At 44.4% G+C, this 256,558-nt stretch overlaps 5 protein-coding genes and 1 pseudogene across 13 annotated transcripts in view; 4 read left to right on the top strand and 2 right to left on the bottom strand.

The window, feature by feature from the left end:
• The window catches only part of SEPHS1 (selenophosphate synthetase 1), a 25,682-nt gene extending 13,037 nt beyond the window's left edge, over nt 1-12,645 (top strand). For all 3 annotated transcript variants that reach the window (XM_030566986.1, XM_030566898.1, XM_030567070.1), the window contains exons 5-9: nt 114-268; nt 1,193-1,283; nt 4,194-4,293; nt 6,838-7,050; nt 11,343-12,645. In XM_030566986.1, coding sequence (XP_030422846.1) covers nt 114-268; nt 1,193-1,283; nt 4,194-4,293; nt 6,838-7,050; nt 11,343-11,557 — 774 coding nt within the window. In that variant the 3' untranslated portion in view covers nt 11,558-12,645. The remainder of the gene's footprint in view (nt 1-113; nt 269-1,192; nt 1,284-4,193; nt 4,294-6,837; nt 7,051-11,342) is intronic.
• Nucleotides 12,646-41,110: 28,465 nt separating this feature from the next.
• LOC115653644 (phytanoyl-CoA dioxygenase, peroxisomal-like) lies at nt 41,111-65,952 on the top strand. Of its 2 annotated transcripts, none has more exons than XM_030567271.1 (9): nt 41,111-41,362; nt 46,870-46,925; nt 47,876-47,986; nt 48,201-48,369; nt 49,429-49,510; nt 50,627-50,808; nt 52,703-52,852; nt 54,536-54,670; nt 65,528-65,952. In XM_030567271.1, the coding sequence occupies exons 1-9, from the start codon at nt 41,285-41,287 to the stop codon at nt 65,555-65,557; spliced, it is 993 nt and encodes a 330-aa protein (XP_030423131.1). In that variant the 5' UTR covers nt 41,111-41,284; the 3' UTR covers nt 65,558-65,952. The 2 variants fall into 2 exon arrangements, with proteins under 2 accessions (XP_030423131.1, XP_030423051.1); XM_030567191.1 differs by lacking the exon at nt 65,528-65,952 and adding an exon at nt 57,899-59,165.
• A 26,692-nt stretch (nt 65,953-92,644) lies between these two features.
• UCMA (upper zone of growth plate and cartilage matrix associated) lies at nt 92,645-106,380 on the top strand. The gene is made up of 5 exons (XM_030554319.1): nt 92,645-92,776; nt 93,301-93,366; nt 93,488-93,583; nt 100,294-100,392; nt 105,842-106,380. The coding sequence occupies exons 1-5, from the start codon at nt 92,719-92,721 to the stop codon at nt 105,937-105,939; spliced, it is 417 nt and encodes a 138-aa protein (XP_030410179.1). The 5' UTR covers nt 92,645-92,718; the 3' UTR covers nt 105,940-106,380.
• Nucleotides 106,381-112,028: 5,648 nt separating this feature from the next.
• LOC115645288 lies at nt 112,029-126,547 on the top strand (annotated as a pseudogene).
• A 15,499-nt stretch (nt 126,548-142,046) lies between these two features.
• MCM10 (minichromosome maintenance 10 replication initiation factor) lies at nt 142,047-171,862 on the bottom strand. Of its 2 annotated transcripts, XM_030567393.1 has the most exons (21): nt 171,719-171,862; nt 168,456-168,510; nt 166,773-167,105; nt 165,589-165,693; nt 164,745-164,882; nt 163,970-164,141; nt 162,722-162,887; nt 161,101-161,268; nt 159,973-160,089; nt 157,697-157,896; nt 156,357-156,457; nt 155,172-155,282; nt 154,968-155,085; nt 154,283-154,502; nt 153,321-153,462; nt 151,243-151,272; nt 150,748-150,866; nt 147,321-147,434; nt 146,303-146,448; nt 145,794-145,836; nt 142,047-143,990 (listed from the first exon to the last, which is right to left on the bottom strand). In XM_030567393.1, the coding sequence occupies exons 2-21, from the start codon at nt 168,460-168,462 to the stop codon at nt 143,907-143,909; spliced, it is 2,634 nt and encodes an 877-aa protein (XP_030423253.1). In that variant the 5' UTR covers nt 168,463-168,510; nt 171,719-171,862; the 3' UTR covers nt 142,047-143,906. The 2 variants fall into 2 exon arrangements, with proteins under 2 accessions (XP_030423253.1, XP_030423339.1); XM_030567479.1 differs by lacking the exon at nt 151,243-151,272 and having other exon boundaries at nt 171,719-171,861.
• Nucleotides 171,863-178,955: 7,093 nt separating this feature from the next.
• On the bottom strand, nt 178,956-213,352 carry OPTN (optineurin). Of its 5 annotated transcripts, none has more exons than XM_030567774.1 (15): nt 213,346-213,352; nt 213,174-213,228; nt 209,189-209,365; nt 206,512-206,696; nt 202,827-202,997; nt 201,358-201,434; nt 199,837-199,971; nt 197,789-197,936; nt 196,206-196,321; nt 195,224-195,373; nt 192,359-192,452; nt 191,269-191,427; nt 190,367-190,497; nt 180,246-180,328; nt 178,956-179,936 (listed from the first exon to the last, which is right to left on the bottom strand). In XM_030567774.1, exons 3-15 carry the CDS (start codon nt 209,352-209,354, stop codon nt 179,812-179,814), a joined length of 1,740 nt encoding a protein of 579 aa, XP_030423634.1. In that variant the 5' UTR covers nt 209,355-209,365; nt 213,174-213,228; nt 213,346-213,352; the 3' UTR covers nt 178,956-179,811. The 5 variants fall into 5 exon arrangements, with proteins under 5 accessions (XP_030423634.1, XP_030423548.1, XP_030423710.1 ...); XM_030567688.1 differs by having other exon boundaries at nt 199,837-199,968; nt 206,512-206,699; XM_030567850.1 differs by having other exon boundaries at nt 197,846-197,936; nt 206,512-206,699.
• Nucleotides 213,353-256,558: the final 43,206 nt, after the last annotated feature.

The raw sequence follows: 256,558 nt of genomic DNA on the forward strand, positions 1-256,558 counted from the left end.
TCTTGCCCTGGACTTCAGTGGGAGCTGGATTGAGTTTCTAATACCCTGATCCAGTTGTGAAATGAGTAGACACTGCTTATATGAAACTCTGACCTCTGTACTTTGATCTGTAGGAAAGGGACAAAGTGATGCCTCTAATTATCCAGGGTTTCAAAGATGCAGCAGAAGAGGCAGGAACATCTGTGACTGGTGGCCAAACAGTGTTAAATCCTTGGATTGTTTTAGGAGGAGTGGCCACTACAGTCTGTCAGCCTAATGAATTTATAATGTAAGTTAAATCACTGAACAAAATCGCATGGTGCCATATCAAAGGGTTAAATAAAGGTGTATCTTCCTTTTTAATAACGTATCATGTTCTTTATTTTAATTTCTCCTGATGAATAAAGATGTATTTTCTCAGCATTTGGGTACCCTTGTGATGGATACCTTAGAGATATCTGAGATTGCTGCTAACATCTTTCTTGCACTGGTTTGCTTTTTCAAAAAGAGTGTACAGTATCAGAAATGAAACATTGTGCTCACATATGCTCCTTCAAGAGGCGGATTTAAGTTTTGGAACCTTTAGATCTGAGTGATAGTTGGGGATGGATAGCCTGGCTTCTAAAAACTGGTTAGGATGTTCTTTTTTTTTTTTTAAATGGTATCTGAAGTACCATATTAATGATAGTTAAGAACACAAGAAATGTCACACCGGTGCTGTGCTTACAGCTTTCAGGCTATCCGTTACCTCGTATTCAATGTTAACCAATGTTGAATGCTATGGAGAAAGGCATCAACCCTTCCCTGTGTGGAGTATTATACCATAAGAAGGAATTTCCCCCTGGCCACAGCTGGTGATTCATGTATGCCTTGAATTATGAGGACTGATAACATGTCCTTTGTTTCTTCTGTCCTAATGTACCCAACAACTTAATAGAAAAATGCATGATCTTATGCAACTGAAGGGACTGTCCTTTATATGAAGATCTTATCTCCTTTTAAATATATTCATAAGCTCTCTGCCTCAATAATATCCTGTAACAATGAAATCCACGGGGTAATTATATGGGGCTTTTCTAAGTTGTATGTCTTCTAAAAATATCAATTTTAAGTGCAATGGAATGTATGATATTGTGAAAATATTTCCAACCCAATACTCCTATTCAAGTGTACATTTCACTTCATAATCAATATGGGAACACTTTGTTCGCAGGCCAGACAATGCAGTGCCAGGAGATGTGCTTGTGTTGACTAAACCCTTGGGAACGCAAGTGGCTGTAGCTGTCCACCAATGGCTAGATATTGTGAGTAAACTGCTTAGAATGGGGTGAAGTGTCTGTGATATTGCGTGAAGGGACACAACATTTTGAAATGGGAATGCTCACTAGCTTAAGTAGTATTTAAGAGGATTGCTGTCTTATCCCTTTCCCCACACTCTGTATCTGTCTTTTGTGTTGAGATTATAAGTTCTTCCAGGGAGAGGTTGTCTGCTACTCTTTGTTCAGTGCCTAGCACAATGGGGTCCATTTTTTGTTGGGCCTTAGGCGCTACTGTACTAAACAAGATAAATAACAAAAAAAAAAAAAAGAAATGGATCTGGACACCTGTCAATGAACAAAGCAAGGACTTGACATCCTGGGTGAAATACTGCCCCATTGACTTTAGTAGGGCCAGGATTTCACCTAGTGTTCATGGACTTTCTGTATATGGGTACATGGAAATATCTCTACAGTCCATATCTTACATTTGGAGTTTAAGAAAATATCTATAATTGCACTATGTACATGGAAATATTTCCATGTGTTACTTAAGGCAAACATGTAGCTAGTGAGCTGAAAAGTGATTGTAAAATTGGCATCTGTTTGTGATTTGGCTCTCACTGTATGTCTGCAGAATTACCACTGCTTAGTTTGCATTTTAAAAAGATGTGGTGTTACTGTTCTGGGGACTGCAGAGCCAATAGACTGCAAGAAGAGTGAGTTGATATCTAATTTGCCTGGGGTGTCAGCCACTAAATTGTCAGATGAATTCTAATTCCAAAATCTCTGTTGTTAGCAAAAGGAGGGTGGGAAACTTGCTTGATTTCTTTCTCTTCCCCCCCCACACCCCCCCGGAGCCTAGGTTGAGTCTGAAGAATGGGCAGCTGGAAAAAACACTTATTTTCTCTTTAAATTTGTAAAAGAAGATCTAAGGTCTGATCTTGCAATCTGCGTAGCTGCAGAGTCCCACCTGTGCCAATCAGATCTCAGGATGGGGGGCCTGAGAGAAAATACCTAATGTGAAAGTTATTGTTGGGAAATAAACGTGAAACAGCAAGATGACCTTTTTATGGTCTCTTTTCTGACCATAATCTCACTTATTGGCATGTTTCACTGACGTACAGACTCACAAATGAAGGCTATTCTGAAGTGCCACATATTTCAAGTACTTCTAATTTTTCTTGACTGTCAACCAAAGCACTTTTCTGCTATGAAAAACAGAGGCAGAAAGGAAATCAATGTGTATCTTTAATTGTGAGTAAAGAGAAAACAGAGATTACCCATCATATTTATCTATATATAAAGCTTCTAAAGGAGTATTACTTTGTTATATAAATAGATTCTTTGTACCAGAAAATGCTTTGAAGAGAGACTGCATGGTACAGCAACTTTTGTACAGGGAAGAAAGGAAAGCTTGAATACGGAGCTTGATTACAGAGTAAAAAGTGAGCTAAAACATTAAATGTGGTAAAGCAGTAATGAAAGGTTCTTGCAGGCTCTGGCTATAGGGATAATGAAGTGGAAGGATGCTGTATTAGGAAATATGAGTGGGCTTTGTGTCATTCATAGGCAAAAATGAAAAGGAAGATTTTAGTGAGAGTTGAAGATAGGAAATGATGCAGGGAAGATCTGCAGCTCACATCTTCCTCCTTCAGTTGTGTAGTCGCAGGGAGTGGAGCAAAGACTGAAGAGCATGGAGTGGGATTGCTCTGACTTGCAGATATCTAAGATGGGTCAGTATCGGATTGGGAGAACTTACAAATGAAACTGTGCTACAGAAAGGGGTGATGATGATAATATTGGTAGGTGGAATTCTCTTGAGTCATTACCAAACCAGTGCTCCAGCCTGATGGTAGAGGTAACTGTGCTACTGAAAGTACTCTCCTTCAGATATTGGTTAATACCAATGTCCACTAGTGATTATTAATGATTGTATAGATCTTCTTATAAGAGTGTTAATCGCAGTGTCCTGACCAGATTCCAGCTTGAATAATTATATTTTCATCTATTCCAATTCTCTCCCTTGGTTTTTTATTGCATACGCTTTTCACTTCCAATCTTTGTAGTGTTGCTCTGAACTGTTTGAAACAAATCAACTGTTAATCTAGATGGAGCATTATTTCCAGTAATTAATTAAGTTATCTCTGTTTATTGAGTATCCTTTCACGAAGTGTTTTGGGATTGTTTGGGATGAAAGGCACTATATAAAAATACAAGTTGTTGTTAGCACATGATGTTAGAAAGGGATGGAATGTGGAGTAAATCTGTGAAAACGTTTGGAAAAAGGAAGGTAACTTTTTAAAATGGAAGTGAACCTTACAGGATGATATGATCCCAGCTTGCTTAATGAGAGCATGCTCTCCCCTACAGTGCTCAGAACTGAGGGAACAAGGAAAGATCATTTGAAACTCTTGCTGTCAGTCCTAAGGGTTGAACTCTTGGGTACTGGTGGCCCAGGCTTCTTGGTGGAGAGTTTCCAGCTGTGGAATTATTCCCTTTCTTTGTCCAAAAGTGTCTTGGTTTGCTAGACGTTGGGGCATGTTGTAAGGTGCATCTCTTTTAATCCTGCGTGAGTTCTGTAAGAGGGAGGTATTTAGAGGATAGATTACCCTACTGCCTCTGCCCACAGAGCGCAGTGTAAAATGCGTACAGCACTTAAATGTTGTATCTAATAAATCTTTAAATGCAATGCCCTATGAACTGCAATATCTAGGCACAACAGAGTGATCAAATATAAATGGAGAAACTTGTTTTATATTTCTGCAAACGTAAAGACATATCAGTGTAAAATCATTGACTTTAAAACGTTAGCCCTTTAAAAATTAAACTAAACATTCAAGAAGTGGAAGTACATCCTGGATTAAAGTTGCATAAATTTGAATGCATTTTAAAACACTTATCCACAAAACTAAGAAAATAAACTAAATAAATCATGTCTCTCCTCCCACCAAATAGCCAGAAAAATGGAATAAAATAAAGCTAGTGGTAACTCAAGAAGATGTGGAGTTAGCATACCAGGAGGCAATGATGAACATGGCAAGGCTCAACAGAACAGGTATGAAGAATGAGAATGCCCTCGAGGTCTGGGGTTTTTTGGGTTTGCTTTCCACGTTTAATTTCTGCTGTCTGCTGTGGGGAAATAAGCTACATCAGCACAGCCTCTCATCTTTAATCTCTTCAATGTTCATGAAGCAAGATTAAAAAGACCCCTGTTAATTATATAGCAAAGGCACAAATGGTGCTTGAGATAAATGTTTTCTGGGTGAGTGAAGTAAATAACATGTGAGTTAGAGCAGCAGTTCTCAACTGGGGTTCTGTGGTCCTGTTGGGGGCCCTGAGCTGTTTCAGGGGGTCCAAGGTCCAGCGCTTCCTACAGGGCTAAAGCCCAGAGGTGCTGGGATGAATCCTGGAGCCCGGGTGACCCCCCTGCCCCAGGGCTGAAACCCCAAGCCCATGGGCGAAGTTGGAGGAGCACGAGGGGTGTTGCTTCCCCAAACTGCAGTCCCTTATGCAGAGTGGGGCAGTCCTGGGGTCAGCTCCACCCCCCCCACCTCCTCCTGTCCCCCAGACCCCTAAGGCCCCGCCCCATGGCTAGAGTGGAGGCTGGAAGCTGGAGCCGAGCAATGCAGGGCAACTGCTGCTCTGGCTGGAGTCATGGAGTGGGCAGCCGTGGTGTTCCCCCATCTTCTGCTGCTGGTGTCTGAGATTGCAGCTGCTCCTCTGCTCCCAGCCCAATTTGACTATTCACGCAGCCAGTAAGAGCTGCCCAGGCAGGGGTACCTGGCTCCGGGGCTGGCAGAGCTCTTAGGGAGCCGTGACTGCAGGGGGGGCCCTTCTGGCACACAGCCCTAACTACCCCTCCCCTTGCACCTTCAGCTACCCCCTTGCCCACATACAGCCCCTAGCTACCAACAGCCCTCATTGCACACAGCCTCTGGCTACTCCCTGCCTGCACCCTGAGCTATTTTCAAACTTTTTGAGCTAGCATTCCCCCCTCCAAGTCCCCGAGTTTATAATTTTTGGTTGTGTCCCATCCCCTCCCTCCCCCAGCCCAGACAGGTGGGGTGGCCTGCTGAGGTGAGTCAGGGGGTGGAGGTGGCACTCTCTTCCCCAAGCCCTGCCAGGCACCGTTGGTCCAAGCCCCACCAGGCCTTGCTCCTGCAATATGGAAGTCGAATTATACTTCTACACAAAGCGCCCTCCCCTCCTCCATCCCCCCGTTCTGTCTCTCTTCCACTCCCCCTATCACCACCGGCTGAGCCCTGGAATGTTTATACAACATTGGGGTGGCCTCAGAAAGAAAAAGATTGAGAACATCTGAGTTAGAGAATATTTTAAAGGGAAATTGGGGTCTGTGCTGCTGCTGCTTTATTTTTTTTTCCCCTGTGATGCTTAATGAAGCCCTGAAAGTAGGGGTGGTCAAAACTTTACATTTTTAATTTTTCACAAAAACTTTTCAAATAAATGATATTTTTCATTTATTTTTAATTCAAAATTTTGTTTCAGGATCTTTTTCCCTCGTGCCAACGTCTCTCCCCCTTCTCATTTTCTTGCTTCCCCGTCCCTTCCCGCTCCCTTTTTTCAGCTGGAAAAAGTGGTGTGTCAATTCTTTCCTTTAGTGTTTGGGGCTTTTTTTTGCTTTTTACCATAGAAACAGCAAGCGGCGTGTCCCTATTTTTTGTTGGACATCTTTTTGGAGGGGGATAGAACTGAATATGGGAGTTTTTTAAGCTTTAGTTGAGGATGCTGGAATGCTTAAAAATCTCTTCTCCTCTCACTTTCTCAGATTTTACTTCCCTGGTACTTGCCCTCCCATTCCAGGAAAAAATAGACTAGATGACCTGGATTTCTAATGTAAAAAACCCCTCTCAAACCTTGTTCATGCATCAGAAAGTGCTTAAAAAGGGCAAAACATTTTTCCCCATTGTAGGTCACCTTCAGCAGCATTTAAATGCTCTTAACTAAAGCTATTGTCCTGCATGTGGGAGTTCCTTTCTACCGGCCAGGAGCTTGGCAATTACAAATGCCCAAGGATTCCGTGAATGCCTAGGTGGGGAGGCTGGAACGTTATGGAGTTGGCTCTGCTTGTCTGTCTCTACTGCCTGACCTGTACATGCTCTCTTTTCTGAGCCCTCGGAATGCAACATGCAGGCCTCCTGTTAAAAGTTATGAAGTAAATTTTGAAACCAACAAACCAATTCAATCTGAATCTCAATTTTACAGCTAATGGGCCAAGCCAAAACCGGGGGCACTCAAAACCCTTCATCCCCAAACGTTGGGGAAACTTGGATCTGGTACCATTAGCACATTTTATATAACATGCTCATAAATATCATGTAATTAAAAATTATATTTTGCTGTATTTAATTACACTGAAAAAAACACTGTCAAATCAAATATTTAAAGGGAATCTGCTCAGTACCTGTGAATTTCTGTTGTCTCTGTTTTAATTGACTTTTCCACTGAAAGATTTGAAGCTTGATGGTTTCTGTTAGAGCAGGGAGGTTAGATATTTATTTTAAAGATCTGTAACAGTATTTTAATTGTCTCTGTCATACTCTATAAATGTTACTTTCCCTGTTTATTTTTTCTTGTCAAGCTGCTGGACTCATGCACACTTTCAATGCACACGCAGCTACAGATATCACAGGATTTGGAATCCTGGGGCACGCACAGAACCTAGCCAAACAACAGCGAAATGAGGTGTCCTTCGTTATCCATAACCTTCCTGTCCTAGCCAAGATGGCTGCAGTTAGCAAAGCATGTGGCAATATGTTTGGCCTCATGCATGGGACCTGTCCTGAGACATCAGGTGAGTGACTTATTTTTTCCCTTCAGAATTTCACATAATTCCAAAGGTGTAGCTACAGACACCATGTGTTGAGTTCTAAATGGTGTAACCAGGCTAGTAAGAGTGTTAGCCATATAGCTGCTCACAATTAACTTTTTCAGCCTGTGAACAAACCACCAAGCTATTTTGAATGTGCCTCTCTCCTCCCTTATGAAATACTGTATTTTTAAAACCTCTTGTGGGGAATATCTGAAACACTGAGCATTTACAATAAGTGATTGGTTCTGAATTTCTTTAAATTCTTGTTTCTTTTAACATATTAATTACAGATCAGTGAATATTTGAATATGTACATAGCTAGCACTGCATTTTCTCAAAAGTAACACTGCCTGCAATGCTACTGCCCATCAAATATTTATTTTGTATTTTTCTTTTATAAATCTGTGTACGAATTTTAGTACTGGATTGCCAACCCGAGACTGAAGCCGTCACTCTATCTAGCACAAGCATCAACAGTGCAGGTTTCTCCCACACTGTCCTGTGAATGTGTCACAAACCTGACCTGGAGATACTATTGCTAGTATTGAGAAAGGAATTCAGTCTCTAACTCTATGGCTACATTTGGAATTTCAAAGCGCTGCCGTGGCAGCGCTTTGAAGTGTGAGTGTAGTCAGAGCGGCAGCGCTGGGAGAGAGCTGTCCCAGCGCTGCATGTAAACCACATCCCTTATGGGTGTAGCGTGCAGCGCTGGGAGCCGCGCTCCCAGCGCTGCTGCCCTAATTACACTGACGCTTTACAGCGCTGTATCTTGCAGCGCTAAGGGGGGTGTTTTTTCACACCCCAGTTGCAGCGCTGTAAAGTGTGAGTGTAGCCAAGGCCTCTGATCCATTCAGTACTTAGTCTCTCTAGAGACTGTCAAGTAAGATGTGGATTGTAGTGATTATTTTGTCATATTTGCATCCATATATTAGAAATTAAGCTGATAAAACCAAATTCATTTCACATAAGCCTCTAAACAGCCATCAGGTGGCAACAACTGTTCGTCACTACCTCCTAGAGGTGCATTTGAACTGAAGACCAGGAGGTAAACAGCTCCCTATCTTGTTAATTCCCTGGCCATACAGCCTCTCAGAATAAGAGCTCTGTTCTTCTCCTTGAAATTTCTCTCGCTACCTCATTTTTCCTCTTGGTCTCCCCTTGTTTCTTTACTCACTCTCTTTACTTTTTGTTTCTTCTCCTCTTCACCCTCGCATCTCTTGTCTTTCTCTCCTCTCTTCAAAAGCATTATTCAAGTTCTCGGCAGAAAGAGAGCCCCTGAAAGCAAAATGTAGTCTGAAGATCTGGAAAGAGGTATCTCAGTGAGAGCTCTAAACTTTCCCCTAGTGAATATGCAACTTACTGTAATATGGTCAATTGTTCTTTAGCCATAACTGATTAAAGAGAAGCTCTGTCCTGGGGAGACTTTGTGGCTCAGATGCTTAGGATGTGGAATGTGATCCCTTTCAAGAGTTCAGACCCAGTCAGTACAGATGAAAAATATTCATGTGGCTGTCTGGGGACTTACATGAATATGTTTGCTAGTCTGAGTCCCATTCTTGGTGGACAGATATCTACATAACAACCACCACCTCAAGTGGGACTAATTGCCACCTTAGTTAGCAGTTGCAGAGAGGCCAAACACTGCCTGGGACTGAACTACCCTTCACTCATGAGGGAAGTGCCTCAAAGAGTGAGGCTGTGGTATAGCACTGGACAGAAACTTGCACTGGTATATCCTGGCCCTTGCGCTATCCCTGCTCTGTGAATAGAGCACTTCAGTCTCAAGGCTGTCCATCCCACACCTTGGGCCAGCACTGTCTTTTCCTAGAAAAGATGAAACTCTGGAAAACAAATTAGATGATTCATAAGGAAGGTGTGTCTTTTAAACTCTATGTGAATTCCTTTCAACTGGCTTCTCCACAATTATTTACAATCAGTGTAGATGTGGATGGATGTTGCTTGAATACCTCTCGCCAGCTTTATAGGTATTTATGGACTTGGATTTGACAGGTGTTACAGAACATGAGTTGGATTTTATGGATATTTATAGCATTTCCTGTATTTGCTTATACGATAATTGGAGCAGTTACCCCTTGTTTTCTTAAATTTCCTGAAAGATTACATCTGTAGCTTCATATTTTGCAAACAGATTTATGTAGCAGAGTACAGCAAATGATGGAAAGCACTCATAACTGTTGTTTCTTGAGTATACACCAATACTCGTGTCAGGGTGACAAGAATTTAATAACAAATAGTAGACTCTACATTAGGAGTTAGTAATGTATACCTGGCCAGCACTTGGGATGGTGGTGTTCAGATGAGAACTGTTTTCAGTGGAAACTTGTAAATAGCCTCAACTTATGATATCTCTCTTTCTAAAGATCATAAGGCAGATTTATCATTGGCATACAATAGCAGGATAGGCAACTAACAGGAGGGGCTGAGGGGGAAAATTGATAAGTGCAGGTTACTTCCTTGCACCTTTATTAATCATTTGTCCTGCTATACTTTTCACCACTCCTCCCTTTTGTCTAATTGGTATGCAAGTTGTTCACTGAATGCCAAATGCAAGTTATGTTTTATTTAAACTTATTCTCTGACCCGTTTGCATCACCAATGAAGTCACTGTTGAATTTGAACCCGAGACTTCCATGGGAATAGCACTTGTTTCCCCCAGGGGTTAATTTGGCCCATTATGTTTGGAGTAGTTTACACATCATGCTGTTTTTTGCCTTTCTGCTTTTGTTGCTTTTGATTAAAGATATTCACGTGGGAGTGAATATCTTCAAATGCCTGGGAGATGTAGGTGTTTTCATGCATAGCAGACATAGTGAGTCCACATAGCACCTAGAAACAAAAAATTATATATATATATATAACAGTAACTACCATTACTGTTGAAAAACTGCTTCTTCTGCAGCCTTAAATTAAAGATAGTTTCTGTTTCATGTAATTTCTTTCCCTTCTTGCCTATATGGGAAGAGCATGTTGTATATGAAGATACTCAGTATGCACAAAAAAAATCTAAAGTCCATGGCATGTTGTAGCCTGCAGTTATACCCCTATAAGCTGTAATCTATACGATTTTACAAGATGAGTAGGATTGACACACTTTTTTACAAGAGCCCAAAGAAACTCCTGTGTACTGCTGGAATTTTTGTGGGTGATTCAGTAGATGGTGCTCTTCTCCCAGAGTCTCTTCTAAATCAGTGACCTGCTATGATGATAGTGGGCACTGTGCTGCTGGATGTGCCATCCTAGATTAGATGCAAGACCCAATGTCTTTACTATTTCTGGTCACTTAAGATACTGTGGCACTTTTCATAAGAGTAGGAGTGCCCTGGCTAAATTCTTCAGGGACTATCTATTTTCTGTACCACAGGGTTGTTTGAGATTGCTATGTATTCACTGTGTGTGTGGTTTTTAATACATCCATTCCTGTATGTCTCTTTCCTACCATCAGGTGCTGTGAGGTTTGCTTAGTAAAATCAACTTATTTACAGATCTTTTATGGCACTTATTGCCATAGTGTCTGATCATTTCACATACACTATTAGAGCAAGACTTGTAGGGTCAGACCTAGACATAACTTTGGGTCGCATTCTGACACCTTTACTCACCTTGAACAGCACCTTACTCTGTGAGAGGTTCCAGTGAACTCAGCAGAACTATTTGAGGATTAAAGTGCTATATACATGGGAGTCAGGGTATCAGAATAGGGCCCTTTATTCATCACAATGATTATATGTGAATTTTTAGTACGGGTGAGTTGCAATATTTGCTATAGTTTTGCAATGCCTTTGTTGTGTTTCAGTATATCTTTTATCAGTGGGGTAGCCATGTTAGTCTGGATCTGTAAAAAACGACAGAGTCCTGTGGCACCTTAAAGACTAACGGAAGTATTGGCGCATAAGCTTTCGTGGGTATTCATGCTCCAATTCATGTATTATGCTCCAATACTTCTGTTAGTCTATAAGGTGCCACAGGACTCTTTGTCAATCTCTTGTTGTCCTTAGCATGTTGCTTTTTCACTAACTTTTGCAGTTCTTATTTGGTTACACGTTATTTGTTAAACTTATGGTTATAGTAAGCTTCATGTTTCACAGTGACAGTAGAAAGGCCTCCACCAAATCATCTTCTGCTGTCCTTATTCTGTCAGAGAACCTATGAAGCCAAGAAGAGTTTGCCTGAATAGGGGCTGCAGCGTAAGGTTCTAAATGTTTTGATGTTTAAATGCAACCTAAAGTTAATGTGCTGATCCTTTTTCTTTGCAGGAGGTCTCCTTATCTGTTTACCACGTGAACAGGCAGCACGTTTCTGCGCCGAGATCAAATCTCCGAAATACGGCGAGGGTCACCAAGCATGGATTATTGGGATTGTAGAGAAGGGCAATCGTACTGCCAGAATAATAGATAAACCACGAATCATTGAAGTTGCACCACAAGTGGCCACTCAAAATGTGAACCCGACACCTGGTGCCACTTCTTAATCTAGATAAAATAGCTATTTGTTTTGTTTTTAAATAGATCTATTCCTTTATCATCCTACAATTTAAAGAACTGTAAAAAGAAAAAAAAAACTTCATTGTGTCTGCATATCTGATGGCCTTAGGTCAGTTTGAGTGGATACAATTAATAAAATAAAATCCATTGCCTTTTTTTCCTGTTACATTAACTGAAGATGCACCTAATCTTGAGGCAGCTTCTGAATTGAGAATTATATTGTTATCCAATACTGTTGATTCATTTTGAATCTTTAGACACTTATCTCTTGCCGCATAGGCTCTTTTTAAAGGTGCTTTCACGTAGCACAGACATTACCAGTAGTAGTGTCAAATAGCAATGTGTGTCCTTTCATTATATGTATATTTATCATTGTCTAATTTTGGATGCCTTGAACGATATTCTGGAAAGGCAGTAAATTGATAGGTGACACAGTGGGTATACTCAAGTAGTACGAGGGTTGCATGATTACATTCAATCTTTGATTTGTAAAGTTTTAGTTTTACTCGACAGCATCTACAACCCTGGACATTGCTTGGTAGCGCACACTGTTAAACAAGCAAGTGCTAACTTTGCATGGAAAGCACTTCATAGTTGAAGGAGAAATTTTAATTTCATTATTTGTAGACCTGACAATATTTACTGTATTATCAATAATTGTTTTCTTTATTGATAGTAAGGAAAAAATAATAATTGCTCAGTTTTGCAATGTGATTGGATGTGCTATAGTGCAACAAAGGAATTGCAGACCAAAAGGAGTTTTCTGTATAATATTCATTTACAATTCACTATATAATTAACTACACAAATAATTTTTAAATATAATCACTTTAAAAACAAACCTCTGTTCTGTGGATGGTAGTGTTTAATACATTTTACATTTTGTATAGTGATTACAAGCCCTTTTTTTGTTTGTTTAAAATCAGCAGCTGTTTAGTATATTTTTAGTATTTTTGTTCTTTGCTCAAAATACCTTTTGTGAATGCTTCTGTGATCTGTGTTTAAAACCTACCTTGCCAACTTTGCAGCTTGAACTTAAGCTTGTTATTCAAATAAATATTTAATTTTTTTTATTGCTCTTGTACAAGCGCATGACGTTTTTTGATTTGTACTTAAATTACAGGGATGGAAAACATCCTACCTGCATTTTTTTAAAAGTGGAATTATTTAAACTTGTTCTTGCCCTTATAGGTAGGTTGTGATAGTTGTTCCATCCAGCCTGACATCTCTTGTGATATCAAAGTAGTGGGATGAGTTGATTATCTAAAAGTGTCTAATTCTTTTTATTAAGAAGCATAAACTCTGGGATGATTTTTTAATCCTTTTATCCATAAATCAGCAGTTAACTCTGTGCTGTAAAACACTCAAATGAGATTCCATTTAACAGTGGAAGGAATGCATCATGCTGTTTATCTAAAAGCTTAACTGCCTTCCCCAACAATGGGTTAGGCTGTGTAATTGTACCCTAGGGTAAGGAACACTACTAATAATTATACCAGGAGGAAAAGTCCTTCATATGCTTAGGCAGCAAAGAATCCTGTGGCACCTTACCGACTAACAGACGTTTTGGAGCATGAGCTTTCGTGGGTGAATACCCACTTCCTCAGATGCATGTAGTGGAAATTTCCAGGGGCAGGTATATATATGCAAGCAAGCTTCCATCCCAGGCACATCACATGATCCATTGTCTACAGCCAAGCACTGAGGTACAACCGCATCTGCTCTAACCCCTCAGACAGAGACCAACACCTACAAAATCTCCGCCAAGCATTCTCAAAACTACAATACCCGCACGAGGAAATAAGGAAACAGATCAACAGAGCCAGACGTGTACCCAGAAGCCTCCTACTGCAAGACAAACCCAAGAAAGAAACCAACAGGACTCCACTGGCCATCACATACAGTCCCCCGCTAAAACCCCTCCAACGCATCATCAGGGATCTACAACGCATCCTGGACAATGATCCCACACTTTCACAGGCCTTGGGTGGCAGGCCAGTCCTCGCCCACAGACAACCTGCTAACCTGAAACATATTCTCACCAGTAACTGCACACCGCACCATAGTAACTCTAGCTCAAGAACCAATCCATGCAACAAACCTCGAGGCCAGCTCTGCCCACATATCTACACCAGCGACACCATCACAGGACCTAACCAGATCAGCCACACCATCACCGGTTCATTCACCTGCACGTCCACCAACGTTAATATATGCTATCATATGCCAGCAATGCCCCTCTGCTATGTACATCGGCCAAACTGGACAGTCTCTACGGAAAAGGATAAATGGACACAAATCAGATATCAGGAATGGCAATATACAAAAACTTGTAGGAGAACACTTCAACTTCCCTGGCCACACTATAGCAGATCTTAAGGTGGCCATCCTGCAGCAAAAAAACTTCAGGACCAGACTTCAAAGAGAAACTGCTGAGCTTCAGTTCATCTGCAAATTGGACACTATCAGCTCAGGATTAAACATAGACTGTGAATGGCTTGCCAACTACAGAACCAGTTTCTGCTCCCTTGGTTTCCATACCTCAACTGCTAGAACAGGGCCTCATCCTCCCTGATTGGACTAACCTCATTATCTCTAGCTTGCTTGCATATATATACCTCCCCCTGGAAATTTCCACTACATGCATCTGACGAAGTGGGTATTCACCCACGAAAGCTCATGCTCCAAAATGCCTGTTTAGTCTATAAGGTGCCATAGGATTCTTTGCTGCTTTTACAGATCCAGACTAACACGGCTACCCCTCTGATACTTCATATGCTTAGTTTAGCTGTGCTCTATCACCTTCCAAAAAGAGTGAGACTTGCACCGTATACAGCTGTCTTGCTGAATAGAATTCAGCGTATTTTACTGAACCAATTGCTTTAAATGTGTTTGCCAGATTGTTGTATGGAGTGTTGTAGCCATGTTGGTCCCAGGATATTAGAGACACAAGGTGGGTGAGGTAATATCTTTTATTTGACCAAAAGGTACTACCTCACCCACTGGGTCTCATTAACTGATTGAAATTCAGGCTGGGAAGGAAGAAAATCGGTGATTGTTGTTATTGCAAGAAATGTGTCCAGGAGCCACCCTCAAGAATATAAAGGGTTGTAAACTAAGAATCTTAAGAGTTACCATAATCATAAGAGATGAACCTGGCTTGTTCATCCAGCAGATGCTGAAAGGTCTGGTCTTGTTTCCGTTGAATCTTTAGCAAAAATCCCATTGATTTCAATGGTAGCAGGATCAGGCCTTTAGTGGCTACTTCAGAAAACTTTGGTCTTGTTCCCCCCACTACCCCAACCTATGAAGAAGAGCATAACTTCCATTGACGTGAATGGGAGCTGTGAGTGCTCAGCATTTGTGAAATCAGACCCAAGGCACCCAAAATCTGACTCCAAAGTCAACATTTTCTGCAGTGCTAACCACCCACAACTTCAGATGAAATCAGTGGCAACTGCAGGTGCTCATTTGTACTGAGGCTGAGGGTCTGAAGTGGGGCACCCAAAACAAATTGTCATTGCAAAAAAATTGGATCTACATCTCTTTGGCCATTCTGTACGTTCTGTGGTCTACACGAGGGGACTGACTCAGAACTCAGGGTCTGGCTTTCATTAACTTGCTTTTTGATTTTGGAGAAGATGCTTTACTTTTGTGAGACAGTGGCAGTGAGTTAATATCTTTTCTTGGACCAGCTTCTGTTGGTGAGAGCGAGAGAGAAGCTATCAAGCCAACAGAAGTTGGTCCAATAAAAGCTATTACCTCACCCACCTTGTCTCTCTAATATCCTGGAGAGGTACAGCTACAACTACGCTGCATATTTTATTTTTGTATCCGTTTTAACCAACTGTAAAATAATTGTCTCAGGCATCTCATTTAGGCTAAATAAATATTTATAAAGCGCTCTGCATTCCTCAGAGATGCTATAAGTGTAAAACTTGTTATAAAGATCTGTCACATTTCAGACCAATGATTGACATGAGACTGGCCTTGAGCAGAAGAATACTCTGTTTTGTGGATATTTCTTGTTACACTGGTTAGTTGAACACCAGTCATTTGAAGGGAACATTTCACATTTTTTGAAGATAGCTTGAATGTTGGAAGAGATCAACATCTTAGGTAAGGGTAGAATATTTAAGACTAACAAAGGATGACGTGAATGAAAATCTGTAACAATCAGTCACATTAACTTCTTTTTCTTTGAGAACTTTTTCTACTGACCTTCCACAGAAGCAACTTTCTCCTACCAGTGCCTTGTGTCTTCTAAACCTTCATTTTGCAGTGCTTGACAAAGCAATCAAGTTGTTCTAATGTCTGAATTTACATTCTGAAGTGCAAGTGCAGTGTTAGCCTTAGTCAGAATTGATATGGATATTATTTCTAATTGAACCATTCTAAACTCCAAATGGGTGATTATTTAGGTGATAGTAATAGAGCACTTTACAACTAATCTTGCTAGAAACACGTAATTTGTATGTCACAGGTTTTTTTTGTTTTGTCTTGGTAAATGCAGATTGTAACTCCAAATAAAGCAAGAAGGCTGTAGACATTTAAAAAAACAAAAAGATACTGAGGGCATGCTCTGGTGGTGTGCCTAGGACAAAGAGACAGCAACTCCTGAGTTCTAATCATTGCTCTGGCAGGAACTTCCTATGCAGTTTTTATCAAGTTGCTTCAGGCCAATTTTTTCCAGTTGTGGGTGCCAAAGATAATGAATGATTATGCATTATTTTGAAAGCTAGATTCCATCAGCCAAGTACACAAAGCCATTTGTACGTGGTGTACACAAGCAGAGAGAAATGCATTCAGTTTTAAATATTCAAACTTCAAACAAATATAATCAAGGGGTGAAAACTGCTAGGCAATAAAAGGAAATCACAAACCAAAGCAATTAAGTTGGAAGGCAAAGTATATTATGTTTAAAAAAAAAACTAGCATTTTAAACTTATTTTCAATGTCTCCAGAGCCTTTTGCTGTAAAGATGACCCAAAATGGGAGGGGAGTTCTTTTCTTTCTTTACGATGTATAAAGAAGTTGAAAGGTTTTGTCAATATAATTTTTCTGCTCTGTTGCTGCTGTTTGCTAGATTCAGGTCTTGTTACCCTCTTCCTGGAAGAACTGAAAACTATTAGGATCATGACATGAGTCCCAAGGAAGTGAAACCTGGGCAACTGCAAAAGGAAGGGATGTTTAGGCAGATCGTTGAATACAGGTCTCTCGCAACTTATGCGTATTTAACATGCACGATTTCAACTATACGTGTACGGCCGGAGTGTGGGGGGTGCGGCCTCAAGATTTAAAGGTCCTGGGGCACCAGCTGTGGCTGGAAGTCCCAGGGCCTTTAAATCACCCAGGGGGCTCCCAGCTGCAGAGGTGGCTGGTAGCCCCTGGGGCGAACTAAAGGGCCCGAGGCTCCAGCCACCGTGGAGCTACGGGGCCTTTAAATGCCAGCCCCAGCCCGGCTGCCAAAGCTGCGGGCGGGACTTAAAGGACTCCTCAGGGCTCCACATCGTGGCGGGAAGCCCGCCGGAGCTCTTTAAACCCCGTTCCCAGCTCCAGTGTGGGGCCGGGGCCAGCATTTAAAGGACCTTTTAAATAGCCCCGGCCCCGCTGCAGAACCTGCGGGTGAAGTTTAAAGGGCTTGGGGATATAATTTTGGCTATATGCAGTTTTCGCAATAACCGCAGAACCAAATCCCCGCCTAAGATGAGACTTGCCTGTACTTTATTTTGTTTAGTTGCTTTTTAACTCTTATCTAGCAATCAATTGGGAAGAATGACCTCTTTGTTAAATTTCCATCAAGTAGGTGTGGGGGAAATGCTTCCATCCTACTTCTTTGGTCCTTCAAAGAGACCAAAACAGGGAAGTTAAGAATGTATTTAATATTTCTAAGGTAATAGAAGGATAAAGACTTTTTTCTTATCAGACCTTCTCTACTCATCTAGATTTCTCTACCTATGGCCCCGTCACCATTTGTTCATAAAGCAAAAATGACCAACCATTTTCACTCTGGTGTTGAGGACAAGCCTTCCTATGTTTAGTTTAGTGTGGATCTATCACCTTTAGAGCAAAGGTGTTTTGTATTTTTATGTTTAATAATTTTGCTGAGTTGCAGCAGCTTCCTCTCCGCTGTAGTAAATGAAGCTTTCAGGAGACCACATCTTTTGTATTCCAGTTCTGATCTTAATGTGGATTTTAATAGTCAATCAAGATGTTTGCTAAATTATAGTATTGTACATTAGGCCTATTCCTGCACTGCTGTAGAAATTTTGATCATTCGGTTTTTATTACTTTTGTGATTTAATGAACAAAACATTCAAGCTAAATGCAAAACAGCGATATAAAAATGTTCTATAAAATCTAGAAAAATGATAGACATAGCAGTGGAAAAATACTTACCAAAGCCACTGTCCCTGGTAAATGCCATTAACTTCGATCAAATGCTTCTGGTGGCCTTCATCTATTTTTTTTTCTCTCCTACATTCCTTTTTCTATATTGAGAATGTTCAAACTGAACATCAGTATATCTTGTCACATGGCTATAAAAATAACTCACTCCAGCCTGTCTTGTTTATTAGGCTAAGATTCAAAAGTCAGAACTGATTAATCACCTAACCTTCTACCATATAAATATTGCTGCTATAAAATGAAAAATCTATACAGTTCCCCTATAGTTAAAGAATCAGAATAGGCCATATGCTGCAAGAATCTATCAAAAGTACTAGTTATTCTACAGAAATGGTGTAGGGCACTACAGGTTACTGCAGTGTTTGGCATCAATACTATATTTTTGTTATTGAAAAATGAGTGTGTATAAAGTGCATTGGCTATGAAATGTACTAGTCCACAAGTTCTCTCAAACTGACGGACACATCCAGGTATGGGATGGTGATGATCACCATCCTTTTTTATATAGTGTCTAAAAGGTACTCTATTTGAAACAGGAATTATTTTGTGGGCATTCTCTGGCCTGTGTTATACCGGAGGCCTGACTACATGATCTCAGTAGACCTTTCTGGTCTTAGAATCAATGAAACTACAGCTTTATAGATGTAGTGTCCCCAAACTGTTTTTCTGTTGTGACAACATTAAAGGGCATGGTAAAGGCTAAGAACCACTTCACCAGCCAGTATTATTATTGCTCTTTATGCATGACAGGGCAGCCAGAGGTCAGGAGACATTAACAATTCCAGAACACATAAGATTCTAGTTTGTATGTTTGTTTTGTTCTGTACATTTTCTAGCCTCTTGTTCCTTGACCAGTTTCTAAACTGACAGAGATAAAACAATACTAAACTGCATGTAGACAAACCCTAAATCAAAAGGTTTCTCTCTGTTTCATTTATTGTTTCCCATTATACAAACAAAACTGTGTAAGCAGCCATTAGGAAATGTGTTCATGCAGGCAGCATGAGCATCTATCTACACTACAAACAGCACCATATTAAGGGATCCAGATACAATAGTCATCCCTCATTCCAATTAAAATATATTCCATTTTGTAGTTTAGATGGGACCTTAACTGTGTTCCCAAACAGTGCTAAACATTTACAGATGACCTTTACTCATTCTTGGACATGGCTTGAGGCTTCAGTGCCATTCAGGAACACAACTAAGATTCCATCTACATTACAGCATAAAGTTGTATCATAAACAGATCCTCTAACTTGTAATTGGGCCTTAATAATCAGAGGTTTATTACCCTGGTTTAGTTTATGTATTCAGGTCAGCCGCTATGGCTTGGTTTCAGTCTCTATAACAACCTGCTGCTTACTCATAACCAATGGTGTTTTCCTAGAGCAGAAAGGAGAGAAGCCTGGGGGAGGGTGAGATGATGATGAAGGTCTAGGGTAGTGATACTCTATAGGCGGCCCGTGGGCTTGTGTTTATAATTAAATTCATGAATATTGATGAGCTGCCTATCATTTGCCTGTGACTTCCTTATTAAGTAACTTACTGGCAGTGCTTAATTTATAATGAAAAAGGTGCCATAGCTCAGCCCCAGCACAAATTAAGCACTGACTTGGCAGCCAGAGAGTGGTGGCTGCTGATCGAGCAACCAGCTCTGAAGGCAGCATCACTGCCAGCAGCAAGGCAGAAGTAACATTGGCATCAGCTGCTGGCTGGGAGCCCAGAGGTGCCAGGGTTATGAACTGCCAAGCCTAGAGGTGCTGGGGAAAAAAATACTTACTTGATCTTAAGTTGTCATGATAGCATTGGCTACGAGTGACAGGACACCACCCATTTTTTCATTAGTGATGGAAATGGAGCCAAAAATGAATGTGAGCAGGAGTAAATGTTGCAAAGTGAAAACTGAGCTTTTAATCCAAACTGGACAATGGATTTTCCTTTTATTACACCACCTCATTTAAAGGCAAATCCTTTGTGTTTAATATGCCAAATCACTCTCTGTGTGTAAGATGATCAACATGAGGTGCCACTTTGAATCAAAGCACAGGAACTTCAACGGGGCTTATTCTCCTAGCAGTGTTGCAAAATGTGACAAAATTGAAAATCTGAAGTCTTTGTATCACACTTCAAATGTCATTCTCACAACATCAGCGACTGTACAGGAAAAAGAAACAGCCACTTCTCTTCAGATAATGTCGATTCTAGCTAAAAAGAAAAGGCCTTTCCTGGATGCCAAGCTTGTGAAGGAGTGCCCACTGGAAATCCTAGAAGAGCTTTTTGCCGGAGATGAAAACAAATATGACATTGTGAAGGCAAGTTCCCCTGTCTGATTCCAGGGTACTGTGAAGACTGGAGGTAATTTACAAGAATTCTTTCAGCACTGCTTTCTAATTAAAAAACAAAACAAAATGCCAAATACAGGTCTTTTGCAGTAGATGAATCAAGCAATTTAGGTGACACTGCCCAGTATGCTCAGTAACATCTGCTAAAGCTGCTGCCCTCACTCTGCCTCCCCCTAGCCATCAGTAGGTACGAGTCATCAATGCCATCCACCACAATCTCTCCATCTCTGAGGGGACAGCTGTACAATCCATGAAATCCAACCACCAGATACTGATCAAACTAGCGGACAACAGAGGTACCATCATAATTCTCAACCACTGTTACCAGATTTGCCTGTTATGTTGGGATATGCTCATTTATTAGAGTTACTCTTTTTGGGGGGGTGTCTGCAATTCTATCGATGTACTGCTTGTGGCAAGTGTGTTTTCATACGGAGCTCTACTTCTCCCTTATGCAAGTCCCTTCCCAATGGAGCTATCCTGCAGGACCTAGGCTCCCTGGGGCTGGGTCCCTCCAGACCCAGAGTCGGATGAACACACTCACATACATTAACAGAGCAAGTCTGATCAGACCAGGTCAATCAGCACTCTCAAGCTGCCACCCTTATATGCCCCTAGTCTCAATAGGCTGGGCCACGCAGCACTTTCAGCTGCCACCCTTATATGCCACAGGTTCAGCACATTGCTATCTCCACTCTCACATCACAACTGTACTGGTAGTAACCAACTTGATGAGCAAACTCCACAGTATTTTTCGGCGCTACAGGGATCTTTAGCCTAGCTAAGAGGAGCATTGCTGCAAAGTAAATGGGGAGACAAAAAACACAAAAGAGTAACGTTCAGAGAGAGACGCAACCAGCTTAACCAAATAATAAAAGTTATTTATTGGATAATAGTGATAACTACACAAGGAGAGCCAGGACCGGCGCTAGGGGTTTGAGCGCCCTAGGCAGATGGCAATTTTGCCGCCCCGCGCGCTGGTCCCGCGGCTCCGCTGGAGCTGCCGCAGTGGTGCCTGCGGAGGGTCCGGTGCTCCGTGGCAGCTGCCGCAGTCATGCCTGCGGGCGGTCCACCGGAGCCGCGCGAGCAGCCGACCATCCGCAAGCACGACTGCGGCAGCTCCACCGGAGCCGCCTGCTGCCCCCTCTGGCAAAACGGCGCCCACCAATTATTCTGGCGCCCTAGGCGATTGCCTAGGCTGCCTAAATGGTAGCGCCGGCCCTGAGGAGAGCCTAAACCAACATAACAGTTACATTATTAAAGGTTAACACCTGAGGTAGAAAGGAAAACAGAAAGAGAGAAAGAGGTTTGACCTGGTTGGGGTTCCACTCCAGGAGGCTTGAATTGTTCGGGGTTCCCAGGTAATGGTGGTAGCTCAGGGTCCTGAGTGCTGGAGACAGGCAGATCCCCCAGCACGATCAGTCAGGAGATGGAGTCCCAGTGGAACTGATGCAGAGTTTGGATCCAGGCATCAGAGTTTGGATCAGGCACCACTTACTTGAGCATGCGTAGGGGGTTTTGTAGAGAAACAAAGGTTCAAGGGAGAACACCAGATTTGTTTATGGGTAAACTGATGACTCAACGGTTTTCTTTAGGCTAGACAATAGGAGCTGATCACTCTTGGCTATGGGTGGTGTTTTCTTCCAGGGAGCTCACAATGCAATTAAGCTGCTTCAGTATTTTGGATATCAATCAAGGATTCACTACTAGAATTGGTCTGATAACTGCTGAGCTGGGTGTGCACAGGCATAGGTTCATTAGCATCTGGAGCAGAGATTCCCCATGATGCAGTGCTTCCCTGCTTTTCTGGTCCCAGAGTTCAGTGTGGTTCTCTGTTCTCTATTCTGTATGCTAATGATGATGTCTCCCTGTCCCATCTTTCATACAGGTGAGGCTAGGGGAATGGTCTCTGTTCTCCATTCTGTATGCTAATGGAGATGTCTTAATCTTGTCACCCTTGTCAGGAGGGGTCTAGTTGTGTCTCTCAACACCCTTCACTGCTCTCTGCAAGCCTTTTCTCTGATCAGTTTTGGTTCAAACAGAGAGACTGGTGGTGGGGAACGGTGCCTTTCATGAGTCAGACAGGCTAGATACTGCGGCCTGGTTCCCCAAAAACACACAGCTGACTTGTATCACCATGATGACTACATTGGTGAGGCCAACCGACAACCCTCTGACACCACATTCAGAGATGACTCCTCACCACAATTCACCCAGGAATTTAAGGATATAATCAAATACTTCTCCAAACAACTCCAGTAGGGTGGAGTCGGGGTGGGGCTGGGGGTAGAGGGGGGTCAAGCACCCACTGGTGCCATTAGAAGTCGGTGCCTATGACTGCAATTAATGGACAGACAATCCCCAAAACTGGCGATTATTCTAATAATTAGATTCACCAAGCCAGCAACAAAACAGCTTCTACAATACCTTACTAGTTACCCAGAAGCCAAAAACAGTGTTACCTTAAAGCAATCCAGCCTTAGGCTCCCACTCAGACAGCCAAGTCAAATATGATGGGTATCATAAACAGATGGTTAAGGGTTAATGCCTCTTTTACCTGTAAAGGGTTAAAAAGTTCACCTAACCTAGCTAACACCTGACCAGAGGAACCAATGGGGGAACAAGATGTTTCAAAAGGAAGGAGGGAAGTTTTTCCTTTGTTTAGAGTTTCAGTTTCAGCTGGAGTGAAAAAGATCAAGGAACCAGCCTCTTATCAGAGTAGTAAGTTTTAGAAAGGGATAAATGGATTTATGTTTATTTCTTTGTAACCTGTCTTATGCAATTAGAGGTAGAATCAAATTGGGTATTTTTTGTGTAACTAAATTTGTGCCCAGGGGAACATGCTCTGTGTTTTGAATCTGTTGTCTGTGAGAGTAGCTGGTATGCTAATCTCTCCCAGAGGGTTTTCTTTTACCTTTCTTTTCTTTAATTAAAAGCCTTTTTCTTAATACCTGATTGATTTTTCCTTGTTTTTAGATCCAAGGGGATTGGATCTGGACTCACCAGGGATTGGTGGGGGAAAGGAGGGGGGATGGTGAATTGGGAATTGGTGAAGTCCCTCAAAACTATCCAGGGAAAAAAGTAGTGCTTGGGGGATGGTGGCAGCGATACCAGATCTAAGCTGGTAATTAAGCTTAGAAGTGTCCATGCAGGTCCCCACATCTGTACCCTAAAGTTCAGAGTGGGGAAGGAACCTTGACATGGTAAACAGCGGTGAGGGATTTTTTAGGAACCAAAAGCCAGATTTTTTTCCCCTCCTTTGAGATGCTGGGGAAGCAGTGAAGGAGAGATACCCTGAAGGCAAACAGATAAAGGTTTTTCTAACAAGGCTTTGTTAGAAAGGATTTCCAGCTGGGCTTAGCTGGAGGGTAAGTAACAGCTTGCAAAAGACAAGTTACAAACCAGTTTTTCTGGTTTCTTCTCATTCTGAGAAGTCCAGTTAAAAGCTGCGGGGTTGGTTTTTTTTTTGTTTGTTTTTTTGCCTCGCAAACCAAGATAGCTCAGGCAGAGCAGAGAAAAATGTCAGGCAAAGAGAAAAAAACATACAACAACAACTAGAATTAGCCAAACTCCAGGCTGAGGAGAGCCAAAAGGAACATGACAGACAGATGGCCAGAGAAGAGGCTGCCCACAAAAGAGAGATGGAGGTGAGAAAAAAAGAGATAGAAAAAGAGAGAGAAAGAGAAGAGAAAGCCAAAGAGGCTGATCACCGGAGGGCTATGGAGATCCAGAGGGAGGCCCACAAGCATGCCCTGGAATTAGCAAGGGCTAAGCAGGAGTTACCAGCCAATCCTAACAACTCTTCTCCAGGTACTGTTTCCCATCCCAGAAAATTCCCCACCTACAAGGTAGGTGATGATACTGAGGCCTTCTTAGAAAATTTCGAAAGAGCCTACCATGGATTCATCATCCCTACAGACCAGTACATGATAGAGCTGAGGCCACAGCTCAGTGGACCCTTAGCAGAGGTGGCGGCTGAAATGCCTAACGAACACATGAACAATTTTAAACTTTTTCAAACCAAGGCCAGAATCAGGCTAACACCTGAGCATGCCCGTCGGCATTCAGAGCCCTAAGGTGGAAACCAGATGTGTCATTTACCCGACACGCCTACCACATTGGAAAGAATTGGGATGCCTGGATATCCAGGAGCAAGTGCTAAATCTCTGGAAGAGCTGTCCTTTCTAATGCAAATGGAGCAGTTCTTAGAGGGTGTTCCTGAGGAAACAGAGAGGTACATCCTAGATGGGAAGCCCAAAACTGTAACCGAGGCGGGGGAGATTGGAGCCAAATGGGTGGAAGTGGCAGAAAAGAAACAAACTACTAGCAGTTGGAGCAAATATCAGAGGGGGCAAACTGAAACTAAACCCTATCACTGGGGGCAACCCAAGGTCCCACCTACAACCCAAGGAAAGCTCCAGACACCTTATTGTCCCACCTCAGCAGTCTCCAGCAACCCACCTCGTCCCAGTGACCAATCAGATGGGCAATGTTTTAAATGTAATGAACTGGGACACATAAAGGCCAACTGCCCCAAGAACCCCAACCAAGTGCAGTTCATTACACCACAATCACACCAAAGATCCCCAGGCACAGATGCCTCTTAAATACCCTCGGAGCGAAGGGAAAACTTGAGAGTGGGCGGAAAGGTTATCGTGTGGAGAGACACTGGGGCACAAGTGTCAGCTATCCACCAATCCTTAGTGGACCCCAAATTCATCAACCCAGAGGCCCAAGTGACAATTCACTCATTCATGTCAAAATCTTTACACTTGCCTACAGCTGAGTTGCCTGTCCAGCACAAGAGCTGGTCAGGAATGTGGACTTTTGCAGTCTATGACAATTATCCCATCCCCATGCTACTGGGAAAAGACTTGGCCAACCATGTGAAGCTGGCCAAGAGGGTGGGAATGGTCACACGCAGCCAGGCCAAGCAAGCTTCCACACTCATCCCTGTTCCTGAGCCGTCCACCAGGGCCCTGTCGGTGTTACCAGAGACCCAGACAGAGGTGGTGGAACCGGATCTTCTACCCATGAATGCTACAGCCATAGTGAATCCAGTCCCAGAACCGGAACTGGCAAAGCAACCAGCACCAGAACCGTTGCCAGCACTGACTCCAGCGCTTGCAAATCCATCTACAACTCCAACGCCAGAGGGCACCAGCGGGCCTGAACTGGCAGAAGCAGCAGACAACCCTACCCAAGAGGCTCAGCCAGAGCCTCAAATATCACATAATGCACCAGCGGAGAGCGGTTCACAATCAACGAAAACAACCCTATCACCTACATCACTTCCAGAGGGACCAAGTCCAAGTCCACAGTCTGAGGAGGAACTGATGTCTCCAGCAACAAGGGAACAGTTCCAGACTGAGCAGGAAGCAGATGACAGCCTTCAGAAAGCTTGGGCAGCGGCACGGAGCACCCCACTGCCTCTCAACTCTTCTAACTGATCCCGGTTTGTTGTAGAAGAAGGACTTTTATGCAAGGAGACTCTTTCTGGTGGACACCAGGAAGACTGGCATCCTCAAAGACAGTTGCTAGTTCCAACTAAGTACCGGGTAAAGCTCTTGAGCTTATCCCATTATCATCCCAGTGGTCATTCCGAGGTGAACAGAACCAAGGACCGGTTTGTCATAAACTGATGGTTAAGTGTTAATGTCTCTTTTACCTGTAAAGGGTTAACTAGCTCAGTAAACCTGGAACACCTGACCAGAGGACCAATCAGGAGACAAGATACTTTCAAATCTCGGTGGAGGGAAGCCTTTGTCTGTGCTTTGGGGGTTTTTTCTTTGTTCTCTCTGGGTTCTAAGAGGGACCAGACATGTATACAGAGGCTCCAATTTTCTGAAACAGCCTCTTCTGTTCAATTTAGTAAGTACCAGTTAGAAAGGTGGTTTAGTCTTTTGATTGTTTTCTTTACTTGCAAATGTGTATTTTGCTGAAAGGATTGTATCTCTGTTTGCTGCAACTAGTATTTGTGCTGGGGGGAGGATTCTCTCTAGTGTCTATAAGCTGAAAGACCTTGTAACATTTTCCATCTTGATTTTACAGAGACAATTTTTACTTTTTTCTTTCTATTAAAAGCTTTTCTTTTTAAGAACCTGATTGATATTTTTTTTTTATTTCTTGTGTAAGATCCAAGGGGAGAGGGTCTACACTCACCAGGGAATTGGTGGGAGAAAGGAGAGAAGGGGGGAGGGAAAGCCTGATTTCTCTCTGTGTTAGGATCACTGTCTCTCTCTCAGGGAGAGTCTGGGAGGGGGAGATAAGGGAGGGAAGGTGAATTTCCTCTCTGTTTTAAGATTCAAGGAGTTGAATCACAGGGATTTCCCAGTATTACCCAGGGAGGTGAGAATCTGGGAGGAAGAAAGGAGGGGGGAATGGTTTATTTGCCTTTGTTGTGAGACCCAAGGGGTTTTGGATCTTGGGGTCCCCAGGGAAGGGTTTGGGGGCCAGAAAGTGTCCCAAAACACTATATTTTTGGGTGGTGGCAGCACTATAATTTCTAAGCTAGTAATTAAGCTTAGAGGGGTTCATGCAGGTACCCCATCTTTTGGACGCTAAGGTTCAGAGTGGGGAATCATACCTTGACATGGTGTGCAGCGTGTGGGAAAGATAGAATCCAAAAGCCAGTAAGTTTAAAAGCAAAAGCCAGTAGGATTATTTTTTTTTCTTTTCTCTCTGTTAGCTGTTTGTAAGCAGGCAGGAGGGGGATTTTTAAAACTACAGCCAGAAAAACAATTTTTTCCCCCTCTTCTCCTTTCTGGCTCAGAAAGACAGCCTGAAGGCAGAGGCATTAGGGTTTAACAAGGATCTTTGTTAAACAAAGGGACTCCAGCTGTGAACAGCAGACAACCAGCAAAAGACATTTGCAAATCAATTATTTTTTTTCTTTCTAACTCTACGGGTATAGTAATAGTTAGATGTCTCTGTTGCTAAGCAACCCTGAGCTGCAGCATTCCAGGCACTGAGCAGCAGAAGGTGCACCCAGCATAAGAAAGCAGGAGCAATGAGTTCCAAGGAACAGGAAAGACTGGATACAGAGGAACAGATCAAAGAAGCCTACCATAAGCGAAATATAGAGAAGAAACAAAAAGAAATAGAAATAAAAGAAAGGAGATGAAGATAAAACAACAAGAGATAGAATTAGGAGAAAGAGAAGAACAAGCCAAAGAGGCGGCCCACAAACGAGAGATGGAAAAGCAACAAAAGGAGCTGGAAATAAAAGAAAAAGAGAGGGAAAAAGAGAGAAAGCATGAACTGGACTTAGCAAAGAATAAGCCAGATGTTCCAGCCAATCCTAACAACCCTTCTCCAGTTATTGTTTCACATCCCAAGAAATTTCCCACCTACAAGGCAGGTGATGACACTGAGGCCTTCTTAGAAAATTTTGAAAGGACCTGTCATGGGTACAGCATCTCTGAAGACCAGTACATGATAGAGCTGAGGCCACAGCTCAGTGTACCCCTAGCAGAGGTGGCGGCTGAAATGCCTAAGGAACACATGAACAATTATAAACTTTATAAACCAGAATCAGAATCGGGCTAACACCTGAGCATGCCCGTCGGAGGTTCAGAGCCCTAAGGTGGAAACCAGATGTGTCATTCACCCGACACACCTACCACATTGGAAAGAATTGCGATGCCTGGATATCAGGAGCCAATGTTAAATCTCTGGAAGAGCTGTCCTTTCTAATGCAAATGGAGCAGTTCTTAGAGGGTGTCCCTGAGGAAATAGAAAGGTACATCCTAGATGGGAAGCCCAAAACGGTAACCGAGGCGGGGGAGATTGGAGCCAGATGGGTGGAAGTGGCAGAAAAGAAAAAAGCTACTGTCAAGGGGAGCGAATATCACAGAGGGCAACCCAAGACCCCACCTACAACCCAAGGAAACCTCCAGACTCCCTATTCTCCCACCTCACCAGTCTCCAGTAACCCACCTTGGCCCACTGACCAGTCAGCTGGAAGATGCTTTAAATGTAAAGAACTGGGACATATAAAGGCCAACTGCCCCAAGAACCCCAACCAAGTGCAGTTCATTACACCACCATCACACCAAAGATGCCCAGGCACCGATGTCTCTCAGATACCCTCGGAGCGAAGGGAAATTTTGAGAGTTGGCGGAAAAAAGGTTATCGCATGGAGAGACACGGGGGCACAAGTGTCAGCTATCCACCAGTCTTTAGTGGACCCCAAATTGATCAACCCAAAGGCCCAAGTGACAATTTATCCCTTCACGTCAAAAGCTGTAGACTTGCCTACAGCTGAACGGCCTGTCCAGTACAAAGGTTGGTCAGGAATGTGGACTTTTGTCGTCTATGACAATTATCCCATCCCCATGCTACTGGGGAAAGACTTGGCCAACCAGGTAAAGCGGGCCAAGAGGATGGGAATGGTTATACGCAGCCAAGCCAGGCGAGCTTCCAGACCCATTCCTGTTCCTGAACTGTCCACAAGAGCCCCATCTGTGTTACCAGAGACTCAGACAGAGGTGGTGGACCTGGATCCCCTGCCAATGACGGCAACAGCCACAGTGCCTCCAGTCCCAGACCCGGAACTGGCAAAGCAACCAGCACCAGAACCGTTGCCAGCACTGATGCCAGCGTTTGCAAACCCATCTTCAATCCCAATGCCAGAGGGCGCCACCAGGTCTGAACTGGCAGAAGCAGTAGACAACCATACCCAAGAGGCTCAGCCAGAGCCTGAAATACCACCTGGTGCACCAGCGGAGAGCGGTTCACCAGCTATGAAAACAACCCCATCACCTATATCGCTTCCCGAAGGACCAAGCCCAAGTCCACAGTCTCAGGAAGAACTGGTGTCTACAGCCTTCAGGAAACAGTTCCAGACTGAGCAGGAAGCAGATGACAGCCTTCAGAAAGCTTGGGCAGCGGCACGGAGCACCCCACCGCCTCTCAGCTCTTCCAACCGATCCCGGTTTGTTATAGACCAAGGGCTTTTATATGAGGAGACTCTTTCTGGTGGACACCGGGAAGACTGGCATCCACAAAAACAGTTGGTGGTTCCAACTAAATACCGGGGGAAGCTCTTAAGCTTAGCCCATGATCATCCCAGTGGCCATGCTGGGGTGAACAGAACCAAAGACCATTTGGGGAAGTCCTTCCACTGGGAGGGGATGGGCAAGGATGTTGCCAAGTATGTTCGGTCTTGTGAGGTGTGCCAAAAAGTGGGAAAGCCCCAAGACCAGGTCAAGGCCCCTCTCCAGCCACTCCCCATAATTGAGGTCCCATTTCAGCGAGTAGCTGTGGATATTCTGGGTCCTTTCCCAAAAAAGACCCCCAGAGGAAAGCAGTACATACTGACTTTCGTGGACTTTGCTACCCGATGGCCAGAAGCAGTAGCTCTAGGCAACACTAGGGCTAAAACTGTGTGCCAGGCCCTAATAGACATTTTTGCCAGGGTAGGTTGGCCCTCCGACATCCTTACGGATTCAGGGACTAATTTCCTGGCTGGGACCATGAAAGAACTGTGGGAGATTCATGGGGTGAATCACTTGGTTGCCACCCCGTACCACCATCAAACCAGTGGCCTGGTGGAAAGGTCTAATGGAACTTTGGGGGCCATGATACATAAATTCGTGAATGAACACTCCAATGACTGGGACCTAGTGTTGCAGCAGTTGCTCTTTGTCTACAGGGCTGTACCACATCCCAGTTTAGGGTTTTCACCGTTTGAGCTTGTGTATGGCCACGAGGTTAAAGGGCCATTACAGTTGGTGAAGCAGCAATGGGAGGGGTTTACACCCTCTCCAGGAACTAACATTCTGGACTTCGTAAGCAACCTACAAAACACCCTCTGACACTCTTTAGCCCTCACTAAAGAAAACCTAAAGGATGCTCAAAAAGAGCAAAAGGCCTGGTATGATAGACATACCAGAGAGCGTTCCTTCAAGGTAGGAGACCAGGTTATGGTCTTGAAGGCGCAACAGGCCCATAAGATGGAAGCATCATGGGAAGGGCCATTCACAGTCCGAGAGCACCTGGGAGCTGTTAACTACCTCATAGCATTTCCCAGTTCCTCCCTAAAACCCAGAGTGTACCACATTAATTCTTTCAAGCCCTTTTATTCCAGAGACATACAGGTTTGTCAGTTTACAGCCCAGGGAGAAGATGACGCTAAGTGGCCGGATGGTGTCTATTATGAAGGAAAAAGTGACAGTGGCGTGGAAGAGGTGAACCTCTCCACAACCCTGGAACGTCTGCAGTGGCAACAGATCAAGGAGTTGATGCACTCTACCGTAAAAGTTTCCCAGAATCAACTGGTTAAAAATTGTCCTTACAATGTGAAGAATCTTGTAGTTTTACATAGTTAGTAGTATATGTAAAGGTGTATGTGTTTATTAATCTGTTTATTCTAAAGTTCTAGGGAGAAATCACAGCCAGTGAGGTTCCACACTGTCAGCGATTTGGGGGGCGTGTCATAAACAGATAGTTAAGGGTTAATAGAACAGGAGTACTTCATGTCTCTTTTGCCTATAAAGGGTTAACAAGTTCAGTGAGCCTGGCCATCACCTGACCAGAGGACCAATCAGGGGACAGGATATTTTAAATCTTGAGGGAGGGAAGTTTTTGTGTGTGCTGTTAGTATTTGGTTGTTCTCCCTGGGTTCTGAGTGACCAGACGTGCAACCAGGTTTCTCTCCAATCTCTCTGATACAGTCTCTTATATGTCCAGAATAGTAAGTACTAGGTAGATAAGGCGAGTTAGGCTTATGTTTGTTTTCTTTATTTGCAAATGTGTATTTGGCTGGAAGGAGTTCAAATTTGTATTTGGCTGGAAGGATTTTAATTTGTACTTGTATACTTGGGCTGGGAGGGTATTCCCAGTGGCTATAGCTGAAAGACCCTGTAACATATTCCATCTTAGAAAAAACAGTAAAAATTATCTTTGTAAATTTTTCTTTAATTAAAAGCTTTTCTTGTTTAAGAACCTGATTGTTTTTTTATTCTGGTGTGAGACCCCAGGGGACGGGGTCTGGATCCACCAGGGAATTGGTGGGGAGAAAGGAGGGAAGGGGGGGAGAGAGGTTAATTTTCTCTCTGTGTTAGGATCACTTTCTCTCTCAGCGAGAGTCTGGGAGGGGGAGAGAGAAGGAGGGGGGAAGGTGGATTTTCCTCTCTGTTTTAAGATTTGAGGAGTGTGAATCACAGTGATCTTCCAGGGTAACCCAGGGAGGGGAAGCCTGGGAGAGGCAACGGTGAGGGAAAGGGTTTACTTTCCTTATATTAAGATCCAGAGGGACTGGGTCTTGGGGGTCCCCAGGCAAGGTTTTGGGGGGACCAGAGTGTACCAGGCACTGGAATTCCTGGTTGATGGCAGCGCTACAAGTACTAAGCTGGTAATTGAGCTTAGAGGAATTCATGCTGGTACCCCATCTTTTGGACGCTAAGGTTCAGAGTGGGGAATTACACTATGACAACTTTAACGTGGCTTTTGTTATCGTGGCCTTCATGAGGTGACCAACCCACCCTCAGGTGACCAACCGTCAGCCCCACCCCAGACATTCCTTTGCAAATTTGAAAGTCCCCTTCCTGTTTGCCCGGTGATGCGTGCAGTGTTTTCTGCACATTGTTCCAGGTGGCCATGCCTACTCCATGCACCAGGCAATCCCCTGCTTGGAGCAAGGCCGAGCTGCTGGACCTCATCAGCATTTGGGGAGAGGAGGCAGTGCAGTCACAGCTGTGCTCCAGCCATCGGAATTATGATACCTTTGGGCAGATTTCTAGATCTAGATGACGGAAAGGGGCCATGACCGGGACACATTGCAGTGCAGGGTCAAAGTGAAGAAGCTGTGGAATGCTTACTCCAAGGAGCGAGAGGCAAACCACTGCTCTGGTGCTGTGCCCACGAGCTGCCGGTGCTACAAAAAGCTGGACACAATACTCGGTGGCAACCCCACCTCCACTGCAAAGGCCCCTGCGGATACTTCATTGGCTTGCATGCCAGTCAAGAGTGGACCGAGCCAGGAGGAAGCAATCTTAGATGAAGAGGGGGAGGGGGATCCAGAGGCAGAAGATGACTCTGAGGCCAGAGATGCATTCAGTCAGGAGCTCTTTTCTACCCCGGAGGAGCCTAGCAAGTCACAGCAGTTGGATCTTGATGAAACGCAAACAGGAGAGGAGGCCCCTGGTAAGTGGATCTGATTTTGGAAATTCCTGAAGTGAGTTTAGGGGTGGAAGGGTTGCAGAAAGCAGGCTTGTCTCCTACCGCATGCCTAGTCTGACCAGCGGAACAGGCTGTTGATACACTCCATCACTTCACAGGAATCTCCCTCAGATCTCCAGGAAACACTCCTGGAGATACTGGGCAATCTGCTGCTGCAGGGTCCTCGGCAGAGATGCTTTGTTTCTTGCCCCATTAACGGTAACTTTCCTACGTCACTTTGCTGTGATGGGGGATGGGGGGAACCATTGCTGCACCCAGGCTAGCCGCATAGGGACCAGGGTGGAAGCTGCAGGCTTGGAGATTCCCTTGATTCCCTGTTCACCCTCAGCAGCGAGATATCTTCCACAATGATCATCTCCTGTGGAATGTGTGGGGACAGGAATGATTATCAGGCCCATCCTAGAGTGCTGGCTCTCCTCAAGTGCCCAAGAGCCACATGCCCAGTGTACAGCAGAGTCTGGGAACAGTGATTTACCCTGGCCCTGTGACTACTCACCATTTGGGGGGTCTTGTGGCTCATGTGTGCTTGCCTGGGGTCAGCCAATTAGTGCCAGATGTGTGAGTATTGCCTGTGTTTTAAAGCACTGAAACAGTGTTGTCTGTGTTGCAAACAATACTGCTTCTGTAAAATGTTGCATTTAAACTTCACAGAGATGACCTTGGGAGCACAGCCTCCCTCTTTCTTATCGGTAGCAGAATGGTTGCGAAGAATGAGGAAGTGTCCAAAAAAAACTAAGGAGGACTTTATGTGTGAGGTTATGATGCACTCCACCGCCGAGAAAAAGGAATTGACGGAGCTGCGGAACAGGCAGAAGAGAGACCAAAGGGAGAACATGGCACACCAGAAAAAAGCCACGGAGCGGCTCTTAACAGTTATGGAGGATGAAGTGGACATGCTCCAGGTGATACTAGCTCTTCAAACCGAGCAGCTCCATGCCTGCCCTCCCCTGCAGCCGCTGTTGCAAAACTCTTTCCCATGTGACCCCCCCCCCATCGCCAATACACTCTTATCAAACTCTTGGCTCCACTCTCTACCCACAGTATTCCACTCCTTCCTCACAGTCTAGCACTGTGGATTCCCACTACCTACTGTACTCAACACCCATCTCTCTGCAGTTTGGCCCTGCTGAAGTATAATACCTGCTGCATTGTACTCCAAAGGAAAAGGTTGGGTATGATCAGTGGTGATCTGCAGCTGGTTCCTACCGGTTCGTGGGAACCAATTGTTCAATTTAGAAGCACTTTTAGAACCGGTTGTCCTGCAAGAGACAACTGGTTCGAAAAGGGTTTTTAAATTTAACAAAAGCTCCAGCAGCTCCCTGCCCTTCCCAAAGCCCGAGCCCCAGCTCACTTCACTCTGCCTCTGCCTCCTCCCCTGAATGCTCCCCTGGCTTCTCCACCCCACTCCCTGGCTTCCCACGAATCAGCTGTTCGCATGGGAAGCCTTGGAGGGCTGAGAAAGAAGCAGCGGCTTCCTGCAGATGGGCTGGGGCAGGGGGGCAGGGGTGTGAGCAGAAGGAGGGCTCCAGGCGCCATACGGCTCCGGCCTGGCCCCCGACCCTGACCCCAACCCCAGCCAGCGCGTGTCCGGCCCTAGCTCTGACTGCATCCTGCGGGCGGCGCAGCTCCAGCCGGGCAGTGCGGCTCCAGCCTGGCCCCTGGGCCCAGCCCCAACCTCTGCTGGGTGGCGCGGCTCTGGCCTGGCCCCTGGGCCCGGCCCCGGTGCAGCTGCTGCCCAGCCCCAACCTCGGCCGGGCGGTGCATCTCCAGCCTGTCCCCCGGGCCTGGCCCCGACCTTGGCCAGGCGGTGCAGCTCCAGCCTGGCCCCCGGGCCCAGGCCCAGCCCCAGCCCGGCCCCCGGGCCCAGGCCCAGCCCCAGCCCCGACCTCAGCTGGGCGGCGCAGCTCCGGCCTGACCCCCCCGGCCCTGACCTCGGCCAGGTGGCGTGGCTCCAACCCAGCCCCGGGGTCTGGTGCAGCTCTGGCCCGGCCCTGGTCCCAGCCAACCAAACACCTCGGCTCTGGGTGCCCTGGCTCCGGACTCTGGGCCCGGCCCCAGCCAAGCGCCCTGGCTCCAGGTGAGCAGCTTCGGTCCCAACCCCGGGCCTGGCCCCCACCTCCAGGCAGCGCAGTAAGGGGGCAGGGAACGGGTGTTAGATAGAGGGCAGGGGAGTTGGGGCGTGGATTAGTGTCAGGGCAGTCAGAGGGCAGGGAACAGGGGGACTGAATGGGGGCAAGGGTCCTGGGGGGCAGTCAGGAAGGAGCAGAGGTTGGATGGGATGGTGGGGGGCAGTCAGGGGTAGGGATTCCAGGGACAGTCAGGGGACAGAGAGAAGGGGTGGTTGGATGGGGCAGGGGTCCCAGGGTGACATTAGGAATGAGAGGAGGGGTTGGATGGGGCGGCAGGGGGCAGTCAGGGGACAGGGAAGGGAGGTGGATGGGGCAGAGGTCCTGGGGGGGGCTGTCAAGAAACGTGGGGGGTTGGATGGGGCAGGAGTCCCGGGGGCATGACCCCCTCGTGGGGTGAGGAGGAGGGAACTGGTTGTTAATATTTTGGCATCTCATCACTGGGTATGATCCCTGAACATGCACAAATCTGTAGCCATCCCAGGACCTCTCCTCCTCTTGAGACCTCCCCTTCCCCCATTCCTCTCCCTGCTCACTGTTGTCTTTCAGTAAAATAATTGTGTTTGTTTGAAAGCAATCTTTATTCTATTAAGTGAAAGCAAAAAGAGCACGGCAAAGCAACATATAATTATGTTAAGGCCCCTTCTTGCATCACGTGCACCTATCACCTCCTGGATTACAAGCACTGCAATCCCGACCATAACAACAAATATTAGTGGCTTTCAGCTTCAAATTGCTGCCTCAAAGCATCCCTGATCCTTATGGCTCCACGCTGTGCCCCTCTAATAGCTCTGGTCTCTGGCTGTTCAAACTCAGCCTCCAGGCACTGAGCCTCTGCGATCCAGCCCTGAGTGAAGCTTTCACCCGTCCCTTCACAAATATTATGGAGCATACAACACATGGCTATGAGCAAAGGAATATTGTGATCGGCCACGTTCAGCTTCCCATACAGGTATCGCCAGCGGGCTTTTAAATGGCCAAATGCACACTCCACAGTCATTCTGCACTTGCTCAGCCTCTTGTTGAACTGCTCCTTGCTGCTGTCAAGTTGCCCCGTGTATGGCTTCATAAGCCATGACATTAAGGGGTAGGTGGGGTCTCCCAGGATCACAATGGGCATTTCCACTTCACATACAGTGATCTTCTGGTCAGGGAAGAAAGTCACTGCTTGCAGCTTTTTGAACAGGCCAGTGTTCCAAAAGATGCATGTGTCATGCACCTTTCCAGACCAGCCTGCGTTAATGTCTGTGAAATGCCCATGGTAAGTCACATGCACCTGGAGAACCACTGAGAAATACCCCTTGCGATTAATGTACTCGGTGGCTAGGTGGTCTGGTGTCAGAATTGGAATGTGCATGCCATCACTCCTCCGCAGTTAGGGAAGCCCATTTGTGCAAAGCCATCCACAATGTCACGCATGTTGCCCAGAGTCACGGTCTTTTGGAGCAGGATGCAATTAATGGCCCTGCACACTTCAATCAACACGACTCCAACAGTTGACTTTCCCAGTCCAAACTGGTTAGCGACCAATCGGTAGCAGTCTGGAGTAGATAGGGTGACCAGATAGCAACTGTGAAAAAACAGGACAGGGAGTGGGGGCTAATAGGTGCCTATATAAGAAAAAGTCCCCAAAAACGGGATTGTCCCTTTAAAAATGGGACATCTGGTCACCCTAGGAGTAGATAGCTTCCACAGTGCAATCGCCACACACTTCTCTAGCGACAGGGCAACTCTCATTCTCGTGTTCTTGCGCCGCAGGACTGGGGCGAGCTCATCACACAGTCCCATTAACGTGGCTTTCCTCATGCGAAAGTTTCGCAGTCACTGCTCATCATCCCAGACATGCATCATGATGTGATCCCACCACTTAGTGCTTGTTTCCCCAAGCCAAAAGTGGTGTTCCGTTGTGGTCAGCACCTCCGTGAATGCCACAAGCAATCTCGTGTCGTAGCTGGTATGTGTGGCGAGGTCCGGGTCTGGGCCTCTGTCCCCCGGGAGGAAACTCTCAAGTCAGTCCGGGCGGGCGCCACCTTCCTTTCGGGGTTAGGGCGCTCCGCCCCCGGTGGGGCCGCTCGACCAGTCGGGCCCACCGGCGGTTCGGCCACGAGGAAGTCCTCCATCAATGTGACAGCGGTGGCCAGTGTCGTGGGCCTATGGCGGAGGACCCAGGCCCTTCCTCACGGCAGAAGGACATAGGTGAACTGTTCCAGTACCACCTGCTCCATTAGCTCCTCCAACGTTCGGCGTTTGGGCTGCAACCACCGCTTGCAGGTTTCTCGGAGCTCCTGGGCCACCATCCAAGGTTGGGCCCCAGGGGAGGGGTGTAGGCCACGCTTCTCAACCGCTGTCAGAAAGTCTCTGGACTCACTTCCAGGGCATCCAGAATTGCGGCCTTTACCTGGCTGTAGTCCTGGGCTGCATCCACAGACAGGCCTCGATAGACTGTTTGAGCAGTCCCTGTCAAATACGAGGTCAGGATGGAAGCCCATTGGTCCGGGGCCCACCCCGCGACGACGGCCATCCGCTCGAACACGACAAGAAAGGCTTCGGAGTCATCGCCAGGGCCCATCTTCGTCAGCTGGATTGGGGGGGGTGGGCCGTGGGGCCCCAGCCGTGCCTCCCGGCTGGGGTTCCCCAGGTCGGGCCAGCGCCGCCGCGAGCTGCTGGATACATTGCCGCTGGAAATCCTGGTGCTGGGTGACCAGGTCCTGAACCAGCTGGTGCTGTTGGGTTCCTAGCTGCTCAACGAGCTGCTGTTGCTGTTGGAGCTGGGCGGCCTGCTGCTCCTGTTGCTGCCACAACTGGGCCGCCTGCTGTCGCTCCTGGTTCTCCATCACAAGAGCAAAGAGTTGTGACAGATCCATTTCTCGGGAGGGAGGTCTCTCTCCCCCAGCCCCCTTTTCACCGGTGTCGGGAGCCCGCGCCCACATCCTGGCCGGAACTCCTCAGAGAAGCCACCATGTGTAACGGTCCGGTGTGGGGACTCGGCCCTCTCAGGCGCAGCTGGGAGCCAGTCCGCTTCGCTACAGGAGTTTGGGTGAGCTGTCGACCTAGCCGGGTGAGGCAGGAAACAGTTAGGTGCTCAGGCCCTCAGGCAGGGGCTGAGCAAACAACAGTACATAAGCCCAGGCCCTTGGGCAGGGCAGGGCGACAAGCAGTTCAGGGCTCAGGCCCTTAGGCAGGGGCTGAGCAAACAAGCAGTATATAAGCCCAGGCCCTTGGGCAGGGCGAGGCAACGAGCAGTTCAAAGTCTAGAAGAAAGGCCTCCTCAGGCCAGCGAGAGGGGGAGTCTGCCAGCCCTGGAAGGGTGGCAGGGGGGACGCAGGCCCTCCCACTCCACTGCGTCCCAACCCGGGGCCCTAACAGCGGCAGGCAGTCTGCTGCTGTGTCAGTGGGGATCCTAGCCGCAACACACTGACATTGGTTCAGGTCTCCTGGAGCCAGGCTAGGGTCGGCTACCCCCGGGCCACTTCCAATCTCCCCCCCGTTGGTACCTGTGTGCCCTCTGCATCTTCCGCAACGTCCCACACCATGGGCTCCTCAGGATACTGAGCACCGGGTACACGGGGCCGGTCCTCGGGATACTGGACGCGGGGTGGTTCAGGTGGCTCCTCAGGGTACCGGATGAGGGAAAGGCCCGGCCGGTCCTCCTCCGGGTAGCGAGCATGGGGCCGGCTCGGCCAGTGCTCCTCAGGGTAGCGAGCACGGGGCCAGCACGGCGAGTCCTCCTCCGGGTAGCGAGCATGGGGCCGGCTCGGCCAGTGCTCCTCCGGCTAGCGAGCATGGGGCCGGCTCGGCCAGTGCTCCTCTGGGTAGCAAGCATGGGGCCGGCTCGGCCAGTCCTCCTCCGGGTAGCGAGCATGGGGCCAGCACGGCGAGTCCTCCTCCGGGTAGCGAGCACGGGGCAGACTCAGCCAATGCTCCTCAGGGTAGCGAGCTCAGGGCAGGCTTGGCCCAGCGAGAGCTAGGGCGCCAGCGTCTGTCCTCTCCAGCGGCAAGCAGTCAACTGAGCGCTGGGGCCGGGCCTTTATACTTCCTGTCCCGCCCCTTGACTTCCGGGGGCCGGGAACAGGCGGCAGTGGCTCTGCCCACATCGGCGTCTGTTCTGGCTCGGCCCTCTCAGGCACGGCTGGGAGCCAGTCCGCCTTGCTACAGGCCACTTGATAGGTGATTGCCAATCAATTTTGATGACACCTGTCTAGAGGCACCAACCTGTCCTTTGTCTTTGACAAACCAGTTTGCCCACTCCCTAGATTTGCCTGGTAAACCCGTTATAATCATAATTTCAGTTTATGTTCATCTTAATATGCATTTCATACATACATTACAAAAGAAAATTAATGATCAGTGTGTTATTAGTTTTAAACGATATCTCACTAGGCATATTTTGCACAAAGATTATTACAATAATGAGTAGGGTGTGAATACAGGGGTGCTTTCAGTCACAGTGAGCAAATGATAGAAGGGGGCATCAGACTAGATGAGAGCTGATACCCTAGACACAGCCATTAGGAGGTGCCTCAGTGGTGAGTGAACCCTGTTACGCATCCCAAATACACCAAGACATTTATCTACAGCCAGGTCCTCAGACACCACAGAATATGCTGAGAAGAAAGTCTGGGATATACACCTTAAAACTGCCTTCATCAAACAAGGATACTCTACCAGAGAAGCAGATCATATCATGGAACAGGATACCTGAATACTCTGAGAGAACCTGCTTCAATATATAAAAAACCCCAACCCTCTGATCACACACCCCTAGTTGTCAACTTCCACCCCACACTGAAACCCATACAGGGTATCATTAAACATTTACAACCCATACTCGATGGGGACCATGTCATGAAACATATCTTTCCTGAAACCCCTGTATTGGCCTTCAAATAACCTCCCAGTCTCACGAAGCTCATCATCAGAAGTAAACTTCCCATAGACCAGGATCCACCAACTCAAAGTGGCATCAGACGCTGTCAGAATAACCGATACAAAATTTCCAGACATATCTCCACTGCTACAATGAACAATACCCCCCCAAATTACGTTTCAAAATCCTGGTCTTTCACATGTCTTTCACATGTGGTGTACCTCATCCAGTGCACTAAATATCCAGTAACAGTTATGGGTGGGAGAAACCAAACAATCACTACACTTGAATGAACTCACAGAAAAATGATAGACAAACATCATATCACCTGTTAAACACTTGTCACAAAAGAGCACTGCATATCTTATCTCTCAGTTCTTGTCCTCAAAGGAAACCTGCACAACACCTTCAAAAGATGAGCCTGGGACCTGAAATTCACAACTTTGCTAGAAACTAAAAATCATGGTCTGAATAAAGATTTTGAATTTACAGTTTATTACCACAATCTGTAATCCACTAACCCCTCTATTTTGATCTATGACTGAAAGGATGAACAGGCCACTTCAGTTTGAATGGTCCTCAGAATATGCGTTAATTACTTTTGCTAAACTACCTGTCCCACCTTGTATTTAGCTGACACTCTGAGTATCTTTTCTCAGACTGGAAAAAGCTCTGAAAGCTCGTCTCTCTCACCAACAGAAGTTGGCCCAATAAAAATTATTGCCTCACCCATCTTGTCCTTCTAATGTCCAGGGACCAACACGGCTACAACAACACTGCAAAGATAAATTATGGTATTCTAAGGACAATGAGTCATAAAAATACCACTTTTAAATAAATAGAGTGAAACTACATTTGCCGTGGCTTACAGGCAATGGAGTGCCATTCAGGCAACCAGAAGAGTATGTAAGACAAATGTGCGAGCTGCTGTGAGGTGATACACGGACATGTTACACCTGACAAGGAATTACTTTAACACCAAAACCATGTGTGATAAGTACAAACCATTCTAGGGTGATGGGTGTGAAATATCATTTCTGACCCAGAAGAGCAGCTTTCAATGGGCATTTGTGGGCTACAGCCTGCTTTCAGAACAGCCTTGTGGAAGGGGTGAGGAGCTGTTTCAACCACCCCACTGTCTCTACACCCTATATGGCCACCCCTGCAGCTGGCTCACCCCCAGGGTGATAACTTTGATCCCACTGCTGCTGTGTGGTAGCTCATCTCACCTGTCCCTAAACCCAGCCTCCTGCATCTTCACCCTAATTTAGGGTGACCAGACAGCAAGTGTGAAAAATGGGGAGGGGGGTAATAGGAGCCTATATAAGAAAAAGACCCCAAAATCAGGTATCAAGAGGTAGCCATGTTAAACCCTATAAAATCGGGACATCAGGTCAACCTACCCTGATTCTGTCTATCTGCCCCTGCTCCAGCTGTCTGACCCCCCAAGCCTGCCCATACACACAACCTGGCCTGGGCACAAGCTCCGCCCACCCTCACTACTGACCTGTTCTCCAGAGCAATGAGACAAGTGGGGCGGGCAGGCAGACTGAGGGCAGCGGCTTCAGCAGACCTTACTGAGCATGCTCAGATCGTTTACGCATGCGCAGAAGCAGCCACCGCCCGCCGGGCTCGGATGATATGTAACGCTCCCCGTTTGGAGATTGCCGGTGGTGAGTGAGGCTCGTGCCGGGCCGGGCCCCGCCCCCGTCTGGGCGGGGTCCGGCGTCGCATTCAGGACCCTGGCTTGTGGCGCTGGTAGTCAGTTCACCAGGCACAGGCGCGATGGAGGCTGCTGCGGCCGCAGCCCGGCTGGGCACCATCCTACGGCACCTCTGTCCCCGGACGGGCGCTGCCGCCCTCGTATCCTTCCCGAGCCGGGCTGCGGGGTGGGGAGCCGGGGGGGCAACTTCAGAGCGGGCCCAGGCAGCCTCGACTGCCCCGTTACTCCCTTCGCCCCTCGTGGAGTCTGCACGCCTGCCTCCCCCGCGTGTGTCGGGGGCGGGGGCGGAACCCTGGCCTGCCTCCCCCTTCCCGTTTGTCCCCCCCGAATTGCCTCCCCTCTTCCTGCCCTCCACCCCTTCTGCCTGGGCTGCCTTCCCCCTTGTGTGTGTCCTTCTTCCCAACCCCTTCTAACCTGGGCTGCCTCCCTCTTCCCTCCCCTCCTCTCCTCTCTTGGCTGCCTCCCCTTTTCCAACCTTCCACCACCCCCCCCCCCCCAGCCGGGGCTGCCTCCCCCCACCTCCTCTTCAGCCTGGGCTGCCTCCCCTTTCCCATCTCCCTCTTTCTGGGCTGCCTCCCCCTTCCTGTCCGTCCCCTCCCCAGATTGCCTTCCCCCTTGTGTGTGTCCTTCTTCCCAACCCCTTCTAACCTGGGCTGCCTCCCTCTTCCCTCCCCTCCTCCCTTGGTTGCCTCCCCTCTTCCAACCTTCCACCACCCCCCCCCCAGCCGGGGCTGCCTCCCCCCACCTCCTCTTCAGCCTGGGCTGCCTCCCGTTTCCCATCTCCCTCTTTCTGGGCTGCCTCCCCCTTCCTGTCCGTCCCCTCCCCAGATTGCCTTCCGCCTTGTGTGTGTCCTTCTTCCCAACCCCTTCTAACCTGGGCTGCCTTCCTCTTCCCTCCCCTCCTGGCTGCCTCTCCTCTTCCAACCTTCCACCCCCCCCTTCAGCCGGGCTGTCTCCCCCCTTACGTGTGTCCCCCCACCTCCTCTTCAGCCTGGGCTGCCTCCCCTTTCCCATCTCCCTCTTCCTGGGCTGCCTCCCCCTTCCTGTCCGTCCCCTCCCCAGATTGCCTTCTACCTTGTGTGTGTCCTTCCTCCCAACCCCTTCTTCAGCCTGGGCTGCCTCCCCCCTTGTGTGCGTGTGTCTCCCCCCCACTTCTGCCTGTGCTGCCTTCACTCTTCTGCCTGGACACACAGACGCTGTCACTGTTTTTCCCTGTGATTGTATTAGACTGCAGGGTGGGGGGTTTGTCTCTTTCTGTGTACAGTGCTGAGCATGCTGTGGGACTGGGTAAATAACAATGATTCTACCACCTACTGCAGGCTAGTACCTTTGCCCTTAATGCCCTGCAATCATCTCTCCACAGTTGCTTGTTAATTCAGAGAATCATTTTACAGGGAGCAGGGTGTTTGTTACCCTTGTCATGCACCTCCTCCTTCCTTGTGCTTTCTTCCTAAAACTCCAACCCTTTAGCTGCTAGTTGGCCTTTGTACCTGTTACACTTTCCTAAGTTCCTGTTTTTGTGTACAGCTGCCTGGTTTGCTCACATATATGCTAGTTTGTGCACACAAATCTGGGAAAGAAAAGAGGCTTGTACATGTTAAGCTTTTGCCTATGTTTCCAAGAGTTTGTGGGGGGCTAAATTCTGTAGTACTCAAATTTCATGGTGCATTTCAGACCATGCTGAGATATATGGGCTCAGCCCCATGTGGAGACAAACACAGAAGGGTTATTGGTTATGTATGTTCTATACTTCTGAAAAGGTCCTTTAAAACATAAGGTCCTGGGAGGTGAATGGGAAACTTAGAAGGTTGAAAAACATAAGGTATAGGGCAGAAATGGGATGAGAGGAAGTTTTTATAGTGATTTATTTTGTATGTGCTACATTTCAACCTAGCGTCTTAAAGGACTGCAGGAAGGCTATTAATTATTATCTCTGTTTTACAAGTATGGAAATTGAGGTGCGGAAGAGTTATGTAACTCAGCAATGGTTAAAAAACTTTGTTTTTGCTGCAGTTCAGCTATAATATGTAACTAAATTCACAGCAGAAGTTGGGAGGTCAGAAGCATGCTTTTGAGTAATAATTTGGTGAAGAGATATAGTGATAGAGAGGGTCATAAGTCTACAAATACCTGAAGGTTATAAACACACCACGGATGGATAGTAATTATTTAGGATGGCATGAGAGAAATTTGATTAACTTAAGGATGGAAATTTAAGCTGCATATCAGAAGATCCTTTCTGATAGTGAGAAAGGAACAAATTTCCAATGAAAGGTCTAAAACTAGACAGGCAAACTGTAGGGAACAGTTTTGCATCTGCTGAGTATAGATGGGGTGACCTAATGCTGTAGGTATTGTCCATTTTTTTTTTTATTATATTTAACATACTTTAGTGGCACCTAAGACTCAAACCTGGTTGAGCCCTCTATTGTGCTGGGCATTGTACAGAAATATAACGAATGACAGTCAGCCCCAGAGTTTAGAATCTAAAGGATATGACCCAGTATGAGGTAAATGAACAGGTGAGGGAAGTTGAGGCTAATGAAAATAAATAGGATGGGATTAGCTGTGCATGCAGTTCTTTTCCATCTTAAACTTCTGTGGAGGATTTGAACATGGTTAAAAGGTTGCTTCTCATTGTAGAAAATGTCATTCTCTTTTGTTATTCCCTTCAAGATGGCAAAGCCTCTCTCTAGTGACATCATACATCTCCAGGGTTATGAAAGATTCAGGAAGCCTTGAGACCATCTAACCTAACTCTGAGCTGGTATTGGTGGGCATGCAGATGTATGCACGTCTTTTTTGTGTAATAATCCTCTAGTTTATACTTGTGGTGCCAAATCACTTCAGGCTCTGGTCTTGCCAAATTTTATAAGCTAAGCAAAGCTGGTCTTGTCAGCACTTGAATCAGACAACTATGAAAAATCCAGGTGCTGCATAAAGTTCAATCCTTGAGGGGGCGATTTGGGGCAAAAATCTGTCTGGGGGTTGGTCCTACTTTGAGCAGGGGGTTGGACTAGATGACCTCCTAAGGTCCCTTCCAACTCTGATATTCTATGATTCAAAGTGGTGTTAGTGATTTAGAAGGTGACACTTTTCCCTCTGAGCTTTTTCTGAGCAAATGCTGCAGGAGGTGCTGTCCGTCTGTCCCTCTCCTCCCCTCCCCCCAGTGTAAAACTCAGGTCCTGTCCAGCTGTGTTTATTTAAAATTAATCTCACTTCATTTTTTTTCTCCATAGTAGAGAGGCAGACTGTACTGTCCTGGTTAAATTCCCACTGAATGTTACATTCTATGTGCCTAAATGGTTTTATATAGTACAGTAGTTCTCAAACTGTGATCCTTGAATCCTGATGGTGTCCAGAGTGAGGTTTTCAAGGATAGAGGTGATCCATCAGAAGATTTCTCACGAGCACGTGAATTAAGAAGCTGGAGTACAATTTTGCATACAAAAAAGCTACACAAAAGAAAATGTATTTAGGAAATGCCCACTTACTACTGCCCATGCAGCTTTAATTCTGCTCCCTTGTGTGTCCAACCTTTGCACTGACTGAGGCAGGGATTCTGTGGAAAAAATGTGAATTGTATAATTCACTGCACCATAATGCAACTGCATAAGGAAGCAAAAGTAAGATTGCACGAGGAACCATAAATTTGGCCTTTCCTAACTTATGAGTGCATAGCTCTGCAACCAAGGATAACTTCTTCAAATGCAGGCTTTTTTGTCTAATTTCATTGGTATCTTTTATTAAAGAAAAAAAGTAAAAAGAGGAACTCTCGTGCCACCGTGCAACTCCTCCCTCCCCCCCCCAAAAAAACAAAAAACCCACAAACAACCAAACCTCCTCATGCATTATTAGCAGGGTTTGAGGCCTGAACTGTCAGCACTGTAGCATAGAATTCTACCACTTGTTAGTCCTGTCGATGTAGAAACAGGACAAAACCATTATCTTAAAGGGGAGATGGATTGCAGACGTACTTGGTCTGACTCTCCTCACCTGACTTTCCATCCTAGGAGGTGGGAGGTTCCTGCCTCATGTGGTGCTCTCAGAGGTAGGGATGGACTTCTGGGGCCATATCCAACATTCGGGATGGTTACTAGGGGGAGCCCAGCCCTGTACCCACTTGCTAGTAGTTTGTTGAATTGCCCCATGAGTGCCTCTGGAGGGAAGCATCAGATGCTTATGCCTTGTGCTTGGTCTGGAGAATGTGATTGTCGGGGAGGGACAGCCTGGCCCATGTTATCCTCTGCTCCAACAGCTGCTCCAGGTAAGGCATATGCTGCTCTTTTGGTGATAGTGTGGGCCCAGGACTTTGACTGTTTGTGTTCGGTTATTATTTTGACATGCTGCCAGCATTTTCCTGAATCCCTTCCACAAGAAAAGGGAAATGATGATTTTTAACGATTCATAATTTTGCTTAATCCGAATGGAATTTCAGGAGAGGTGCTTCTCTTTGTCCCTATGCAGAGCTTTTCCCCTGGCAGATTTCAAAATCCGGCTTCACACAATGGAGGTGTTAGAGCTTCTAAAATAAAGCTTCAAGGATTTTCTATAACAATGGGAAGTGTTAGGCAACCTAAATGATGTTGCTGCCAGTGAAGATCACTTGGGGAACTATGAATGAGAAGGTTTTATGAAGCTCTCAGTCATCAAATATTAAAACAAAAATATTGGAGTCTGTAGTGTTTTATTCAGTTTAACACATGTATTTTCCATGAATAAAATATTACTGAAGGGAAGTGGGGAGAAAAAGGTATTATGTACCCGGTCCTATTGTTCAAATTAAAGATGAACATACCATTTGTAGCTGCTTTATGTTCTGGTTTAGTGTTTGTGAAGTGTATGTGCAGGGTCTAGAATTGGTATGGTTTGGGGGTTATTTGCATTAGTCTTTTACAGGCTTGTCAAAGCCACGCATAGGGTTGAAATTACCTAAGATTTGGTCTTCTCTTGGTATTTTAGTTCATGGATAGTTGCACCATCATGATAAATAATTTTGAGCACATAAATGGCTTCCTGAGGCATTAAAAACCTAACCAAGGTACAGCAGAACTTCCCAAATCCATACTTCATTAATATGCATAAAAATAGAACAATCTATCTCTCAGCAGTGGTCTGATAAGCAGAAATGAGGCTGTAATAGAATCTCGTTCGGTAGTATGTGAGACTTAATTGTTTTACAGATTAAGTTATCCATCACAAAGTATTAACTAATTCAAGCTAAAGTTGTTAAAATATCACAAATCTACTTCACCTCAATTAATCTTCATTGGGCTGTCATAGAGGGCCCTGTCGTGTGGGGTGCTAAGACCCCCGCATCTCTTAAGTCAATGGGAGCTGAGAATGCTCAGCACCTCAGGATGGGGCTCTAAGAGGCTGATCTGGCTCTTACTGGGAGTTTTGCATTGACTTTAGCATGTGCAGGATCAGGTGTTCTCTATTTTAAGTAGACAATCTTGCAGCAAAGTAAAAAGTGGGAAGGGAGAGTGGATTCTTGGGGGGAAAAAATGGACAACAATCCAAAGCAAAATACATTTTTAATGATTTAACCTGGATTACAACCAAGTGTCAGATTCTGGAATTCTAAACCAACTTCAGATTTGATACTCAAGTTGTTGTGCTTTATTTGCCTTAATTTATACTCTAGACAACATTTCCTACTTCAGCACAAATTGCTTCTGTTAAACACCCAATGGAGTTTCAGTAAGTGACATTTTACTATCTTTCTACTATTACATTTGAAGTTTAATTTCTCATCTGTATATAATCTTTATTCTTATTTCCATATCTCTTCTTGTGAATTATAGAAGATATGTTGATTAGAAGTCTTCATCTAGTTTCAAATCTTGCAAGGATATTTTCTGAGCTGCTTAATTTGGCTTAATAAAGTAATTTAGAGCTTGATCTTGAAAATGTGAATAGTTTGACTTCAAGGGTCTGTTTACATAAGTACTGTTTCTATGAGTACGAATATTGAAGATCAGACATCACCTTTCCAATCCCTCTTTTTGACAAGGTATATGTTTTGCCTCAAAATATTTTACATTTACAAATAGGAAAAACAGTTGTGCTGAATAATCATGTAATGCATTGGATATACTCAACAGGATTAAAGTACAGGTGTATCTTGTGAAAAGGCTTATTTCCTCTACACGTCTCCTCATGGCATATTGTGTGCATCTTATCCTACATCTAGACATGTTGTTCCACCCAAAACTGCAAATTTCTGAGGACTGGGCCATTTCTATGTATTCTATATAAACTGTCACGCACATCTCTGGAGTTGTATACAAATATTAACTCATAGTAAAAATTACTGTATAAATTATTTTTTCTAATGGAGATAAACTTCATGTTGAGAGAATAATTCTCTCCATTTTTTAAATTATTTTTCTGACTATTTGATGTTCACAGAGCAGATTGTAAGACCAATGTATGTGTTTTGTTTTGTTTTTCTTTGTTTTGCTTTGGTTACATCTTTTGAGGCTTGTTCTAATCTACATTAACTACTGAGAGTCTGCAGATAACTTTTGACAGAAAAAAATTAAATACATTCTGTTAACTTCGATCCTCTTCCTTTCAGGTCACTGCTGAGAAAATTCTCATCAGATTGCTTTTTGTTGAGCCTTCCAATTTCTCTTGTTTCTTTGTAGTTACACCCTGGACAATAACCTTTTAACTCCAGAGCAGAGGCACTTTTATGAAGAAAATGGTTACCTGGTCATTAAAAACCTGATTTCTGGTGAAGACATTGAGCGTTTCAGGTACAGAGCAGCTGTTTCGCTAGACACAAGCATATTGATATTTAGTAATGCTGTGAGGCTTTTTGAAACAGCATGAATTTGGGTTCCCCTAAAATGGAAGCACTTTATTAACAAATAACTTATTCCTTCATTTAAACAAAATGTTTTGGTATAATAAAATGGTAGAATATGTGTTTGAAATTTTTTTTTAACTTCTTTTTTTTTTTTTTTCTAGAAATGAATTTGCAAAGATCTGTGAAAAGAAGGTACAAGTGCCTGGCTTAATCATAATGAGGGATGTGGCCATTGCTAAATCAGAGTTTGTTCCAGATCAAAAAGCAGTTACTAAAATACAGGATTTTCAGGAAGATGAAGAGCTCTTCAGATATTGTACCATGCCTCAGGTAAAAAGGGAAAATCCTGGTGTACGTTTGTTTTAAGTATATGCCCATGAAAAATAACTGAAATCACTTCCTATAATTTTCTTAAAACAACAGGAGGAATCTGTGTGAGTTCTTACAATAACCAACTGAATTTTCATGTTTCGATATTTAGATGCAGCTTACTGTAAGGCTCTGAGCATTAACATAAGCTTTCTAAAGTGTACAGTGTGAATGTTTTTTGCTATTCCTCACATTCCTCTTCTACATGTATGACAATGGATGATGGCGTATTATGGTGACCAGACAGCAAATGTGAAAAATAGGGACGGGGGTAGTGGGAGCCTATATAAGAGAGACCCAAAAATTGGGACTGTCCCTATGAAATCGGGACATTTGGTCACCCTATGGCATATGGAAGTGATTTTTGGAAAAGAAATAAGTCTACTTGAAGTGCAGTTGCTGTATAAATAAATCCTCTTTGTAATCAGATTGTATTGCACATATCAGCCTAAAACCAGATAATGTTGCTTTTGAAGATCACTTATCTTGCAGACTAATTTAGAAAAGCACAGATATAAACACAGAATGTTATAATTCTTCTCTCATTGCTCTAGCCAGGTATAAGTATATGTGAGTTCACTTTTTCTTAACCACTTTCATAGCAGCAGACACTGCAGCTAGGTCTACACTAGGAATGCTTTGCTGATATAGCTATACTGATATGCCAGACTTGGCAAAGTGCTCCTAGCGTGGATGCAATTTATAGTGGCAAAACTGTGCTTTTACATATCTTATTCCAACACTCTTCTCTCGCCTCACCCCCAGCTGAGCAAAGTAAGCTATAACAGCAAAAGTGCATTTGTGCTTGAATAACTGTCTACACTAGAGGCTTTTGCCTAGCACATCTGTGTCAGTCATAAAGCGCAACTCATCATACCCCTGAGCAATATAGTTATTCAGGAAAAAGTTTGTAGTGTATACTTGGCCTACATGATGTGGTGGTCAGTTCTAGTTTGGTTGTAATATATATTGCAGTATAAACATCTAACTTTTTTCCTAATATATGTTCTTCACCTTTAGATCCTAAAATACGTTGAGTGTTTCACAGGGCCAAACATCATGGCCATGCACACGATGTTGATAAATAAACCTCCAGATTCTGGTAAGGGACACTTCTGTGAGGAAGAATAAGGACTTTTATTTTGTATAAAGGGCACATGATCTAGTTTTTAAAAATCAAAAAACAAATTTCTGAGACCATTAAAAATGTTACCCTATTTTATTCAAACCAAAAGAACTTTGAAAATTGAATAACGTTCATTTTGACAATTAGTCTGTTTCACTGTCTGGCTGTTAGACTCCGATTCAGCAATGAACACATGCCTAACTTTAAGCATGTCAGTAGTCTCATGTAGTGAATGCATGGCTCTGTGTTTAGGATCTAGCCCTTAGCAGCCTGGCTTTCAACAGCACTGAGTACTCAGCAGCTCTCATTGACCTCAATAGAACAGAATAGAGGAAGAGTGTCCTTCATCTATACGACATACACTCTCTTTGGACTGAGAGTTTAGATACAATATGTCAAATTTAGTTTAGACATGTAGATACTGACCTCAGTACGAGCTGCTGGGTGCTCTGGGCATTTATTTAAGTGCCAAAATATGGATTTAGAAGCCTAACTTTTGGCTCCTGTTTTTGAAATCTTTACATTAAAATGTATGAGATAGTGAGGTTTGTAGTACTTTAGATGAAGTAACGGTTTCTAAAGATACTTTTATTCTGGATACACTATTATGGGTTCATAATATGCAGATATATGCTACTTTTATTATTCACAATGATCTTGCTTTGTATTTTCAGCAGATATTAATTATGTCAAAAAATTAAAGTACTTAGTTCATGCATACCATCAATCCTCTCACCCTAGTTTAAAAAATACAGAAGGGCTACAAAATATGAGTTTAGAAACATAGTCGGAAATGGTTGATAGCCTTGGTCCATGTGGAATGTTATTTAAACAGCACAAACTACAATTAAAAAAAAGATAATAAAATAAATAAGCAGCAAAGGCAGAAGTAACCTGTTGGAAATACAGTGGATTTCAGTGTTTGTTCTGATGCCCCCTGAATATAGCTGTTCTTCTGATCAAATGCAGAGCAAGACTAGTTCTTGCAGCATGCCCTGTCCCCTCAGTGGAATTGAACAGGTGAGAAGTCTTTGTTTTAGTTTAAAACAGTTGAATTTTTTTTCTGATTCAAACTCGTCTCTTTTATTCCAGGCAAGAAGAGCTCTCGCCATCCCATGCATCAGGATTTGCACTACTTTCCATTCCGGCCTGCAGATCTCATTGTGTGTTCCTGGACTGCCATGGAGCGGATAGATCGCAGCAATGGCTGCCTGGTTGTTTTGCCAGGAACACACAAGGGTTCCCTGAAGCAACACGATTACCCTGATTGGGAGGTAGATCTGCATGTGGGATTAATGTGGTCTGCATTTTGCAGTTGGTGGAGGCAAGAGGATTTGTTTTTTGGTTTGCAACAAAGTTGGTGAAAGGTAGTCAAATTTTACAAGCCAATTATGAATACTCTCTTTTTCTTGGTCAAAACCTTTTCATGTCTCTGAAGTACTTCCACATCTAACCTTGACAGTGTATGCTTACTGGGGCAGGGACTGACTTCCTCTGTAACTGGAAAGTGCCTCACTTGTGGTGGGTGCTTCTGCAATCAGAGTAATAATGATTGTAATATGTGTGCTTCACATGCACTGTAGGCAGCTGCACAAGCCAGCTGTTCACTAGGTAGGCCTAGCCAAGGTCATTCCAGCAAACAGTAGGGCAATGGAAGGAGCACACCCATATGCAAATATTGAGAAGGCATTGTGATTGCTTAGTGGCTCACTGGTGTTGTTTCATGGCATTTAGGTATATTAGTGTCAGAGATTCTGTCCCTGGGGGTAGAGAGGAGTTTGACCCTCTATGGGCTATGCAGCTACCTCTGGAGGATTGAGGATATTCTCCCCAGCACTCCATTGTCACAATGTCTTGACAGACCATTAACCTCTGTCAAGCTGTTTAGCAGATATGGATGCAGTGTTGTAGCTGTGTTGGTCTCAGGATATTAAAGAGAGAAGGTGGGCGAGGTAATACATTTTATTGGATCAACTTTTGTTGGTGAGAGAGACAAGCTTTTGAGTTTACACAGAGCAATGCAAGCTCAAAAGCTTGTCTCTCCCACCAACAAAAGTTGATACATTTTATTGGATTATCTCACCCACCTTGTCTAGCATATACAAAAGAATCTAGGGCCTAAAAGGTTTTGTAAGTACATGTTTATCTTCCTAAGGCAATTGGGAGCATCACACATCCATTTCATATGCATGTCATATTTTTGTATCTTATCAAAGTGTGCATCCCTCATTAGGGTGATGTAGAAGCTGAAGTTTTTGAAAATTAAGGTTGTTTTTTTCTTATCTGAGTAATGTTCTTGAACAGAACATTTTCTCAAAGCAAAAAGTTGCTTTCTCATTTAGTATAAATAAAAGACCAACTGAACTTTAGCAGACTTTTTCTGTTCCACACAAAATATCCTTTTGCTGGAATTTTTCATGGCTTTTATTCAAACCAAAGTCATAGTCTTTGAAATCTGGGAGAGCGTGCTTCCTTAACAGCAGTGTCCTTACCCAAGTGCAAGATTATGGTACTGGACATCATTCATTTCTGGATCAATACCCTTTTTGGAAGCTCGAACATAAATGCACCAGAGTTCTCTGTGGTGGGTCAGGTACTCCTGACATGGTGCATTGTTACATTTCAGACACACACTGGGGGCAGGGGAGGCTGGCTTTCAGTTATAAGTAACAAACCTTTTCCATCACACTGACTGCTCATTCCAATCTGTCCTCTTAAAGAAGAAAACAAACATTATGGCATCAAATATAGTTGTCTGAAGTGAACATTTCAGAGGGACTGGTAAGCTGTTATAGGTCAAAAGAAAGCAAATGAAGAAAGTGGAATGTGAATGTCATGTAAGACTAGAATCTTATTTATCTTTTCAAGGAATTCAGATTAGGATATTGTGATCCGAACAGCCCCTTAGGCCGAGCCCCTGGGGCCCAAGTCAGCTGGCATGGGGCAGCCATGGGTTTTTAAATGCAGTGCAGACATGTCCTTAGCGGCTGAGCTAGATTTGGGCTTTCAGGGATGAGAAGATTCAAAGGTGAATAAGCAGACTCTCAGGCAAGCATATTGCATACTTTGGATTCTTATCTGAAAGAAAGCTGAACAGTGCAGATTTTTGTCCACATTAAGACATAGTAGTTTTAATAATTATCCCATGATGTAAACTCTGCTTTTTAGGGTGGCGTTAACAAGATGTACCATGGAGTGCGTGATTACAACAAAAACCTTCCCAGGGTTCACCTTGTTATGGAGAAGGGAGACACAGTATTCTTCCATCCCTTGTTGATTCATGGCTCTGGAATGAACAGAACTCAAGGATTCCGGAAGGTAGGAAACCATTTCAAGTTACAGCCATTGGACATGTTTTAAAACAGATTGCATAACACTAAGCCCCCCTCCAAATTTATGGAGATTGTATAGTCTCTTGCATATGAATAGATTTTTGTAATCTTATTTTTTGTTTTGGTTTTATAGATTTTTGGTGTAATTTTGCTGTAATGATAATCTTAGATAACTTTTCCAAAACTAATTATGTAACCTTATGTTACATTTCTTGGTAAATGTACATTGCAACTCTGACTCAGGGAAGTGATTAAACATGTGCATTCCTTAATCGGGACCTTAGAAAACATGTTGGTGGACAGTTCTGGATTCTTCTTGTTTGCTTCTGCACAAGGTGTTTTCCTCAGTCCTGACCAGCTGTGAATGGAATTTTTGTCATTCTCTTCTCTGAGGACCGGAGGCCACTACAATCTGATTATTAACAGCATAATTTAATTATGAATTACTTGTATACATGCATACCTGCATAGCACTTTACTGAAAAAGTAAATGGAGTTATACTGCACTCCACTCTAAGGGCATGTCTACACTTAAAAGGGATCAACGCTGTGGTGATGGATGCACCGGGGGCTCGATTTAGTGGGTCTAGTGAAGACCCTCTAAATCAACCACAGATTGTTCTCCCATCTATTCCAGTACTCACCTTACTCTTCTCATTCCAGTGAAGTCAATGGGAGAGTGTCTTCAGTAGACTCAGGGTGGTATAGACACTCCAGTAGACCTAAGCTACGTCGACTCCATCTATGTTAAGATGAGGTCAACTTACCCCCATAGTGTAGACAAGGCCTAACTGAGAGTAGAATCAGACAAAGAACTTAGGAAGAAGGGTACAGCTATGCTGAAGACAGTGGGATTGTGCTGGTGTGCACTAACTGAGAATCTGGCCTATTGACTTCATTTTTAGTGAAATGGAGCAATAGTTACAAATGGTTGGTTGTTTTTTTTAATAAAAACCTAGAGTGTTATGAGGGTTCTTGTTTAACACCTTCCATTAGCCTCCTACAGAAGGAAGAGTAATATGCAATGTTATAGCTGTTGATCTTATAATAGAGAGAGGGTGAGTGAAGCACTCTTTTATTGAACCAACTTCTGTTGGTGAGAGAGAGAAACATTTGAGCTTACTATCACTATTCCAGTTCCATCAGCAATATAGCAACTTGGGTTTTCCTTGGAGGTCTCTTATCCAAATACCCACCCAACACAATTCTGTTTAAGGTTGAGATCAACACACAAGATTGCGTGACTGTGGGGAAAAAAGCAGTTCACTTTGCCGGTGCGCTTTGTTTTCCTTGATGATTGTGTGTTTTGTTTTGTTTTTTTCCTCCTCCTCCCAGTCCAGCTTACCCTTTCAGAGAAGTCATACTCATGTCTTTATCATGTGCAGTATCACAAAATGGGTGCTTTGACCCCACCGCGTGAGTGAGGAGAAGATGGAAAAAGTGATTCATTAAGCTTACGTTATTGTGCAAGTTTTCTGTGTGAATCTCTAGCAAGATTTTTTTTTCCAAGTGAACATTTCCAAAAGCCTGAGAAACAGAGAAAATATTCAAATTTGGTTACAATGGTGATATTTGCATTTAAGATAGTGGGGTGTTAATACAGGTCACTGATCAACAATTCTTGACTTACGAGCTGTATTGTGATTTACTCCTGACTTTCTTCATGCAGGCGATATCTTGTCACTATGCTAGTGCAGATTGCCACTATATTGAAGTCAAGGGCACGAGTCAAGAAAACATTGAGAAAGAAGTTGTAGAAATTACACAAAGAAAATATGGTGTGAGCACACCTATCACTCTGAAGGTAAGCTTAGAAGTGTCCTGCAACAACAGTATGTTACACACTAACCCTATTTACACAGCAAAGGGTTAGTCATATTTTATTTCTATAAGTATCTCTTTACTGCTTGTGCTTTTTATAATTTAAATTCATAAGCAATAGTATTAATTGCATCAACCCATCCAATCACATATACCACTGCGGGTTTATGTAGGACTGATCCTGGGTCTAAGCAGATACCTATCTGAGGGGGGAAAAAAAATCTTGATTTTTCCTTTGGAAGACAGTTATTATGGTGGCTGGCAGATTTAGTTATTGTTAACCACACCTTTTTATTAAAGCACCTTTCTCTAACTGGTTAAATTGTTTTGTGTGGAATGGCAGAGCTACCTTGGGGGGGGGGGGGGGAGAGCTAATGAGGTGACCCCGTATATGGCAGAGTGGATACAGATTTCATATTGCTAGCAACACTCCTCCTTCTAAGGTTGACAGTGTGGGTGAATATCTAAAAATAAATTTTAAAAGCTCTTTTCAGTTACATGTGGACTGCACAGAATGGACATTAGCAGCTAGAAGGTACTTGCCCTCCTAATTTGTAGATGCAATTTTCTTGTACTTGTTAGCAATAGGCTGGCTGCTACTATGTTCAGAAAAATAATAAGATTAGTGCATGGTTATAGGATTAGGGCAAAATTCTGTCTTTAGGTAATGGGTGTGACTCCTGTTTGAAATCACTACTACACCCATATATCTGATGGCAAACATTGACTCATTTTAATATAATCCAGTCGCAACCACTTAAACTTGGGGTATTTTGAGGGAGTGGATGCATGAGAGGCATTCCTTTGTGCTCTGATCCATTCCAAAAATAATGAATGCAGCAAGTGCTTCTCAAATCCGCAGCGCACAAATCTGGTTTCTACACTGGGGTGACAACTGGAGTGGGTTAAATCCAACTATTGTTTGGGTTTTGGTGCCACCTAGTCTTCCAAACTCAGATCTGCTGCATTTCTAAACCACCAATCAATATAGTATCTAGGGGTTAGATTTAAAAATATATATATATATATTTAGGCACATAGTGGACTTTTCAAAGCAGCTAACTCCTATTGGAAATCAATGGGAGTTAGGCAGCATGGCGCTTCTGAAAATCTCACTAGGTGACTTTCTGCATCTTTAGGCCCGTAAGTATCTAGGGACAGACTTTTAAATATATTTATCTGCAAAGCATAAGTCTGCTTTGCCTTTGACTCCTGCATTACTAGTTATACACTGATATTTTTAGTGTTAATGTAGGAACAGTTGCATGTTTAAAACAGCAGTTTCTATAGTTTGCGTGCTCACATTGATAACCCTTTACATCTAAATTAGTTCTGTGCATTTCACCATTACTCCTGGAGGAATTCTGCACCACTGCGCAGGCACAGAAATCAGACGATCTGCAGATTTCTTTGCTTCCCCACAGAAAAATGGGGAAGCAACAAAATCTGCAGGTGACATGAGCCACTTCCCGGGTGCATCTATTCGAGCTCCTGGAGCAGCTGGGAGAGGTGTAACAGCAGAGTGTGTGTGTGAAGACATTAATCAATGCCGGGGGGTAGGGCTGTGCATGCAAGTGAGAGACACTTCTGTCCCTCTCATGCACCCAGCATGGACGGGTAGGGCTTTAGGGTTTGAGGCAGGCTCTGCCCCCTGAGGAAGAGCAGAAATGTAGCAGCCTGCCTACGTAGGTGTTAATGATCCTATTGTTAGTTAATTGTTCCCATTCTTAGTCAATTCCTCCCCGGAGCATAAAACACATGTAAATGTTTTAAGGCTCCTTTACATTGCTAGCGTGGTGTAAAGGAGCCTTATTGTAAACATTGTCAGGGAATCCTCAGCTAGGAAGATGTGTGCTTTCTTGCTCTTTTTTTCTGTGCCAAAATGGCACAGTGGTTACAACTAAAGATCTATTTTACTTATCCATTTAAAAAAAAAAAAAAGACTGAGGGCAAATGAAACATCAGCCCAAAGTAGCCCGTCAGAATTATAGCTGGAATGCAGGGTATGGGTTATCAAGTATTTGTGACTTAACTTTCATGTGTTTAGGAAATACTGGATAGTTATTGTGACTATTTCCTGTATTGTAGTTGAAATAAATTACCAACATAATTGAAACTGGTGTGATTTATATTGCATTGACAAATTAAATATGCAGAATTTTGCAGAACTTTTTTTTTTTTTTTGGTGCAGAATTCCCCCAGGAGTACACCATTCGTCAAATCTGTTTTAATTAGATTTTAAACTTCCTCTGAAGAATGCTTAACTCTTAGTTTTAATCTTCAAAGCATTTACAGGCATGAGCTAACTAATCCACGTAGCATCCTCCCAATATTGCCATATGGAAGCTGAGGTAGAGAGGTTGCATGACTCGCCCAGGGCAAGAGGGAGTTGCTATTCTGTGCTCTGCCTCAGCCCATCACTCATCCCCGCCCCCCCCCATGCTATCTCGTCAGCTGGCACCACTGTGACTCTTTGCTATCACAAAGCAATCATGATAAACAATCATTACATGCTCTTTAATTGTCTAAAGTGAAAAAAGTTCCTATTTGCAGTTGATGTTGGTTCACTGAATTCTGTTTTAAATCTGTTCTCTCCTTGCTTTCTGTGTGATGCATAAGTATTAGCATTGCATGCCTACATACTGTTCATTGCCAGCAGTAGATGGACTTTGAGAAATCCAGTGTGCTTTTTGAATTGTAGAGAAGATAGGAGCAATTCAGAATGCATTGAGGAAGCATAATATAATGTGTTCAAGAAAATGAGAAGGAATGTTTATTTTTCCCTGTCATCTGGCTTTCTCCATTTGCAATATAAGGATGATGCTCACTAGGAACATTTTTAAATGACAGCTTTTTGGTTTTGGTTCAATAATTACAGTGTAGTGCTATTTATGTATCTCTTCCTGTTGCTGCCTTTCTTGATTGCCTTTTATGCATCATGCAATTCATATAAATCTCACAGAAGAATTAGTCTTTTTGGTGATCTTCAATATTTTTGTTTGACTTTACCATTTATTGCATTATAATTTAATTAATGTGTTCAGAGCCTATGGATTTGAAGGGAAGATCAATAATTTTCTTGATGCTGTACTTTGTTGTTGTTTAAAATACGTAGGTAAGTAGAGAAAATAACTTCTACTGTCTTCAGAAATAAACATTGTGTCCTGGTTTGTGCAATAAGCTCTTCTGTCTTTTTTTTTTTTTTTTTTAGGATACTTGGATGATACGAGGGCGGCTTGTAAAAGGAGAAAGAACTAATCTTTAGAATAGTTTTTTTGATGGCAGAGTTTAAAAAAAAAAAAAGTGTGCCTGAGTATTGTATTCCCTGATCAGAAACCACGATCCTCACAAATTTTCATTTGCTTTTTTTGTTTGAATTTATTCAAATATTGCACCAAATGTTCATTTGCAACAAAATATAATATGAATGCACTGAAGATTAACAAAATTTAGCTAATATACTTAGCATATTTTTAACCTATTCACTACAGTAAATACTTCTATTTTTGTAATTTTAAAAATCATTTGTTTTAAAATCCACTGTTTGTTAAATGGATGAGAACTCCCATCAGATCAGCTCTTTAAATACTCATCACTATGTTACTTAAGAACCAATTTGGATTCAGATGTCTCTATCCTGATGTAATTTTGGGCTGCTCTTAATGCAACTCTTATGCTGACTCATGGCTCTAGTGAGTCTAAACCTGGGTGGAAAAGACCAATTGTATTATCTAGCCCTTTCCCGTCGTTGGAGCATGACAGTGCATTTTCTAGTCCTTTGTCTAGTTTATTAAATGTCTGAAGCGATTGTGCTTTTACCAATTCCTTTGGGAGGCTACTGTGGAGTCTAATAGATCTTACTGCCAAGAAGTCTTTCCTAATATTTAGCCCACATTTCCCTTCTTCAGTTTTCTACCATTACTCCCTATCATCCTAAATAATAATTTTCTCCTTGTTACTTATGCGTCAAATAATAAGACTTAGTGTGTGCATGGAATTCACAGTAACTATCAGCATGTACTGTATTGAAATGAACACAATTTGGAGGAAAATGGCCCTTTCCCTAAAAGACATGTAACATTCTGATCGGGAGCAAAGCAGTTTTAACTATGGTATAGTCATCGCTGGAACAGTGGTTATCTCTGTGGACAGTGAATTCATTTGAAACTGGTTGTGTGGGGTTGAGTAACTTATCTTTAACTTTACTTGCATCCTTTTTCATTTTTAAGCAACTGAGAAGGGGTTTTCTCTTTTGAAGCTGGCATTTGTAGGGGTAAGCTGGGTAGTTGAGTCCAGTGCAGGAAAGTTATACAGAATGAAAGAAAATAAACATTAAATAAAAATTGGAAGAATGGAGATGGTCATAATTATCACAGGGCATAGCATCTGTGGTGTATTGAAATGCAATTGTTTTAAAATCTGTTTTGTTTCAAAAATAAAAATGTTTGAAATACTGATTAAACTAGAGCAAAAACCAAGTATGGGTGCATTATTGTATTATTTGTACATATTAGATAATCTGGTGACAAATGCTATAGAAAACCCTTATGACAGAAAGATTGTGGGATGTGGTGATTGATCTGTCTGTCAATTTCATGATCCTTTTACGAGGTAGCCTTAAAACTATTCCATAGTTAAAATATGCTTAACCTGAAAACATGGAGACCATTTTTCTATGGCATCTTTGTGCCTGATCCACAGCCCACTGAATTTCTCTAGTGGAACCCTCTTCAATTAATGAGAGTCTAACTTCAGTTGGCTTTGGAGTCAGGCCTTTTCCAAATACCTTCAAGGGATCTTTGTGATGACATCTGACAGCAACATCTTAAAGACCAGATTCACTAGCAGACTTATTCTTTACAGCTTTGTGCATGTAACTTAGCTGACTGCAGAGGGAGCTGTGGTCATAGAAGAGCTGCAGATTTTCTCAAATTCCCAGTTAGCAAACCTTTTTTTAAAAGATGGAGTTACGTTTGAGTTAAATTTATCACTTTAGGAAAAACCCCTTAAGCAAACATTACAGGATTCTGTAAAAATCATTTTGGCTGCAAATTCAAAGTTACATTTTTACATTCCTTAAAGAGTATGGAAAGACACAGCTGAGGTCACCTATATTTAAACCCAGCCCTTCTATCTGTGAACCACTAGAGTTAGACACAATGGCAAAACGCCCATTAACTTCAGTGGGAGCTGGATTGGACCTGGTGTGAGCCTTGAATTGTGTGCACACACATGGTATTGTAGGCTGCAACAGTTAACGTTTCTTTAAGCTAATTTAGCCTTCAGCAGGGATTGCACCCAGTTATATCATTTAAACCATCCCTGTGTCATGCAAGTATCCATTTTGTGAATCCCACCCTCAGATGCTTATTTCTCCCCCATTCGTTGTGCTGGGAGCCAAGGCACCTAACTCAGACTTTGTGAATCCCAGTGATTTTTGTAGTTGCCCAAAAGTTAGATGGTGCCATGTTTCCTTGTGACTCTTGTCTGGAGTAGGTCAGGTCACCAAAATAGCATATGAAAGGTCGTCCTCATTTGCTGTGTACGCAATATCAGAATGAAGCCAGTGAGAAAATGCATGGCACTTTACAGTGCTGCAACTTTCTTGCTCAGGGGGGTGAAAAAACACCCCCCTGAACAAAGCAAGTTTCAGCACTGTAAAGTGCCAGTGTAGACGGTGCACCAGCGCTGGGAGCTACGCCCCTCGTGAAGGTGCTTTTGCCTTGTGTGCCATGACCACACAAAGCATGTTAAAGCACTGCCACTGTAGACTAGCCCTTAGTCACTGAAGCAGTGACTCTGTCCCAGGTGAGTACCCCCTACTCCCAGGCTGGGCTATGAAGTCATATTTTCTCTCTTCCTAACCCCTGTCCCCAATTAAGCATTGTATACAAAGTGAAGCAGCTTCATTAGGGAAGACTGAGATATCCCATAGCTCATAGAATATCAAAGTTGGAAGGGACCTCAGGAGGTCACCTTGTCAAACCCCATGCTCAAAGCAGGACCAATCCCCAACTAAATCATCCCAGCCAGGGCTTTGTCAAGCCTGACCTTAAAAACCTCTAAGGAAGGAAATTCCACCCCCTCCCTAGGTAACCCATTCCAGTGCTTCACCACCCTCCCTAATGAAAAACTTTTTCATAATATCCAACCTAAACCTCGCCCACTGCAACTTGAGACCATCACTCCTTGTTCTGTCATCAGGTACTACTGAGAACAGTCTAGATCCATCCTTTTTGGAACACCCTTTCAGATAGTTGAAAGCAGCAAAAAATCCTCCCTCAATTCTTCTCTTCTGTAGACTAAACAATCCCAGTTCCCTCAGCCGCTCCTCATAAGTTGTGCTCCAGCCCCCTAATCATTTTTGTTGCCCTCTGCTGGACTTCCCAATTTTTCCACATCCTTCTTGTAGTGTGGGGCCCAAAACTGAACACAGTACTCCAGATGAGTCCTCACCAATGTTGAATAGAGAGAAACGATCATGTCTCTCGATCTACTGGCAATGCCCCTACTTATACAGCCCCAAATGCCATTAGCCTTATTGATGACAAGGGCGCACTGTTGACTCATATCCAGCTTATAGATTCATAGACTTAAGGTCAGAAGGGACCATTATGGTCATCTAGTCTGACCTCCTGCACAATGCAGGCCACAGAATCTCACCCACCCACCCACTCCTGTAACAAACACCTAACCTATGTCTGAGTTACTGAAGTCCTCAAATCGTGGTTTAAAGACCTCAAGGTGCAGACAATCCTCCAGCAAGTGACCCGTGCCCCATACTGCAGAGGAAGGCAAAAAACCTCCAGGACCTCTGCCAATCTGCCCTGGAGGAAAATTCCTCCCCAACCCAAAATATGGCGATCAGTTAAACCCTGAGCATGTGGGGAAGACTCGCCAGCAAGCACCCAGGAAAGAATTCTCTGTAGTAACTCAGATCCCACCCCATGTAACATCCCATCACAGACCAATGGGCATATTTACCTGCTAATCATCAAAGATAAATTAATTGCCAAAATTAGGCTATCCCGTCATACCATTCCCCTCATCCACTGTAACCCCTAAGTCCTTTTCTGCAGCACTGCTGCCTAGCCATTCAGTCCCTAGTCTGTAGCAGTGCATGGGATTCTTCTGTCCTAAGTGCAGGACTCTGCACTTGTTCTTGTTGAACCTCATCAGGTTTCTTTTGGCTCTGTCAAGGTTCTTTCCCCACTCTGAACTTTAGGGTACAGATGTGGGGACCTGCATGGACACTTCTAAGCTTAATTACTAGCTTAGATCTAGTATAGCTGCTACCATCCAGAATTTTCAGTGTCTGGATCACTCCCTCTCCCCCCAAAACCTTCCCCTCCCTGGGTAGCCTTGGGAGACTCCTGCACCAATTCCCTGGTGAGTCCAGATCAATCCCTTGGATCTTAAAAGAAGGAGAAATTAACCATCCCCCCTCCTTTCCCCCACCAACTACTGGTGGATCCAGATCCAACCCCCTTGGATCTAAAAACAAGGAAAAAAATCAATCAGGTATTAAGAAAAAGGCTTTTAATTAAAGAAAAGAAAGGTAAAAGAAAACCCTCTGGGAGAGATTAGCATACCAGCTACTCTCACAGATGATAGATTCAAAACACAGAGGATGTTCCCCTGGGCACAAATTTAGTTACACAAAAAATACCCAATTTGATTCTACCTCTAATTGCATAAGACAGGTTACAAAGAAATAAACATAAATCCATTTATTCCTTTCTAAAACTTACTACTCTGATAAGAGGCTGGCTCCTTGATCTTTTTCACTCCGGCTGAAACTGAAACTCTCAAACAAAGGAAAAACTTCCCTCCTTCCTTTTGAAACATCCTGTTCCCCCATTGGTTCCTCTGGTCAGGTGTTAGCTAGGCTAGGTGAACTTTTTAACCCTTTACAGGTAAAAGAGGCATTAACCCTTAACCATCTGTTTATGACAGGCCCAATCCTCTAATTTGTCTAAGTCCATCTGTATCCTATCCCTACCCTCAGGGTTGAAAGTAATTTACAGGACTTACCAGTACTGCCGGAGTCCTGAGAGGGGCGTGGCCTCATCCAGAAGAGGCAGGGCCTCTCAAGATTTAAAGGCCGTGGTGCACCGACTGTGACTGGGAGCCCCTGGGCCTTTAAATCAACCCGGGTCTCTCAGCTGCAGAGGTGACTGGAAGCCCCTGGGTCTCAGGGGCAAATTAAAGGGCCTGGGGCTCCAGCTGCCGTGGAACTCCAGGCCCTTTAAATCCCCACCGCCCCGAGCCTTGCTGGGCTGGGGCTGGGATTTAAAGGGCCTGGAGCTCCTGCCGCTGCAGGGAGCTCAGTCCTTTAAATCCGTCCCCAGCCCGGCCACCGGAGCCGTGGATGGGGTTTAAAGGGCTCTGGGCTGTCTGCAGCCATGGGGAGCCTAGAGCCCTTTAAATCCCTGCTGCGGAAGCCAGTGCGGTCCGGCACGGAGTACTGGCTCTTGCCGATATGCTGTACCGGACCATACCGGCTTACTTTCACCTCTGCCTACCCTCCAGCATATCTACCACTCCTCCCAGTTTAGTGTCATCTGCAAACTTGCTGAGGGTGCAGTCCACGCCATCCTCTAGCTCATTAATGAAGATACATTAATGAAGAACAAAATCAGCCCCAGGACTGACCCTTGGTGCATTCTGCATGATACCAGCTGCCAACTAGACATGGAGCCATTGATCACTACATGTTGAATCCGATGATCTAGCCAGCTTCCTATCTAGCTTATAGTCCATTCATCCAGCCCATACTTCTTTAATTTGCTGGCAAGAATACTGTGGGAGACCGTATCAACAGTTTTGCTACAGTTAAGGAATAACATCTCCACTGCTTTTCCATCATCCACAGAGCTGGTTATCTCATCATAGAAGGCAATTAGGTTAGTCAGGCATGACTTGCCCTTGGTGAATCCATGCTGACTGACTGAGCTGTGATCGGCCGGACCTGCGGACAGGGCAGGTAGACACACCGGCCCGGCCTGCCAGGGGCTTTCGCTACACAAGCAGCGACCCCTGTTTGAGAAACCCTGAGTTACAGTCTATGTTTTTAAAAGGTGACAGTTGCAGTAATCTGTTAGCTCTGAATGTATTTTAAGGCTAACCCTGGAGATCTCTGTTTCTGCTGAGAGTCCAAAAAGAAAATTTTTCATCTTTTTTTTTTTTCTGGCTAGCTGTTTTTATTTCCTTCATCCAGGATTCAGGGTGATGGGATGAGCCTTTTTGCACATAGCCTCTTCATGGGTGTGAAGGGAGAATTTTAAAAGTATTTTTATTGTAATGTTTCACAGTGGCCCATTCAGTTTTCATAGGCCTTCTTGATGGTTAGAAGAACAGGAGTACTTGTGGCACCTTAGAGACTAACACATTTATTTGAGCATAAGCTTTCATGGGCTACAGCCCACTTCATCAGATGCATAGAATGGAACATATAGTAAGAAGATATATACATACACACACACATACATAGAACATGAAAAAGTGGAAGTAGCCATACCAACTGTAAGAGGCTAATTAAATAAGATGAGCTATAATCAGCAGGAGATGGCATTCCACTTTGACTGGGTTCACAGTTTCAGAACAACATTTTGTACAGTCATAAAGCAAAAGCGTAATAACGTGATAAAGCTATTATCAGTGAGCTTAATACATGCAGCAATTTACGGGCATGTCAAAGTTTAAACACTGAACACTGTTATAAGTTCAATACCTGTCTTAACCATACTACCACACAGGGGAGACAGATGGTTTCCAGCAATGAATTTGTCAGTGCTCAGCTGAGTCTATTTCACATGCTCCCCTTTGGGTTACTTTGTTCAGTGGCAATAAAGAATAAATCCTATTTCTATTGATCCCAGTGGAAAAACTCACAGGGACTTAAATGGTATCAGACTCAGCCTATCAATAGTACAGAATAGCAAGGCCAAAAATATTATTTTCTGGAAGTCAAGCTCAATAACAAATGCTACTGGAAGGAAAACAAATCCCAAGACTAACACTCGTTCCAAATCCGTGATCAAGCTGTTGCAGGGGGTGCAACAGTTGGGGTTCGTTTGCCCGGTGTGCGTATCCCCAATGAACACACCGGAGTGGAGAAGCAAGTATCTTTATTTGAGTCAAATAAGGTGCAAGGAGATATAAAATCTCAGATCATGCACGAATCATTATCCTTTTCCCCACCTTATATACCCCACTTGTTTACAAAGATGCTCACAGGTGCCACAATTCATCATTTACAATTCATTAACTACCGGATCTTTTAATTAACTATATCCTTAACCCATACTACTGACCCCCCCCCCTTTGATCGATTACATCTTGTACCATAAACAAAAGAACACAAGAAAATGATAAATGATTACATGTACTCATGCTAACTTTAAAGGAACATATTGTTTCGCTCGAAAGGCAGTCGTAGGCCTGAGAATGTAAACTTCTGACCCCACACCATATTGCCCATTACCTGGAGCCTGCACCCCCCAACAAAACTTTTGCATAGTGTGAGAAGATATTAGGGACATAAATCAATCAAGTTGGGGGGCAGATGCATCACACTGCAACTTATAGAGGAGCATTATGTTGTTCTTTCCTCCTACTAGAACTGACCATAGTCCAAAGCTCAGCTAAGGGAGAGATTTCAAGGCTGGTTTCTCTTGCATTTGGCCATACTGAAATGCATATTGTGTGCTTGTGCCTAGTTTACCAAGCAATGCAGATCAGTCTATATCAGTGACCTGTCTTCTTCGTTCGTTACCATGTCCCTAATCTTTGTGTCATAAGCAAACTTTATCAGTGATAATTTTATATTTTCTTCCAGGTCATTGATGACGATATTAAATACCACTGAGCCAAGAACCAATCCCTATAGGACTCCACTAAAAACACACCTCCTCAATGATGATTCCCTATTTACAATTACATTTTGAGACTTGTGAGCCAGTTTTTAATTCATGTAATATGTGTCATGTTCATTTTGTATTGTTCTAGTTTCTTAATCAAATTGTTGTGCAGTCAAATGCCTTGCAGATGACCTAACTATATTAGATCAACAGTGTTGCAGGAGCAGCAGTGATCTGTATGTGCTGTATAACTATGCTATGTATAGCCTGTATACTCAAAAGGTCTGTTGTACTTCCCCCCACCCGCCTTTTGTCTTCGCTTCCTCTCTGAATACCTGTGAAGTGGCTTTCCCCATCCCTCCCCCCCCTTCCTCTTGAAATGCTTGTGGGATGAATGGGCTCGTTGAACAGCTGGAAGATCAGAAGAGCTTCTGGGTAGACAAGTATCAGAGGAGTAGCCGTGTTAGTCTGGATCTGTAAAAAGCAACAAAGAGTTCTGTAGCACCTGAAAGACTAACAGACATATTGGAGCATAAGCTTTCCTGGGTCAATACCCACTTCATCAGATGCATGTAGACAAGGTGTCTGGAACTCTAATTAGGCAGCACTCACACACCCAATGCATGGACGCTGCATGGACACTGGCCGGGAGTGTGACCCACCAGATGCGGGTAAGTCATCTCTAGTCGCAGGCCATGAGGATCAGGTCCTTAAAAGGGGAAGGGGCTATGTGCTCAGGAGTGTACTCACAAGCTTGTACCTCCTGTGAAGGCCCTTCGCCCAGACTGCCTGGCCAGTGGTTCACCATGTTGCATTCCATCGTGCCTCGGGAAGACTTACCTTCATCGCACCATCCATCACTGTGCTGTGGGACACTTACCTTGAAGGATCCTGACATCTCCAGTGCCGTGCCTGTCCTGGGAGCGTGAGTATGCAAATATGAGTGTGACCCCCCCGCTTCTTTTGAGCTTAGCTATCAATATACTAAACATGCTTCTTTCTGCCAAACTCTGGTGGGTCATTAGTCCTCCCTAAGCTTACTAGCTGGCCCAATTTCTGGTAACAAACACTACTACCTTTATCAACTAAAGTTATAATATCAGGAAACAGGTAAGTTAGTTTTACAAGATCTATTTTGCATAAACCTCTGTTGATTGGCATTCGTTATATTACCCTCCTTTAATTCTTGATTAACCAAGTCCAGTATCAGCTGCTATGTTGTTTTGCTGAAGATTGAGAGTACACTGACAGACCGATTCAGATCGTTTTGTTTACGCTTTTTAAATATTGGCACAACATTGGCTTTCTTCGTGTCTTCTGCAACTTCCCTGGTTGTCCAAGACTTAATGAAAAAAAATTTGCATTAGTGGTCCAGGAAGCTCCTCGGCTAGCTCTTTTAAAGCTCTTGGAGGCAAGATATTCAGATCTGCTGATTTGAAGAAGTCTAGCTTTACTAGCTGCTGTTTAAAATTTTCCTTAGTTACTGTTGGAATGTAAAGTATTTCATCATCAGCTTACAAACATGAGTATTTCATCTGGCTTTTTCCCACATACAGAACAGAAATATTTATTAAACACTTGTACTTTTTCTGTGTTACTATTGATAATTCTATCATTTACATCTAGTAATGGACCAGTACCATTGTTAAGTATTGTTTTGTTCCTGATGTACTTACAAAAACAACGCTCCTTCTTATTGTCCTTAACTCTGCTGGCCATAGATTCTCCTTGGGTTCGTTTGTGTTCTTTATTAATGCACTACAGCTTCTAGTTTCTTATTTATATTCATTCGAATCAACTTTCCCTAGGTTGTTTTTTTAACCAATGTAGCTTTCTTTCTCTGTCAAATTGTGGCATCTCAGAAAATATTCTTAGATAGAATTTAAACAGAAAAATATGAATGATGATTGAAACTTTCTCCCAGCTGATTTGGCTCAATTATTAAAATTAGCTTTGTGAAACTGGTTTTTTTAAAGCACCAACTATATATATAGCTTGTTGAGATTTTGTTCTGTTTGTACATAATAAATATAACTGTGTCATAATCATTTCCATCTAAGTAACCATCAGCTTTTAATTCTGTGATCAGTTATCTTTATCTGTCAAGATGGGGGCTAATATAGAATTATCCCAGTTGGAAGCAACACTTTTTAGGTTAGGAAACTCAAGGTGTAGCTTAGAACAAGTGATTTTAACATTCCAGTCATGCCAATCTTCCCACCAATACCAGTAATACCAACTAAGTCCAGTTTATGCTCATAAAATTCCTCTTGCTTATTATCCAGGCTCCTAGCATTAGTGTATAGACAGGTGACTGTGGGCCTGGTGGTGAAAAAACTCTGCCTCAGGGGGCCAGGGCAAAATGGTTCAAGCTGACTTGGAACCCCTCACTCTGCCTAGGGAGCCTGGAGCTGGCAGAGCAGCCCAGAAATTGGAGCAATCCAGCCGGGAACTTAAAGTTGCTCCTGCTTGGTGAAATCCCTGGGAGTGAATCTGCCATGTGGCACAGATGCCCTTACAGGCGCAGGGGTTTCCTAACCTAAAAAGTGTTGCTTCCAACTGGGATAATTCTATATTAGCAAATTCTATATTATACAAAACACTCACTGATGCAACCAAGGCCAGCAGGGCAATATAACTAGATGTAGTCCCACAGAGTTTTTAATTGGTTGGTAAACTTCATTGAGTGCTTCAGGAGCTTTTCGTCAAAAATCATTATGTGAATGTCATTCATTCTCATTATCACTAACTTTCAGAACCCTGGGAAAATGCTATCAAAGGGCGTGGGGTTTACCTTTGCCATCATGACAGTGTAAGCAGAGTCTGTATGAGCTCTCCGCTGACATCTAGTGGCGAGCTGCGGAAGAGGACTTCATGAGCTGATCTTGTTTGCATGGGCACACCCTCTCTGCCTAAGTGCTCAGCATGATGGGATTGCTTGCCCAAATGATCTCTTTTGGCTGGTGTTGGATCTCCAGTCTTCTTGTTATTGGGGCAGGAGCAATAAAGTGTTGTTATCCTTGTTGTGTGAATCGAGCGTAGCAGAACTGTACCTCGCATACTCTGATGGAGGGACTCACCCTCACCAAAAGAGCACTTACTAGGCCAGGGAGGGGACATCGGTACCAAAGCTTGGAGGTGAGGCATGGACTTGTATTTTGTGGTGTGGATCCTGTTTAAAGGTTGTAGATGCTATTTGACCTTTATTCTTCCGCTGTGTAATAGAGCTAATTTAGACTCAGCTGAGAGTCTCATTACACACAGCAGAGCTAAACTCACTGATATCTAGGTCTAAGTATTAGACCTGCTTTGGGATAGTGTCTCCCTGGACTAACAGCTGAAATCAATGAGAGCTGTGTTAAGAGGAAGGCCCTGAAGACATCTTGGTGAGCAGGGTGGCTGGAGGAGAGGTGAGGCCATTAGCCGGTAGGGCGGCTGGCAGAGAGGGCTGGCGAGCGAGTGCCCGAGCAGCAGAGTGAGTAAGGTACCTCCTTATCCTCCTCCCTTCACCCCAGGGTGGGAAGTGAACTCTGCAGATGCACCTCTGAATTCTGGATCTGCACTGACACAGGACAGCAACTGTGAATGGGGTACAGAGAAGGGATGGGCACATTAAAGGGATTTTTGGGTTGCTGGACTTCAGAACCTGAGGGGAAAAGGACACTGCCCAACTTAGTTGGGGGTGAGTCTTTTTCTCATGGTTTATGTTTATGAACCCTGTTTGCTGTGTTTTCCCAAATTAATGCCAAGTTACTTCCCTCCGTTTATTAAATTTTTTTTGCTACACTCAGACTGTGCTTGCAAGAGGGGAAGTATTGCCTCTCAGAGGCTTCCAGGGGTGGTGTGTAATTGTCCCAGGTCACTGAGTGGGGGCTTAAGTTGGTTTTGTGTTGTATTGTTGAAAAGGAACCCCTAGATACTGAACCTGCCCCTTGTTGCTGTCAACTCTGACTGTCAGAAGGGTTACAACAAAATAAGATTGCTTATTAGTTCTCAGTAGATAAGGAGCCCAAACCACAAAGTTTGGAGCTGAATTTCTCAATGGCTTGAATTGTTCAGATCACAGGCTTTAGTTCAGGTCATTATAGGCCAGCTGGGTTCCAGATCAGAACTATGCCAAGGGCTCGGGATGTTGAGATATGGAGTTTGGATGCAGTCCCATTTCGGGTTGCCAGTAAAGTTACAAGACTAAATTCTCTCAGTTACGCTATAACTGATGCATTGGCTCCAGTGCAATGGCATCAGTGTTAAGAGGTTAGGCCATACCATTTATTTACGGATTACATATTAAATACAAGTAAATAAATAATGAGTTGAAAACAGACTGTCCCCAATACACTGTTGTATATTTTCACCTGAACAGTCTGAACAGCTAAAGACAGCTCACTGTGTAATGAAAGAGACTATGCACACTTTCCCCCCATTGATGCTTTTTTTAATGAGAAGCTTTGCCAAGCAACAAAACAAAAGGTTCATGCAATCAGTTTACTTCCACAAATAGCAGATTAATGACGAGTTCCAAGCTTAGGGGTACAAAGTAACTTGCATTCTAACAGCAGGTTTTTGAGGGCTAGTAACAGATGCAAAATCTGCTCTGACTGGATGGATTATTTCAATACAACAGGAAATGATGGTGGGGTAAAAAACTATGCAACAGCCAATTGAAAAGGAAATTTGTTTCTCTTCTCCAAAAATATTACTTTTAGTTCCCCATTTTTGACCTGGAGCAGTTAACTAAAGTTTGTGGCCCTGCAGATTGATTCCATTAGGAGGATAAATTGATGATGAAGTCAGCTGTCTTTGATGGAACCCTGTTTATTTTTAGAGTGTACAAAGTCCTCTTTCCCTGAACACAGGAGGGATCAAACAGAAAATAGTTACTTTGCTTACAGCATCAAGACCTTTTGCGCGCAACTCCAAGCCTCTTCCAGCCAGCATTCTGCCCAAAAACTCTATCATTTAGCTTTTTCTCAAGGTCATGCTACTAATGCTTCTGTTGCTACATCTGATACTTCTTCTCAGTCCTTTCTACTCTTCTCTTACCAAACAATAGCCAGCTAAACCACTCTGCTCACATGTGCCTCTGTTTGGAATGGAGAATGCTACCCAGCTACATAAAGGAGTGTCTTACAACAATCTGAATGTAGGACAGCAGGTACAACACTACTGTAATGGATTGGGTTTGAAAGTGGAGCATGTAAAACAGACTCTTAAGGAGCTGACAGGTATAATTAAACTAACCTGCCTAGTGTGCTGCAGCAGTAAAAAAAAGCAAATAGGGTGCACACATAAAGGGGGAATAAAGTCATATGGATAGTCTTAGTGACATGATATTTACTTAATATTAAACTCCCTCACCTGGCATGCACTGTTGGTTTTGGTTACTGTTACCTGATTTAATGAGAGCCAGAGGGATAGACTCATAGACTCATAGGTCAGAAGGGACCAATCTGATCATCTAGTCTGACCTCCTGCACAAGGCAGGCCACAGAACCCCACCCATCCAATTTTATAACACCCCCTATCCCAGGACCGAGTTATTGAAATCCTCAAAATTGGTTTGAAGACCTCAAGCTGCAGAGAAATCACCAGCAAGCGACCCGTGCCCCACGCTGCAGGGGAAGGCGAAAAACCTCCAGGGTCCCTGCCAATCCGCCCTGGAGGAAAATTCCTTCCCGACCCCAAATATGGCGATCGGCTAAACCCTGAAGCATGTGGGCAAGAGTCACCAGCCAGCACCCAAGAAGGAATTCTCTGCAGTAACTCAGTTCCCATTCCATCCAACATCTCCCCACAGACCATTGAGCAGACCTATCTGGTGGTAATCCAAGATCAATTGCCCAAATTAACGATCCTATCATAACATCCCCTCCATATACTTATCAAGCTTTGTCTTAAAGCCAGAAAAGTCTTTTGCCCCCACTACTTCCCTCGGAAGGCTGTTCCAGAACTTCACTCCCCTAATGGTTAGAAACCTTCATCTAATTTCAAGTCTAAACTTCCTAATATCCAGTTTATACCCATTCGTCCTCGTGCCTACATTAGTACTAAACTTAAATAATTCCTCTCCCTCCCTAACGTTAACCCCCCTGATATATTTATATAGAGCAAGCATATCCCCCCGCAGCCTTCTTTTGGCCAGGCTAAACAAGCCAAGGTCTTTGAGTCTCCTTTCATAAGGCAGGTTTTCCATTCCTCGGATCATCCTTGTAGCCCGTCTCTGAACCTGTTCCAGTTTGAATTCATCCTTCTTGAACATGGGACACCAGAACTGCACGCAGTATTCCAGATGTGGTCTCACCAACGCCTTGTATAACGGTACTAACACCTCCTTATCCTTGCAGGAAATACCCCGCCTGATGCATCCCAAAAATCGCATTGCTTTTTAACAGCCGTATCACATTGGCGACTCATAGTCATCCTGCTATCAACCAGTACCCCAAGGTCCTTCTCCTCCTCTGTCGCTTCCAACTGATGTGCCCCCAACGTATATCCAAAATTCTTATTATTAATTCCTAAGTGCATAACCTTGCACTTTTCACTATTGTATTTCATCCTATTTCTATTACTCCAGTTTACAGGTGGTTCAGATCTTCCTGAATAGTATCCCTGTCCTTCTCCGTGTTAGCAATACCCCCCAGCTTCGTGTCATCCGCAAACTTTATTAGCACATTCCCGCTCTTTGTGCCAAGGTCAGTAATAAAAAGGTTAAATAAGATCGGTCCCAAAACCGATCCTTGAGGGACTCCACTAGTGACCTCCTTCCAGCCTGACAATTCACCTTTCAATACGACCCTCTGGAGTCTCCCCTTTAACCAGTTCCTTATCCAAGGTTCAAGGTTCAAAGAAGGGCGATGAGAATGGTTACTATTAGAATATTTAGATTGGCTGGCCTTTTTGACAATGCAACACCCATGCACCAACTCCTTTGTCCCAATTTTGTATAAATAATTAGTCAGTGGAAGGGGAACTTGTACTTGGCTTTCCCACATCCCAGTTGAATGCCCTTACCAGAGGACTACGGAGTCCAGCTTGTGCTTTCTGTGACCGAATGATTTATATTTACGCAAAGGGGAACAGATTCAACAGGAGAGATGGAGAGACCCCCCACCCAAATGTCTCGTAGCCCTGTGCTTAAGGCACTCACCTGAGATCTGGGGTCAAATCCCTACTCCACATCAGGCAGAAGAGGGATCTGAAACCAGGTCTAGCACAGCCCGGTAAGTACTCTAATCACTGGGCTAACAGCAGGCATAGTCTCACATTTTTTGAGAAAGGGCTTAGATACCTACCTCCAGCAGAGGGCTCACAGCTGTGAGTCCTGAACAGAGAGAGGCACCCCCAGCAGCCCTGAGTTAGAGGTCTGTTTGAGGGATGGGGTATAGACCACACCCCTTGCCTCAGCATTTCCTGTTGGCTAGTTTAGGTGACTCCCAACTCAGCTTGCTGACTTCTGCGAATCTCACTCTTAGATATTTACTCAGGAGTGTGGATTGCACTAGGTGGCAGGAGTTAGGCATTGCAACATAAGTTTAAATGCCCTGTGTGGATCTAGCTCAGGGGTGGCCAATCTGGGCCTGAGAAGGAGCCAGAATTTACCAATGTACATTGCCTAAGAGCCACAGTAATAGCAGTCCCTCATCAGCTCTCTCCCTGCCCACCTCCCAGCACCTCGCACCCATCAGCAGATCAATGACTTCCTCTCCCTCCCTGCACCACCTGATCAGCTGTTCCGTGGTGCTCAGGAAGCTCGGGGGGGAAGGGGGAGGAGCGAGGGCAGGGCAGGCTCAGAGTCTGTCACAGAGCCAGAGGTTGAGCACCGAGCACTCCCAGCCAGGACCGGTGCAAGGATATTTTGTGCCCTAGGCGAAACTTCCATCTTGTGCGCGCCCCCCCAAATCACATACATTATACACAATACACGGTCACGAAATTGTGCCCCAGACCTTTTTTTTTTAATCTGCCATGAGGCTGCATCAACTGTAAACGAAAAAAAAAGAAATTTTATTCCTATCAGTCCTTTTTCTTGTTCACTATTAAAAGTAAAGGATAGAGAATGCATGTCAATTACTATAATTAACTATTTGAATTTCGTCAACTGTTTGACGTAAATATTGATTAAGAGATCAAGATGACTTTCAAGCTTAAGCCTGAGTATTCAAGCCTTGTTAGGTTTATGTTGCAACCATTACACTAAACAAAAGCACAGATGTAGGCAGATCTTATCCTATTGGTGTAACAGCAACTGCTCTGGATGGGATCAAAAAGTTGTTCCATATTAGGAGTTGTCAAGTTTCTCAGAGGCATTGTGGTCCAGGTTTGTTTTAAAGAAATAGACCCCTATCCTGCAATCACTTATGCACAAGGTATCTGTTAAGATGTTTTGCCTTGTTCTACTTTACCTCACTTGAGATAGGTGCAATTCAAGCATCTGACAAAATAATAGGAGAGCAACCTTTCAAGTTAGTAAGGAAAACATCTGGCTAGTACAACCTAGGATCCCACTATTGTGCTGCTCTGCTAGAAGAATGATAAAGATTAAAGTTCACAGAAGGTACAACTCCAAGGTGCTCTGAGCTGTCCAGCTAATCCTTGAATGTTACATTGTAAGAATTCACATGCAAATCCCATTTGCTTGATTCAAAAGAGGAGGCCATCAATGGGAGAGGCCTGGGAGCTCTAGAGATATTAATAGTTCATGTCTGTTCCAGTATTTAGTATCAATCAGGGCTTTACCTGTCAGCAAACAACCACCACACTACTTATTTCTCAGCATCCTGCATGTTGTGGCTAGATGGGATCCTGAGTCACTTGTTACCTTACACAAGAGAAACCTACATTTTAAAGAATTATTTCAAATGGGACAATAAAACAGGAGTAACAAACTTTCTGCTTTTCTGAGGTAATAGCCCCAGAAGTTCTTTATTATTTAACAGAGAGCCTGAGCTGAATGCTGGAACAGGAGGCAATATGATGTGAAGGGCTTCTGTGAAGGAAGAGGAGAAGTGGCTCTTGGAACCTCTGGGCCTGATCTAAACCCACTGAAATCAGTGGGAATTTTCCACTGACTTCAAGGTCTTGGGATTGGTCCTGCTTTGAGCGGGGGTTGGACTAGATGACTCTCTGAGGTCCCCTTCCAACCCTGATCTTCTATGATTCTATGAAGAGGGATCAAGGCCTCTGATAACAAGAGTAACTTTTGTAAACTTATTTCTGGGCAATGAACATACTTACTTACTGAAATAAGGACATGATTGCTTGGGATGGAAGAGATGGGAGATATCAGAGGATGAGAGGCTTACAGTCACCTGGGTTGGGGATCTGGGCTAAGGGTGGTTGGTGGGAAGTCAGATAGGAATATGTGTAAACCAGCTCTTGAGCTAAGAAGTGGGGGCTTAGTAGGTTTTAACACATGCAGTAGTTTAAAAACAACACACAAGGGGTGTATGGATTGTTTGTAAGGGGTCTGTTTAGTAATGAACAGAAAATCACTTCAGCTTTAGAAAATGCGGGAACAGTAGGATACAAACAGGAAAGGGAATATAAAAAACTGTACAGATTTTGCAGAACATGATGTGAACCTAATAAGTAACTATGTCACCTGATTTTTGTATCCTCCTCTTCCCATTTCCTTATTTTGCTCCCATTGTTTGTCACTATCTCTTGGTGTCATTTTTAATTTAGATCACAGGCTCTTTGGGCTAGTGAGTCTCTTTTATTTGTCTGCAGAGATCCTAGAACATTTTTGGACACAGAATACATAAGTAATAATATTCATAACAATAAATTGCCAAGTGATATACAAACTTAAATGGGATAGAGCCCAGGGGATCCCCCGGGTCAGCGCACCGCCTCGCAGCCAGCAGCCCAGCGGATCCCCTGGCCCAGGGAAACCCTGGGCTGCCGGCTGCCGCGGCGGCGCGCTGACCCGGGGGACACACTGGGCTGCCGGCTGCCGCGGCTGCGCCCTGACCCCGGGGGACACCCTGGCTGCCGGCTTGCCTCTCTGTCCCAGCAGCAGCGGCCAGTCAACCATTTAAAAAAAAAGTGGGGGGCGCTTTTTGGCATCCCCAAATCTCAAGCGCCGTAGGCACCGCCTAGTTCGCCTAAATGGTTGCACCGGCCCTGCCCCCGGCATATTGGAAAGTTGGTGCCTGTAGCTCCAGTCCCAGAGTCAGTGCCTATACAAGGAGCCACATATTAACTTCTGAAGAGCCACAGGTTGGCCACCCCGATCTAGCCCAAAGGGACAGCTTTGAACTGCCCTCTCTTTCTTTCAAAGTGTCAAGCTGCCCATTCACCAATAATCTGTGGACTCTCAGCAACTTTTAATCCATTTTATGCCCAATCCTGCAAAACTTTAGTAGACAGAACTTCCATGAATTCGCTGGCATTACTGGCATGAATAAAGTGAGCAGGATTTTCTTAGAGGTATAGTATGTTAGCAAATACATATGTTAGGCACAGTATACCCACATTAATAGGTATTATGTGCATGGTAGTAATATGATGTGTGTGTGTGTTGGGACATTATGTTAACTGGGCACAAGCAAACAATATGCATTTTAATACAGTGAAATGTAATGTATACATCTAGGAACAAAGAATGTAGGCCATACTTACAGAACGGGAGACTCTATCCTGGGAAGTAGTGATCTAGAATGAGATTTGGGGGCTATGGTGGACAATCAGTAGAACAGTACTTCTTTTAGCTAGTGTCACACTGGGAGTTCATGCAATCCTGGGATGTGTGAACAGGGAAAAGTCAAGTAGGAGTCGAGAGGTTATTTACCTCTGTATTGGCACTGATGCAACTGCTGCTGAAATACTGTGTATAATCCTGGTGCTCACAAGTCCAGGACAAATGTTGATTAATTGGAGAGGATTCAGAGATGAGCCATGAAAATGATTTAAGGTTTAGAAAGTTATTTTATAATGACAGACTCAAGAGCTCCAATCGATTTGGTTTAACAAAAAGAAGGTTAAAGCCTGGCTTGATTACAGGCTATAAGTACTTACATAGGGAACAAATATTCAATTTGAGTTCTGCAATCTAGCAGAGAATGATACAGCACAATCCAATGGCAGGAAGTTGATGCTAAACAAATTCAGACTAGAAATAAGGCATGGATTGTTAATTGTGAGTGTATTTAACCATTGACTTCATCTGAAGGTCATGGAGAAAAATTCTGTGGCTGGATTTAGTGGTAGTAATAATGAACCTACATTGGATGAAAGATGCTAGATCAGATTGTTCCTGAAGTCTTTACAAGCTTTATTAAATGACTGAATAAAATGATATCCTGCATTATTGCAGTATTGAGTGTAGGGGTTTACAACCCAAACTCTCAAGAAATGCAAAAGTTGAAGCTTCCACAAAAACATGAACTTGCTGTCATAGAATTCTTTCTCAAATCTGAACCTTAGAGTCCAGGAATGAGATACTAGCATGAATTTCCCTAAGCTTAATTACCAGCTTAGATCTGATAGGCAGCCACCACCCAAAAATATAGTGTTTTGGGGCACTCTGACCTCCCCAACCTTCCCTGGGGACTACAAGAACCCAGACCCCTTGGGTTCTTAAAACAAGGAGAAATAAACCATTCCCCCACCTTCCCCCTCTCAGAACTTCCCTCCCTGGGCTATCCTGAGATACTGATCTAACCTCTTAAATCACCATACAGAGAAGCATCTCCCTTCCCTTCCACAAAGAGGCAAACAGATTCAAGGAAAACAGAGAGAGATTTTATCTCTCCCCCTACCGTCTCCCCACCCGTCCTGGTGAGTTATCCCAATCCCCTGGGATAAAACAAGGGAAACAGAGAAAAAACAATCAATCAGGTTTTTTAAAAGGAAATCTTTCAATAAAGAAAGGAAAAAGTAAAGATTATCTCTGTAACTTCAAGATGTAAATATTACAGGGTCTTATAGCTTACAGACACCGGAAGAGACTTTCCCACCAGTACCACTAACAAATCAAAATATTCCCAGCAACTACACATATAAAAGTTAACCAGCCAGATCACAAATGCAAATAGTATAAACAATTAAAAGCCTAAACCGCCCTGTTTTACTTACTATATGAAAAGAAACTTAGAGAGCCTGTAGTAATGTCTGGTCTCTCTGAGACCCTCCGAGAGAAGAACAAAGAACTCATAACCAAACTTCCCCTCCACCCAAATTTAAAAGTATCTGTCTTCTGATTGGTCTTCTGGGTCAGGTGTCCAGTTTCCTGCTTGTAATCCTTTACAGGTATAAGAGACATTAACCCTTAACACTCTGTTTAGACACTTGCCCTTGCGCATATCCTGTGTTAAGTCATGGCATACATTGAGCAATATACACAGTAATATATTGGTAGGGCAGAAGGAATACAACCTGTGCCTAAGGCACAGAATTGGAAGTATGGAGACATCGTGGGTTCTAACTTCTAATCCTATGTCTGCCCCAGGCTTCCTGTATGATCATGGGCAGCCATGAAAGCCAAAAGTGCTGACTGATTTTGGGTATCAATCTGGAACACCTTGGGCCTGGTTTTCAGAAGCGCTGAGCACCCACAGTTCAAGGTGAAATCAATGGAAATAAGGGCGTATATGAGCACTTCATGATCCTTAACATACTTATCCTGACAACAGCCCTGTGCGGTAGGGAAGTGCTATAATCTCCATTTCCCTGATGGGAAATTGAGGCACAGACAGACCAAGTGACTGCCCAAGCTCACACAGGAAGTCTGTGGCAGAGTATAGGAAACTCCCACAACAAACCCAAATTCTTCATTGTCAGTTTTCATCTCTATTCTGAGTGATCCATTTGTCTGCAGCAGTTGTTCTCAACCTTTCCAGACTACCATACCCCTTTCAGAAGTCTGGTTTGTCTGAGTATCTAAGATTCACCTCACTTAAAAACTCGGGCTTTGGCTTTCTGCCCTGGGTCCCAGCAAGTCACCCACAGTTTGAGAACTCCTAATATAGTATATAGAACAGTATAATCATGTCATTGTGTTATGAAATTTTAGTTTGTATTGACTTGTCTAGTGCTTTTTATGTAGCTTGTTGTAAAACTAGGCAAATATCTAGATGAGTTGATGTACCCCTGGAAGACCTCTGTGTACCCCGAGGGGTACACGTAAACCTGGTTGGGTACCACTGGTCTGCAGGGTGGCCCAGATCTGTGGACCTTATCACTCAAAGGAAATTTTCAGATGAACATGGATAAATATTCTTATTCTTCACACAGCTCCAGCACAATGGGATTTTCATAGCATTGTACCTCAAGTGTGGGAAGCAGAATCATCCTTTAAATGTGGACATTCCAAATGAGGTATGTTTTATTATTGCACGTGTAACCCTTCTGCCAGGTGGAGCCGGCAGGAAGCAGGGCCGGGTTCAATATCTAGGGGTTCTTTTTCAACAATACAATACAGGACCAGCTCAAGCCCCCACCCAGTAACCTGGGAAAATTACACACCAAGCCCAAAAGCAGCGTTCCACGGTGCTGAGCATTTCTGTGAATGCCAGAAGCAATTTAGTGTCATACGCATCAGGCGATTCGCTATCATCGTCAGACTCCTCATCACTTTGTATCTTAAGGAATAGCTCAACTGCCAAACGTGATGTGCTGGCGAGACTCGTCAGCCTACTCCTCAGCAGTTCGGGCTCCAGTTCCCACAGAAATCGCGCTGCACAGAAACCGTTGAGAGAATCAAGATGGCGCCAAATGTGGACGGAAAAACAGGGATTGCTGGGATGTGAAGTGATGCATCATGGGGCGTTGGGACAGGAAGCAGAATGACTCGCCCCTTCCGCCCGCTTCCCACAGCCCACGGTGCTCTGAGAGGCAATACTTCCCCCACTCGCAAGCACAAAGTCTGAGTGTAGAAAAGAAACTTTTAATGAAAGGAGGGAAGTCACACAATATTAATTAGGGAAAATGCCACAAGCAGGATTCATAATCAGAAAACTGTGAGCAGATACCCACCTCAGTGTGCGTGGAGCATTGTATTCTTCCTCATCTTCTTGAGTTCTGCAACCAAAAGTTCCTTTTCTGTGCCCCTCTTTGCTTCCTCACCATACCCCACTCACAGTGGTTGTTCTTGGTCAGTGAGGACTCAGGGTTCAGAGGTGCATCTGTGTGAGTTCACCTCCCTCCCAGGGAAGAAGGCGCCATCTGAGCACTGAGCTGCGGTTCTTCACTGCCTGGCCACCCCACCAGCCCTGGTTCCTCTCTGCTGGCTTCCTCACCAGCCACAGTTCCTCAGTGCCTGGCCACCTCATCAGCCGTGGTTCCTCTCCACTGGCCATCCCACCAGCCACGGTTCCTCACCAGCTGCTCGTTGCCTCGTCAGCCACTCATTCACTGGATGACTATCGGTTACCTTCTGCTGCCTCTCTGCTGTAACCTCTGCACATCAGTCTGTTAGGGTTTGGCTACACTTGCAGGTGTGCAGCACTGGGAGTTAAAGCTGTCTTCGTACAGCTGTTTAGGGAAAGTGCTGGAGTGTGGCCACACTGACAGCTACCAGTGCTGCAGTGTGGCCACATTTGCCGCATTTGCAGTGGTGTGTGCATTATGGGCAGCTATCTCACAGAGCACCTCGTCCCATTTTGGTGCCATTTTGGCACCGTGGGCTGTGGGAAGCGGGCGGAAGGGGCGAGTCATTCTGCTTCCTGTCCCAACGCCCCATGATGCATCATTTCACATCCCAGCAATCCCTGTTTTTCCGTCCACATTTGGCACCATCTTGACTCTCTCAACGGTTTCTGTGCAGCGCGATTTCTGTGGGAACTGGAGCCCGAACTGCTGAGGAGTATGCTGACAAGTCTCACCAGCACATCACGTTTGGCAGTTGAGCTATTCCTTAAGACACAAAGTGATGAGGAGTCTGACGATGATAGCGAATCGCCTGATGCGTATGACACTAAATTGCTTCTGGCATTCACAGAAATGCTCAGCACCGTGGAACGCTGCTTTTGGGCTTGGGAAACAAGCACTGAGTGGTGGAATCACATCGTCATGGAAGTCTGGGATGACGAGCAGTGGCTGCAGAACTCTCGGATGAGAAAAGCCACTTTCATGGGACTGTGTGCTGAGCTTGCCCCCACCCTGTGGCACAAGGACACGAGATTGAGAGCTGCCCTGCTGGTGGAGAAGTGGGTGGCTATTGCAATCTGGAAGCTGGCAACTCCAGACAGCTACCAATCAGTTGGGAACCAGTTTTGGAGTGGAAAAGTTGACTGCTGGAATTGTGTTGATGCAAGTTTGCAGAGCCACTAATCGCATCCTGCTAAGAAGAACCGTGACTCTGGGGAACGTGCAGGACACTGTGGATGGCTTTGCACAAATGGGTTTCCCTAACTGTGGAGGGGCTATAGATGGGACACATATTCCTATTCTGGCACCACCCCACCTAGCATCCGAGTACGTTAATCGGAAGGGGTATTTCTCTATGGTTCTCCAGGCGCTTGTGGATCACTGTGGGCGTTTCATTGACATTAATACAGGCTTGCCTGGAAAGGTGCATGATGCATGCATCTTTTGGAACACTGGCCTGTTCAGGAAGCTGCAGGCAGGGACTTTTTTCCCAGCCTGGAAGATCACAGTAGGGGCGTTGAAATGCCCATTGTGATCCTTGGAGACCCCGCTTACCCGTTAATGCCTTGGCTCATGAAACCGTATACAGGGAAGCTTGACAGGAGCAAGGACCGGTTCAACTACAGGCTGAGCCGGTGCCGAATGACTGTGGAGTGTGCTTTTGGCTGTTTAAAGGGGCGCTGGCGATCTCTATATGGGAAGCTAAACTTGGGGGGAAAGCAGCATCCCTGTGGTTATATCCGTGTGCTGTACCCTCCATAATATTTGTGAAGGGAAGAGTGAAAGATTCAGTCAGGCATGGACCTCCGAAGGTTCAACGCCTGGAGGCTGAATTTGCACAGCCAGAGAGCAGGGCTACTAGAGAGGCCCAGCACAGGGCTGCAAGGATTAGGGATGCCTTGAGGGAGGAATTTGAGGCTGAAAACCAACAGTAATGTTTGGTGCCTTGCACGGGAGTGAAGTGCAGTGGTTACGATGTTAGTAGGAATCTGTTTTTCCTAAGCTGATTTGCAGTGCCTGTTTCTTTCCTGGGCTAAGGTATTTTTGACTTTCTGCAATAATAAAGACTGTTTTCAAAGCCAAGAATTCATTTATTGAAAAAAAAATAACTTTCTTGACAGACACACAACATTTTGGGAACCTAAAATGGCAGGGGGGTGGGGTGGGGAACTGTACAGTCACAGGTTTGAATTTGTCCTGTCTGGAGTGCTGTGCAATGACTGCTGCACTTCAGGATGCCTATACTTCATGGTGATGGGGGCTGAGTGCAGATGGCAAGGGTCGTAGTTCTCAGGGCTGGTTGGTGAACGTACGGGTGTTGGAGGCAGCTGGTGGTGGTAAGAACCTGGATGCTGGGGAAGGGGGTTTTGAGCTGACATTGGGGCACAAGGGAAAGAGCTTTGGGACGGGGGGTGCCGGTGCGGTAGTGCTCTGCCTGCATGGCTTCAAGAGCGTGGATAGAGTCCATTTGGCGAGTCAGAATGCTTATCAGCTGCTTTGTGCTTTTCTTCCTGGCCGCTGAGTTTTTCTGGCGGATCCTGCTTTCCCTTTCCCTCCCATCCTGCACTTTTTGATTCTCTGTGGCAGAGTGATCCATAACTGCTTGCAGCAGGTCTTCTTTGCTTTTTCGCGGCTTCTTCCTGAGGTTTTGGAGTCTTTGAGCTGTTGATAACACGGGCAGCCGAGAACTCAAGGTTGCTTGTGGAAAGGCAAAAAAAGGCAACAGTTAACAGAGGCAGCATTGTTTATATCTCAGACAGTTATTCCCACACAGTGAAGGAGTAACATTCTTCACAATAGCATAATTTTCCCGTACCAAAGAGAACGCACATAACCCACAGGAGCCCCGAAATGGTGAGTAAGGGGGACTGATTGCTTCAGGGCTATACTGTCCTCAGGGTTTCTGTGCGTTGGGGAAAGCAAACAGCTGCAGGAGGCACCTACACCAAACACTCTCCCAACATTTTCCACAGGAGTTGATCCTGGAAGATATCTCACTTCTGCAGGTCATCTGGGAAGAGCAGGAGGGTTTTCTACAGCAATGCGGATTCCGCCCTGGCCCCTAAGCAGCTTGCCTGTGTGCAGCAATGGTCCCCCCAGCCCTTGCTATTCCACATCTAGGCATGCATGCAGAACCCTCCCTCCTCTCCCAAAAAATTTCCATCCTGAAAATAAAAGCCACTTACCAGGAACCCGCTCCTCTGTTTGTCCTCCACCAAGTACCGGCTGCTGCAACTGGCTACCTTCCTCCTGGCTTGAGAAGAGCTCCTGGCTGCATGCCTCCAGGGACTCCAGGGTGTCTCCCCCCACCCCAATACCCTCACTCTCGGTTTCCTCCGCTCCCCCCGCCTCCTCCTCCCCCCCCCTGTTCTGAAGTGTCCATCGTGGTCCTCGGATTGGCAGTGGGGTCACCCCCAAATATCGCATCCAGTTCTTTGTAAAAATGGCAGGTTGTGGGAGCAGCACCGGAGTGGCGGTTTCCCTCACGGGCTTTGCAGTAGGCACTCCGCAGCTCCTTCACTTTAATTCTGCACTGCAGCACTTTCCAGTCATGGCCCCTTTCCAGCATGGCCCTTGATACCTGCCCAAAGGTATCGTAATTCCTATGGCTAGAGCGCGGCTGGGACTGCACAGCTTCCTCCCCCCAAACACTGGTAAGGTCCAGCAACTCGCCATTGCTCCATGCTGGGCTCATTTGGCGGGTGAAGGCATGGTCACCTGGAAAGATTCACTGATTGCACTCCACACCTGGCTGAGCAAACAGAAAGGGGATTTTTAAAATTCCCGGGGCATTTAAAGGGTGGGTCACCTGAGGCCAGGGCAGTAGGGTTCAAACTGATGAGCAGAGTGGCTGAACAGACATTCTGGGATACCTCCGAATACCTCTGGAGGCCAATAACAGTGCTTTTGGTGGCCACACTGGAGGAGCAGCTCTGCACCACCAGCGCTGCAGTTGTTATTCCCCAGGCCGAGGTGGAGTACAGCCAGCGCTGTAGCCAGGAAGATACAGCACTATATGTGCCTTGCAAGTGTGGACGGTGAGTGAGTTGCAGTGCGGTAAAGCCACCACCAGCACTGCAACTCTCCAGTGTAGCCAAGCCCTTAGTAATTTTCAGCTCTTTGCAGGCTGGGAAGAAACACAGTTCCACCACGAGTGATTTCAGCTCTGATTGGGCATTTAAAATAACAAAGAGTCTCCTAAAGAAGGCTATTTAGCTCTATCTTTGAACAGTGGGGAGGAACAGGTTAAACCAGACCGGGGACTCTTAGGGAGCGTCCACACCACCCTGTTCCCACTCCTATCTGCTTTCCCAGCAGTCTGGCATTCGAGCTCCTGGTTTAAAGAGGTCCTTTCAGCTGAGGGATAGGGACTGAGACTGGATCGAAAAGGAGAATGGGACGGCGATAAGAACCGAGGTAGGAAAAGACAGGATTTGACAGGGACAGGTTGGAAAGGCAGGAGGGGGTGAAGCAGCGGTGGCGAGACAATGGGCAGAAGTCTGTGTCCACTAGGGAATATTCCCGAACCTCAGATGGAACCCAAGATTCCTATGTCTGACCATTCCTCCGCTGTCAGCAAATATCTGTGAAGCCAACCGGCAAAGTGTGTCTCATCCTTCTATAGCGCTGGTCCAGACTGTGCTGGAAAGTGTCACGCCTCTGGTGGGTTTCCCCCTCCCCCTCTTTCTTCTCTTTAATATATTTTACTATTTTAATCCACTGCAGCCTTCCTCCCCTCCGAAGAAAGAATTCCCTTTTGAGTGAGGGAGTGGTGGGCTTATGTCTCCCATCCCGCATATGAGCCCCTTCTGGGTCTTTCAAGGAAGGTTCTGGCTTGGCACTCAAGGATGGGCTTTCCAGATGATCTACCCCTCTCTAGTTCAAGGGATCCACATAAGCCCCTAGATGGCTGTCAGCCTGGGATATGAGTAGGTATCTGCTGGGGGGAGAAGAGGCTGATATAGAGGGGTCAGCATGAGGACAGAGCTGGCCCTGAAGGCCCCTTATGCACTGTCCAGACTCAGCAGTGTCCATGCTGTGTCTGATGCCCTCCATTTGTACCCTGCAGGGAAGTGAAAGGGGACGAGGTGTGGACTCTAGGGATTCAGGCACTATCTTCCATCTGGTGCTCTGCCCTTCTGCCATTACTCACCTCCCAGAGATGGGGAAGTGGGAGTTGCTTACCCTAGAGCCATGTCTTTTCCAATCCTGCTCGCCTTCTTTCCTGCCTGGAGAAAGAGGACAGAGGTGACCCCTCCCAGCCTGGGCTGCATCTTACCCAGCAAAGCCAGCATCTTCAATCCTGCCTGCCCCTTTGCTGCCTGGGAAAGGGGGACAGCGGTGATCCCTCAGAGTGGGCCAGGAGGGAAACAGCTCTCTGCCCTTACAGCCACCTAAGCTTCCCAACAAGAGACACTCACTAAGGGTTGAAGCAGGAGATACAATCCTTTCCTGGTCCTCTAGCATTGCTTGGCCTGACTCTCTTCCTGAAGCCTGCCGAGGCAGCAGCCACTGCAAATGCCTACGCAGAGGAAGCAGAGCACGGCGCGAGTGGGGGCTGGGGGGGGGGAAGAGATGATCTCCTGGAAAGGTAGACGTAGTCCTGGGACACAGCTGGGAATCAGATGGACATGGTTAGTCGGAATGTTTGTCAAAACACCTGCCCGCAGTACTTAAGTGTGTTTGCCAAGCGTTCTTGCCCTCTTCCCTGTTTGTGGTTGTGGTTAGGGGAAAGGTTCCTGTTTAAATAGGAAAGTGCATGAATAGGTTTCCCATTCTCTCTCCTCTCCCCTTTGAGTACATGGGCCCACTCCATGGGTTTACCACAGGTGAAAAGGAAACCTTTGTGCGAGGCTCCTGTTAAAATATTAGTAACACATCTCTGACAGTGCATGGTTGTTACAGGGGATCATTTTGTGCCCTGCTTCATGGCAGCAGAGGGTGCCCAGACAGAGGAAATGGTGTGGCTCTACTGTGAAAGCACAGGAGGTTTTGGGGGGAATCACAAGAACACCCCTCCACTCCCCCATGGGACCTCCCATGCAGTATTCACATGGTGAAGCAGGGGTTACATGGATTTGCTGGTCCTCCCTCCTGCAGGGTTATTGGGGGGTGTGGGGGAGGGGCACATAAAGGTCAGTAGAAGCTAATCAAACCAGATCATATATGAAGGAGTGAACTACCTCTTTGAGGGACAGGCTAGAGCATACAGCTGGAACAGCCTGGGGCATAATCAAGGAAGCCTCAAGGTGGCTGGGCTATTTAACCAGGAAGCCGAGCAAGGGAGAAGCCTGTGGGAGCTATTTTCTCTCTCAGGCTTTAGAGGTGAGATCTACAAAAGTATTTAGGGCCTAAACCCCAGACTTAGGGTTTAAGTGCCTAAGTCCTACTTTTGGTTCTACGGTGATTCCCAGTGAACCCCTGCCCATCAGCTCGTCCCCACTCCCTGCCCGGGCTCAAGTGTCGGGATCCCCAGCGCCGAACCGGGTGGGGAGCGGAAGCCACCTCCTCCCCAGCCAGGCTCTCTCAGGCAGCTGCTGGGCAGGGCTGCAAAGCAGTGACTGGGTGGGGCCGGCGTTAACAGCGGCTCCCTCCTGCTCCCCACCTGGGCTTCTGCCCGCCAGGGAGAGCAGCAGAACGTGCTGCGGGGGGAGGGCAGATGCAGCAGGAGAACAAAGTGCTCCCCCCCCGCAGGTAACATGAGGTGGGTAGAGCACGGTGGCCCTAGGCTGGCAGGGGTGGGACAGTGACCTGCCCTTTAGATTGTGCCCCCCACTATGGGGAGGCACCAGTTGTATATGAGGCACCCTTGGGGGCAGGGGCAGAACAGCATTGTGGGAAGGGGCCTAGGATGGAGTGGGGGGATTGATCGCCTATGCTGGAAGTCGGTGCCTATGCTCCTCGGTGTGTGCAGGGTGGTACGGGTGATGGCAAAGGCAGCTGGGCGGGTATGTGGAAGAGCCAGCAGCTCAGGGGCCCATTGACTGTTCTGCCCTGGGGCCCAGAATTGCTGTTGGCTGGCCTGCTCTAACCACTGAACTAAAAGTATAAGGGGAACGGCCCCACCATCCCTCCACCTCCTCTGTGTGGAACGAGGCAGGTGCCTAACTCGTTGCCACAAGGAACCCCTTCGGCGCCAAAGCGTTGTCTGTTGGTGAATGGGCAGCAGGGATAAGGGTCTGTCACCAAGAGAGGAGTGGGGCTCAGCACAGAACCCTCTGGTCAGCACCTCCCATTCCTTCCCGCTTTGCAAGCCGGCTGCTGTGGAGCCCATTCTCAGGCGCCATTCTCTCCCCATTCACTGTATAAGGAGCCAAGGTGTGTAACTTGGCCTGGTGGATTGCAAGGTTGTTCCTGGATTTTCTAGGTGCCTAAAAGTTAGGTGGTGTCACTGTCATGGTATAATCCCCACTCTGAACCTTAGGTCGAAAAGATGGGGTACCAGCATGAATTCCTCTAAGCTCAATTACTGGCTTAGAACCTGTAGCGCTGCCACCAACCAGGAATTACAGTGCCTGGTACACTCTGGTCCCCCCAAAACCTTGCCCGGGGACCCCCAAGACCCAGACCCTCTGGATCTTAACACAAGGGAAGTAAACCCTTTCCCTCACCGTTGCCTCTCCCAGGCTTCCCCTCCCTGGGTTACCCTGGAAGATCACTGTGATTCAAACTCCTTGAATCTTTAAACAGAGAGGAAAATTTACCTCCCCTCCTCCTTCTCTCTCTCCCTCCCAGACTCTCCCTGAGAGAGAAAGTAATCCTAACACAGAGAGAAAATTAACCTTTCTCTCCCCCTTCCCTCCTTTCTCCCCACCAAGTCCCTGGTGAATCCAGACCCAGTCCCCTGGGGTCTCACCAGAATAAAAAAAAAAATCAGGTTCTTAAACAAGAAAAACTTTTAATTAAAGAAAGAACAAAGGTAAAAATTATCTTTGTAAGTTTAAGATGGAATAGGTACAGGGTCTTTCAGCTATAGACACTGGGAATACCCTCCCAGCCTAAGTATACAAGTACAAATTAAAATCCTTTCAGCAAAATACAAACTTGAACTCCTTCCAACCAAATACACATTTGCAAATAAAGAAAACAACCATAAGCCTAACTCGCTTTATCTACCTAGTACTCACTATTTTAAACTTATAAGAGCCTGTATTGGAGAGATTGGCGAGAAACCTGGTTGCACATCCGGTCCCTTTGAGCCCCCAGAGTGAATAACAACCAAAATCTAACAGCACACACACAAACTTCCCTCCCTCAAGATTTGAAAGTATCCTGTCCCCTGATTGGTCCTCTGGTCAGGTGACAGCCATGCTCACTGAACTTGTTAACCCTTTACAGGCAAAAGAGATATAAAGTACTTCTGTTTTATTAACTCCTACTATCTGTTTATGACAGTCACGCTCAGCAATTACAATGCCTAAATCCCTTCATGGATCCCCTCACAAGAGACCAGCCTAAACTGACTCAGTCTTGGTTTTGTAGCCTTTAAATTCGGGAGCAGTAAATCAAGCTCCTCATGAATGGTTTATTGTAATTTCCTGTGCTCTGAAGCTTTATGAAACAGGGATGTGCAATTTTGTTACGATATATTGGCTTCTCCTTGCCTTGGGCTGTTATAGAAAATTTATTGCTGCCCCAATCAGAGGAAATTAAGGCAGAGCATATCTGCAACACCACACTGGGTTCCCAGGGAGTGTATGGGGACAACCCACACCTTTACACAACAGCGCAGGATTCTTTTCCCATGCACATCTGCCTAGCACCCAGCCCAACTTGGGCTGGGCACCAGGTTTAGGATTTGTTTTCTGAGTGTTCATCTATAGAATTCAGTTCCGTATTGTGCTGAATTATTACTCTTTGTTTCAAATGGTTATAATCTGAGTTATGATTTTATTTTGAATCTCATGATATTTGGTGGTGGTCTTAAATCCCAGCTCCTGGAGTCCTGTGATTGCACAAGAATCTCAGCTTTCAAGGAAGCTTCTAGCCCCTCATGGTTATGGAGAAAAGCTTGAAAACATGACTGTAGTGCACCCTAAAGGCCCCAAACCCTAAAAGCAAAAAAAAAAAGCATTATTTTTTAAAAAATCACTATTTTTAAGCCGATTTCAATATTTGTGTGAGTTGGCACTTGGGATTGGCAATACTGCAATTGCATAAATTTTTTAAATTAAATAAAATCATATCTTATACCTCAGCCTCATTAGCTGGATTATGTCCTGGTCAAGTTTCAAGCTTCAACCATTTCTTCTGTTATCATGTTGACAAGAAGTTTTCTTTGTTAAATATTTTTTTCATGTGTGCTGAACAAGAAAGAGAGAGAATTTAGCTTGAATCTTCCAAAAAAACTCCCCTTTAGGCAGAGAGCAAAAATGGAAAATTTTATCCCTAACAGTTACTTCAAAAATTGTGAGCATGTGCAAACAGTAAGTTATCACAGAAGATGGGTTTCATCCTTTGTAACGAAGGTCACAGACAAGCAACCTCTATAATATAGGATTCACCACACCCACCAATGAAAGGAAGCCATCTCTGGGGTATGATGCAACAGCTGTTTAAGGGGTGAAGAAGAATACTGAAATTATTGGAGGACTTTATGTAAATAGAATGTAATTAATTTAATCTAATCTGTTTGTTCAGGTATTTTATCACCATTTTATCTGAGTGTGTGGAAAAAAAACCTGGGTTAATATTCCTTATTGTTGCAAAAAATACCATGGAATAGTTCAGGATCACAAATATTCAAGACCTTCATTTAATAATGCAACCAGAAGCCTAAAGTATCTTCAGCAGCATAGAACCTGCTGCTGCTATGTTGGATCAGTAGTTGGCTGGAAGGGTGCCAGCTACTGATGACCCACCAGCAATAATTCCTCCAGCATCCTGGGTTTTCCTTGAAAGACTCCCATCCAGCTGTTGACCCCAGCAGCGGCCCAACCCTGCAGTAGGAGGGAAAAAAAGAACTTGTTAACTTTACATAGTGTAGTTGTAGCCATGTCAGTCCCAGGATATAGAAGAGACAAGGCGGGTGAGGTAATATCTTTACTGGATGAACTTCTGTTGATGACAGAGACAAGCTTTTGAGTCACACAGAGATGAAGATATTACCTCACCCACCTTGTGTGGCTAACTTTGTGTTCATTAGTCTCACTTCTTTTATGAAATAATAAGTTTAATCAAATCTCATGCTTTGGAGTGGGAGAATAGAATTTCCACACTTTGCAAGCCTCCATTGTTGGCTCTTTTCATCTTCTTCAGGTATTGGCCACTACTGGAATCAGGATGCTGGGCTTTGTGTGATCCAATGTGGCAAATTGTGCCGTGTGCTATTGTGTTTCCGCCAACATGTCCCGATGGAATAATTCTATATGATTAATTGTTTAGGTGGCTAATAAGTACATCATTTTAATTGAGGAAACACAAAGCTAATATTTGCTTTTATTTTTTATGCTGGGTAATTCATCATTAATAAAAGCAGACGGGATCCAGGATCCAGACAGGTCTGGTGACTTACCCGTCTCACATACTGTACATAAGAAGTGTGACACCCAACTTGTGCCAAAATGTCAAGGCCTGCAGGGAATTCAGAATACAAACCACACATTCACTGAATTCTCAGGTTACAAAGCCAAGTGCACAGCTCTAGCATTCACATTGTTTATTTTCAAACCCTCATGTATATTCCATTACCTGAGTACTGCCAACACAATTTTTCTGAGCCTTGGAATGTCCAGTCCAGCATGTGAATCTTTGCCTCTCAATAATCATCACTGAAAGAGCGAGATCACCCCCTTTTCTATGTAAAATGCCCCTTTCCCTTCACTCAGGTTGTTTCTGTGCTCCCTTCTGATATAACAGGCAATGTGAACTGATGCCACCAACTGAATTTCTATCTTTCTTGACTTTAATGCATGTTGCCGTTTTCCCCTCTACCTTCCTATAATTAATTTTCTTGAATTTACAATTTCTCTCTAATGCACACAGATTTATATACTGATACAGGGCTGCCCAGAGGATTCCGGGGGCTTGGGGTCTTTGGCGGCGGGGGGCCCTTCCGTTCCGGGACCGGCTGCTGAAGTGCCCCAAAGACCCGCGGCAGGGGCCCTCCGCAGCCGAATTACCGCCGAAGCGGGATCCGCCGCCAAAGTGCAGCCAGGTCTTCAGTGGTAATTCGGCGGCAGGGAGTCCCCGCCGTGGGTCTTTGGGGCACTTCGGTGGTGGGTCCCAGAACGGAAGGACCCCCCACCACTGAATTACCACGGAAGACCCAGCTTCACTTGGGCAGCGGGTCCCGTTTTGGCAGTAATTTGCCGGCAGGGGGGTCCTTCTGCCCCGGAGTGGAAGGACCCTCCGCCGGCAAAGACCAGGAGCGGAAGAAGCTCTGGGGGCCTGGGACGTGCAAGAGTTTTCCGGGGCCCCCAGAGCAAGTGAAGGACCCCACTCCAGGGGCCCCGAAAAACTCTTGTGGGGGCCCCTGCGGGGCCTGGGGGCAAATTACTCCTCTTGCCCCCACCCCAACGGTCCTGTACTGATATAGCAGAAAGTATAGATATTTGTTACTAGCAGGCGCTTTCATCTAGCAGACAAAAGTATAACAAGATCCAATGTCTGAAAGCCAAAGCTAGACAAATTCAACCTGGAAATGAGGTGTACATATTTAAAAGTGAGGGTACTTACCCACTGGAATAAGCCAACAAGTGATTTGATAGATTCTCCACTGCTTGAAGTCTGTAAGTCAAGACTGGATGTCATCCTAAGAGATATGCTGAAGCTCATTCTAAAGTTGTTGGACTTGATGCAGAAATCACTGGGTGACATTCTATAGCTTGTACTATGCAAGAGAGGATTGTAACTGTTCCTATTGGCCTTAAAATCTGTTAGTCTTATTTCCAGAATGTAAGTTTCTGAAAGCCATTTCCACAGATGAGTGTCCTGCAATATGATAATATAAGAAGCTCAAAAGTAACCCTTAGGCAATAGTCAGGTTCTTTTGGATTTCTCCAAACAGCCATCCAAACGTCAGACAAAGTGTTACACTAAAACTTTGGTTACCTGAGCCACAGTTGTCCAAAAATTCCTCTTATTTAAAATGAAGTCATGTCTCTTCACCTGCATCATACTCATCAGGAGCAAAGAGTCCTGTGGCACCTTATAGACTAGCAGACATATTGGAGCATGAGCTTTTGTCTGATACCATACTCATTAGGTAGCCAAACTCCTCCCAACCTTATCCACATTATTTTTATATTCCACATGCTGTTAAGATAAACAAGGTTTGACTGTGCTGCTGCTACATATTCCCAGCTCTGGGCATATACTTAATGGCTTTCCAGAAGCTCAGAGTGATAGAATTCCAGACACTATGTAATGTACACCAATTTTAAGGCCCCTTTATGCTGCCAGTGCTATGTGAAAGGGCATTTGTGCATCTGAGAATTCAGACCCTAATGTTTATGTCCTCAGTGACACTTGTGCAGTCACATTGCCTTCAATGGCACTTGCACAGGTGTAAATGAATGAACACAATAAACCATTCTGCTAGTAATGCAGTAGCAGCAATAGAATCAGGCTCCTTTCATAGCTGTGCTGACTCTGGAGGGCTAACGGAAGTGTAAAAAGCACTAAAAATTCGTATTGTCACTAAACTCACTCTGATACAGGCAGAGGGCAGATCTGCAAGTACAAAGGGTTTTTTTCCCAGAGTTTAATTGCACTTTAAACTATATACAATAGATGACAAAAATAATATGCTGTATAATCTTTTGCTTATAATAGTCATCTTCCAGCCAGGCCATCCCGGCTGCCTGTCAGTTTGTAACTCTGACTTCCATCAAAATGCTGATGACCACAGGATATATCTTATATCAATGTTTTCAAATTGCCTGAAACCACCTTTGGTCTGGCAAGGAGCAGCCAACTGAAGTGCTACCCAGTGCCCCTCCTTCCCCCCTCCCTCCCCCCCGACATCCCCACTCTCTGCTTCCTTTTCCAGCTAACAGGAAGAATTTGCAAGCAGATCTCAAGAAACTTCTTGTGATAGTCACTATTTTTCTGAGGAGTCAACTGGAGCTCAGCAAAGATGAACTGGAAAGAAATCCTTTTTCTCTCTTGCCTTGCAACTTTTGTGCTCTTGGTTGGTATGTATGATCCAGCGTAATAATAATGCTAACAGGAAACACAGAATTTCAGGAAGGAAAGGAATGATAGAAATCTAAACTCGTGTCATTGGGGTAACATAAGAACACTGTCATTTCCACATTGCTAGTCAAATGAGCATGACAGTATGTGAGAATCTAATCTAATCCAATGTAATCTATTACAATCTCTAAAGGATTAAGGCACCAAGTTACACTAAGAATACACAGACAATTTTTTTAATATAATGGGATAAACTGGACTAAATGTCCTTATAGGTCTTGTTAATTGCTATTTTTATGATTTTCTATGAAAATAAAAACTGGGAACACAAAAATATATATCTACATAGCTGCTGATTGTACTGTTGCTCTTGCTGTGTAAAAGTGAATTTCCCAGGCAGGTTGTTATTGGACTGCAAGATTTTTAGCAGGTAGCGGCTTTCAACGTCTGCTTGAGGTTTTTGCTGTGGGATGCTGCATTTCTCCACTGAATTCAATACTGTGTTTGTGCTGTTGTCATCCAGTTCTTGAGGAAAGCGACAGCGCTGCTGTGGGCACCAGGAAGGCAGCTGGGGAAGAGGACAAGGAAAGTAAGTGGAGCTGCAAATTTTGGGAGGGAGAGGAGAACAGTTGCTCCTATGGCTTTCAAATGTACATTGATGCCCCTGTTTACTATCCATGGCCGATCGAGTCCTCTCTCTTTGCTTTCAGGTGTGAAAAAGAAGATTTTTATACAAGGATCGGATGCCTCTAACTTCTTCAAAAAGCGTGGCAAGCGAGCCACCAAATCCAGAGATGAGCTCAATGGTGAGGCTGTTCAGGAGTGTTTATGGAAAGCTGTATTTTCTTTGTGCCTCTTTCATCTCCCGCTTCCCTTGAGACATCCTAAGTTGCCTGCTACTCTCTACAAGGATTTATTCACTGATCAAAGTTGTTGTTGTTTCTTTTGGATTAGAACAGGTTTCTTCTCAATTATCTACATTTTAAATTATGGAATGTACCTACAAAGAGCAATTGGAGGGGGTGGGGGAAGCCAGAGGGATTAGTGTGTGAGTGAGAATGGGTGAAAATGTAATTTTTATGAATTGAATAAAAATAATATGGGAGAAGGACAAAAAATGAACTTTATAGACTTCCAGTCTGGAAGATTTAGGGCATATAGAATCATTTCTGGGTGGGTGTAAGGGATCGGTCGTTACTGAATTCTCCAAAATGAGGGTTGTTCATTGGTATCTTTTTAAATGAGGCAAGAGGTAACTTTGGAAAATGAAATATTTTTCATCTACAAAATCTCTTGAAATTGGCTAATAGAACTGAAGTGGATGCCAATTCTTTGGTTTTCAAAAGGGCTGAGACATATAGCAGGGCAGGCCAAGCTCAGCAGGCTGTTGTAGGAGGTGCAGGACAGCATGGTGAAGTGAATATAGGGGCCTATTTAGTTCCTCTCCTCAGCTCCTTTCACACTGTCATCTTATGGAAGCTGGTAAATAACAAGCAGGTCTCAGGTCCGGTGCTGAATGAATGTTTTCAGCTCTTCTTGGAAAACATGTGCAAATGTAGCATTAAGTAATATACACCTGGCTTTTGCAACAGCGTTTTATTTCCACATGGGATGGAAAACATAACTGAATTCACATGGCTTGTTTGCTGAAGCACTGAAGAGGATAACAGTCCCAAGTCAGTGAATTTATCTGTCCTCTGGTTCAGCAAAACTTCCGCTAGGTTATTGGGAGAGATGTTAACCTTTCAGTAATAATCTGAAAATTAGCTCAGTTAAAGAGCAAGAGAGGGCTGATTTAACTGGTAACACTTTAAAATACAGGGCACAAATATCATGTATTTACTATATAATAGTATGTTAACCGTTGACTATTTAATTACATTGTAATTACCAGGTAGTGTCCATGTAATTGGGTAATAAACATATAGGAGGAGGAGGATAGTGTGTGTTCCTTCTAACATTACAGGTAAGTTACAACAGCGTCTATAAAAACAATACTTGCAGTGAGGTAACCGATAATGTAATATTTTAATGAGGTGCAATTTTTTAGGGTTATATAAAGTGAGCACGATTAACCTTCTGCCATTCCATTGCTGATCTCAGTTACTTGATGGGCTATTGTCCAGAAGCAATATACCATGTGTGGGCTAGAGTGGGCCAGAAAGGCTGCGCAGGCCAGCAGTCAATCAGGAAAGGGCTTACTGAGAGCCAATCAGGGCTGAGATTGGAGACAGCCAATCAGGGCTCCTCAGCATGGGCCTATATAAAGGTTGTCCAGAAGCACAGCAAGCAAGTCTGTCTTAGACCTTCATGGAGGAAGGTCTGTCTCCAGAGCAGGAGACCAGCACTTCAGACAGCGCAGTGCTGGGCAGGCTTAAGGGGAGCATAGTAGGGCCCAATGCCTGCCAGACTGCAGGCCCTCATAGAAAGGGCTTAGAGGGTATGTGGGGCCAGAGGGGAAGTGGCCCAGGGACAAATGGACAAGGGGAGAGAAGGAGGGCAGGGAGGCTGCCCCCAAAGGGTCCCTGGGTTGGGATCCAGAGTAGTGGGTGGGCCTGGGTCCCCCCCTTCTCCCTTGTACTGCAGCTGGCCATGCAGTAGGGTGGCTAAAACAAACTGCAACTGGCCCTTGAGACAAGGGGCTAACTTTGGAGGTTGTGGTTGCTCACTGAGGCCAGTGCACAGGCTGTTGCTACCCACACTCCCTCCTCCTCCCCCCCGGAAGGGGGTGAGGATGGACTAGGGAGCACTGCTGGAGGGAAGCGTCCTGAAGAGGATGCTGCTGAGCAGGGAGCAATGCGGGTCCAGACACCAGCAAGGAACAGACGATGGACAGGACACCACCAGCAGAGGGTGCTCCCCATGCACTGAGCTAATTCCGGAGGTAACCAGCGAGAGGCGCTGCAGTGGTAAGTCCCAACACCGTGACACCATGTAACCTATTTTCCCAGATATTTAATAAAGCCATTGGGTCAGAATGTATTCTCATTTGCATCAGGGTAAACCCAATAAAAGTCACTATTCCAATACACAATTCCACTGAAGTGAATGGGTTTACACTGCTGTGATTCAGAGCAAAATTTAGCCCCATTGGTTTTATTAAATATGCACAGGCGTGCAGATTATATGGTCATTACCTGTGGATGATGTTCCATCAAATAACTGAGCAGCAGGATTGTCCATGATCAGCCTCCTGATGTTCAGCCTGGGATCAGGCTGAGATCCAGAGCTTTGTAGTGGTAGGGTCTGATCTGTAGAACTCCCTTCCTAACAAAGTCTAGCCAGAGTCCACAGAGTCATTGTATATCCTTTCTGTTTAATTCAGTTTAACCAAGAACCTCCATTTCCATCCATCCTTCCATGCATTAGTGATCTGGTGATGGGGACCTTTAGCTGGGACACTAGGCCCAGATTATGATTTTACTGTTCATGGCCTTCCCTCTCACCGTGTGCAGCACACATGTGCCTGGCAATAAAGTGCTTAATAAATTAAACAGTTTCATGATATTTGTGTCCTGTAACACAGAGGGCTGTCAGGCACTTCCTTTGCTATTAAATGGGTAGAAGTGTCTCTGAACCATGGCAGAAAAATAGGTTAGTCACCCTCCATCAAACAAGTACTGGTTTGTTCTATAAAGGGTTGCATCCAGATAGAGATACAGCCAGGCTTTGGCTGATGCGAACCAGAACAATTTCCTCCCACTCAAGATAGTTTGGATGAACTCATTCTTGTCCAACACTAGCATCAGATGGCACAGTTGGTTACATTACAGCCTTTCCTCAGTGCACAATTCCTATCACATCCTTATGTTACGAGTTAAGAGGAGCATGGTGCTTTTTGTCCTAATCCTCTGGGAATATTTAGCAGGAACAGAAAATTATACCTTGGAGATGTCCTGATGTTCTGGATCTGACTGGCAATGTCCATGGCAGATCAGAACTGAGGCACATTCAGGAAACTTATAGTACATCTTCCTTATTCTGTAGCCTGATGTTTTAGAAAGAGGCACTGGCCCATGTTTTTCTTCCAGTTACTCTGAGTGGTGTTACACTGGATTTATGTCGCTGTAGGTGAAAGAGGAATTTGACCCATCAAGTCTTTTTCCTATCACTCATCATAAAAAAAAAAAGCAAGGAGCCAGTGTCTCTCCAGCACTGTCCTGAAATAAGGATATTTCCAGTTGCCCAAACCCAACTGAAGAGTGCTAAACTTCCAGTCTAATCAGACCACATCTGAACCGAGTCTGAGTACCAACATAGATGATCAAATGTAATGGCAGTTTTCTCCATCCCCCAACAAGCAAAGACCTGTATCCCAGCATTGGTACACGTTCAAAGTGATGCCAATGAGAAGGAGAACATAAAATACTGTTTATTCTAGGCTGAGTTCAGAAAGACGAGACCTTAAGCAGTTGGCAGACTGGAGCAGACCACAGGCCTATCTGTCTCTAACAGTGGCCAATATTACTGGAGGTTTCAGAGGAAGGTGCAACATCTTCCAAATATAACTAATTGTGCAGTGTTCTACCTTGGGGTCAATACCTCATCCAGAACTACGATAGATCTTGGAACAGAAGATTAACTCAATACTTGTTTTCTTCCATTTTCCTCAGCCATTCTCATCTACTTCCTACAGTTCTTTAAACAATGGTTATGTTACCTTCTTCTTTCAAGCCAATATATTTGTATTCCACTTTCTCAAAGCTATTCTTACTTTCATCTCTTTTCCAATGTCACAAAGCAGGTTTTCTCAACCTTCCAGGTGTTCAGTTACTTTTAAAAATACCTACACATGGGAATTGATTTAATACCTATTATCAATATCTCTACCTTAAACAAACCCAAAGAAAATGAGATAATTGCAATTGTCTTCCATTGATGCCAAGTCTAGCATGATACAGAACTTAGCTCTGCTCTTTTGCGTGAACTCCTGCTTATTCTATCTCAAGGAAAAGCATTAATTTTCCACCTCCTCAAGTTTGCTTCCTGGATTAAATCCCTGCAGTTCCATCTCTCACTTCTTTCTACTCATCTGAAATTCACTTTGCTCTGCCTCTGAAGCAATGGATTGGAATATTGTTCTTTCATGTTCTTTTTGCATTGTCTAAGGAGACCTGTTGGACCTTCTCTATTTTGAATACCTATAGTCTTTCGACTAATGACACGTAGGGCCATCGATACAAACAGTTTCATTTATTTATAGGATTAGTCTTGATTGTCAGTATTTAACATTTACATTGCCCTCAAGCTGGCGCCCCATTGTGCGAGTGTAACCCACACACCTCCTGGGCGTGGTGTTCTGTCCCAGCTAGTGGCACCGAGGCCACTTAAAGAGAGAGAGAAAACGAGTCTGCGCTACGGCCTTAGCTAAAAATCACATGGCTTTTAGTTCGTGCAGTCGAGGCTCATGTACTAAGCTCCAGAGGTCCCTGCTTTGATCCCGCGCGCCGACAACCAGAGTCTGTCAGTGTTACACTAGGAACCATACGAGTGTATGGCAAAGGCTTTCTGTAAAGTGGTCACAGCTCTTGCTTTCCACTGTTTACATGTGTTCCTGCCCAGAATCTCTCCTAGATAATATTGACTCACAGCAATCTTTGGAAGGGGCAGGATTAGCCAACTCTGTTGTCGTTCAAACAAGCCCCTTTGGCTTGCGCCCTCAGTTATCTAGCAACATTCTTCAGGATTCTCTCAGTTCAGTTCACAGTCCCATGTGTACAATGAGATTTATTCAATTGTCTGAGAGCCTTTTCTTTGGTTGCATCCTATTTGATAATAGGGTGAGACGGGACAGGCTTGGTTCTTGAGAGTTCAACCTTCCTTGTCACAAGGGTGGGTTGCTACCTCTGCAGCAAAGCACTAGTACAGGGGAAGTGTGTGATCTGTGGTGGGAGCTTTTATCTTGTTCATGTTGCTTATTGCCTGAAAAAACACTTGAACTCTTTGGGAATTGATTCAACAAACTAGCTGGTAAAAATTCTCTTGGGTGCCTAAACCAAAGTTTCTCTATCTAGGTCTGCCCATCCACTGAGCAAGACCTTAATGTATAAAGCCATATTTTAAGAATGGCTGTAAATAGAAACTGGTTATTTACTTTGCATTTCCATGCAGGCCAACAGATAAAAGGAGAGAGAGTGAGGTAAGAAATAGAGGGAAAGAAAATGATGTAAGATATATGTATAAGCACATGGACATAAGAAACAGATGAAGTACGAGCATCTTGAGGATATGCACAACAATTGCATCTCCTACCAAAATACCTTGCCAAAAATCTTATCAAATTCCAACTAAAACTCACTTTCCAGAAAAATTCATCTTCTGGCAGAGACCTACACCTTCTAAGATTGGACCCTAAATTATCACCAGGCAAGGTGAAAATGACCAAACCAGGGCTCTTTTAATGAGATTTCAACCCAAAATGGCAGAAATCTCACAAAATTAGCTTTTCCTGTTCACTTTCTGTCAGCTTGGGCAGAAATAGTGTGACTGAAAAAAGTCACAAGATTTCCACCATCTGGGGCTGTATCCAAAGATCCAGAAGGGTATTAGGTCATCTTGCTGCCTCGCCAGTCTTGGGGACAGTCTGGCCTCCAGTGCAATTTAGAGAGACTTGAAGGCTACTCTAAATTATGCTGTCTGTTTATAGCCCCCTAGGAGCTATTCTGTCAACCAGGATTGCTGGAGCACAAGGGACTCTTGCCATACCACCTCCTGCCCCAGCATGCCCCAGAGAAGAGGAGATGACTATGCCATGAGAGGAGGTGCCTGCTATGCCATCTTTGCTACCCTGGAATTCCCCTGTGCAAGGGCAGTTCTCCAGCCAGCTGTTTAGGCCAGCTCTCTGTCCCCCTTTTGGAACAGTTGAAAGGGCACAGAGCAGGGTCAAAGATTGGGAACGCAATCCCAAAACACAACCAAGTTCTGAATCCAGGATTTGATTCCAATCCACACCCTGAAATTAAAGGTTGACTGTATCAGAGGCTTCGGTTTGGGCTCCTCTCTATTTGAAAACGTAGTGAACTTTTCAACAAACATGGTATGCATTTTTACATTGGCTGGCTTTGGGGTATTATTACAATGTCTTAAGATTTCATTTTCATTGTGAACTTTTAATTAGGGAGTTTTAACTAGTAGACATTTATCACAGGGTTCTAAATCATTGGACAAATATGATAACTATAATCCACCAAACTAAATTAGAACGACCTGTGTTTTACCTATGGAATTTAAAAGGCATAACACAGGAGCTAGCAATTTCTCTACCAGCATCATTGCAGCACAATGAAACAGTATTGTTTCATTGTGCTGCACAATGGGATGATGAAATACAGATTGTCTAGTTCTTAGAAAGCCTGCTGTAAACAAGGATTTTAGCAACTAGGCCTCCAGTGAAAGCCCAGGATACAGGTGCTGCTATACAAGACTAATCAGATTCACTGGGTTTTGAGGACAAAAGTTATGCTTTGGCGTCTTAAGATTTTTTTTGCTGCTAATATGATAAACGTCTCTTACGCAGCGGAGACCCGGCAAATGCTGACTGCTGATGAGCAAAGGAGGGAGTATTTTGAAGAGCAAAGGAACGAGTTTGAGAATTTTGTGAAGGAAGAACGTAAAGGTAAGAACAGCAAAACAACAAATTGTGAAACTTTAGATGGAGGCTGGCAGGATGTTTTTTATTATTAGTGTATTATTATCACTGTTTTTTAACATTGATATGGTAGCAGCACCTAAGGGCCACAATGAGGTTGGGCCCTGTTATGCTAGGTGCTGTACAAATGTATAATAAATGACAGCCCCTGCCCTAAAGAACTTGCAATCAAACTCTTTGCTCGAGAGAGCAACTCTTGCCAAATTCTACAGAGGTTTCACATAGTTCATTCCCACAGGCTCAATATTCTGTCCTATACCATATGATTTATAGCCCCACCTACTGGTGATGCTCTAATTCTAGATAGGACTATCTAATGGGATTCCAGGTTTGCATTTCCTAGGAGTGATTCTATGGAGTCTCGTCACTGCCACTGCGAAAGCCTATTCCATGAGGTTTTATTTATTGCCTTAAGATGAAAAGGGGCTGCTGGAATGAGGCTTCCGTTTACTGGGATGGGAATTTAGGAATGGAGAATGTCTCTTGAATTGCATTTCCTCACTGCTTCCACACATTCTAGCTAGCCGACCACTCTGATAAAGTCACTGCTAACCAGTATGAGCAGCAACTCCTCCAGGCCACACACTGTACCTGGAGGCCATCATTTGGGGGCATTCCACATCCCACAGATCTGAAACCTCTCTGGTTTCAACTGGGCTTTGCATCCTGCATGGTAACATTTCCATCTGAGGAATGTGCATGACAGTAGCACCCTGTGTTGAGTAATAGAATGACTATACAAAACCGCAGGAGATTGAAGAGTGGGTAGTTTTAAATGCCGCCTGCATGCAATATCATGGAACAAGGAGGTGAGAGGCATCTTTAACTAGCAGTTTCTCTGTATTTATCAGTTAAAGATTAGCACATGGATAAACCAATACACAGTGGGGATAAGTGTTTTGATAAAGGTCAAACAGCAGAACTGGGACTAGAACCCAGGTCATCTGACTCAGTCCTGTGCTCTAAAAATTGGAGTAGAAGCCCAGAACATGAGCCAATGACTTGGTGTGTGACACTGAGGAGTGACTTGCCTAGTTTATCCATCTGTAAAGTTAGGCTACATCAGAGAGGAACTGAGGGGCCTGATTGATTAATGCTTGTAAAACACTTTCAGATCCCTGCAGGGCCGGTGCTTCCATTAGGCGACCCTAGGCAATCGCCTAGGGCGCCAGGATTCAGGGGGCTGCATTTTGCGCGCTCCCCACAGGGCGCGTGGGAGCTTCGGGTTCTGCTCCCATCGTGCCATCGAAGAAGGACCCTCCGCTGACGTGCCACGGAAAACAGCGGCAGGCAATTGAGCTACCGCCAACATTTCGCTGTTGCATGCAGCATTTTGGCAGAGGGTCCTTCTTTGGCGGCGAGAGGGGAGCAGAACTGGAAGCTCCCACGCACCCCGTGGGAAGCATGCAAAATGTCGCCCCCGAATTCTGCGTAGGGCATCTGAAACCCTGGCGCCGCTCCTGGATCCCTGAATGAACAATGTTAGACAAAGGCAAAGTAGACCATCATAGAAATGTAGGTCTGGAAGGGACCTCAAGAGGTCATCAAGTCCATCCCGTCACGTTTATCAAGTAAACTTAGACCATCCCTGACAGGTGGGTGTTCAACCTGTCCTTAAAACCCTCCAGTGATGGGGATTCCACAACATCCCTTGGAAGCCTATTTCAGAGTTTAACTACTCTTAGAGTTGTTAAGTTTTTCCTAATATCCTATCTAAATCTCCCTGGCTTCTTATCCTATCTTCAGTGGCCATGGAGAACAATTGATCACTGTCCTCTTTATAACACCCTTTCACATATTTGGTGACTGTTACCAGGTCCCCCTTCAGCCTTCTTTCCTCAAGCCAAAACAAGCCAATTTTTTCCCATCTTTCCTCTTAGTCAGATTTTCTAAACCTTTGATCATTTTTGTTGCACTTCTCTGGACTTTCTCCAATTTGTCCGCAACTTTCCTAGAGTGTGGCTCCTAGAACAGGGCACAAACTCCAGCTGAGGCCACACTAGAGCTGAGCAGACTATTATCTCCCATGTCTTACATACAACACTACCGTTAATGCACCCCAGCATGATATTAGCCTTTTTCGCAACAGCAACATATTGTTGATTCACATTCAATTTGGGATCCATTCTAACTTCCAGATTCTCTTAAGCCGTGCTACTGCCTAGCCAGTTATTTCCCATTTTGTGCATTTAATTTTTCCTTCCTACATGTAGTACTTTGCACTTATCTTTATGGGATTTCATATTGATTCAGATTAATTCTTCAATTTATCCATGTCGTTTTGAATTCTAATCTTGTCCTCCAAAGTACTTGCAACACCTCCTACCTTGAGATCATCTGCATATATTATAAGCATACTCTCCACTCCATTATTCAAGTCACTAATGAAAATATTTTTGCTTCTCAGCCATTGTATTGATATAAGTGGAAAGATGTCCAGATTTTTTGTACATTTATCCAACAAAATTGAGATAATCCAGTCTAGAAGGGGTTCTTGAAGAGAACAAAGAGGTCAAAATTACTTTTAAATTGACTTTTTAGACTAGTTGTATGCAACTAAATAGTTCCTCCAAATTTCTGGAAATAGACATCTAAATAAAGCACGAACCATTTTCTTTCTTCGTGGTTGTCTTTCTTCCAGCCATTGCAGCATTTCTTTCTGTGTATATATTTTTTTCCTACACTTGATACTTTTCTCATAATAAACTTTAGACCCAAGACCTCATTGACAGGGCACGAATGGGGGACATTAACAACGCAGTTATTCAGTTAGTAAACCCAGTGCTCTTGTGTGATGCACTCCCATTACTATGAGATGGGGATGACCCTATGACAACGGTGTTTCAGATACTCCACCATATTTTTTCTGTACAGTGGAGACTATACTTGCAATAAGAAAGCTTTCCATAACAGACCTTCCCAAAAAATGACCAAGTGACCTTACAGACATTTCAGCTAGTTCCCTCCAGAGAATGAGTAGGGAAAACCATTTTTGGGATGACAGTTCAGTGAAGTTGTCAAAAGTAAAGACAGCAACGGAAGGGAGTGGTTTTCACTTGATGGCATAATAAACACATCCATGGAGGTATTTCTGAAACCTCACATCGAGGTGGCTAACCAAGACAAATTCTAAGCAGTGCTGCTGTATATCCTTTTTAAAGAGGAAAATGATTCTGATGGTAAGAACTCACCCAAAAGCATTAGTTATTTTTATTGCCCCATCTTTATTACATTTTTGGTTTTATGCCAGAACTTTCATGGAGACACATGTACAGAATATTAGGGTCTATTGGTTTGAGAAGATTGACAAAATAGTCTGACTTTCCAGTTAAAATAAATAATACCCACCTCTTATATAGCTCTTTTCATCAGTAGATCTCAAAGCGCTTTACAGAGACAGTCGCTATCATTATCCCCATTTTACAGATGGGGAAACTGAGGCAGATAATGGTGAAATGACTTGCTCAAGGCCACCCAGCAGGCCAGTAGCACAGCTAGGAATAGACTCCAGGTCTCCTGATTCCCAGTCCAGTGCTTTATCCACACTGTTTTAAAATGGTGCTTTGGAAAATGTCTATATTTGTGCCTTTGAGAAAAAAGAGACTCAGGGCTTGTCTTCACTTGCTGTGGATCGATGCTGTGGCAATCGATCCACCAGGGGTCGATTTAGCGGGTCTTGTGAAGACTCACTCAATCAATCGCCGATTACTCTCCTGTTGACTCTGCTACTCCACCAGAATGAGAAGCATAAGGTAAGTCAATGGGAGAGTTTCTACCATGGACCCAGCATGGTGTAGACACCACAATAAGTTGACCTAAGCTGCGTCGACTCCAGCTATGTTATTTACGTAGCTGGAGTTGCATAACTTAGGTCAATTTAACCCCATAGTGTAGACCTGCCCTTAGGAAATTAAATGTAGCCTTAAGCCTAAAAACCTGATGACCATTTTTATCCTTTACCTGCTAGCCCTGGTGCTGGACACACTGTGCTTCTGTGGGCCTGTGCCATATTACTGAAATTAACCTTAGAACACCGGCATTGTCCAACCAAATAAGTACTTAGAATGTGGATATTAAGATGCACCTATCCAAAGTTTATGTGAAGTCCAGAATTTAAACTTGTTAATGGGTGATCAGCACACACCTGTTACATTCAGCAGCATAGCAAGTGCAGGCTAACTTGACAATAGCCTGAGCATTCTTTGTCCATCAGATAGTTAATCTGGACTTCACACAGCCGTGTGATCCAGACGTACGGGGGATGTACCTGGAACACTCAAAGCCCAGTTGGCAAATGTGAGTGACACCATTATATGACATTCAGAGTAACTAACTTCATCTAGAACCCAATGGTCAAAGCATCGCCAAGATGATGCATCCTGTTGTGCTATCAAATGTGCCAGCAAGGATCATTCTGGTGACTTCAGTAGCGTATATGGTGGCACCATGGCCTATGGTGGACCAGCAGCTAAAGGGTCAGTGAATAATTCGAGAATGATTTGATGAACATACATCGAAATAAATAAAATGTAAGGCAACCTTTTGCCACTTCCCCAAGATCACTCATAGTGAACGTTAAAACCCTCCCATTAATTGTGTGTTTGCAAGGTTAATGCGAAGATACTGTAGTGATGGGGCAGTTAGTTACCTAGATAGATCAACCTGAAATAGTAAGCCTGGATCCAGTATACGTTGGAGGTAGGAAGAGGGTCATGCTGTGCAAAATATTCACAACAAAACCCAGAGGCCCATGTGATTTACCATTTTTTGTTTTGTTTTGTTTTGTTTTTTTGTTACAGTCTAGAAACTCTGCACGTTGAAAGGTTTGATAATGTTCATGAACACTAAACTTCTGAGCAAACCTAGACCCTGTTTCAAGAAAACTGAGCAGGCTTGAGGTTTGCAAGGAAATCCTGCAAAAATCTCTCTAGGTTCCTATACTGGCACTGGCACCCACCACCAAATTGTGAGAGTGCCACATCACCTGGATGTATCATGAAAATAGGTGCAAGTTCGTGCTTTTGACCAAGATTTGCACTGACATTTGGTTTTGTTTTTTTAAAACCCCAACTGAAAGATGGGGCTGAGGAAAGCTCACAGATCAGAGGTGGACCTGAGTCACAAAATGAGGATTCAGAGCTGAACATTGCAAGAGACAGCTGGCCTTACAATGGGCCAAACACCTACATTCAAACCCTGAGTCTTTAGGGAAGCATATTGGGCCTAAACTACCCCACAACCTCCCTTGATATGATACACAGAGCTTGACAAACAGAGATGCACAGTTGGAGATTTGAGAGCCAACAGTTCTTGCCACTATTTCAATGCTGAATTGGCATTAGATTAGTTGGCTGTCAGAAAATGAATCGCAGTTCACATTGTCTCTTGTTCTTTGCCCTCCCACCCCCATTTACAGAGCAGCAGGAGAGAAGCCGGGAACAGATCGAGCAATGGCGTCAATATCACTACGATGGTCTCTACCCATCTTACATGTACAACCGTCACCACATCTAGATGTGAGAAGTGTGAACTAAAAAAATAGTTAAATATTTGCTGACTAAGCCGTTCACAGGACACCAAAGAAGCAATCACATTTCCAAAGTCTTGGTCATGTCATGGATCCCACTGTGCAATCTACTCCACCAAGCCCTCCTCCTATATTATTTACATTGTCTCTGTTTTAATGGATAGAGCTTCTCATACGATGCTGCTTTGCTTTGTATTTTGAGGTGCTTGTATGTGTGACAAAATCTGGATTTAAAACACAAAAGTGGAACAATACAGACAGAATTAGATCCTTGAGACATGTATAAATCAGGATAGTTTAGAATTTGTCCCATGTAAACAGATAAGAATTTTTTTTAAAAAAAAATCACTGTATCTTGGGAATCATTGAAAAGAAAAGCTATGTTTGTTGTAATCCCAGGGTCTCTGTAATGTTTTACTTTAAGTTAAAAAAAGGAGCTGTATTAACATTCTAATAGTTTTTAATTAAACAATAGTGTTAGCTTCTGCAATATCACTCATTACTTCTCCTTACTAATCTATAAATAATGGAAATTCTGTATGTTTGAAAGAATATAACTTCCTTTTTAACTATCATCAGTCCCTTCAAGATGCATAAGCAGCTAGTGATGTACGTTATATGCAGGAAAAATAATAACAAGAAAGTTTGAAACTACCCGTAGACTTTCATTCCTCTACCTTATTCCTTTTCTAGCCAGCCGTTACATAACTATCTTCACTTTCTATAATGGCTGTTTATCAATAAACGTAGCTCCATGAATCATAGAATATTAGGGTTGGAAGAGACCTCAGGAGGTCATCTAGTCCAACCCCCGCTCAAAGCAGGACCAACACCAACTAAATCAAGCCAACTTTGTCAAGCCAGGCCTTAAAAACCTCTAAGGATAGAGATTCCATCACCTCCCTAGGTAACCAATTCCAGTGCTTCACCACCCTCCTAGTGAAATAGTGCTCCACGATCATTCTAGTACGAGCTAGGATCACACTAGGGATCTTCCATCTGGAGGATAGGCCCATCAATGGCTATTAGCCAGAATGGGCAGGGATGGTGACCCTAGTCTCTGTTTGCTAGAAGTTGGGAACATAGGTACTGGAACTAGGAGTGTGGGGGGGTGCTGCCACACCTCCTGGGTTGAAGTGGTTTCCATCATATACAGGGTTTACAGTTTGGTTCAATGGCTCTCAGCACCCCCACTATAAAAATTGTTCCAGCAGCCCTGGCTGGGAATGGGCAACAGGATGGATCACTTGATTATTACCTGTTCTGGTAATTCCCTCTGAAGCACCTGGCATTGGGCACTGTCAGAAGACAGGATACTGGCTAGATGGACTATTAGTCTGACCCAGTATAGCCATTCTTTTGTTCTTATCTGTATACTAGAAGCTCTGTTAACTGGGGCAAAATTATAGACTCATAGACTTTAGGGTCAGAAGGGACCAATATGATCATCTAGTCTGACCTCCTGCACAAAGCAGGCCACAGAACCCTACCCATCCACTTCTATAACAAACCCCTAACCTATGTCAGTGTTATTGAAGTCTTCAAATTGTGGTTTGAAGACCTCAAGCTGCAGAGAATCCACCAGCAAGTGACCCGTGCCCCACACTGCAGAGGAAGGCGAAAAACCTCCAGGGCTTCTGCCAATCTGCCCTGGGGGAAAATTCCTTCCTGACCCCAAATATGGCAATCAGCTAAACCCTGAGCATGTGGGCAAGCCTCACCAGCCAGCACTCAGGAAAGAATTCTCTGCAGTAACTCAGATCCCATCCCATCACAGACCACTGGGCATACTCTGCTGATAATCAAAGATCAATTGCCAAGATTAAGCTATCCCATCATACCATCCCCTCCATAAACTTATCAAGCTTAGTCTTAAAGCCAGATATGTATTTTGCCCCCACTACTCCCCTTGGAAGGCTGTTCCAGAACTTCACTCCTCTAATGGTTAGAAACCTTCATCTAATTTCAAGTCTAAACTTCCTAGTGTCCAGTTTATACCCATTTGTTCTTGTGTCTACGTTGGTACTAAGCTTAAATAATTCCTCTCCCTCCCTAATATTAATCCCTCTGATATATTTATAAAGAGCAAGCATATCCCCCCTCAGCCTTCTTTTGGCTAGACTAAACAAGCCAAGCTCTTTTGAGTCTCCTTTCATAAGGCAGGTTTTCCATTAATCATTAATCAGAGCCTATGGCAGTTGTTCATGGGAAGGCGGCATGGAGAGACAATTTCGCTCACAAGGAAACCTTCTCAAACCAGCAATTCTTATAGGAATGAGGAAAGGAGAACACATGGAAAGATGCCCCAGCACAATAATATCTTTGTGGAGAACCAAGGGCAGGCAGAGGGGACATATTTTTAAAATGTAATATCTCACAATGGGGAAGATCAAACACTTAACTATGTTGCTAGCTTGCAAATCTAAGCACAGCACCATTGGAAGCGTTGGCTAATTATCCTGCTATTAACCAAAGAGGAAAATCCCTGCAGAACTGCTAGTGCTAAGAGCTAGTTACTTTCTTTTCCGAATGCACTGAACCGGGAAAGGCACCTGGAGCTCTCTACTCAGAGATCTGTAAAACCCTTGGCTGCACCACCTGCCAATGTAGGGTAAATGTGATGAGTCGGGATCACTTGCAGGGATCAGATAGTAATTCACTTTCCTTCAGTTGAGACTGATCAGTGGGGGGCCTAGTAATAGGAGTAGATTATGGAGTGTGGATTCAGCCACTGGGAACTGGAATGGGACCGTTAATTCATATTAGATCAATTATCAGGTAATCACAACATTGCATGAAATGAAAAATGGTTGACACAATTAGGGCACAGCTTTCACAATGCTTGGCCATCTTATGAAGGCAGGAGGCAGACTTGTATATGTTACTATCACAGCACTTCTGCATGCTAAGCCTATAGCTGAACCACTCCTTGGTGCTCTTGAGGTGGTCAATGTACGGCTTCATGAGGAGAATAAGGGGGCAGGATCCCCCAGGATCTCTCCTGGCATTTCAACATTGCCAGTGGTAGTCCACCAGTTGGGAAAGAAAGTCCCTGCTTGCGGCTTTCTGAACAGTCCTGTGTTCTTAAAGAGATAAGTATCATGCACCCTCCCTGACCAGCCAACACTGATGTCAGTAAAGCATCCCCAGTGATCCATCAGCGCTTGCATTACCACTCGGCTCACTCGTTTGAGGACTGTAAGGCTTATGTGAGAAGCTGTTGGTGTTACCCACATGCTCTAGTGCAGTGGTCCCCAACCTTTTTGTGGCCAGTAGCACATTCATGTTTTCAGAAGAGTGTGGTTGGCGCCAACAATTTTTCAAGGCTTATTTTGTATTTGTACATTAAATAATACAAAAAAATCATATTTAAATATACATAATATATGACGCCATAAGATAAAAAGGGTAATTTTACATGTAAAAGGTATTAATTAAATGAAATTATTCGGCAATTACTCTTTCACCTTACCATGTGAATTTGCTCTTTTTTAATCTATCTGTAAGAAAAATGAAGGAGTTTTCACAAAATAAATATCATAAACAGTTTTCATCTTATTTATTTTTAAAAAGTTAAACATTGTTGAACTGGTGGTCCAAATATATTTATTATTCTTACTTTAACATAGAATGAAGCCTGCAGCCCCGGAGTTCTCTGTCCCCGGCAGGTGCCGGGCTGCGGTTTCTCTCCAGCTTATGCCGCATCCTGGCACCTGCTGGGGACAGAGAATGGCGGTGCCCACAGCCTGCAACCCCAGAGAAGCTGGAGAGAAGCCACAGGCCCGTGCCTGCCAGGGACAGAGAACACCGGCCCCCGCAGCCAGTGGGCCCTGGTGTTCTCTGTCCCCTGCAGGCGCAGGGCCGCGGCTTCTCTCCCATGATGGGCACTAGGCAGGCTCACTAGGGCATCCACCTTTACCCAGTTCCCTGGGCTCAAGGCATAACACAGGTAGTTTAGGCATCCTCTTACCCCCTACCTTGGGCTTAGGGCACAACCTTCTGTGGGCTTACGGGACCTTTTAGCAGTGAAAAAGCCTTACACAGTAATATCCTGAACCTCTATTTATTAACAGTTACCAAAAGAGAATGCACATGTGCTAAGCAAACAACGCTCCCCACTCACAATAAGACAGATGAACTTTTCCTGGTGGCCAGCCAGGATCAGGTCATCTGGGGACTCCAGTTTCTGCACAATATAGTTGGTAGGGTGTTCAGGTCCGGCATTTCTGATCTCGGACTGTGTCTTCGAGTTGGTGCCAAAAGAACGTCCTTTACGACCCCCCCCCCCAAACCATGCATATAGTAGAGAAATAGGGATCATAAAGGCAAAACAACGAAGAAGTAGAGATTTCACAACCACAGTTGTCAATAAGTGATTCTTTGCCAGACACAATGCTATCAAAGTTTTCTGTAAACATCTTAAGATTGCTTTCTTTATTCTGTGGTGGTTGCTATTATTAGGACAGGAACACCTTCTTAACAGCACATTACATTAGGATGGCTGCTGCTGGCCTAATGTCCCTGCTGAAATGGCCTCAGATCTTACACTAGTTTTGCTAATTAATGTAGTTAATTAAGAGAAGTACATTATCTAGGGCTTTGACAAATCTAGTTTTAAATGTTTCAAACAATAAGGTGCCATTACGTCTTTTGGGAGACTATTTCGTAGTCTGATACATCTCACTGACAGGAATTGGGGGGGGGCTGTTTTTTTACATTTTCTGCATATTAATTTGATCCCAGTGCCTTAATTTATAGCCATGTGTTTGCCCTTAAATATTGTATTTTCCCTACTACCTTCAAATACTCACAAGGCCAAATTCTGCTCTGTGTTAACCCAGAATCATTCCTTTGGAATTAATGAGCAGAAGTCATTCTTTATACTTCAAGGGACGTTGTCACTGGCATGTGTGTGAGTTCTCTCCGTATGCTGTCTAGCTCTGCATAGATAGTTGGTTCAGCAGACCTCACTAGTACTATCCAGAAAGACCACAGCCTCGGTTCGGTGGCAAAGGCACTCTGCCAGGTTTATTATCAACAAAGCACGGTACTAGCACCCTGGCTCCATGGTGATAGGCACATGAACACGTGTGGGCTCATCACAATGGACTCGGCTCAATCACAGCGGGATTTTCTGCTGCCCCCTAGGCTGGACAAAGGTGCCCCGCTGATGATTTCTCTTTTATACTTTGGCACAAACCAGTTACGTATTACACTCCTAAGGTGGTTAGTTACCAACCCGTGTACCTGCTCATTCTAACCAAACATCCCCATCCCTCATTCTATCTTCCCATCTTTGTCTTCTTTGGGGTTGGTGTGTTCCTGTACCATCTCGTGGGAAAGAGTTTACATGGATAGGCTGTACCTAGTATTTAGGAGTGCCAGTGTTTTAGCAGCGCCCACTGGACTATTGGTTCCGGCCTCAGGTCTTGCACCAGGCCCTGTGCTCCAGGTTCTCTCCTTCTACAGGGGGTGTTGTGTATATATAGAAAAAATTATAAGCATCCATTGTCTGGATAATAATAATTAATACCTAGATAGGAAAAGTAGCTGGAGGAAACCTTCCTCGACACCCCTTAAAGTCATGTAATGCCCACAAAGCAACTTCAGCTATGTTGCAGTCATCTTTAGTTTATGACACTACCATACTGACATTATGATTAGTATCAGACAAATTATAGGGCTTATTTATTTATTTCAACCATTAGCAGGAGATAACATTCTGCATGGAATGATCAATGTTTTTGCTTGTCTATGCCCATTTCTATTTGCATTAATGGGAGATTGGCAGGAGCTGGGCAGTTGGTGTTACTAGAGATGGCTGTAGCTATGTGAACTGTAAGCTCGTAGACAAGGTGGCAGCAGACGGCGATCAAGAATGTAGGATGCTTCCTGCATTTTGTAGGACCTATAAAAGTTGTTGTTGTGCGATGCCGGTAAAATCTTGTGTGCAGTTCTTCACATGGAGCTCCTAACAGTTGGCACTGAGGTAGGGAAGTAAACCATCACAAGGCATCAGTACAGACAAGTGACTTTTAAAAGTAGGCAGGTTATGCCCTCCCACTTTTTACTGGCCATGACAGCGAGCGACAAGGAAGGGGAAGAGAGGAGCAAGAGGGGTCAGGGTCTTGTGGGGAAGCAGCAGCGCAGGAGCGGGCCTCGGAGAAAGAGGCTGTGAGAGCATGGAGAGGGGGGGAGAAGGGGTGGTGCGGGGGCTGGGCCTTGTGGGGAATGGGCAGAGCAAGGCCAGGGGCTTGGGGAGAAGGGGTGGGGCGGGGCGGGGCTAGGCAGCTCTGGACTCAGCAACAATCTCTCCCCCTTCTGGTACTTGTGTATCCCTCCGATGGAGAGATGTTGTCCCTTTGTAAGTCTGTGCTGTGGACCTGCGTCCAGTGCTGAATGGGTGAAAGTGTGTTTTAAATATGCAGGTTGGGTTGAGGATTTTCTCGCTGACTGTCTTGTCAGGTGGGTGGGAAGGACACACTGACCCAGTTGGATTCATAGATGGTGTGTCTCCGTGGTTTGTTTATTTTTTTACTAATCATAATACCTAGCATCTTTTTGGTGCTTTTCATCTGCAGCTCTCAAAGCCCTTTATAAAGCAAGATTAGGCTTGTTACTGCTCAGACCTGCTGACTCCCAGCCAGTGTCCTAGCCACTGGATGGCACTGCCTCCCTTATGGGAAAGTCCTGGACTCAATCTTTCTAGAGAATGTTCAAACCAGGACTTCTATTGGGTTTTGGAGTAATTTTTACTGAACTTTCTTCATCTATAGAATCCTATAAGTTTCATGCTGACTAAATTCTACAGGACTTTTCTGTACAGATAATAGAGCCCTTGGGGCAGGGATTGTGTCTTCCTATAAATCTGTACCATGCTGAGTGTGATGTGTGTGCCCAAGAAATACCTACTCTCCTCTACCATCTCCCCAGACTGGCAAACTATTTCCCCTTTCCCACAAACTAACTCTGCACAGTTTGCCCCTTCAGATGAGTTGTTTTGGGGAAGGTTATTTGTCTCTGTGTGCTTCCTATACCCTCTGTGCTCAATTTTGCTTCCTAGAACTGCCAAATGCTCCAGTCTCCAGCCATTATCAGTGTTATTTTGTAGGGTTCCAAATCATAAGAGGCACTTCGCCAAAGTTCTAGGAAGAGGTAATCCCTGCTCCAAAGAGCTTCCAACCTCAATGTAATTGTAATACACATTGCATGGGAGTAACAAGCAGCAAGGAGGGAATGGTGAAGGGAAAGATGGTATAATAATACACGACTCCACTGACAAGAGGTGCACATCTCGGCAGCAGTGGGATCTTTTTACCTAAGTAAAACAGATCATGTATAAACTAGTGAAAAGTCATGACTCACTTAGGGGTGCATTTTGCCAGAGAAAAACAGAGTTCTCACTCTCTTGTTGGGTGCTGCAAGTCAGATACTTTATTCTCTAGCAATTACATGGACAGAGAGTGCACTAGGACACATGGTTTCCCTCACCTAGGCAGGTCTCTCTCCAGGTAAACATTTACAGCAAGCATTTATACCTTTGATTACATACAATAATAAGCAACAGCTGCATTTTGTTTATACATAGGTCATCCTGATATCCTATTTTTCTCACCTCTATTTAGACTCTAGTCTACAGTCCATACTTATCTAACACAAGGTCACAACAACTTCTCACACAGTTCTTTCCTACTTGCCTCACACAATCCTCGCTTCTACAAATCTTGTGTTGTTAGGATTACAGTTAGCTTGACTCTTGCTCACAGAAGGGAATATTTGCATTGAAATCCCCTTCAAATCCATCAATTCTTTCTCTACTTCCACAACTAGGGCCAGGTTTTCGAAAGCATTCAGCACCCACTGTGATGAACGGTCTTGAAAATCTGGCCACCTGTGTTGGTGCCTAAATAGGAGCTGAGCTCCTCTGAAAATCTAACCCTTATTATAGGTTTGACAGAAACAAGCTGCCGGGCTTTGTACTGGTCACAGCAATAATCAGTGTATAAGGGATCGGTGACAACCTGGTAGCTTTCTTCCCTAGCAAGAAGAGCCAGGATTGATACACAAGAACCAGGACAGAGTCAGGCTGGGGTCAGAGAGCTGATAGCAGTTGTAATACTGGGCTGGAATCAGGAAGAAAGCGTCAGGGTCAGAGTAGGGCGGGTCAGAGACTGGAGATCAAAAAGCAAGGTGAGGGCTGGAGTCACAGCAGGCCAGAAGTCTGTGTGGTTGTCTAGACCAGGGGTCGGCAACCTACAGCATGCATGCCAAAGATGGCACGCAAGCTGATTTTACTTGGCACGCAGCTGCCATCCGGGGTCTCAACCACCAGCCCTGCTCAGCCCGCTGCCGGCTGAGTGAACAGAACCCCAGGCCAGCAGGAGGCTGAGTGGGGCCGGCAGCAGGGACCCCAGACCAGTGGCAGGCATGCCCGCCGGCTCCCCCCTCACCGTGCTCAAGTTCTGCAGCTCCTGGAAGTGTGAGCCGCTGCTGCCCCTCCCACAGCTCCCCCCATCCCGCTGCCTCAGCACTCCACATGGAGTTTTGCCTCCACGTGGAGCCAGCGTCTGACTGGCATGGGCATGGTAAAGGGGAGTCCTAGGGGCCAGTCAGGGAGCAGGGGCAGGGTTGAATGGGTCGGGAGTTCTGGAGGTCCTGTCAGGAGGCGGGGAGTGGTTGGATGGGGAGTGGAAGTCCCAGGAGCTGTCTGAGGGCAGGGGTGTGGATAAGGGTTGGGGCTGTCAGGGGACAGGTAGGGGGTAGGGTCCTGGGGGGGAAGTTAGGGTGGGAGGGGGTTTCAGGAGGGGGCAGTTAGGGGACAAGGAACAGGAGACTTAGGTAGGAATCCCCTAACTCAGTGGCAGTTAGGCACGTACCCTGCTTAGGTGCTTTTGAAAATCCCACTAAGGGGCTACCTGCATGTTTAGACTCCTTTGACAATCTGGCCCTCTGAACTCACGGGCCCATCATCCTTCCAAGATCTGCCCAAGGAAACGACTTTGCACAAGAATCTTCTCCCAACTGTGCACAAGGCAGGCTCAGCCATTCCATGGCATCATCCCTCTTTTGTCTGAACCTCACAGAAGATTCTCCAATGGGCCTACTATCAAGTTACAGAGATTTAGACCATTCTGTTCAGATCACTTGCCTAAATGAGTTCCCTGCAGATTTTTTTATTCCCCTCACAGTTGCAGCCTGGAGAATGATCTTCTGACCCTAGAGGAGAGGTGCTTTTGTGAGGAAAATGGTTACATTATGGTTAAGAGTCTGGTTTCTGAGGAAGACATTGATTGCTTCAGGTACAGGGTGATAAGCTGCAGCAACCCAATCAGATTCTTTCAGACCACAACTAATTTGGACTGTCCTGGATTGTCACAAGACAGAAACATCTCAGTAATCAAGGACTTATTGCTTCAATTAAATAACAGAAAAAGTGGGCCAGGTCCTCAGCCCTGCCAAGGGCAAACTGTATAAATCAGCTGAGACACCCAAATGGCCCAGGTTATCGGCCTCCTGCTTTTCTCCTCTGGTCTGTGAGTAAGGGAAAGAAGCTATCTCTGAGCCACCCTCTGCTCATCTAATCCTGGGCCACCCAAGGTCTTAGCTGCTCTAAGTTATGCACTGGCTGAGGATAGGGCAGAGTGTTGTTAGTGCCACACATCTTTCACATCCTCATGTCCCTGGCACGCTACCTTGCCTTGCTAGGTCCATCAATGGCTATTAGCCAAGATGGCCAGGGATGCAACCCCATGCTCCGCGTGTCCCTAGCCACTGGCTGCCAGAAGCTTGGAGAGGACAACAGAGGATGAATCACTTGATAATTGTCTTGTCCTGTTCATTCCCTCTGAAGCACTTGGCACAGGCCACTGTTGGAAGACTGGATACTGAGCTACATGGACCATTGCTCTGACCAGTATGGCCATTCTTATGCTCAACACACCTACCTAAAGTTACTGGCGGCACCACAGTTGAGGAGTCCCCTGTGTCAGGGAACATCCTTTGCTACCCAGTTAGGGCAGCTTTCCACCTGTTTCTGGCAACACAAAACTGCCAAGGCAGAGAATCTGGGGTAATATGTTTTAAAATAGTGAGGTAGCAATGCCTGAAAACTAAAATGGTTTTAATGTGTTTTCTTCTTCTCCTCCACCCTCCAGAACTGAGTTTATAAAGGTCTGCAACAAAGGTGCAAGATAGACTGATGTTATCAGGAGATTGAGACGCTGCTAAATCAAACAACATTCTAGATGAAAAATTGGTTATTAAAATTCAGAATTTCCAGGAAAACGAAGAGCGCTTCAGATACTGGTCCTTGGCTCAGGTAAAAAAAACCAACATTCTGGTGGGGTTTGGTTTTACAAATAACCGTTGGCATATATGTTTAAAATGACTAGTTACTAGGAAGCTTTTGTTTTCAGAAAAAGGAATCCATACATGTGAGTTCTCAAAGTAATTAGCTGGATTTTACTGCAGTTCACTCTCAGACATTGTGCAGTTTACAAAGGCAATGGGAATGGGTACTACTATTTAACACTCATCTTTCCTAGGCTCCTGTGTACCAGGAATTTCGAAAAGAGAGATGATGCCTTGTGGCTGACAGGCCCCATCTTAACGATATGTACTTCCAGTCATATTAGCTCAGCTGAATTAGCTGAACACCACTGAAAAGCCTTGCTTAGAATGGGATGCAGGTTAACTGGGGATGATTGAAAATCATATATCAAAGCTTCATTTAAAAGGAAAATTACTTTTTCGGAGAAAACACAACTTTTTCTCTAAGTGTCTGCTTTCCTCAAAAAAAAACAACCTGGCATTTTGTAGGAAATTTGATTTGTTTGGCAGGAAAAAAATTTTTTGTCCAACTGCTGAAAACCAAAAATGACAAATTTCTGGAGTTCGGGCTTTTAGTTTTTCAACGAAAAGCCAAAATTTTCCACTGACTCCCTTCCCCCAATATTCTAACCACCTCTAACACTAATATACTTAAAGCCCTGTTCTAGCCTAGGCTCCTCTCAGGCTTGATCTGGGCCAGTTAATGTAGTTTCAAATATAAGAACAGGAGAATGACCATACTGGGTCAGATCAAAGGTCCATAACCAGCCCAGTATCCTGTCTGCCGACAGTGGCCAATGCCAGGTGCCCCAGAAGGAATGAACAGAACAGGTAATCATAAAGTGATCCATCCAGTTGCCCATTCCCAGCTTCTGGCAAACAGAGGCTAGGGACACCATCCCTGCCCATCCTGGCTAATAGCCATTGATGGAACTATCCTCCGTGAATTTATCTAGGTTTTTTTTTGAACCCTATATGTTAGCCTGCATCTTAACAGAACATAAGGTGATGGAAAAGCCACTTGATTGAACTAACATATGTGAAGAACATACCCTTTTTTCCGTCAAGACATACCCTACAGATGTTCGGCACTCTCAGCAAGTCATCTTACTCTGCTAAAGAGAACAGATGTGGAATGTATAGGGAAATGCAGAACGGATAAACGAGTGCTGTATGCTGCACTGTTGTGGTAGCATTATTTACTTATTTCATCCTTCCGTGCCATATCAACTGGATTGTAACTGGACACCTGATGTTCATTATTGGTCTAGCTGAAGCAAGAAAATACAAGTAAATAGCCTGTAGCAAATACTTCTGTACACAGCATTAGTAAAGGAGAGCTCAAAGTGGTGGGAGAACGGCGCTGAAAGCTCCATCTATCCCACTATATTGCAGTGCATAGGGAAGGAAGAGTGGAGGACTCTGATTTGAGCATGAGTCTCCTGACAGCACCCTTTGCAGCTAGATCTGTTGTGCTGGGGAAAGTTGTGGGAGTGAGAAATCGCACACATGTGCCCACACATTGTCTGGGGCCAGGCGCAGAAAAAGGAGGAAAATCATTGTCATTCCAAAGTCAGTGGCTGCTGCAGTTGGCTCCCCCAGTGACATCACTAGTGAAGGGTTAGAAACAGCACAAGTACATCCTGGGATCAAGTACATTATCTGAGTCATAGCTGAAGGAACAATTGACGGAACTGCACAGTACCCATGGGACTAGACCTGAACTAATTGGATGGTAAATTGCTAAAACATTTTAGTCCTGGTAAATACTAGGAGAGTTGAGATCAGTATTTTCTTTCCATGGGTGGGTAAGACATGGACCAGATACTGGTCCCAAGAATGGCTGGTATTGTAGGATGCAATTTTTAAAGGAGCATAAAGGATTTAGGCACCTGACTCCCAATTAAATTAAATGCGATTTGGGCCTATAAATCCCGTATGCCCATTTGAAAATCCCAGCCAGGGTTTTCTTGCTTCTTTCTGCTCTGTGACAGTCCTGAGCAAATTTTACACCCAGTTTATAAACAGCCTTCAAGACAAGCACTCACGTGACCTTAATTACAGCAACCTTCATGGGTCACACTAATATTAGCCATGTCTTACCTGCCCATGGAAAGAATCTCAGGGAGAAATACGAGTGCTGAGTTTGCTGGCCAATCCTTCAATGCAGAAGGGAAGCAACTTTGAAAGAAAGCACTGTTATAGGTTAGTTAATAAGCTTATTTATGAAGCAGCCCGTTTCTGAGGTGATTGGGGCACTGAATAACAATTAATAAACACAAAAATACCAATGTAGTACTGTAAAAACCCAACCTCCCATACAAGCCTGTAAAGACAAACCCAGGGAGTACTTCAAGGGAAAGGTGAGTTGCCTGCAGAGTGGTGGAATCCCTACAAACAGAGCTAGTGTCTGAGCATGGACAGCTGTTGGGATTAGGCTCAAGGAGGAGACCTTGAATGTATTGTTATTTCTGTATTTGTTTATTTGTATTGCCATAGGAACCTAAGGGTCCAATCATGCCCCAGAGTTCCACTGCACCGGGCGCTGCACAGATACGCAACCAAAAAACAGCTCCTTCCCAGGGAGCTCGAATTAATCTAGCCTGAGTCTACACTGGTCTGCCACTTCATTCACTTTCTCCTTGTTGTCTGCATTTCCTTACCCCTTTCTCTGTAACTAGGCTGGACGTGCGTTGCTAGTTACAGTATGGGTGGTGTTACTTTAGTAGACCATATATACTTTATGGGCAAAGGCTCCAACCCTGCAAATGCTTATTCTCATGCTTCATTTTACTCCCACAAGTAATTCCACGGAAGGCAATGGCACTCCTCAAGTGGTTAAGTTTAAATATGTGTAAGGATAAGTCTGGGGGGCAACTTTAGAAAATTACCAACAAATGTGTAACATCTTCTAGTGCTGACATCACTCTAACCTGATGTAAGATGCTTAAATATTATAGTTAAAATCTCTAAGCCATTTTCAAAGCAGTAGATACTATAAGAGAGAATCCATTTTCACTGGATTCAATGGATGTTACAACATTGACTTCCTGATTTTTAAAACATTTTTTCCCATATATCCTAACATATGTTGAGTGCTTCCCAGGGCCAAACATCATGGCACTGCATGTAATGCTGATAAATAAACCTCCCGATTCTGGTAAGGAGATGTTTCAGGATGGGAAATGCCTTTTAGTTCTGTATAAAAGGTCACTATCAAGTTAAAAGGAAATGGCCTTATTTTCTAAGTTTATTAAGTCAATCTCCAATTGGTGATAGCGTGCGCAGGTTAAATGTGCAATTTTGCCCACAGCAGTGAGAAAATCAAGCAAAAGTCCTTCTGTAAAGTGTGATGTTATTAATGTGCCAGTTTGTTAAAAGTGAAATAAATTTGAGAATCTAATTTACTTTTTATTCTGTGTATTTGCATTTTGTATTTCATACAGCTCAGGCAATGAAAACAGACTGGTGACGTTCTACTCTTGGCTATCAGACAATGGCACAATGTTAGGCTTGCAAATAGGACAGGAAACGCTTTACATCTAAATCACAAACTGTTTTCAGGCGGAATTGTTTTTAAAAATGAAATGTTTATAATGACATTAGGCCAAGCTGGGAGAAAGTGAAAAAACGTTTTCTGAAAATTTGGTAAATTCTGATTGGAACTAGCGTCACAGCTTGTGCAGTGTTTACAATCTTTGGGGGTTTTTTCATGTGAATGTTTGGGGTTTTTTTTTGCAAGGATGTTTTGGGAAAACTGAAGCCTCATGATTACTTGATCACGATTGGATGTCTTTCTAAAAATTATGCTGTAGCTCAACTATAAGATATGGGCTTGGCGCAGGAATTACTGTGTGAAATTCTATGGCCTGTGTTATGCAAAAGGTCAAACTAGATTATCATAATGGTCTGCTCGGGCCTTGAAATCTCCGAAACTTGTGTAACTATTAGAGCTGGTCAAAAGTTCATGAAGTGAACAGTAAGAAACTTTCACATAGCAGTAAGACTGATCTGCGTTTTAGTCTAAGAGTTCTTGCCATCCCCTGCCTCAGGATTCACACTACTTCCCCATCAGGCCGGAAGAATGCTTCATGTGCACCTGGACTGCCATGGAGCACGTAGATGGCAGCAATGGCTGTTTGAGTGCATTGCCAGGAACACATAAGAGTTCCCTGAAAGAGCGCCAATACCCTGAATGTCAGGTAAAATTGCAAGTGAGACTAGAAAGTGCTTGTGAAATTAAATGAAGTCTTGTTTTTTGGAGGTTGGTTTTCTTTTTATTCATAACAAAGTTGGAGAAGAGTTGTGCAAATCCTTCACTGTTGTTAGTCAGGACCTTAAGAACATAAAAACATAAGAATGGCCATACTGGGTCAGACCAAAGCTCCATCTAGCCCAGTATCCTGTCTTCCAACAGTGGCCAATGCCAGGTACCCCAGAGGGAATAAACAGAACAAGCGGTCGTCATGTGATCCATCCTCTGTCACCTAACCTTTCCTGTCCAGGGAAGAAAGCTCTTATGCTTTCCAATGAAGGATCTGGTTCTGGTCACTGTCAGAGGCAGAATATTGGACTAGATGAACCTTGGATCTGATCCAGTCTGGCTATCCCTCAATTCTTTTATTTTGAGACTATTTTTGTATCCACTGTGTCTAAAGAATCTAAGTCTCAGCCCCAGGAAGTTAGAGAAAGTTTTTGCTCTGGTTCTGGTTATGTGCTCAAAGACCAACTGTAAATCATTCATTTATATGAAAAACCAAGGAGTGTTGCCCATCCAAAGCTCTCCTTCCTATATAGAGAGGTCAACAGATTATTTTGGATCAGTGGAGGGAAGCTTGTTCTAGTGCCCAAAATCCCTCATGGAAAATGCTCAGCCAGCAGCCCCCCTTCTTTCTAATGAAAGGAACTCTAGTTTGAGTGCCTCTGCCAAGCGAACTCTCACAGCATGGCCTAAGAGATGCTTTAACAGCAGTGTGCAATGAGCCCACTCAATGTTTCCTCCTGCCTTAAGATGATGGTTTGGAGATTTTGATCCAATGTGGTTTAAGAATATTTTCATACGGAATCTTGCTTTCATTCTTGAGCTTTCAATGACAAAGTCTCTTTCACATAATGTCATCATCCTCCCTGGATGTGTTCAAAGCACCACATGCAATACATAGGATCTACCACTCAGCTGCGAACCTCAGGCCTGGTCTACACTACGTGTTTAAACCGATTTTAGCAGTGCTAAACCGATTTAACGCTGCACTTGTCCACACTACGAGGCCCTTTATATCGATATAAAGGGCTCTTTACATCGGTTTCTGTACTCCTCCCCGACAAGAGGAGTAGCGCTAAAATCGGTATTACCATATTGGATTAGGGTTAGTGTGGCCGCAAATCGATGGTATTGGCCTCCGGGCGGTATCCCACAGTGCACCACTGTGACCGCTCTGGACAGCAATCTGAACTCCGATGCACTGGCCAGGTATACAGGAAAAGCCCCGCGAACTTTTGAATTTCATATCCTGTTTGGCCAGCATGGAGCTGTGATCAGTACAGGTGACTGCACAGAGCTCATCAGCACAGGTAGCAATGCAGTCTCCTGAGAATCGAAAAAGAGCTCCAGCATGGACCGCACGGGAGGTACTGGATCTGATCGCTATATGGGGAGAGGATTCAGTGCTAACAGAACTCCGTTCCAAATGACGAAATGAAAAAATATTTGAAAAAATTTCCAAGGCCATGATGGAAAAAGGCCACACCAGGGACTCAGTGCAGTGCAGAGTGAAAGTTAAGGAGCTCAGACAAGCCTACCAGAAAACCAAAGCAGCAAACGGAAGATCCAGGTCAGGGCCAAAAACGTGCCGCTTCTACGCTGAGCTGCATGCAATTTTAGGGGGCTGCGCCACCACTACCCCACCCCTGTCCGTGGATTCCGAGGTGGGGGTTGTAATCGCAACCATGGCTGAGGATTCTGCGGAGGGGGAAGATGAGGAGGAGGAGGAGGAGGAGGAGGAAGAGGAGGACAACCTTGCAGCGAGCACGCAGCACTCCGTTAGCCCCAACAGCCAGGAGCTTTTTGTGACCCAGACGGAATTACCCTCCCAGCCCTCCCAAGCCACTAGCCCAGACAATGAAGCCATGGAAGCGACCTCTGGTGAGTGTACCTTTGTAAATATAAAACATGGTTTAAAAGCAAGCGTTTTTTAATGATTGATTTGCCATGAGGGCTTGGGATGCATTCGTGGCCAGTAAAGTTACTGGAAAAGTTTGTTAACATGTCTGGGGATGGAGCGGAAATCCTCCAGGGACATCTCCATGAAGCGCTCCTGGAGGTACTCCAAAAGCCTTTGCAGAAGGTTTCTGGGCAAGGCAGCCTTGTTCCGTCCACCATGGTAGGACAGTTTACCACGCCATGCATGTAGCAAGTAATCGAGTATCATTGCATGACAAAGCATAGCTGCGTATGGTCCTGGTGATTGCTGGCATTCAAGAAACATCAGTTCTTTATCTCGCTCTGTTATCCTCAGCAGAGTGATATCGTTCATGGTAACCTGGTTGAAATTCAGGAATTTAATTAAGGGGACAGAGATGGCCATTTTCCTACTGGGCTGTTGCTTAAAAGAAATCCTTCCTTGCACGTAGCCAAGTGGGGGGAGGGGAGGAAGGATAGCACTGAGCTTTTTTGCGTTTGGCTAGCAGGAATTTTTCCAGCTACCAGCCAAGCGGTGGCAGGGAAAAGGTGGGTGATTAGCAGTGATCTTCCATGATACTAGCCATGCGGTGGGGGGAGGGGTAAAGCAATCATCCTAGAGAATTGGATGAGGGGGTTGGCTTCTGCTGCTGCATGTTAACAGGAAAGAAGCATCAGAGGGCACTGTGTATATGAAGGCTGGAGAAGCCGAAAGACAATGGCTTACCATGGCCGCATGCAAGCTGAATTCTGATGCCCGGGCCTGCGTCTGTGAGATCTGTAACACCAGAGCCGCAGGCACTCAATATTAAGATGCAAAATGTGACCTTGTAGTGAAATCACATGTGCTATGTAAGGTGAATAGTGTTGTTCACTGTGAAAGAGTATAACCATTGTTCTGTAAAATGTATCTTTTTAAATACTTCTCTCCCTTTTTTTCCCTCCCTCATGCAGCTGCACATTTTTCAAGCCTCCCTACTCCATCCCGAAGGCTCTCTCAGATAAGGCAGAGGAAAAAAAAGACGTGAGACAAAATGTTCTCGGAAATCATGGAAGTAACCCGCAATGAAAGAGCTCATCTGAATGAGTGGAAGGACGTGGTATCAAATTATAGGAAAGATGCCAGTGAACGTGAGGACAGGAGGGACCAACGTGAGGAGAGGAGAGACGCTCGAGATGAGAGGTGGCGGCAGGAAGATCAGCGGTGGCGGGATGCAACGCTGAAGCTGCTGCGTGATCAAACTGATATCCTCCGACGTCTGATGGATCTTCAGGAAGAGCAGCGGGGTCACAGAGTGCCGCTGCAGCCCCTGTGTAACCACCCTCACCACTCACCACATTCCATATCTTCCTCACCCAGACGTGTAAGAAAGCGTGGGGGAAGGCTTCGTGCACCTACTCACTCCACCCCCGTGGACAGTCCAACCAAAAGGCTGTCATTACATTGAAATGTGTTTAATGGCCTTTTCCTTCCCTCCTATCCTCCTCCCAAACCACACCCAGGATAGCTTGTCAGTTCTCTGCCTCTTTTATAATTACTTTTTAATAATGAATACATGATTTTATAAACGATAGTGACTTTATTTCCTTAAGCAATCTGTAATCGAAGGGGGAGGATGGGTTGCTTATACGGAAGGAGTCAATAAGGGGGGGGTTCATGAAGGGGAAACAAACACAGCAGCCACACCGTACCCTGGTCCATGATGAAACTCGTTTTCAAAACTTCTCTGATGCACACCGCTTCGTGGTGTGCTCTTCTAATCGCCCTGGAGTCTGGCTGCGCGTAATTAGCGGCCAGGTGATTTGCCTCAGCCTCCCACGCCGCCATAATGGTCTCCCCCTTACTCTCACAGAGATTGTGGAGCACACAGCAAGCAGCAATAACCAAGGGGACATTGGTTTGGCTGAGGTCTGAGCGAGTCAGTAATGTGCGCCAGCGCGCCTTTAAATGGCCAAATGCACATTCTACCACCATCCTGCACTTGCTCAGCCTGTAGTTGAACAGCTCCTGACCACTGTGCAGGCTGCCTGTGTATGGCTTCATGAGCCATGGCATCAAGGGGTAGGCTGGGTCCCCCAGGATAATGGCAGGCATTTCAACATCCCCAACTGTTATTTTCTGGTCTGGGAAGTAATTCCCTTGCTGCAGCAGTTTAAACAGAGTAGTGCTTCTGAAGACGCGAGCGTCATGAACCCTTCCTGGCCATCCCACATGGATGTTGGTGAAACGTCCCTTGTGATCCACCAGTGCTTGCAGCACCATTGAAAAGTACCCCTTGTGGTTTATGTACTGGGTGCCCTGGTGCTACGGTGCCAAGATAGGGATATGGGTTCCATCTATCGCCCCCCTACAGTCAGGGAATCCCATTGCAGCAAAGCCATCCACTATGACCTGCACATTTCCCAGAGTCACAACCTTTCGTAGCAGCAGCTTAATGATTACTTTGGCTACTTGCATCACAGCAGCCCCCACAGTAGATTTGCCCACTCCAAATTGATTCCCGACTGACCGGTAGCTGTCTGGCGTTGCAAGCTTCCAGAGGGCAATTGCCACTCGCTTCTCCACTGTGAGGGCTGCTCTCATCTTGGTATTCAGGCATTTCAGGGCAGGGGAAAGCAAGTCACAAAGTTCCATGAAAGTGCCCTTATGCATGAGAAAGTTTCGCAGCCACTGGGAATCGTCCCACACCTGCAAAACTATGCGGTCCCACCAGTCTGTGCTTGCTTCCCGGGCCCGAAATCGGCGTTCAATGGCTAGAACCTGCCCCATTACCAGCAGGATCTCCAAAGCGCAGGGGCCCGCGGTTTGAGATAATTCTGTGTCCATGTCCTCATCACTCTTGTCGCCGCGCTGCCATAGCCACCTCTTCCTCCTCGCCTGGCTTTGCAGGTCCCGGTTCAGCATAGACTGCACGAGAACGCGCGAGGTGTTTACAATGTCCACTATTGCGATATTGATCTGAGCAGGGTCCATGCTTGCTGTGCTATGGCGTTTGCACCGTTCACCCACGAAAAAAGGTGCGAAATGGTTGTCTGCTGCTTTCACGAAGGGAGGGATGAGGCTGTACCCAGAATCACCCGTGACAATGATTTTTACCCCATCAGGCACTGGGCTTTCAACCCAGAATTCCAAGGGGCGGGGGAGACTGCGGGAAAGATGGGATAGCTACGGGATAGCTACCCACAGTGCAACGCTCCAGAAATCGACGCTAGCCTCGGACCATGGACGCACACCATCGAATTAATGTGCTTAGTGTGGCCGCGTGCACTCGACTTTATACAATCTGTTTTACAAAACCAGTTTATGTAAAATCAGAATAATCCCGTAGTGTAGACGTACCCCCAGACATAGCTGGTTAGTGAACATCAACTCCAGTGTCAATCAAAGACCTGAAATAGAATAGTGCAGAGTTTTCCAAAGCTGAGATGCAGCAGCAGTTTTATGGATGCTAGTTCTCCCATGAAGTAAATTCAGTTTGTTGTTTGTTTCTAGGGTGGTTTTCATAAGGTGTAATATGGAATCTCTGAATAGGATAAACACCTTCTCAGGGTTTGCCTTATTATGGAGAAGGGAAACACAGTATTCTTCCATCCCCTGATGATTCATAGCTCTGGAATGAACAGGACTCAAGGGTTCCGGAAAGTAGGAAACTTTTTCAAGTTACAAAGGCTACGTCTTCACTACCCGTCGTATCGGCGGGTAGCAATCGATTGCTCGGGATCGATATATCACGTCTAGATGAGACGCGATATATCGATCCCCGAATGCGCTTATATCAATTCCGGAACTCCACCAACCCGAACGGAATTGCAGAGTTGACATGGGGAGCCGCGGACATCGATCCCACGCTGGGAGGATGGTGAGTAATTCGATCTTAGATACTTCGACTTCAGCTACATTATTCACGTAGCTGAAGTTGCGTATCTGAGATCGATTTTCCCCCATAGTGTAGACCAGCCCAGAGTCTGATGTTCCAACAAAATGAATAAGAGTAAAATGCTCTGGTATTTTACGGATGTTTAATAATCTTTCTAAAATATTATCATAGATTTCAGATGCAAGTTTAGATTTTGTGACTCTGATCTAATTCTGTTGCAGTTTTCCCCTTGCCTATCCACATTAGTTAGTGTTTGAAAATGTATTTAATTCTGCAGCAAAATTCTTAAGTGATGCATTAAAATATTTACTTAAATTACAGAATTTGTGAGCTAGTTTTCCTCTCTCTCACACCAATGGAAAACAAGGGTAACTCCCTTAAAGTCAGTGTGTAAGATAGACCTGAAGTGAGAGTAGAATAATACCACAAAGGTCTAATTCTCTCTTTAAAGCACCGAGGAATGGTTTGCTACATTTAGAATGGGGCTGACATGTTTAAAAGAGATTGCCACCTTCAGGAAAGAAGCTTTGAGCCCATCTAACTAAACTGGGTAACTACTGTATGCAATTTCAATGCATATTCATTTCAGATGGATTTTTTAGCAAATTTGTTTTAGTATGTTTATATCCCTGTTGTGTTTGAATAAAATGATTCACTAAAATATTCATGGTCAGCAAAGAAATGGAAACAGAAAATTGTAAAAAGCAATATTGGAGAATACTTTCAGACAACTTATTTCAAATTCATAATGGCAAGTATTTACAACAACACATGTCTTGTCCGGAGTAGGATTTAAGGCGAGATGATTGCACACATTAGTTAACACATTTCAAAAGTCTAGTGTAGACAAGGTGCATAAATTCCACATATGCTAAATTGATCGAGTTTAGCCTGGTCTTTAACTCAGCAGTTCTCAAACCACTAGAGCTGATAGAAAATTTTCAGGAGCCATTTCCATCGGAAAAAGCTAATTTGACAGAATGGAAACACATCACAGGAATGTAACGATGGCGTCGAAATTTTCTTAAAGTTTGGATATGGTCAGAACAGTTTTTTGCTAAAGTCAATACATTTCCTTTGGACTTAACAGTTTTGACTTATTAACATAAAAGTTTAAACAAACTGTTTCAATACGGTTGAAATGAAATATTCTGGAATATTTTGTTTCATAAAAACATTTTGACATTTTATCTTGATTTGGGACTAAATCAAATTCTGAAATCTTGTAATTTCACAGAGGATCGAAATTCCATATTTGGCTCAGCTCTTTCGACCAATTTAGCATGTGTTAAGGGCAGTGGACTTTGTCTATACTAGACTCTTACATATGTTAGCTAAAATAGGCCTAAGAGCTGATGGGAAAAGCATCGCACCAACTGGCTTATGTGCTCAATAAAACCTAACCAACACAGCTCTACTTTTCCATATCAGATACAATGCTCCAGCACAATCTATGAATCAAGAATCACTTGCAGACATTACTGACTGAATAATGAATACATTTCAGAAAATCATGAGCTATTCAGAGACAATTTATGGAGAGAAAAAGAGGTTAAAATCTTTTGATCACTCATTTGCTCAGCTCTATACTTAATGTACTTACAGATCTTACAGCATCCCCTGGGGCATGAGGAAAATGGAACTGATTGTTTGCAAATACTATTAGTTCATTTCATTATCTTAAAAACAAAAATGGGATAAAACGTTCTAGGATTACTAATCCTTACAGGGGATTTTCACACTGAGGAAAACTAGGAGAGAGAATATACATAGCTTCTTTCATCCAGAGGGAACCCAAAATGCTATAGAAAGTATTATCACAACATTGGTCTATGTTATCGAGTGGCTTTATTACCATTTCTCTCCTCCATTTCAGCCTATTTATTGTTACATTTATTTGTTGGGTCTTGTGTTATTTTTAGATTGTGAGGAAGGGATTCTGTCTAAGTGTTTGTAAACTATCTACAACTAAGGGACCTTTGTCTTGTTCAGTGCATGTAGGAACTACTATAGTCTGAATAATAACTAGTAACAAATATAGGAATTATTTCACCCACTACTGAAATGCAAGACCTTTGAAACCCCATAACTGTTTAACAATACAGTACGTTTTTGGATAAGAAGTGGACAGTATCTAGTTCTATTGAAATGACAGGGTAAGCAGACTGTGAAACTTAGTGTTTTCAACAAATTTTTATTTGGGCAAACACTCCTACTCAGCTACAATTGGTCCATTTTAAGTCTTATTTAAGAGACAACAACTTCAGAAGCACAATCTTATTCTGAACATAATGCAAAGGTTTTTCAGCTCCTTACAGACTCAGAGGAAAGGTCATCTGCTGACCCACCACCACTTCCATCAGGATTGTAGCACCTTAAGTTCTTCTTACCAGGGCTTCCATCCAAATACTGCTCTTACCCAGTCCTGCTTAACTTATGATCTCAACATGATCTCAAAAGGTCATAGCAAAAAGTAATGCACGGGTAATAAAATGTTGTTATCCTTATTGTATGAGTAAAGGGCAGCAGAACTGTACTTAGCCTATCCTTACTCAGTGCTTACTTTGTTCTAGGGCTTACCAGAGCTGAGCCCAGCATATCTAGGCCTGGCAGTTCATAGCCGCAGGAGCTCTGGGTTTGCCACATCAGTTATAAAAGTAAAAAATTTACTTGAGCCCTGGCACCTAATTGTGTCAGCTCTAGCACCTCTTTCATTACAAATTAAGTGCTGGTTACTGTCAACTGAACTGCACTTACTAAGCAGCGGGGTTGAATGCCAGATCCACCACTGTTATATAATTATGATATGTTTTGTACAAAGCATGCCTTGTGAGGTATCAGTCTAAAAGTCTTGATTTGCTAAACATCAATATTTCATTGAACTGAATGTGTTATCGTTGCATGTGAAGTTATGAAATCTTGCTATGCGTAAGTTACTAAGCCATGATGTGAGGCAGGAAACACCCAAAAGCAGCCTTCCAGGTACAACAATGGAGTAGCCAGACAGTGTTAACGTCTGTCATCAACACCCATCGAGGGAAGAATCCACTAATACAGGAACTCTGTATAAACAAGTTTCCTCAGAGGGAGCATGTAGGCAATGGAGAATGTTTGGCCAATGGGGGCTGGACCCCTCATGTCATATTACGGACTTTCGAGCAAGCTGGAAGAATCTATAAAAGATGGGGATTGACATCATAACTTGTCTTCACTTCCCCACAACTCATCACCTGAAAGAACCTCGGGAAGACAAAGGACTTGGAATGGGGGAGGGGAACCCAGGCTGCACAGCAAATGCAGCCTGGGCCTCAATAATCTGTAAGTTGGCTTCTAGCATCAGTGAGTGTGAGGTATTGCTGATTCAAACCCTATCTAGTTTGTATGAGTCTTAGTTTGCGATTTTGTTTTATTTCCTAGGTAACCTGCTTTGATATGTTATAACTTATAATCACTTAAAATGCATCTTTCTGTAGTAGTTAATAAACTTGTTTTATGGTAACCAGTGGGTTTTTGAGTGAAGTGTTTGGAAAATATCAGCTCAGTTAACACAGGCTTGGTGCATATCCTCCCGACATCAAGGGGAAAGCCGATTAATTAATGAGCTTACACCACACAGATACCATAATTCTGGGCTTATACTCCAGTAAAGGTGTCAGGCTGGGGAGCTGGGAAATTGGCTGAAGCCTCCATTGCCAGTCCATGAGTGGCTTAGGTAAAGCATGAAGGTGACTCCGTTGGGTGTGTGGCGCCATCTGGTGTCATGTTGGGTGATAAGAGGACCTGGGAGGCTGGCTGTGTGTCATCAGCAGAGCAGTGTGAGAGTGGCCAAGCCAGCTAAATTATTAGGGGGCATAGCTGTTTCAACGGCTCCCAGACTGCACCCTGGGGGTACAACCTGTCACAATGGGAATGTTAAAAATCCCCCTACCCTAGTCAAGAAGGAAAGCTTGGGCAAAAGGGGTGGTGGGTTTGACAGTCTACATTAAACAGACCATTACCTGTTTAAAAACTGACAACTCAGAACCACAGGAACTCAAATGCATATGGATCAATGTGCTAACAAAGCCCTGGAGGGGATACTGTTGTGGGGTCTGTTACAGATGACCGAATCAAACCAGAGAACAGGATGAGTTACTCTTTAAAGACCTTTCTGTACTCTGGAGAGAAAACTGTTCTTATGAGGGACTTCATTTTGAGAGACAACTGCTGGAGGTCTCATACAGCCAATAGTAAAACATCATTAGAGTTTCTAAAAATTGTAGATTATTTTCTAACACAAAAGTTATCACATTTTGCACTTCATTATGATGGATAAAGATGCATTAATCACTGGACTGGAAGTTGGTGGCTGCCTAAGGACCAGTGATCATGATCTAATTGCATTCAATCTGAGCAAACGGAGGTGTGATGGGATCCCCGGGGTGCAACCTGGACTGTGGGACCACTTTGCCTCTTTAACTCACTAATCTGGATTGTCACTCATAATATCTTACTGGTGACAAACAGCAAACCCCTCCAGGTGCTGTTACCACTCATTACAACCATATGTGGAGCCCCACACCCAGCTAGATTGCATGAATGCTCCCACAGCCACTCACAAATAACACATAGAAAGACACCAGCCAAAGCCCCCCAGCTCCCAACCTCATGCCACCAGAATATACCATCTTGCACTGCTCAGGACCCTTTCTTGAGCAATGCGCATTTATTAATTGGTTCACCGCTTCATCAATGGAAAGTGGACACACCTTTGAAACCTGAGCAGATTTACCAAGCACTTCAGTCAAACTCACTGGTAAGAATAAACATGAGAATAAGTTTATTGATTACATAAAATAGATTTTAAGTGATTATAAATGACATGCAAAAATCAGAGTAGTTACCAAAAGAAAATAAGAGATAAGCATGCAGTCTAAATTCTCAGCCGTAAGCAATATCTAGACTAAGCAGTTTTACTCACTCCACTGGATACTGCAAGTTGGTCATAGTCCTTCATACGCAGGATCTCCCTGTTAGCCTGGGGACCAGTCTCCTCAGCTCCAGCATTCTTGTTGCCTTCAGCATAGGTGGGGGAAGAGACAAGAAACCTTGGGAAGTTAGCCCTTTTTGTTGACGTACTCTGTGGCAAGGTGTTCTGGGGCCAAAACAAGGATGTGCATAATGTCTGTTTCTCCACCACAGTTCGGGAACCCCGTAGCTGCAAAGCCATCCACTAGATCCTACACACTGCCAAGCGTCACAGTCCTGCATGGCAGGAGACGATTAAAGGCCCTACACACTTGCATGACAACTGCCCCCACACTCGCATTTCCCACTGCAAAATGACTTCCCACTGACAGGCAGCAATCCAGCATTGCATGTTTACACAGCGTGACTGCCACTCGCTGCTCCACTGTTAGTGCAGTGATTATATATCAATGCACAAGTATTACTGCATTTTCCAGGGCATTCCTCCACCACACCCACCTGTGTGTGGAAACCAGCACCTGCTTTTAAAATAAAGAAAATGACACCAGCAGCACCATTTCAGGAATGTTTTGTGTGGGTACCACACTGCAAACAGGTTAAGAGAGTTGCCTTCCAGCCCTTGCACTGAAATGAATCACTAAAACCACCTCAGCCAAGCACTAAAATGAGATACTCTCCATTTGGCTAGAATAGCTAATGAGACTGAACTGATTGCAGCAGAAAGGTAAAATGTGAAAGGTTTCATTTTTTTCAAAGCATTTGTAAAGGGCAAGGTAAGAAGATTCATTTCAGCAACACAGATTTTTCTTTTCAACTAGTGCTCCAAAGGGGAGATGAAGTTTGAAGGGAAGAAATGTTTAGCCATTTTGATTAGATATGAGGTATTATAAAAGGGCTTGAACTGCTCCCGTCCCTTTTGATACGCATACTTGGCAGTTTGCATCTGGAAAAAAAACGAACAATCCCATGGCCAGATAAACATTTCCTAGCTTTCTTTGACAGGGTAACAAGCCACGTAGATAGGGGGAAGCGGTAGATGTGGCATATCTTGTCTTTAGTAAGGTTTTTGATACTGTCTTGCATGACCTTCTCATAAACAAACTAAGGAAATACAACCTAGATTAAGCTATTATAAGGTGGGTGCATAACAGGTTGGAAAACCATTCCCAGAGAGTAATCATCCGTGGTTCACACTCAAGCTGGAAGGGCATATCGAGTGGGGTCCCGCGGGGATCAGTTCTGGATCCAGTTCTCTTCAATATCGTTATCAATGATTTAGATAATGGCATAGAGAGTACACTTCTAAAGTTTGTGGATGATACCAAGCAGGGAGGGGTAGCAAGTGCTTTGGAGGATAGGATGAAAATTCAAATTGATCTGGACAAACTGTAGAAATAGGTCTGAAGTAAATAGGATGAAATTCAATGAAGACAAAAACAGAGTACTTCACTTAGGAAAGAACAATCAGTTGCACACATACAAAATGAGAAATGGCTGCCTAGGAAGGAGTACTGTGGAAAGAGATCTGAGGGGTCATAGTGGATCACAAGCTAAATATGAGTCAACAGTGTAACACTGTTGCAAAAAAAAAGAAAAAAAAAGCAAACATTTCTTACCCCTTTTGGCGCAGATCATTTAGGGCCTGATCCAAAGGCCATTGAAGTCAATGGGAGTCTTCGTACTTTTACCCTGAAGGATACCACTAGATGAATGTTTATAATTATTACCGAGCTGATTTAACAAGACTTATCAGTTGAATATCTGATAACATGGTCCAACAAAGAAATCTCTGTGCTTGCAGATATTAATTAATCCCTACCACACCTCTATGATTGAGGAATGTTATCCTCCATAGAGAGGGGAAGAAAGAGGTTAAGTGACTTGGACTTGGTCACATAGCAAGGTGAACTAGAACCAAGGAGTTCATGCCTGCCAGGCACCACTCACTCCACTAGAGCAATGTTTTCTAATCCCTTTCTCACCCAGACCAAATTGACAGTTGTCATTTCTTGCTGTGACTCACAATCCTTTGCAGCCACAAAGGACTGCAGGATTGGGGTTGTTACAAACCAACCCACTAACCCAGTGGATGGCCTGTTGTGAGTGGACCCAGTTGCTGGGTCCCACATGCTTCTAAGCCAACTGGATCTAGGCAGAGTCTAGTCACTGGTTCTAGTCCTGGGACTCTAGGGCACCTCTTGTCTGATGCCCTTCCTTGAGACATGGGATGTTATCACCCAAACCCTGAAACCAGTGCCTAAGACCTCCTGATCCTTCCCTCCCCCTGCCTCGTCCATTGCTTCTGCAGGCTAAGCATGGCACTGTGCCACATACCTAACACATTTGTACACAGGGAATTAACATTAGTGCTCTGAGCACCACTGAGGAAATGAAATGCTCCTGTCTGAGATATTTCATTTCTTGGCTCTCTTAAAATTATCCTGCCTAGGTATGTGCCTACCATGGTGATAGCAACACTAAAAGTTTGGAGAAGAAATTCTGTTTCCCCAAGAGTATAAAAGTACAGACACCTTCGTGACAGGCTGGATGCCCTGGGATGACACCTGGTGTGCTGGGACACCACCGAGGCCGACTTCTGCTAGCCTGTGTCCCCTTTTACCTGGTCTTGCTGGGCTAGGCTCCCCAGCCTTTTCCAGCCAAGTACACAGGCAGGGCCACACCCAGCTGCGCAGAGAGACAGAGATCTGCTCTGAGAAGATTCAGCTTAAAGGGCTTTCCACACAACTATGCTACTTGCTCTGGTAAATAGAGCATCTTCTCATGTCTGGACTTGGAATTTTCCTGCTTTTTGTGATGTATTTGACACCTTTAAAAGGCTTGTATTTCTCTCCAAACACGTCAAGTCGATTTACTTTAATCCTGAAATAGCTAGTAGTTGTATCTTAAACTGAATGTCCACTCTCCCCCCTTGGAGTACAAACCTAAAATTATATGAAATTTGCCCCCTCCCTCCACGTGGAGAGAAGTGTGCACCCTTCTTGCCCCCCTAGTCAGAAATTACAGAAACTGGGTTTAATAATAAACAAATAGTATTAACTATAAAGGGCAGATTTTAAGTGGTAAAAGGAGTAACAAACAGAAGTAAGCAGATTACTAGGCAAATGAAATCAAACACGCAAACTAAGCTAGATTTACTAAAGAAATTGGTTACAAATAATATTTCTCACCCTAGATATTGTTACAGGCAGTTTGCAAAGCTTCTGTGGTTCAGAGTTCCCGTTACATTCCTTTTCAGACTAGACCCCTGTCTCAGTCTGGACTCCCCCCTTGCCTTCAGTTTTTTCCTCGGGCAGACAGGCCATGGAGGAGTCCTGATTAAGGGTGGGGAGGAAGGCAAATAGGATTTACATAAGGCAGGAATCCTTTGTTTCCCAAACTTGACCCACCTACCCTTACAGTGGAAAGTTACAAGAAGTCCCAGGTAATGTTTTACTATCAGGTGACAACATCACTTGACTCTGTCGGACCACAGAGTCAGTGGCAGAATGGCGCATCTGCAGGAAGGCCAAGCTTGTTCCTGTTGATGGGCCATCCGCCCTGTCTGCCTTTTCAGTTGTTGTACCTGAAGTGCTAGCAGTAGGCATCACCCAAAGTAGCACAGTTGAAATACAGATAGTCAATATTCCTAATTTCAGATACAGAAATGATACATGCATACAAATAGGATAATCGGATTTAGTAAATCAATCTTTCCAATGATAGCTCATGAGCCATCTTGCATAAAGTATCTCTCAGTTATGCCATAGTCATATCATATGCATATTTTCATAAATAATATGGAATGACACATCACAACCTTACTGATGGAATTTAGAGGACAAGCCAGAGAAGCTCTTTAACATCAGAAGCCCAGTGCAAATGCTTTCTGGTTTTGGAATTTAATTAGAAACAATTTTTGCAAAGAGAACTCTTCTTCCTTCAGTGCTTTACCTTAGTTGAAGAAAGAAAGTCTAGACCTCTTTCCAGTTCCCTAGCTGTAAAGTGAGGGAAGGCATTAATGAATCTGGGCATGTCTACACTATTGGGTGCTATAATGGACAGGGTTTTTCCATCACTGTAGGTAATCCACCTCCCTGACTTGCAGTAGCTAGATCAACAGAAGAATTCTTGCATCAACTAGTCACGTCTACACCAGGAGTTAGGTTGCCTTAACTATGGGGCTCAGGAAAGATGGTTACTCACCTTTGTAACTGTTGTCCTTCGAGATGTGTTGCTCATATCCATTCCAATTAGGTGTGCGTGTGCCGTGTGCACGTTCATCGGAAGATTTTTACCCTAGCAACACTCGGAGGGTCGGCTGGGTCGCCTCCTGGAGTGGCACCACTATGGCGCCGGATATATACCCCTGCTGGCCCATCGCCCCTTCAGTTCCTTCTTGCCAGCTACTCCAACAGAGGGGAAGGAGAGCGGGTTTGGAATGGATATGATCAACACATCTCGAAGAATAACAGTTACAAAGGTGAGTAACCGTCTTTTCTTCTTCGAGTGCTTGCTCATATCGATTCCAATTAGGTGACTCCCAAGCCTTGCCTATGCGGTGGGGTCGGAGTGACATGTCGCAGAATGCAACACTGCTGAACCAAATGCCGTGTCATCTCTGGACTGCTGCACTAACGTGTAGCGTGAAGCGAAGGTGTGTACGGATGACCAGGTCGCTGCCCTACAGATCTCCTGGATGGGTACATGGGCTACAAAGGCGGCAGATGAAGCTTGAGCCTGAGTAGAATGGGCGGCGAGATGGCTAGTGGAACTTAAGCCAAGTCATAACAGGCACGGATGCAAGACGTCCCCAAGATGAAATTCACTGCGAGGAGACCGGGAGGCCCTTCATCCAGTCTGCTACCGCTACGACGAGTTGAGGTGTCTTTCGAAAGGGCTTTGTTCTCTCGATGTAAAAGGCGAGAGCCCTACGAACATCCAGGGACTGCATCTGTTGCTCCCAATATGAGGAATGCGGTTTCGGGAAGAAAATCGGGAGGAAGATCTCCTGGTTGACATGAAAGGCAGACACCACCTTAGGGAGGAAAGCGGGGTGTGATCACAGCTGTACCTTGTCCTTATGAAACATCGTATATGGGGGGTCCGCTGTGAGGGCCCGAAGTTCCGACACTCGCCTTGCCGATGTAATGGCAGCGAGGAAGGCTGTCTTCCAGGAAAGGTACAGCAGCGATCTGGTGGCCAGCGGCTCAAAGGGGGCACCCATGACCTTGGAAAGTACTAGATTGAGGTCCCATGTCAGGGACAGGTGTTGAATCTGTGGGTACAAGTGCTCTAGTCCCTTAAGGAATCTGGTAACCGTCGGGTTAGCAAAGACTGAACATCAGCTCTCCCCTGGATGGAAAGCTGAAATGGCTGCCAGGTGTACCTTTATGGACGAGACCGCTAGGCCATCTTGTTTCAAGGACCAGAGATATTCCAGGATAGTAGGGACTGGTACCTGCATAGGGGCAGTATCGTTCTGAGCGCACCAGCAGGAGAAATGCTTCCACTTGGCCAGGTATGTCGACCTAGTGGAAGGCTTCCTGCTACCCAGGAGCACCTGTTGAACCGAGGCGGAGCAACACAGCTCGGATTGATTTAGCCATGCAGCATCCATGCTGCGAGATGGAGGGACTGCAGGTCTGGGTGGCATAGTCTGCCGTGTTCTTGAGTTATGAGATCCAGCCAGAGTGGTAGGGGAATTGGGTCGGTCACTGACAGGTCAAGTAATGTCATGTACCAGTGCTGTCTCGGCCACGCTGGGGCAATCAGGATTAAGTGGCCCTTGTCTCTGCGAAGTTTGAGTAGGACCTTGTGGACCATCGGGAACGGTAGAAAGGCATAGAGCAGATGGTCTTTCCATGATATCAGGAATGCGTCCGAGAGGGAGCCCAGGAAGCGTCCCTGGAAGGAGCAGAACACGTGACACTTCCAATTTTCGGGAGAGGCGAAGAGGTCTATGTGGGGAAATCCCCACTTCTGGAAGACAGAATGGACGAATCGACCACTCGTGGGCTAGGAAGGACCTGCTGAGGTGATCCGCCAGTGAGTTCTGAACTCCTGTGAGAAAGGACACCACCAGAGCGATCTACTGGGCTATACAAAACTCCCAGAGGTGAATTGCTTCCAGACAAAGGAGGAAGGAGCACGCTCCGCCTTGCCTGTTTATGTAAAACATGGCTGTTGTGTTGTCTGTGAACACTGTAACACAACGGCCTTGGAGATGTTCACGAAACACTTGACATGCCAGACGAACCGCCCTCAGCTCCCTCACATTGATATGCAGCACTTCTTGTGCTGATCAGAGGCCTTGTGGGCAGAGTCCCACAAGGTGGGCACCCCAACCTAGAGATGATCCGTCTGTGGTCAGGCTCATCGAAGGTTGCGGTGCATGGAATGGCATCCCTGCGCAGACCAGGGAGGGATTCGGCCACCAAATTAAGAAGGTTAAGATGTCCTTGGGAACAGTGAGAATCGTATCCACGCTGTCGCGACCCAGCCGGTACACTAAGGAGAGCCAGGTCTGAAGTGGACGGATGCGTAGTCTGGCATGTCTGGTCACGAAAGTGCAGGTGGCCATGTGGCCTAGGAGACCGAGACTCGAGCGAGCTGACGACGTCAGAAAGTTGTGGAGGCCTTGAATTATCACTACCATTGCCTGAAAGCAGGGCTGTGGTAGGCAAGCTCTGGCAAGATTGGAGTCCAGGACCGCCCCAATGAAGTCTGTTCTCTGTGTGGGTACCAGAGTGGACTTCACGATGTTGATCATAAGACCGAGTTGTCTGAACAGATCTCTGATGAAATGCAGGATGGCGCACCTGCATCTCCAAGGTGCTCCGAATGAGCCAATCGTCAAGGTATGGGAAGACTTGTACGCGACGACAGCGGAGTGAGGCCGCAACTACGACCATACATTTTGTAAAAACTCTTGGGGCCGTAGAGAGGCTGAATGGAAGGACTGCAAATTGAAAGTGCTGCTGGTTGACCACAAAGCGAAGGTATCGTCTGTGCAGTGGGTAAATCGCTATGTGGAAGTATGCATCCTTCATATCGAGGGTGGCATACCAGTCTCCCGGATCCAATGAAGGGATGATGGTTCCCAGGGATACCATGCGGAACTTCAAACTTTACCATGAATTTGTTGAGTTCCTACAGGTCTAGGATGGGCCTTAGACCTCCCTTTGCCTTGGGAATTAGGAAGTAGCAGGAATAAAACCCCTTGCCCCTCAGGTCCTTCGGGACCTCTTCTATAGCTCTGATAGTCAGGAGCGTCTGAACCTCCTGTAAGAGGAATTGCTCGTGAGAGGGGTCCCTGAAGAGGGGTGGGGAGGGAAGGTGTGTGGGGGGGGGGAAACAAACTGAAGATGGTATGCCAATTCCACTGTGCATAGGACCCAACGATCTGAGGTTAGGCGGGACCGCGCAGGGAGGAAATAGGAGAGGCAGTTGCGGAAGGGTGGAGAAGGGTCTGGGAAAAGAGACTGGTGCTCCGTCCTCAAACGCACCTTCAAAAGTTTCGTTTGGGCCCCGCCGGTGGTTTAGGTGGGCCCTGATTCTGACCCCCTTGGGGAACAGATTGTCTCCTGCCGTTACCTCGACCACGCCTTCTAGTGAAGTCCTGCCGTGGCCGAGGGTTGGGGTAGGTGCGCTGAGGCTGGGGGCGGAAGGGCCTGCGCTGGGTTACTGGGGTGTTCATCCCCAGCGAGCGAATAATTACTCGATTGTCCTTTAGGCTTTGAAGCCTAGGATCAATTTTGGTCGAGAATAACCCCTGGCCTTCAAAGGGCAAGTCTTGAATTGTCTGCTGCAGTTCATGTGGAAGGCCGGACACCTGGAGCAAGGAGATGCGTCACATCGCCACTCCGAGGCCAGAGTTCTGGCTGCAGAGACCGCTGCATCTAAGGATGCCTGAAGGAAGGTTCTTGCCACCTTTTTTCCCTCTTCCAGTAGGGCCGCAAACTCCTGACGGGACTCTTGGGGAACGAGTTCTTTAAATTTCCCCATGGAGGTCCAGGTGATGTAATTGTACCAGCTCAGGAGAGCTTGTTGATTAGCTACCTGAGCTGGAGGCCCCCCACTGAATAGATCTTATGACCAAACAAGTCTAGGTGCCTGGCCTCCTTGGACTAGGGGGTAGGGGCTTGCTGGCCATGATGCTTCCTCTCATTAACCGATTATACCACCAAGGAACAAGTGTGAGGATGTACATACAGATACTCATAGCCCTTGGATGATACCACGTGTTTCCTCTCCACCCCTCTGGCAGTGGGAGGAATAGATGCCGGGGACTGCCAAATCGTATCCGCATTTGCTTGAATGGTGCAAATAAAGGGCAGGGCAACTCTGGTAGATGTATCTGCCGACAAAATGTCCACCACCGAGTCCTCTATCTCTGGGACCTCCTCCACCTGCAAGTTCATATTCTGCGGCACCCTGCACATACGGTCTTGGTGAGCCCTCAGGTCTATTGGTGGAGGGCCAGAGGAGGATGTGCCTGCCACTGCCTCATCAGGTGAGAAGGAAGAGGAAAGACCAGGAACAAGTGGATCCTGGGGGAGCTCCTGCTGTGAAGGGTCCTGGAGACCAGGATCAGGTACAGGTGGGGCCTGGGTGTCACTCAGAGGGACAGCAGAGTCATCAGTGCCCATAGGACGACGGCTCACGGTTGCCTCAGACATGCAATGGTCAGAGTGGGCTGACCGGGGGGCAGCTGAGGGAGCACCTTGGGCCTGATGGTATGCCCAAGGTGTCCAGAAGGACCATTGAGGTGGACCCTGATCTGGATCTTGACTCTCAGCGTAGGTCTGACTAGCGGCCTCTTTGTCACAACCTTGGACATAATAACCACTCCCCGCCTGAGACGACAACAAATTGTGTCTGGAAGGCCAAGCAGGGGCTGAGAGTCCTTGAGGAGCTGCGGTGTCCCGAACTGTTACGTTGCAGGATGGAACAGGGGAGCAGTGCCGGGACCTTCGGCGGTACCGCGATCGGGACCGATGACTATAGTGGTGCCGGGAGGCCAGCCTGGATCTCGACGAGGATCTACGTCGTTGAGATCGGCTGTGAGAGGATCAGTGCTGGGAACAGTGCCGAGACCCAGATAGGTACCGATCGTACCAGGGTGGCATACGAGAGGCAGAGCAGTGCCATGAGTACGACTGATGCCACGATGGAGAGCGGCGCCAAGACCGGGATTGACGTTGGGACTGGGATTGTCAGCAGGACCAAGATCAGGACCGGCGCTTCTCAGTTACTCCCACGGAGGGAGGTCTCAAGGCAGGTTTGCCTGTTGACTGGATGACCCGCACCAGCGGTGCCGGGGGCTGAGGCAGTCCAGGTTCCGTCAGTGCAATCAGTTCGCATGCGGTGGAGAAGGTCTCTGGAGTGGACGATACACTGAGCTCAACCACAGTGCGCACCGGGGAGCTTTGGCGCACCGGACACAACGGCCCTTGTGGAAATGGAATTGACAGTGCTGTAACTTGTGGGACCGCAACAGATGCCTTGGCCCGGCGATCGGATCTGGGCTGTTGCTCCTGCAGCAGCACGGACGGAGCGGGTGTTTTGTGCTGCTTCCTAGGCCTCAGAGACAGCAAGCGGTGCCGTGATGGTATCAGTGCTGGAGAGGGCCGGTGCCGAGGTTCCTTGACGGTGCTGGAGCGTTCTGGTGCCGAAGGAGTGCTTCGGACCAAGAGAGCTTGTTCTGCACTTGGTACCAAGGGCGCCGGGCTAAGTGCCGCCTCCATTAGGAGCTGTTTCAGTCAAAAGTCCCGCTCCTTCTTCATCCTAGGCTTGAAAGCCTTGCAAACGCGGCACTTATCAGGTAGGTGGGATTCCCCGAGGCACTTCAAGCAGGAGTCGCGGGGATCCCGTTGGCATCGGCTTGAGACATGCCAAGCACGGTTTGAAGCCCAGTGACCAGTACCGGGGTGGAGGAAGGGGGATGATCCCAATCCCCTCCTCCCCAACAACTATATACACTATCTATATACAAAATACTAATAACTATAAGTGTAAAACTAGTAAACTATCTACAACTATCTATAAAGAAAACACGAGGAAAACTAGGGAGGTGGAGATCAGCTACGCTGCGCTCCACAGTTCCAACAACCGTCACGGGTGGTAAAAGGAACTGAAGGGGCGATGGGCTGGCAGTATATATCCGGCACTACTCCAGGGGGCTACCCAGCCGATCCATCGAGTGTTGCTAGGGTAAAAATCTTCCGACGAACATGCATGCGGCGCACGCACACCTAATTGGAATCAATATGAGCAAGCACTCGAAGAATGTGAATTTTTCATACCCCCGAGCAACACAGCTAGGCAGATCTACATTTGTAGATCACGGCCTAGTGGTAATTTCTGTAGTGATAGATTTTGTGCATAGGCACTGAACTCCTACCAGTCTGAGGCCATGTCTACACATAGGGCTTGTCGCTGATGTAGGAAGTCCACATCCCAGAGCAATTGTAGCTAGGCTGATGGAAGCATTAGTCTGCTGACATAGCTATGTCTACACCAGGGCAAGGTTGGCATCGTTACGGCACTCAGAGGTGTGGATTTGTCACATGCCTGAGCTTATGGCTACGTCAACCTGAATTTTAAGCCCTGGCCTGAAAGAGAGAATATTGTTTAGCCAGTTCCTCTCAGTCACCAATCAAGTATGTACTTGGGTAAACCAAGTACTTTAGCTCCTTGTGTCTGTCAACCTGCCTAAAAGAATTGATCAAAAACCAAAAGCTCTTCAGGAGTTATCATTTATTGCAATACAAACTAACATTTAAATCCCTGGAGCTCTTTATTGTGCAGTGTATTTACAAAGATTCCGAGAGACACCGAAGTGTCACAATTAAATATTTACAATCGTCAATAAATGGCAGCCCCCGCTTGTCAGCTGTTCCACACAATGGATTAAAGGCAATGATTCTGAACCTCATAGGATGGGCAAGACAGAAGGCAACAGCACCAACTGGGGACACTAATTGTTTCAGGGTGCACAGAGAAGTCTTTATAATTCAAGTTACTTACTCCTCATCTGCACATCTTGTGCAAAAGAAGGTAATATGAGAGCTTTCAACCGAGAAGTCCACTGGACATGTTCGGGTGTGCCTACCTGACGGAGCCTATGTTGGCACAGATATGTCAGTATAGCTCCCAGCGTAGATGCAGCTTTTACATCAACAGATTTTCTGTTGGTGAAGGAACACCATCTCCCCGAACAGCAGCAGCTACATAGACAGAAGTGCTCTTTCTTTAACATAGCTGCATCAGCTCTAGGGGGTTTATCGACACAGCTGTTGGTCTGGGAATGGTTTTTTTGGACCCCTGACCAACGTAGTTATGCTGACATACCTTTTAAGTGTAAACCAAACCTTATGTTGTCTCTGGGAGTTTGGTCTGAACGTTTACAATTATATTCATGGTTTTAGGAACCTGACGGACCCTGATGCCACAAACCATGGCTCTGCCAAGGAGATTGTCAAATAGGGTAACATTTGCCAAACACAACCAGTGCTTCTAGGGAAACTCTGCAGGAGACCTGGCACTGGTAAGCTCACGCAGCTCAGTGTGAAGCAGATCATATTCCACAAACGGCTGCTTCACATTCAGGCCCTACAGGGTCCTAAAGACTGTGGTATTTGTATCCATTAAAAAAATATTTAAAAAGTCTAGAAAAAGGGTTAAAAGCTATCTAAAATAATCTGTTATTTGTCTGCTCATTAGAGCCACTGACAAAATATTGGCTGATTCATTAAAAGAATTTAAAATTTACCATTTTATAAGTGGCACATTCTGGGAGTGCAGTTGTAAAGATAACATGTTATCTGTCGACACCGGGCAGCCTAGACGCATGTGGTGCAATCAGCTGGAAGGCAGGGGTGCCACTTTCAAAACCACCTGAATGGCTTAGATGAAAGTCAAGTGCCTATGCCACTCAGGCACTTTTGAAAACTTTACACATTAAGAACTCACACAAACAGCTTGAAATTTGCCCTGTGGATTTCTGGAAACAATGGAAAGTGTCATGCCACATCATGTACCTCTATAAGTTCAACCTGCTATATGCTGCTGCTTATGCACCCTGTAACAATGTGACGTAATACATCCTAGGACTGGAATAGCTGAATTAAGACACCATGATGGATGTGTTCCCCATGATGGACCACTATATGAACGACAGACATGCTACAAGTACTTGCAGACTGTTTCAAAGGTCCCTCCAAGATCATAATTGTTTACATCTTACGAGTCCGGTGGGGTAGTTCTAATGAAATGTTCTATACACACTTCAGGATCCAGAGGAAACCACTTAGTTCAGATTCCATGATACTAGATGTCTCTTCCCTAAATTAAATAATGTAAATAGCACTTTCCTAAGAATGGGGCATGAACAAGACATTCACGTGAGGTTTCTTCAATCAGTTTAAAAAGTTCAAACCTGGCCATTCCAATCCGTACACTGGAGGAAAGACCTTGTCCCAAGAAATCGATTGCCTCGCTTGTTTGTTGCAAAACCCAGCACCTAGTTGCTTTATGATAAACAACTGATTCATCTGGAGACAAAAAAAATGAGGGATGTGTTGTGAAAATCACTGGTGGATTACTTCAGGCTATTAAGAAATTTGGGTTGCTCTTCCCCTCTTGGTAAAAGCGTTTCTCCACCAATCTTCGGACCTTTCTTCTCCTAGAAACATACAAAGGAAGATTTAAATCCAAGCTAAGTCAGCTGCAATATAACATCATCAAAAGAGTCATGGGTGGGCTAAATTATCTGAATAAGTATAATTTTTATGGTTTATGTAGATAATGTTTCAAGAGTTCCTACAGACAATCCTGCAAACGCAACCTCCCACCATGCCCATTAACATAAGGAACAAACACAACAAAAAGCAAAGAATAAACTAAGGATGGCAAAAAATACAGAAACATACAATTCTGAGGCATAATAGTGGAGGTTTGGTAGTCCCATACCAGGATTTTACACATGCACACTACAAAGCCTAGTGAAAATTGTGTGAGTTGAAGGGAAACCATCTAGTTAACATTCTTTCTGCTTTTTCAACCCAAACACAACAACATCACCATGTTAGTTCATGAAAAATGAATTTGGAAAATGAAATTGACTAGAAACTGGCTGTGAAACACAAAAGTGAAACTGACCAGTCTGTTTTCACTATCAGAACTGTTCCCTTCTTACATTTCTCCAAAACAGCATGCATAGTGAAATGTTAAAACACAAAAATCTTAGGTATCTAAAAATCTAAAGTGATATTTGTAAGCAAGGCAGCAGTATAATTTTATGTTTACAACAGTATCATTTTTAAACGGTCAGTAACCCTTCCATTACAGGACAGCCATCTGAACCTGGAATTCCCTGGCTTTTGTTGGTCTAAGTCAGTGGTTTTCAATCTATGGTCCAAGGATCCCTGGGGTTCCGCAGACTATGTCTAAGGGATCCATATGAAAGGTGACTATGAAAATAAAGGCATTCCATTTTTTGGATCAATCAGAAGTACTGTACGTGAATTCCCCATCTACAGGTCAAAACCTGGAAGTGTTGCCATTACCATAGAAGCCCACAGTTTAGTGCCCTTTTTGACATGTCAAATGCAGTGCTGAGTACATGCAACTTTTGTAACTGAATTCTGTTCAGTTGGTTTTCAGTCTAAGACTTCTGTGTTAGGAGTCTGTGGACCACAGGTTGAATTTCCAAAGGGACCTGTACCTCCGTTCAAAATGTTTTAGGGGTCCGCAAATGACTAAAGGTTGAAAACCACTGGTTTAAAGGTACATCATGGAAAAACAAAGCTGTCATCATAAATTTGCATTAATATTTACGTGGAATGTACTACCTCCTTTAAGGGACAGGCAGGAACTCAAACCAAAGCAGCCTGGCTGTAATCAAGGGGGCTTTCCCTGGGGCTGGCCTCTTTAAATAGGATAAGGAAGTTGAACCGGGGCGAGGGGACTAGAAGCATTGTAGACTGCAATGGGTGGGTCGTGCTCTCTCTCAGGGTCCAGGAGACCAGCCTGACCAGGCTCAGAGACTGCTTTGTGGACTTGCAGTTTGGGAGCTCTGAGCCAGCAACCTGAGGTAGGCAGTATGCTCCTTCCATTTTGTTAGTTTGTGTTTGGTTTCCCCTCGTCCGTGAATTTACTGATGCCAACTGGAGAAAGTAAGGCTGGGCACATCTGCAGCACCACACCTGGCCATAAGGGGGCGTACAGTGATGGCACAGGCCTTTTACCATTCAACATATGGACAAGTCAGTCTCCACATCTTTGCACTACCGATACTTCTGGAGGAGTGGAAAGGTTTACATCTTACCGTAGCGTGTGGTGGTCTGGGCCCTGGCTATTTTTTAAACGGAGAAGTTGTCCCGTTCTTAGACAGCTCAGATTAGTGCCAAAGCAAAGCCTGGGAAAACCTGCTAACAAAAGCAGCCCAATTTACACTGTGCAACAGAAAGCATTGGCCCAGGCTTACCTTGAGCATTCCATCGCGTTCCCATTTGAAGAGGCCACAGGCGCTGAAACAGGAAGATGGAGTGTTAGGACTTCTCTTCATGTACAGCAGTGCAGCTGTTGCCGTTTAATGAAAAAGGCTACTACACCGACAGGAGAGTCTCCCGTCAGCATAGTTAATCCACCTCCACGAGAGGCGGTAGCTATGTCGGTGGGAGAAGCTGTCCCGCCCCCATAGTGCTGTCTACACCGGGAGGTTGGGTGGGGATAACTGCATTGCTCAGAGTTGTAGATTTTTCACACCCCTGAGCGATTTAGTTAAGCTGATATAAGTTTGTAATGTAGATTTGGGGTTAGTTTGGTGCCCTGTACAGAGGATCTCTAGCTAACCCAAATCCCTCCCATAATGTTTATCAGTAGGGAGTGACAGTTTGGGCATTAGCACATATTAATGTTACTGGGATAAAGCATCCTCAGATTATTAGCTAGTGCAACTGAACCTGTCAACATATTGCAGGAAGCCCCTCCTACCTGCAGGGCTTTTTTGGTAGCCTGTCAAGAGATAAGGCTCTGTTTCCACAGGGACACTTGAAGAATCGCTTGACACCATCATGCCAGTGGTATTCATGATTCTCCTTCACACACGACTCTAGGAGCTTGAAATAGGTGTATTTACACTGCAAGGAGAGAGAGAGAGAGAGAGAGAGAGAGAGAACACTATGAGAGAAGCAGAGACACTAAGTGAAAGTGGTGTTATTCTGCTGTCCAAGGAGAAGAGAGTGTTCATTCAGGATCAGCAGGATGCCCCCCGCCCACCTCCCGTTCTTGCATGCCCAGAGAGAATGGCCCACTTGATAACATCACTGCCTCCAAACCCTTGCCATTCTGCCCCTTTCCCTTCTTCACTATCACCTTTTGTCACGTTTGGCCCAACTCCCTGCAAAGTGCAGAGTACAGATAGCAGTGAAAGTATGTCAGCGGTTCAAACTATTCAGGCAGAAAGAAATTTCCCCCTGCCCCACGGCATTTTAAATGATGGTAAAACACCACCTCTGCCTTCCAAATGGAGCCACTGAAATGCAGATTAAAGAATCTAGTCGTTAGGATGCATTTTGCTATGTTCCAAGGCACCTGAGCTCATTCTTCACCCAGTCCTAGAATACTCCAGAGTCCAGCACAAAGTCAGACTGGCAAGAATTAGGAGAGACTATCAAGAAGTCTTATCTAAGTGAAACAACCTGGTAATGAGCTGCTTCCCCAGAGTGACTCATATGTTGGGAACCCATTGGCACACAAAGGGGCACTTAACTTTGCTTCTGGAAATATCAAATGCAATACCAAAGTCTGTGCTATTTCACCAAAGCTCTAACTCCCTCAATATCACCCACCGCTCCAGCTGGTATAATCAAGAACATTCATAAGGATCAAGTGGTTTTCTTGCTAATCACCAATCCAAGCTTCAGCAGAGATAGCAGCTGAACTCCTCACTCAAATCCAGTTTAAACCAGTTTGCATGCTCCATGCACCTACCTACTCCAGGGTCACTCACCGTTTTACACGTCACAACCCGACACTTCACTTCTTTAATGTTCTTCATCTTCTCTTCCAGTTGTTCTTTTTTCATCAGAGGTTCAAAGTAAAGTTCCTGCAGCTCAGCCTCAGCCTGCCAGAGCACAAGAGAGGCACTGTTGTCTGATATACAAACAGAACACCTAGAAACAGTGCAAGCAGTTCCACATCTAGTGGGTTGGCCAGGATGGCTACATCCTGCCCTGGAGAGACTGAAATCTCTGAAAGACAGATGAATGTTCAGAAGCTCCGAATAATCCATTTCGTGTGCGCTCCTTGTTTGAAAAAGTACAGTATATAATGCACATGCTGCATTTCACCCACTGCTGAAATTCAGCCATCTCCCAGGTAGATCTCAGATGCTGTTTAAGAGCTAACACATAACTTGGGTACAGTACTCACTTTTTGTACTGAAGTGTAAAGTGCAGGGAGGCATGCAGGATGACCTGAACTGGAATTTGCCCAGGCCACCATAGTCAGCATTCAGACTCTTACGAAGAGTGCCGTGAGATCTTTACCGATTAGTATCTCAAGCTGCACAGTGCCCCTCACACCATCCTGGGGAGTTTTTACAGTACTGTTACCTAGTGAGGTGGTGGAATATCCATCCTTAGAGTTTTTAAGGCCCGGCTTGACAAAGCCCTGGCTGGGATGATTTAGTTGGGGATTGGTCTGGCTTTGAACAGGGGGTTGGACTAGCTGACCTCCTGAGGTCTCTTCCAACCCTAATCTTCTATGATTCTACGATACTGACTCAGATGAAAGAGCGCCATCTACTGGATCACCTGCACCACTGCCCACATTTTATTCAAAGGCTTGGGCTCTGCAACCGCTCTGCCTGCAGTCATGGTTACAACACAGAAGTGGATTGAAATAGGCATGTGTCCATTTTCTGGAGAGCAAAGTGACTCCATAGATATGAATATTTGCAATAGCTGGCCTGCTATAAAACAACTGCTTAGATTATAAGCTCTTTGGGACAGGGACTGTCTTGTTCTGTTTGTCCAGCATCTAGCACAATGGGGTCCTATCCCATGACTGGGGCTCCTGGTGCTGAAAACTGACACTCTCAGTTGTGCACAGGGGAGAAGTAGATTCCAGAGAAACCTCAATCCCCTTATGCTTTATAGAAAGGGAGAGATGGAGGCCACATGGATGGAGAATGGGTGGGGAGCGAGCCAGACTGGAGGAAGAGGAAGAAGGCCACAAGCTGATGTTCTGTTAGCACAGAGTGCATGTCAGGCAGGTGGGGACAGACAGGGTGCTAGATGGCAGCTAACTGCAGAAGAGTGAGTAAAGGGAAACAGGGACCAAGGCTGACAAAGTGTAAATGCCCTCATACTAGGAACTAGTCCAGCTTCGGTGTTTCAAGTCTCTGGCTCTGACTTTAGATCAAATTTGATCAGTTTAGCAGTAAAATGACAGGGAGTAGCTCAAATCCTCCTCTCAGGGTAAATCTACGCTGCTGCCAGTGGTGTAATTTCCAGCATAGGCAGACACTCCTGCACTAGCTTTGATCAAGTCAGCGCTATAAACATAGCAGTGCAGCCAGCATGGCATGGGCCAGCTGCTTGAGTACATACCTAGGGTCTCAGACAGGACTGTCTGCGGGGTGGCAAGCCCATCCCGCCACTGCTACCCTGCTATTTTTAGCATGCTAACTCGAGCAAAACTTGCGGGGGAATGTCTACTTGAGCTGGAAGTTACAGCTCCTGCCACAGTGAAGACACATCCGCAGTGGAGACCCAAAGTTCAGGAGAGATATTCCAGATTTACACCAGCAGCAGCAGAACAGAATTTGGAGCTATGCGAAGTCAGCCTGGGCTCTCAAAAGCCTTGTCAGCCACACCAGAGAATCACATAATTGCAACCAGCACTGTGTTTTCATTGGCTTTTTGCACCTCATGCAGCTTGAACAATGATGCTAGATTAGTCCGTTTTACCTCCTAGCTTTCATATATTATTACTCCTGAGGGAATTCTGCACCAAAATATTAAAAACTCTGCACACAATATTTTAAAATTCTGCATATTTTATTTGTCAAAACAACACAATATAATCACACCAGTTTCAATTATTTTGGTAATTTATTTCAAAATACCTGTCAGCAACTATGTCAGACACAAAAAAATCAATCCCCTCAGAATAGAGAGTTAAAGAAACTCCTATGACAACCTAGTTCCTGTTTCTCTGCCCCCTTCCCTCCAGAGCCAAGCCGAGGGACCAGACACCCACACACCCTCCACCAGAGCCCAGCTGCAGGGTACTCCCCCAGCCAAGACACCTGCATCCCCTACCCCCCAGAGCGCAGCCACAGGGCAGCCCCCAGAGCCCAGATACCTGTACCGCCTACCCCCTCCCCCTGGCCTCCCGATGCACAGCCGCGGGGCAGCCCCCAGAGCCAAGACACTTGCACCCCCTCCCCCCAAAACCCAGCTGCAACCCCCACCCCAAGCCCAGACACTCACACCCCCCTTCTCCCAGAACTCAGCTGTGCCCCCCGCAACCCAAACACCTGCACTCCATCTTCCCCCAGAGCCAAGCTGCGAGCACCCTCCCAGACACCCTCATCCCCTACCCCCAAGAGCCCAGTCACAGGGCACGTCCTCCAGCCTAGACACTCAACATCCCTTTGCCCCCAGAACCCAGCAACAGCCCCCCAGCCCAGACACCCACCCCGCTCCTTCCCCAGAGCCGAGCAATGCCCCTCCCCGCCCTCCGAGCCCAGACACTTGCACCTCCTCTCCCACAGAGCCCAGCCACAGGGTCCACCCCCAGCTCCAACACCCTCACCCACTACCCTCCAGAGCCCAGCAGCAGGGCAGCCCCCAGCCCAGACATTTGCACCCCTTCTCCCCCAGAGCCCAGCCCCAGCCCAGACACTTACAACCCCTCCCCCAAGAGCCCAGGGATCCAGAGGGAGAAAAAACCTGATGCTGGGTCATTTCCTACCCATGGCTTCCTTCCTTCAGCCAGGAACTGCAGCTGCTGGGATTCCTCCAGCTCCCTCCCCGTCCCTGTCCCTCTGGCATGTGAGCTGGGCTCTGCTGGGTTGAGCAGCCCCTAGTGGCAGCCAGCAGCTCTGCAGTCCATTTCTGTAGAGGGTGGGGCGGGAAGAAAATTCTGTGCAGAACATTAATTTCTGCACACATTCTGCATTGTGCAGTGGCACAGAATTCCCCCAGGAGTAATATTCACACAATGCTGCAGTGTCTACAAGGGAATGTGGAAGTTCAAACAAACAGATTTCACTGGAATTTTTTTAAATTGTGGAAACATTTCTATTCAATGTAGATTTTGTAAAAGCTCATGTACCCCTCACCTAGGTTTGGACATTAGAGTGTCTAATTATTTGTAATGATCCTGAACTTTAACTCTCATTGCCAGTATATGTACAAAGCACTTACCTCCTTAAGTACGCCCACATGCTTGGACTTGGCATTCAGGATTTTCTGGAACTCTTCAGACTCCAGATATGCCAGCTGTTCTCGACGTTTCTTTTGGGCAGGTTCTAGTTCATTGGCAGCTAGAGAAACAAGACAGGTTTGCTGTTTATGCCACAAGGTGAGCTTAAAATCATGCTCTGCTTTCTAAGCATAACCATCCTTTTGTACTTTACAAATAACAAGCACTCGAAGCGATGTCTCAAGTGGTATGAAATAACATTTTGTAAAGAAGAAGTGAATGACAATAGGATGTGTAATTAGTGCAGGAGCTACAGATCTTAGGCCAACTTCCAATCCGATCACAAGAGAAAATAAAATGCTACTAACAATGTCAGCTTCCTCTTCTGCGGATCTCAAAGCACTTTACAAACAGTTAAGCCTCACAACACTTTTATGAGATTGGTATTATTCCCATCATACAGAGAGGCAAACTCAACCAGAGGTTAAGTGACTTACCAGAATTCACACAGCACATCAGTAGCAGAGCTGGAAGGAAAAGTTAGGAATCACTCTCACACTGTAACCACTAAATCACTTTCCTTGATGAGATTTAGCCAAGTATGCAATTTGTCTACAATTACAAATACTATAAAACCTTAGACAATGGGAGGAAAACAGGCCTAGAACAGCAGGTATTGCACACACAGAGTGAGGCTCCTTGCCCGAGTAGGATCAAAGCCCAGTGTATTCTGTACCAAGCTGGACCTAAATTCTGCAGTATTATCCCTGGATTCTGCAGAACATTGGTGCAGCAGACTAGAAATTCTGCAGCAGCCTCATTAAAATGAAGAGGCTTGTAACCAATTAACTATGAAGATCAATCAGGATAGCAAAGTGCTTGTTACCTATTGGGATAGTCAGTTTATGATAAGCCCAGGTTTGCAATATGCTGCACTGCTGACAGCCAGCAGCGCTGGGGAAGTTGTTTGGGGAGAATGAGGAGCAAGCTGAAGATTTCGGCAGCCTTACACAGACATGATACTGAAGAAGCCAGGGGCAGTGCTGTAGGGTAAGTAAAGCGGCAGGAAGTATTTCTGCTAAAATGATCAACAGCAAAGTAGTCAGCAATAGTGACATTTACATGCATCCGATGAAGTGGGTATTCACCCACGAAAGCTCATGCTCCAACACGTCTGTTAGTCTATAAGGTGCCACAGGACTCTTTGCTGCTTTTGCAGACCCAGACTAACACGGCTACCCCTCTAATAATTTACAAGTGAGATTTTCAACAACGCCGAACTGACTTAGGAACACAATTCCCTTTGCCCTTCAAAGAGACTTGTGCATACCTCATTCATCATGATGGACTGTTAACTCCGAAAACGAAGGATGACATTTTAGGATGGGATTAGGAGATTTAGGAAAAGAAGCCTCTCAGAGTCCGTGGGACTCCTGTTCCTACGTCAGTTGGGCACATTTGGAATTCCCAGCCTAAATTGTCATCTCTTGATTTCAGAGTTAACACTCCATTATGACAAATGGAGCAGTGCGCATTTCAGGGAAACAGGGACAACTGTGAGGCATTATACAACGCTTTGCTCTGCTAGAACATCTTCCTGTCAATGATTGCAACATACTTGATATGTTCATGAATAAATATGTTGATGTTTCTAAAGTACTCTCAGCTCTTGCATCATATATGATCCAGGAGCACTTAGTAACTTAGACACATTTAAAAAAAAAAATCACAACTAGAAGTCATGACTAGGTTAAAGATTTAAAACCAGATTACAAATTTTGTGTTTCTATTCCTTCCAACAGAAGGAAATCCAATAACACTCATACTATTTTTAATTTTTAAAAAAATTCCAGGCATGATCTCTGACAGATTAAATCTAACAGAATGCTGAGTATTTAAAGATAGTGATCCAATACCATTTCAGATACATTTCATAATGCAACAAGACAATTGGAAAGATAATATTGATATCTATTTTAATAGTCCACTCCGAGTGGAATTTCCACTATTAGATAAAAAGGGAAATCACTGAGCTACTGTTCCACATAATGCAAAATGAGCAAACCAAACTCAGAAGAAAAGAGCACTGCTTTTATACAGAAGCCCAGTAATTTGCTGCTTTATTATTATTTAGATTGCATGATATTGGGCAAGTCCTTTAGTCTCAGTTCCCTATCTGTGAAACTGAGTCAGACTTCCCTCCCTCGGGAGGGTGCTGGGAGGATAAATTCATGAATGTTTGGGAGGTGCTAAAGTACTATGGTTACGGGAACCATAGACGATGAATATACGAGGCTGGAGCTATTGAAGTCTAGAGCTTTCAGGGTCTCTTTCCATAGCAGCAGGATACCCAACCTTTGTCACCAGATCCATCATGGAATTAGGCCTTTTAAAATCAGGTTTAAAACCTGTTTTAGTTCCAAATCTCTTTGACCCAATGTGTGATTTTAGTTACAAAAGTAATTCAGCAGCAGTTGCTGAGCTGAACATAGTCAGTCATAAAGCACCTGGTGATACTTGGAGGGTAGTGTGTACAACGCACTCATTTGTTAGAGTCAGTTCTCTGCTTTCATACCTTGTGATGAGGGGATATTTTTCTCAACTCTCTCCATGATCTCCAGAACATCGGCAAGATCAGATTGTTTCCGTTTAACACTGTTTGGGTTGGTTTTATTGAGGATTTGGCCTTTTGCTCGCAGTCTGTTTATAGCAGCCAACTAGAAAATGGGAACTAAATGTTAATGCTGAACACACGTATCCAAGGTCACACATTCCTAATTCCAGGGCAGATTGGAAAATGTCAACTGGAAGAGGCAATAAGGTGTTCTAGACTGAGCATGGGCATCCCAACCAAATTCTAATCCCAACTCTGCCATTTCCTAGTAGTGGAGCATTTGCCAAATCTCCCAACCTCTGACTCAGTTTCCCAATCTGTAAAATGAGGCAGACAATTCTCATTGGCATATTACGGGGCTACATGTCTGAGATCCAGACGAAGATGCTGCACAAGATAGAGAGGAGCTAGAACAAAGAAAATTGCATTTTCAAAGCAGCAAGGAAACAGCACTGGAGATTTCTGTATAAATCACTCTAATAACTGGGCACTAAAAGAAACTTGCAGATAAGAACATAAGAACGGCCATACTGGGTCAGACCAAAGGTCCGTCCAGCCCAGTATCCTGTCTACTGACAGTGGCCAATGCCAGGTGCCCCAGAGGGAGTGAACCTAATAGGTAATGATCAAGGGATCTCTCTCCTGCCATCCATCTCCACCCTCTGACAAACAGAGGCTAGGGACACCATTCCTTACCCATCCTGGCTAACAGAGAGTTTCTTTAGCAGATATCCTACCACTTTGAATACTTACAAAAAGACATACTAGTAGCATGTGTCTTGGAAACTAACAGCTAATAGGAATTAGAAGCTTACAGTGGGGCACAACAGAGTTTAACAGGTTGATCTCAGAAATCAAGGCTGCATGTTGCAACATGACCCATGTCAGGAGCTCAAAGTCCAACTGTTCCAAGGGATTGTTACCTTTTTAGCTTCTGCTAAACCATTCAATTTTGGTACTGGAGGTGGGGAATCATCAAAGAAGAGGATGTCATCGCCCTCAGTGAAGCCTATCCCCAGCCTGGGTGCTTGAGGGGTTGACATTTTTGCAGCTTTGGGAAATTCAGCCCCTGGGGTGGGAGAGCAGAGCCCTGAGGAGGATGGCAAAGCTGGGCTATTGGTTTTTGTTGTATTCTGAAGAAACCTAAAAGAGGAAAAAACACTGTAGTCATAGGTCATCCTGGCAAATCAAAAAGCTCGAAATAGTACAATTGACTTTAGAAGACATGTTGTAAGCCATTGTTCAATGAAAGAGGCCTTGCCTGCATTGCTATAAAAGCATTCTGCATGTCACCCAATTGCATAGCAGAGTTAGGCCGGTCAGTTTCCTTTTAATCAGAGCTCAAACCACTTTGCACACATTAAGGCTCAGTGCAACCCTGTGAGGTAGGTAAGTCAGTCACAGAGTAGGCAGGTCCCAGGAATCATAGTTCTCATTCTCCCTGCTTTATCCTTTCTGGTTCTCAGGCACAATGCTGAGGCGTATGGCTGTTCATTGAAATAAGCCTCATGATATTCCTGGTTAGATTAGGTTTTATAAAACTTTAAACCTTCCCACCCTACAGGACAGTCTGCCTGTAAAACATCAGCAGATGCTGGAGAGTTTTACCGCCTCTGTATATCTTCTGATCGCTTTTTTCTGGCCTCCAGCATTTGCTGCTTCTGTTGTTTGAGCAATGCTGAAGCGGAGATAGACTGGAAAGCAGATCCTTGCTTCCCTCGAGCCTCTGAAATAAATATACAGACACTGAGACTTGCAAGGAATGAGCCAAGGCTCTGCAAAGGGGAGTATTATGGGAGTACTTGGACATACCTGCTGCATCTGCTTTGGCCAAGTGTTTGCAGAGGTTTCGTGCTCCAAAGGTTGGCATTGCCAACAATTCTTTGAACTCATCAGTACACGGCATGGGTCTCTTCGCCATACCTGGAGCAGTGCACAAAAAACCCAACAGACTCAGAACCAGGAAGGGAAATGTAGGTCTGGCTTCAGCACTCACACTTAATGCATCAGACATTTCTAACAAGAGAATTGCTATGAAACCTAATATTCAGTGCTCACATATTACTCTCATTTTAACAGAGGTCACAAATTAGCTTCCCAAAATGCCACCTGTTTATTTTTGGTACTTAGATGGGCCCATTACTCTAGTATCTGAGCACTTCACTATCTTTAATGCATTTATCCTCACAACACCCCTGAGAGGTAGGGACGTGCTATTATCCCTGTTTTACAAAGGGGGAATTGAAGTAGAGGGATACAAAGTGACTTGTCCAGCATCACACAGAAAGACACCAACCGGAGCAAGCAATTGAACCAAGTCTTCCAAGTCCCACACTAGTGTCCTAACCACTAGACCAGCCTTCCTCTCTCCCCTGGCAGCCCAACAAGGACTATCCTATTTACAGAAAGGGAAACGGCAGCAGAGAGGTTAAGTGACTTGCTCAATGTCATGGAAGAAGTGTCTCAGAGCCAAAATTAGAACTCTGAGGTCCTCACCTCCCAGGACTGTGGAGGGACCACCACAGAATGTCTCTCTTCGGGATATACTCAATGTCCCTAGATATCATGAACACCCTATTTCCAATGGTTCAAGTCCTTTGTTTTCAGCCTAGTGATTCACAACTGGAGATCTTAGAACTACCACTGCTCCCTCAGTCTAGCAGGGACTTTTTCATGCTGGCCAAGGACTCGATGGAGCAAGTTCCAGACTTGGCCAGTAATTTTCTGTTCCAGAGCTATGTGCACGTGGGAGGTTACATAATAAAAGGGAGGTACAAAACATACTCGGAAGAAAGCTGGACAATCTCTGGGCAGCTTTTTCCCTGCAGCTGTGATACCAGGGGGAGGAGTTTCGATCATTTGGGGAAGTGAATTCAGACTGGCCATCTTTGTAACTACAGAATTTCCCAGAGGCTCTAAACTAGCTCACACATCTTGAGCTCCACAGACATGTCACACTGCAGGCGGAAAGCATGTGATGGGAAAAAAGAAAGTTACCTATTTTCTCTCTAGTTTCCTGTACAATCGCGTCGGTTCCTTTTACGACCAGATTCGTGAGAGTGGTTTGTATCTTCTTCTTAGGGGCTGCAGCTGCTGCACTACAGAGACAAAACCCCACAAGACGTGAAGCAGTAAAGGGTGAGGAGAGGTACTGGAGTTTGAGTCTCAGCTCAGCAACTCCCCAAATGCTCCAATTACCCATCACTCACTCTGAGCAGATGCTTCCCTCACAAGTAGGGACATTGTGCTGTAATCTTTTGTATCTCAAAGACTTGGGGTTTCTATTTCTGTCTCGATTTAGATATACACTTCTGAGTATTAAAGAGACACAGAGACTTTGATAAAATCTGGCTAATATTAGCTCCAGAAAAAGACAAGAGAGATTGCTACATACAGCCACACATGTCATTTAATGAGGTAATCAGGTAGCATGGTTAGGAGAATCCTAAGTGATTTGCAAGTATTGGGCATGATCCAGCTTTCGCTCAAGTCAATGGGAATCTTTCCACTGCTGACTTCACTGGGATTTAGAAAGGGTCCAATTAAGGCTCAGAATTCATGTGACGTAGCAACCAGATACATACATAAGAGGGGTAGCCATGTTAGTCTGGATCTGTAAAAAGCGACAGAGTGTCCTGTGGCACCTTATAGACTAACAGAAGTATTGGTGCATAAGCTGCTCATGCATCTGACGAAGTGGGTATTCACCCACAAAAGTTTTTGCTCATAGACTAACAGAAGTATTGAAGGTGCCACAGGACTCTGTCACTTTTTACAGATACATACAGTTCACTTCGTCCACCACTCCCAGGTGCGAGGCAGTAGCTATTTAATAACACACAGCAACATCTTATCATTTAGGTTAGAAAGTGAAAAACACAAGCTCCAGGGATGTGTCATCAGAATGTAATTACCCAAAATAGCATTTGGCCAGGACACAGTGGTTAAAAAAATGCCCAGAGAGCTTTCATGACTTAAATGCTCAGGACTTAAGCTTTATCCCTCCTTTGAAAGAGAGCAGCACAGCACCCTCAGCCTCACAGTGCAGTAAGGCTTTTCAGGTAAGCATATCACATACCAATTCATCAACACCACCTCAAGGATAGGAAGATGTTTTCCATCCAAGCACTGCCTCTGCTTACCTTGGGTGGCCAAGCAGGCTCTCTGCCAAACATGGCGTGGCTCAGAGCAGTTTGATTCCTGTTTGGTTAATTTTTAGTTAACCCAAAGGAATGCTGGTCTCTTTAAAGATAACTTCAGACACACTTACACGTAGTTAGGAAGGGAATTCGATCAAAGAGCCAAAGGTTACAAGGAAATTAACCAGTTTCTCTTACACTGAGGCTGCATAGGCTGCCGAAGAAACACCTCCATAGTAAAACCCATCCTGACAGAGCCTCTCCTTCAAGCTGGGATTTTTGCGAGCTATCCTTTTTGGAGCACGGCCACTGGAGAAGCTAGACTGTAAATCTGCCCGCTTCGAGCTGAGCCTCTTGTACTGGGACTGTACGTGGTACTGACAATATTCACAGTCATTCTGAAGGAAAGAAATAAGGCAGCTCTGTTATTGAAGACTAACTGGAGACTGATAGATAACATTTCCCCTGAGAAAAACAATAATATCTTTTTTGTAACTAAGCTGTGCTTGTACAGACATCATGAGTAACCAGCAAGTACTGAACGTGACCAACACACACACAGGTCTCTACCACTGTGGGTTGAAGGTGTTATAGTGCAGGGATCAGTCACTAGAGGGACACAAGATCCCACACACCGTCTTACATATTCCATTAGAATAGCTCATTCTCAAGTCTACAGGTCCAAGGTTTGACCTCACAGACACCTGGGTCATCAGTATGTATGCGGCCATGGCTCATGACCTTCAAAGTTACATGGCTTCTTTACAAGCACAGACGTGGAAGAAAAGCAACACTAAAAATGAGATGTTTCCTACAGCCATTTAAAAAAGTTTACAGACATGTTTCAATATAAATCCAGGAAAGAACAGAGATTAAAATCAGTGATTGTCCTAGTCTGTCTGTGAATAGCACCCTCCACCCATGGTGTTCATTAACTTTCCATCAAAACTGAAACACCATTATTCTCTATATAGTCCTATGTACAGGGTTTCCAGTAGCAATAACCTCCAGATCAGGTATATTGTGCCTGTTAGCCAACAACCAGTCACCTCCTCCAGCCAGTTTAGCTGCCAGGAAACGTCCTCCCCATGGCTCCTTATTGCTGGCACTAGATGTTTATTGATGCAGTTGCGGTTTAGGATACTGCACACCCATGTCTCCATGTGCTGATGTGTAAGCATGTTCCAATGTTGTTGTAACATCTTATACAATTGCTGTCCTCCTCCATCTCCAAATGCTTCTACCCCACTTCCAATCCTCCCCCATTCCGTTGGTATCCTTCAAGGTTCTGTACCAAGTCTGTACTCTTTTCCTTCTACACCTACCTGTGGGTGCTTGGCTCTGCTCTTACTCTGATGATTCCCCTCTCTCTCCTCATTCCCACATCTGTCTGATCTCTCAGCCTGGATGAACTACCACCAACTAAGACGCCAGTGGAAACTAGAATATTCCCCACACCAGAACCCTCCCTTCTTTACAACACTATACTCTTGATATATGGTCTTGACATCAGAGTTGTGAGCACGTACTGAGTCTTAGTCACATGGGAACAGTTTTCAAGATGCATTTGCTTGTGTATATATCTGTGTAGACCTGAAGCCAAAGATTATCAGAGGGGATGCGCTCTCACAGGTCCCTTGCAGAGATGTCAAAGCTAACATCTTAACATAGCATATAATGGCCAAAGGATATTTAGATTAGATTAAGATTTTATTTCCTCCTTCTTGACCTTCTCACTTTTAATGGGGTAGCCTACCCCTAAAGGCCTGGGGCTGGCCAGTGGGATTTAGTTAGTAGAACCACCTGGGTTAAGAGCAGGTAAGAGCAGGTAAGACAAAAACCTGTCAGGGATGGTCTAGATAATACTTAGTTCTGCCATGAGTGCAGAGGACTAGACTAGATGATCTCTTGAGCGCCCTTCCTGTCCTACTATTCTATGATTCTCCTATAAAGAGCAGCAAGAAGCTGCTGAGAAGCGGGGATGCTCACAGAAAGAGAAACTGCAGGGTCTTTGGGCATAAGATACTTCAGCAGAGGCCTGAGACAGCAGGGAACGGCTTCAGATAGTAAGTAGACTCCAGCAGAGAACCTTGAGTTTTCAGGGAAAAGGCTACAGGAGGAGAAGGCCTGTGAGACCCCAAGCAGGAAGATGAGGAGTCAAGATTTGATGGGGATTTGAGAAACTTTATTTTGAATTCTGTTAATAAATCCTGCCCCAGGGAGGTGAGTTTCTGGCCTTGAGAAGAGTTTTAGCAATTTGATTGAGAGAGCCCTGAAAGATGGGTAAACTGAGGCAAGCCACCTGCAGGCCCATTGACACAACGAATGATACACACACGTTAGTTATAAGTTATGATCCAATAATAATGCACAGAATCAGAGCACTAGCTCTAAGGCACCAGCCAGATTTTCCTTAATCAGTGACCCACAACAGTAACAACTCAGTGACAGCCTAGAGACCAACAAATACATACCAGGTTAACAATCTGGGTACATGGGTCACCATTCTTCTTCCTAGCTTTGCAGGTTCCCAGGTCCAGAGCTTCACCCAAGAGTAAGATCTTCTGGGGATGATCAACAGACAAACACATCTACAAAGAAACAGCACAAAGAGTAAACCCAAGGCTCAATAAACAGATTTTTGGAGAGGGGCTGGATGGGTCAAATGATGGTAATGAAACAGAGCCTTTGATCTCCGGGTCACTGGTTCAGCTCCTGTCTAGGTTGGTAGTGACCAAATGTAATTTACCACAGGACAGCAAAGCCAGTAGATGGCCTCAGTCCTAATTTCTAGAGAACGTGTGTTCGTAGGAGAAAAGCCACCATCAAGTGGCCCGGCTGCTGGCAGTCTCCACAGAGAAGCCAAAGACTGAACAGGCATGGAGACCAAATACCTGCTCAGCCCTGAATATGGTCATCCTTGGAACAGAGCCTAGCTATACTGGTATGACTAGGCTGCATTGTTATGGATCATGCTGTATGCATTCTGTGGATAGACAGAGGGCTTCAGATGTCAGTACTGGAAGTCAGCACCTTCTACACCTCACTTGAATTGAAAGATTTATATCAGGCTAGCCTACTGTACAGTGAGGGTTCAGGCCAGCCCACTGTCCACCACAGTGCGCCTGTACCAGAAGGGGTGTTGGCCTTCCTCAGAAGTTGATTGGCAGTCATCGTGACAAGGGGTCAAATACCACTATATGCCCATAAATCATGTACAGGGAGAATTACTGAAAAACAGTGGCCCTAATGGAAAAGGGGGTAAAAACTCCTAGTCTTCTACTCAGATTGGGAAAAAGGAAAGGAAGGAAAGGAGAAAAATGAGAGCCCCTCTTGACATATAATCTGTTTATTGTCAAGTGAGGGAAAAGGAAATTCCAGCTTTATACGCTCAGGGTTCCAGGGAAACAAGAGAAGGAGTTGTGGTAAGGCTAGAGATATTTTATAGAATGCATTGCAGAGTGGGATATGAATTTCCAAGCACTTTTCCTTCTGAGGGCACTGTGAATTACATCATCAGTTGAGCAAAGTGTTTCGAAACATTTCCCAGTGACAGCCCAAATAAAATTATGAGTCCGAGAGGAAAAAAAAACCATTGTTACCTCATCTGAGCCTTCTTTACTTTTCATGGGATTAGCATTGAGCAGCCCAATGACCATGCCTTGGTCTGTCTTCCAGTGTTCTTTGTGGACATCACCAAACAAAAACAACGAGACACAGCTGTTTAGATCACGCAGGTCGTTCAGCCGCCAGATACTGAAAGTTTTGCCCTGGAACAGACATTGGTTTTCCCTTTAAGATCTTAATAAGAAAACCACTGATATTGCCCAGGCTTACAGCAGTCTGCACGAAACTCGTTACTGTTTTGCCTTTGTTCTCTATACTTAGCATAGGCCAGGGAATACTGTGGCAACATTATTTACTTTCAAAGGTAACTGTACATGTAATTGTGACCACTGTTCTTGCTCCCGTTACCAATACTTAATAGCTATACAGCACTTTGCACAGACTCTCATTAATCCATAATAACCCTGTACAGTACGTGTTAATCCCATTTTACAGATGATGAAATTGAGGCAGTTTTGCCTAAGACCACCTAGTTGGATCTAGAACACAGACCTTGTGTTCAGCTCTGTGTCTAACCATTAAACTTCTGCTGGACAAAATATTAGCCTGTAGTATGATCACAAGAGAACTGGTAGAAGCCCCATGACTTGGCACTTTTAGAACAAGACTGAACAAAGCCCTAGTAAGTGTAAAATAGGTAGGCTTGAAAGGATTGAGTTTTAATTGGTAAATGTCAACAAACATCTATTTCATCTTACACGCAAACCAACAAAAAATATTTCCAATGATAATAACTGAAATTTACAAATACGCAAAGAAAATTTTGTTTGAAAACTTATTAGAGTTTGATTTATGGCTATGCACTTTGTATATTTTGACATGAGATGTTGACAATTTGTTTTTTTTAACAGTTATAACCCTTTTACTTTTTGAATCTCAACATCTACTGTCATTAAATCGTTATTGCTTGTCCCCTCCATAATTTCCTGCAACTGTGAAAATTTAAATGGATAAAAATAGGAAAAAAATGCTTAAAAATAAACATTGATACCTGTCAAAATAATAAATAATAAAAAATTTAATTCTGCCAAGCCTAACAATAGGCACCTATCCTTCATTGGAAAGGAAAACAACTAAATGACCTAACAGTTCTTTTCTGTCTCATGATTTCATGAGCTAGCACATCAACTCACCTTTTGGGACTCCCTGCAGGACCAAGTGATTGAAATTTGGAGCATAAAGAATGAAAATGAAGTTTGGTTTTATTTTTTTGGTGCTATTTAATATTGTGACTTCTGCTTTCATAGAGGTAGCTGCTCTTCTGGGGGCCAAAGTTAGTGAATTTAGCAATTCATAACAATGTAAGTCATAATAAAGATGAAATAATCCTACAGAACGCATGTACCATCACAGAATGAGCAGATTTATACAGCATTCTGTAGATGACAATCTTATGCCATACATCCAGTTCTCATATGAGAGCTGACACTAGCAGCACTGAATTAACCTAGACTACCTAGAATATTCAAATTTAATGTAGTAGCTTGTTTTAATTAAAACAAGAATGTGGAGTTGGCTGACAAAATTGTGCAAAATCTAATTAGACTATCAGTGATAATACCCTCATTTAATTGAGAATAGAGAAAAACTGCTTACGTTATTTGAGCTCTGAGGGGTGATTTTCTTTATTATGACTCCAAATGTTACCCAGTCTGTTTCCTCCAGATTCCCCCCAGCCAGTTTGCCTTGCAGCTGAGACAGTCTGATCAGCTTCCGTCCAGCCATTTTCCTGTCTAGTTCCACTGATGACACGCGGGGTTTTCTACATTAAGAAACAGAGCATACAGAGACCACTAACATTAGCATCGATACAAGGGATGACTAAAAACATGTACAAAATAGCTTTTATATTCATGAAATTACATCAAGAGACCTATTAAACTGTCTACCCCATCTCCAACTACCATCACTGCAGGACTGTTCTTGGGAGTGTAGTATATAGTGCTCTGTTCTTAAAGAACCCAGCATCCCCCCTGGCAGATCACTCCACAGGCTAATAGAAGTCCATGAAAAGTATGTTCTGCACCTGATTTCATCCCATTCCTCCTAGCTGCACAACCTTAGATCACCTGAAACAATTCCTGTCAGTTACTGGTGTTAAACATATATAAATATTTGAAGGCTGCTGATATACTTAGTTGTTGTGTCCAAATACCAACACAGCAAGTTAACCTTGTATCTGTGGTTAATTCTATTCATTTCAGCAAGGACTGAACAATATTGCTGCCCAAGCATGAGTGCAGGTTGGAAATTCACCACCCTTTCCAATGAGGAAAGCCATTTCAAGTAACAAGAGACCTTTTGTGGTCACAAGTATTGGGAATATGGGGTCAGCTCCTGAGGGTTCCCTGAAGTCCATAGCAAGACACCCATTCATTTTGATTGGAGCAGGAGCAGGCTCCATCATGTCTCCCTTGCCTCCCCACCAGCTCTGAACATATTGTGACAGAAGCAGTTCTAAGCACACTGTCTAATAAAATGACTGCTACATTGTTAAAAATGGACTCTAGGTCAGAACAGCATGGTCAGCATCCATAGAAGAGGACAAAAAATGGTAAATAAGCCAGCAGAGATGTTGCTGTCTAATTACTGAATTACCGACCAGTGCTGCTGCTAGATTATTAACATTAACACCCTGATCAGACAATATTCATTCTGAGATGGGAAAGCTATTTATAAAATACAGCCAACCAAAAATTTCACCCTGATCTGACAGCCCGAGATCCACATTCACAATGCATTTGACATAGGAAGCACCTTTGGGACAGTCCATTAGAAGGATCACATCTCTCCTATTATTTAAAATTTTTCCCTCGATACCCAGAACAGCTTTGGGTCACTGACCTTAATCTGAGCCCAGAGAAGGTTTCCACAGAGACTGGTTGATCAGTCATGCTAGAACTCCCTTGCACTTGATGAGTCCGGTCTCTGGTGGCCATTTTGGGCCTGTTCCCAGGAGTAGATCTGAGAGGCTGAAATGAACTTGATATTGGCCTTGGAGGAGGATTCTTATTCTCTGTAAACAACGGGGGGAGGGGAAGGGGTGGAGAGAAAGAAGGAAAATCTACATGAAGAATGAAAAACAATATTCTCAGTTATAAAATACAGCTGTAGTAAGATGAGACCCTGAAACAAACTCTTGTGTCAGAGGCCCAGTCTGAGGCCTGAAGCCTGAACCAAAATACTTCCAGGCATTGCTAAGAAAAAGCTGGGCTGTGAGCAGGAGGCAGGCGCTGCTCACAGAAGTTGGCGACACCACACTGGTAGCTACTGACAACAACAGCAACTTAAACTTAACAAGGGACACCAATCTAGAACATTTTACCCACATTAGCAATGGAAAAAACTTATTCAGCTAGTCAGCCCTGCCTCCTCAGTACAGGATTGTTCCCTGTAGTGGAATCCCAAGGACTAGTTCCTGTTCACTTGTAAATGACTCAAGCAATGAGATTTCCTTTAAGAGACTAAGCCAGTGCCTCAGATCTACAGTGTAACTTTCATATTCTCAGATGACAGCCCAAACTAATATTTACCAGACAGCAGCATAGCGCTAAGGCCCAAACTAATATTTACCAGACAGCAGCATAGCGCTAAGTAACCTAGTTACTAAGAACTATACCTGATGGTGAATGTTTTGGTTTCTGGGCTCCCAGTTTGGTTATCGATAAAGCAGGGCTGTTGAGCTGAGCAGAGAAACATGGTGACTCCTGGAGTTTTGGAGTTTTCCTTTCCTTGAAGGGAATACATGGCGATTTACCTGATCAACAAAAACAAAGAATATTAATGAGATCTCATTGGCTGGACACAAAGTCTAATAACTGCTCCACACTAAACACATCCTTGTATAAATTAAATACAGGAATCAATGTGGAAGCCTTTCCATATAGCTGCCAGCTCCTGAAGCCTGCATTTGAAATGTAACAGCTGACTAGAAATCAGCCACTCATCCTCCAGTGACTCAAGACAGCAGGTACAAATGAACCATTGAGCTGTATTAAGCTGGAGCTCTGGTAACACACATTGCTAGCCCCAAATATGATCCTCTTCCCTTTTATTCCTACCATATTCACCACACAGCTGTATCACTCATAGTAACACCACAAAGCAATCTGATCTGTACGTTGTGTGAAATGTACCACTGCCTACCAACAATGGGCTCCAATGTAGCGCCTTCCAGAGGACCTCAAAGAGCTTTATGCATGAGAGTCAGAACACCACGCCAGAGAATCATCCCCATTTTACAGATGGGTAAACTGAGGGTCAGTGATTTAGTGACTTGCCCAAGGTGACACAAGAAATTTGTAGCAGAAAGGAATAGAATCCAGGCCTGTGTTCTCTCAACTGGGATGTCCCCCTTCTACTAGTTGACACCTTTTGCTTAGATACCTAGTTGTCTGCAAGACTTGACTATAAATACAAGTCTGGATGCAGAGACATGAGAAATGTTTAATTAACCTAGTTACCAAGGGTTTTTTTCTGAAGGCCTGAGCTGGATGGCTGCCCAATTGCAGTCATTTGTAACTGCTCCTGTAACTTCTTCATCTGCTCTTGCAATTTCCTCAGTTCATCTAGGAGAGAAAAAAATAATGAAGCTAGCAGGAAACCAGCACAGATTAAGATTTATAAGATTACTGGAATCTTAGTGGCTTTACTAAATCACGGGAATTTAGAAATGATTCTAAGGGAAGAGAGAAAAAAGGCTGAAGCCATGATAAAAAGAAAGCTCAAGTTCTGTAAGACTCATAGGGAGCACAGACTTTCCCAACAGCCCCCCTGGAGCTCAATTTTTCTTTAGCAAAGATATTTCTTCATACAATCAACACTACTTAGGTGATGCTATGCCACGTGCATTAATATTTCCTCTCAATACAAATGATGAAGTGACAGTACTGAGTACCAGCCCCAAAAATACCAGCACTGGATCATACACCAGCGATTGGTAACCTGTCTGTGTCCGCATGGCTCAACTTAGCATAGTCACAATAGCACTGATATTACCCCTTTAAGTTACTCTGATGCTGATTTTTATGGTAAGACTTTAACCAACCCAATCAGATTCAGCCCCAAAGATCAATAAACACACAAGACGCAGTTCTGATGAACTGCCTGATGTTGAATTTTAAGTGTGTGATTTTTTTTTTTTTTGTACTGGTAAAAGATGCCAGTGACAGCCTTAGAGGGTGAAGAACTCTTTATCCATAGAACGGATACAAGTTGTCACATAAGCTTCCCTGTATTGGTGTGCTAATGTACCTCAGCCCTAACCAGAACCATCTGTAGGGTTGAGGGGGTAGTTCAGTCTCCATGGCTCATTCAGTCCTTGGTCTCTCTGTTGACAAAGGTGGCATTTGGGATGGTAAATTTTGCCATGTGGACATTTAAAACTGGACTAACCCCAATACGCTTACTTAACCCAGGCCACTCAACAGTCTTCATGAGAGCTTTCAAACACTTCCCAACAGGGTTGGAGTTGAACTGGAAACCTTGAGAGGAAGGGCTCTATATCCCTAATCAATCCCGTGAGCCCTCTAGTATGCCCCAATCAGCTCTCTAGTTATCACCACAGCTTGTAAAGAGACGATATATATTTGGAGGTCATAAGCTTGAAGGGCATGACAAATCAGACAAAAATTGCTGTTTAGCAAACCTTGCAAATCTTGATTGTTTTTCTCCTTCTCCTGATTTAGAGCTGGAGAACAGGGTATTTCCTGTACAATTTCTTCCTCTTCCTCCTCCTCTGTCAGGTCATCCACATCGCCAAACAACGCAGATGCATTTTCCTTTTGCTCACTGGCTTCACTCTCCTCAGCATCAACCTCCTCGGTGTAGGATGCATCATCCTCTGCGTCAAAGAGCTCATCATACTCATCTGGTTCTCCAGACTCATCTGAGTGAGCTGTGGTGTCTTCAGGAGTATTCCCGTCCTCAGCTGCCTCATTCTCTTCTAACAGAGAGGCCAACAGCTCCAAGTCATCATCACCTGGAACAAACCAATCAAACCAAGAGTCAAAGCAGCCCAATTAAAGTAAAACTGCAATGTAATATGTGCCCAAGATATTGCAATCACATCTAATTACAAAGAAAAGTCGATTGCTAATTAGATATAATCAGAGCACTGATTTTTTTTTATAAAACCATAAGTTAGCCCCAAGTGAAACTGCTGTTGGATAAAGGAAGACAACAATGGAATACAGAATAGCTTCCAATCTCTTTGTCTAACGTAAAACAATGTGTCTGAGACACTATTTCTTTAAAAAATTTGCTATGTATAAAAAAAATTACATGGGAAACAATGAAGCAAGGAGCAGAAATTGTCAGCTATGTTGATCAAGAAAGATAGACTGGAGCTGCAGGCAGAAACATAGGGAATGACAGATTTCTACAGCTTGTTAGGTATGCTCTATATTATTTTGGTTCAGGTTAATTTCTGGTTTATTGCACAGGCTTCCAAACTGTGGTCCACCAATGGCCCACAGAAAACTGGCAGGCCGCACTTTGCTAGCATTTCCTTGCTGGCAGCCTCATTACAAAGAAAAGTATGGAGGTCTGAAAAAGTAGAAACAGAAGCTGTCCAAAGGGATCAGAGCCAATAGTGGAGGTGGAACTGCCAGTCATCACTGGGAAATATCAATGCAATCAAAGGGGAAGGGGAGCATATTCAGGAGAGCATGGGGACCAAGCAGCTGGGCAGCATGTCTGTGGAAGAAGGGAATCAAGCACCAAGGAAATATGTGCAAGGCCAGAAGGGACCAGGCAATAAAGAAACATAAGTAGAGAGAGAGGAATAAAACAGGTTGAGGGGAGATGAAATTCAGAGGAAAGAACAATTGTGTGATTTAGCCTTTGATGCTGAAGATGTGCCAAAGCAGCTCAATTGAAGGGGATTTTGATGGAGGCATTTTGCATAGATTGGTAGGGGATTTAGGATAAGTCTACACCACAGACCTTACAGCTATAAAGTCTCCTGTGTAGCCGCTCTATGCTGGCGGAAGAGAGTGGCAGTTGCTATGTTGGTGGGAGAGTGTCTCCCGCCAACATATCACTGTCCACACCAGCACTTTTGTTGGTAAAACTTTTGTCAGTCAGGGGTGTGTTTTTTCCACACCCCGACCGAAAAATGTTTTAACGACAAAAGTGCAAGGGTAGACATAGCCTTAGTCTCTGGACCTCAAAACCATCTGCTAATAAACAATTATTGTGATTTAATTTTACACTAGTTAAATGCAGTTTACAACTATGTTCTCTGAACTCATTAACTCACTCATTATACTCATTTATTGGCCCTAGATGCAAAAGGAAAAGCTGGGGAAAGGAAAACTGCAGATCTCACCATCCATGATTTCAACAGGACTGCTTCAGCAGAGTCCCCAAAGGAAGAATCTCACCTGTTAAGGAGAGAAAAGCAGCAATACTGTTAACTTGCATAACAAATAAAACAAGGATTCAATGCATAAACTAGGGACACAAATTATCACAGATTTCTTAATGTGTTTAACTATTGAAAACAGCAATGGTTGCTGTCTCAGCCACTTCATTATTTCACCAAGCCCCTACATACAGATGATGATAAACCTCTCAAAGCTTCAAACTGAAATAATTTACACTTCTATACCACCACATAGCAAATTAATGGCAGAGCAGGGATGAGAATCCAATCCCACGACTTAACCATTAGACGACACAGCCTCCCTTAGCATGGGGAGCTTATCTCCTCTACTTTTCATGTACATATGATTTCTTAGTCTATAAACTACGCACACATTGGTTTCTTATTGTAGGGATACACAGTGACTTTTTAGACACTGAATTACAGGCTCACATTTATACCAAAGTAACTCAGAAGTAACTTACAAACCATGCCCACCTCCCTTTAGCAAGTGTTTCTTCTCCCAGTTCCTTTATTCACTATGCTTACTTTTTGTGTCTCATCTCATTTTTGTCAATTCTAATTTCAGTTTAAGATCTCTACAATGTTGCATTTCATTTTTCTGCATTTAGATTCTGATCTTGCAGTGAGCTACATGCAGGCCCAAGGTCAACAACTGAAGTCAATTAGGCTCCGTGCTGAGCTCTTTACAGTATCAGAATATTAGGTTCCTTATTTAAAAAACAAACCACCCAACCACATTCATAGATTCACAGCTTTTAAGGCCTGAAGGGACCAATGGCTCTCCTATTTGGACCTCCTGTGTAATACAACCCATAGAGTTTCATTCAGTTACTCCTCTATTGAACCAAATAATTTGTGTTTGATTACAGAGTATCTTCCAGAAAGGCATCCAGTGTTGATTTGAAAACTTCAGGAGATGGAGAATCCACCACTTCCTTTGATAGTTTGTTCTAATGGTTAATCACTCCCACTCTTAAAAATCTGTCTCTTTTTTCTAGGTTTCTCATGCTTCTTTCAACACAGTTATTAAAATAGATGGACCTGTTTTATTTCAGTATATGAGGATTCGAACAGATGGACACTTCCCTAGAAATCTGGAGTACCAAACTTTGATATTATTATTAATTAGACAGAAAATAAGTGGTTGTGCATGGGAAAAACTCAGTTTCTCCTATCGCTTATTATAGGTTACTGGACAAGCAGATTTCTTCAGACATTGAACATTGCTTTAGAGATCAACAAACAAAAATCTGGAAAGTTTATTTAATGGGGAAAACATCATTTTGTCCACACTAAAGAGTCAAGTGGATAAACAAAATGGGGTGCAACACCCAAAGTGTGCTTAGGAGCATTCCTGAGAAAAACAGATATGGACCCAGCCCCCAAAGAGTTTAACTCCTGAAGTCAGAAGATAACATACAAGGGACAGCAAAAACAGAGTGGGAGAAGGAAGAATAAGAGCTACTAAAATCAAGTAGCATAGTTTCTTATACACACACAAAGATATGTGATTATGTAGCACTTCAGTGTAGACACTCTCTATGTCCGCCAAGGTAGGTACTCCATCCACCTCCCCGAGAAGGGTCGATGTAAAATTTTTTCCATCAATCTAGTGTTGTCTACACCTGGGGTTAGGTAGGTATATGTACATCTCTCAGGGGGGTGGAATTTTCACCACTGGGCAGGCCCCCCCTCAAGTTTTATTCATTAGTACTTTTAGTAAAAGTCATGGACAGGTCACGGGCCATGAATTTTTGTTTATTGCCCATGACCTGTCCGTGACTTTTACTAAAAATACCTGTGACTAAAACATAGCCTTAATAATGCTTAGAGGCTACGGTGGCCGACACACTATTATCATCACACAGGTAGGTGAATGTTTTTGGTGTAGCACAGGAAAGGAAATTATAAACACTTGAAATTATAACTTTCAAAGTTCTCTTCAGATGAATTTAGTATTATTTAAAAGGAATTAAACATTTATATGAATACAAAATACCCAGAGCTCTAACACTTAATGCAAACGAGTTTGGGAAGGGAAACCCCCTCAAGCCTCAGGCCTCAAATATAATAGGCTGCTAAATATGTAGTGGCTCTCAAACTTTTTTTTTTTCCTCCCAGGAACCACTTGAAAATTGCTGAGGGTCTCTGCAGAACACTTAATGATCTTTCCAAATGTTGTTTGTACCGTTAGCTAACTATTGTAAAGTGCTTTGAATAAAAGTACTACATAAAAAACCTTTACTATTAACTTTTTTATTCTACAAATAAAAGCGCATAACTCATATTTTAATATCAGTAGTCTTATCTTTCTAATGCGATGGATGTGCCCTCCCCCCGCCGCGACATCCCCCAAGCTGGGGCTGGGAAGAAGAGGGGTCCCTCCCTCTCTTCCCCACTGCAGCAGTCCCTGAGCTGTGGCTGGGAAGGAGGGGGGTCTCTACCTGGCAGCCCCAGCCCTGGAGCTGCGGAAAGTCACCTCTTTCTCTGGCCCTGCACGTCCCAATTTCCCCCCACCCCCTCTTCTCACCCAACTGCCCCCTCCCACCTACCTCCTGTTTCCCCCAAGGCCTTCACCTCATCTTACACGTGCATCTTCTGCAGGGGCCACGCAGCTAATTAGTGGAGCCACGCCCAGTTCCCAGCCTCATGAGCATTCAGACAGAGAGACCTCCCAGAACTCTTCCCTTCCCTGGGCACCGCCAGAGCCCGTCACACCCCGACCCCACATCTCCCAGCAGAGAACCTGTCCCCCACCCAGGGAATCCACAACCCTGATCTCCTCTCCTCCTGAAGCCCCCTCCTACCCTGACTGCCCCGATCCTTCCCCACCCGGGACCCCTCCCTCAGCGACCCCCCCTGACCCTCCTCCGGAGATGACAAGGGGATCCCGCCCCCTATGAGACCCCCGATCCTTCCCCACTCGGGACCCCTCCCTCAGCGACCCCCCTGACCCTCCTCCTGAGATGACAAGGGGATCCCGCCCCCATGAGACCCCCGATCCTTCCCCCTCCCCCAGCACAGACCCCGTGTCCCAGGGGACTCCCCCTCTCGCCCCTCAGAAATCCCTGCCCGGGAACCCACAACTCCGATCCCCTCCCCGCGCTTAGACCCCGTCCGCCCCTGGGACACTCACGGATCCCCAAGCCCCGCGATCTCTCCGCCCCCAGATCGCCCTGCTCCGGGCAGGCCCCCGCACTTACAGCGCCCAGCTCCGCTCGCCTCAGCCGGGTCACCCGCCAAAATTCTAACTAGGCCCCGCCCCTCGCCTCTCTGGTCACACGCAGGCGCAATTTCCTCGGCTGCCGCGTCCCCGGCCCTGGAACAGAAGCTGGAGTTCTGCGCATGCGTAATGTGTCTGTGGCCCGCAGAATGGCAAGCCGTGCGATCTGCGCCATCTTTATTAGGGGCGGCTGAGTCCTGTGTATGGTAGAGTAGCGTTGTGAAGCCACTGGTGCCATCTTGCTTAGGGGCAGGCATGCATGCTGCTCGAGGGCTGGCTCTTTGGTACTACTGTTTCTTAAATGCCTGTCTTGAACTCCCTGTTCTTCCCCCTGAAAGCCTTGGCGCAAACTCCCAGGGCAAAAAACACTAGCCGCTGACCTTAATGATGATGTCATGGGAAACTGCCTGCTGATGTCACAGAAAGCAGGGTGATGACATCACACCAATAGGACACCCTACAGACTGCCCCGCATCACAAAGTGTAGCAGTGGTGCCACGCAGAAGGGCTGCCATATTGATTGCCACACTTACCCTACTGCAGTGGGACAGCCTGCATGTATGTCAAACCCATGCCCAGTGGCGTGCTGCAGCATCTCAATATGTCAGCATACCCCAAGGGCAGCTGCATGGCTCTCTAGTACACCAACCCCTGTGCCCCAGTAGAAAACTGCTTGACACCCTAGCATAATACCCCCTGCCCTTGAGGAGCTGTATGGCACCTGGCCTAAACCCCTGCCCTACATCCACCTACATCAGCACTCCCCAACTCTATACAATTTTTGGAACCCAGATAAGCTCAGCTGCAAGCCAGCCATCAGCAGTTTGCTATGCTTCAACTGTAATTCCAAGGGAGATAATTACATTGTGCCTATTTAAAGTAGCACCAAGGGATTATTGTAATTGAAATGAATGAAAAAAAATCTCATTTTCTAATTTGCTTGCATTGTGAATTTTAGAAAAGGTGCCTCAAACATTGCCTGCCCAAATTAAATCTGGCCAGTTTACCGCAGCTGGTGGATCATCCTCAACGCGGTTGAAAACCAAAGATAACTAAAAAAACACTAAAGACTGCTGCTTGGAACATCAGGACTATGATAGACAAAGACGATACCTCTCAATTTGAAAGAAGAACAGCTCTCCTTTCAAAAGAGCTAGCCTAGTATGACATTGACATTACAGCACTCAGTGAAACTAGATTGAAAGATGAGAGCATTAATTACAGAACTGTCTGGAAGGGAAAAAAAACACACAAAGATAGAATCCATGGAGTGGGAATTGCCATCAAGACCAAACTCTTGCAATGTCTTGAAGACTTTCCAATAGGCATTAACGGAAGACTCACGAAACTCCAATTACCACTAAATAAGTCATGATTTGCTACCATCATCAGTGCATATGCACCCACCTTAACAAACCATGATGATGCTAAGGAACAGTTCTACTTTGATCCCAACTCTCTCATAAAGTCAACACCAGAAAGTGACAAACTAATCATCCTAGGAAATTTCAGTGCAAGCGAAGGTAAAGATAACAGCAACTAGCAAGGTGTCATTGGAAAAAATGAATGAAAATGGTCTCCTAATCCTAAGCAAGTGTGCAGAACATAGCCTGACAATTACAAATACCATCTTCAGACAGGCAGACAAATATAAAACTACAGGATGCAGCCCAGATCCAAACAATGGCATCTAGTAGATTACATCATTGTCCGACTATGTGATATAAGGGACGTCAGGATCACCAGAGCCATGCGTGGGCAGAATATTGGATGGATCATAGAATGATTAGGTCAATACTGAATCTACACATTATACCCACATGCCTGAAACACCCAAAAACAACCAAGATGTCTCCTGATATTGTTAAATTAAACCATGCATCCTATCAAGACAAGCTACAAAGAGCAGTAGAAACCAACCTTGGTGACAACCCTGTCTCATGGGAGGAATTCAGAGCGGTAGTACAAAAAACTGCAACCAATGTCCTTGGATGGAAGAAAAGGGTTCACCATGACTGGTTTAATGAAAATGATGAAATCAGAGTACTCTTGAAAGAAAAAAAATGAGACTTTCCAAATCTGGCAGTCTACCTCAAAGAGAGACAGATTTAAACACCTGCAAAGCAAGGCACAAGGACTACTACACTTGATACAAGATAAATGTTAGGAGAAGGTAGCAGAAGACACTCAAATGAATGCAGAAACAAATGAAACAAAGAAGCTTTTTGATTCCTTGAAGCTAGTCTATGGATGTTTAAAGGTGGGCACAGGTTCGCTTATGATGGTTGATGGCAGGACAGTCATCAAAGACAAACATGACATGTAACAGAGATGGGCTGAACATTTCAGCCAACTAATGAATACCTCATCCTCAACTGAAACAACTGCTATTAACCAGATACCTCAAAAGCCTATTCAGCACCATCCTGACTCACGACCCTCACTTGAAGAAATAGAAAAGGCAATCAGTTTGATGCGCTCAGGAAAGTCCTTGGGCAGAGATGGAATACTGGCAGAAATATATAAATCTGTGGGCCCAAAAGTGGTAACAACACTTCAAAAGATCCTTTCTAACATCTGGGACAGTGAAGAAATGCCATAAGACTTTAAAGATGCCACAATTATTCCTTTATTTAAAAATAAAGACAGGAAAATGGTCTGCAATAACTACTGAGGGATATTTCTCCTACCTGTCGCTGGAAAAATCTTTGCTCATGTCCTCCTGAACTGACTGATTTAAATCCATCTCAGAAGTCAATCTACCTGAGACTCAATGCGGATTCAGACCTTGTTATAGCACCATAGATACGATTTTCAGTATCAGGCAAATACAAGAAAAATGTATGGAACAAAACATTAATCTGTTCAATGTTTTCATCAATCTGACAAAAGCATTGGATAGAGAAGGATTATGGATGATCCTCAGCAAACTTGGTTGCCCATCAAAACTGGTAAAGATTATTTGTTTATTTCATGAGGTAATGCAAGGTCACTGACTCCTTTCCCATTTCAAATGGAGTCAAACAAGGCTGTGTCCTTGCCCCTGTACTGTTCCATCGCTTCTACACCCAAGTTCTCAACCATGCTACCGATGGGGCTCAACAGAGGCATATACTTCAGATACAGACATGACCGCTCAGTCTTCAATCTTACAAGGTTTAAAGAAAAAAAAAGTAACAGAACTACTAATAAGAGAAGCATTCTCTGTGGATGATTGTGCCCTACTAGCACACACAGAGGGAGATCTCCAGTGCATTGTCGATCACTTCGCTGAAGCATCAAAATTGTTTGGCCTCACAATCAGCCTAGAGAAAACTGTGGTGTTTGCCAAAAGCTGGGAATGGGCAATAGGGGATGGATCACTTGATTATCTGTTCTGTTCATTCCCTCTGGGGGACCTGGCATTGGCCACTGTCGGGAGACAGGATACTGGTCTAGATGGACCTTTGGTCTGACCCAGTATGGCCATTCTTACATTCTACAGATAGGTTAAATTTGAATTACAAAATCCTATCACTGTAGCTAAACTAGCTCAAGCAGGGAGTAATTCAAATATAGAAAATTGGGGTAACTGTTTCAGAGAAGAGCAGCAAACAGACACAGTTAACAGAGGGCATAGCTGCAGACTCTATTTGAAGGTAACAGGACTTGGTGCGTGGTACAATTTGTCCATCTCTGAGTTGGTTGTTGGACTGTTTGTTTGCAACATAGTTAAGCTGACCTAATTACCAATAAACACATAGCTAGGTACCTACCAGCCTAGCTTCCACCTCTTGGAAAAGTAGATCAGCTACCTTGATGGAAAAACCCTTTCCATCAATGTAGGAAGCATCTACAATATCGTGCTACAGCAGCACAGCTACAGCCCCGTAGTTATGCTACTGCTGTGTAGACATGGCCGTTGCAGAAGCATTCCACACCGAGCTCCCCACTTAACTCAAACCACTTAAAAATTGTCATCATTGGGTTGATTGTTGAATAGGTAATTCTCACTATGGCCTTTTGCACTGATTTTCTGTCTTCTAGCTATGATTAATGCTCCTTTTATTAAATCAGCTCCATTAAAATTCTATCAGAAGAAGGCTGAATGACAGTACTTCAAACAAATTGCTATCAGTGCAGAATCTTTAACAACTGCAGAGCTACCACAATAAAATTGGATACAAGGAAGGAAGACCATAAGTCCCACTGTCACAGAGAACTAATTCAAAAGTTATCAGAATCTGCATCTGCCAAAGGCACTAGCAATTCTTGGAGAAGGTTATGGCCAAGCTTATGATGATCCTTTAGAGACATTTTGGTCAACAATAGAATAACCTGAATTTATGGAGGAAATATGAGTGAAGTAACATAGTCTTTGGCTACCAAAAAAAGGGATTGAGAGCCAGGTGTCCTGTGTTCTAGTAATGACTTTTGAATGCAGCTGGAAGCATTACTTAAATTGCTTAGTGCCTGGGTTTCCTCATTTGCAAAATGGACACAAAGTAATTCATAGAATCTCAAGGTTGGAAGGGACCTCAGGAGGTCATCTAGTCCAACCCCCTGTTCAAAAGGGGACCAATTCCCAGATTTTTACTCCAGTTCCCTAAATGGCTCCCTCCAGGATTGAACTCACAACCCTAGGTTTAGCAGGCTAACATTCAAACTACTGAGCTATTCCTCTTTCTTGGAATGGGAGAAGCATGGATGGTGTGTGGGCTGGCTGAGGGAGCTTAGCACACAGAGCTGATAATATGGCCTTGTGCATACGAAAGTTCTGTGGCCACTGCTCATCATCCCAAATCTGCATTACAATATGATCCCATCAGTCAGTGCTCATTTCTTGAGCCTAGAAGTGGCACTTCACCATTTGCAGCTGCTCAGTGCATGTCACCTACAACCTTGAATTGGTTCTGTGTCCCACAGCAAACTGACCACTAGGAAATCATTATGTTCCCCATGATTCCTGTTGAAGCTCTGTGAATACTGGAGGACAATGCGTCCTATGCTTGCAACACTTACGACAATAATGCTGAGCTATGCAGTCTCCATACTCCTGAGACTGTAGACAGTGACAAGTCCCACATGGGCTTGTGGGAAATTGAAAATAGGCATGAAAATTATGGGATAGAGATAATATTACGAGATGAAGAACATTATGAGACCCCTTGCTTCCAGTTACCACTGCACAAGTCATTTCTGCCCCACCACGCCATGTGTTGACAAAACTACCCAAAAGACAACACGCTGAATGATGGGGGGTTGCACAATGGGATACCAACCCATGGTGCACCACACTGTGCATTGACACATGCACTTCTGGTGAATAAGTGCTGCGCCGACAGAAGGAGCCAAGTATGCATGTGACAAGCAATATACTAACTGTGGCACGCACCTGTATGCCGATGTAACTTGCGTCAGAAAAACTTTGTAGTGTAGACTTGGCCTCAGTGTTGGTAAAGTATCCTGAGGATCCTTTGATGAAAACGTACAGCAAGTGCAAATATCAGTTATAAAAAATATGCTTTGCTTGCACCTTGTTCCTCACATTGGTGTAGAAGTACTGCCTTCTCTACTGGATGGCATGTCATCCTGCTGCAGTACATGTTCCTGTGTGCTCGATTTTTCCTAGGTCCAAGTATTCACAGCTTCCACTGACTGCAACAGAAGTTCAGCACCTGTGAAGTCAGTCTTTCTAATGACAGCAGCTAACAAGGACACAAGCTTTAATACTACTGAACAATACTAATGTGAGCAGTAATGGACTGGAACATTTATGGTTATTACATAATGGTCAACCTCAAAAATAAGGACAAACCACAGTGCCCCCATTAGCCATCAATGATAGCTCAATTAAATCCATGCTACAAAATACAGGTATCACTGTGAGAGATCATTAGTGTCCTGTCTTACTGATGGCTGGAGCTGGAAGTATGATTTTGTGCAACCCACCAATTTCAAGCAACATATATCTGGAACATTCACACAATAGAGCCCTGCAAATCTGCAGATCTCTGCTTTATATCTGTGGACCATGTTTGTGGATCAGATGTGGATACAAATGTTGTATCCGCACAGAATTCTACACACAATGTAATGAACCAAGCCAGAGCCATTCCAATAGGGGCTAGAGATCTGTCATTCATAGTGGCTGAATGCAAGCAATAAATTAACACCTCCTTTACATAAATAGCAAGAGGATGGGGTGTGGCGGACCTCGTTGTGGGTGTTCAAAGTTTTTCCATGTACCTGCATCGATTCTGCAACAATCTTTTGGCCTCCCATCTCTGCCAATTCCTCATGCCCAAAATTCAAAATTATGGGATATCAACTGTTTGCATACAAATTACATTCCTTTTGCATTGCATGCACGTTTATCATTGGTGCTCATTTACCAAATATGGTCCAAGTTCGGGGACTGGTAGTTTATAGCAATAGATTTAATAATTCAATCAGCTGTCCAGACAGGGCTCTAATCCTGCAGTTCTTACTTGGGGAGAAATCCCATTTGAAGTCAGTGGGACTTTCATCTGAATAATGAGTACAGGATCAAGCTCAATCTAATTTCCATTTTTTCCCCCCGATTACAATCCTCATTCCTGTAGTCCTTCACATTATTTGATGTATGATCCTGCTGCTTTTTTTCCCTTTCTTTTTTTGCTGTCACAGTAGATTTTGCATTCTAGATTTCAATAGTAATTCAACAAAAGCAGCCGACTGAGGAGCTGAGCTGGAATCTCACCACAATCCTGAGGAAGATGGTGATAGTTTTTAGATTTGGTATTATATAAGCACAGAATATATGCACGCATCTCTGAAAGCATCAAAAGTCCTAGCCCAACACAGTTTCCTACTGGAAATACATATGGATGAAAAGCCAATCCAGAATATAATGAAGATCTAAAACGGGTAGGCAACCTATGGCACGAATGCCGAAAGCGGCACATGAGCTGATTTTCAGTGGCACTCACACTGGGTCTTGGCCACCAGTCTGGGGGGGCTCTGCATTTTAATTTAATTTTAAATGAAGCTTCTTAAATATTTTAAAAACCTTATTTACTTTACATACAATAGGTTAGGTATATATTATAGACTTATAGAAAGAGACCTTCTAAACACTTTAAAATGTATTACTGGCACACAAAACCTTAAGTTAGATTGAATAAATTAGGACTCAACACACCAGTTCTGAAAGGCTACCGACCCCGATCTAAAATATGCACAAGTTGCAAAGTCAGTTCTTGTGTTTTGCAACAGATTTATTTTTGTCTCATAAACATGAAACTCAATTAACTCTCCTAAATGATTAAGTTACATCCACCATACCTGTTTCCAGCAAAATATTTTGAGATCCACTGTACAAGTTCAGGTGAATTTATTACAATTGAGAGGAGTAAAGACAGCTTCTTTAAATTGTGAATTGTTCTATAAAACCAAATGACTTTAATATAGCAGCAGCTACATATTTCAGACCCAACCAGTTTAATCTTACACTTTGCCCACATCTGGTTAAAGCAGAGAGTACACAAACTATAGTATCAAGAATCTAACATCAGATTAGCCTGGTTCCAGGGAATTCAATACAACTGCTATTCAGCGCAAGAGCAGGATTCTTTTCAAGTGTGTAACGAATACAAAACTATTCCATTTTATTATAAGCTTCTCAAACATGAGTTAGCTTCCTGATTAACCCTGTACCCCCTACTTCATCTCTCATATATAAACTGATCAGCTGTATCTATCTTTTCCCCTTTGACTGAATTCAGCCAGATAGCAGAGAATGATTCACTGTGAGTGATCATAAACTATGAGAAGTAGAGCTTGTTGTTAGAGGATGATTAAAGATTCCACTGCAGCAGACATATGTGGAGTTCCGTAAATCAGCAACTCATTTTACAAAATGAAAATTGTCTCTTCCCTAAAGCAAATGGAAATGCTAAAGAAAAAGTGGTATTGCCCTGTTGTCAATGAAATCAGTGGAAAATAACCCTGTAAAACTTCACAGGGAGTAGGACCAGTGCCTATTCTAGAGGGAAAGAATGCATTTGCTTGGCAGTTGAAAATTTCCATTTATGAAGAGTTGGAGATCTCCATTCAGATGATACAGTCCATAACGTGGATCTGAAGCGTGTCCATGTCAGGTAGAATTTCTCCACATTTGGGACAGGAATGTACTGGAATATTCCTCTGCTGCTGCCGCCAGTCCTGAGGATCACTTCCTGCAGAGAAAGAGAATTAAAACTATGTTAAACTAGATTGTCACTCTGTTGTGAAAATGTGAATTTAGAGCTGGCAAAAGATGCCAGATTGGTAGTCCTGTGGACTGTAGCTAGGGAGTTGCAATTGCTGGCCTATCTTCAGTTACAAAAAGGCCCTGCAGGCTGCTGAGCTAAGACAGAGCAGTCCTGAGAGTGCTCAGTATTGTGCCACCTGACTGACCTGGCAGCAATGCGAAGCTGGCTTATACTGGGGACAGCAAGGCCAGGCCCAGGATTTGATCTCATAACAATTATCATCTATTAATTTACCTCTTTGTACAAGATGAGGTGAATGATCTTGATCCACTGATGCTCTAGCTCCGTGACGACTCTGCATTTCCACCAAGGAGCTTCTGCAGAGATTAAAGAAGTTAAGAGGGTGCTCATTTTCAAGCACACACACAAAGCCTGGTAGGAAGAGAAATCTAGTCTAACCTCAAACAACAGGGAAAACAGAAGGATTGTTTGATATGAACCGCTGAAGGGAAGAATTTTAAAGTAGTATGGCATCAACACACAAGCTTCTGGCCTGGGAAGAGTGCTGAGAATTCTGTCCTTTGGAACATTCTAAGGCCTCAAATCATTTAATGCGCAATTTTAAGTGTTAAAAGATAAAGTTATACAGGAAAATATTTCGGGCTACATGTCTTGGAGAAGATGGGGATTAATATGTGAATTGAAAGGTGGGTAAGGAAATGGGGAGACTACAATCGGTTATGCTGAAAGATAAACTGCCAGGCTGGAGGGAGGTTACCAGTGAAGGATCTATCTTGGGATAAATCTTATTTTATATTTTAATTAATGGCCTGGCACAAAAAGTGGAAGTGTACTAGTGAAGTGTGCAGGGGAACAAAGCTGGGAGATAGTGTCAGTTGGGAGAGGACCAGATCATTGTATAAGGAGATTTGGATGACTTTGAAAACGGGAGTAAAAGAAATAGGGTGAAATGCAACAGTGAAAAGTGCAAGGTCATTCACTTAGGGACTAACATGCATTCTTGCTATAAATTGGGGACTTGTAAATTGTAAACAACACAGGAGAAAAACAACCAATGCACCAAGATCTATCACAGGATGATTATGAGCCACCAATGTGATGTGGCCATGAAAAAGGCTCATGCAATCCTAGGATGCTTCAGGTGAGGTATTTCCTTCCAGTAGTGATAGGGAAGCATTAGAAACATTGGACTTGGCACTGGTGATACCTCACCAGAAATACTATGTAAAATTCTGGTCTCTCATGTTGAAGAAAGATGAATTCAAACTGGAACAGGTGCAGAAGGGCTACTAGCATGGTCAGAGGAATCTTATGAGAGAAGACTTATGGACCTTGGCTTGTTTAGCCTAACCAAAGGATGAGATGAGATATGACTGCTCTCTAAATACATATGAGGGATAAACACCAGGGAGGGAGAGGAGTTGTTTAAGTTAAAGTCCAATGTAGACACAAGAACAAATGGATATAAATTGGCCAGCAATAAGTTTAGGCGTGATATTAGACGAAGGTTTCTATCTCTCAGAGGAGTGAAGTTCTGGAACAGCCTTCTAAGGGGAACAGTGGGGGCAAAGAGACTTAGCTTGATAAGTTTATGGAGGGGCTGGTATGATGAGATGGCTTACAATGCCATATGACCAACCCACGACTGCTATTAGCAAATATCTCCAACAGCCACAGATGGGACATCACATGGGGAGGGCTCTGAGTTACTACAGATAATTCTTTCCTAGGTGTCTGGATGGTGGAGCTTGCCCATTATATGCCCATATCCTCAGTGTCTAAATGACTGCCATATTTGGCGTCAGGAAGGAATTCCCCCAAGGTTGGATTGGCAGAAAGTCTGGGGTTTTTTGCCTTCCTCTGCAGTGTTGGTCACAGGTCATTTGCTGGTTTGAACTAGAGTAAATGGTGGATTCTCTGTAACTTGAAGTCTTTAAATCAAGATTTGAGGACTTCTGAAATAGGCTCCTACTTCTTGTTCAGTCCATCGCTCAAACAAACAAGTTTGCTCACATTTGCAGGAGATAATGCTTCTTGTTTACCATGTCACCTGAAAGTGAAAACAAGCGTTCTCATGGCACTGTTGTAGCCAGCATCACAAAATATTTACATGCCAGATGCACTAAATATTCATATGTCCCTTCATGCTTCAACCACCATTCCAGGGGACATGCATCCATGCTAGTGACGGGTTCTGCTCGATAACCATCCAAAGCAGTGTGGCCCGACACATGTTCATTTTCATTATCTGAGTCAGATGCACCAGCAGAAGGTTGATTTTCTTTTTCAGTGGTTCGGGTTCTGTAGTTTCTGCAGCAGAGTGTTGCTCTTTTAAGACTTCTGAAAGCATGCTCCACACCTTGTCCCGCTCAGATTCTGGAAGGCACTTCAGATTCTTAAACTTTGGGTCGAGTGCTGTAGCTATCTTTAGAAATCTCACATTGGAACCTTCTTTGTGTTTTGTGAAATCTGCATTGGAAGCGTTCTTAAAATGAACAACATGTGCTGGGTCATCATCCAAGAATGTTACAACATGAAATATATGGCAGAAGGTAGGTAAAACAGAGCAGGGGACATACAATTCTACCCCAAGGAGTTCAGTCACAAATTTAATTAACACGTTTTTAACGAGCGTCATCAACATGGAAGCATGTGCTCTGGAATGGTGGCCGAAGCATGAAGAGGTATATGACTGTTTAGCATATCTGGCACATAAATAACTTGCAATGCCAGCTACAAAAGTGCCATGCAAATGCCTGTTCTCACTTTCTGGCGACATTGTAAATAAGAAGAGGGCTGCATTATCCCCTGTAAATGTAAACAAACTTGTTTGTCTTAGCGATTGGCTGAACAAGAAGTAGGACTGAGTGGACTTGTAGGCGCTGAAGTTTTACATTGTTTTGTTTTAGAGTGCAGTTACATAGCAAAAAAACCAAACCAACCTACATTTGTAAGTTGCAATTTGAGGACAAAGAGATTGCACTACAGTACTTGTATGAGGTGAATTGAAAAATACTACTTCTTTTATCATTTTTACAGTGGAAATATTTGTAATAAAAATAATATACACTTTGATTTCAATTACAACACAGAATACAATATATATAAAAATGTAGAAAAATATCCAAAAATATTTAATACATTTCAATTGGTATTCTTTTGCTTAAAGGTGCGATTGTGATTTTTTAAAATCGTGATTAATTTTTTTGTTAATCGCATGAGTTACCTCCGATTACTTGACAGCCCTACTTATCAATAACAATGTTTTACATTTTTTTATTGTTAGATTTGAATAAAAACTGGAATCCCAAAGATCTCACTGCATAAGAACATAAGAATGGCCACAATGGGTCAGATCAATGGTTCGTCTAGCCCAATAGCCGATCTTCTGACAGAGGCTAATGCCAGATACCTCAGAAGGAAATGAACAGAACGGGGCAATTTATCGAGTGATCCATCCCATCGTCCACTCCCAGATTCAGGGACATCCAGAGCATGGGATTGTCTCTCTGACCATCTTGGCTAATAGCCACTGATGACCCATCCTCCATTAATTTATCTAATTCTTTTTTGAATCCAATTATAGTGTGGCCTTCACAACATCCCCTGGCAACAAATTCCATAGGTTGATTGTGTATGAAGAAGTACTTCCTTTTGTTTAAACCTGCCTATTAATTTCATCAGGTGACCCCTGGTTCTTGTGCAACGTGAAAGGGTAAATAACACTTCTCTATTCATTTTCTCCACACCATTCATGATTTTATAGACTTCTATCATATCCCCCCCTTAGACATCTCTTTTCCAAGCTGAACAGTCCCAGTCTTTTAAATCTCTTCTTATAAGGAAGCTGTTCCATACCCCTAATCATTTTTATGACCCTTCTCTGTACTTTTTCCAATTCTACTTATTTTTTTTGAGATAGAGCAACCAGAACTGCACAGAGCCTTCAAGGTTTGGGAGTAGCATGGATTTATTTAGGGGCATTATCATATTTACTGTCTTCTCATCTATACCTTTCCTAATGGTTACTAACATTCAGTTAGCTTTTTTGACTGCTGCTGCACATTGAGTAGATATTTTCAGAGAGCTAGCCACAATGACTCCAAGATCTCTTTCTTGAGTGGTAACAGCTAATTTAGATCCCATCATGTTGTATGTATAGTTGGGATTATGTTTGCTAATCTACATTACTTTGCATTGATCAACATTGAATTTCATTTGCCATTTTGTTGCCGAGTCACCAGTTTTGTGAGATACTTTTGTAACTCTATGCAATCTGCTTTGGACTTAACTATCTTGAGTAATTTTGTATCGTCTGCAAACTTTGTCACCTCACTGTTCACACCTTTTCCCAGATCATTTGTGAATATTGACAGTACTGGTCTGTGACAGGGTGGACTAGGCCCTGAGGCTCTCTGCTGGAGGCCTTGTGGCCCTGCCACACTCTGCCTGAGAAAAGAGCAGAAGAGAGGTCCTCCAAGCTGCCTAGAGTGGCTGTGTGGGGAGCAGCCAATCAGGGCCCAGCAAATCAATATAAGAAGAGCTGCAGGAGAAGAGTGAGTTCAGTTCCTTACTAGAACTGGAGAAGCATGGATGGTGTGTGGCTGTTTGAGGGAGCTGCAGAACCTCGGATGAGATAGTGCTGCCAGAAGCCAGGGAGAATGAGAAGGAGTCCTGAGCTGGTTGCGGGGACTCCATGAGGACAAGACTCTGAAGTAAGGGTGAAGATGGCATAGGGCTGTGAGGAAGTGGCCCAGGGAATCAGAGCAGCAGAGTCACTTAGATAAAGGGATACAGCAGACAGCTGCTATCTACAGAGTCCCTGGGCTGGGACCCGGAGTAGTGGGTGGGCCCGGGTCCTCCCCGGGTCCCCATAAGCCCCAAGGTGAAAGTGGCCTGGACACTGAGGCACCCCCAAAGGGGGGAACTGAACTACAGTGGCCCAGTTGGAAAGTTGTGGCTGGAAAGGTGTGTGTGTGTGTGTGCGCGCACACGCGTGTGTGCGTGCGCGTGCATTGTGTCCTGGGAAGGAGCCCTGGGGCGCCGTTCTATTCTGGAGTGAGGACAAACTGACAGACTTTACAGAGGGCACTCAGAAACCCCAGTTGGACTTCGACCCCAAAAGGGATTTGCTTTGCTTTTATCTCACAGATGGACTGTATGACTTGGATAGAGGGCTGAGTCAGCAAAGGCCCACCAAAAACTGGTAGAGAGAGTGTGCAGGCACACAAACTTGGTCAGGGGGTTCTTGTGAGAGGAGTGCAACCCTGTTACACTGATTTATTCAGACCAGCCCCTACACACAACAGGATCATGGAAGTGCAGATAAGAGCTCTCAGCCAGCAGCGGCAGATGGCAGGAGCTACAAAGTCCCAGCAAGCTGCCCAGCAGCAGCATGGCAAAACCCTGGAGGGACTTTAATAGCAGCAACTCCAGGACCACCAGTCTCAGATGCGGCAGGCAACTTGGCAGCCATGACAGCCAGGCTCAGCCACCGCAGAAGCCGCAAAGGAAAGAGTGGGAAGACCCCACTATGGAGCTGCAGGTACTATGGACAAGTGGGGAAGGTGAAATGGGTTTACCCTGATATAACTATGGCTCGTAAAACAAAACCAGTTGCCATGAGAGCCAGTGAGACCAGCAAAGGCCAGGCTGACCAAGACACCCAGCCACAAATGGCTGAGGCTCAGGCTGTACTGAAGGCGGAACAGAGGATCATCAGGACTCGATTTAGGGCTTGGAAGGCTACCCCAGGGACAATTGGTTTCCATTACAGGGAAAAGGGGTCACATAAGAAGGTACTGCCCTGAGAAAAATTAACTCAGGAAGACAATATTCGTACTATCATAGACCCAGGCCTCCCCATAATTAGCAAAGCTGGGCTAGACAAAGAAGCAGGATTGAGGCCCACAGGACAGAAATGGGAAAACAGTCATGGGGTTTGAACAGCCCTTTTGCTGAAGGCAAGACCCAGTCTCTGTCATGAGGGAAGAGAACATGGGGAAATGTACCTAATGTGTTGCAGGAACTGAGGCAGGACCGCTGCCTGACTCTAGCTATAAAACCCCAGAATCTTGAAGTGGTGACAGAGCAAGGCCATAAGCAGATCTCTGCTAAAAAGAGAAGTACTTCCCAGAGAAAAAAGGAAGGTAAAAGTGGTCCTAACATGCTGGATGTTGTTCATACAATAATGTGGGTACGGAAAGAACAAAGTGGGTGTTGCTAAGCCAGGTATTGAAAGCAGTTGGCAAAACAGTACAGTCCCTGGTCTTTGGAAACCTGAACTTGAATAGAGAGATCCTTAACTCTGAAGCATGTACAAGCAGATGCATTCGGAACGACTCTTCTCCTGATCAGGAGGCCACAGTAAGGGAGTTTATTTCAGGGGAAAACCCAGCTCTGTTAACCACCCCAGAGGCGATAAAAGGCTTTGAAGATTTGAACGCCCTGCACATGGCAAATTATGACATGCCACTGAATATGAAAGGTTATATTCACTGCATGGGGTACCTACAAAAAGAGGGATCTCAGGCTGTGGTCACTTCATATTTAACTGAGGAAGACAGGCGTATTGCCAAGGACCTGGTTAACTTCCTAGTGTCAGTCAAGCAAGAAGTTCCCCCTTGGCTAAAGAATATGCCTAACAGGTAACTTTGGTCGAGCCCACCTTTGAGATAGGTTGGCACCGAATAAAAGGAGCTCCCAGGGAGCCTGAGCTATGAAAACCTCTCCAGACAAAGAGGTCTGAGAGGAACCTTGACTAACTAGGGCAAGGAATTGTGAAAAGCTCTCCAGGTAGAGAAGCCTAGGAGAGAAACCGAGGCACCAGGGCAGAGATTACCATTACTAGCTCTCCAGGTAGAAAGGCCTGGGAGAGAAGTACCCTGAAGAAGCAGGGCATAATTGATAGGTGTGTCACAAAGTTCCTTAAGGAAGGAGCCTGATCTGGAAAACCTCTCCTCGCAGAGGCCTGGGAGGGAACCCTGACCAAAAGGGGCAGAGATTATAAAAGCTCTCCAGGTAGACAGGCCAGGGAGGCAAGACCTTGAGCAACCAGAGCAGAAGGTAAATAGCTCTAGAGGTAGGAAGGACTGAGGGAGAAGACCCTGATCCACTGGGGTGAGAGACTGCCAAATCTCTCCAGGCAGAGAGGCCTGGCAGGGAAACCCTGAGAAACCAGGGCAAGGACTGCTAAAGCTCCCTGGATAAAAGAGGCCAGGGAGGGAGAACCATGATAAATGGGGGTACAGGCAAAGGAACTCTTCAGACAGAAAGGTTGGAGACAGTAAATACCCTATGAAACTAGGACAAAAGGCTGGGTAAGCAGAGACATTACCTGGAAGAGCACCACTTCAATCTTGTCTGAAAGGGGAGGTGTATGAGGGAGTGGACTAGGCCCTGAGGCCCCCTGCTACAGCCTGCCCCAGCAAAGGGCAATAGAGAGGTCCTCCAAGCTGCCTAGGGTGGCTGTGTGAGAAGCAGCCAATCCGGATCCAGCAGGTCAGTACAAGAAGAGCTGCAGAGCAAGAGCAAGTTCAGTTCTTTGTCACAGGATATCAGGGTTGGAAGGGACCTCAGGAGGTCATCTAGTCCAACCCCCTGCTGAAAGCAGGACCAATCCCCAGACAGATTTTTGCCCCAGATCCCTAAATGGCCCCCTCAAGGATTGAGCTCAGAACCCTGGGTTTAGCAGGCCAATGCTCAAACCACTGAGCTATCCTTCCTTCTTGGAGCTGGAGAAGCATGGATGGTGTGTGGGCTGGCTGAAGGAGCTGCAGGACCTCGGACGAGATAGTGCTGCCAGAAGCCGGGGAGAGCAAGGAGGCGGCCTGAGCTGGTTGCGAGAACTCCATTAGGACAAGGCCCTGAGGTAAGGGTGAAGACAACACAGGGCCACGGGGAAGTGGCCCTAGGAACTAGAGCAGCAGCATAACTTAGATAAAGGGACACAGCAGACAGCTGCTATCGACAAGGTCCCTGGGCTGGAACCTGCAGTGGGCCTAGGTCCCCCCACAACCTCCTCCAAGCCACAACGGGGGGAGCAGCCTGGACATTGAGGCACCCCCAAAGGGGGGAACTGAACTGCAGTGGCCCAGCTGGAGAGCTGTAGCTGGAAAGGCCCTAGGAAGCAGCCCTGGGGCACTGCTTGATTTCAGAGCAGGGACAGACACACATTACAGAGCTGGACTTGTACTCTGACAGGGGTTTGCTTTGCTTTTATCTCACAGACAGACTGTGCACGAATTGGCCAGAGGGCTGAGTCATCCAAGGCTCACCACAAACAGGTAGAGAATGAGTGTCCAGGCACACGCACTTGGCCAGGGTGTGCTCATAAGAAGTGAGTTCAACCCCATTACATGGTCCCAGTACAGATCCTTAGGGGACACCACTATTTACCTCTCTCCATTCTGAAAATTGACCATTTACTGCTAGTCTTTGCTTCCTATCACTTAATTAGTTACTGTCCCATGAGGGGACTTTCCTGCTTATCCCATGAGGGGCACTCTACAGTCACTGGATCACCCTTGTCCATGTTTGTTGATCCCCTCAAAGAGTTTTACTAGATTGGTGAGGAATAATTTCCCTTTACAACACTATTTCCCCCAACAAATAGTGTTCATTTATGTGTCATCCTTCTTATTGAAACTACAGTAAAGAACAATTTGCCTGGCACTGAAGTTCGGCTTACCAGCCTGTAATTGCCAGGATCCCCTTTGGAGCCTTTTTAATAATCAGCATTACATAAGCTATCCTCCAGGCATCTGGTACAGAAGCTGATTTAAGTGATAAATTACATACTGCAGTTAGATGTGAAATTGCAAAACTACTGAGATCCTTCAGAACTCTTGGGTGAATACCATCTGGTCCTGGTGACTTATTACTTTTTAACTTATCAATTTGTTTCAAAAACTTCCTCTATCAACACCTCAACCTAGGACAGTTCCTCAGATTTGTGGCCTAAAAAGAATAGCTCAGGTGTGGGAATCTCCCTCACATTCCCTGCAGTGAAGGCAGATGCAAAGAATGTATTTAGCTTTTCTGCAATGGCCCTGTCTTCCTTTAGCACCTCTATTGTCCAGTGGCCCCACTGATTGTTTGGTAGGCTTCCTTCTTCTGACGTACTTCTAAAAACTAACAGCATACTGTTTTTTTTGTCTTTTGCCAGTTGCTCTTCAAACTTCTTTTTGGCTTGCCTAATTATACTTTTATACTCTACTTGCCAGAGTTTATGCTCCTTCCTAATTTCTTCAGTAGGATCGAACTTCTAATTTTTAAAGGATGCCTTTTTGCCTCTAACCACCTCTTTCACTCTGCTTTTTTAGCCATAGTGGCATTTTTTGGTCCTCTGGGTTTTGTTTTTTGTTTTTTTTTTAATTTGGGGTATACATTTAGTTTGAGCCTTTATTATGGTGTATTTAAAAACTATATACTTCATAGACTATATATACCCAGACATCACTCCACCCCTGACTGATCTGCACCTGTCTCTTGGGAGCAGCACAGTACCAGTACTTACAGAATAACCAGTATTATAGCTTAGGACAGAAATGAAAGAAAAAACTATTCAAACGAAAGCACAAGGGGAATTTAACTTATATTGCGCTTACTTATCCAAACTGTTTATTCCTGTGTCTGGGCCAAATTTCAATCTTATGATGCAAGTACAAATTATTACCACTATCATAAAACAAAAGCTTAGATATCAATTTGGCTTTCTCCTCTTAGAGAAGTTAACCTAAGAGGAAGAACAGGAGTCTACAGGGAATGGATCACTTGATGATTGCCTATTCTTTCCCTCTGAGGCATTGGGAAGGACAGGATACTGTACTGGATGGACGTTTGATCTGACCCAATATGGCTGTTCTTATGTAACTTGGTGAAGACCTTTCTGTTTATATCTATTGACTTAGTTTTCAGAAGAGACCTGAAAAATTTGAATAAATGGGGTTTCAGATGAAGCCAATTTATAGAGAGTCCTTAGGTGAAATTCTAGCCCCACTGAAATCAATGGGGCCAGGTTTTCACCCACTGAGTCTAACTGCATCTCTCAAGTATAATAATTTCATAATTCATAGGGGGGTCATATGGCTTAATTAATTTTGGTGCTTTGAGTTCTTTGGATCAATCTTGCACACACACTCACTGTTCTGTCATCTGGCTAGTTTCTCGCTTAAATCAGCTAGTTCACTATAGAGCCAAGTCTCAGGCTCCTAGAGCTTTTTTTTTTTTAAACTTTATTGATGAGCACAGGTGTGTTGTGGCTTCAAACACTCATTAAAGCCAATGTTGATTTTAACGAGCCCCTAGCCAGCTCCTCAACATAAGAGACAACAAGACAATCCAGATAATTAGGTCAGAAACATATTTGGAATTTCCCTTAATCAGTTTCTCACCTGCCAAGATTTTCAAGAGTATGTTTCTCTTGTAGCAGGTATGTCAGCTGTACAGCCAACTGTTCTTTTTCCTCATGTATCTTCTCTCTTGCTTCTCTCTCAGCATGGAAGTCAGAACAATAAACCTCCATCTGGTCAGAAAAAATAAAATCATGTTCAGCATTTACTATTTAGATCAGATCTAACTATCAATGTACAAATTAATCCCATTTGCCAACACAGCCAACCAGTATGTTACTTGTATTGCAATAACTCCTATAAGCCCCAACCAAAATCAGTGCCTGCATTGTGCTAGAAGCTGCACATAAACATGGGAAGACATAGTCCAAGACCCAATAGCTAATAGCAAAGAAAGGCTGGGAGAATTCAGGCATCATCATCTCCATTTTACAAGCAGGACTGATGCAAAGACAGTGAGCAGGTGACTTGTCCAAGGTCAAACAGAAAATCTCTAGCAGAGCCAGAAATTGGTCCCAGAACTCCAGAGTTCCAGTTCAAGACCAGCCTTCTTCCTATTCACACTTTACATCCATGACCTCATTTAATTTGACTAAATCCACCACTCTAACATTAAGGGAGCCAATTGAAAATAGAATATTTTTGTTCTATATCAGCTACCAAAACTTTTTATTGGTGGTGTGAAATTGTGTCACGTTCCAGACTCATTTAGTTCTCAGAAATCCCATCCATTAAGGTCAACGGTAGCTGGGATTCACAGAAGTACAGAGTCTACAAGGATCTATAGGAGAAACTCAAAAGAATTATATATCTGGACTCTTGTAAGTCTGTTTTAAGTTATTCAGAGCAATTGCTCAAGCCATTAGGGTTTTTCTTCCAATTTCTGAACAGTGGGAAGGAGAACTATTCAAACCTCCCTGACTTTTCTGAAGGGCACCCCGTACCTGAGCTCGGAGGACAGCCATGGTTTCAAGGTCTTCCTCCTGCTTAGCAATGGTCTGCTTCATTTCATCCATCTGCAGCTGTTTTGTAGCCAAAGCTCTCTCCACCAGCTCTAGCTTTTTATTCAGGTCTTCTACCACCGCCTTATCCACTCTCGCCAACTACAAGGAAGAATTCATTTAAATGCCCTGATCTCCCTCCCCATCCCCTCCCCCAACCCCCTCCCCAAAAAAGATCCATCAGCTCAAGGCTACTTCTGGCTCCCAGATACACAGTTCCCACTAGTCCCCATTGTGTCAAGCCCAAAAGGAATCTCTTTATGCAGTCTATGAAGGAGATCTTCCTTTTTTAAATTGAAGAGTAAGGTCTCTGTTAAAAGTACTGGGAAAAGCAACCAAGTTCAAAGCTAAGGCTTAATTAACCCTATTCTTCCAGCTACTGCAACATGTATTGTACTTTATTATATGTATTCCAGGAGCCCTAGTCATATATTGGGACCTGACTGTGCGAGGCACTGTAAAAAAACAACTAAAAAGATGATCCCTGCTCCAAAGACCTTACTTTCTTAAGTTTACACTAACATTTAGATGCATAACTTCTGGCTCTTGAGTTAGGATAGACTAAGAATTGCTGAAATGTATGCAATTGTGTCACATTGCCATTGCTTGCAGCCTACAGAGGATATCAGAGGGATAGCTCAGTGGTTTGAGCATTGGCCTGCTAAACCCAGGGTTGAGAGTTCAATCCTTGAGGGGGTCATTTAGGGAACTGGGGTAAAAATGTATCTGTGGATTGGTCCTGCTTTGAGCTGGGGGTTGGACTAGATGACCTCCTGAGGTCCCTTCCAACCCTGATATTCTATGGTCAGCACTAACACAGCAGAGATGTGGTTCATCTTTAGTTGAGGTGGCATTTATGTTTTTGGAGCAGGAGATGTCAAGGTCTGTCCTTACTAACGACCATGAAATCTATGTGGCTATGGTGTATGGTAAAGCTCAAAAATCAAGAAGTCGTTGGCCACAATATTGTTACAATCCACATTCATTTCTCTCCCTTAAAATTCATTGCAATTTCTCTTCATAACCAGTTTACCTCGTTGTTTTTTAGTTCTTCAATGGTTTTCATTGCATCACTGAGTTCAGAGAGAAGCTTGCTGTACGTATGCTGCAAGTCAGAAAATTTTGCCCTGTTTAAGGGGAAAAAAAATTACCTCTGAAATGCTCCTTCTATCATCTTCCATTTTGTTAAATTGTTCGACTAGCTCCCACTTTAGCATTTTTCATCACTCCTCCCCGTTAAACTTGCAAATCCCCAGAGTTTAAGACACGCTGATCCAGAATCCAGAAAGCTGAAGGACTATCAACTATCAGAATTTTCTCCAGTCTGACTTTTTACTTTTACAGGAAAATAAAAACAAAACAAAAAACACAAAAACCTCTAACAACTTACAAATGGTGTTTCAGTCTGATGATAAAATGTAGCCTTCTACCCTCACCATACCCTCTCTCAAAGACTCTGGTGCTGGTCTTTTTACAGATTTCAAGCCCAGAAGGGACCATTCCGATCACTTAAATCAGGCCTCTTGGAATACAGGCCAAAGAATCTCACCCAATAATTTCAGCACCAAGCCCATAGCTTCTGTGAGAGATACAGCATATATTTTGAAAAGATAGCTAGTTTGGACTTGAAGATTTCAAGTGAAGGAGAATTCATCATGTCCCCAGGTAAACTGCCCCAGTGGTGACTTACCCTCATTGTTAAAAATCTGTCCCTTATTTCCAGTCAGACTTTGTCTATCTTCAGCTTCCAGCCATTCAATCTCATTATGCTTTTTTCTGTTAAAATTGCCATATATTATCCAAGTAGGTGCTTGCAGACCATGGAACAGTCACCTCTTTAACATCTCTTCATTAAATAAAATGGACTGAGCTAAGCTTTTGAAGTAGAGCTTCTTAACAGCTTTTAATTCTTTTATTATTATTATTTGTGGTGCTTCTTACCAAAACACTGACCCCAGCAGAGTTTGGAGGCATTGGTGTTTCCAATGCCCTCTTCTCTCACTCTTTCTGAGCAGCTTGTTTTTTTGTCTTCCTCTGCAGCATGAGGCCTGGGTCAGTCATAGGTTTAAGCTAGTGTAAATGGTGGATTCTCTATTACTTGAAGTCTTTAAGCCATGATTTGAATCTTTAAGCCATGATCGGAGGACTTCAGTAACTCAGCCAGAGTTTAGGGGTCTACTACAGGAGTGGGTGGGTGAGGTTTTGTGGCCTGCAGTGTGCAGGAGGTCAGACTAGACGATCATGATGGTCCCTTCTGACCTTAGAGTGTATGAGACTTCATCCATTCTCCTGGTGCCATCTGGGCCATTTGGAATGCTTCCTCTAGAGCAGGGGTTCTCAAACTTTATTGCACCCCCTTTGGGAAACAAAAATTACTACGTGACCCCAGGAAGGGACCAAAGCCTGAGCCTGCCAAAGCCCCTGCTACCCTGGAGGGGAGGGCAATGCCAAAACCTGAGTCCTGCTGGCCCAAGCTGGGAGGGAACAAAGCCTGGGGCTTCAGCCCAGACAGGGGGCCTGTAACTGGAATCCTGCCACTTAGGGCTGAAGCCCTCAGTCATCAGCTTTAGCCCCAGGATGGTGGAGTTTGGGCTTTAGCCCTGGGCCCCAGCAAGTCTAATGCCAGTCATGGTGACCCCATTAAAATGGGGTTGTGACCCACTTTGGGGTTCTAACCCACAGGTTGAGAACCACTGTGCTCATGACCAGAGAGCTTCCAGTAAAACGTGAACATGTCTACAAACATTTGAGAGTATCCAGGGTACTGTCTTGTTCCCACCAGAGTAATGCTCAGTTCCCAAACCCTTCCTTAACATAACTGTGTTCAAGCCCTGCATATAACTGATTGTGGCTCTTGGGTCCAAAGAAGTGACAAATTAGAGAACTGCTCACAAGAGCCTATTATAATCCACTTGATCTGCCTTGGTACTGAAATGCCTGGGAGACATTGCTCAGTATCTGCAAGCATAAACTGCTTGTCTTGATTTTCAAGGCCTCTCATAGCCTATCCTAAAATTTGCATCTATGTCTGTCAGACTGGACTAGTTCAGTTTTACGGCTGGTCACATGTAGCCATCATTTGGATGTAACCATCAGAGGGAAGGTTCCTCAGATTTATCCCTAAAATATAATTCAGTTGAGTTTCCATTTTCTTTTGTAAGCCAAGTGAAGAAAATGCCTATTGTTTAGCAACCTGGGGAGTTAAACTTAGTCCAGGCAAGTGAAATTACTGACTGGCTGCTGGACAAAACTACCAACCTGCAGAAATTCCTGCTGACTGGGAGATGGGCCCCATGCTACACTCTGGGGACGGCATATGGGTAACTAGCCAAGTGCAGTCTTTCAAAAATGCATTGTGGATATATCTGTACAGCTCCATAGGAAGTATTTAGTAAAATACAGTAACAGGCTAGGCAAAGTATATATCTCTTCACCTTTTGTAAGGAAAAAGCCAATATGGGAAGCCAGTTTGTGTTTCTGTCCTCAGGCTGGACACAGTAAGTTAATGTACCCAGTATTTGAAGGCAGGGATCTGTTTAGATTAGCAACATGTCCCTGAGACAGCAAAGTACCGCTGTATACAGCTAGAGAACAGCACAAGTCAGAGGTTAGAGCTGGGATTTCCGCAAAGGCTGAGGATCTTTGGATGTGAAGATCCACTTTGGGCCTATTGTAGAGAGAGGTTTGAATGGTCAACTTTGATGAACTGAGACTATCTGGATCCAAGGTTCCAGTTCAGATTAATCTCTACAAGTTCAATTTAACTGGGGGGAAGGGGGGAGAGAATGTGCACACACAGTCACATCTGAGATTCAGTTACTCCTTGGACACATTACAAAGATATGTAGAGGTCAGGTGAGGAGAAAAATGGTTAAGTACAAAAGCTTGTCACACTCACTTTTCTTCCTTTGTTTTGGCTTGTTCCAGTTTGAGCTCTGACTGCATGCTCTCTACCTGAAGCTCTAGCTTTTTAATGGTATATAGGAGCTGCTGCCTCTCATCCAAATCTGCTGAAGTAGCAGAGTTTTTTCTTTCAAGTATCTGACACCTGACAAAAAGGAAGGAGAGTGGTTATCTTTCCTATCTCCCTTTCTTGATCGAAGTCATCATGATGAGTATCATACAAAGAGAACCTATATTTATGATTAATATTTACCTCCACAGCTTATTTCATGAGACTGAAGAAAAAACCCAATACATAACCATAAGAAAATAAAGGGACTGTACCATACCCTTTTCCTTAGGTTATATGCTCTCAAAAAGATGGGAATCGTGGCTAAAAGTTTTTAAAAATGGGTGCCTGAAGTGAGGCTCTTAATTAGGTGCATTTAAAATAAAGTAATTGGCCTGATTATCAAGTGTGCTGAGAACTCATGTGAATAATGGTTCAAATTGGGCCCTTAACTGCTTTTCTTAAGATTGCAAATCTCCTCCTTCAAGGGATTTCATTTATTTTAAAATGCCTTCACATCAGGAAGGATTAAATCCTCAGTCTGTAAATCACGATTCCTGAGGTCTATTGCTAACTCTGCTTGACTCGTTGTGGCATCTCAAATCTTGTGAAAGCCACTGAGGACTAGATCCTCAAAAGGTACTTTAGGCACCTAACTCCCATAGAAATAAATAGTAGTCAGGTGCCTAAATACTTTTGGATATCTGGCCCCGTTTCCTGACCTGTAAAATGAGATTAATACATACCCACTTTTCAGAAGTATCATAAGGCTTAATCAACAACACTACTTAGCTTTAATATAGTGCTTTTCATAAGTAGATCTGAAAGCACCAGTTAGTGTTTGTAAAGCTTGCTAAACTCCCCAGATGGAAGGGGTTATGAACATTAAGATTATCATCAGCAGAACATTTCCTTTTCTGAGCCTTACTTTTCTTGAAGCCTCTTCTGGATCAGCTCAGCTTCTTTTAATTTAGCATGGGCCTCCTGAAGTTCTTTGAAGAGGGATGAGACCTGCAGGTTCAGGGTTTCTATTTCACTACCAACCTATTAGAAGGAAATTATTCTCAGACAATTCAAGATTTGAAAATTGCAAACAAACTAGACACCTATATCAGGCAACCACCATTCTCTTTCTAAAGAGAATAGCACAAATCATTCAGGACCAGTAAACTCCGCTCCACTGTGAGATTAATATAAAGCTCTTGCAATTACTGAGCATTCCTAAAAAAAGGAGAGCTGCAATTTTGGGCACCCCAAACTTCTTTAAAATTGTTGGGAAAATGGCTGCAGACTACCTCTCCAATCATCACCTGTCTCTAAACAGGAAAGGAATGACAGGCAAACTCCAGCATCATGTAACCTCTCAACTTCCTGAAAACTTCAAGACCAGAGGACAGCACAGCCACAACCCTAGTGGCACTTAAAACAACTCTCTTCCTAACAATGGACAAAGACCATCTCCAAGCTGCTGCTGACCCGCCTACATGACATAGCTGGAGTAGATGGTACAGCACTGCAACACCTGAAGTCTTCCCTCTCACCCTAGATTCAGTGGTGATGGGCAACTGCTCCTGATCCCCAAGGGCTCTCACCTGCATGGTCTCCAAAAGATCCACCCTACTCTCCTCGCCCCCTACATCATCTGCATTGGTGAGAAGCTGCTTGGAGAGTTGGTGGAACAACATAAGCTCTGCTGCCAACAATACACTGAGGAAACCCAGCTGTCCACTTCATGTTTTCACAGATACAGCCAGCACAGTCAGAAATATGTCACAATGCCTACATCTGGATTAAGGGTATATGACTCAGTCTGAACCCAGGCAAGACTGAAGTGATCAGAAGAGGAAAATACTTGAAGAAATTTGGTGGGACATCTCCTTCCTCTCCCACAAAGGGCACATCTCCCAACCTGTTCATCAGACTGGTATGGAGAGGTAGTTTGGCTGGGATACTACCTGGTCATTTAGGGGATCGTTGGTATCAGTGGCTGGGACTCCCCTACCCTTCAAGTGGTTTGTGGCAGCAACCCCCTGACACACACAAACACACCACCAGCTTCTTCCACTTTCAGCTGTTACAATCCTCTACCCCTTCTTCCTTGAAGATCTAGCCCCAATAATCCATGCGTTTATCACCTTCAGACTTGATTACTATAATTCACTGTACTTGTGGCTAAACATTCGAGCAACAGAGAAACCAGCTTATGCAAAATACAACTGCCAGCTACTGTGAGCTTACTACTTTGTTCTTTATTGGCTCCCACTTGACAGCATGGTCAAGATAGTTGGGCATGAGTGGGACTCCACTTTGTCCAACTGATTCCAGGCTGCTATAACTGTCTCTTGGGGCTATTGGTAGTTTCTGTAATTTAGAACAACCATCAGGAGAACCAGGCCAGGATCAGGGGAGCATGGAGTTCACCTTTGTATCTTCCTCTTGAGCTTTGCTCAGTGCTGCTCAGGTGCAGCCAAAGGGCTGGACACCTGTATCATTAACACTAATCCTACCTGCCCCAACAAGTTCTTCGTAGTTGCTCAAAATCATGTCCCCCAGATGACTGGTACATACTGTCTTTGCACTTTCATCCTCTTCTTCTGCCCATTCTGTTTGAGTTCCACTCTCCAGATAATCAGCCACTTCCTTCTCCAGCTTTAATAGCCTGAGAAACGTAAGAAGCCAACGACGATAGTTTCAACACACATTCAGTATGAGATAATGAGCATTTTAAAAAAAGTGGGAGCATTCAGATACCATATGCTATTGCTGTATATATTACTCTAACATGAACATTTCCCGTAGGAGTCAGAATTAAAAAAAAAAAGAAAAAAGTACACATTGAAATATGAAGATATGTCCAAAAGCTGATTTTTTTTTGGATTCTCCTACATACTTTGCCCTTACTTCATTTTATATAGAAAGACATACAAATTTATTTTCATGGTATAAGAATAAAGTGGGATTCAGCTGTAGTGATCATCCTTCATAGTGATCATGCCACAATATAAATGAAAGCTACTTTCTAAAAATCTTTTTCTAGGGGTATGGATGCATCTGTCCCTTGCGTCTCTTGGAAGTTGGGAATACGATCAGAAATATTAATTCTGAATACATTTTTTCTTTTGAGATTTTCAAATGGTAAGAAGAATTTCACAATTTTTTGAGAATACATCTACACTACAAATTAAGGTGCAATTATATTGTGGGTAGGTACATCCATACTAATATAGCAGCATGGACTCTAGTGTGGGTTAACAACCTGAATACAGTGTCCCAGGCAGGCTTTTACTGGGGCAGTCAGCCTATGCAGAAACCTGTGATGACTACGTCTTCACTTCTATTGTTACTTGGCTAGCCAGATTAAAGCCAGCATGGGTACACCTGCCAACACTACAAAAAACAACTTAAACTGCAGTATAGACATACCCTGAGGATATGTCTACTCTGCTATTAAACATTCTCAGCTTGCCCATGTCAGCTTGAGGGGCTCTGGGCATGGAGCTGTTTAATTGCAGTATAGCCATTTGGGCTCAGGCTGGAGGTGTTTAACTGCATAGTGTTTAATTGCAGTGTAGACATTGCCAATAGCCAAATGATAAGCTTGTTATCACTTCTAGGAAGGCCGTTTAGAACCATTATGTGACTGATTTGCACTGGTATAGTTTCTACTCTGAACAGATCTCACACTGTCCTTGCAAAATGGTAATTGTGGAGCAGCTTCTACTCACACCAGTGAAATTTCATTAACTTGAAAAGTTACTTCCAATTTACACCAATGTGATTGAGCTTATGCAATTTCATCTGGAACATTCATTTTAAGTATCTGGAATTAAATTTGTTTTAGGCATTCTAGGGAGCTTTCGAAAAAGAAGTATCAGAGTACCAAACATTAAAGAATTAAAGCCTTGTGAAGTAACTATTTTTATTCCCACTATATAAAATTTGACATGCACAAGGTCCCATAGAAAGGACACAACACCATGAGGGGAGGGATAGCTCAGTAGTTTGAGCACTGGTCTACTAAACCCAGGGTTGTGAGTTCAGCCCTTGAGGGGGCCACTTAGAGATCTGGGGCAAAAATATGTCTGGGGATTGGTCCTGCTTTGAGCCAGGGGTTGGACCAGATGACTCCTGAGGTCCCTTCCAACATTGATATTCTATTCTATATATCTATATATTTTTCATTGGAAAACTGCAGAGAACAGTGTGAGAGCAATTCAGGAAGTAAAATGTTCTCAAATATCCATCATACCATTTCACTTCAATTTTGGGAAGCTGCAAGCCCAGAGGGGGCAACGGGAAAAGGATCTGGAACTGTTGTGTGTTAAGAGAATTAAGAGAACCTGTGATTTACCCCTTCCACGGCTACAATAAAGGAGTCATTATGAGATAAATGTTGGTCAACGCACAGCTGCATGTACTACAGCCCATATAACTACTGTCAACATCATATTGACATTTTAGCTTGTCCCTGTCTACCCACGGGTTTGGTAGCTTTGGCTGAAATGGCTCTGATGGTAACAAATATTTTGAATTGCAACCACTATCCATCTATTATATACCTCTCCTTGTGTTCTTGAAGTTCCTTTTCAAGGGTCTCCCTCATCTGAGTCTCATTTCTAAGGCAACAAAGAAGTTGGCTAACAGTAAGCTCTTCAGATTCCAAATTCTTTGGTTCATCCACAGATCTGCTCCTGCTATGTTCAAACATGCTATTAGTACAGGTGATTACAAATTAATTTTACAGTCCACCAATCGCCTAGCTCAGGGGTAGGCAACCTATGGCACGCGTGCCAAAGGCGGAACACAAGCTGATTTTCAGTGGCACTCACACTGCCTGGGTCCTGGCCATCGGTCCAGGGGGCTCTGCATTTTAATTTAATTTTAAATTAACCTTCTTAAACATTTTAAAAACCTTATTTACTTTACATACAACAATAGTTATATATTATAGACTTATAGAAAGAGACCTTCTAAAAAGGTTAAAATGTATTACCGGCACGCGAAACCTTAAATTAAGAGTGAATAAATGAAGACTCGGCACAGCACTTCTGAAAGGTTGCCGATCCCTGGCCTAGCTGAATGTCAAGATTTTCAGAAGTGACTAGTGATTCTGGATGCCCAACTTAAGACACCTTATAGGGATCAGAAATTGTTGAGAACCAGCCCTCTGAAAGTCAGGCCCCATTAGGATGTCTCAAGTTGGACATCCAGAAAATGAGTCTTGCAAAAAGGCTAAAATAGTGGCAGCCGATGATCCTCAAGATCTGGCTCCATGACCATGAGTGCAGTTCTTGCTTTGAGCACCACTTCAAAAACAGCTCACAAGAGGAAGGATGCATTTAACCACTTAACTGAGTAGGTCTACGCAAAAACAGAAATCTGACATTTAAAATAGTCACAAATATATTATGGGTCATTTTGTGGAACCAAAGTGTTGCTTTTCATGGTGGATGTCTTCACAAAATGGCTTTTCCAATTAAACATACAAAATTTCACATCTCTCTACAAAACAATTCCCCCGTGCCCCAAAATCCCAGAAAAATGACATTTTCATTAAAATTGCCTTATTTTTGAGCCAATAAACCCTGTAGTATTTCACCCTCATAAAGTGCTTTTATATGTCAGATTATGCTAGTGGAAAACACATTAGTTCATGACATCAAATTTGAGACCTCACTACAAGTAATAGGGAAATTAACTTTCCTGTGATATGACACAACCTTCCACTCCTTATGGCGTGGGAAGTGTCTGTCTGGCTATTCACTATGTTCATACTCCCTAAATTTTGAGATAGGATGTACAGGTATCATATTACGTGCTACTGAAATGTAGCTAGCATGTCACATGGGATTATCTAAGCCAGTCCTTGCTACTAAATTGGGCAGCATCCAAAATGGAAACTTTAATAGTATCAGCTGCCTAAACCTATGAAGAAGCAGAAGTTCAGCAAGGAAAAAAGCCTCAGGGATAAGAGTTCATGTGAAGACAGAATTGTGAGAGGAGTTTTAAGGACTACATTCTATGATTTTGGTTTAAAAAAAAAAAAAATCAAACTTGAAACAGCCCCAGACTCCACATACATGTAGGCAGCTGCGTTGTTGGTCCTTTGGCTATTAACATCCTGATTTTCTTTTAAAGTTGCATTTGATTCTCCCTCCTATTGGGGATAAAAATAACATTAGCGTTGATATTACACTAGCTAGTGACAACTGGGAATCTGCTTTTATTTCATTTACTTTTTCAATACAAGAAAGGTTAGGAAGAATCACACCATGACAATACAACTACACAAGAATCCAGGGAATAAATCTCACATTTGGAAATTTTAAAAGTTAATATTTAACATGTACTCTGGCCACCCCGTTGTACAGATCAAATGAGAAGGACAACAGAGAAGCCATACCTTCCCCCTGCAATCTTTTGCCATTAATTTTTTCCCTAACCAAAAAAAATCAGAGATCAGGCAATTGACATGCTCATCAATATCAGACATGACTTCCACTATAGGTCTAACAACCACTCATTTGTGGGAAGCCAACAATCTGCCCTCCCATAAAGAATGTTTTTTCTCTGCCAATGTAGAGTCCAATGCCTTCCTGATTGAATTTTGTAGCCATAATGGGGAATACATTGAGCTCGCAGCTTGAAGCTTCCCCAGCAACTCTAGAACCTCAGAGAGTGAGGGTGAATTAAACCCCCTCAGCCTCATGCAGCGATTGCCCTTCCAGACATGGATCCACTACCATAAAAATGATCAAGAAACGATTAATTTTGTCCATGAAGAAGCTTCCACAGATTCAATGGTGATGGTAAAAGTAGCTCTCTCTGTCTTCAGCACAGTTACAGCACAGAAGTTTTGAATATATAAAATTTGAGCTAAGCTGAGTTTGACAGCATCTCTAATTTCTGTGAAGAGAAAATGGAACCTTTTCCTTGCCACTAGGGAAAAAAAACCACACATATAAGTTTTCCCCTGAACTAAATACAGCACAAAAGTGAACCCTTTGGCATGCAATGCCTGCTCCAGGCATCTCCCTGGAGTGGAGTCAGCATAGTGTGCAGGAAACAGACTGAACAGGAGAGAATGGAGAACAGAAATGCCATCTAGTTCTCCAGCCCTCACTCACACATGCATAAGGGCCCTCATTACTACAGGAGAAGGGAGACAAAAATCTCTTTAAAGAATAATCCCCAGCATAAACTTAACTGTTCAAAAGAACAGTATGTTATTCACTCATGCTAGGGTATATCTGCTGTGCAACCTGTGTTTCTACTATTATGGTTGCGGTTGCTAGTCCCCCTCTCAAAGTGGCATACTGTCTTTTCAAGACATTGCACAGGGACTGAGCTAAACTGTTCATTTACCATTACAGGAAACTGTACTGCTACATCCCTCTCAGATCATACAGAAATTTGTCCTCGAAAATATCCTGTCTTAATCACAAAGACTTTTCAGATTGTGCTTTCTGTACTCTTCCTGCAATAGGCCAACTGATACTTCTTGAAGCAAAAATATGGTGCTGTTAATGGTTTGTTCCCAATAACTTACACTCATTCTGATCTCAACAAAAGAGTCCTCTGTCGAAGGGACACTGAGTTTGAGCTGTAGTTCTGAAACGATGGCAAGCAGATCTGCCTTCTCAGCCTGAAGCCGCAGCAACTGTGTTTTCAGCTGCTTAGTTTCCTGGGTCATTTCCTCCCTAGGAACTGTGCAGTTCTCCTGGGAAAGATGCAAAATACACACCATATTAGCCAACCAAACAGAAATCCAAAACTACTCAAGCAGAAGTGCTGAGGCAAAGACAACACAACAGCATCCCAAACACCCTGACCACTGTTAGGTATGCCTAGAAAAAGTCAGTGAATAAACTATTTAAATTTGCTTTGATCAAACTGCATTAAACTAAGTTATCAAATGATGCAACCACCTCTTGAAAGGCTGGAGCCCAGTTTAGAAACATGCATCTGATTCTCCTCATCAACACTGCTGTAAACCAGGAGTAACTCCACTCAAGTCAGCGGAGCTGCTGATGTAAGCAAGAGGAAATTCAAGCTCCTCAGATTCAGTTCTCCCCTATCTACATTTCAATAATGTGTTTTCGCCGGGTCCTTCAATACAGGAAATTCCATAGTGCTGACAGGACTATTTTAAATACTTGGACAATATAGTGTGGGGGCCATGTAAATAGGTAGACTCTAAATCTTTTTGTCTCTTCATTCCTCATTCCCCATCATTGACTCCAATACTCTGGGCCCTGTTCCCCAATCCTCACCAGTCTCTCCTTGGACTTGTAACTATTCCCTCTCCTGCGTACAATCTTCTTCCTCACTTCTCTTTCTCCAACTCATCTGGGATCCTCCCTCCTCTCTGCTTGGAATCTCTCCAAATGCCCATCTGCTCCTTTCCCTACAATCTCTCCCCCTATTCCCCATCTCTTCACATCTGCGATTTCCCACATCCCTTCTTCCAAATCTCTCCCTCTTATCTCTTCCTTGGAAGGTCTCTCCAAATCCCCCCAGTCTCCCCACATCTTGCCCAGAGTCTCTCCTCCCTCCTCAGGGGGTGGGGGAAGGATTTAAGGACCCCTTTTTTTGGCCTCTACTTAACCATTAAGCTCCAGTTTCCACCCCTCCCTATGGTGTCTTGCTCCACTCCCAATCCTTCCCCTTGAGTTTGTCTCCCTCTGCCCCTGCTTTTTCCCTCCTGCCCCGAGGGGCTTCACCACTCCACTCACAGCCTACAGCACTGCCACTATGAGTTCTGGGCAACCCCCCTCAGTCTCCTCCATTCCCTTCTAAGCTGCATCCTCTGCCCCAGCTCCTTCCCACCCCCTCCCCCTATACCTTCCCCAGCTCCTAAAGTTTTGTCATGCTGGCATCTGCTCTGGTGCTGCCTCTCCTCATATAGCATCTCCTCCACCTCCTGTTGCCTCTGATTTTGTGTTCAGACCAGGAGGGGAAGTTGCCTTATCACAGCCCCTGCTGGCAGGAAGGCAGAAGTGTAGGGGTTTTTCCTCTCAAAACCATTTTGAGTGCTAGTGTTTACAGCCTGTGAAGGCCAGAGGATAGATCTGTGATTTATCAGTAGTTGAAACTGAGAGAGCACGAGGTCACCTAACGAGCAGCAAGTGGCTATGATTATTTTAATTAAGAAAAGGCTAAAGTAAAAAGATAGGATTCAAAGTGGCACTGAGGAGTTTATTAAATAAAATTCATCTTAAATAAGGGACTGTTTCACATTCTCTCTATGAAGAGAATTTAGGTTACAATGACAATTCCTTAAAAGAGAAAATAGTCTCTGATTAAGTGACATTGTCAGGCTAGAAATCATAAACAGTAATAAGTGTCCTTGCCTAGGTCACCACCATAAGAGATTCTTAACCCTGAAAAAAAAAAAAAATCTAGTTTTACTTCTTGAATTTCTTTTAGTTCAGACAATGAAAACAAACTTGTCTCTAGTCACTTTGATGTTTTCGTGCCCTGGTAAAAGCTGCAGGTCTTACTTTGCAAATCTTGCAGTCTGTTGTTGGTTAGCTTTTTTTAAAACAGACAGTTTTCACAGGAAACAAAATAAAATATTCAAAAATATTTAAAAAAAAGCATCTCTGTGGTAGGCTTTGCAAAAAAAATTAATTTGGCGCAAAGTCTGATCTGACAGCATCACTTTAAAGAGAAGTTTTGAGAAACTAGTTTAACATACTGTGAATTTAAAAATGAACAGTTTTTTCCTCCTTTAGAGCGCATCAGGGTCTAGACTGAAACTCCTGGGCCTGCCAAGGGCCCCCAATAACTTCTGCCTATGCAGAATTCATTGCAGGATCAGAATCTTAGACCCTATGTTAGACCAAAGTCTTAACTCCCGCTCTGTGTTTTCTGTCTAAAAGGTGCTCTCATTCTTTTTACAAGATGTTTGTTCTTTTCTGATTTGATCATTCTCCTATATTCTACCTATAGTGATTTCTCTCTTCTCCCATTTCCCACATACTCCACTCCTTTGGGGTTGGAAGATAGAGAGAGAGTCCGTCCACCAGACAAATGCAGAAAAGCATATTTCAGAGGATAAAGAAGTGACAGAATGAATTTATGGACATCACGCTTTGAACACCAGTGAAATGACAGGCTTGAATTTGAATGAACATAAGAACTGCCAGGTTGGACCAGATTTGTAGTTCATCTAATACAAACTAATAATAATAATAAACAACCAGTATCCTGCAACATTGGCTAGCACTAGATGCTTCAAAGGAAAGTGCAAGAAATCCCTTAATAGGCAGATGTGCGGTGATCTGCCCCCATGAAGATCTCATCCTAATCCCTAGTAGTTGGTTTAAACCTGGAAGTATGAATTTTAAATAAACGTTCTACACCTGAAGGTTCAAATATATCTCCACATACATATCCCAGGTACAAACCTTAAACAGGTTTCTTCAATATAGGCCTCCTACATGAGGATACATGCAGGTTAATGTTGCCATGCTATTAGATGGCTACTTCAGGGAGCAGAGCTGGTGCTAAGCATAAGCAGACCAAGCTATTGCTTAGGGCCCTGAGCAGCTCAAGAGAGCCCCCTATTTGCTTTTTAGTATTTGTTGTATGTGAGGAAGGGGCAAAAATATTCCTGCTTAAGGCACCTCCTACCCTGTTTCAAACCACTCAGTTACAAAGCAACTTTTCCCATTACTTAGAGGGATGCAGACAGGCAGTTTAGATTGACTCAAAATATAGGTACTGCAGACGAGAGATGTATTTGGCCCAACATGAACAAAAGTATTTTTGACGACTTAAAAAAAAGTTAGATGGAAATTGTGGGAAGAGTTTCTGTTGTTTTTTGTTTTGTTTTGTTTGTTTTTTGCATTTACACTTCCCCCTGTAACACTGGAAGCCCAAATGGAAGAGCACTAAACTAGTGCATGAGAAGGAAAAAACTAACTAGGAAACAAAAACAAAAGAGAAACAGGAGTAAACAGAACAGAGAACGAAAAGTGAATGAGATATCCGAAGTTCAGTTTTAATTCTCTCAGTTGTAGCCTGATTTCTCAAGTCTCCTGGAAGTCAGTTACCTTCGGAAAATAATCAGGCCAATGATTTCCATTATGATACAATCCTTCTAAAGTAAAAACAAACCAAAAATAGAAAAACGTTAAAAAATACAGTGTAACAAAGTGATATGAATGCTCCTCCCATTAAAAAATAAAAGTTAACTGGCCACATTTATTTACCATTTCAGACCCTACCTCTTTCTCTTTTAAACTTTGAAGTTGTTTCTGCAGCTCTTCATTTTCAAGGCACTTGGCTTGCAAGTAATGTTTAGCTTCTTTGAACTTGGACTCGTAAAACTCCCGCTCCTCCTTCTGTTTCTCTCGCCATATAGAAAGCTCTTCATACCGATCCTTCATAGCTTGGTTATGTATCTTCATGGCTTCTAGAGAGATACATATGAAACAACATATGAACAGATACCAATCCCTTGCCAGAGAAACAGGAAATTGAGCCAGCCCAGTGACAATGTTCTGCACAGAAGAGCAGGGTGTTTTTATTTAGATGGTCAGCTATCGGTGATAAGGACACTCTTACTATAGGTTTGTTGTATCTAGTACAATGGGGTGCTGATCTTGTTCGCGGCCCTCTAAAAAAATAACATTGCCATAACACTAAATTGCCTGTCCGTGGTCTCTGAATCTCTTGGGTTACCACTAGATCACCATTTACAAGTAAGGCGTGACTTGCTTCTCCACTGTCTTGCATCTTGTGCAGGTATAAATGACTATACAAGGTACAGGGCAGGGGAGAATCAGACCATACTCTTGAGCCTCACTGGAAAAATCCTGGTTACATATTTACATAAATGCAGTCTAAATATTCAAAACCCAAGATACTTTAGGATCCAATTATGCACTCAGATACCCATGCAATTTCCATTGACTTCAGTGAGAATAACATGTGGAGGCCAGTGCTGATCCTTATTTAAATAAAAAGCAATCTAGCCAAATGAAATTAAAGAGCTTTAGGGCCATTACACAAAATGTCAGACTCAGCCAGGGACCATACATTCTAACATCCACAAAAAAAAAAGGCACTGAATTTAAAAGACATGCTGTCAATCTGAAAGCCACATCTCTGTCTGAAAGTGTTACAAGTTATACTGATGCTTACTATGGCTGAAAGTGCTTAGCTATATTATTTCCCTGTTTGATTAGACACAAAGTGCTGTTAAACACACAAAGTAATCAGCCTCATTGCTGCCCTGCATATAGTTATTTTTTCCCTTGGTGAGAAGGCTTTTATAAACATCATGAATTTTTGAGGATACACAATTACGAAAGGGCTCCAACAGATCAGTTAAGACAGGGATCCCCAACGCGGTGCCTGCAGGCGACGTCATCGAGAGGCATCGCCGCCGAAATTCAGCATTTCGGCAGATGCTCAATCGCCACCACAGTCCTTCATCTGGCGCCTACCAGACGAAAAGGCTGGGGACCACTGACTTAAAATATTTCATGTCAGAGCCACTTTAAAGATTGTAAAAGCAGCAAAGAATCCTGTGGCACCTTATAGACTAACAGACGATGCATCTGAGGAAGTGGGTATTCACCCACGAAAGCTCATGCTCCAAAACGTCTGTTAGTCTATAAGATGCCACAGGATTCTTTGCTGCTTTTACAGATCCAAACTAACACGGCTACCCTCTGATACTTTAAAGATTAATTTCTTTCAGGGTTACTGGATTTCAAACACAATGTACTTTTCTTTAGCTTCCAATAGTAAAATGTGCTAGAGCTGTAATATACATAGAGAACTTTCTTCTTCTGAAGACAATGGAGCTACACCAGTTTACATGAGTTGAAAGTTTGGTCCTGAAACTTTACTTCATATGGTATTGGACTGCCAAGCACAGTATTGAAAAGATATTAATAAAGTTATTTACATATTGCTTCCCAGACCATGAAAGATACCCTTGGCTTTACATCCTAGAGGACATAATGACTCTGGAAATCTCTGACAGCTGTAAAAATAAGAGCTCTTACAGCTAAAAAGGTGGTGCTCAAATTGGGAAAAGATTGATATATGTTTTAACAACTAATGAGCAGTATTAGTGATGTCGCGTCTACAGAGACAGCATCTTACAAGATGCTAGACAAATGGTATGTGTGTACAGATAACTGGTCTTCATTTTTTAACCTCTGATGAATTATATATGTTGCTCTAGCTTTCCATTTGCCCTAAGAGCTGTCAAAGAGAGCTTTCTTATTTTATCTCAGCATAAATCCTGTGTATCGTATTGATTTAAGGCTCTGAAATGTATCCCTTTATGTAACCCATGTAATTAGTAATGCATGATTAGTGCTATAAGAATTATTAATAATCTATATTTTAAATACAGAATGTTGTTTTGAAAAATAAACTTTAAAAGCCTAATGGCTCATGGGACTCTCTGGCCATGGGTCACACTAACCCAGCCTTGAGGAGGGAAAAAACACTTGATTTGACCAGGGCAAATACGTTTGTTTCCTTGATGAGGAAATGTCATTTGTTTTTGCATCAATCATCATAGCCAAACAGATTTTGTGCGCGGTCTGGTAAGTTTTCATACTAATTTTGCAAACCTGTACTAACTATTTCTATAATTCTCAAGAAACCAAGTTATACTTCAATCTGGTTGTTTCCCCTTAATTCTTCCATACAGATTCAATTTCATAAGATCACCTTAAATATTACCATTAGCATGGAGGAGATTCTGTATTGCCTTACACCTTTACACATATGCACAGTGCAAGCAAGTGTGGTAAAATGTTACCACACTACTGTGATTGGGTGCAGAATTTGTATTTGATAGTGTTTTTAAACCCAGTTGGTACAGTACAAGACCATGGAGAATCTAGCCTCTACATTTCAAGGCAGGTTCTCATTCACCTTTTAATTCATTGTTCTCTGTAATCAGCTCTTTCATTTGCTGCACCATCTCTTCTGGGGTAAACGTGCCAAGCATAGGAGAAGCCAGACTGTGGGGTCCATTTCCCGTTTCACTCTTGTGACATTCACCATTTTCAGCAGGACGCCTTAGCGGCTTGCTGGACATCACTGCAGTGACTACAATAAGATTAACAAAGAGAAATTTAATTTCCTGCTGCGAAGTTGCATACCAAGAAAATCCAGTAGCTAGCCACCCACCGAGACATACCATGGATACACCACTGGATCGTTCTGCCCTGCCATGACAAAGGAGTGTTGCTACTGAGCTTATCACAACAGACTATACCAGATAAAACCCCAAAAGATCTGTGTGAGCCTTTCGCTATTTAGTTTATTCACATAACACTCAGCCCAGACTCATTAACCGTTCAGCAAACATGGGCTTGTATCATCACTCTGAGGCAAACCCCTGAAAGTTGCACATGGCTTTGACTTGAAACCAGGGAGCACTTGACTGTTTCATCCACATTTTGTTCAAGAGATTCACCTACAATGCTGGGCCTTCATACAGAACTCTGCAGCACATCTCCTCAGCAATACACAATCTACTGTGAATACATCAGGGTGAATAAAAATCAATGATTTTTAAAAAAGAAATTAAAATCTGTTTTTTTTTAAAAACAAACTGATTTTTTGATAAAATGCTTTTTGAGGGAAAAAACCTATCTAAAGATCATTTTAATTAAGATACATTATATCTCAAAGATATCTCATCATGGAATAGTGATTATAAATTCTAATTCTATAGTATGAGACAATATATTCATGTAACGTTTAAGAAAAACACTTTAAAGTTTTCTTTCCCTCCCTACACCAAAAAGGTATTTCTAGAACAACCACAGATGGCTTTACATTATCTAATCTACCTGTCCCTTTCTACCCCTTCTTAAATCAGGCCTTCTCATAAGTTTCTGTGCATTTGGATGTTAAGAGGCTGGTATATTATAATTTATAGTGTATTTATTTGTATTCCATTAGGAGCACCACCAAGCATTTGATGGTTGCCACAGAGGGCAAGCTCAAGAGACAGACAGCCCGGTGAAAGTGGTGCTGGCATGCAATACGTAATTATTGAAATCAGAAAACCAAATACTCAGGAATGTGGTCCTGTAGCTGTAATTCTATTGCCAGGAACAGATACTGCCCTTTTCTTATATAGCACTTTTCACCTGTAGAACTCAAAGCTCTTTACAAAGGAGGCCAGTATCATCATCCCAATTTTAGATGGGGGGAGACACAGGGAAGGGACTTGCTCAGGGTCACTCAGCAAACCAGCATCAGAGTAGTGAATTGAATCCAGTGCTGCCAAACTCGGCCTTTAGTCTCACACCGGTGCACGACTCACTCTCACTACACAAGTTAATTGTAAGGGAGGGAGGGAGGGAGGGATTTTAGAACTAACTCTATAATCATAACAAAATTAATGAAACTTATGATGCTCCAAAACATTCTCAATTTTAAAAAGTGACAGCTTAGGATTTGTTTACAGTAAATAGTATCTGTTCTTTTATCCTTCCCTTTCCTAATTCTTTTCTTTGTTGATTACCTTTATTTGCTTTGTCCAATACAGACTAAGTTCTTCAGTGCAGGGACCTGGCCTTCAACTCTGTAAAGCCCCATACAAAGCTTTGGCACTATCGTGTGTTATTAATTATAATACATAAACAAACAAACAAAACGAGATAAGCAAATAGCAACACATTTATAAGAAATTGCTCACATGGAAACCCCCAGAAGAGAAATAGCTGCAAGCTGCTCAGCAAAAAACACCGTTTGTTTCTGCTCTCCACAGTCATGGTACAGGTTTGAGTCATATGGCCCACATTTCTAATTCACCACACTGGTGTCACTCCAATGGAGTGACACAGGTGTCAAAAGCAAAAAGGGGTAGAAAAATCAGGCTTCCAGTTTCTTGTCCCTGGTCTGTAAGGAGCTGTAAGTGCTGGTTTCAACAATTAAAATGAACAGTTCTACCAACAGGGTCCAGTGAGAATCTCAATTATTTCTTCTCATCCAGGGGAAGGGTGGCCATGAAACCAAAACCTTGAGGTCATGTAAAGGGGCATGCACGAAGAGGTATGTCATTAGTAAGGCTGCCTGTCTGCTATGGAGGTCACAGTGACCTCTGTAGCGGCTGGCTCAAGGGCTGCCCGAGCAGATCAGGTAGCCCCTGGGCCAGTCACACTGACCACTGCTGGGGCAGTCTCAGGCCATTGTGCCCCTCCCCGTAGCAGCAGTTTGGGTGGGAGCTGGAGCAGGGGATTGGGGCATGGTGGGGGGCTCCCCGGAAGCATCTGGCACATTCCTTCAGCTCCTAGGCAGAAGGGCCAGGGGGCTCTGCGCACTGACCCCACAGCTCTCACTGGCTGCGGTTCCTGGCCAATGGGAGCTGCGGTGCCAGAGCTCATGGTGGAGGCAGCACATAGGAGACCCCTTGGCCTTCCCTCCACCCAGGAGCTACAGGAACGTGCCACCTTCTTCCGGGGAGATGTGCGGAGCTGGGTAGGGAGCCCGCCAACCCTCCCCCCTGCCCAGCACCAGCAGGGATCCTAGGTCACGCACTGCTGTCTGCCCCCTCCAACACCAGTGGGGGTCCCAGGCTGCACCCCACTGCCCGCCCCAGCACCCACAGCCCCCTTGGCCAAAGTTTTAGTTAGGGGTATATAAAGTCATGGACAGATCACAGGCTGTGAATTTTTGTTTACTGCCGGTTACCTGTCCATGACTTTTACTAAAAATACCTGTGACTAAAACATAATCCTTAGTAATTAGCAATACAGTAGTTCACGCCCCTTCAGTTTGGTAAAAGTCATTTATTCTTTAAATACATGGAGATGGATGTAAATCATCTCTGGACACTGACTCTTATCATGGGACCTTTAACTTTTATTCCACAGCTCCAGTTACCTGACATAGGTCAAGGCTAAGAGAGAACAATCTCTTAGCAGCATTCCTAAGTGTCACAGCTTTATGACAGCAGGGCGAGATCTTGTTTCTTGATTTAGCTTTTCAACCTCACTTTTAAACTATGCAGTTTTTCATGTCTCCCCTCCCAGCTCTAGCCACCTGCTACCAGGTTCTCTTTACAAAGGTACAGAGCAACCCACAAAACACACTGCTGATTCTTCTGGCGCCTCCATCGAAAGGCCACAACCCCCAGTGCCTTTTTTATCTCTAAGCCTGCAGGGCTCTGAGCCATGACTCTGCAGTATTACCATTTCTTGACGTAATGGCTATTTTGAAGCACGATGGGGACGGCTGAGGTACAACAGTGATTCAGACATGTCAAACTCACAAAAAAATAAACACAGAAACTGGGCTTGTTTTTGGCTTGTAGCTTTTTTTTGGATGGGCTCCTGGCAACCATGGATAATGGGGGGCAAGCGAGAAAGAGAGTCGGGGGAACTGCAGGCCCACCACAGTCCCAGACTGCAGGCCGGGGGGATCTAACCACATAAAGTGTTGGGTGCTTTGGGACTGGCTTGTTTTGAAATGGGATTAACTTGATTTTTGGCATGTTGTGAATGTCAGGGTGCTTATCTACTGTGTGACAGTCAACAACTGTGCAGAGACTGTGGTTTGAAACAAACAGACCCCACACTAGATCCCAGTTCTAAAAGGAATTACTTAGGGGGAGTTCTCTGGCCTGAGATACAAGGTGACCATCTCCTCTGACCCAACGGGCCCTTCTGCCCGGGGGGCCCATGAGCAAGGAGCAGGCTGAGAATGTCCCAGCGCGCAGGGTCTCTATCCCAGGGAGCAGGCGAGGCTCCCCCTGGGGCTCAGGGCCGGCTCCCCGCACTGGCACGGGGCCACCGGCAGGTCGGTTCTGGAAGCGGCACCTGCGCCAGCCCTTTCCCCTCCCTCGCGCTACGGGCTTTAGTTTCACTTTCCCTCACCCCAGGCACCGGAGGGCGAAGCTCACCTGAGCTCAAGCCCGCGACCTGCTTCCCCCAACGGCGCCGGCCGGCTGCCGCCTCCTTGCTCCGCCGCAGGCTCCCACTGCCCGTCCTGCGCGGCGCCCCTCGCTGCGGGGGCGGGTTTGTTGTGAAGGCCTCGCTGCCCGCCCGGCCCCGCTCAGCTGACTCCCGTGACACCGGCCGCCTGCCGGGGACTTTCCCGGGCCCCGCCCGCGGAGGGCGGGTCCTGCCTTGGCGCCGAACCCCCAGCCCGGGATGGCGGCTGCCAAACTGCGTCGTGATCCACCCCTTTCCCCAGCCAGCGCGTCACAACCTCCCCGGGGGAGAAATCCCCGCCGCGGCCCGCCCCGGGACAGCTGAAGGACAAGGGTCAGAGCCCTCCTAAGGCTGCTCCGCCCCTTCCCCAGGCCGCCGCCCCGCCTCGCTTCTTCCCGCCCTGTTCCACCCCTTCCCCGGCTCTTCCCCAGGCCCCCGCCTCGCTTCCCTTCTTCCCGCCCTGTTCCACCCCTGCCCCGGCTCGTCCTGCCTCTTCCCGCCCCTGCCCCTGCCGCCCTGTTCCACCCCTGCCCCGGCTCTTCCCCAGGCCCCCGCCTCGCTTCCCTTCTCCCCGCCCTGTTCCACCCCTGCCCCGGTTCGTCCTGCCTCTTCCCCAGACCCCGCTCTGGCTCCACCCCTGCCCCAGCTGGTCCTGCCTCTTTCCGCCCCTGCCCGCCCTGTTCCACCCCTGCCCCGGCGCGTCCTGCCTTTTCCCCAGGCCCGGCTCCGGCTCTTCCCCAGGCCCCGCCCCGCCTGCCCTGTTCCACCCTTGCCCTGGCTCTTCCCGACCCTGCTCCACCCCTGGCTGCAGTAGGGTCAATCTATTTCTCACAGGAAGTGGCCAGCAGAGGCCTTGTGCCCCACACAGCCACCCCGAGGGGGGGGGGGTTCTGCATAGGGCACCAAAGTAGCTAGGGATGGCCCAGACAGGAGTGGGTTGACTTCAATCTAGGATTCTCCCTGAAATGGCTGCTCCCATTGGAGACCCCTTTTACCTCTTTCCCACCCCCAGTCTCTTGCTGTGGGTCATGCTCTCCTCCCCTCCTGAAGCTCTTGCCCTTTGGATAAATAATTAATCGTTGGGACAGAGGGAGGGGATCCTGGGTCTCCATCTCTCAGGTGGGTTTCTTAACCACCAGGTTTAGGGGCTAGAACTAGGGGGGCTGGAGGGGCTCCCACACCTCCTGGCTTGAAATGGTTTCCATCATATACAGGGTTTAGAGTCTGGTTCAATGGCTCTCGGCACCCCTGTCACCAGGCTCCAGCATGTATGTTTACACAGCACCTAGACACCCACTGACTCGAGCTGCAGGGCTGTTTCATTGCTGTGTAGGCTTCCTAGCTTGTGCTGGAGCCCAGCTCTAGGCCTCTACAAGGTGAGAGGGTCCCACTGGTCAAGTCTACACAGTACTCCCCAGGGGGGATTGTGCCCCATTGTGTATGCAGAATTTGCACAGAAATTAATGTGTGTGCAAAATTTCTCTCTTCCCCCCTGCTCAAAATGGGCTGCAGAGCTGCTGGCCACCACTGGGGGCAGTTGGACCCAGCTGAGCCCAGCTCACAAATAGAAGACACTGCTGGGGGTGTGTGAGCTGGAGGTACCCTGGCAACTGCAGTTCTCAGCATGCCTTGAAGGAAGGAGGTAGCATGCACGAATCTCTACACAAGCACTGGATCCAGCATCACGCTGTTTTTCCCTCTGGATCCCTGGGCTCTCAGAGGTAGGGGGTGTAGGTGTCTGGGCTGTGGGGAGAGCACCCTGCAGCTGGGCTCTGGTGGGGAGGGGTGTCTGAGCTGGGGGGTGCCCCATGACTGGACTCAGGAAGAGGGGGCAGAGAAACGGGACCTGGGTTATCATAGTGATTTCTTTAACTACTAGTGGAATTATTTTGTGTGTCTATTGTTATAGACTTGGTTGCTTACAGGTATTTTGAAATAAATCACTAAAATAATTGAAACTGGCATGATTATATAATGTTATTTTGACAAATAAAATACACAAATTTTTAAAATGCATGTAGAATTTTTAATTTTTTGGCACAGAATTCCCCTAGGAGTAACACAGCAATGAAACAGCCCCATTAGCCTGAGCCCAAGTCAGCTGTTGTGGGCCAGCCACGGGTGTCTAGTTGCTGTGTAGGCAAACCTAGAGTCATTCTCTCTCTCTCTCTCTCTCTCTCTCTCTGGCCTAATGATTAGTTAAGTATTCATACAAAATGGAACAGCTACAACATGTGTTGGGGGGAGAATATGCAAATATATCTAAGAGTTTACCTTCATGGGGAGATCAGAGTCTCCTCACTTGGGGTACTCACAGTCCTATTTGCATGAACAGCTGAAATCCAGAATCTGTAGAACATCTGAGGCCCCAGTCCACCAATATTACAGAACTCTGTTCGGTTTCAATGAGGGCATGAAAAATGAGGGGAAGGCCCCTTGCAACAACTAACCCACTCAACCCTGGTGTGAAGCACTAAGTAACTAAGGGTTAGCTAGGATACATAGTGTATTTATCCCTATCTTGTAGCTGGGGAAACAAAGTAATTGTGCCCCTCCAAAGAACATTGCAGCAGAACTAGGACTAGAAGTCAGGAGATCCCAGCATTCAAGCTGCTGCAACAGAGATAACTAGACCATACCCTCCCTCCTTTACTAAATAATTATGCACCCATAATCCACTATGTTAATGACTAGGGTTGCCAAATTCCTAATTGCAGAAGATCAAACACCCCTGCTCTGCCCTTTCCCTGAGGCCCTGCCCCTGCTCACTCCATCCCCCCTCCTACTGTTGCTTGCTTTCTTGCTCACTTGCTCATTTTGACCAGTCTGGGGCAGGGGGTTGTGGGTAGGGATAATGGCTCTGGCTGAGGGTGTGGGCTCTGGGGATGAGGGGTTTGGGTTCCAGGAGGGGGCTCTGGGATGGGAAGTGGGGCAGAGAGGTTCAGAGTGCGGGAGGGAGCTCTGGGCTGGGGCAGAGGGTTGGGGTGAAGGGGGGGTGAGGACTTGGGCTGGGGGTGCAGGAGGGGGTCAGAGTGTGGGAAGGGACTCCAGGCTGGGGAAGTGGGTGTGGGCTCTGGAGTGGGCCAGAAATGAGGTATTCAGGGTGCAGGATGGGGCTCTGGGCTGAGGCAGAGTGTTGGGGTGCAAAGAGGCGAGGGCTCTGCCTGGGGGTGCAGGTTCTGGGCTGGGGTCAAGGATGAGGGGTTTGGGGTGCAGGAAGGGATTTTGACCTGGAGCAGGGGATTGGGGTCCAGGAGGGGATTCAGGGCTGAGGCAGGGGGTTGAGATGTGGGCTCTGGCTGGACGGTGCTTACCTCAGGAGGCTCCTGGAAGCAGCTGGTATGTCCCTGCAGCCCCTAGGTGCAGGGATGGCCAGGGTACTCTGTGCCTTGCTCTTGCCTGCAGGCAACAGCCCCCATAGCTCCCATTGGCCGCAGTTCCCAGCGAATGGGAGCTGCAGAGACAGCACTTGGGGCAGCACACGGAGCCCCCTGACGCCCCTGTGCCTAGGGGCCACAAGGACATGCTGCTTCCGGGAGTCACACAGAGCTAGGGCAGGCAGGGAGCCTGCCTTAGCCCGCTGCACTACAAGCTGGACTTATAACGGCCTGGTCAGCAGTGCTGACCAGAGCTGCCAAGTCCCTTTTCTACCGGGATGCCTGGCAACCCTATTAATGATGCCAGCCTTTCTACTTCATTTCTTTTGTGCTGTCCCTGTACCTGGAATACCAGTCCGGAGGTGGCCCCACTATCCTCATTCAACTCTATCCTTGAGACCTCTTTGGGCCATGATACTCACAAGAAGTTGCTAACTAATTCAAAAGTTAGAGGGGCACCTGGGAAATGGCCATATAATTAATAAATAACACTCCAATAAAAGCCCATTGTGCTAACACCCTTTATTGAGGGCAGGACTGGCTCCAGGCCACAGCGTGCCAAGCGCATGCTTGGGGCGGCACGCCACAGGAGGCACTCTGCCGGTTACTGGGAGGGCGGCAGGCGGCTCCGGTGGACCTGCCGCAGTTGTGGCTGTGGACGGTCCCCTGGTCCCGCGGCTCCGGTGGACCTCCCGCAGGCACGCCTGCAGGAGATCCACTGGAGCCGCGGGACCAGCGGACCGTCCACAGAAACGCCTGCGGGAGGTCCACTGGAGCCACAGGACTGGCGAACAACAGAGCGCCCCCCACGGCGTGCCACCGTGCTTGGGGCGGTGAAATTGCTAGAGCTGGCCCTGATTGAGGGGGATTTTCAAAGGCATATGCGCAATTTAGCTTCACCTTATTTATTTTTATTTCAGCATATAAGAGGAACACAGGCACTAGGCAACTATAAGAGGGGCCTGTTCCAGAGCTAATCCCGTGTGGCACAGTGTGGCCCTGCCAGCACCCAGCCCTCAGTTCCCTCAGGGGTCTTTCAATAATTTTCTCCATACCAGAATACTTGTGGGATCTTATTTATTAAATGTTTTCAAAATTCAGACTCTTTGGCCTCTCAGTCTCCAATCCTTCATCCTGTTGGTTCAGGATTCCTAGTGCTCCCACAGCTCTCCTGCTCAGGGTCTGTGTTGTGATTCGAGCCATCTTCCCCAGCAGCCAGTTTCCAGCCCTGCTTCACAGAGCACCTCTTCCCACTCTTGGTTCAGGGGTCCATAGCCCTCCTTCTAAGGCCAGGTAGGCATTCTCTTGAGTTGTCTGCCTATTTTCTTCCTTTGGCTCTCTGGTTGGTTCTTATTTATCTATAGGCTTGGACTGATTTAGCTGTATGATCTGTCATGTGACTAGAATAACTTCCCCACCTGGGGAGAAGATCTGAGTGAGACACTGGTCGAGCTGGATGCATTACCTCTTAAAGGGGCCAGTGACCAATGCAACAGCACCTTTGGCAGATCATTCAAAATCCAGTCTACAACAACAATTTCTCTCCACACAAGAGGAATTGGTCCACAAAAGTGGAATTTCCCAACCTCAGCCTCCGCAAAACTCTATTCCCCCATCCCATTCAAATCTCAAGCCTCCCCAAACAGATGGGCTTTGCAACAGGTTATAAAGGTCAACAAATTTGGTCATTTAGACTGAGTTAGGAAGTGAATTGCAAAGTCAAGGGACGATCATGGGGAAAGTCTTGCAACCAGCCCCCTCTTGTATTCTCTTAAAGGACTGGCACATATAACTTATAGTGAAAGATTCATGGCACTTGATCTATTTAGCGTACCAAAGATAAGGTTAAGGGGTGTCTTGATCACCATCTGTAAGTAACAATTGCTGAGGGGGGTTCGCCTTCCTCTGCAGCATGGGGCACAGGTCACTTGCAGATTTCAACTAGTGTAATAAATGGTGAATTCTCTGTAATTTTAAGTCTTTAAACCATGATTTGGGAAGTTCAGTAACTCAGCCAGAGGCTAGGGATCTATTTCAGGAGTGGGTGAGGTTCTGTGATGTGCAGAAGGTCAGATTAGATGATCACGATGGTCCCTTCTGACCTTAAAGTCTATGAATCTGTCTACATGGGGAACAAAAATCTGATAACAAAGGACTCTTCAAGCTAGCAGACAAGGGTGTAACAAGATCTAATAACTAGGAGCTGAAGCTAGACAAATTTAAATAAAGTGCAAATGTTTAACAGTGAGGATAATTGACCATTGGATCAATTGACCAAGGGTCATGGTGGATTTCCCATCACTGGAAATCTTTAAATCAAAATTGGATGTTTTTGTAAAAGATATGCTCTAATTCAACCACAGCTGTTGGACCTGAAGCCAGAATTAATTCCTGGAAGTGCTATGGCAAGTGTTATGCAGGAGGTCAAATAATATGATCATAATCGTCCAAACTTGCCTTAAAATCTACAAAATTTATATCTAAGCCAAGGGAACTCCACCTCAAACCCCTCTGCATGTCCCAACCATGACATGTCTCACACACTCATGCTCTCTCTCCTTTATAGATCAGAACCAGCACTTTGAGCTCCACTCAGAAACTAACATGTAGCCAGTGCAGATTCTGGGAATTGGTGTCCTGTGCTCACACAAATTACCACTTTCTACATGAGTATCTGTTTGAAATTAATATAAGATGTTGTCTCATGTAGAGTGCATATCAGCAGGCTAATCTCTAAGTGACAAACACGTAGATAATGACTGCAAAGGCGTCATCCAAGAGAAAGGTCCTCCTGGCCAGATGCAGATAGAAAACACCAGCCTTGGCTATGGTCATCTATTAAATGAGTACTCCTCTGAGCTAGACTCCTATGTTCTCCTACGACTCTTATTGCTTTCTCTAATGCCACCCCAAAGCATGGAACTCCTTCCCAGTCCTTGTTCTCCAAGACGCTACTCTCTAGTCTCTGTATTTTTACAGTCCTTATGCTGTCCATTGAGACTGTCAATAGGAATGTCAGTTGTGCTGGTGATTTTTGTAATGGAGGCCCTAGTCCACTAGGAACTGGACTGAGATTTCCATTCCACTTAACCTCAGAACAGCCAATGAACATGTTCACAGAGGTCATTTCATGCAGGCCACTGAACAGCCAACAGATGATAACTTTATGTATACCAAACCCAAACTAGATATGGACTAAAAAACTGTTGGTGAATGCCCCAATGAATACCAGTGCCCCAAGACAATGTATTGTGTTGAAGAGGAACATTGCAAACTTAGTGAACTTACGGTGTGATCCAAAGCTCATTAGAGTCAATAAGGGTCTTTCCACAGAGAGCAGGAACTTACCAATCCCCTTACAGGACAGGCTCAGTTTAGGGATGATCAAATATTTTCTGTCAAATCTGTTTTATGTTGGAAAATTGGATTTTTAACTAAAGGAAATTTAGCAAAAGTGTCTGCTGTCCATGGCAACTTTCAATTTTTTGTCAAATAACCAAACCCCCTTTAGTAGGTTTCTCAGTGGGCTAGGTGGCCTAGGGGTTAGAATCCTCTCCAGCTGAGGGGTAGTGGCAGGGGAGCTCAGGCCCACCCACTCCACTGGGTTCCAACCGAGGGCCCATTTTTGTAATGGTGATCCCGTTCACATAGCAAGCTTCTAAGTGCGACACCTCACCCCCCTTATAAATTAAAAACACTTTTAAATATATTTAACACCATTATAAATACTGGCGGCAAAGCGGGATTTGGGGTGGAGGCTGACAGCTCACGACCCCCCATGTAATAACCTCGCAACCCCCTGAGGGGTCCCAACTCCCAGTTTGAAAAACCCTGATTTAGTCAACTAAGGTGGTGGGATCTTATTGGGTAAAGATTTGTTTCACAATATATTAGGATTGATCAAAGAATTCTTTTGTAATATTTTAGTAAAATGCTTGGTTAAGGTATAGCTAAGCAGGACTCAAGTTTCACTATATAAACTGGAGTCCAAAAGGAAGTTCTTTGGAACCAACTCCAGGACAAGATCAGAGCTGCAAGACTTCCACATTCTGCCAGCTACGTCGTGCAGAAGCTGGAGTCCCTGGTTGACCCAATCCTGACTAGCCACCAGGAAAAGTGAATTTGCTTTATTGGGAGTGGTGAGCATTGTATGCTTACCGTATGCATTCTGTTTTGATGATTGTTAATACATAGAGACTAAGGGTATTACTGTGTGGTCTTTCACTGGTAAAAGACCCCATAAACCCACCGTAGGTTACGTCCTGAGCCTGAGGAATGAGGTGTCCTAGAGTGTGAGGGTAACAATAAGGTGAGGTGCACATCTAAATGGCCTTACAACACAAGACAAATGGTCACCCATGGAGATATTCCTTCACATCAACCTCCTAGAGCAGGGGTAGGCAACCTTTCAGAAGTGGTGTGCCGAGTCTTCATTTATTCATTCTAATTTAAGGTTTCACATGCCAATAATACATTTAAACTTTTTTAGAAGGTCTTTTTCTATAAGTCTATACTATATAACTAAAGTATTGTTGTAAGTAAAGTAAATAAGATTTCAGAATGTTTAAGAAGCTTCATTTAAAATTAAATTAAAATGCAGAGTCCCCTGGACTGGTGGCCAGGACCTGGGCAGTGTGAGTGCCACTGAAAATCAGCTTGCGTGCCGCCTTCGGCACCTGTACCATAGGTTGCCTACCCTGCCCTGTCCTAGAGCTAAGGGCGGTCAGGAATGCTTGCACCTGCTTCCTCCCGCTGCTCAAAGGATCACACACAAGAGTCCTAACAGACAACGTAGCCTGCATATACTATATAAATCGATAAGGGGGAGCCAGGTCACCCTCCCTCTGTGTGGAGATGATGAGCCTATGGAACTGGTGTATCTCCCATGACATCATGCTGCCAGCAGCCTACCTCTCAGCACACAAAACTCCATAGTGAGCAGTCTGTTGCAAATTCCCACATAACCACAAGTGGGAGCTAGACCCAGCAGTACTTCATGATCTATTCAGGCGGAGTTGGGGGGAGGGGACACCAATCACAGACTTGTTTGCCAATTACCTGAACAAGAAATGTCCACACTACTGCTCCAGACAGGGATAGGACAACACTCCCTGGACGATGCTCTCCTCCTCCCCTGGGACGCGGACCTTCTTTATGCCTTTCCTCCTTTTCCCCTACTATTTAAGGTCCTGCTGAAAATAAAAAGAGACGGAGCACACGTTATTCTGATCACTCTTACTTGGCCGAGACAGACCTGGTAGCCTTAGGTGTCACAACTCATGATGTGCCTGCTGATCCCTCTCCCACTCACTCTGTACCTCCTATCCCAGGACAGAGGACATACCCACATCCCAACTTGGGGGTTCTCCACCTCCAGGCATGGCTCCTTCTTGGTTCAAACACCTAGAAAGCTCCTGTTTGAAGGAGGTGAAAGATGTACTATTATACACAGTAGAAAGTCCTTGACACGACATACTTATCTGAAATATTGCTTCAGGTTTCGGATTTGGTGTACTTCCCAACAAATTTCCCCTACGTCTGCGACTCTTCCACATATCTTAGACTGTGGACTGGCCCTCAAAAGATCAGGGCTGCCTCTAAGCTCTCTCAGAATCCACCTGGTGGATATAACAGCCTTCCACCAACCAGTAGAGGGATACTCAGTGCTGTCACATCCGACAACCCAAAGGTTCCTCAAGGGTATAGTAAACCTCTTCCCACAACCTTGACTTCCTATTCCCACATGGGACCTCAACCTAGTGCTGAACTGACCAGGCCTTCCTTCGAACCCATGGCCACCTGTTCACTCAAATACCTCTCAGTGAAAACGCCCTTCGTGATAGTGATTACCTCAGCTAGGAGAATAGGATAAATAGCAGCTCTGATGGCACATCTTCCCCAACACGATATTCTTTTGGGACAAGTTATGCTCAGGCCACATCCAAAAATACCTTCCTAAAGTAACCTCCCCATGTCACATGAACCAATTGTTGCATCTTCCAACCTTCTACCCCAAGCCTCACAAAGACAACAGGGAGGCTGTATTATACACTGATTTCAGGAGAACCCTAGCCTTCTACCTGGGCAAATCAAAGGTTTTCAGGAAGTCCCCCTCTCCAAGTGTGTCTCAAACTGCATCAGACACTGTTACCAAGTTTGCAGATACTATTTGTACACACTTCACAAGGTCAATCTCCTCAACCGTCACCTTCTTCAAGAATGTCCCTATCTCAGAGGTCTATAGAGTGGTGACATGGGCGTCAGTCCACCCTTTCGCAGAACCTTATACGATCACTGGGGACTCCACCTCTGATGCCATCTTCGCCTCCACAGTGCTGTCATCTGTAACTGACACAATTCCAAAGTTCCAGCCCTCCAGAAGGGATACTGCTCAGGAGTCACCTAAAGTGGAGCACCCATAGGGACGTTACTCGATGAAGTTACCTTGTGCAGTAACGATGGTTCTTTGAGATGTGTGTACCTATGGGTGCTCCACAACCCACCATCCTCCCCTTTACATCAGCGTTCTTGTCAATGACTCTGCGGTAGAGAAGGAACCGAGGGAGTTTAGCCCACGTGCACTGACTAGCCTCGTGGTGCAGCAGGGGAGAGACAGCACTTATACGGTACTAGCGGACATTGCTATTGAAATTCTCCAATCAGCAGTGCAGGGACACAAGAACACCTACAGTGGAGCACCCATACGGACACACGTCTCGAAGAGCCATCATTGCTGCACACTTCATGTTGGGCATAAAATTTAAAAATAAACTAAAAATATGTTCATGTTTGCATGTCTCCAGTAGATGGTGCCAGTGATCTTTTCAGGTCAGTTGCAACAGTATTGGTCAAATAGAGCAGCTTTACAATACTGGAAATATTTAAAAACAAATCAGGGCATATATTTGCTCTGTCTAAATGTGAAATTTGGACCCCAAAGGCCACAGATGGAGAAAATGAAGTTTTTGGAATGTAGCACTATTGCCAAATACTGTGGTGTAGTGAAAATAAAGATAGATCTATGAATGAATATTAATTAATATTACAGAGTGAAGAAGGGTAGTTTGCTTTTTGCTAGGGAAGATCACCAGGTAAAAGTTGGGATATTTTAGGGATGTATTAAGAAGACGTGAAGAGACATCTGTACAGGAGTATGAGGCAGAGAAATGTGGGAAGGACAGGAACAAAGAAATTGCCATATTGGATCAGAACATTTGTCCGTCAAGTCCAGCATTTTGCCTTTGATAGTGGCCACTAGTTGATGCTTCAGAGTGTGAGGATATATGCACTGTTTCTTTAAAAAAGGAATAGGAAGCCAGGCAAGACTGAGGCCTGGTCCACACTACGCTGTTAAACCGATTTTAACAGCGTTAAATCGATTTAACGCTGCACCCGTCCACACTACATTGCTCTTTATATCGATTTAAAGAGCTCTTTAAATCAATTTCTGTACTCCTACAAAACGAGAGGAGTAACGCTAAAATCGATATTACTATATCTATTTAGGGTTAGTGTGGGCGCAAATCGACATTATTGGCCTCATTCTTTTACAGTAGCTACCCACAGTGCACTGCTCCAGAAATCGATGCTAGCCTCGGACCACGGACGCACACCACCGAATTAATGTGCCTAGTGTGGACGCGCACAATCAACTTTATAATATCTGTTTTATAAAATTGGTTTAAGCTAATTCGAATTTATCCTGTAGTGTAGACGTACCCTCAGAGTGGGTTTGGGAAAAGATATAGGCAGAAACTGCAGTGAAGCAGAGATAGCAACAGAGAGAGAGACAGATAGAAATAGAGAGATAGAGCATGGCTTTAGGGCTAATACAGTTTTTCCTTTATGCTATTAATGTTCCTTGTTCAGTGTTAGAAGAAAACAACTCTGGGATTCTTTACCACCATCACATGACACAAAGGAAGATGAATCCCTGCTCCCATAGCCCACGTTGACATGCAGGTGGGGGAGAAATTCCTTCCTGACGAGCATGGAGACTGATTTATGGCCAGAAGCATAATATGTGATTAATCTTATCTTAGAAGGCATTACATTATTCATAGTCATAGATTCTAGGACTGGAAGGGACCTTGAGAGGTCATCGAGTCCAAGCCCCTACCCTCATGCTAGGCCCAAATACTGTCTAGACCCTCCCTGATAGACATTTATCTAACCTACTCTTAAATATTTCCAGAGATGGAGATTCCACAACCTCCCTAGGCAGTTTATCCCAGGGTTTAACCATCCTGACAGTTAGGAACTTTTTCCTAATGTCCAACTTAAACCTTCCTTGTTGCAGTTTAAGCCCATTGCTGCTGCTTCTATTCTTAGAGGCTAAGATGAACAAGTTTTCTCCCTTCTCCTTTATGACACCCTTTTAGATACCTGAAAACTGCTATCATGTCCCCTCTCAGTCTTCTCTTTTCCAAACTAAACAAACCCAATTCTTTCAGCCTTCCATTATACATTATGGCTGGGAGTTTAAAGGGAACCTAAGAGAGTTAGGCACCCAATGAATTTTGTTGGAGTTAAATCCCTAAATCCCTACCACCTTTGGAGCAAAAATCCAAGGTTCAAGTACCAGGGCAAAGATTACCTTTACCTTCCCATGTGGAGAACGGCACACGCTGGAAACGATAGGCTCTGCAAGAAAGAAAAATGGAGATTTTCCAGAGACTATTTCTTCAAGGTAGCAAAACATACAGAAGTTAGCTTCTGCTCAGATAAATCTGTTAGTCTCTAAAATGCCACACTTCTGTTCTTTTTGTGGATACAGACTAACACGGCTGCTCTAACACCATACAGAAGTTAGCATTTTTCTATGAAAGCTTTCTCTGGGAGTTGAGGGGGCTCAGTACTTCTGGGCAGTTCCCAGCACATTAAAGGATGGACCCCTGAGACATACCATGAAAAATACATTGAGATTTGAATTAAAGATAACACTGCTTGGTTCACAAACCTCTACCAGGGATTAAAATCTAACACTATCAACAAATGCAGCTAAAATATAAAAGGCCTCCAGCTTGTTATCTCATTCTTGGATCAGTGTGAACTTAACACTTTAATTTTTAACACCATTTTAAAAGAACTCTTTGATCACACACTTCCCTTAGGCAGCAGAAGTGCTTTTTAATTTTTTTTTTACAGTTTTGAGTCTCTCCGTGTGAAGTTAGCACTGAAGAAAATTGCCAGATTGACACCCCTGGATATTTATATTCTGAAGAAGTGTAGCAGGAGCTGTGGCAGAGTAAGTCTATTTGTAATGTCCTATCAATGTGCTTCAACTCTCTTCTTTAGGGATCACCTCTAGGCATAAGTGTGTAGGGACCCACTCTTGGAATAGGAAACACCACAAGGAGAAGCAACAAAAATGATAAAACGTTTAGAAAAACTGACCTATGAGGAATAGTTACAAAATCAGGGCATGTTTAGTCTTGAGAAACGAAGATTGAGGGGAGACCTGATAATGGTCCTCAAATATGTTAAGGGCTGTTACAAAGAGCATGGTGATTAATTGTTCTTGTCCACTGAAGAAGACAAGTAATTTGGAGAAAAAATAATAGGTTTAAACTGTAGCAAAGAAGTTTTAGGTTAGATATTAAGAAACACTTTAACTATAAGGATAATTAAGATCTGGAATAGGCTTCCAAGGGAGGTTGTGCAATCCTCATCACTGCAGTTTTTTAAGAATAGGTTGGACAAACACCTGTCAGAGACGGGCTAGGTTTATTTGGTCCTGTCTCATTTGATGACCGTCTGAGGTCCCCTCCAGCCCTACATTACTATGATTCTATGTACATCAGTCCTGGAGATCCAAACTGGACTCCAACAAAGTTGGAGTACCATCTTTGGTGGTGGATTTTGTGACATGGACACTTACCACTAGGATCCAGACTGACACCTTCTGAACTCATTTTGCATTGGCCACAGCTAAGGGTTTTTTTTTTTGTTTTTTTTTGTTTTTGTTTTTTGAATTGCAAATACAATATCTTCCATACATTTATATAGGTTACTATGACTGCTAAAAATCCTCTGTGATCTTTCTTCACTCATGGATATTCTTTGGCAAAGGCTCAGTTAGCTAATCCTTGTAAGGCACTTTGGGATCCTCAGTGCTACAGAGGTGCAAATTATTATCAATCTTATTTCTCTTTGTACAATTGCCACCAGTTTCCTGTATAAACAACAAAGTTCAATTTATATTTGTTTCTTTAAAAAAAAAAAGGTAAAATAATTAGTACTATTAAAATATCTGCCTAGCTGGGCATTTTTTTTTGTGTCCTCAGGAAGAAGGATTATTCTAATTATAATGGAAATGATTTCTATTCTTGTTTAAGCATCAAGGGGCAGCTTAGTTTAGGAGATGAAGTAATGGATGTTGGAGACATTCATTTTTAAGTCCTCATTTCTAGTATAGTCTGAGTCAATTGTGACAATGGGCTTAATTTTCAAATGCTGTCCAGTTTCATAATTGGAATACAAATGATCAAATAGGCAGGCACTCATTTATCTCTTTCAGGTACTTGTGTACCAATCTGAGTGCTTAATGCAGAACCAATCACCTTAATTTAGGGGTTCAAGTATGAAAACTGGGATCTGAAAATCACTTCTGTCTGGAAGTTAAGATCTCCATGTAAAGAATAGCACATATGTAGCCATTTATAGAGCACAATAACAAAAAGTTTTATTGGCCCAGCAAAACCCAGGAACTATGCTACACAAACAAAATCTGCTGGCACATTATCTGACTATTTACATATACACAGAAAGGAGCACTCCTGGGCTATTCTGTGCATAGAGAACTTTAGCCTTCAGGGCTCTTAATCTTAAGCATTACACTGCATTAATTTAAGAGAAAAAATGTTTAAATGTTTCTAATGACATGGGGTTCCAGAAGGTATATTAGGGACCATGATAAACATTCTTTATGGGATCTTTTGTCCTCTTTACACAGGGCACATAATTAAAATTAATGGTCACTTAGGTACAAGTGATCATGATTCAATTACATTTATAATGAGCAAACAGACTAAAGTCCAAACAAGTAATATATAAATTTGGTGCTTTAAAGGGGCCAGCTTCACAAAGCTGAAAAAAATAATGAGACAAAACAGCTGGTAGGATGGGGCATTGCTGGCATATGATGGCGTATATTACATTGGTGGACGTACAGGTGAATGATCTGGATCGCTTGATAAGCTGGTTGCAAGCAAACACTATGTTTTTTAATATGGCTAAATGTAAATGTGAACATAGGTCATACTTACATGATGCGGGACTCTACCCTGGGAAACCGTGACTCTGAAAAAGATTTGTGAATCCTGGTGAATAATCAGCTGATCATGAGCTCCAAGTGCAACACTGCGGCCAAAAGGGCAAATACAATCTTTGGGAGCCTGAACAGGGATATCTCAAGTAGGTTATTTTACCTCTGTATTTGGCACTGGTGCGACTGCTGCTGGAATACCGTATCCAGTTCTGGTGTCTACAAGTCAAGAATGATGATGATAAGTTGGAGAGAGTTCAGAGAAGAGCCACAATAATGATGAAAGGATTAGAAAACATGCCTTCTAATGACAGACTCAAAGAGCTCCATTTATTTAGATTAACAAAGAGACTGTTAAGATGTGACTTGATTACAGTCTATAAATACCTACATGGGGAACAAATATTTAACAATGGGCTTTTCAATCTAGCAAAGAAAAGTATAACATTATCCAAAAATTGGAAGTTGAAGCTAGACAAATTCAGACTAGAAAGAAGGTGTACATTTTTAACAGGGAGGGTAATTTAACCATTGGAACAATTTACTAAGGGTTATAGTGGATTCTCCATCACTGGCAATTTTAAAATCAAGATTGAAGGTTTTTCAGAAGATCTGCTCTAGGAATTATTTTATGGAAGTTCTCCGTGTTATACATGAGGTCAAACTAGGTGATCACTGTAGTCCCTTATGGCCATGGAAACTAACTTTGACATTAATGGGAATTATGTCAGTGCTTATAAAAAGTAGATCCAGTTATTTTTAGAGTCTGAGGGCCAATATCCAACTATCAACCCTTTGGTTACATAGTGTAGGGAAAGAGGAAGTTTAACATTGTTCAGTCTACTTGTTTATAGTCTGGAGCAGTTCAGATTAGGATTCTCAAGGCATAGCTGACTAGTTCCCTGGATAGGCTGTGGCTGCATTTAGAAGTGAGGCGTATCTCTCAGATATCTCCTCTTAACCTGTCATCAGTCTGTATTTGGCTTCAGAATGGCTCTGGGTTAGGAGGAATTCATTGGTTGCTAACACTTTACTGATCTGAACATGAGAGGTGTTGAGTGCCATACACTCCTGCTGAGGGCTGGTCCACACTAGGGGGGGAAAATCGATCTTAGATACGCAACTTCAGCTACGTGAATAACGTAGCTGAAGTCGGTCGAATATCTAAGATCGGATTACTCTCCCGTCCACACCGCACGGGATCGATGTTCGCGGCTCTCTGTGTCGATTCCGGAACTCCGTTGGGGTTGATGGAGTTCCGGAATCGATATAAGCGCGCTCGGGGATCGATATATCGCGTCTAGATTAGACGCGATATATCGATCCCCAAGCAATCGATTTTAACCCGCCGATACGGCGGGTAGTCTGGACGTGGCCTGAGTTCAGCACCCCGGGAGCTTGGCCCTTATGTAGTATAGGAAGAGTTTGCAAATATGCTAGAATGGGCTAAGTGGCTATTTCCCTCATCCCCATTAGCCTCCTAGTTCTCTCTGCAACTTTGGTTTTCTTCTTTCAGTAGCTTGAGCCAGTTCTATCTTTTAGAGGATAATAGTGGTCATGGTTATATAAAGATTTAATTTACAAATTGTTTATAAGAGGTTAATAAATAACTAATAGATGTAATAACCATGTTAGACATGAGAACTACGTGTTATAGATGGTTATAAACATCACTGGAAAATCTTATAGCAAGGTTATTACAAACTATGTTTATGCACAACCTATTGATCTGTTGGACTCTATAAAAATCAATTAACAATTTATTAAAACACCTACTAATCAGTTATTAACACTTTTAAAAATGGAACTGTAATAAAGTCAGCCACTTCTTGTGCACCCTCTTGTGACCAGTAGTGGCTTTGCAGAGCCAGGCCTCTTTTTCCCCTCTGGGTTCTTTAATAAATGCAAAAAGAGGCTTTCACAAATCCGGTAACAGCCCTTCTTAGGCTCTGGTTTTATTAGCACAAAGGTCCAAAACAAACATGAAAAGTCTTCTACCCAGCCTTAAGTTTGGCACTGCCTCTCCTCCTCGGGTACTGTCCTTTCCTGCTCTTGAGAGCTGGAGAAGATATAAGGCCTGGCCTGCCTTCTTTGTCTTCCCCCTAAAAGGAAAACAAAATTTTGGCTGGGTCTTCCTACTCAGCCACAACTCCCTTCCTGTGGGACCACTGCAGGAGACAGCTTCTCTCCGCAGTTCCCCACTTTTGGCTGTCCATGAGCTTCTGTTTCTCTATTGCCTTACAGGCCTGATTTAGTCACATGACCACCGGTCACATGACTTTTTTTGGTTCTCTCTGCCTGGCAAGGCAAATCAGCTGTGCCATAAGTGGACTGAGACCTATCTCCCTTTGGAAGGGCCAGCCACCCTGTGACATGAACCTTAATATAAAGTGTGACCGTTAGCTTTAGACACAATTTGTTATTTCCTTCTCTTCATTTCCCCACTCCCTTGTCTTCCCCGTCTGACTCCTTTCGTTTATGCAGGTTGTTGGAGGATATTATATAAGGACCCAAATTGTGCTGTCATATCTACCTGTGAAACTCCTCTGAAGTCAGATGAGCTGCACAGATGTGACCAAGAGCAGCACTGGACCCAAGATGTCCATCTCTGCTTACAGCTTCTTTCCCATCATTCATATTCTGTTTGTTATTTTCTTTATCACCTTCTCTTTCTATCCTTTCATCTCTCTCCACTGGGTGCCTAGTCCTCCCCTGCAGGATACATCACCTCCTTTGAAGTCAGTGGGGAGAAGATAAAAAGGAGAGGTGGTAAGTAACTTCAATAGGACTCACTCATACCCTGCAGGGAGAGAACAGGCTCCACAGGGTGATGTAGGCTTCGGTTTAATGTTATTACATTGTGGAATAATGATTTGAGAAACAACATGTTTCTGTTCATACAATGTATTTATTAGAACCATAGGTGGTGGGTAATAGGCCAGGGGAGGCTAGCGTCCCCTGGTGAAGCCACTGCTGCCAGACACCAGGTTGTGAGCTTTTTGTTGTTTGCGAGGGTTGGGAGTGGGCTGAACTTCTGCCGGAAGATATTTTTGCTTATTATTGTGTGCCATGCAGGTTCTGGGGTGGCTGAGGAGGCAGTATGTGCTACTCAGCTTCCTGGGTTCATCAATTATCTACTGGGACTCCACGTGCCCTGCTGCCCCATTGCCGGCACCAGGAGTTGGAGGTATATATCCCTGTCGCCGAGTGCTGGGAATGGGGCTGCATCCCCACCCCCTCACTGCATCCCTCCCCATGCCACCCCCCTGCACTCCCATCCCCTCACTGCATCTCTCCCCGTCCCACCCCGCGCACTCCATCCGCCTCACTGCATCCCTCCCCATCCCACGCCTCTGCATCCCAATCCCCCTCGTTACATCCTTTCCCGTCCCATCCCCCTCCCCCTCACTGCATCCCTCCCCCGTCCCATCCCGTCTTGCCCCCCACACCTTCCCATCCCAGCCCTGTACCTCTTAGAGCATTCTCCCACCCGTCCTCTCCACCTCCCAAAGCTGCTACACCTATGTCCCTCACCCCTACATATTCCATTCACCTCCATACACTGCTGCACTCCCATTATGTTCCTATACACCCCTGTGCCCCCCACATCCTCATGCATATGTAGCCTTCTGCCTCCCCCTGCATCCCCATCCATCCCACATATCCCCCACCCCCTCCTCTCTCCTTTACTGCCCCCTCTCACCCTCACCCTGCTCTCATCCTTGGCCTCTTTCCCTCCCCATCCTCTCTCCTCCCCACCATCTTTTCCCCTCCAGCCCACCTTTCTCCCTTCCCGGCTGGGTGATTTAGGCAGCCCCTGGAAAAGTGCATGAAAAAGTATCTCTGTGTAGGCAAGTGTGTGCATGCACACATTGTGTGTGTGTAAGAGACTGTGTGTCTTTGTGTAGGGAGATACGCCACAGGAATGGCGACCAATGGGAGCTGCAGGGGCAGCAACTGTGGGCGCGAAGGCAGTGTGTGGAGCCTTCCTGGCTGCCCATGCACCGAGGGGCCGCAAGGATCTGGCAGCTGCTTCCAAGAGCCATGTGGAGCTAGGGCAGGCAGGGAACCTGTTTTATCCCCGGACCCCCACTGCACCATCAACCAGACTTTTAACAGCCCAGTCAGCAGTGCAGACCAGAGCCACCAGGGTCCCTTTTCAACTGGGCGTTCTGGTCAAGAAACAGATGCCTGGCAACCCTAATGAGAGAACTTACAATTCTGGAGACAGGCCCAAATCACAAGTTCCAAACCAGGTCTGAACTACCTGAAAACCAGGGGAGATCTGGATCTGCCATTTTGGGTTGACCCATTATGCAAAGGGGCCCCAGTCCTGGAGCTCGAATCCACACCAGGATTGGATTTTCACTTATGTCTGGCAGAGTTCTGAGCAGGGGTTTGGATTTAGAGATTTATTTATAAGCATTTCTATAGCGCTCATCACCACAGTATCTGGGCCCATCTCTAGATGTTATAACAATAACTGACTGATTTATACAGTGTCTTTTATGAAACTGTCAAAGCTATGGCATTTATAGGTAAACAGGTCACTTTTGAAAATGGAACTTAGGCTGCTAAGTCACACAAAGGCTTTTAAAATTTTTACCCAGAGTGCTGATCAGTGTACTGAATGCTGAAGCTTTATAGAATTACAGACTATACACATATAGATATCCCTTAACTCATTGGCCATTATAATGGCACAGCAACCCTACACATTTTAGAGGCAGGAAGCAAAGAAGAATAATGTATTTAGTTAAAGCAACAGAGGAAGTTGAACAGATGTGTGAAGACCGAATAAAACTTCATAGATTAATAAGGTAAAATAATTCAGTGTCAACTTGGACTATGTTGAAATGAATGGCTTTGATACTAGACATTACTTCTTCTTTGCTCCTTTGCATATCTGTTCATTTTTTCATTACCAGGCACAGAGAGTGGAAATCAATAGTACTCTTGCATTAATTATTGATAGTAGCAGCCAGCCAACTGAATACAAAACTTCCCTAATTCAGAATCAGATTAATCGGTCTCATAGTTTGAGCTAACAAAGCTGAAAAATAAGTGCAATGAGAGGTCTAGATTTAAGATGCAATAAACAACACTAACTCCCCTAATAAAACCCCGCAAAGCTATGATGTCATGGCTCTCACAAAAAAGAGGTGCAGAAGTGAATAATAATGCAGTCTCATTTATTTATATAGTTCCTTTCCTTTAAAATGATCCCATAGAAATTTAGGCTGGGGAAACAATCTCCCACAGGATTTAAGAACCATCTCAAACATCACCACGTTCTGTTCCAAATGCCAGACACTCTCCTTTGATCTCGTCTTCCGTAACAAGCACACGTAGCACAGCTCGCATAACATAAATTAGAAAACCAAAACCAACCCTCATATAATTTTTGACTTGGAGAGAAATTGGGAAAAAAGGGAAAAATAATCTAGTTACATTGCTTAATGCACTTCTGGAGGTTCTCAGATATGACCATGATCAGAGTAGTAAAATTTTACAGTGTATATGGGGTGGGGGTCACTTCACACACTGAAATGCAGCCACCTCTAGACTGGAATGCAGCAATCCTTTAATATTCTACTGTAAAGCAGCAAAACAGTCTGAGAACAGGCTGTCCTCTCCAAAACAAACTATGGGACAGATGTGCAGTGCGGAGGGAGTGTTAGGTAATATTAATCCTGATACCCTTTGTAACTTGTGTAGATATTTCACGCATGGTTTGAGAGCGTGGAGGTGCTAAACCTGAAGGTTTGTGGTTGATCAGGTTATAGAGACACCATTCACTATGCAAAGTTTGAATAAAAAGGTTGTAAACAGGAGATTCAATGAATAGCTTGGGTTTTTAATGAAGGATTTATTTGGAATGTATGGATTATTCTCTATTGATACAGCTACCAGCAAAGCAGTAAATATTAATTGGAGGCCTCCAAGTAGTGTACGAAAAGAAATCCAGTTGGAGTTAATGCCAAGATGGCTATGATATGTATGATGCAGACCTAAAGGACAAAAAGTATGAAGTAAAGATTTTCTTTCTTTCATGGGAATCCCAGGAGGGTTTCTGCACAGCCTAGGTGGAAAGTGCTTAGAATTCTAAGTAGCGTTGGTGAAGAGGCCACAGGACCGATGGAAGAAGTGGCTGAGAGAGCCAGAAGCTTATTATGGCACCAGTCAAGAGGGACAGCAGAACAACTGAACAGCAAATGGGCAGCTACTGAGCACCACAGATGGTGGTTAGTCTGCACCTGATCTGCGTCAGTAGTGATCAAGGAAGTAAATGTGTCCAAGCACTGATGAGAGATAGGATGAATGAGCAGATTCAGCAGACACTCTAGAGAAAAGCTAGGACAGGTCTTCACTACCCACCAGATCAGCAGGTAATGATCCATCTATCGAGGATTTCCAGTTGCTCTGCCATCGACTCCAGAACTCCACCACTGCCGAGAGGCAGAAGCGGAGTTGACAGGGGAGTGGCGGCAGTCAACCCCGCGCCGTGAGGATGCGAGGTAAGTCGATCTAAGATACATCAACTTCAGCTACGCTATTCTCGTAGCTGAAGTTGCATATCTTAGATCGATCCCCCCCGCCCCAGTGTAGACCAGGGCTAAGGGCTTGGTTGTGAAAGATGTTAGTGACTTCAGTGAAGCAAGCATTTTGGGGTAAGCCCTGGAGGAGGAATCGGTCTAAGATTCACAACTTCAGCTACGAGAATAGCATAGCTGAAGTCAATGTATCTTAGATTGACTTACCTCGCATCCTCACGTCGACTACTCTTCCGCCTCTTGGTAGTGGTGGAGTTCCGGAGTCAATGGCAGAGCGATCGTGGATTGATTTATCTCGTCTACGCTAGACATGATAAATTGATCTGCAATAGCTCGATCACTACCCACGGGTAGTGAAGACCTGCCCTAGGTTATGTAGTGTACTGTTGCAATTCTTCCATAAGTTCAACTGATACACAGTCAATGTAGTCTATATAGAATCATGTGTCATTTAAAGAAGGAATAAGAATTGGAAAACCTTTTGCATTTGAGTATGCAGGAGTTCCACTGCCTAAGTCTCTAAATTCTTTCTTGAAAGGGGAAAAATTGAATGAAATTGTAAACTCAGTTTACAATATGTGAAGTTGATATATAGAATTAGGGTGAGTTTCATGGGACCTCAGTAAATTATCAGTGCAGCCCTTCTGCTGGGTGAAGTTTGCATCCCCCTCTCAAACAACAGCCAGATCGGATTCTTTAATTTTCTTTTTTGTGATCTTTATCTGCTGTCTGCATAGAGACAAGAATAGCCTGAATATACTGTGATTTTAAACAAACACAAAACAAAAGTCTTGTTAGACACAACCCATCTGCCCCTCCTGTCACAATGTATTTTCTTCCAGCTTTCTTCCCAGGGCCAGATGGCAGAGTGTACAAGCCCAGGAAAACTCTCTGTAACCCATTGGTATGTCTACACTGTAATAAAACACCGTCGCTGGCTCATGTCCTCTGACTCAGGCTAGTGGGACTTGGACTGCAGGGCTATAAAACTGCTGTGTGCTGTGGTCGTTTGGGCTCAGGTTGGAGCCCAGGCTCTGGGACCCCACGAAGGGGATGGGTTCCAGAACCTGAGCTCCAGCCTGAGCCCAAACGACTACACTGCAATTTTATAGCCCCACAGCCTGAGCCAACTGACCCACACCAGCTGCAGGTGTTTTAATGCAGTGTAGACACACCTTGAGTTATTTCTCTGGCCCTCCATTACAGTAGTAACTGAGTGGCTCACAATTCTATAACATATTTAGCCTCACAATACTCCTGTGGGGTAGGGAAATGCTGATATTCCCATTTTACAGATGGGGAACTGAGGGCACAGAGACTAAGTGACTTGTCCAAGGTCATACAGGAAACTTGTGGCAGAGCTGGAAATTGTACCCATGTCTCTTAAGTCTCAGGCTAGCACTTAGCCATGATCTCCAGTCTCTTTGCCTATGAATTTCCAAACTACCCCAAGCACCTGCAAAGAAAGAGGAGCTAAAGGGAAGCAAATTTAAAAATCAAGGACCCGCCAGAGAGAATGGTCTGTTAGCAGCTCCCTCCATTATACACAAAGGGTCTTTCACACAAAATGCCTTTTCTGACCTCAGTTGTGGATGTATGGCCCAGAGAGCTGATCCAACTCACTTTGAAGTCAATGGGAGTCTTTCCATTGGCTTCAGCTGGGGTTGAATCAGGCTCTTGCAGATTATTAAGATTAAAAACTCCACACAAGAGACAGTACAACTTGCCGAGTACTGAATACTTCCTATGTATTGCACTAGTAGTCAACAAACAGGGGGCAGCATTCTGTATTAGCTTGAGCTTTTGAGTGGTCTAGCCCATGTAGAATGCATTACAGTACTTGAATTACTATATTTCTGTTGCTATAAACTAATTTCTTAGTTAGACTGCAATAATGTCTCATTAATCATGACATTTTAAATATTAAAAATGAACCCCACTCCGTCCTACTTATAATATCACAACTCATAAAAGCCAGAGGGAAGCTTGTCTGGAGGCAAAATTAAATGTGGATGAAAGCAAAGTACTGATTGTTAACTGGAATGGGACCAGAAAAACACAGCTGAAAAGAGGAGAGAAATCTCAATTTTTAAAACTGGCCCCTGGTCTTATATAGCCAGTTTCAATCTATATAAAACTTGGCCAAGAGCCTGTTATTAATTTTGATTTAACACAAGCAGACTTGCACTTTTTAAATAAGAAACTTACAAGGTGAACAAAGCATTACCTAGTATACACTCTGAGAGTCAGATTATACCATTAAGTCACATGGGCAACACCCATTGACTTGAGTTTACACAGAAGACGCTGAAAAGCTTGACTTTTTCACCAACAGAAGTAGGTCCAATAAATGATATTACCTCACTCAGCTTGTCCCTCAAAAATCTTTGTATCTATATGACTACAACACCACTGCAAACAACGATAAAAGGTATTACTCCTCACCCACCTTGTCCCTTGAAATATTTTAGTTTCATTTGTTACAAAACAAATATTGGCCCATGTATGATCTGAGCGTGAACTTTCTAAATATTAGTTTACCTTATTTCACTTGATCCACAAGTGTGAGTCAGCATGGGTCTCCATTAGCACACAGTTATTTCAGTATCATAAAGACTATCAGAGGTGTAACGACATTAAAAGATGCAGGATGTTAGATATCGTAGCAACAAAAAATAACATCTGCCTTTATGCTGGAGACTTAAAAACAAAGTTGCCATCTGCTTAATGTGGACGTTAAACACCCCATTGCCTAAGAATAGATGTTTACTCAGGCCCTTCCCATCCCCTGCTGTGTAGCTGGCTGAGTGTGCTGGTTCATTCGTGCCCTCCGCTCCAGAAGTGGCTGCTGTTCATTTGAGTTGTGTGTAAATGACCTTGATTCGTCCCTCGTTTTTTTCTGTCTTTTACTGGCATGGCCCATGGTGCAGCACCCTCAGCAGTATAAATTCTGCATGGGAGGACTGTGCTGGCACAAGGAGCCTGCAAAGGCCGTGCTGCAGTTGGAGAACCGCAGCAGCTAGTACAGCCCCTAAAGTGGATGCTGCTAGCTGCTGATGGGGCTTGGTAAGGGTGGGCCAGTTCCGGGGACATCCAGGCAGTCCCTGCCTGCAGGGCTTCACTATAGTCTAAAGCTAACCTCCCCTGTGGAGGCAGAAGTGGGAAAGCTACCTGTCTTCCTCTGGGGAGTAGATCCCGCCGTGGGGTGCAGCAGTGCCCAGTTTCTCAAAGGGGTGCAAATAGCCATTGCCAAGGCTGTATCAACCGGAGTGAATGGAGCCCAGTCGGCAAGATTTTCAAATGTGCTCACTCCCAGCAGCTCCAGTTGCTGGGAGCTGGGCACGTTTGAAAATCTGGGCAGTTGTTTCCAAACCACTTTGGGATGAAAGTTTCTACATTCATGAGGAATATTCTTCAATCAAATGTTTCTTTGTTTCAATGGGACCAATAGTAAAAGAGGATACAAAGCTGACCCTAACGCTGAAGGATCCAGCTAAATCCCAGTTTATTAAAAACCCACACCAAACTTTTGATGCCTTTTTTAAGACCCTCTCGCGAATCACTCTAACTAGGGAAGAAACCATCTGACGCATCAAAAGGCAGTTACTATGGTTCCCACAGCAGGTAGCAGGACTGTACAATTTATCTGTTACACTTTCCTCTCTCACGTATTAATAAGAGTTTTATCAACAAAGTGACAGTCATAGAAAAGCTAATTAAGCTTAAGCAGAGTGCAGGAAATTATGTATCTACGGCCATTCACAGCAACCTTTAAAAAAAAAGTTAACACCTGTGCCTGGCTCAGCATGCCATTTTTTCAAGTTTGCAGTTGTCCTCCAGGGAATCAAAGTGACAGATTTATGCGGAGCTGCAGTTTGCATCTCCCTTGGGCAACACTTTTATCCAGTGTTTCTTTCCCCACCCTTAGTAACTCTTTTAAGAAGACGCTGAAGAGAAATACAACAGATCTGAGAAAGGCAAAGAAAAAAACATCTTTCACAGCTGTTCCTAGCAGCTAGGATAAATCTACTCAGAATTAGAAATTAACACACATCACAGCAAAGGAGAGATTCTTCTCCTTTTTTCTCTATAGTAATGTTATCACATATACAGTGGGGTGAGATTCTGTGCAGCACAGAAATTGCAGTCCTAGCAGTGAGGTTGTTTAAGGTAGAGTTAAGTCACCTTTGCACCATCCTCATCCCAGGATGCTCAAGGGACCCAAGTGTCCTCTGGTGTAATTTGGACAGTGTCTCAGGCCTGGTCTACACTACGCGTTTAAACCGATTTTAGGAGCGTTAAACCGATTTAACACTGCACCCGTCCACACAACGAGGCCCTTTATATCAATATAAAGGGCTCTTTAAACCGGTTTCTGTACTCCTCCCCGACAAGAGGAGTAGCGCTGAAATTGGTATTACCATATCGGATTAGCGTTAGTGTGGCCACAAATTGATGGTATTGCCCTCCAGGCGGTATCCCACAGTGCACCATTGTGACCGCTCTGGACAGCAATCTGAACTCAGAGGCACTGGCCAGGTAGACAGTAAAAGCCCCGTGAACTTTTGAATTTCATTTCCTGTTTTCCCAGCGTGGAGCTCTGATCAGCACGGGTGGCCATGCAGTCCCAACTCCAGAAAGAGCTCCAGCATGGACCGTATGAGAGATACTGGATCTGACCGCTGTATGGGGAGACAAATCTGTTCTATCAGAGCTCCGTTACAGAAGAGGAAATGCCAAAGCATTTGAAAAAAATCTCCAGGCTATGATACAGAGTCCACAGCACAGTGCTGCGTGACAAGCATAATGGAAAGCCAAAGAATCAAATGGACGTTCATGGAGGGAGGGAGGGGATACTGAGGACTCCAGCTATCCCACAGTCCCCAGCAGTCTCCGAAAAGTATTTGCATTCTTGGCTGAGCTCCCAATGCCTATAGGGTCAAACACATTGTCCAGGGTGGTTCAGGGTATAGCTCGTCAATTTACTCCCCCTCCCCCCTGTGAAAGAAAAGGGAAAAAAATCGTTTGTTGACTTTTTTTCAATGTCACTGTATGTCTGCTGCATGCTGCTGGTAGACACGGTGCTGGGGCAATGAACAGCAGCAGCCTCTCTCCTTCCTTCCCCAATGGCAGACGGTACAGTGCAGTAGGACTGGTAACCGTCCTTGTCATCAGCCCATGAGTGCTCCTGGCTGGCCTCAGGTGAGGTCGGCCGGGGGCGCCTGGGTAAAAATAGGAATGACTCCCGGTCATTCTCAGTAGATGGTACAGAATGGCTGGTAACCGTCTTCATCATAGCAACTGGGGGTTGAGCTCCATCAGCTCCCTCCCTTTCATATGTAAAGAAAAGATTCTGTACTGCCTGGCCTATCATAGCAGCTGGAGGCTGCCTCCCCCTCATTTTATCTCACTAACAAGTCAGTGTTTCTTATTCCTGCATTCTTTATTACTTCATCACACAAATGGGGGGACACTGCAATGGTAGCCCAGGAGGGTTGGGGGGAGCAGGGAAGCAACGGGTGGGATTGTTGCAGGGGCACCCCCTAGAATGGCATGTAGCTCATTTCTGCGGGATCTGACACAGAGCGGCTGTGCTCTCTGGTACACTGGTTCTCTAATACACTTGCCCCATATTCTAGGCAGGACTGACTCTATTTTTAGATACCATAAAGGAGGGATTGACTCGAGGAGTCATTCCCATTTTTGTCTTTGCGCCCCCGGCCGACTTCAGCCAGGGGCACCCATGACAGCAGCAGACGGTACAGAATGACTGATAACCATCATCGCATTGCCAATTTACAATGGCACAGCAGACGGTACAGAACGACCGAAAGCCATCTCTGCTATCTTGCAAAGGCAAATGAATGCTGCTGTGTAGCGCTGCAGTACCGCGTCTGTTAGCAACATCCAGTAGACATATGGTGACAGTAAAAAAAAACTGAACGGGCTCCATAGTTGCCATGCTATGGCATCTGCCAGGGCAATCCAGGGAAAAAGGATGCAAAATGATTGTCTGCCGTTGCTTTCACAGAGGAAGGAATGAGTGACGACATTTACCCAGAATCACTCGTGACACTCTTTTTGCACCATCATGCATTGGGGTCTCAACCCAGAATTCCAATGGGCGGGGGAGACTGCGGGAACTATGGGATAGCTACGGGATAGCTACCCACAGTGCAACACTCCAGAAATAGACACTAGCCTCGGACCATGGACGCACACCACCGAATTAATGTGCTTAGTGTGGCCACGTGCACTTGACATTATACAATTTATTTTACAAAACCGGTTTATGTAAAATCGGAATAATCCCGTAGTGTAGACATACCCTCAGGGCCGTCTAAATTATGGCAGCCTCTCCTGGCTGGCAGTGCTATTCAAATCCCCCACAATACTACATGCTAAGACCCTGCACTTCTCCTGCCCCAGCCATACCCCTGACATGTCCCTCATGCCCGGTCTTACAAAGGGGTCCTTCGAACGCAGGCTTATGGCTATCACCTGCCATTACAGTGCTGGGGAAATCATTTCCTGGACAGATGCAAGACTTTTAGACACCCACAATGCTGTTTTTGCCCTTTTACCTAATTTTTGAGTGTTTGACTCTGCAACCATAATAATGTTCTTTTACCTAGTTTTTGTGTGTGTCATTTCCTAGACTTTTAAAAACAAACTGAACCCCCCCCATGAAATTCCATCATGTAGCTTCATATTGACATCCACATGGATCATCAGCAGGATTGGAACTTTTAGATCCACCACACAGACCTCTTCCACTTGAGCTAACAAAGTAACTGAGAGCAATTGTAGGCTGCCGTCCTCTATGTGGACCAGCACTAGAGAGGGATGAGATGCACTTTGCTCGTGGGCTTCACTTGCTGACAGCAGAGGAAAGGTGAGATTCAGGAATCTTGGGTTCCAGTCCAGGCTCTGGAAAAAGTAACAAATCCATATGTGACGGCCAGTGAAGCATAACAACAGAGACAGAATACTGGATTGTCTGCGTCAGCCACACAGCCCTCCATTGCTTGAGCAAAGGAGAATCTTTGTTAGGAAGCAGTAGCATTAGGGCTCATAGCCTTTGCGGGCTAGCCGCTAGGGGAAGCTCTGACATTCCATCCAGCAGAGGGCAGTGGTGCTCAGTGCATTAGCCAGGAGATTTCAAAAGGAAGAACGAAGAATTCATATGTGGAACAGTACTGGACCTGTTCCACAATGTTTGTTTCTGCTACATCGCACAAAGTGCCTACCGCATTCAGCTTCCTCTGCTCAGAGTTGTGCTGCAGCATTACAAGAGTGCCCCATTTTGAGCCCCATTATTGTCCATTACACAGACCAATGCAACTACTATGGAAGTACAACTAACCCCCCGACATGTAATCCCAGGGTGAGTGTTTTGATAAAGTGAGTGCAAGGAGACTGCCACAGTCTGTTTTTTAAACATGTTTCCTTTGTAAAGCACCCGGTGAACCTTGTTTAAGGGTGCTCTGCACAAGAGTGGTGTGTACTCCTGGCACACTAAGTAACAATAATACACTGATCTCACATATAGCACCTTTCACCCAGTAGTTTCAAGTCACTTTAGAGATATTAACGTCCTAGGCCTCGCAGTGTTTAGTTTTGTGCATCTCTTCACGCAGGAGATATTGACAGATTGGAAGGAGTCTAAAGAAGTGGGAATGATCAGGAGGCTGAAGGGATAGATTATGAGGAATGATTACAAGAACTAAATGTGTGTAACTTGGCTGAATAACAGCCCAGATGGCGGAGGTGGAAGTGGTGGTGATGACTGGGCAAATAGGCGGAATATAATGAGTGCCAAAAATATTCAAATGCTGTCAAAACCAGTACAGAGGAGCTTCCTGACAGTGAGATCTATTGGGTTGTGGAACAGTTGCCCCAGAGAAATGGTGGAAGCCTCCCATCCTCTGGGATTTTTATTAAAAACAGACTGGTCCAAACACTGGAGATGGGAGTAAATCTAAGGCTAGGGTGAGGCCTGTGAGGCAACAGAATGTGGGGAAAGCAGGGCTATGGTAGGGCCATGTTCAGGATTTATGGGGGAAATAGACAGTGAGAGGTGGACCAGGAAGCTACAAATGTTTCGGGACTAGCATGACTAATGAAGGAGCTGTACTAGCGCTCAGTGGACACTGGGGCCATACTATAAAACAATGACAAGCTATGGCCAAGATTTTCAGAAGAGAATAGAAATGATTTTGGCTGTCCAGTTGGAGACTGTTAAAAAGGGGCCTGGTTTTCAGAAAGGGCTGCACACCTGCCCTCTGGAAATCAGGCCTCTCTAAGGTGTTTTTAGTTGGGCACCCAAAATCAATGGTAATTTTTTTAAATCTTGACCAAAGTCATTTTTTTGGTCTCTCCTTTTCCTTCTCTCTTCCTATGAAATATATTTTTAATACAGCTTTGCTTCACTCTTTGGGGAGTCCAATTTTTCCTCAGGTTATTTGCTTCTAATTTCTAATCTATTTCCTTTATCTCCTCCTCTCTTTGACCCAAACTATTCCTTTACTCCTTTTCTGCCTCCATTCCCACCTCCCGTGTCTGCTCCCTGATCTCCCTCTCTTCCTCCATTGGTTCTCTCTCTGACTCTGCTCCCCTTTGTCTGCCTCACTTACCATGGTGCTCCCCCTCCTTCCATTCTGCTTGCCTATGTCTCTTTACTACTACCACTGCCCTCTCTCCAACAGAGATGCTTCTCACTCTGCATTCTGTGTGACTTTGACCCTCCTCAGCCATCCACAGATCCACACACCAGACACACAGACACACAGGCCTTTGTGCTGGAACCAAGTCCAGTCAAGGATACTTCCATTAACTTCATAAGCAATGGATAGTGCCCTTTGTGTGTTGACTGATACACATATGTGACACGTTAGTCACATTGCTCAGTGCACTGCTGGAAGGTGCTCAGACAGTGCAGTGATGAGGCTGTCATCAGAACCTGTGTAGAACAGAATAGTCTCCACTGCTGGGTATGAAACATAGGCTGTCTTGGAATTCGAAAACATTTTAATAAAACCTTTAAGCGTAATGTTTTTATTAAAATGCTTTCAAATTCCAAGGTGTTTTCAAATTCAAAGCACAGATTTATAAGTAGACTATAATATGCTATGGGACGACTTTATTGGAAAGAACAACTGTAATGAGAAATAATTGTGACTTACCTTTTATGCAGTGCTTGAAAGCAGATTTCCCTCGAGTTAAGGGGATTAATTTGCACTCTAGCAGTGGACGAATTAAAACTTTTTAAATTTAACATAAACAAAAGAGATTTAATCCAGAATCCTAATGCAAGCGTATTTTCCTTAAAAAGTTCAATAATTCCATAAGGAAGATGGACACTTAGGTTATTTGAATCTCAGCACAGTTGGGCAACAATATAAGGGACATTGAAGGAAATTAGCTCACCAACATAAGAATCTAATTTTGAAAACTAAGCACAGTTTGAGTTCAATTGCAATTAACTATATGTTGTACCAAAATCACTCATTAGCGATACCTCTTCTCATTTTTAATCTTTTCCAGTCTGAGTGTAAGTGAAAATATTTGTTCATATAGGCCAGGATTGGGCAAACTTTTTGGCCTGAGGAGCACATCTGGGTGGGGAAACTGTATGCAGGGCAATGAATGTAGGACTAGGGCAGGGGTTTGGGGTGTGGGAGGGACTATGGGGTGTGACAGGGAGCTCAGGGCAGGGTGTTGGGGTGCAGAAGGGCTGTGGGGTGCAGCAGGGGGCTTGGGGCAGGGGGTTGGGCTGCAGGAGGGGTGTGGATTGTGGCGAGGGCTCAGGGCAGGGAGGTGGGGTGTAGGAGGGGTTCAGGGTGCAGACTCCGGCCTGGTGCCACGTACCTCGAGCGGCTCCAGGGTGGCAGTGGTGCACAGCGGGGTTAAGGCAGGCCCCTACCTGCCCTGGCCCCGCGCCGCTCCCGGAAATGACCAGCATGTCTGGCAGTGGCTCCTGGGAGTGGGGTGGGGCAGGCGGATTCGCCAAGCTCTGCCCTCGCCTGTGGGTACCACCCACAAAGCTCCTATTGGCTGCGGTTCCATGTTTCCAGCCAATGGGAGCTGTGCGGGGAGGTGCCTGCTGGTCAGGGCAGTGCACGGAGCCCTCTGCCCCCACCCCAGGGGCCACAGGAACATGGTGCTGGCCACTTCCGGGAGCGGCGCAGGCCAGAGTAGCCAGGGAGCCTGCTGGCAATCCCGTGGGCCAGACTGAAAGCCCTGATGGGCCGGATCCGGCCCACGGGCCGTAGTTAGCCCTCCCCTTGTATAGGCTCTGATTTTCTTACTTCAGGTTCGTGCACACAGAGACCTATCCTGAGCTCAATGGGAGTCCTGTACATACATATTCCAACTTACCAAAGGTTGTGGTGGATTCACACCAACCCCAATCACTGGCAATTTCTAAATCATGATTAGATTTTTTTCAAAGATATGCTCTAGTTCAAAAGGAATTATTTTAGGAAAGTTCTCTGGACTGTGCTATACAGGATGTCAGACTAGCTGATTACAATGGTCCCTTCTTGCATTGGAATCTATGAATATCTGAGGATGAAATTAATCTCAGTGCAGGGGCCCACACAAGGATCCCCGAGAGCGGAATTTGGCCCTTGGTGAGGGAGGAAGAGGTAAGTGAGTGGTTTCTTGTAGAAACACCATTAGTTAGCCTGTAAACTGGAAGGCCGGCCCATGAGAGCTACCAGACAAAGCCAATTCCCCTCCCTACAGAATGACAGCAAAATATCTTTCATCCTTGCTAGCACAGCATTCTACTAACAGTCTCAGCACAAAGGCAAAGATGGAATGGGCACAGAGTCTTTAGGCTCTTGTCCCCTTTCAGAGGTGGTCTCTCCCACCAACTGAAATTTGGGTGGCAAATTGTTCTGCTACTGCTCTTGCTATTCCTGTTCTGTGGAAAGACAGAAAAATTAGGACTGTCAATCTGGTACCATTTATAAGCACCTAATTCACTTTAAAAACAAGCAGTGTCAAGCAGGTCTCTAAAAACTATAACAGATTCAGCTCTTTGAAAATAGGATAATGATGGGATATGAATACTAAAAGCTTGAGCAATGAAGACAAATGCAAAACACTACCCTGCTATGCTTTATGAACTCCATTCATTTCAGAACAGAATTCAGGGTTGTGGACTCAATTGACAATACTATAGATGGATTGCAACTTAAGTACTTCAAATATTGCTTTCTCCTCCAAGACAATTGTACATCCCAGAAATGGTGTGGCTGAAGAGAACCAGTAAGAACTATCTGATCCTGGAACTCTTTGCCAGAAGGGGTTAGAATTGCCCTAGCCTGAGTGTATTCAGGTCCAAGTGCAAATGCACCTTTTCAATAAAACTCAGTAATCTGGGAGAAACCCTGGGTGCCTCTAAGAGGCAATATTTCCCCTCTCGCAAGTGCTGAGTCTATATAGGAAAAAGAAAACATTTAATAAAAGGGGAAAGGAACCCGGCATTAATTTGGGAAATCACCACAAGCATGATTCGAAGACATACAACCATGAGCCAAACACTCACCCCAGCATATTTTGGGCAATGTCCTTTTCCTCAGTCTCTTACCTTGTGGTGTGAAAGTCCAACAAACAAAGGTCTCTTTAACACACCACTTCCCTCTCCCTCCACCGCACCCTACTCAAAGTTGTTGTCCTTGGTCAGCGGCGACCCACAGTTCAGAGGTGCCTTTGCATGAGCTCACTTCCCACCCTGGGGGGTGAGGGAAGGCATCAAGCAATGCATCATCTCGGCTGCCCTGCTGTTCACTTTGCATTGCTCGCTCAGGCATCAGTTGATCTGCTGTCAGCCACTCCATTGCTGGCCACTCTATGTCAACCACTCTGTTGTCAGCTGCTCCGCCACCTCATAGACTCATAGACTTTAAGGTCAGAAGGGACCACTGTGATCAACTAGTCTGACCTCTTGCGCAACACAAGCCAAAGAACCTCGCCCACCCACTCCTGTAATAGACCCCCAACCTCTGGCTGAGTTACTGAAGTCCTCAGATCATGGTTTAATGACTTTGAGTTAGAGAAAACTCACCATTTACACTCATTTAAACCTGCAAGTGACCCACAACCTGTGCTATAGAGAAAGGTGAAAGGTCTCTGCCAATCTGACCTGAGGGAAAATCCTTCCCAACCCCCAAAACAGCAATCAGTTAGACCCTGAGCGTGTGAGCAAGACACACCAGCCAGATGCCTGGGAAACAATTCTCTGCAGTAACTCAGCCTATCCCATCTAGCATCCCATCTGCAGCAGTTGGGGAATTTTGCTACTGGCAGTCGCCAATGGGCTACATGCCACTGTCATCATACCATCCCCTCCATAAACTTACCAAGCTCAGTCTTGAAGCCAGTTAGGTTTTTTGCCCCCACAGTTCTCCTTGGATATCTATTCCAGAACTTCACTCCTCTGATGGTTAGAAACCTTCATCTAATTTCAAACCTAAACTTGTTGATGGTCAGTGTACATCCATTTGTTCTTGTGTTCACATTGGCGTTTAACTTAAATAATGCCTCTCCCTCCCTAGTATTTATCCCTCTGATGTATTTATAAAGAGCAATCATAGCTCCCTCAGCCTTCTTTTGGTTAGGCTAAACAAGCGAAGAAGCTCAAGACTCCTTTCATAAGGCATTCCTTGGCTCATCCTAGTAACCTTTTTCTGCAGCTGTTCCTGTTTGAATTCATCTTTCATAAACACGGGAGACCAGAATTGCACACAGTTTTGCAGATGAGGTCTCACCAATGCCTTGCATAATGGTACTAACACTTCCTTGTCTCTACTGGAAATAGCTCCTGGATCTGCATTATTCTTTTTCATGGCCGCATCACATTGACGGCTCATAGTCATCCTGTGGTCAGTCAATACACCCAGGTCTTCCTCCTCTTCTGGCACTCCCAACTGATAAGTCCCCAACTTCTAGCAAAAATTATTGTTGTTAGTCCCTAAATGCATGACCTTGCACTTTGCACTATTAAATTTCATCTCATTTCTATTACTCCAGTTTACAAGGTCATCCAGATCTTCTTGTATGTTATTCCAGCCCTCCTCCGTGTTGGCAGTACCTCCCAACTTTGTGTCATCCGCAAATTTTATTAGTGCACAACCACTTTTTGTGCTGAGGTCAGTAATAAAAAGATTAAATATGATTGGTCCCAAGACCGATCCCTGAGGAACTCCACTAATAACCTCCCTCCAGCCTGACAGGTCACCTTTCAGTATGACCCATTGTAGTCACCCCTTTAACCAGTTCTTCATGCACCTTTCAATTCTCATATTAATCCCTATCTTCTCCAATTTAACTAATAAATTCCCATGTGGAACTGTATCAAATGCCTTACTGACATCCAGTTAGATTAGATCTACTGCATTTCCTTTGTCTAAAAAGCTGTTACATTCTCAAAGAAGGAGATCAGGTTGGTCTGGCACGATCTACCTTTTGTAAACCCATGTTGTATTTTATCCCAATTACCATTGACCTCTATGTCATTAACTACCTTCTCTTTCAAAATTTGTTCTGTAGTCACTCATGCTGCCGTCTGCTCCATCGTTGTTCACTCCACCTCTGCCCTCTCTCCTGCAGCCTCTAGGATGTCTTGAGATCCCACCACTTAACACAGCTCTCAGTGATTTCAGATGCTAGTGGGGGAGCCTCACTGCTTGCACAGGCTGGGCAGTCTCTTTTACCAGAGACACTATCCCATACGCAGGTCTAAGGCTTAGCACTTGATCTGTTTATCAGTGATTTCAGCTCTGCTGATCCACAACAAAAGACTCCTAATTGAGTCTTAATCAGCTCTGTCCTTAAACAGTGGAGAGGGAAAGGGTCAAATGGTGTCAAGGACCCTTAGGCAGCACCCACACCACTAGACAAAAACACCTATCCAGGGATATCGGTGGCTCCTTCATGGGGTCGTGAGCACAGGTGTGTATTTGGTGTGGTTTACCCCTGTCCCAGACACCTGCCCCTTCTGAGGTGTGAGGGAGACCTTGGCACATGTTTACATGGAGTGCACCAGGTTGCAGCCCCTATTCCTGCTCCTCTTAGATATCCTGTTACGTTTTTGGTTGCACATTTCCCCTCATCTTCTTATCTACGCACTCCCTTTCTGTGGCCCCACAAAGTCATGGGACCTCCTGGTCAACTTCCTCCTGGCCCTGGCTAAAATGGCCATCCATAAAACCAGTGAGAGGTTGGCCGATGGGGTCTCCTGTGACTGTGGAACCTATTTCCAATCCTCCGTTCACTCACGCATCCGGGCAGAGTTCCTCTGGGCGGCATCTGCTGGCTCCTTTGATGCCTTTGAGGAGCAGTGGGCGCTGTCCAGGGTTCTCTGCTTGGTGTCCCCGTCCGGTTCCCTTTGTTTGGCCCTTTGACCTCACTCCTGTCCCTATTATCTCATTAGTTGTCCCCCGGAATCACTTGGCTTCCAGGTCCTGTGGGTCCTCCCCTTACGCTAAAAAATCAGCCAAAAGTGATAATTTGGGCAAAGCAACTCTAGCCTGCTGCACACCTAGGCAGAGTGGGTATGTCAACACAAACAAGGCACAGTGAGGATAATTACCTACTGGAACCTACCAAGGGATGCAGTGAGGTCTCCATTGCTACAGACTGGAATTAATGTGTACATTTTAAACAGAGAGAGTAATTAAATATTGGAACAATTTACCAAGGGTCATGGTGCATCCTCCATCATTGAAAATTTTAAACTCAAGACTGAGTGCTTTTTCAAAAGATCTGCTCTCTGAATTATTTCAGGGAAGTTCCATGACCTGTGTAATACAGGAGATGAGACTAGATGATCACAATGTCCTTTCTGGCCTGGGAATCTGTCAAATCTTTAAATCAAGAATGAAAGTCTTTCTAAGAGATATGTTTTAGCTCAACCAAAAGTTAACAGCTTGATGCAGCAATTACTGGGTAAAATTCCATAGCCTGTGCTCTGCAGGTCAGACTAGATGTTCATAATGGTTCTTCTGGCCTTAACATTTATGAATCATAAGAATCCAGTGCAAATGGTATTTTCTCTCTCAACTCATTTGGATTACAGGGGGAGTGTGACTTAGACAGTCAAGGATCATCCTCTCACTCCATTCCTCCGCAACTGTATGAATGATGTGTTCAGGTATGTTTCCCTTTGCTAAGGCTGCCAGTTGTGGAAGTGTTTTTTGTTATGTAGATGTCTGTCCACTAGCATCTAGGCTGAAACACAATTTTGGTTCGCATTGCTTAATGAGTAGACACCTGATTGCAACAACCTCCTGTCTCTGCTGATTTAGGCTGGATTCAATCTGGGAAAGTATAGGTAGAATTGAAGACTCCATAATCACCGCCAATTCCCTAATCCATCCTGAGCACTTTTACATTAAATTCTAAATTGTTTTAGGAAAACGTCTTTTATGTCATTTATAAAATCATGCTTGGCTTTTTGTATTGCTGTTCATTGTAACAGTGTATTACAGCTGATCCCCAAAAGGCAGATCTTATTTCACCAGATCATAAATATTGTCCAAAAGAAACAAAAAGCTAACAGAAAATTTGGGGCAGCAGAATGTTTTGTTTGATAAGGGGGAAAAAACAGATGGTAGAAAAATCGTGAAATGCAATGGAACAAATTTTAAAATGTACAAGAAGAATAAACCAGATTATGGAAACAATCATAAGAAGGTAAGGAAAAACACTTCCTTTTGGGAACAGAGAAAGCCAAATATTCATCTTTCTAGGTCACCCAGTTTAAAGGGGGGAAGAAAATCTGGGTTTGATATTTTGTACCCTAGACTACAAAGGAATCGCTGAGGATATATAAATAAAAGACAGCCGAGTTGAGGTTTCAGGTCACCTACACTCATCCATAAAACAGCCAGAGTGTGATCCTGTGCTCTTTTGTTTGGTACCTGGACTAACGCTCAGCTCTGTCAATGCTTTAGAGGCAAAGAGAGCAAGATCAGAGTTATGTTTATACTAAAATTCTTGAATCACCTGTATTGCCATAGAAACAGGAAGTAAAATGACAAAGCCCTGAGGGAGAAATCCTTGGCTTTAATGTTCATTAAAATGTGTGAAAAGGAAGTAGAGTTCCTGCCTGGGAAAACCACAGGTCTGTCTCAAAGTCTACAAGACTATCTAAGAGGAGGAAGTGAATGAATAACCCATAGTGCATGCATGAGTGGTTAAAAGCATGGACGCAGCTATAATTGGCTCTATTGATGCTACTTTGATTAGTTAGTTTTGGCTACAGTGCTCGTCAGATACATTCTGAGTTCACAGAAAAAAAAATCACATGGCACTTCACATGGCACTGAAGAATGTCTCAGATCAGCCTTAGGATCCCTGAGGAGAAACAGCAAACATAGATCTTAAAGATGCAGTCTCCTGGCTGGATTGCTTAATCTTTGCTTTATGTCACTAATACCTTGTTATCCAGAGCTAGAAGAAGAGGAACCCTGGTGAGAATTTAGAAAGTCTCACTACATTTCAATACATCTGCCACTTACAAAAAAAAAATTAGAAGCAACATTGAATTAATTGTTATGTCCTGAATCGAAAGAGCTAAACATCTCCACTAAAATATCGATCTAAAAGTAGTTGATAAAATCCCTAATTGAAACAGAAAACAGCGTAGAGGAGCCAGTTTTGTTCTGATGGCTCTGGGTTGAAAGGTCACCTACTGCTGATTATCAGGAAAACTTTCTAACAATTAAGCTACCAAAATGTGGAACGTCTCCCAAAAGGAAGCCTCATTGTGTTGGCCATTTAGAACTAGACTGGATAAGGCACTAGCAAATATAAATGGCATAGATACAGGAAATATGAGTCTTTAAAATGAAAGGTATTGTTATTTTTATATATACATGGTTCTTTATAAAACTAAGGATATGACAACATTTACGCTCAATGACTGAAATCCTGGGTCCATTGACATCCATGGGAGTTTTGCCATTGACTTCAGTGGGGCCAGGATTTCACCAACTGTGTCTCCACAATGTACGCATCATCGCCACTGCTGGATCATGGAGAGAATTCCAAAGAAGAGTAATTACTCACTTCTACACCCCAGTAATCACCACAGAAAAGGAAATTGGACAGCTCCAATCTGAGCCAAAGGATGCAGGCAAATATGTCAGCACACACATGCTTTTTAGGACTGCAGTGTTTCAGACATTCTGGTCACACAACATATTTATTCACCTTATTAACAGTGGCATTAAGAAAACACAGCACTCCAGTAGGGCTCCAAAAAAACCAAAAGACTCCCCCTCCCCCAGCAAGCAACCCAATGGTAATATTGTGGCTAAATGAAATAAAAGGAATAGCAGCTATGGAATCAGTCACAGCTCACATGAGATATTCCCAAATCTGGTTTGAGGATTGTTGAGCCTTCGCCAATTAGGTATTTGCAACACACACAAAACAAAGAACAATGAACCTGCCACGGAAACAGTTCTCCTCTATCTAGAAAGCTACCAATTTCTTATTTAGATGATTAATAAATAGTATCTACATAGCCATTCAAGTATAATAAAACTGCTCTAAATACACATGTATCTATCTAGGTATAAACACGCTTCAACAGCTACTTTGTCCTATGACAATGGTGCAGCAAATTCCCACATATGAACGTGTTTCAGAGAAGCAGCCTTGTTAGTCTGTATCTGCAAAAAGAACAGGAGTACTTGTGGCACCTTAGAGACTAACAAATGTATTTGTGCATAAGCGTTTGTGGGCTACCGCCCACTTCATCAGATGCATAGAGTGGAACATATAGTAAGAGGAGATATATATATATATATACACACACACACACACACATACAGAGAACATGAAAAAGTGGAAGTAGCCATACCAACTGTAAGAGGCTAATTAATTAAGATGACCTATTATCAGCAGGAGAAAAAAAACTTTTGTAGTGATAATCAAGATGGCCCATTTTAGACAGTTGACAAGAAGCTGTGAGGATACTTAACATGGGGAAATAGATTCAATATGTGTAATGACCCAGCCACTCCTAGTTTCTATTCAAACCCGAGTTAATGGTATTTAGTTTGCACATTAATTCAAGCTCAGCAGTTTCTCATTGGAGTCTGTTTTTTAAGCTTTTCTGTTGCAAAATTGCCACCTTTAAGTCTGTTACTGAGTGACCAGAGAGGTTGAAGTGTTTTCCTACTGGTTTTTGAATGTTATGATTCCTGATGTCAGATTTGTGTCCATTTATTCTTTTGTGTAGATACTGTTAGGTTTGGCCAATGTACATGGCAGAGGGGCATTGCTGGCATATGATGGTATATATCACATTGGGAGATGTGCAGGTGAACGAGCCCTTGATGGCATGGCTAATCTGATTAGGCCCTAGGATACTGTCATTTGAATAAATATGTGGACAGAGTTGGCATCGAGCTTTGTTGCAAGGATGGGTTCCTGGGTTAGTGTTTTTGTTCTGTGATGTGTGGTTGCTGGTGAGTAATTAGCCTCTTACAGTTGGTATGGCTACTTCCACTTTTTCATATCCTCTGTATGAATATATATCTTCTTACTATATGTTCCATTCTATGCACCTGATGAAGTGGGCTGTAGCCCACGAAAGCTTATGCTCAAATAAATTTGTTAATCTCTAAGGTGCCACAAGTACTCCTGTTCTTTTTACATATGAACAAGTGGATAATAATGCTGCACCAAGTACCTGTATATATATTCCTCCACACACAAAAAACTGAGTTAACTTGGAGTTAAAGTTGGTAGACTTCATTTCCCAGGAATGCAAACCATATAAAGCAAAGGGGTGGGGAAACAGTTGAATAATTCAACAATCCACTCATCCATTCTCTTTCTCAACCTCAAATGCCTCCATTCTATCACCCACAGACCACATCCCTCCACCCTTATCCAGGACAACGGACACAACAGACTTGACTGCAGCCTAGTTTATGTTGATGTGTTTAGATTATTAATAGAATGGGTGTGGCATAGATGAAAAACACGCTACATAGTTCTGTTCACGGTTTTGCATTGGGGTGCATAAGTATGGTATGATGTCAGATTGCTAAAGGTAGCTATGATATATGATTTTCTGTAATGGCTAGGAAGAGTTATGTTAATAGGTCAGCTATGCTTTTAGTGATTGTGAATTTGTTAGTAGTTTTTATGTAGGAATTACAGAACATAAACTTGTATGTGTGTGTTGGTGTATTACACTTATGTTTGAGTTAAGGCTGCACCTTGGTTGGATGAAAATATATGGGCTGTCGGCAGTGGGAGAGAGATTCAGCTGCTTATTTCCTTGTTCTTCACAGTTTCAAAGATTTTTAAAGATTATCAAACACCCATATTCATAATGTGGTCCCATTTGTAAGTACCACTGTTCCCAGATGTAACTGCTGATGCAGCCAAACATTTCAAAGCTAAATATAATTGGAAAGCAGGGGTGCATGGTGGGGTAAGGAAAGCATGTTGACAGGGATGTGGAGGGCCACGGGGACAATCTGGGGAGGGGGGGTGGAGGGACATAGGATTCCTTGAATGAGAGAAACAGGATTTGTGGGAGAGGGGGTTTCCCCTTAGCACTGCTGCCTTGGCCCCTGGGTGGTGAGGTTTGGAGATTATGGTTGTTTAGTTAGAGGAACCCAAATAAATGTGAGAAAAACAGGGCAACATTTCAAAGAGGGAGTATTTTTAAATGTTTCCTTGGCAAACGTTAGTCAAGATTTCTCTTTAAAAATTACATGGACTATTCAAGCAGCAAAGAATCCTGTGGCACCTTATAGACTAACAGACATTTTGGAGCATGAGCTTTCATGGGTGAATACCCACTTCGTCAGATGCATGTAGTGGAAATTTCCAGGGGCAGGTATATATATGCAGGCAAGCTAGAGATAATGAGGTAGTTCAATCAGGGAGGATGAGGCCCTGTTCTAGCAGTTGAGGTGTGAAAACCAAGAGAGGAGAAATTGGTTTTGTAATTGGCAAGCCATTCACAGTCTTTGTTTAATCCTGAGCTGATGGTGTCAAATTTGCAGATGAACTGAAGCTCAGCAGTTTCTCTTTGAAGTCTGGTCCTGAAGTTTTTTTGCTGCAGGATGGCCACCTTAAGGTCTGCTATAGTGTGGCCAGGGAGGTTGAAGTGTTCTCCTACAGGTTTTTGTATATTACCATTCCTAATATCTGATTTGTGTCTGTTTATCCTTTTCCATAGCGACAGTCCAGTTTGGCCGATGTACCTAGCAGAGAGGCATTCCTGGCATATGATGGCATATATTACATTGGTGGACATGCAGGTGAATGAACCGGTGATGGTATGGCTGATCTGGTTAGGTCCTGTGATGGTGTCGCTGGTGTAGATATGTGGGCAGAGTTGGCCTCGAGGTTTGTTGCATGGATTGGTTCCTGAGCTAGAATTCCTATGGTGCGGTGTGCAGTTACTGGTGAGAATATGTTTCAGGTTGGCAGGTTGCCTGTGGGCGAGGACCAAGAAAGAAACCAACAGGACTCCACTGGCCATCACATACAGTCCCCAGCTAAAACCTCTCCAACGCATCATCAGGGATCTACAACCCATCCTGGACAATGATCCCACACTTTCACAGGCCTTGGATGGCAGGCCAGTCCTCGCCCACAGGCAACCTGCCAACCTGGTCCAGTTTGCAAAAAAAAGAGAACCTTACCCTGGAAGATTATATTTAAAAATCACATGTAATTTGTTGACTCCTTGACCTTTGTTTTGGAATTTTTCTTATTATTATTTCTTATTATTGTGGCTTCCCCATCAAGCTTTTTTTTGACAGATATGAAACAATATGTTGCTCTCCAAGAAACAGATTCTGAAGAATGCTGAAAAAGACTTGAGTCCATCAGTCAAATCTACTCTAGAATGTGTGTGTGTCTGGGGGGGGGAGGGGATGAATACATTTTAAAAAATCTGTTTCAGATAGATCTTTGCTGTTTTTCCATAAAAATTATGAAGAACTAAAGTATAGGAGAACTGTCTACTAATGAAAAGTGAATATTGCATTTATTTAAGATTCTGGACCACATTCTGCTGTCAGCTTCATCAGTGTAAATCTGGAGTAACTCCACTGATTTTATTGAAGTTACTCCAAATTTACCCCAGTGCCACTGAGAGCAGAAGTTGAGCCAGTGTTATTTAACTAACTCTGCATGATGTATAGCTGCTAACACGGCTGAACTAAAGTTGATAGGAACCAGGAATAGGCCCAAGGCACCTATAACAGTCTTGTTATAGGTGCCTTGGGCCTATTCCTGGTTCCTATCAACTTTAGTCAATCAGATTTGGGCCCTTTGAGATCCTCAGATAAAGGGCAGTACTAATAAATGTAATTATTATTATAACAGAGTTGGGTGTTCTTCAATGCCATGGGTCTCAGGAAATACTTGCAAGAGGTGTGAGAACCAAATGTTCCCTGGTAGATGTGTCCTCTTGCTGAAGTGGTAGTCAGAGCCTTGGAGATATTCTCCAAGGCCCAGTGGTCCTGCTAACCAGATGAAACCAAAATGTGCCGTTAGACACCCCTAGGTTGTGATGTGATAGGATAAGATGGTGGTAAGAGGTTGATGTGCTTGGGCCTGCTTTTCTATTTTTATCTTTCTTCTTGTGATTTAAAAAATGCCTAGAGCTAAGGATAGGAGCTTTTAAACATGTGTGATTGAAACAAATGAATATAGGTAAGCAATGTGGGAAAGCAGGAGGTGGAGGAGAGAAGTGGCCCGGGGTAACCTGTGGCTGGTCAGAAAAGATGGGCTGGCAGGAAGGGGTTCTCCCCTGCCCAGAGGTTGGTCATCTTCCTCCTCATCTGCTGTGCATAGAAGAGAGAGGGAGGTTAAGGGGAATTCTCCCACTCCTCCCCTTCCCACTGGGTGGGGGAAAGGAGGATACATGGAAGCTGCAGTCCATACATTCTCCTATGCTTTCTTCTTCAATCATCCCTCACTTCACCATCTCAATCCCACTTTCTTTCATTTCTTACCTCATTCCTCTTCTCCCACTCTAATTCTATGACTCAGTCTCTATTTCCCCTTATCATCCGCTCCTCACCCCATCCTTCCTGCCTGCATTATGTAGGGGCCCTCAGCACCACTGACTCTGAGTGCCTGACAAACACTGTCATTCT

Source organism: Gopherus evgoodei, chromosome 1, assembly GCF_007399415.2.
Source record: "Gopherus evgoodei ecotype Sinaloan lineage chromosome 1, rGopEvg1_v1.p, whole genome shotgun sequence".
Taxonomy (NCBI): Eukaryota; Metazoa; Chordata; order Testudines; family Testudinidae; genus Gopherus; species Gopherus evgoodei.

Coding starts and splice junctions, on each gene's coding strand:
- OPTN (XM_030567932.1), bottom strand. CDS start 209,354: ATGTCCAGCAAGCCGCTAAGGCGTCCTGCTGAAAATGGTGAATGTCAC. Junction 197,937..199,836: donor CTTCAAGAACACAAGGAGAG/GTATATAATAGA, acceptor TACGTTTCTCAG/GCTATTAAAGCTGGAGAAGG. Junction 190,498..191,268: donor TGGCTGTCCTCCGAGCTCAG/GTACGGGGTGCC, acceptor TTTTCTGACCAG/ATGGAGGTTTATTGTTCTGA.
- UCMA (XM_030554319.1), top strand. CDS start 92,719: ATGAACTGGAAAGAAATCCTTTTTCTCTCTTGCCTTGCAACTTTTGTG. Junction 93,367..93,487: donor TGGGGAAGAGGACAAGGAAA/GTAAGTGGAGCT, acceptor CTTTGCTTTCAG/GTGTGAAAAAGAAGATTTTT. Junction 93,584..100,293: donor ATCCAGAGATGAGCTCAATG/GTGAGGCTGTTC, acceptor TCTCTTACGCAG/CGGAGACCCGGCAAATGCTG.
- MCM10 (XM_030567393.1), bottom strand. Junction 155,283..156,356: donor GGAAACTAGAGAGAAAATAG/GTAACTTTCTTT, acceptor GCACTGCTCCAG/GTATGGCGAAGAGACCCATG. Junction 145,837..146,302: donor CTACCAAAAAAGCCCTGCAG/GTAGGAGGGGCT, acceptor TTCCTGTTTCAG/CGCCTGTGGCCTCTTCAAAT.
- LOC115653644 (XM_030567191.1), top strand. CDS start 41,285: ATGGAGGCTGCTGCGGCCGCAGCCCGGCTGGGCACCATCCTACGGCAC. Junction 41,363..46,869: donor GGACGGGCGCTGCCGCCCTC/GTATCCTTCCCG, acceptor TTTATACTCTAG/ACAACATTTCCTACTTCAGC. Junction 52,853..54,535: donor GAACTCAAGGATTCCGGAAG/GTAGGAAACCAT, acceptor TTCTTCATGCAG/GCGATATCTTGTCACTATGC.